The sequence below is a fragment of the Phyllobates terribilis genome, unplaced genomic scaffold (assembly GCF_046119375.1).
Source record: "Phyllobates terribilis strain yellow unplaced genomic scaffold, ASM4611937v1 Scaffold_5__5_contigs__length_657084704, whole genome shotgun sequence".
Lineage (NCBI taxonomy): Eukaryota > Metazoa > Chordata > Amphibia > Anura > Dendrobatidae > Phyllobates > Phyllobates terribilis.
Genome location: NW_027362765.1, coordinates 496893504 through 497181861, shown reverse-complemented (window position 1 = coordinate 497181861; position 288358 = coordinate 496893504). Strand labels below are relative to the sequence as shown.

Sequence of the window (288358 nt, the reverse complement as noted above, 5' to 3'; positions counted from 1 at the left end):
CACATCTGACAATCAGTAGTAATTCCATTACACATCGATATTCTCTTCTGCTGATAAGAGTTTGTTAGATATTTGTAGTGTGGTCTCAGATCAGGTTGGTGCGAGTTTGTTCACACACTCCTTCCCATCGGCCATGACAGTGATCTGTGGCCGCAGCATGAGAGCAGCGCCTCTTTCGTGCCGGCATCTGCGGCTCTTATTTTGATTAGCCAGCATGGCGCGACTTCATCATTGTAGATAGACGCACGTGACGTCAGCTATGACCACATTCAAGCCCTTGAAAACGGGATTCCAACATTTCGTCAATGGCCCATTTAATGATACAGATAGTGTCACATTGCGCTACGTTGAACATAATTTTCGGCAGTATCCGCCCACTTGAGGTGGGCTCCAAAGTGTGGATGACCCCATTTGGTCCCCGCTACAAATAGGCAAATACCAAGTGTTTTGTGTAGAAACCACAGACCATTGCCGAGAATAAACTCTAGTCCAAGGTTTCTCATCATCCCCCTGATGTCGCAACAATGTCTGGTGTCCAAACACGTTTGTCTATTTTTTTTTTTTTTGCCTCAGCCACAAAATCTGTATAAGGCTGAGTTCACACGATGCGTATTTAATGCGTTTCCGCCGCGGAAACACATTAAAAACGCATGGTAGAAGGGCAGCAATGCTCCCCAATTGAAATCCGCATGTGCTGTGCCCATGATGCGGATTTTTCCGCAGCGTAAACGTTGCGCTCAAAAATCTGCAGCATGTCCATTAATTTTGCGTAAACGCGGCGTTTTCGCCGCCATTGACTTGCATTAGAACGCGCCAATTCCGCAAGACTGCATCTGTACTTGCGTTATTGGCGCGTTCTAATGTGCGGATGGTACCCGAGTGTGGAGAAGAGGAGTCTCCTCCACACCCAGGTACCATTAAAAAAGCTGTAAAACAAGAATAAAATAAAAAATATATATATACTTACCATCTGTCGGCCCGCGCAGCGCTCCTGCTTGGTTCCCGGCACTTGCAGTGAGTTGAAGGACCTGCGCTGACGTCGGCAGGTCTTTCAATTCAAAGTTGCCGGGAGAACGGAGTGTAAAGCAGGACAGCGCGGGCCATCGGATGTAAGTATATACACTCTCTCGGGTCACACTATATAAATCCATGCTGGTTGCATGGATTTATATAGTGTGACCTAGTTGTCAAGCACTTTCCAAGTGATGCTAAAATCACCTGGAAAGCGCTTGTCAACCAGCATACGGAAACGCATGTGAATCCGCATGTGGATCCGCATGTATTCTGCAGGAAAAAAAAAATTGCACAATCTGCATGCGTTTTTTCTGCCAGGGAGATGCAGAAATGATGCAGAAATTTTCTGCTTCATTTCTGCATCGTGTGCACATACCCTTATGCCATTTCTGCATCCAGCCACATATACGGCATTTAGCTGGAGTGGAGAAGAGCATGGAATGGTCCAGTAGATGGTAGTATGTTTATGTGAATGAGCCTGTGTGCGCAGAGTCCTACAAAATCTAAATACTTACTGAACTGAGCACAAATCAGATACAACACCGCCCACCTCAAAGTACCACCCTGGAGGGGTACACTGGCCTCATTCATTTCACACACTGAGCTCTGATTGCTCACATGCATCTATTTCTTCTCCAGAGACACTGGGAATAAAGCCCCCTATTGTTCTGTACTTTCCAGCAATTGAGGGCTGATTGGAAACGTTGTTTCGGTCCTCCATTGATATAACATTCATTAGTGGCCAACTAGAGTATACTCTGATCAGGAATGGATGCGGTGACCAATCATCATGCGCATGCCCAGCTTTTCAAAAATTATTTTTCAAAGAAAGTAAGCCACTATTTAATGAGGACCTGTAATTTACCATCAATAGAAGTTGTTTCTTTTTAGCTGATGGAAATTGCCGATTTTCTCCTGAATCCGGCGTCGTTTTTCTTTTGTTCCTGCACCTCTCCATTCCTGAGATATCGCCCCATCTTCTCTACATATAGATCTGGTCTTTTAAATCAAGGGCGCGTGGTCCTCAACTCTTCTCTATGGGACTCTTCTTGAGGTACCCGTCCAGTTGGCTAAAAGGACTAGACTTATATACTGGCAAAACAGGGCCACATCTCAGGAACGGATCGGGGTAAGAATAAAAGAAAAATATTGCCAGATTCAGGAGAACAGCGGCATTCACATAAGGTGAAAAAATTACATATTGATATGAACTATTCTAATGTGTAAAAGAGTAAAATAAGTGCCTGCGCTAAATAATTAGGACACTTTCTCATCAAAACTTTCCACTCAAGTTTCTCCTTAGAAGGACCTTTATTTTCTGGATTATTCAGATTATTCTGCATACAGTCATAAATGGGATCAGTGTCTGGAAAATAGCGCCCCCCGAAGTCCATCATCCCATACTGTACCTCATAGAGGGTCTTGTACATGAGCACGCACAGATTCTTTCATGCAAATTCCATGAAAAACTCTTTAGACATACAGCAATAATGTCACATATTATGGAGGCATCACCAGAAGCATAATCTGGTGACACACCAGCATCCTGCCCAGCTCTGCTGGGTCTCCGCATATACGGGTGATAGAAAAAGTGGAAGAAACATTATTTCAGCTCAAATAGTTGGATCTAACACCACAAACTATTCGAGTTTTCCATGGTACTCTTTTCTATGCTCAGTCTGGTAATTTTTAAGAATTATCTATGCCGGCTCTCGCTGAAGCAAATTACCACCGAGTATAAAGTATTCCACCCGGCACTTCTTTATTCCTAGAACATATATTGTCACACAGTGAAAAATATACAGTAGCTGTTCTCTCGCCGCAGAGTCGTGTGTGTCCTCTGAACCGACCACAATTATCTGTAATTTGTGTCCCTAATGTCTGAGAACGAGAATGGCTTTTCTAAGAGGAAAGTAATCCAGAACATGAACCCTATGGATAAATGCTTGAGTCGTGATTTTACGCTTTCCATCATAAAATGTGATGAGCGCTCGGTGCCACAAAACAGCGGATCCGTCATTTTCCCAAGAGGGATTTTTTGCAACTTTTTTTTTCTTTTTATATACACAAACTGTGAAAAAGAAAAAAAAAATAAAGACATGAAGGTTTATTTACACCTGGTCACCCCTATATGCATAAAACGTCTTACTCAAAGGCCCTTTACTTGATATAATAAGGTTTTGGGATTTTTTTTGCATTCCTTTTCCTATATCATATACTGTGCAAAGAACCCTGAACTCCAATGTCCTGATGACAAAGCTCGATCTATATCCTGGCAGTCCTCATCGGGTCATTACAGCGAATACTTTTTGTTTTTGTTTGTTTTTTGGTCACCTAACTAAGTAGTAGAAGGGGATCCACAGGTCAGCCTTTAAAGAGGTAGCCTGCTCACTTCCACTGAAAAGAGTGAAAAGCTCCCCTGATGGAATCATTACTAGATAGTCGCCCCATCTACTCAGTATTAACATTTAAAAAGAAGCTGGCAAACAAAAATTAAGAATAATGTTGTTTGAGGACTGGACTCTTCCATCCATCTGAATGCAACCAAACCTTTCCGGATATGTGAAAAATCCCTCTAAAATAGTGCAGACAAAAAAAATGCAATTGTGGTCAGAATAGAAAGAATACTCCCTGATATTAATGTGACCAGCAAAATTATTCTGGTTCTCCAACAGAAAATATCGAGGGAAAAAAAAAAGGTTGGGCTGTTGGATTTCAACAGGTCTGATCTTTTTGTTCTAATTGGAGATCCACTCTTGGGTGAATCCCTTTCTCCTATTCAGAACATATGCAACTGAGCGTTCGTGATGGTGATGAGCGTAAGAGCTCATTACTTGAGTTTGCCCAGGGTGCTCGGGTGCGCACAGAGTATCGCGAACATGTCACTCGTGGTCCTGCGATAATCTGTGCACACCCGAGCACTTGTGCTCATCACTACTGAGAGTGCATTATTTGTTGAAGGAAGGGGAACAAAGGAGAAAGAAGAGTTGAGAAAATGGCTGTCTAATGTGTATGGCCAGGTTAAGACCAGGATTTATACGCTACATGACATCCATGGATTGTGACATATGCAGTCTATCACGCAGGTAGTGTCCCATGACCAATCATTATGCAGTACATGTAGATTTTGACACAAATTTAAATGCTGTGCTGCCAAATCTGTAATTCATGTGAATACACCCTGTCCAGTATTCTGCCATCAGAAGAACCGGGGTGTGAACCTGGAATCACACACGCAGGTTAATGCTAGGAGCGCACAAGGTCTTTTTCAGTTGGATTCTGCCCAAAATCTTTCTGCAAAAAAATACCGCAAAAGCGCCCCATAACATTAACATAATGCACAGCAGTGTCAAAATGACATTGCTGTCCCCATGTTTCGTCTTAGGTCACTTCCTTTAACCGCTTCAGGGTTTGGAAACCCTAAAGCAATTAAAAGAGGTGACATGCTCATAAGAGACTACGCCAGAATGATGGAAATACCGCCGACTAAGCTGCTTCTGGAAAGTGACCTAAAGTGGTTTCTTCTGGTAACACTCAGAAGTGTGCACATAGTCTAAGGCAATTTTGTTGTAGTTTTTGTTGCATTTTTTGAGACAAAGCCAAGAGTGGTTTCAAAAGAAAGTTGAACTATAAAGGAAAGACTGGTCCTTCTGTTCTGGATCCAGCCCATTACAGCAATTCCTTGACCTTCAGCGTGTTCCTTTATTTCTGAGCAACAGTGTAGTAAATTAATAAGTAGGAACTTTATAAGTCGATAAGTAAATGTCACAGTCTGTTAGCTCTTGGCCACTTACATATAAAGTCACAGAGCTATTCACTGTTCCTATAATTGCATTGGATGTCCCTGCTGACAACAAAATTACCAATACTTAAACTTCAAAGTCGTCCATTAACACAAAGGACAGGATTCAGTCCAACTGGTTTACTGCAATTACGGTCAAAACCATTTGTTTTATCTTTACATCTGAGCAGTGGACACATATTTGGACTACTACTATCAATTGGCACAACAGCTGGCCGGTAGAGCTGGCCCTACACCGTCATATGATAATCGAGGGTTGCTGGTTTCAGGTGGCTGATAAAGAAAGGCTTTTCCTGAAGTATTTTATGCATGGAAGAACCTTTCAGTAAAGAGGATGCTATACTACAGTATAGGCCTGTGCTTAGGACCATCAATGCATTTTTTAGGCCGGTCCCATGGATCAGCAGAATGAAGTCCCTAGCACAGTGATCGGAGTGCAGCTTTGCCTGATACTACAGCTCAGCCCGTACAAGTGAATGGGACTGAATGAGGCTAAGCTGTAGCATCAGTACAACTGACATGACTGTCAGGTTGTGTTTTTTTGCAGCGTCTTTTTGCACTCTCATTGCTTTCTATAGTGCCAAAGCGCTGACAGAAGTGACATGCTGCAGTTCTCAAAAAAACAGCAGTTTTCCAATTCAGTCAAGAAAAAAAAAAAGTGTGTGCATGAAACTTTAATTTGCATTACTAATACACTGCAAAAATGCAACGTGTGAACATACCCAAAAGGAAGTTTTCTGGTTTTGGTCTCCAGGCACAATATGTTTCAAAAAGAAAAAAAAAGCGCTATATTTATGCTCCTTGAGTCCACCATCCTGGAGCCAATCAGTGAGCTCAGCAGCTCTGCCCGAGTTTGCTGCAGCGCCGTCTACATTACTTCAGAGCTTAGTCAGTAAAAGACCCATGGAGCAGCGGCGGAGACTCAGCCACGACTACAAGAAAGCAACCCAGAGAGTGACTGACGGAGACCAGCACATTGCTGGACACAAGCCTGTATCACCAGTGACAAGAGCAGACAGATCCGTATACTCCACGCTTACCAGATCACCGTCACGCGCTGACATTTTATATCACCGTTGACGGCTTCAGCGATTTTTAAAAAATGGAGCTTGGCATAGGGAGAATTCAGTGAGAACAAAGGCTAATGAGAATGGACAAATGATCACGACACAGCAGTCATACTTGTCTAGTGATGTATTGGGCATGACCAAGTGTGAGGCTAATTTAAGTCTTTAGAGGCGCAGGATGTAAAGCAAAAATTAGGGTAAGGGAAGAAAAATGGCATAAAATAACAAATCTCCTCTGCCACTCCACAACCAACGCATCGGTGCTGTCTCCTCACCCATCTCCGTTTACTTCTCTGCACTGGTCACAGGCCATACAGGCCAGGATTACCACCGCGGTCATGTGGGTAAACAGAAAGGGATTCATAGTATGCCATTTACATCCTTCAGATGAATTTTTGCTAATCCAGAAAAACCCTTTGTAGGAAATCTCCCAGATGATTTATGTAAACCTATAGGGCATTTAAATAATTATAATTGATTCAACAAACTGAATAAATCAATAGTGAATAAAAGAAATGTAATTATATAGCTCATTGGGAAAATATGCCTCCTGAACTCATCATCTACTCTAGAAAAACAGCTTTTGATCAAAGAAAAACAGCCTAACAGTACTGAGGTATCAGGTTACATGTCCTAATATACCATATGGAGAGGGGAGGTGAAGGAGGAGTAAGGAGCACACAGCACAGTAAGAGACTAGGCTGATTGAGCTGCAACTTCTATTTTGCTTCAGTACTGGATTCACAGCCACACAGCTCAGTACTGCTGTACAATGTCCTTCATGTTGCTTCTGCAACAGAGAAAGAAAATAGGGAATCCATCTCTCTGTGAATGTAGTGCATGGGAGACATTATAGAAGTCAGTCTCATCCCACTAGGTCAGAGTGAATTGAAAGATAGATATAAAGTCTGAAGAGGGGAAAGCTAGAGAGAATGCAGGAAACAAGTATAAGGCCAAATTCACACGTTCAGTATTAGGTCAGTATTTCACATCAGTATTTGTAAGCCAAAACCAGGAGTGGGTGATAAATACCGAGGCAGTGACATGTTTTGATTATACCTTTCCTCTGATTGTTGCACCCCTGATTTTGACTTACAAATACTGAGGTAAAATACTGAATGTGTGAACGTGGCCTAATAGCCAGAAATTGTATTTATCCGCATATAAAGAGTTTTTCCACCTAAAATGTATTAGAAAACTCAAACTAAGGCTATGGGCTATGTCACATAAATGTTCCGGTATAACAGCGAGTGCTGGCTATTCTTGCTGTCAAATTTGGTGGAACTATTAAAGGAAACCAATTAGAAGCCAAGGGGTCCATTTGGCAACATTAGGATCCATTGTGCGATGGCTCTTGGTCAGCATGATGGTTTTCAATATGGATACAGAGCATAGAAGAGCAGTATGAGCAAATCCTTGAACTGCAAAGTCAGAATGTCTCATAATGGAATGGATTAAAAGGAATCTGTCACCAGAATAACAGAGAAAGAGACCTTGATTCCAGTGATGTGGCACTTACTGGGATGCTTATTGTAGTTTTGATAACATCACATTTAGCAGCAAGAGATTATCCCTAGAGGACTAGTAAACCTGCTGTCATGAAGGTTTTTCTATATTCATGAGATCTGAATAACACTGCCCCCACCACTGATTGTACAAGTGTACACAGAAAGCAGTCAGTCAGTGGTGTGGGAGGGGTTACACAAAGCTCCGCATTCAGAGAACTTTTAAATATGCAGCAGAGAAAATAAGGATTTTTTTTAAAACTGCAGTCAGCAACCAAGTAAGTGACACATTGCTGGAATTGGGGCCTCTGCCCCTACATAATGCTGTTCTCAGATGGGATACCAAAACCTGGTGATATATTTGCTTTAAAGAGTTGATCTCATGTTCAATCTTGAGGAGTGCACTGCTCTCTTGCTTCCCAGTTTCTTGTTTGCCATGGGGTCAGAGCGCTCCTGAAGACTGACAGTTTGGGCCAATGCTGCCAGCAGAGGGAGATTTTCCCCTGCAGATTCAGTGGAACACAAGGGTAATGAAGCTGGTCAGATCCAGCCAGATGACTGTGTGCCCACTATGCGTTTTTAAGCGTTTCCGCAGCGGCAATTACACTGCAGAAACGCTTAAAAAAACGCTTGGTAGAAGGTCTGCCATGTTCCCCAATGATAATCCACATGTTTGGAGAAGAGGAGACTCTCCTCTGGACCCGGGTACCATAGTACCTGTAAAAAAAAGAATAAAATAAAAAATAAATATTATACTTACCTTCTGATGGCCCCCGGTGTGCTTGTCTCGCCTTGCCGGCAGATCGCTGTAGACTAAAGGACCTGCGCTGACGTCATTTAGTCATGTGACGGTCACGCAATTGCTGACGTCGGCAGGTCCTTAAATCTACCACGAGCCGCCGGCAAGCAGAGACAAGGACTCAGGGGGCCATCAGAAGGTAAGTATATATTTATTTTTTACCATTCTCTCGGTCACACTATATAAATCCATGCCGGTTGCATGGATTTATATAGTGTAACCAAGTTGTCAAGCACTTTCCAGGTGATGCTAAAATAGCTTGGAAAGAGCTTGATAACCCGCATGCGGAAATGCATGCAAAAACGCTTGACAAACACCTCTACCTGGCGGGAAAAACGCATGTACAATCCGCATGCGTTTTTTTCTGCCAGGGAGATGCAGAAATGCTCAGGAAAAATCTGGAGCATTTCTGTATTGTGGGCACATAGCCTAATGCATGGAAGCACTTGCTCCTTGCCTTAAAAAAAAAAACAAAAAAAAAAAAAACACAGCCACCTCTGATACACTACAGAGGTGGCCAGTAACCCTAGGCTGCAAGCGATAAGCAACAACAAAACATTATTCTCTCCAATCTTAATTACAAAGGGGATTCTTAAGACTAAAATTCCTTGTTTTACGAGTATTTTGCAATATTAACCACTTGTGATTATGAGAAAACCCTTTTAAGGACTACCAAACAGTTGTGTGGTTACTAGAGCTTTTTTAGAATCTTATTTTTGTGGAACTGGATTTACATCATCAGTTAGACAGATCTCTGCGCCAACACTTCCTCTCCCAAAGGTCAAGGGGTTGTCCACTATTAGGACAACCCCAGGGCAATCAGTTCAGGACCTCAAATAAAATAAAAGCAATGGATTCTCACCCCCTTTCCAGCTATGTTCCTGGAGGGTGACGTAACATTGTTGTGTCACATACTGGCTGCAGCCAACAAGCGGCCAATATTTGACTGCTGCCTTTACTATTTTGGCAAAGTGGGCGTCTGCCTTGACGGAATACTGATGAGCCGTAGCCAAACAGCGGCCACTCATAGTGATACTACAATGCCAGCTCACCTTCCGGGAACAGCAACACTGCGGGAGGTGAGAATCCGTTCTTTTTCGTTTGATTTGGGTCCGGAATTGATTAAACTTGGGTTGTCCAGTATTGGACATCTCTTTCAGCAATGTCATAGGGATGTTGGTTTTCATGAGTGAAGTCTTCTTGGAGTTTTCAGATAACTTTTCATTCTATGACCCGTGATCAACAATGAAAGGTGAAATGTCAGTGTTCACATATGACGCCGATTGTCCGTAACATAAGATGCTGTTTCCTAACCTGGTCGGGAATCCTCTAGAAAAAAAAACACCACCATTTGCGAAAGTAAAAATTTCATTTTGAAATCGTATTGAACTCACTGGAAATCCTTTAGAGTTTTGTTCCGTACTGGAATGAAAGGTTCGGGCAGGATTGGGGCTTTCATCTCTGCAGGTAGCGTATCAATGGAGATTCGCTGCTTTTGTCGAACATCAAGGCATATGGGTGGAAGGTCTCTGACTGAAAAAAAGAGAGAATGTTCCATTAGACATTTAATGCTAGACGAAGTTGTAGATTTTTATCTTGTATATACGAAAATTACACAAATATCAATCTGCACCAAGGGTGGGCAATAATTTCCCAAGAGGCCACATGAGTGACTGTTTCGGAGGGCCGACCCAACCAGCCAAACCTACTTCTGCTCAATATTAACACATCTACACAAAACCGGTTACACGGCTCCCAACCAGACAGAGGAGCCCTGCACTGCATTAATGGTTAGCTGCATTTGATTCATTTCAAACCCTCTGGCTTTCCCACCCTGCGGGCTGGGCAGGAACAGTTAAAGGGCCAGTTGTGGCACACAGAAAGCAATTTGCCCAGGTCTGATCCATACTATGTGTATCAGTGACCACAGGGGTGGAAACAGACACGGGCTCCTCTTTATGTCTGTGACAAAAGCTGTTTGCTGCTTTGGTGGTTGAAACAGGCCCCCTTACCTTCTGGCCACCTGTGAGGCAGCACAGGTTGCATCAATGGTATGTCCGCCCCCGAGGAATTGACAACTCCTAAAAGACACAGTCAAAGCAACAAAAAATCTGCTGTTGGCCCCCAAAGGTCAGAAGCAGTTTTCCATGTAATTATGTAGTTACATTGTGTTTAGAACTACCATACAAGAGGAGATCCGTAGAAAGATCACTAATTCTATTGGCAATTTGTTCTGTTGAGGTTTTACTGGCTTTTTCTTTGTCCTCCAGGCCACCAGGTCTAATAGTCTATATAAATTAGAGGCAGTGCCTAGCCATAAAAACCCTCTGATAACCCCTTAGAATATAATTTCTAGAAAAAAAAAAAACAACATGCTTGTCTTAGTCCTTCTCCACTCCAAATCTGATGATAGATTAAGGGGGCTTTCTGGTCCCCAGTCGATCTCTGTACTTCCATGCAGCTATTCAGTGATCAGCTGTGCGGAAGTACAGAAAAAAAGACAGGGGACTGGAACGTGACAAACCTGCAAAGTTGGGGAACTAGTGAAATAAGATTAAAAACAAAGTTATACTTATTTAAAAAATTATAACATTCAAACTATTCTGTTTTTATGGCCTGACACCTCCATAAAGGAAGCTGCACATTCCCTAGCCTGGCCTATTCCTCAGAACAAAACCAGGATCGTTCACAAATTTTGAATCATTTCTACGATCTACCAGCTAACCGCTACATAATATGGAATTAATTTGCATACAAAAGAAGAATACATTATCAAAAGTGCTTTTAAAAAAGCCAAGCGTGAACCCCATACAGCTTCCATTATGCTAACTCAACCACAATTTATTTGGTCGTGAAAGTGTGGCTTTAATTAAAAATAATACAGCACCTAATGAATTTCTAAAATTGGATTTAAAACTACCAAAATAGTTCTGAGTGATTCTATAGGTCAGCATCTGAATGAATGAATTAATGAAAGATATGGGTCCACAGGATTCTTTAAAAGCAGGCAGAGATGATAATTCTTGAAACAGATCAGTGGTGATCAACATACACAAGAGGTCCTAAATGTAGTCCTAGATGACATCAGAATGATACATATTTTGTGACTAGGAAGAAATGGGGACAACAAGTACCATGATCCTTACTGATCCTTACTATGATCTCTCCTACAGTTTCTATGCTTGTTGCCTTTGCCACCTTCCTGTCCACCGCCTATTATTGAGTGTAATCCGTCTCTAGCAGCAGAAACCTTCAGACGGATTATAGGAAAGAAGGTTGGATACTTGTCCCTCTGCTTTCCTTTATGTCTAGCTGCATACAGACATAACAGCGAGGATGGCTTTCATTTCAGGGCAGGCAAGCCATTGGACAATGGCGGGAGCAATGCATGAAATGATTGCTTATTGCAGTGTAAGGTGCCCCAGCGAGGTAGTCGTGGGCGAGCTGTAGTCCCCACTCACTATGGCACCCTACAGACAATACGTGTCCTCCCTCTGATGTGTGGCTGTGTATGTGGTGCTCTTCACTTACTTCCAGCCATCCGATCGCGGCTGTCTCCAGGCATTTCTCTTCTGGGACCAGGGCAGCAATAAATTCAGAGGACACGAGGTTCTTAACCAGAAATTGAACTTTACTTGGGGAAGAGGAATATATACAGTATTTACAGGCAGATATAATGGATAAGGCCCGACAGGCTATCATCTCTCTCACAGGCGCTGGCAACATCTTCAGCCCTGGTTCCCTCTTTAAATGAAGCATCTCTGTGACTATCTCCAGCCCAAGAGACTCTTCTGTAATACTCACAGTAATCTGGATCCAATCTCTCCCCCACGTCTTAGCCTGGAGTCCTATTCCTCTTCCTCTGCTTCCTGCATACTAGAAGTGCCCCGGGTCCTCACTACCTCTGATGAGTTTCTCAAGCCGGCTAACAGGACTCGTGCTCTTGTGTAGGGAGACTTGCACACTGGGGATCCCACTGTCAGAGGGTATGGAGCTCCCGTCTACCCTAGCAGCCATTATATTCAGGCTGCCCGAACGATTCACTGTACTATCTCTTACTGAGTGTCTCCTCCTGCTTTCTGGAAACTTAAGCAGGAATTTTCCCAAAGTGCCCACCCTCGGTGAGCTGTCATCACACAGCATTAACTCATCACTGCCTGTAACCCTGCTAGCAGACTCAACCTGACATCTGCACCCAGGACAGTGGCATCTTGTGGCTGTTTACAGATACTGCAGCCCACAATGAATTATGCCAGGAACAAGCTCTATATCACTAAAAGGCTTGATCCGGGCACTAAGTTCCCCCTTTACTCTACTGACTGGACCACTAAAGCTAACCCCTTAGCTTGGTCTACCAACAGTTCAGAGAGGTCTGACTTCAGGAACACTTCCTTTAACTATCTCAGTACCAAGGGAAGGCTACGCCCTTCCCCACTATTACAGCAGCTCCTATAGCACTGGCAGAATGCTATAGAAGGTGAACAGCCCATTCAAAAAAGTGGATGGCAAGTTCCACATCATCGGACTCGAAACTCATCCTTGGCACACTTTTGTGATAGAGCAGTTTTACCTTGTTGTGGGTGATGTGAGCAGCAAGACTACTGGTCTTGGGTAAAGTAAAAAGGCACGCCAGACTTTGAAGGGTTGACATTTCATATGTATTTCCGGTCATTTAAACAGTGGCAGAACTGTACAAAAATAGTAATTACCGACAGTGTTCCTCCCATCCTATTCGCCTGTCTGATCCGATATCGCATGTAGAGTAATGCGGGTGCGTGCCAGGGAGCACGGTTACCAGAGCTGCTGCACGGCATCCAAAGACTTTTGTATATTCATATTATTCCAGTTCTATTTCCTGCCTGATCTGACGCTGCACGTGGAAAGACAAAGGAATCATACTGGACAGTACAGACACCAATGTAACCATACAATGCCCACATGGCCGCTCATTCTGTGCAAACAAGAGGTTCTACTCATGAGACTCTCTGGTCATCACATGGCTGCATCTGCAAACGTACCACCAGGGATAAGCCAGGATGCTCCCCATACAAATATCCACGGAAATAAGGCAGAAAATATGGAATTGGAGCAACATCAACTTTCTGGCCCATTCATTTTTACTTTTCATAAAAAATATATATGAAAAAGAAATGTGCAAAAAACCAGGGCATGAAAATTGCCACAGTCATTTTAATAAACTTAGGCTCATCGAATGGTGAAGGCAAAGGCTAAAGATTGCAAAGTGCTTTATGCACCCAAAATTCAGCCCGGAAATAACTCCAAAAGTGCTGCCAATTAGGAATCCATCCCTGTGTAACTTGCTGTTCACCGCCTGTTGTTGAGCGTAATCCATCTGTATCTGCAGAAATTTAAAGATGGGTTACAGGATATCAGGGTGGATATTTATATCTCTGCTTTACTTTACGTCCAGCTGCATACAGACATAGCAGCGAGCCATTGGACAATGGTAGGAGCAAAGCATGAAGTGATTGCTTATTCCAGCTCCAATAGCACTGTCAGAATGCTATAGAATGGGAACAGCCCATTTGTCCCTCTGCTTTACTTTATGCATAACTGCGAGGATGGCTTTCAGTTCAGGGCAGGCAAGTCATCGGACAATGGCTGGCACAATGCACAAAGTGATGGTTTATTGCAGCTCCTATGGTACTGGCAGGCTGATAAATTAAAAGTGGTGGCAAGCAGGTGGTATCACCTATCTCTGGACAGCATACCAGGGAAAGTTACTGAGAGGTGACTTGTCAGAAGAGATGGCAGACTCCATCTACAAGAGGCTCAAGAAGGAGGAGCTGAGAGCCCTTTGCTCTGAGCGAGAACTAGAGTGGTTGCCGGAGGACAATCGGGCGACCCTAACGCAACGCTTGGACGATTGGGACCAGGAACAACCACATGAGGAGGTCAGTTCAGACGTGAATGAGGGACCACAGCCCAGGGCTGTCATCCATATGGTGTAGGATCGACCGACTGAGTTGAGGCGGATGCTGGACGCGCTAGGAGATCGGGCTACGGAGATAAAGCGGGCAGCAGTGTTAAGCAAATATCTGGGTGTGCATGTAGCAGTACCCCAACCCGCCCCATTGCAGAGGACAGTGGATAACAGGAGAGAGAGGCCTGCATCTCAAAGGTACCGGGATATACCACAGTTCAATGAGGACACCTCGGATATTGATGAACATCTCCGGTTATTTGAGAACCTCTGCCTGCTGCATGAGGTGTCAGTCAGTGACTGGCCCAGATTTTTGAGCGTTGGCCTGACCGGAAAAGCAAGAGAAGATTTAGAAACTTGTCTTCTGGGGATCAGAGATGTTACTCTACCATTCGCAGTGCATTGCTAGAGAGGTATGCCGTCACGCCGGAAACCTACCGGAGGAAGTTTCGGGAGACTGACAAGCCCGCTGCACACACATCGGGAGTTTGCCAACACACTACGTACGGCATGCACTCGGTGGATAGAAGGACTGAGGGCTCGGGAAGCAGAACATGTAAAGGATATAATTGTGCTGAAACAATTTATGTCCAAACTCCCAGGTGATTTAAAAGAATGGGTGGCAGATAGAAAACCACTCAGCCTGGATGAGGCTGCGAGATTGGCTGATGATTGGTCTACTAATCAACCAGGGCAACGTGGAAGTACAGCCCCAGTGAGTCGGAGCTTACAGGGAGGCCATTGAAACCCATGGACTGGCCAGAGGAGGAACGGCAGGGAGTTCGGACTTCACAAAGAGGGGGAGGTTGCCCAAGCCCCCAAGTACGGCCCGTGTTGGGACGACGAGGGCTTAACTGCCATAACTGTGGACGCATGGGACACTTTGCCAGGGAATGTCAGAAACGTTCTAGGCCACATCATTCACGTCCCCAACCTATGAACACTGTGCTGCAATGTGGCTGGAATGCTGAGGGAGAGAGGATCTCACTACCCCGACCGGAAGAAGAAGAGGCATATGTGGTACAAGGAGAAGTGTCCCGGACTAGATGGGACACCTCGGAGTCTATTAACCAGCATCTGCAGCCAGTCTGGGTAGAGGGCGTGGAGGCTGTGGGGCTCTGTTACTCCGGAGCCTCATTCACATTGAAAAAAGATCATTTAGTACCGGACCAATGTATTGTCCCTGGCAGCCGTATGTTAGTCAATATAGCCGGAGGAGAAACTTTGAACATTCGGAGGGCCCGACTACATTTAGACTGGGGTCACAGTCATGGAATGGTGGATGTAGGAGTAGTGCAGCACCTTCCAGCAGATGTGTTGCTGGGAAACAATCTGGGAGCAGGATTGGTGTGCCACTGGGCCAATGTCGTACCTGGAAGCCAAGGACCGGTTCACACTGCATCAGCCGATAGGAAAAGGAGCAATATCAACATGTCAACGGTGAGTGATACACAAAATGCAATGACTTACACAATGAAGGAATGTAATCTGGGGGAGGTAAATTTCATCAGGGAGGAGGCCCAGGGACTTCGGGACACTGGATCTACCATCACCCTGGGCAACCCAGATACTGTTCCCCCAGAGCTCCTTTTACCAGGCCGCCAAGTGACCATCCCCCTAACTGGGTGTCAGCACTCTGGGGTTGGTCGCAATGGATACAAGTTTGGTTCTCATTGGGCACGTGGGGAGTTTCCCAGGACAAGCCGGGGATCGGAGGGGGGGATATGGAGGACCCCGCGGAAAGGACAGATCCCTGATCCAGCGCAGCGAACTAAATACATAGTCCTTGTCTCAGGGCTTCCCCCATTGGGAAGTTGGCAGGATCTGAAAGACCATATGAGAGAAGCTGGAGATGTCTATTACACTGACGTATACCAGGGTGGAATGGGGACTGTGGAGTATATTCGCAAGGATGACATGGAATATGCTTTGAGGAAACTGGATTATACAAAGTTTCGTTCTCATAAAGGCAAGACCTCTTACATTCGTGTAAGTGCTGAAAAAATGGGGGAGGTATGTGAGGAGCTGCCCACTTACTAAAGACTATGATACTTTTCCAGCAACGGACCACCATTTTTGTCATTATTATTGTGCATTATTAGTGATTTACTTGTTATGTTTTATATAGTTCTGCTTACTTGTCAGTATGCAAGATTCACTTGTAAAATGTCCAGCATTCCACTAATCTCATCTTTATCTCAGGAGTCCATTGTCTCAACAGCCAATAATCTCATTAGGTGAGTGTAGATTGAGACACAGTGGAGCCGTCACCACAGGGGGTCTTACATGCAGTCTCAGATGAAGGCTTCTAGAAAATTCTTCATTGCTTTTTAGCTAACAGTAAATGCTTATGGGGGAGGGTGATCACTTCTGACCTGGGAGGGGACTGATCCCAGGGAAAGAAAGGAGAGTCATGTTTTAGTAGAGTTGGTGGGAGGATGTCGGAGGGTTAGGATCTGTGGCTGTGGACCTGGAGCTGTTGGATGGATGACTTACGGAGTGTTGAAGATCTGTTATCAACTAAAGTGGATAAACGTGCTTCAGTTGTGGATATGTCATTTGGATTTAAACTTTATTGAAGGACTGCTGCTACTGGATATCTGTGCTTTCATCATTTTATCTGTCGGCTGGAGGATCATGGACTGTGGCTACAGACTATACTGGTTGCAGATATGAAATCTGTGGGCCAACCAAAGTTGGGAGACAGTGGGTACTACTGAACCCAGATTGGGAACTAGAGGACTGAGAGAACTGTATTTTGGCCATTTACCTGGAATTGCTGTACTACCATGGCTGTGATCAATAAAATAGTGTTGCATCGTTAACTTGCCTAGGTGATTACTTACAACCCACAACCTCAGATCTTTACAAAAGGAGAACAAAAAGTTACACAGCTTGGGAATCACAACAGATTCTGGACATATTAGACTGCTATGTGCCCCAGAAGCAGTTTTCCCTTGTTGTGGGGGATAATGGCAGCAGGACTATGCCTTTACTCTGGTATTAGGTGAAATAACAGGTAGACTTGGCTTTGAAGGGTTTTCTATTAATTGGTCCACAATTGTATTTCTTTAATCCCCAGTGGCTGCTGCCAGTACAGACGGCTCCAAGTGGTTTTCACATACTGAGCATTAAGCTGCGAGGCCCAGTGGGAGACCATGATGGTGAATATAGACTGTTCCGAATTTGTGAATGAAAACAGTATTTCAGATGGGAAGCAAACGGAGTATAGAGCATGAATCACGCAAACCCACACACTAACAGCCATCAGCGCCATTGATTGCACAGAAAGCCTCCCCTTTGTTTTCACAGCTAGAAATTGGAAAAACATCACAGGGACTTGGATTTCACTAAAAGTTTAAAAAAAGACTTTGGAGTAAACACCATTTTTTTTTACCTTCTCTCACTTGGCTCTTTAGTAATAGGAAAGGCTAATGGGGAGAAGATGGAAACTTTAAAAATACAAGTGGCGAAGCTGCGCTTACGTACAGATTATGCGAGGCTAATAAAAGTCATGTATTTTCCCCTAGATGCTTCGGAGCCGCTGAGTCAGGACTTATATAACGGAGATGAAAGAGATTACCCAGCAGAGTCGCATATTACGGCCATCTGCAAACAGCACTATCCAGAACGCTTCCTGCCTCCCAGATCTACAATTAGAAGGGTGACCTTTAGAAAGTATTAGCTATGCGAGTTTTGCTCACAGACAGCAAGAATTTGTAGTCACAGATTTCTTATTAAAATATCCACTTCACATAAATGCAATATCTCCCAAACACTTGGGGCTAATCTGCTGATTTTGGAACAGTTTTTCTTTCTGTTCTGCGCCCCTCCATTCCAAAGTTATGACCCCTGGAAATAAAGATGCAAATTTTCCCTACAGTCAACTGGGCGTGTACCACAGAACTGCTTTGTGGGCATTAGTTGGCGATTGGTTAATAGAGACATGGCCACGCCCACTGAGTTCAGTGGTACACGCCCAGGTAGATGAAGGGAAAATATGCATCATTATTACCGGGGGGTATAACTTTGGAACGGAAGGGGAGAGAAGAAAAAGAAAATCTGTGCCAGAATCAGTGGAGCAACAGTAATTAGAGAAGACACTCACCAGTTTTTAGTTATTTAAACTGAAAGGTCCTCTTTAAAGGAAATCTGTAGGGAATCAAGTAGCAACAATGAAGCTTGGGCTCATTCACGGACTAAAAAATGGTTCCAGGCAAATGAGACTGAAAACATGTACTGGCTGATCCACTCAGAAACCCTGCACAAAAGCAATTGAATGGGTATGACCTGCAGTATCAAGCATAGCCACATGGACAGACATGGCGCTGTGCCTGAATAAATGGGACTGTTAATCTCCAGGCTCTGCAGATCTAGGGGGTCTTGAGCATCAGGCAGCAATGTATTTTGGTTACCTAGACCTACAGATCCTTATTAAAATGATTTCTTTACAAATTACATTTATCACCTATTCAAAAGATAAGTGCTGGCTCTCCACCACTGCTTCTGACTTTGTTGATGAGCTGCAGCGGTGACATAACATCTATGGTGCTGCAGCCAATCCATTGAGCCCAGTGATTGGCTCCAGCAATTATTATTGCCGCTATTGTGACGTCACCACTGTAGTCAATCAAAAATAATGTTTCAGAGCCAAAAGGACTAATAGAAGTTAAAAGAGGACAAACTCTATTAAATGGTCTACTGAGCTGACGGGAACTGTACTTAAAGTGTCCATTTCAAGGAGATTTTCATATATGCCACATAGTGCCATCTTTTTGCTGTCAAAATTCGCAAAAAAAACTGTTGAGAAAAAATTGTGTGACTTTTGACGTTTTCACATCAGATTTGGCCAGCCACACCAAAATAAGAGGACCTGTGGAGAAGCAGGTAGGGGCAGGGCTATGCCCACCTGTCAAATTTATGAAAACTGTGTCTTTCACTGGAATAGCATTTCTGGTGAGGAACACAAAGGTGCACTCCACTGAGGAGAGCTATTAAGTAGCATGCGTGTCTTAATGAATTCACTGTATCATACTCTTGTGGGCTCTTCATTAAGACTTTTGTGAGCCACTAGATGTCTACTTTGCTATTGACTCTGAGCTAGAGGATGGAGACTAACTGCTATGATGAGTCCCATGCACTAAACACACAAAAAAAAGGAACCATGCTCTTCTGGCAGCATAAAATAAAGCAGAAGCAGCATGGAGAAAATTACATGGCAACACTGAGCAGCGTAGCGGTGAATCCAGCACTAGGATAAGCTAGCTAGAATCCGCACAATATGTTTTTCTGCTTCATTCTTTTTCTCCCGTCCCTCTCTCTTTAGTATAATAGGGGGTGTAATTGACTCCTCTCTGGTGGTATAACCTCTTATCTTCAGTAAGACAGATTTGAGCTGTTTTTTTTTTGTTGTTGTTTTTTTTTTTTTTTACAGCGAATGACGAGTTCAGGAGGCAGGGGAGAAGTGGCTCATAAGTGGAGAAATAATCAGATTTTTCTGATGACATTTATTACAATGTTTCTTATATTCACTTGTATTACTTTATATATAGCTTATTAACAGTTCAGATTTAAATGAATACTTTTCATATGTAGAAGTTGTGCATCAAAAAGCTAATTGTCCATACAGCAATGAGATGGTGCCATTCAGCAAGTGTGAAAGTACAATAATGAACATCGGTGTCATCGCCTCTCCCTGCAGTGATCGCTTTCAGACAGTAGTTTGTTAACTAGTGCTTAAATTCTTCCTTCTAGTAAATCTGTCATCAAGTCATTAAAGCCCTTTAAGTGCCACAAACTGGCAGAGATAGCACACTGCTCACTAACATCTGTTGTACACTTTATTCTGGCACTTGAAAGACACTTTAATCCAAGTCTCATGAGATGTGCTGAGATCAAATGTATAATCTCAAAACTGACGTATAACAGACATGCTGAATACACAAATGTCTTTTTGAAGATATTTTGGGATTAGGTGTGTGTATGTGTGTGTGTTATATGTACATGTGTGTATATGTATGTGTGTGTTTGCCTGTGTGTATGCGTGTATATACAGTGGGGAAAATAAGTATTTGATACACTGCCGATTTTGCAGGTTTTCCCACCTATATAGTATAGCTCTATCACCTGTTGATTACTACAGATTCAATCTTTCTGAATCCGGTTATTTTAAAGCATAGAAAGATTCACTTAAAACATAACCTTGTCAGGGCGGGAGCACCTGCAGAGGGCATGACAGGGAGGATAGACCTGAACATCTGCCCCGGAGTATCCAGAAGAGTCTGTCCTACATGGCAACCCTCTATGGACCAAATGGGTGAGATTGTCATTTTTTTGCTCTTCTTTATGCATGGTGACACTTTATTATTTGTCCTACTTATTTGTGGTACTTAATGTTAAGGTGACCTCATCTAGTAAGCGGGAATGTCTGCTATATGTTGTTTGAAGTAGGAGTGTCTATACTTTACAATTGGTACCTATAGGTCCTTTTGACCTTGAATGTGGGTCTATGAACCCATTTGTGGACCTAGTAGTATTCCTCTATTAGCATTTAGGATTAAGTCCAGGGTCTGGCATAAATATTGTTTTTAAATGAACGACAAGCAGCTTGGTGAGAAGGCAACAACTGGTGGCACAATTATTAGAAAATGGAAGAAGAACAAGATGACTGTCAACCTTCCTCGGTCTGGGGTACCATACAAGATCTCGCCTCGTGGGGTAAGGATGATTCTGAGAAAGGTCAGGAATCATCCCAGAACTACACCGGAGGACCTGGTCAATGACCTGAAGAGAGCCTGAGACCATATTCTCAAACATTACCATGAGAAACAAACTACGCCGTCGTGGATTAAAATCAGGCAGGGTACGCAAGGTCATACCACTTTGTCCAGCCCATTTTGGGGGTTTTGTGTGAAATTATGTCCAACTTGCCTCTTTTTTTTTTTTTCTTTTGTGTTATTTCAATACACACAAAATGAAATAAACATGTGTATAACAAAACATGTGTAACAGCAATAATTTTCTGGGAGAAATACTTCAATTTCTGGAACAATTTCAAGGGTGTCAACATTTTCAGCCATGACTGTATATATAGAGGCTCCATATCAGATTTCCTATAGCTAATAGTGCAGCATGTTGTACCATTTTTTTCTTGTAATTTGATGGACACTGTGGTAGATTGGCTCAACTGGTTGCACATAGGAGGTACTGTCACGCAGGGTGTGGGAAATACTTAGTGCAACACAGAGGGAAGAGGGAAAGGGAGCCCAGACACTAGGGAAAGGGGGGAGTGGAGACCTCCTAGTCTGGTCTAGTGTCACCCTGTCTCAGCTACTGTCCCTAAATTGGCTCTACACCAATCGCCGCACGCGTGCCTCGCCCTGACTTTCCCTGGCATATGGCTAAGGCTAGGGAAGGGAGGAGATGAGCACTAGTCGATCTCCACTAAACTCTATAGACAACAAGGGTAGACAAACGGGGGGGGGGGTTGCTTAGCTTTAGACTACTCCAGCCAAATGCGCAGACGGCCTCAAGATCCAGAGAGAGGACAAAATACTGCTGTTGCTAAAGCCTTACAAGTGGTAATGAATATCGCCGGCACCTCCCTCTCAGACACACCAGGTATTTATATACTCAGGCCAGAGAGCTAATTAGCCAGAGGGAGGTAGTCGCTGGGTCCTAGAGACAGCCAGCCTCTAAGAAGATGTCTGTAATGCCAAACGTAGAGATCTGCAACCAACTGCAGGGCGACTGTCTGTCACCTCTGACACACCCGTGACAGGTCCACAGGAATACTGTTTCTTTAAAATCTTCTGTGGTTTATTAAGAGCACTGCATAAGGCACAGTATTGTTAGCAAAACAAACACGAACTTCCCCGCCTAACAGGAAAAACAAAACTTAACGTATGGCACAGTCACTGTTGCTACAGGTAACCGCCCGCTTCAGGAACAAAAAACTCAAGGTTTAACTTTCCTTAACATGAACACCACAGCTCCAGAGCTTGTGCCTCCAGGCCCTCCCCACACCAAATGCTCTCAAAGCCTGGGATTTTATCCTGACTTCCTCCCTTTCTACAGGTGTTAGATCATCCTAGCACTAAGATGGCTGATTAACCCCTTTCTATACGTGTGCTGGAACACTTTTTCTATGTTTATATCACTGGAGCTAACAATCTTAGTGTTACACATCTTCTCTCCAGTACTTTACCAGTGACCTTGTCACAACACCCAAACAGAAAATGGACAGACCCAAATATAAAGCAATGGGATCCATCTAGTGCTGATAGTATTTGTCATGTAACAGATGCGACCTTATATGTAAATAAGCCATTTCAGTAAGGTCAGCTGTGTAATGTGTATGGGGGTGTCCTGACACAACCTTGACAGTAAAGTCACACAAGATTGGGCATGCTGTATCTAAACATGCCCGATTCACTCTTTCTGTTGAAGACAAACCACTGCCAGAGGTGTGTGACAGAAACTTTTCCCCATTAATTAACACATGCATACTATGCCAAGGGTGCATACACTACTCACAAAAAGTTAGGGATATTTGGCTTTTGGGTGAAATTTCAGGATGATCCTAAAATGCACTTTAACCTTTTCAGGTGAACGTAATGTGACAGTCTCTAAATTTTTGAATGCACATGTCCAACTTTTCAATGTTTCAGTACTTTTTGCACAACTTGCTGTTCTCGAACAAGGAGCTTAACGGCAAAAATAACAGGTGTTTGATCCATGAATCGGCCAATACATTTCAGGGTTCAATTAGAAGGTCAGTGAAGGCACAGTGAGCTGTCATAAGAGCATACAGATGAATATGTAAGCAGAGCACCAGCTAGAGCGCCCCCCAAAGGCCGCTCCGAAGCATGGGCATATCATTATCTCCAAACTGAAAGTAAAGATTACACAAAAACCACAGGATGGATTTCAACAACCAAGGTATCATTTTAATCAGTGTAATGTCACCCACCTGACAGTGTATGTAGTTTACTGAGCACAATCCTGCTGACAGGTGTGCTTTAAATGCCCTTCTTCCATGATAAAATATCATATAGCATGAATTTCTTACGCTTTCCATAAATTTCGCCCGAAAGCCAAATATCCCTAACTTTTTGTGAGTAGTGTAAGTATGGGGAAGTTGACGGAAGTAGCTGTCAGCCAAAGAAATAATAGGCCAATAGCTTTAAAAGTGTATGGCTGTTACCTAACAGGCCAGGTTTACACTGCAGCGTCCCTTCAGAAAATATCTGGGGAAAGTAAAAGCCTGGAATATATCAGGCCTATATATGAACTGCTCAGAATGAAATACAATTGTAATTTAGGATTAACCACAAGTGAACAAAAATTAAATACAAAAACTAAGGCGAGAACAATCCCGAGCGGCTTGTATGTGACTATCAGGGCTCTATTCACCCGGCGCAGCTCTCCCACCACGGTGTGTGCTGTTGTGCGGCTGCAGCTGTGTACATAAGACTTTTATTTACCATGCTTGTTGTTGGGTATAACAAGCTGCGTAGGTGAGCATCTGTTCCCAGCGGCTTCTTTCTTTTGGTTGATAGTTGAAATGAAACTGCTGAACGTTGAGAACTGGCCCTTCGCTGCTCTCTCCATCCCCTGTAATTAAAGAACATAATTACTACAGAATCTACTTTACAGCAAGTGTCCCCCCATGAATTGTAAGGTGGTGTCACTAGGACAGATCGGAGCATGGAGTATCATTACAAGAAAACTGACATTTTCAAACTGCAGAATTCTGAGGGGTGGAGTAATACATACAGGTGCTACTACTTATACAACAGTAAAAGGATTGTCTCATGTTCATTCTTCGGGAGCGCACCGCTCCTCTGCCTCCTGGTTGCCAGTGCGCTCCTGAAGATTGACAGCTCGGGTCAGCGGCATAGCTGAGCCACTGGTTTTCCTTAGCAGTATCAGAGGAGCACTTGGGAATGGAATGGCTAGCGAGTGTGAGCTCTTTGCTTGGGAAAAGGGTCTTGGCAGAGGTGGCTAGTAATCTAGGCAGCAGATGAAAGTACAAAATTTATTATTTTTTTTAGTAAGAAGTAAATGGTCTAAATTGCAAAGCGCTTAAAAAAAACTATTTCCAAACATGGGACAACTCCTTCAATCTGCATGAGCAGCTTCTGTTAACAACAGGCCTCTTGATTCCAAAGCCGGCCAACTGTCGGTTTAACAAAGCTTTGGAAGATCATTCAGCTGGCAACTACCTCAGCAGCTCTTCCATACACAGCAATGCTACTTTGGCCAACATGTCTGATGACTACTTAGCTCTAGGAGGAGAGATCGGCAGTCCGAAATCGGACATCTCCACCAACCATCAGATATCCAGGGGCCCCAACACAGACTGGCAGGTGAACCTGTTAATACCTGCAGGTTTGGCCCACATTAGTCTAAGGTGTAGGAGAGTGAGCCTGGGTTGGGTCTTGGAGAGGGTAATCCTGCTGTGATCACTAGTGGAAGGGGACAGCTGTGACTACCTGGAAAGCTGGAGGAGGCGCAGTGATTACTAGGAAGAAGGTAAGAGAAAATGAAGAATTCTATTTTTAATACAACACTGTAATAGCTATTATAAGGAGGGGCTCTACTGACCGAGGCAATGTTTATAGGGATGTATTTGGAACGGCATCATATCCACACTTTTTTTGGGGGGGCTTTAATACGACCACATCCGGCTTTATGGACCTGGCCCTAAAGTGTAAGATTGCTGGCCGGTAGCCTTTACTTAGTTGCTGATTTTTTGGTATCTTTTGTCACCATGTAGCACTAATCTGATTCGTGCAAAATGTGTTTTTCACAAAGTAATCGCCTTGCAGAACATGAAAGTGAGCAATGATTCCAATGTAATCTGTATTCAGGAGAATTATAATAAGCAAATTAAGAATTGGAGATTAAATATTAAAAGGTTTTTTCTTCTTTACAAAGAGATTAACAGATTTTAAAACAAAAGAGACAAGGCCATGGGACATAAACCTCATGTAGTAACATTAGTGTAGAGAGCAATGTTTATCTCTCCCACTTCCACTGCTATGTGGGAAAATACAAAAAAAAAAATAAATGTGCAAATTACTTCCTCTCCTTCAAGTCTGGATTCTACAAGGATTGTTGCTGTGAGATAATGTCTCATTCTCTGGTTTGTGAAGACACCAGATGTCATGTCTGTAACGTATCAGTTTGGTCCGGGATCTTTGGATTTGGAAGAGTTTACCACAATCTGGATCCATCACGGGAAAAAACCCCACAAACAATAAAAATCTCAATATAAATTCATCAGCAGATCATAGGAAGAGAATGAAGAGTTGAATTTTCAGGTCATATCCCTTACACACATTTTGATGCATTTTTTGCCCGCATGGAAAACTGCAGCGAACATTTTTTGATTAATTCATCTCAATGGATAAAAACCGCAGCAAAAACATTGAAAGGATTGACATGCTGCGCTTTTAAGAAAAATGCATCACAGTTTGGGGGAAAAAAAAAAAACACGTTAAAGATTTTAGAAATCTCATTTCTTTCTGCTTCAAAAAAATGCTTTTCTGCACTGCAAAAAACATTGTGTGAATAAGCCCTTATTAAATTATTGATGTGAAATATATTATGACAAGCTCCATTTTGCACCTTCACCATGCTCTTGTGTGCCATCTTGGTACTAGAGGACATTGGCTGGTCATTCTAATTGATGAAGCTTCAGGAATCAATGCTTCAGAGACTTGGTCACATACAGAAGATCCTTGGTGTATGTTTGTTTGTGTCATTAACTCCTTCGCAACCCTGGGATTTTGCGTTTTTTGCTCCCCTTGTTCCCAGAGCCATAGCGTTTTTATTTTTTGGTCAATATGGCCGTGTGAGGGCTTATTTTTTGCGGGACGAGTTGTACTTTTGAACGACATTACTGGTTTTACCATATCGTGTACGGGAACACGAGAAAAAAATTCAAAGTGCGGTGAAATTGCAAAAAAAGTGCAATACTACAGGTTTTTGGTTTTTTTTTACCACATTCACTGAATGCCAAAACTGACCTGCCATTATTATTCTCCAGGTCATTACGAGTTCGTAGACACCAAACATGTATAGGTTCTTTTTTATTTAAGTGGTGAAAAAAAATTCCAAAGTTCGCTAAAATAAAAAAAAAAGGTTCAATTTTCCAAGACCTGTAGCGTCTCCATTTTTCGGGATCTGTGGCCGGGTGAGGGCTTATTTTTTGCGCGCCGAGCTGAAGTTTTTATTTATACCATTTTGGGGTAGATCTGATGTTTTGATCACCCATTCTTGCAAAGTTGCGACGACCAAAAAAACATAATTCTGACGTTTAGAAATTTTTTCTCATTACGCATTTACCGATCAGATTAAAAAAAAATTTTATATTGATAGATCGGGCGATTCTGAACGCGGCGATACCAAATATGTGTACATGGGTTTTTGTTTTTTTTTTAATTATTTTATTTTGAATGGGGCGAAGGGGGGGTGATTTAAACTTTTATATTCTTTTAAATATTTAAATTTATTTATTTATTTATTTATTTTTTTTTTTTTTACAGTTTTTGCTTGCTTCTATAGTCTCCATAGGAGACTAGAAGCAGCACTTGTCTGATCGCCTCTGCTACATAGAAGTGATCAGCAGATCACCTCTATGTAGCAGAAATGCTCCTGTGCTATGAGTGCCGACCACTAGGTGGCGCTCATAGCAATCAGCTCATGACAACCACTGGGGTCTGCTGCAAACCCAGGGTTGTCATGCCCATGCATCGGTGACCCGCGATCACGCGACGGGGTCACCGATGGGCGGGGTAAGTGACGCGCTTCCGGCGCGGCGATGTTAAATGCCGCTGTCAGAGTTTGACAGCGGCATTTAACATGTTAACACCCGCGAGTGGATCGCGATTCCACCCGCGGCTGTTGCGGGCACATGTCAGCTGTAATAATCAGCTGACATGTGCCCGGTTCAGTGCGGGCTCAGCGCCGGAGCCCTCACTGAACCGGGGGATTACAGCCTGTGCGTACTAATACGTCCCAGGCTGTAAGGCCACGGCCCCACTATCAGTATTTGGTCAGTATTTTTTCTCAGGAGTGGGAGCCAAAAGCAGGAGTGGGTGATAAATGCAGAATTGGTGACTTGTTTCTATTATACCTTTTCCCTGATTGTTCCTCACCTGGTTTTGGCTCCCACTCCTGAGAAAAAATACTGACCGAATACTGATAGTGGCCTTAGAAAGGGAGTAGACATTGTCCTATAGTTCCTTCTGATAAGGAGGACTCCTGCGGTGACTGGTACCTTGCTTCATCAGCTCCACCTAGTCCTCTAGTGATCATCTCCTGCTGATAAAACACTGAGATTGCATTAAAACAGCAAAAAGCTGAGCAAGTGACACATCCTTGGAATCAGGGTCTCTGCCCCTACATTATGTTGCTCTCTTAAATAGCAAAAACCTGCCCCAGTTATGTATAAAAAGCTGCAACCAAGTAGGTAGCAAATGTTTGGAGTTGAAGTAATTCACTAGTCTTATAAATTTAATGTGTTCGAATTGGCAAAGATAGCGTCACTGCAGTCTTGTTTGATGAACTTTCTCCAAAAACATCAGCTACTCAACTATTTTAGTTGGACCCTTCAGTTGATCGTTGTGGTGGACACAATTTCTTAAAGGGGTTGTTCGATCTTACGCTACAAGTCTGCAGTCACTTCTTGTGATTGTAGACTTGTGAATCCTCACATTGCGCACACTGCGCGGATTCTTCGGTACCAGCAGTCCTGTGACCGCAAGTATACGATATACATAATGCTGGCCACATTCTGTATGACACGCAAAAAAATATAGATCATTCACTCATTTGCCAATGACCTTCTTTAACAAACAAAAATGTTAGGCGGTACGCTACTACACAAGGACGAAGTCGGTACTCCATTGGAGGGTTTCCTTAGTTAAAAAGCAGAATATAACACCAGTGCTCAATTCATAAAATTTCGGACAAGGTTCTTAAATAAAAGACAAAAAATAATAAAAAAAAGTTTCTGTTTTTCTTGGATTTTTAGAGTTTTATTAACAGATGGCTTATGTCTATGTGTTATAGTAAGAGTCAAAACTAGTTAAAAAAAAAATAATACATTAGTTGCATTAAAACCCAACACCCGTTGTGAGAAATCTATTTTTCCTGAACACCGCAGATTCCTGCATGCCTTAACAATAAGGGAGTGGGCCTTTTATTTGCCAGAGTTTCTCCAGCTGTATGGCACATTGTGGTGAAGGTGGCGTGCCGTATCGCCTGCCGAGTCGTGAAGAACGTGGAGGGCAACACAAAAGCTGCCGGCTGCACATGTTACAGAGGAAGAAAAGTAATCATGTAGCAATTCCAGGAACACGTCTCCATACATTACAGAGGAGGCTAAGAAACTCATACTGAGCAAATCTGCATTGAAAGATTAGATTGCGAAGCATTGATAAAGGCAAACAGCGCGGTTTCACTTCAGCCCAGCAGGTGACGCTGTGCTCATATAATGCAGCGCTACCTGGTAATGCAGCACAAGGAAACCTGGGATTCTGAGAATACTCAATAGTCATTCACAAAAGGCTCTGCTTGTTAAAGAGAAATCTCACATTTCCCATGTGATTTGTTATATGGGCACATTGGTGCGCAACGCATAGAAACGGATGGTGCAAAACGCCACATTTGCAGAACCCTTCCACAACGCCACATTTGCAGAACCCTTCCACACCAAAAACGCCTCTCCTATGTATGCCGGTGGGTGCTTAAATAGCTATACCATCAAATATATCACCTTTGCACAAGATGACTGTTAAAGAGCCCAATTGCTCATGTCCCACCAATCATGAGAATCTGTTGGCACAAATTAATTTTCATTCAAAATGTCTATTTAATGGTATAATCTAATCTATTTTCTAATATACTTTAAAAATTCTTCTATCTTCCTTCTAAATGCTTTATTTTGGGTTTTCTTTTGTAATACTTCCTTTTTGCTAACGCTTTGTTTGAGAATCCCAGTGCATGCTGGGATACTCAAATGAAAAGTCAGTGACGTCCATGTCAGTGGCTGGGCTAGTCCACGCTCTACAGAGCATGTGTCGGTTGTGAATTCCAACGGATGCTCAGTTGATTCTTGTCACTGTGCGATGTGCACTCTCTTGCAGGCTCAGATCAGAAGAAACAATACGACAGGAGAGTGCACTGTCAGTGTGCATTGTAAGACAAATACCCAACTTGCAGAGACCAGCGCCGCCTGCCGCCGCAAGTGAGATCACTAGTGGGTACGGCGCTGGTCTCTGCACACTTGGTAATCCTCTTACAAAGCACACTGACAAAGCACTCTTCCGTCTGCTTTTTTCTTCTGATCTAAGCCTACAAGAGAGTGCACTGTCATTGTACACATTGTAAGTTCACTGATGACGCTTCGTTTCAGGGAGGGGGGCAGTGGCAGTGACCACAGCCTCTGGACCCTGATGAGAGTTCAGGTATCCCAGCATGCACTGGCGTTCTCAAACAAAGCGTCATCATAAAATAAAGCACTTAGATACTGTAGTTAGCGAAGGATACAGAATTTTAAACTAAACTATATTAGAAAACAGATTAGATTATGCCATTAAATAGATAGAGATTTAGAATTAAATTAATTTGTGTTTCGGGCGGTCCCTTTAACTCATTGATGCGCCCAGGGCCTAAGTAATGACACAAGCCTGTTGCCTCCTGCCAGCAAATTTTCTGCAAAAAGTATGATAGCTAAATTGTAGACTAGAAGATGTATGACTATTAAGGGTTAGATTTGGAGCCAAGATTTTAAGAACTCATCAATTCTAGCTCAACACGAACACATCATACATACAAGCGTATTACAGCTTTGTACAAACTGAGTTCTTTGGCACTGTAATATGCCACCCATTAAGCTCTATAGGGCCCTACTATTCCTCCGTATGTCTCCAATATCCTATACTTCATGCAAATCTGACCGAAAAAAATAAATGCTAGCTATAAATGCTTTGTTGGACGCTGTATTACCGAGCTATTCCAACAGTAGTAGAGTGCCACATGTGGCACCATATGGCGGTGTATGAAGGCAGACAGGACTAGTTGTGCCTTTCTACATGCAGCTCTGCCATGTTCATTAGTGTTTACTTTCTAACAACCCAATTTTATTGTCCATATATTCAAATTATACAAAAAAAAATCTGCAATATACTGAATATTTCCAGTATAGCCTCTGAAGGAATGACATGAGTTTTTATGGGTATGTCCGGTAGTAACGCTTTGCCTGGATAGTTTGCTTTTCCAACATTGCAGTCCTACATGTTCATGTTATGGCGATGAGCTAACACTATTAATCAAGTAGTGACTGCGGGAGAATTCCATCACCGCTGCTCCTAGCAACTCACCAGAACTTTCCTGCTCCACTCGGTGGGCACAAAGACCGAAAGAAAACACGTACAATTTTTACCTTCACAGTGTGTGCGAGCCACTGATCAAAGTATGAGAAAGTCACAATCTAAGTGATTTTAAGGTCAATTAATGCAAAAATGGTCTTAAAAACCTTCAAAAGCATACCTTTGGCCTATTTCAGGCTTGGACATGTGCAATGTGTGACATAGGGTTAAAAAATGACGTATACAGCTTACATCTACAGCATGTTTCGTTGATCAGAAGTCTGCACCACTCCCAAATACAATCGGAAAAACCCTTTAAATTGTATGTAAATAAAAGTGATGAGATAATTGTAAGATAAGGGGTCATGCAACGCGATTTTAAATTCCTATTCGAAAGAAATAATCAAATTCAACAGGTCTTAAAAAAAAAGAGAACAGATTTTTTTTTTTTTTGTGCTGAATGTTATTTTAAGTAGTGTCATTCTTTTCAGATATTTTCTATATCACAATTGCTTGAAGTCAATCAAAAGGGACCTTTGCGGTCAACAAGTCTGTCGTAGTCTAATGGAAACCGCTCCTTCACATAGGAGCAGAACAAGAACTCTAGTGCCACCTATCTTAAAGGGAACCTGACATGTCTGATAACATTATTAACCTGCAGAATTAAGGTTAATCTGCAGGTTGAGGGTACGTGCACACAATCCAGAGCCGCTGCGTTATGCAGCGTCAAACCCGAAGCGGTCAGGTGTTCCGGCATAGTGGATGGGATTTGTAGAAATCCCATGTCCACTATGCGTCTCCGTGCACCTGCGGCACCTCTTTCCAGACGGTAGCATTTCAATTTCTCTTACAGGTCCGCATGCAGGCTTTCCCCATAGACCTAACCTCTGAGGAAAGTCTGCAAATGAAAAAAAAAAATTGCGCCACTAATTTGCGTACAGAGCGGAAGCCGCCGCCGACTATTCCGCAGCGTTGGGGATGCAGGCTGGTACGCATCAAGGCACATACCCTAATAGTGTTTTAAAGGTGCCCAGCTGTTGTACTGAAAGTGTGGCACCTGGGAGAAAATGAACTTTATTTTTCCCGGGAGCCTCCGGCTTTCAGTCATGCAGCCGTGCCAGGGGCAATTACAGTCACTGCTCACAGCACTGAGAGCATCAGTGCACAGCTGGCTGTCAGTCAGTCAGTGCCGGGGTGTGCTTACAGCCGCCGCTCTCAGTGCTATGAGCGGTGACTGTAATTGCTCCGGGCACGGGTGCATGACTGAAAGCCGGCGGCTCCCGGGAAAAATAAAGTTCATTTTCTCCCATGTGCCACAGTTTCAGTATAGTGGCCGGGCACTTTCATAACACAATTACCGCAGATTAACGTTATATCTGAAGATTAATAGCATTGTCGGACCTTTAAAGTGTCTTGCTTAATTACGTGGGATATCAACTTCTCCAAAAAGAAAAGACCTCAATTTGCAAACAGCTGTTTCAAAGTTCTTGCACCTCATTAGTGCAAAGTAGTAGAACAGCAGCCATTCAATGGATGGTTTATGGGGATAAAGCTTCTCCTTCAGGAGACTACCAAACTAGGGTAGAGACTTGTAGGAGATGCAATGTTCGCCGGGAAATATAATGTGCAAATAACTCCCAGTTATGTGATGGAAACATTGCAGTTGCACTACACCTGATAAGCACCATCAATGCAACCGAAGCTGCTCCAACATAGAGCGAGGCGCAGTTTTTAAACATTACGCAGTGTAATGCAAATTAATTTGTCATGCTAGTGTGCAAAACTGCTACTTAGCTACACAATTGAGCAGTCATTGTAGACTGTCAAGGTTTTTGCCATCTAATCTCAGAGCAACTTAATGTAAAGACAGAGTCTCTGATTGCAGCGATGTGTCACTTACTGGGCTGCTTACTGCAGTTTCTATAAAATCTGTGTTTTATCAGAACATTATGAATCACCAGAGGACTAGTAAACCTGCTGCCATGTAGTCCTCCATATTCATGAGCTCTGTATAACCCCGCCCCCACTGATTGGCAGCTTTCTGTGTACACTGTGCATAGGCAGAAAGCTGCCAATCAGTGGTGTGTGGGGTTATACAGAGCTCAGCATTCAGAGAACTGATAGATCTGCAGCAGAGATAAAATGAATTTTAGCAAAACTGCAGCAAACAGCCCAGCAAGTGACACATCACTGGAATCAGGGTCTCTGCCCGTACATCATGCTGCTCTAAGATGAGACAGCAAAAAAATTGCTGACCGATTCTCTTTAACAATGAAAACTATTTTCTGCAGTTCCTTTAAAAACAGACCCAATCTTCTTGTTGATGTAACATGGAAACCTAGCCTCATAGTACAGATATCGGAGCGGTCTTATAGCAAGCTGTACGTACACCTGATGAGATTTTTTATCTTTTTGTCCCCTAAAGGAACAAAAAGAAACGGATATAGAAAAATATATTGGAGCAAAGCAGAACTTTTCACGAACAAAAAAATAAAATGTTTGGGTATCTGAGCAGGGAACACGCGGAGACATAACTGTGACCAGACATCATAGTAACCTTGTCCCTCGCCAACATTTCAGCATGTAACATACATGTCTGTCATATTGGCGCCAGCCGCCAACTCATGCTGCCCCGGTCATTTGTTATATTAGCATGGCTGATTGCTCCCCTCTGAATATTCTACAGACAAAAGCCAAAAAAACACCTTTTAACCAGAAATGTTAACATACCTTTGTGATCCAGTGAAAGAGAAATCATACTTGTATCCCATGTTGTGCTGATAAGGTTGCAAATGCCCGGGGTGGGGAGAGGTGGTACTGTAAAAGGTATGGTCCCTGGTCCGGAGTCCACATCACTACTCCGGCAGCTGGACAAGGACCAGGGTTCTGAAAATTTCCTTGGACGGCACTCATGGCACCGCAGAGGCCCAGTAATCAAAAGTGGAGCCCAAAATGCCGGCTGAGGAAGTTCAAGGGATCATGGTCAATGGGCTCATGTGGAAAAGTGGCCTTACACAAAATGCCAATGTTGTCCACAGGAACCAGTAAGAGGTCACCCAGCAGAAACTGTCTTTTCTTTCTGTGAGACAGTTTTGATTTACAAAGCCCAATGTCTGGAACAGCCATGGTCACAAGTCTTCCTCCAGACACTGGTAAAGAAGCTCAGACAAAAAGGACCACCATTCCCAATATGTGAGGGTAACCATAACAGACATTCTGCCATATCATATGGAATTATCCTACAAGTGATTTGCCTTCTATACACAATATGGAGAAAAGTAATGTAGCTCCTATACATTCCACCTAGAGGAGCTTTTCTGATCTCCCATTCTAGAACCTATGGGCATTATCATGGAGATGGTCCCTTTGCAGCTATAACAGCTTCAGCTCTTCTGTAAAGACTTTTTACAAGATTTTGGAGGTGTCTGTGAGAGTGTTTGTCCGTTCATCAAGAAGATCATTTGTGATTGTGGTCAAACTTGGATGTTGGAGGAGAGGCCGGGCTCCCAATCTCTCTTCTAGTTCATCCCGAAGGTGATTGATTAGATCTGGCCGGTTATGTACTTCCCCACCAAACCAATTCTGTATGGACCTTATGCACAGTTATAGGGAATAGAACAGCGCATTGCCCAAACTGGGAGAATACAATTGTCCAAAATGCATGGCTGTGGAGTCGGTAAGCCAAACCTCCGACTCAGACTCCTCAATTTCCATGACACCGACTCCAACTCCCTCATACATGGCTCATGCTTAAGTGATAAATTTACTGTAGCCCAGCTTCATCTCAGCTAAAAGTCTAGACCCTTAGATCAGGAATAGGACATTTCATAACTTTCCCAAATTCTTATGAAAAAATATTCCCCATAAACGGTATTGAACTACTGTACCCAATTTATTATACACTGTTCAAAAAAAATAAAGGGAACACTCAAATAACACATCCTAGATCTGAATGAATGAAATATTCTCATTGAATACTTTGTTCTGTACAAAGTTGAATGTGCTGACAACAAAACCACACAAAAATCATCAATGGAAATCAAATTTATTAACCAATGGAGGCCTGGAATTGGAGTCACCCCCAAAATTAAAGTGGAAAAACACACTACAGGCTGATCCATCTTTGATGTAATGTCCTTAAAACAAGTCAAAATGAGGCTCAGTATTGTGTGTGGCCTCCACGTGCCTGTATGGCCTCCCTACAATGCCTGGGCATGCTCCTGATGAGGTTGCGGATGGTCTCCTGTGGGATCTCCTCCCAGACCTGGACTAAAGCAACCGCCAACTCCTGGACAGTCTGTGGTGCAACGTGACGTTAGTGGTTAGAGCGAGACATGATGTCCCAGATGTACTCAATCGGATTCAGGTCTGGGGAACGGGCGGGCCAGTCCATAGCTTCAATGCCTTCATCTTGCAGGAACTGCTGACACACTCCAGCCACATGAGGTCTGGCATTGTCCTGCATTAGGAGGAACCCAGGGCCAACCGCACCAGCATATGGTCTCACAAGGGGTCTGAGGATCTCATCTCGGTACCTAATGGCAGTCAGGCTACCTCTGGCGAGCACATGGAGGACTGTGCGGCCCTCCAAAGAAACGCCACCCCACACCATTACTGACCCACTGCCAAACCGGTCATGCTGAAGGATGTTGCAGGCCGCAGATCGCTCTCCACGGCGTCTCCAGACTCTGTCACATGTGCTCAGTGTGAACCTGCTTTCATCTGTGAAGAGCACAGGGCGTCAGTGGCGACTTTGCCAATCCTGGTGTTCTGTGGCAAATGCCAAGCGTCTGGCATGGTGTTGGACTGTGAGCACAACCCCCATCTGTGAACGTCGGGCCCTCATACCACCCTCATGGAGTCAGTTTCTAACAGTTTGTGCAGACACACGCACATTTGTGGCCTGCTGGAGGTCATTTTGCAGGGCTCTGGCAGTGCTCCTCCTGTTCCTCCTTGCACAAAAGCGGAGGTAGCGGTCCTGCTGCTGGGTTGTTGCCCTCCTACAGCCCCCTCCACGTCTTCTGGTGTACTGGCCTGTCTCCTGGTAGCGCCTCCAGCCTCTGGACACTACGCTGACAGACACAGCAAACCTTCTTGCCACAGCTCGCATTGATGTGCCATCCTGGATGAGCTGCACTATCTGAGCAACTTCCCTGGGTTGTAGAGTCCGTCTCATGCTACCACGAGTGAAAGCACAATCCGCATTCAAAAGTGACCAAAACATCAGCCAGAAAGCATTGGTACTGAGATGTGATCTGTGGTCCCCACCTGCAGAACCACTCCTTTATTGAAGGTGTCTTGATAATTGCCAATAATTTCCATCTATTGTCTATTCCATTCGCACAACAGCATGTGAAATTGATTGTCAATCAGTGTTCCTTCCTAAGTGGACAGTTTCATTTCACAGAAGTTTGATTTACTTGGAGTTATATTCTGTTGTTTAAGTGTTCTCTTTATTTTTTTGAGCAGTGTATATTTTAGGAGTTGGAGTTGGTCCATTTTATACTGACTCCATGACTCCAACTCCACAGCCCTGCCATCAATTGGCCAAGGAATCCCCCCCCCCCCCCCAAAAAAAAAAAATTCTTAAAAAAATCGCCCCATAGCATTATCCAACTAACTGTATAGTTAGCACAGTGCAGTCAGACATGTAACATTCTTCACCAAACCCAGATTCATCCATTAGACCTGGAGACATAGAAGTGTGATCCATCACTCCACAGAAAAGGTTTCCACTGCTCCAGAGTCAGTGGTGGCGGCCACCACACCATCTGACTTTTGGCATGGTGTTTGGTGATGTAAGGATTGCTTGCAGCTGCTCAACCATGAAAACCCATGTTATGAAGCTCCTGGTGCACGGTTTTTGTGCAGATGTTCCTACCAGATGAGGTTTGGTCTCTGCAGTTATGGAGTCAGCAGAATGTTGATGACACCACTCTGTAATGTTACGTGGTCTCCACTTTGTGGCAGAGATGATGCGGCTCCTTCCACTTCTCAATAATATCACAGTTGATGGTGGAATATTCAGGAGGGAAGAAATGTCATGAAAGGCCTTGTCACATTGCTGATGTCCTATTACAGGACCGCGCTGGGATCAGTGATGTCTGTAGAACCATCTGCTCTATCACTATTGTTAGTAAAGACAGACGGCACGGCGAGGGGCTGAATGACCTGAAGTCAATGATTATATGGACAAAAGTACGGGAACACACGTTTTAGCGAAGTCAAATGAATATACTATCCAGAAAAATATCAGTGTGATCAGACACATCTCTCCAAGGAAACTGCTCGTACAGCAAATAAATTGTTCCACAATTTCAAGGCTTCATTTAGTGCTTGGAAAAGCTAAAAAAGGAGAAAACGTTATACCAAGTCCATATGATAAGAGAAAACCGTAAAATCAAAGAGCATCTCCTATGAAATGATCCCATACACTGATCCGCAGCTCATATCTACCATAGGAAACATATAGGCCCCGACTCATCAAGATCTTAATGAAGCATCTGCCAACTGGTGTGCGCCTCCATGCTCCTCGCCACAAATCTTACTCCAGTCAGGGACTAGAGTAAGATTTCTGGAGTAAGGAACAGCTCAGTTCAATATGACAAGTTGTGGCATGAAAATTGTAAAAAGTTGCAACATTTTTGCACAACTTTGAGTTCTATAAAAATTATGCGACTTTTCAAAGCGATTTACACCACAATTCTGGTAAAACACTGATAGCACTGAAACTACAGGACATAGCCTAATAAGCAACACATCACTGAAATCAGTGTCTCAGCCCCAACTCCTGCTGCCCTCAGATTACATTACATACTGACAGATTCCCTTTAATACCATCTTTAGACATGTTTTTACTGCACTGATAGATTTTTCTGTGCACTCAGTTTAAAGAGTTTTTTAATGTCCCAGAGATTTCCTCCTTGCGACTTACGACGAACTGCCACGTTCTCGGCATGTGTTCTCAATAACTAAGCGGCAGCTTGTTGTCTGGGAGGATGTTTTTTTAATAACTTGTTATTTTCATATAAGAGAAAAAAAAAGCAAAGTCTTGTATAATAGAGACGGGAAAAGAGCAATAAAAAGGAAATTAAAGCTGAAGTACCCAAAGGGCGACACCTTAGGCACACATGCTTAGGTGCAGGCACAAATCTAGTTAAAAGAAGTCGGCAGCATATTTACAAATCCTGATTTGTAGGTCGAAAAGTCATAGTGTATTATAATAGCAACAAATTTTATCCACATGAAACAGAAAAAAATCTCCACGAGATAATTCGCTTTGTATTCTTTTACAATTTTCATTTTTTCATCTGTGACAATAATATATCCATGTTTCCCTATTAATTGTTTAAAAAAAAAAAAAAAAAGTTACAAATAAAATAAAGTTTAAAAAACAAATCTCCATGGAAATGGACATGCATCGTGGATTTTAAATCTACAGCGTCCCAATTTGTTTTCTGCAGTTTTCACACTTTGCAATGTATCTGGTGAAATCTGCATCAAAATCAGCATCTAAAGCTTTTACAGGAGAAATACAGCAGAATCGTATGGGAAAAACGCCTGCAACCTCACTGTGTGCTCGTGTCATGAGAGATCGCAGAAGGGATTTCCAGTCTTACTAAAGCATAAAAAGGATATCGTGTTCGAGTTATGCCGCTGACTCTACATAATGCAGGCGAATGGAGACACATTGCGACCCACAAGGTACCGAAACCGCAAAAAGCAAGTTGCAAAAAAAATCCAACAGGTTTTTCGGACTTTGTGACCTGCTTGCTATGGTGTAACCCCATTCATTTGCATTATGCTGCGATGAAGCAGTGGTATATAGCGATCTTCGGCCATGCAACCTGTGACGTAGCCAATATAGTCGTGTAGCTCCAGCCTCAAAGGAAAGGTAATATTTTGCAGTTCAGTGAGTCCAACCACTGGGATCCAAACTGATGCCAAAACCAAGCACAACCACCACTTCATGTTCTCAAGATCGGCATGCATCCCCACAAATCTGCAACTGATCATATACATTTAGATCAGTGATCATTTTTAAAGGGAATCTGTCAGCAGCTTTTTGCTATGTAATTTGACAGCAGCATAATGTAGGGGCAGAGGCCTTGATTCCAGCGATGTGTCACCTGCTCAGCAGCTTGCTGTAGTTTCTTATAATCAGTGTTTTATCAGCAGGAGATTATCATTAGATAACCCTGCCCCCACCACTGATTAGCAGCTTGCTCACAGTGTACACCCGCTGCCAATCAGTGGTGTGGGCGGGGTTATACAGGGCTCAGCATTTGAGTTCTGCTAGATCTGCAGCAGAGAAAACTGATTGTTTCAAAATGACAGCAAGCAGCCCAGTAGGTGATAAATCGCTGGAATCAACATCATGCTGCTGTCAGGTTACATAGCAAAAACCTGCTGACAGATTCTCATTAATGCTGGGAATAAATCTTAAATTGGAACATAATAGAAAGTCATGCACGTTTATAATATACATTTCTGCAAGTAACAATACAATATTCTTATTTACACTCGGAGGGGGCGATCCCTGCTCACACTGCTAGTCTGTATGTGCAGGCAGGATCAGCCTGGAGCCGACGCTAATGCTGTTAATACAGGGCGGTATAAACCTGATACGCTGTATTACACAGTCAGCTGGATTTCCTTTTGGGTATATAGTGCTCCCATATTTCACAACACTGGACAAATAAAAACATTTACACTGGTTCCAATTCCCATATATACTGACTATGAAGGGAAACATAAATGTTTTCAATAACCGCAAACAGATTTTGAAACTTTATATGGGACATTAGAAAATAGCAGCAGTTTTAATTACTGATCAAAGTAAAGATCCACCTCTGCAGCCTCTTTTATATGGTCTCAATGAGCCAAAAATAAGACAAATATGAAAATAACATAATAAATCGATAAGACATGAAATACTGAACCCATTGTTTTGTGCTCTCATCTACTATATACGGTTACGGACACATGTCTCCGCGGTAACATACTACAAACAAACCCGGCAGATTGTGCCCCGCAATAACAGAATGTTATTGAGAAACAGAACAGATGGAAGGGAGAGCAGACTACACTGGGGTTGTTTGTAGTCTGTCACCATGGAGACATGTCTACATTAGAACAATTTTCACTTTTAGGCCACTTTCACACCTTCAGTATTTTACATCAGTATCTGTAAGCCAAAAGCAGGAGTGGAACAATCAGAGGAAAAGTATAATAGAAACACGTCACCACTTCTGTATTTATCACCCACTCCTGGTTTTGGCTTACAAATACTGATGGAAAATACTGACCAAATACTGATCGTGTGAACATGGCTTTATAGCAGAAATCTGTGCAGCGTCAAAACCAGCAGATGAAATGCTCCAGAATGTTCATAAGTGGCAGATTTTGCAGCTAGCTTTGTGGGAGGCAAAAAGTGGATGAAATTTTAACAAATGTGACTCACATGCTGCCGTGAAACCTTCAGTGGAGATGGCCTGCGGCGGAGATATGAAATCTGCTGAAAATTTACATCAAAATACAGGTGACATTTTTTTTTGGAGATTTTAATGCAGATTTGCTACAAATCAGTGGCAAAATCCACAGCAGAAAATTTGTATGTGTGAAAGGGTATTTTTGCATCGTTTTAGTTGCATTTTTCCCCTTTTTTGGGCCATTTTTAATATTACACGCATTCTCTAGGTATAATTTTTAACAGGCATTTTCAGGGTATGTGCACACCGAGTCTTTTTATTGAGTTTTTGGAGCAGAAACTCCCAAGTTTTTGAGGAGGATTTTGGAGAGTTTACGCTCAGTTTCTGCTCCAAAATAACAAAAAGACTGTGCACGTCCCCAGACACAGGCTCCAATATAGAACAGCATGGTACAATGGTCTGGGGAAAAATAACAGCCCAAAAATATTAGAATAAATTATTAAACTATTATTTTGATAAATATTATTTAAACGATAAACTACACATACTATTTATTCAGTCCTTTTTCAAGCCAAAAAGGAACACAAAAAAAAAAAACTTGTGTGAAGGAAACTCAGTAACAATTATATATATTTCTAATATTTCATAAGACATAAGATGCAGGTAATGGACAGAGGTTCTCAACGCTGGAGATAAAGTAACAGATGACGGGGCAGGGAATCTTCTTGTGGACATTATTGGAACACTGGAACCAGGCTAAATGGCTGATAGCAGAGAGCAATATATATATATATTATATACACACATACATACACACACTACCAGATCAGCAGTACTCTGCTCCCTGCTCTCATCCCTCTGTATACAGGCTGGACCCCAGGATCGCTGCTGACAATCACTTTAGCAGTTGCAGTGCTCGGTGTTGTCAGTCTCCAGCTTTCCCAGGGGCAGATCAGGGCACACAGCACAGGGGGGTCTGCACTTTTAGGTGGTGGGTTTAGGGGCTGCTATGGGGCCGGACTGGACCCCGATGATAGTTACCCCAGCAGTGGCTGCGCTGGCCGCGCACAGGATGGGGGGCAGCTTGTCCCTAGGCTTCTCCTCCGGGGGTCCCAGCTGCTCCTCTTCCATCTGGCTCTCCACAGATCCGGCAGACAGTGAGCTCTGCAGAGACATCCTCATCGCCGCAGACCTCATGCACAGGAGCGGACACTCCAGGAGCCGGGTGCAGAAGGAGGAGCCCTCCTGGTGGCCGCTCCTGCAGCAGACATGTCAGCAGCACGGGCTAGCAGCAGGTGGCCAGCGGCTCCCCCGTGGGGCACATCCAGCGCGCTCTGCCTCTTGCTCGGAGTTGCCCATGAAAGGAACTCTGCTCTCACTACACTGGATGCTGAGCGCAGCCAGCGAGAGCTCCTCAGTGACGTCATGGGCACTTGGAGAGTCACATGACCACATGGGCGGAGTCAGCGCTGCTGTTGTCGTTCCATGTGTTTAGGTGACGGGAGGCACTACAGCTCCCAGGATGACATGTCACTGAGGCTGTGAGAGCCTGCTGGGAGTTATAGTGCTAGAACTACAGAAAAACTGTGTAGGTCTACATTGTGATTGCAAATTAACTGGTAGCTCTGATATTGCATGTAATAGGGTGTAAAGTCTGTGTAACAGCTGAGTGTGCATGCTTGTGTAGCAGAGCTGAATGTGCAGACTTGCGTGCAGAGCTGAGTGTGTGTGCAGAGCTGAGTGTGCGTAACAGCTGAGTGTGTGTGCAGGGCTGAGTGTGTTTTGCATAGCTGAGTGTGTTTTGCAAAGCTGAGTGTGTGTGCAGGGCTGAGTGTGTTTTGCATAGCTGAGTGTGTTTTGCATAGCTGAGTGTGTGTGCAGGGCTGAGTGTGTTTTGCATAGCTGAGTGTGTGTGCAGGGCTGAGTGTGTTTTGCATAGTTGAGTGTGTGTGCAGGACTGAGTGTGTGTGCAGAGCTGAGTGTGTGTGCAGGGCTGAGTGTGTTTTGCATAGTTGAGTGTGTGTGCAGGGCTGAGTGTGTGTGCAGGGTTGAGTGTGTTTTGCATAGCTGAGTGTGTGTGCAGGGCTGAGTGTGTTTTGCATAGCTGAGTGTGTGTGCAGGGCTGAGTGTGTTTTGCATAGTTGAGTGTGTGTGCATAGCTGAGTGTGTGTGCAGAGCTGAGTGTGTTTTGCATAGCTGAGTGTGTGTGCAGGGCTGAGTGTGTTTTGCATAGCTGAGTGTGTGTGCATAGCTGAGTGTGTGTGCAGGGCTGAGTGTGTTTTGCATAGTTGAGTGTGTGTGCATAGCTGAGTGTGTGCAGGGCTGAGTGTGTTTTGCATAGCTGAGTGTGTTTTGCAGAGCTGAGTGTGTGCAGAGCTGAGTGTGTTTTGCATAGCTGAGTGTGTGTGCAGAGCTGAGTGTGTGCAGAGCTGAGTGTGTTTTGCATAGCTGAGTGTGCGTGCAGAGCTGAGTGTGCATGCATAGCTGAGTGTGTAACAGATTAGTGTGCGTAACAGCTGAGTGCGTGCAGAGCTGAGTGTGCGTGCAGAGCTGAGTGTGCGTGCAGAGCTGAGTGTGCGTGCAGAGCTGAGTGTGTGCACGCTCTGAATTTCTATATACCGTACTCTGTGACATTATGCTGCATAGTAAGAATGCTTTCACAAATTGAATTGTTAATAGTTTATCTTTCATAAATTCACAAGCTACAAAGAGGATGAACGGAAGAGAAATCTAAATGAAATCAATATTGGGGTCACTGCCCTTGACCTTCAAAACAGCAGCAATTCTAGGGCCACTTGCACACAGACTTTGTAGGATTATAGTCGTGTGAGTAACCAATTATACCAAACAGATGATAATGATCATCATGTTCATATGTAGGTTGAAACACAGTCATTAAAGGGGTTGTCCAGTACTTACCCCCCCAATGTATCCCCTGTCAGCGGAGATATCGGTGGCCGCTCACAGGCATCACGTGACCCCCGGCTGCAGCTGGCGCTGACATCCCCTGATGTCACAACAACTGCTGGCAGCAGCCGGGGGTCTTTTTCTTCCTGGTTCCAGGTGGATGCCAGGCTGTGGGTGGGGTTCCCCCCCCGCGTCACACACGGCATCCACCGCACACTCTGCCTCTCCCCATTCATTGGGAAAGTGAGCGGTGGATGCTGGGTGTGACATGGGGGGTAACCCCGCCCATAACACAGCAGCCACCGTGGGGACCCCAGCGCTGAGTCACGCCTCACTTGTCGTGACGTCAGCACGGGGTCACGTGATGCCTGTGAGTGGCCAAGGATAGCGCCGCTCACAGGCAGAAACAGCAAAGTTACAAAAATCCTTAGGGGGATACATTGGGGGGTAATATAAAGTACTGTACAACTTCTTTAACAGAAACAGCTGTGTAGGAGACTTAAAACTGGGTGAGGAAGTGCCAAACTGCTACAATGGTGAGGTTGTGGAAGACAGTTTCAGGTCATACACCAGGATAAGACTGAGCACAGCAACAAGACACAAGGTAGTTATACTACATCAGCAAGGTCTCTCCCAGACTAAAATTTCAAAGCAGACTGGGGTTTCAAGATGTGCTGTTCAAGCTCTTTTGAAGAAGCACCAAAAAAATGGCATTGTTGAGGACCGTAGATGTGGTAGTCGGCCAAAGTAACTTAGTGCAGAGGATGAAAGACACATCATGCTTACCTCCCTTATAACTGGAAGATATGCGGCAGTGCCATCTGCTCAGAACTGGCTGCAACCAGTAGGAACCACCAGATACACCCAGCATGTCTGGCCAGAAGTGATCTTCGTAGAAGAATTGCATCTAAAAGGCAATACTTTCAACAGGGAAATAAGACACTCAGCCATGCATGAAAATATAGGAACTGGGTGCAGAAAAATGGCAGCAGGTTCTCTGGACTGATGAGTCAAAATGGGAAATATTTGGCTGTAACAGAAGGCAGATTGTTGGCTGGAGAGTGGAACAATGATGAGTGTCTGCAGACAACAGTAAAGCATGGTGGAGGTTCCTGGCAAGTTTGGGGCTGCATTTCAGCAAATGGAGTTGGGGATTTGGTCAGGATTAATGGTGTCCTCAATACAAACAGAAACTTATCCATCATATAATACCATCAGAGAGGTTTGTGATTGTCCCCAAACTTTTTCTGCAACAGAACAACAAACCCAAACAGACAGTCAATGTAATTAAGAACTGTCTTCAGTGTGAAGAACAAGGAGTCCTGGAAGGGGTGATACTGCCCCACAGAGCCCTGATCTCAACATCACTCTGTCTATCCTGAATTACATGAAGCGATATGTTGCAATCACTAAAGGGGCTTTCCAGTTCTGGCTGCAATTTGTTTAAAATAAAATGAACAAACTGTGCTTTGCTCACTCTCGGGTTCAGCACTGAGTCTCCACCACTGCTCCTGGTGTCTTCCATTGTCTGCAGCGCTGACGTCACGTTGACCGTATTGCAGCCAATCAGCAAGCTCAGCAGTTCTGAGCGGCTTTTGCCATCTTCTCCAGAGCCACCGAACTCAATGATTGGCTGCAATGCTGTTGACGTAACATCAGCGCTGCAGACACTAAAAGGTCCCGGTACGGGCTGGAGATTCAGCCCTGGACCGGGGAGGGTGAATAAAGCACAGGTTGTTGTTTTTTTTAAATAAATTGCAGCCAAGGGACAGTGTTTTTAAAAACCCCTTTAACAAACCCAGCACGGCTACATCTGTAAGTGTATATATACGCATAATGCTAACAGCCATGGTCCCTTTTGTCCGCTAGGTAGATTAGATGATTATTGGTGAGGATTATTAGGTGGATTATTGCACCGACCATACAAGTCTGTACATTTCAGGGTTGAGCTGTATCTCTGGTTTACTGTCTGTCCTAAATTTCCTTGCGTTGACTCCATTCGTGAATAGGAAAAGTGCGTAACGTGAGCCGGAGGCTGCTGTGTAAATCCCTTCCCTGCAGATGTGGCTGCCAGCAAGTGATGAGAGCTCAGCCAGCTCATCCTGGGGCCGGGCCAGAAGTCCTCACCCTTTCCCTACAACGTCTCTAAATTGTATATTCCCTCAAAATAATTGCTGAGAGCTTCTCCCTGGTAAGAGTGAGGGTGGTAGATTGGCACAGGCCAGGAGATGACATAGTTTTCGCCTGTGCTCATATCCTGACCAGCCAGAGGCAATATAACCACTTATTCTCCACAGTAGTGGGAGATCCAAGTCATCCCGCGTGACTAACGTCTTATTTATAACCAGAGCTCCTGCTGAGGGTGTGTGGGACCCTGATACCATCTGTAAGCACATAGTATATACTGTATATATATTTATATACTAAGTGTGAGATGTAGAGAAGAATAATATTTACTCCGGCATGTAACCTCAGAACAGGTATTCCAGGAGGTTTAGTATCTGGAAAGCTTTGCCACCACAAGTGAAAAATAACATTTTCATATCCAAGCCGTGCATGAATAGATAGAGCTGTATTTTCCCTATGGAAAGTCTTATTCCGATGTCCTACTGTGCAGACGGAAGTTAAAAAAGGAAAAAAAAACAAACATTTCCACTCCTTTTCTTTTTTAACTTGGGCCACTTTACAGAAGCGTCACATTTTAGGATGAATTTATCCTGGCACCGAAATACAAAAAGTGAGATCATTCTCCTGGAAGGAGTCCTGATCCTATCTGCGGACACATAAAGGGACAGCTGCCCGGTCTAACAAACATATGCGACCGGTGATTGATGGATCTTTAGAGAGGCAATTTGTGTTCCATGTTTAGAACAGGACAATAGAGACAGAAAACAGGGGGCGTCATGTAATTCTCGCCAGGATGATGTATTGTCTTAGTTATTGCTAAGGATAAACAGTTGTATAAAGCAAAGCTGTGCGCACAATCAGCGCTCACCACTCCTGACCTGCTTAGTATAAACATGAATTCCCCAGGAAATTATACTTCTGGAGTGTGTGTTCATAGAACTCTGCATCGTGTTGTTCCTCTGTTATTCCTCCTGGAACTGTAAAAATGTACATAGTCTGATACTGTCTGCACCGACTCTAATTTGTAAGAACTCACCCCATTGATAAGAAGAAAGGCAACATTCAGTTTTCAATTTTAATACATATAGGTAGGAGAAATAGCAAAGAATGGCATAACGCAGAGTTTTAAAGGGAACCTGACAGCTGATACATGCTGCCCGAACCACGACCAGCGTGTATCCTGATCTCAGCCAGGTATGTTTGACTCTGAAACACTACAGTGATTCAGAAGAATACACACAGGTGCATCTCACTAAATTAGAATATCATCAAAAAGTTTATTTATTTCAGTTCTTCAATACAAAAAGTGAAGCTCATATATTATATAGAGTCATTACAAAGTGATCTATTTCAAGTGTTTATTTCTGTAAATGGTGATGATTATGGCTTACAGCCAATGAAAACACAAAAGTCATCTCAGTAAATTAGAATACTTTATAACAACAGCTTGAAAAATGTTTTTAAAATCCGAAATGTATGTTCAGTAAATGCACTCAATACTTGGTCGGGGCTCCTTTTGCATCAATTACTGCATCAATGTGGTGTGGCAGGGAGGCGATCAGCCTGTGGCACTGCTGAGGTGTTATGGAAGCCCAGGTTGCTTTGATAGCAGCCTTCAGCTCGTCTGAATTGTTGGGTCTGGTGTCTCTCATCTTCCTCTTGACAATACCCAATAGATTCTCTATGGAGTTAAGGTCAGGCGAGTTTGCTGGCCAATCAGGCACAGTGATACTGTTGTTTGTAAACCAGGTATTGGTACTTTTGGCAGTGTGGACAGGTGCCAAGTCCTGCTGGAGAATGAAATTTACATCTCCAAAAAGCTTGTCGGCAGAGGGAAGCATGAAGTGCTCTAAAATTTCCTGGTAGACGGCTGCGCTGACTTTGGTCTTGATAAAACACAGTGGACCTACACCAGCAGATGACATGGCTCCCCAAACCATCACTGATTGTGGAAACTTCACACTAGACCTCAAGCAGCTTGGATTGTGGCCTCTCCACTCTTCCTCCAGACTCTGGGACCTTGATTTCCAAATGAAAATTGGAACTCTGGGACCTTGTGGAGTGTGTCAGTGACTGCCTTCTGGACATCTGTCAAGTCAGCATTCTTCCCCATGATTGTGGAGCCTACTGAAACAGACTAAGGGACCTTTTTAAATGCTTAGGAAGCCTTTGCAGGTTAATGACTCTATATATGAGTTTCACTTTTTGTATTGAAGAACCGTAATAAATTGACTTTTTGATGATATTCTAATTTAGTGAGATGCATCTGTACTTTACAAGCTGACGGGAACCGAACCGCATGGGACACTAGTCGGACAAACGGGTCCCCGGCAGCTTCTCCTCGCCCGCTGCCCTGGAGTGACAGGTCTATGCCTATACATGCACACAGGCAGAGACCCATGAGACATTGCCAGCAGGTGAAGAGAAGTCACCAGGGACCAAGCCGCATGGGAGACTAGTCTGACATTACAGTATGTCTTTCTTTGAAGCATTTCAGGGTCAAACATATATGGCTATAATTGAACAGCATGTATCAGCTATCAGGTTCCCTTTAAAAATGGCGGCCCAGCATTGTTATTTCATGGGTGAGATAACATGGGTTCAGAGTTTGTAGTTGTCCCTGAGCCCTCGGGCATGATATGATCCAACAGACAAATGAAGGAAAACTAGTATTTTCTGCTGTGCCATGGCATCACCAGCTATTACCCCTGCACTGTAGCTGTGCGGATAATCTTATAGCGTTGTGACTGTATTTGTTACCCACAGAAATCGCACTGAGACAGTATACCAAGATCCAGGGGTTCCCACCTCACCCCCATTTAGTATTGTCTCATCAGCCACGCCCACCTCACTGTACCATCCAGCTTCAAGCATCTCCTCTGACTATAAGGCTATAAGCCCACGATGCAGAAATGTTACATATTTTTTACGCTTCTCCCTGGCAGGAAAAACGCATGCGTTTTTTACATGCGTTTTTCCTGCCAGGTAGAAGCGTTTGTCAAGCGTTTTTGCATGCGCATTTCTGCATATGGGTTATCAAGCGCTTTTCCAAGCGATTTTCCAAGCGATTTTATCATCGCTTAGAAAAGTGCTTGACAACTTGTTCACACTATATAAATCCATGCAACCGGCATGGATTTATATAGTGTGACCAAGTAATAGTTAAAAAGAAGAATAAGAATGGTAAAAAATAAAAAAAAAAAGATTATACTTACCTTCCGGTGTCTTCCCAGTGGCATCTCTGCTGCGTCCGGCGTCTTGCAATGCTCGCGGTGGTGTGAAGGACCTGCGGTGACGTCATTGAGTCATGTGATGGGTCACATGACTCAGTGACGTCATGGCATGTCCTTCACAACAGCGCGAGCATTGCAAGAGACCGGACGGCGTGGACAAAACACCGGGAGGACATCGGAAGCTGAGTATAAATTTTATTTTTTATTTTAAATTCTTTTTTTTACAGTTTCTATGGTACCTGGGTGTGGATGAGAGTCTCCTCTCCTCCAGACTTGAGTACCATCCGCACATTAGAACGCGCCAATTACGCAAGTACAGATGCAGTCTTGCGGAATTGGCGCGTTCTAATGCAAGTCAATGGCGGCGATTACGCTGCGTGTCCGCAAAATTAATGGACATGCTGCGTATTTTTGAGCGCAGCATAAACGCTGCGGAAAAATACGCAGCATGGGCATTGAAAGTGCGGAATTGCATTGGAGACCATGGGGGAAGGTTTACCAAGCATTTCCCAAGCGTTTACGCTGCGGAAATTCCGCAGCGTAAACGCTTGAAAAACGCATCGTGGGCACACAGCCTAAGTGTCCTATCTCCAGCTTACAATGCTTAAATTATCTCTAACACCCCAAGGTCAGTATATGTGCATCCAGATCTGCTCTTCTGTGTGGGTCTTAGCTGTTTGATAGACCTGGTGCTAATGCACCAAACTGATAGACAGCTGCAAGCCATACATCATGGGCCCACGAGCCACATGTGGCCCCTAAACCACTGGTTGGGAACTCCTGTCAACCTAGCCCACCAATATCAATGTTACTCTAATTAAAGGGTGCTGCCTACATTTAAAAAAATCTATGGTTATCTCCAGTGGCGTAACTAAAGTCTCATGGGCCCCGTTCAAAATTTGGAACCCCCCCTGCATGTTAGCGAGATATTTGGACCCCTGTAGCATTCTTAATCCTATGATGACACGTGTTACCCCTCATTCATTATAATGTAATTTCCCCAATCCTGGACCGCTTCCAGGTACATATGTCCCCTATACTGGGCCCATTCCTGGTGTACATGTCCCCCATCCGGGGCCCCTTTTTGGTATACATGTCCCCATCCTGGGCCCCTTTTTGGTATACATGTCCCCCATCCTGGGTCCCTTCCTAGTATACATGTCCTCCATCCTGGGCCCCTTCCTGGTATACATGTCCCCCATCCTGGGCCCCTTCCTGGTATACATGTCCCCCATCCTGGGCCCCTTTTTGGTATACATGTCCCCCATCCTGAGCCCCTTCCTAGTATACATGTCCTCCATCCTGGGCCCCTTTCTGGTATACATGTCCCGCATCCTGGGCCCCTTCCAGGTATATTTGTCCTCTGTTCAGCCTCTGCATAAAAAACCCATTCAACTCACCTTCCTCCACTCCATCTGTTATGATCTGCAACATGTACTAAGGAAAGATAGGGAAAAACTGTCCCTACAGTAAAACTAAGCTGAATACCTACGATGTAGCGGGCTGCCTGTTCCTAGCGAACAGACCCGCCTTAGTCCTCGGCTAGTCTGAACGAAGACCTATAGCATAAGGGGAGGGGTCCCTAAAAGAACTAAGGACTGGGACAAAAATGGGACACATCCTAAACAGAGAAGTTGTTGCAGAACACAAAAAGACAAACAGACAAAGAAGTACAGAGAAAGGCACAGAAGCACCAGGCTAGAGAAACAGTCAAACACTGAAGTCCAGCACAGCCAAAAGGGCGGAGCTGGAATATAAAGGCAGATGGTCACGTGACTGTGTAAGGTGCCCCAGCGAGGTAGTCGTGGGCGAGCTGTAGCCCCCTCTCGCTCTGGCACCCTACAGACAATACGTGTCCTCCCTCTGAAGTGTGGCTGTGTATGTGGTGCTCTTCACTTACTTCAAGCCATCCGATCACGGCTGTCTCCAGGCATTTCTCTTCCGGGACCAGGGCAGCAATAAATTCAGAGGACACGAGGTTCTTAACCAGAACTTGAACTTTACTTGGGGAAGAGGAATATATACAATATTTACAGGCAGATATAATGGATAAGGCCCGACAGGTTATCATCTCTCTCACAGGCGCTGGCAACTCCTTCAGCCCTGGTTCCCTCTTTAAGTGAAGCATCTCTGTGACTCTATCTCTAGCCCAAGAGACTCTTCTGTAATACTGACAGTGATCTGGATCCAATCTCTCCCCCACGTCTTAGCCTGGAGTCCTATTTATCTTCCTCTGCTTCCTGCAGACTAGAAGTGCCCCGGGTCCTCACTACCTTTGATGAGTTTCTCCGGCCGGCTAACAGGACTCGTGCTCTTGCGTAGGAAATTGTTATGCACTAAGGAAAGAAAGGAGATCTGTCCCTACAATAGAACTAAGCTAGATCCCTACGATGTAACGGGGAACCTGATCCTGCGATCAGACCCGCTAAAGTCCTCGGCTAGTCTGTACGAAGACCTATAGATGCAAGGGAGGGATCCCTACAAGAACTAGGGACTGGGATAAAGTTGGGCACCTCCTAGCAGAAATTGTAGCAGTAAAAGACAAACACACAACATAGAACATAAAGGTCCGAAGACCAAGCTAAACAGACTGAGAAAGGTAACTAAGCACCAGGCTAACTAAAGAGTAGAAATTACAATGAAGTCCAGCAAGGCCAGGAGGGCGGAGCAGGATTAAATAGGCAAACAAGGTCACGTGACCAGCAAGATAGAAAAAACTTAACAGGAGAGTTCTAACACTGATACTCACGGGGCCGGACTTCACTTTATGCCGCGCCCTCTTCCTCACTGGACGTCCCATCCTGGGACGCATCTTCACCGCTGGGCCCATCCTTCTTCGGGCCGGAACTCGTAGGGGCTGGACATCTTTTCGCGCTCTCCGGCGCCGTTCACTCCCACGATAGGCGGTTCTTCTCCCAGACTTTACCGCCGTTGTCACCATCGTGGAATCCATGCTTCGGGCCGCCATCTTGGGCCGCATGCCTTCCAACACCTTCTCCTCAGTGTTGTGCGTCGGCTCTTCCCCGCTTTCTTCATGCGAGGAGCTCGCATCCTGCCAACTACGCCAAATGTAAGGTGCCCCAGCGAGGTAGTCGTGGGCGAGCTGTAGCCCCCTCTCACTCTGGCACCCTACAGACAATACGTGTCCTCCCTCTGAAGTGTGGCTGTGTATGTGGTGCTCTTCACTTACTTCAAGCCATCCGATCGCGGCTGTCTCCAGGCATTTCTCTTCTGGGACCAGGGCAACAATAAATTCAGAGGACACGAGGTTCTTAACCAGAACTTGAACTTTACTTGGGGAAGAGGAATATATACAATATTTATAGGCAGATATAATGGATAAGGCCCGACAGGTTATCATCTCTCTCACAGGCGCTGGCAACTCCTTCAGCCCTGGTTCCCTCTTTAAGTGAAGCATCTCTGTGACTATCTCTAGCCCAAGAGACTCTTCTGTGATACTGACAGTGATCTGGATCCAATCTCTCCCCCACGTCTTAGCCTGGAGTCCTATTTATCTTCCTCTGCTTCCTGCAGACTAGAAGTGCCCCGGGTCCTCACTACCTTTGATGAGTTTCTCCGGCCGGCTAACAGGACTCGTGCTCTTGCGTAGGGAGACTTGCACACTGGTGATCCCACTGTCTGAGGGTATGGAGCTCCCGTCTACCCTAGCAGCCAATATACTCAGGCTGCCTGTAGGATTCTCTGTCCTATCTCTTACTGAGTGACTCCTCTTGCTTTTTGGAAACTTAAGCAGGAATTTTCCTAAAGTGCCCACCCTCGGTGAGCTGTCATCACACAGCATTAACTCATCACTGTCTGTAACCCTGCTAGCAGACTCAACCTGACATCTGCACCCAGAACAGTGGCATCTTGTGGCTGTTTACAGGTACTGCAGCCCACAAGGAATTATGCCAGGAACAAGCTCTATGTCACTCAAGCTTGATCAGGGCACTAAGTTCCCCCTTTACTCTACTGACTGGACCACTAAAGCTAACCCCTTAGCTTGGTCTACCAACAGTTCAGAGAGGTCTGACTTCAGGAACACTTCCTTTAACTATCTCAGTACCAAGGGAAGGCTACGCCCTTCCCCACTATTACATTCGCAAAACACAAGATGGAAAAAACAAACAGGAGGGTTCTAACACCCACGATGTGCGGCGTCCTCTACTGTAGCCGGCGCAGAGGTTGGCAGCGGACATCGGTGAGCCTGCTATAGCGAGACATGACCTCACTGCCATATGACATTAATGCTCAGGACGCTGATGTTAGCTGCCAGCCTCTAATTGGTTGGCGGCGTGTATTGCAGTGCAGGGACTCAGCGGGTCTCTGTGCGGCAATACATTTCACCTGAATGTGCATCCTTGAACGCACATCCAGCTGAAGTAGGAGCTGGGGTCAACAGGCCCCCCTCAATCACGAGCCCGGTTATGGTCGCAATCTCTGCCACTGCGATCGTTATGCCCCTGCTTACCTCCTAGAATGACACCACTCCTCCACTCTTATCCCTGTGTTCCTACCGGTCTTCTGAAATAAACTATATTAAATGACTGCTGCAGCCAATCAACGGGCCCCTGATTGTCTGCAGCCTCCACTGTATATGCAGAAACCAATCACATAAGAGCTGTCTATCGGATTGGGACAGGAGACACGATAACCTTACAAGCATTATTTTCCAGCGGCATAAAAACACAGGGCCTTAATGATGTAAAAATACAAGCGTATTAGAGGTCTTTTCAGGGGTAAATTTGGAGCACATATGTTTTGAAATTGCATAAACAAAAATTCTGTAAAATACAGTTTTTATCAGAATTCACATCTTCACTTACGGGAATGATTCACTAGGCGTTGTCTAGATATCCATTAATAGAGCTTAAAGAGTAACTAATGATTCATTTATTTTTCCATAAATCAATAGCATAAGCGAAGATAAGAAAGCTAGTGATATATCTAATTATAAATTCCTTTTTCTCCACTTATGAAACTCCTCTCTTCTCCCCCACATGCACTCATCACTAGGGCCGGTTTCACACATCTGCCCCAAACTCGGCAGCCTCATTTATGCCTAGAAGCCTGCCTTATATGGGTGAGGAGACTTGCGGGCAGTCTGTGCATTGTAGTTTCAGTAAGGACTGCACTACATGGATGTGTGAAATCAGCCTTTTTATAAATTCAATGATAAAATCAGGTTTCAGCTTCTGTCTATAGAAGTCTACAAAGAATGGAGAGCAGATGTAATGTGGCACAGAGCAGTAACGGTGTGCAAGGTACTAGTTTCTTACACCCCAGAACGTTACATGAAAGTGAGGGTCCTGGCTGGATGTGTGGACTTGTTATATGGGGGTGCTACGACATTGCAGGTCGCATGTAACCAATGACTTGGGTTTGCCAGGACCAAATGTTTGACAGTTCAATGAGGGAAACCACCAGTCAAAAATAAACTTTATACTAAACGATAACACAATGGGGATTATATACAGTAGATAGCGGGGTCACTTCTTTTTGTGGCTCTCCGCTAGAACCTCGCTATCCTCTGTCTCCTCTCTCCGTAAGGATACCTACGTCATGTAGCACTGCTCACATCAGACCTTCGGTCTTCTCTCTACGCACACTGGGCCCTTTCTGATATCCTGACAGGAAACTACCCCTGTCCCTTCAGCTTAGTCCCTCCCACACTGGGCTAGTCCCAAACATTAACTCTCACTTTCCCTACTGTCGAACAACACACATCATTAACACCATTAACGTATAGCATAATTCACATTACGATAATACACTTGTTCTTTAAGGGGGAAACGCGGGCAATATGTCCAACTCCTTACACAGATGCAGAGAGAAAAGAAGAAAAGAGATACAGATATAAAGATAACTGTTCTAGTAAAAGGGGGAACAGGATGCAGCTAAGTGCAGACCCTGGGCATGAGTGGGTTTGAAGGGATGAGACAGGCAGGAACATCTTTAAGGAATGAGCTCAGCGAAGAGATACGCCACAACTTGTTATCTAGGAGGAAGGATAGAGCGATGGCATGACCAGACGAGAGGAAGTGACGTGTGCCCGCCATTTCATCAGTGACTGAACCATAAGCAGCCTGCTGATTTTATGCCGCGGTCAGAGGAGAGCTGGCTGCACGTGTCTCTTTCCATTCATTTCTGTCGGAGCACCTATAGAAACAAGGGCAAAGGGACAACATTACTCTCCTTGAATATGTATGCATAGGTCGGTATATCCAGATATATTCCCATGAGTCTCATAGCGGGACACACAAAAAGTGTTTTTCAAGCGCGCTGATGTCTGACGCGCCCCCTGAGCCGCGTGCGTGTGGGGATACCCGGAACCGGACCTCTTGTGGATGCTGGGGGGTGTAGTCTCCGCGGCGGCGATCCGGTCCGTGCCCAGGGCGGTCAAACCAAATGGCAGTCTATACGCTCAATGTCCAACTACGCCACCCGTGGATTGCGGTCAGAGTGAACCGCCGCTGCAGGGCAGACCGCTGAGGCTGGTGTTGTGGGTGCAGCAGAGGTAGTATAACTCCCCACGGGGGGGAGTATAGCCTCAGGGCAGCGAGTGTGGATGTTGGGGGTGATGGTGCGCGGGAGCAGCAGTAACGACACAGAGTCCTGAAATGCAGTCTAGGGTATTTACTCACAGTTGTTAATCCACGTTACTTCAGCTGATCATAACTTCCCACGTCGCACTGTGTTCACCAGGTGAGGGGCTCGGCCCACTCCCAGATAACTTTGGAGCGTTTCACAGGACCCCCTTTGTGTGTCCTTTCTCTGGCCTGTCATACCCCGCCAGTGACCTCGCTTCTGTCCGGCTGTCTCGGGCCTTCTCTGGTAAACCTTGGCACCAGTTTCCCTGACCCTATGTGGTGCCTTCCTAGCGGGTGTAGCGAGGGGCTGCGCCACATTAAATGTCACAGCCTCCGGTTTCTAGCTGAGGGTCGTTTCCTGCCTCCACTAGTTTCGGGGACCGGTCTCCCCCTTTGGACTGACCCTTCTACGCAGGTAGTTTCGGGCGTGCGGTGGCGACTCGCCGGTCCACACCCCTGGGGTCCCTTCGTTCCTTGTTCCTGGAGCCTCCTCCGCTCCTCTTCCTTCCTTCTCCTTCCTCCAGGCTCCAGCCTCTCCCAGGCCTGCCTGCGGAGCAGAGCTCGGTCTGAGCCTCTGCTCCCTGTCCTCTCCTCTGACTGAACTTCACACTGAACTAAGATGGTGCCCACCTTTTATACCTCCCTCTAGGTGCACCCAGGAACTGCCCTCTCCCTCCTATGCACTACAGGGTCCCCCCTTTCTCAGTGTTCCCTCCCCCCACTCCAGCCAGGGACAGGGACTGTCGTGCTCCACTTGGAGCATATCGGTCGCCCTGCCCCCCGGAAATGTGGTGTAATGCATGCAGGTGTCGGGGTCCTGATCCACACTCCATCCTTACCTGGAAGTGAGATATCGCACATCTGGATGAGGTGTAATACCTCTGTAGCAACCGAGCCCTCGGGAGGCTACATGTCCACAATGGAAAAAGCAAAATAATTGCTTCAGAGTTTGGGGCTAAGGCTATGTTCCCATGATGAGCTTTCGTTGAGTTTTTGATGTTGCAGAATCTCTGCACCATTTTTGCACCTATTACTTGTGTTTTTATTGCGTTTTTTACTCTGCCGTTTATGTCTCTTTTTGATATGTCATGCTTTTAAAAAAGCTGCTTTGTTTTTGATACTTCCTTGTAACTTTATTGATATAATTAGGTGCGGATTACATGCACTTTTGATGCGTTTCTGCCGCGGAAACAGACTAAAAACACGTGCGTTTTTTGCCTGCGGTTTTTACATGCACAGGCAGCATGAGATTTCTATAAATTCCATCCACTTTGCTGGAACTGTAAGGCGCTGCATTTTTGATGCTGCAAAAATACACAGAGTCAAAGAAGCACCAAAAGCTCATTGTGGGAACGTAGCCTAACAGGGATTGTCCAGTGCAGACAAGTTATCACTTATGCACAGGTGCATAGGTGTAGGGATCTGACCGTACTCCAAAGACCCAAGGCATTGGGGGTATTTCTCCCCTCAAAATTTTTTACTGACACTAGTGTACACACAGGAAAAATAGCAATGTTTCAGCCACACATTATGTACTTTTTTCTTGGCTTGATTAGGGCTGAAACGTTGCTATTTTGCCTGTGTGTACATTAATGTCAATAAAAAAAATTTGGGGAGAAATACCTGATGCCTTGGGTCTTTGGAGTACATGCAGTTTTTACAACCCAGTGGAGGGGCTGTACCAAGTTTTGCACGGGATACTTAAGGGTGCATGGGTTTCACGGGTGTATCAAGTGTGACAGACAGTTGCTCTGGATCCGGCTGTAGAAGGTCACTGCATTTGGCATTGCAGACACCTTTTTGATGCTCTCATCTCTGTAGTGTAGTGATATCTTTTTCCATTTAGGACCCAGCAGCAACCTCCATCTTCATCTGCTAATTGACACACCCTTGCTTGGTAGTTAAAAACTCGCAGTATCTCCAGAGAGTCGCCGGTGATAGTTCTATGTACCTCTGTCCAGGCTTGGAGTACTAATAGTCAGCTAATTTCTTTTTAGGTTCCTTTGGAGGACATTTAGCATGATCTCTCTGGTGTCTTCTCAAGCTAAGTGTATCCCCTTTGTTTGTTTACCAAGTTGTCTTTAGTTTCAGTGGGGCCTGAATAGTGTTCACCCCGCCCCCTCCGTACCTAGGGCCTAGCTCTAGGGAAATTCAGGGATTAGGTTTCCTGCTCGGCGATAGGTGCGGAACCTATTTAGGGACGATAGGGTAGTCAGAGTGATATTAGATCTGCCTAGGGGTCTCCACTCCCCCTTTCCCTAGTTGTTGGGCTCTCTTCTCCCTCCTCCCGTCGTTGTACACTTGTTCCTTCCCTCACCTTGCATGACAATGGGATATTCCCTGTATAGATGAAGGGGTCTGACCGCTGGGACCCCGGCCGTAGCTCCAGCTTCATTAATTCAGGACCCTAATTAAAATGAAAACAGTGTATGCTCACCCCCTGAAGTGACCACTCGGCATCTGCAGCCTTCACTATTTTATAAAAATTGAAACAATCGTCAAATGTATTCCTCAAATAGAAATATTTTTATCCAATAAAGCACAAAAAATACAGTCAAGCAAGGATGTATACAAAAAAGTACTTTCTGTGCATACTGCTTACATAGACGGACATTGATGTAGATTCACAGGAGAAACTCCTACATGCTGAGACGCTGCAGGGAGGAACAAGATGCCTGCACACCTGTACACAGCAGCATGTCAATGGAATGAACACCGCTGCTTGCGCTTACCAGCTGCCATCAGCACCCCGTGATGCGACTGCAGGCCACTGATGGGTTACTATGACTGCTGCCATCTTGGTCTACTCTGAAGCTCAGCTATGTGCTGAACTTCAAAGGAGACCTGGATTTACACTGTATGTTGAAATACTTTGGTATTGGGTGTATAGTACAAGCAATCAGGCGATTGGAGGTTCAAGTCCCCTAGGGGGACTAAAAAATAGAGTAAGAAAATAAAAAAAGTTTTAAAAAATATTTAACAAATATAGTTCAAATCAACCCACTTTTCTTCCCATTAAAAATAAACAGATTAAAAAAAACATATTTGGTATTGCTACATTCATAAAAATCTGATCTATCAAAATATAAAATTAATCAACCTAATTGGTATACGCTGTAATGAAAAAAAAAATTAAAACACCAGAATTTAGGTTTTTTTGGTTCCTGAAAAAGGAAATAAAAACAGATTAAAATACATATAGCCCAAGATGGTATTAATCAAAAACTGTCAGATCGTTAGAAGAAAAATCAATCAACGTAAAAATAAAAAGGTTACGGATCTTGGAAGATGGCGGCAGAAAAAAATCTATACAAGCTTGGTATTGCTGTAGTTGTACTGACCTGGAGAATCACTATTCAGAGTAGTTTTTACCACAGAATGAACACTGTAAAAACAAAACCCCAAAAAACCATGACAGAATTGCATTCCCGTTTTCAAAATACATTGGATGTTAACACAAATGGTGTCATTTAAAAGTACAACGCGTCCTGCAGAAAGCGAGCCCTCATACAGCTACATCAACGGAAAAATAAAAAAATGATGGTTCTTGGACGGAGGGGAAGAAAAATCAAAAGCGCACAAATGAAAATTAACTGCAGAGGGAAGGGGTTAATGACATCCCATGGATAGGTCATCAATTCTTTAGTCCTGGACAACACCTTTAAATTCATTAAAATATAAATGTATTAATACTGAAGAATTACAAGGGTGAAAGCTGTTAAAATATTTCAGAGGATGAGAAAGAGGAAAATACAAAGTCTGACTACATTTTCTTACCAAAAAGTGACCACATTTTACGCAATACACAGATTATATCATATACCAGAATTCTAATGGAAGCTTTTTTATGACAAATATGAATTCTGCCCTAAATGTCAGAATTTAAAGGCTGACTTCATCTTATATGGAGCAACATAATTTATAAGTCCTGAATCTCCACTTATATTCCAACAAATAATGGGAAATATGATGTATTTAAAAGGGAAAAAATCCTAAATGTAGTCTTATGTCTGTTTTGTGAAAAGACCAATTCATTTTGTATTGGAGATATGCAATGTATTGAAATTATATATTGGACAATAACGCTTATATATATTTTATTGTACAATAACAATGTGTAGACATTATATATAGTTATATGAAAAAGTTTGGGCACCCCTATTAATCTTAAGCTTAATGTTTTATAAAAATTGGTGTTTTTGCACCAGCTATTTCAGTTTGATATATGTAATAACTGTTGGACACAGTAATGTTTCTGCCTTGAAATGAGGTTTATTGTACTAACAGAAAATGTGCAATCTGCATTCAAACAAAATTTGACAGGTGCATAAGTATGGGCACCCTTATCATTTTCTTGCTTTAAATACTCCTACCTACTTTTTACTGACTTACTAAAGCACTTTTTTTGGTTTTGTTACCTCATTGAGCTTTGAACTTCATAGCCAGGTGTTTGCAATCATGAGAAAAGCTACTTAAAGTGGCCACTTGCAAGTTGTTCTCCTGTTTGAATCTCCTCTGAAGAGTGGCATCATGGGCTCCTCAAAACAACTGTCAAATGATCTGAAAACAAAGATTATTCAACATAGTTGTTCAGGGGAAGGATACAAAAAGCTGTCTCAGAGATTTAACCTGTCAGTTTCCACTGTGAGGAACATAGTAAGGAAATGGAAGAACACAGGGACAGTTCTTGTTAAGGCCAGAAGTGGCAGGCCAAGAAAAACATCAGAAAGGCAGAGAAGAAGAATGGTGAGATCAGTCAAGGACAATCCTCAGACCACCTCCAGAAAGCTGCAGCATCAACTTGCTGCAGATGGTGTCACTGTGCATCGGTCAACTATACAATGCACTTTGCACAAGGAGAAGCTGTATGGGAGAGTGATGCGAAAGAAGCCATTTCTGCAAGCACGCCACAAACAGAGTCGGCTGAGGTATGCAAAAGTACATTTGGACAAGCCAATTTCTTTTTGGAAGAAGGTCCTGTGGACTGATGAAACCAAGATTGAGTTGTTTGGTCATACAAAAAGGCTTTAAGCATGGCGGCAAAAAACACAGCATTCCAAGAAAAACACTTGCTACCCACAGTAAAATTTGGTGGAGGTTCAATCATGCTTTGGGGCTGTGTGGCCAATGCCGGCACCGGGAATCTTGTTAAAGTTGAGGGACGCATGGATTCCACTCAGTATCAGCAGATTCTTGACAATAATGTTCAAGAATCAGTGACAAAGTTGAAGTTACGCAGGGGATGGATCTTTCAGCAAGACAATGATCCAAAACACCGCTCCAAATCTACTCAGGCATTCATGCAGAGGAACAATTACAATGTTCTGGAATGGCCATCCCAGTCCCCAGACCTGAATATCATTGAACATCTGTGGGATCATTTGAAGAGGGCTGTCCATGCTCGGCGACCATCAAACTTAACTGAACTGGAATTGTTTTGTAAAGAGGAATGGTCAAAAATACCTTCATCCAGGATCTAGGAACTCATTAAAAGCTACAGGAAGCGACTAGAGGCTGTTACTTTTGCAAAAGGAGGATCTACTAAATATTAATGTCACTTTTCTGGTGAGGTGCCCATACTTATGCACCTGTCAAATTTTGTTTGAATGCAGATTGCACATTTTCTGTTAGTACAATAAACCTCATTTCAAGGCAGAAACATTACTGTGTCCAACAGTTATTACATATATCAAACTGAAATAGCTGGTGCAAAAACACCAATTTTTATAAAACATTAAGCTTAAGATTAATAGGGGTGCCCAAACTTTTTCATATAACTGTATATATATATATATATATATATGTGTGTGATAGATAATTTACACATTCAGATAACACTTGCATTAACTCAGGCAAGCTTGCACTATATACCTTGTACTACATTGCTCAAAAAAATAAAGGAAACACTTAAACAACAGAATATAACTCCAAGTCAATCACCCTTCTGTGAAATCAAACTGTCCACTTAGGAAGCAACACTGATTGACAATCAATTTCACATGCTGTTGTGCAAATGGAATAGACAATAGATGGAAATTATTGGCAATTATCAAGACACCCTCAATAAAGGAGTGGTTCTGCAGGTGGGGACCACAGACCACATCTCAGTACCAATGCTTTCAGGCTGATGTTTTGGTCACTTTTGAATGTTGGTTGTGCTTTCACACTCGTGGTAGCATGAGACGGACTCTACAACCCACAGAAGTTGCTCAGGTAGTGCAGCTTATCCAGGATGGCACATCAATGTGAGCTGTGGCAAGAAGGTTTGCTGTGTCTGTCAGCACAGTGTCCAGAGGCTGGAGGCGCTACCAGGAGACAGGCCAGTACACCAGGAGACGTGGAGGGGGCCATAGGAGGGCAACAACCCAGCAGCAGGACTGCTACCTCCGCCTTTGTGCAAGGAGGAACAGGAGGAGCACTGCCAGAGTCCTGCAAAATGACCTCCAGCAAGCCACAAATGTGCATGTGTCTGCACAAACGGTTAGAAACTGACTCCATGAGGGTGGTATGAGGGCCCGACGTCCACAGATGGGGGTTGTGCTCACAGCCCAACACCGTGCAGCACACTTGGCGTTTGCCACAGAACACCAGGATTGGCAAAGTCGCCACTGGCGCCCTGTGCTCTTCACAGATGAAAGCAGGTTCACACTGAGCACATGTGACAGACGTGACAGAGTCTGGAGACGCCGTGGAGAGCGATCTGCTGCCTGCAACATCCTTCAGCATGACCGGTTTGCGGGTGGGTCAGTAATGGTGTGGGGTGGCATTTCTTTGGAGGGCCGCACAGCCCTCCATGTGCTCGCCAGAGGTAGCCTGACTGCCATTAGGTACTGAGATGAGATCCTCAGACCCCTTGTGAGACCATATGCTGGTGCGGTTGGCCCTGGGTTCCTCCTAATGCAGGACAATGCCAGACCTCATGTGGCTGGAGTGTGTCAGAAGTTCCTGCAAGATGAAGGCATTGAAGCTATGGACTGGCCGCCCGTTCCCCAGACCTGAATCCGATTGAGCACATCTGGGGCATCATGTCTCGCTCCATCCACCAACGTCATGTGGCACCACAGACTGTCCAGGAGTTGGCGGATGCTTTAGTCCAGGTCTGGGAGGAGATCCCACAGAAGACCATCCGCAACCTCATCAGGAGCATGCCCAGGCGTTATAGGGAGGCCATACAGGCACGTGGAGGCCACACACAATACTGAGCCTCATTTTGACTTGTATTAAGGACATTACATCAAAGTTGGATCAGCCTGTAGTGTGTTTTTCCACTTTAATTTTGGGGGTGACTCCAAATCCAGGCCTCCATTGGTTAATAAATTTGATTTCCATTGATGATTTTTGTGTGATTTTGTTGTCAGCACATTCACCTTTGTACAGAACAAAGTATTCAATGAGAATATTTCATTCATTCAGATCTAGGATGTGTTATTTGAGTGTTCCCTTTATTTTTTTGAGCAGTGTATATACCATCTATACATATAGATGACATATAGTATATATATATATATATATATATATATATATATGTATAGTATATATGTGGTATATACTATATACAGTGGGTGAAATAAGTATTGAACACGTCACCAATTTTATAAGTAAATCTTACCAGATGTCAGTAGCAACCAATCAAATCCACACAGGCAAAGAAATCATACCATAGATGTCCATAAATTATGTTTAATAATAATAAGTGAAAAAGGGAAAAAGTATTGAGCATGCTTACTGAAATGTAATTAATACTTCATACAAAAGCCTTCGTTGGTGATGACAACTTCGAGACGCCTCCTGTTTGGAGAAACGAGTTGCATGCATTGCTCAGGTGTGGTTTTGGCCATTCTTCCATTCAAACATTCTTCAAATCCTGGAGGTTCAGTGGGCTCCTTCTATGCTTTCCTTCCATTCATTTTCTATTGGATTCAGATCAGGCGTTTGGCTCGGTCATTCTGGCAGCTTTATTTTCTTTCTGTGAAACCAATTGAGAGTTTCCTTGGCTGTGTGTTTGGGATCATTGTCTTGCTGAAATGTCTGCCCTCGTTTCATCTTCATCATCCTGGTAGATGGCAGAAGATTTTTATCAAGAATGTCTTGGTACATTTGTCTAGTCATCCTTCCTTCAATTATATGAGGTTTGCCAGTGCCATATGCTGAAAAACAGCCCCACACCATGATGTTCCCACCTCCAAACTTCACTGTTGGTATGGTGTTTTAGGGGTGGTATGCAGTGCCTTTTGGCCTCCAAATATGGTGGGTATTATGGCATCCAAAGAGTTACATTTTGGTCTCATCTGACCAGAGTATATTCTCGCAGTATTTCTCAGGCTTGTCTAAATATTGTTGAGCAAACTTTAAACGCGATTGAACATGCTTTTTGTTCAGCAATGGAGTCTTGTGTATGGAGTGTGCATACAGGCCATGTAGGGTAGAGTGCATTACTTATAGTTACCTTTGAAACAATTGTACCTGCTGATTCCAGGCCTTTCTGTAGCTCTCCATAGGTGGTCATTGGCTTTTGGACAACTCTTCTGATAATTCTTTTCACTCCTCTGTCTGAAATCTTGCAGGTGGCGCCTGGTCGTGGCTAGTTTTAATGATAGATTTCAGCTGGTGTCATGACTTTCCATGGCTTTTTACACCTCCCTTACTTCATGTGTTCAATACTTTTTCCCAGATTCATTTCTCATTAGTACACAAAACTTAATTTATGGGCATCTATGCTTTGATTTCTTTGCCTATGTGGATTGGGTGGGTTGTTACCGACATCTGATGAAAATTTTATGTCAATACCAACTTTAGAAATATTTTTAATTAGAAAGTTGGTGACGGGTTCAATATAGATGGAATGTAGTATATGGTATATAGTGTATATATATATTTCTATATAATAATAATCTTTAGTTTTATTTAGCGCTAACATATTCCGCAGCGCTTTACATACATTATCAGTATATAGATATATATATATATATATATGGTATACATTATATATAGAGGGGTGGTATATAATATATAGATAGATTATGTATAGTATATATATAGTAGAGAGAGATGGTATATAGTATATATATACATACTGTAGATGATACATAGTACAATTGACTGAGTTATTACGTGTTATCTGAATGTGTATATATTGCCACCTAGTGGAGAATGCCAAACAATATGATTCTGTGACCTATGAAGGTACATCGGCTATAAGTGGCTGGTGAGTATACAGATACTTATACGAGTAGTAGGTTTTTGTTTTGTTTTTTCTTGTAAAAGACTCCATTTCTGAAGAGTTGTAAAAAAAACCACATTTTTGGTGCCTGTTATATTTTGTAAAATGTTTACATGTACACTCATGGAGGCTCAATTTACTCAGTGTCAGTGTTTCTTTCACACACTCACCCACAGAGGTTTCTCAAGCTTGTCCCAGCATCAGTCATTGAAAAATGCACAACGCACGGATGCCACATAGATGGCGTCCATGTAGTCTCTATATTTTTCACTGACCAATGCATTTGATCACAATGAAATTTGATCCCTTTCTTTTTTACAAAAATGTGGTGACTTCAAAAGGCCTATCGACTAGAATGTGTACGTGTTTATCAGTAAAAGCAGTGCATAGAGTACAAGCATGAAACTCGGACATGTGAATGGGGCCTTATTGTGCAATCACCCAGCAGTTTTTCTCGTACGTGTGCCGTCAGTTTTTTACATTGACAGCACTCAGACACATTAAATTCTAAGGGGCAATTCAGCAAAGTAATGAATCCCCACCAGCTCTAGTAATGAATCACTATACCATTTATATATAAGTGGTATAGTGTTTTGGGGTTACAGGCTCCCTTTAAACTCGTGCTTATCCATCTATCCAAACCAAGCATAGAGTTTATATGTTCTCCAGGGCTTAGAGGGTTTCCTCTGGGTACTGGTTTCCCATCTTCGCAAAATATACCGATAGTTTAAAGGGGTATTACTATCTCAGGTAGTCATGGCATAATGCTAGGATATGACATCACTTAATGATCAGACTGGGTCCAAACTCTGGAAGGAACCCCCACCAGTTTTAGTAATGAATTATCTGAAGTGTTGCTTCAGTGCTGCTTCGCTTTCTCAGTTTTACCTTGTACAGTACCGCTCTGAGCCACCTGGCTGTGCAGGAGCTGCAGTCAACTCTATTCACTTAAAGGGAATCTATCAGCAGGTGTTTGCTATGTCATCTGAGAGCAGCATAATATAGGAAAAGAGACCCTGATTCCAAAGATGCATCTCTTAGTTTACTGGGTGCAGCCGTTCTGACACAATAAGACTTTTTAGATGTAGCTTATAGCCGAGCTCAGAAAGCGAACCCCGCCCACACCACACTCTCTATGTACATAGTCTATAACAGTGAGGTGCTTATCACAGGAGGGGGCATGGTCGGACTAGGGCTGTCACAGGTGTGTCAGAAGTGACAGACAGTCACCCTGCAGCTGGTTGCAGGGGATCTCTACGTTTGGCATTACAGACACCTTCTTAGAGGCTGTCTCTCTAGGACCCAGTGGCTACCTTCCTCTGGCTAATTAACACCCTGACCTGGGTGTATAAATACCTGCTGTCTGCTAGAGGGAGGTGCTGATGATACTCACATTACCCTTTGTGAAGGCTCGGAGCAAGTGCATTACTTCATTCTCTATCTTCCCTTGTTTGTTCCCCCTTGTTGTCTTTAGTTGTCAGTGGGGATCGATTAGCGCTCATCCCCCTCCCTTCCCTAGGCAGGGCCAAACCCCAGGGAAAGACAGGGCGAGGTTCGTGTGCGGCGACAGGACAGCCACAGGGATAGATTCAGGCTGTGAAGTCAGGACAGCCACAAGGAAAGGCATGTAGCGCCAATGCGGTCATGGGTTACAGGTACCGCAGACACGGATTCAGGGCACCGCCGAAGCGGTCACAGGAAACACGGACTAACTATGGCAGACTAACGGGACACAGGATACTATTACAGACTAGGGATAGGGGACCTGGCAACATACAGTTGCATACACACCAACCACCTAACACAGAGATATAGGGGTTTCTCAGGCACCTGTTACACGCACGCCGCCTAAGTTCAGATAGGTACGAGACCGGTTACATGAATTCGTTGGAATCCTGGGGGAACCGTTATTCCGGGCGAGCATAGGCTGCAGCTTCTCTCAGGCACAGGACAAATTCAACTGCTGACCAGACACATTTGACAAGAGTCCTCATAAACGATAGAACAGTAACATTTAATAAGGCACAGCCAATGAAATGTAAATGTTTCTTTGAGCAACAGGCTCCAGTAATAACAGTACAATCTTCTTTGCAGCATAGCAGTACACAGTCTATTATCGTGTAGCACAGTACAGCACCGTTTTAATGCATACACAACCACAGGCTTTTCCTTCACAATGACTCAACTGTACACAGCATTCTTTATCCTGCATGGAGATGGAGGGGGGAGGGTTTGACGAGGGAGATGATCCCTATGACAGGATTCCTTCCAGTCCTTATCTTCCTCACCGACAATACTCTACACTGTTAGCTCAGGGAGTCTAACTGACCCTTGTTTAGCTTCCCTCCTGACCCCAATTCTGTTTCCTTGCCTTCTGTGATATACAGATCATAAGCCACCTTTCTTTTCGGCTTGGCCAGACAGTAAACAACCTCCCCACCATCCCCCTGGGACTCTGTTAAAACATTCCCCTTCTCCTGTGACTGTGTTAACCCCTCTAGTTGCTGGATGCTTCTGGAGCACAACACTTCCTGTCTCCTGTGCTTGTGTTACTTCGCAACAGCACTACTTCTGCATGTCACACACCTCCCAATTGGGGAGGGTGCCTTTTATACAAGATGCCTCCCCGCTATTGGCTTTCAGTCTGAATCTTCCCGTTGAACCAAAGTCTCCACTACTAGCCATGGGTACAGTCACTGTCATCTGTCGAGAGGGAATACTCCCACCAAGGGCAGCCTCTCCTACTGGCCCAAGATTTTGGAGTTTCTTAAACTTCGCAGAACAATGACCCTCAGGATTTTTCCACGCAACCACAGCGATACCGAAATCCTATCTCATGACTGAGTTCTGGCTTCTGCTCAGCCTGCCGAACACGGTCGACCTTCACGGATTCTGCGCAGGTAGCTGCCTCAACAGGTTGGGGAACGGGTGGTCTTTGAAAGGAGAGGGCCAGAAGTGACTGTCTCCTCACACGCGTCACCCATCTGGTCGGCTCCTGAAAGCTGGAAAGGGAAGTTTTTTCAGGAGATCCTGGGTTCGGCTCGTCAAAGACAATTTGGAAGGCCAACAGGAAGGCCTGCAGACCCGAGGTGATAGGAGCCTCTTTCTCCCATAGGTGGTTGAGCCATGCCAGGGCATCTCCTGCTAGGTAGGATATCAGAAATCCCATCTTGGCCCGATCAGATGAAAACTGCTGGCTGAAAACTTCATAGTGCCGCATGCACTGCTCCGGGAACCCATGGCACTGCATTGGATCCCCATAGTACCAAGGTGGATCAGACAAGATGGGTTCCATTACGGGAGCACAAGTTCCAGACGCTAAGGCTTCCAACTGGGCATCTAGTGTCACCAGATGGTACAAAAATTTTTCCTGGCTCTCTCGCTGGTAGATCAGCTGGCGACACAGCTCTGAGTGTTGAGACGACTGGGGATCAGTGGGGCCCATGGCCTGAGAAAACTGTTGCGCTCTAAGGTAGCGCAAGTGGTTTTGTAGACCCACTGTGCCACAGACCGGACTTACCCTGGAGTGGCGTGACTAAGCAGCTACCTTGGTGTTTGCTGGAGCCTCTAGTGGTGAGGTCAGACTTGTGTGGCAGGTAGCTGCCAAGTGCTACTCCAGGGTGGCGTCCAGTAGTAGCAGCTGAACCCAAAGGTCAACAACGTTTAGATATAGCAGCACAGCCACTTGGGACAGGAAAAGACTGTGCAGACAGGACGGCCACTGGGACAGGTTCACACTGCAGACAGGTCGGCCACTGGGACAGGTTCACACTATGCAGTCCGGACGGCCACTGGGACAGGTACACACTGTGCAGTCAGGACGGCCACTGGGACAGGTTCACACTGTGCAGGCAGGACGGCCACTGGGACAGGTTCACACTGTGCAGGCAGGACGGCCACTGGGACAGGTTCACACTGTGCAGGCAGAATGGCCACTTGGACAGGTTCAGGCAATGCCGAGAGGATAGCCACACGGACAGGTTCAGGCTGTGCCGACAGGATGGCCACAGGGAAAGGTTCAGGCTGTGCCGACAGGACAGCTACAAGGACAGGTTCAGGCTGTGCCGACAGGACGGCCACACAGACATGTTCAGGCTGTACTGACTGGACGGCTACAGGGACAGGTTCAGAGTTCAGCCCCTGGGGTGGCAGACAGGTACCACCAATGCGGCCACAGGGTACAGGTACTGCAGACGCGGTTTAGGGATAAGGACACCGCCGAAGTGGTCACAGGAAACAAGGACTAACTATGGCGGACTAACGAGACACGGAATACAGGATACTATTACAGACAAGGGATGGGAAACCTGGCACCAACCACCTAACACAGAACTATAGGGGTTGCTCAGGCACCTCCCAATTGTTGAGGGTGCCTTTTATACAAGATGCCTCCCAAATATTGGCTGGGAGACACTGTGCATGTGTTTAACATTAACTAAATGCCTCCCAGCTGTCAGCTCCGGGCATTTACCATGTGCGTGTGTTGCCCCCTGTGCAGAGTGCACAGCAGAGGACCAGTAAGCATGCCGGAGAGCAGGGAGTGCGCCAAAGGCCGGGGCGGTGAGTAAGCCAGCGTCCCTGCATGGAGGGAGAAGGGGGCACCATGCGGGGCACCGCCCATGGCACTATATAGATTAATAACTTTTTTCATGTGACAGGGTCCCTTTATAAATTGTCACATTTACTAGATATAAATTAGTAATGCTTTATTTCAATTAGGTCTTTTTGTTTTTAAAGGGAATCAGTCACCAGGTCTTTGAGAGTAGCATAATGGTGGGGTAGAGACACTGATTGCAGCAATGTATCATTTATTGGGCTGCTTACTGCAGTTTTGTTAAAATCACTGTTTTCTCTGCTGTTGATCTCCCAGTTCTCTGAATGTTGAGCTCTGTATAACCCCGCCCACAACACTGCTTGGCAGCTTTCCGTGTACACTGTGCATAGGCAGAAATATGCCAATCAGTAGTGGGGGGGGGGGGCAGGGTCTCTACATTATGCTAATTGGGTGACAAACATTTGGTGACGAATTTCCTTTAACCATACGAGGATCCCTCTGTCTGTTGCTAGTTTTTCCTGTGTTCAGGTTATTACTTTATCAGCAGGTTTCCAAATAATACACTTTATCACATGCGAATGATTCTAACACTTTAAAGAAACAAAAGAAGAATAAAGATGGAACCTGTAGGACAGTCTGGGCTGGAATGTGTTTCCTCCCATTCTGAATACCAGCAGAAGATTAATATCTTTACATTCCTGGCAAACCTTGATTTTCAGGGAGCACTGAGAGGTTCATAGAGGGAACAGTTTTTTGGGAGAGTATAGGTGGGTGCGAGCAGCGAAACCTAATCCAAGAATTAGGGAGGGATGTGTTAGAAAAAGTAAAACAATTAAAGGAATTTGGCCGGCAACTAACATCAAAAGCAAATGGTCACAGTTTAGTTCCTGAATTTATGTGGATTAATGCAAACTGAGGCAGCCCTAAGCTAAAAATGTCATTTTGGGAAGACATGCTTCCCCTCTCTTCTTTACCGGTGGTCCAGGGGGTCTTTAAATTTAGATAGCCAATGGTGGGAATGATAGTTTAACTTAACCTTCTTTTTCATAAGAAACATACAATGCCTAATAGGGATTTGAGGTTGATAAAGGGTCAAATCCTCAGCCACAATTGTGTGTTTCGTCTTTCTTTTTTTTTTTTTTAATACTTAAGATTTTTATTTTTTTTCATTATTATTATTATTTTTTATTCTGTTCTCTTTCTATGATTATGTGGGAGCCATATTGTGAGCAGCTCATCAAGAGAATGCCAAGAGTGTGCAAAGCAGTCATCAAAGCAAAAGGTGGCTACTTTGAAGAACCTAGAATATAAGACATATTTTCAGTTGTTTCACACTTTTTTGTTAAGTATATAATTCCACATGTGTTAATTCATAGTTTTGATGCCTTCAGTGTGAATGTACAATTTTCATAGTCATGAAAATACAGAAAAATCTTTAAATGAGAAGGTGTGTCCAAACGTTTGGTCTGTACTGTACATATAACCACTTTTTCATTGTCAGGCAAGTTATAGGTGTGGTGCTTTACTAAGTTTCATTTAGTATCAAGAATTTTCATAAAAAGTGTAAATTTACTGAGTGCTTTAACTAAGAAAGTAATTTTGAAGTTTACGCTCCAGCCAAAAATAATAACCTTTTCTCCTGCAGTTTGTAACATCTGAAATACTGTAAAAAATAATTTATGAAGTGCGATAAAATTGGGATCCAGGAAGAAATTCTTGTTTCATAAATGTGCATCCACATTTCCGTAGCTTCCTTTATAATGTGATTACAGGTGGCTTTGGAGACCCCAATAAACTATTTAATTTTGTACCTATAGGTGCAACTCACGATGCAGATCGGAATAAGGACTTCAGCCATCACGAAACTTCACCACATAGGTATCCTTACCATAGGAGTAAAGTAGTCATCACAATGTTTCCTTGCTGTGGAAACTCCAGAAGATACTGGGCCCGAATCATCAAGACCAGAGTTTTCATGCCGGTACTGATGAGGGGGCATGCTGGAGTCAGAAACTTCTAATTCATTAAAAGGCATAAGCTTCTTAAAGAGGTTGTCCATTACTTTTACATTGATGCCCTATTCTTAGGATAGGACATCAATGTCTGATAAGCGGGGGTCCGACACCTGCTGTTATTGGTGGTGGCAGCCAGAAGTACTTACTTGCGGAGCTTGGCCGTCTACCTGTAGTGGCCACCGCAGGGTAGTGCACATCCACCTCCTATTCAAAGCAATAGGAGGCGGATGTACAGTACCAAGTCCCGGCCACCACAAGTAGACGGCCAAGCTCTGCAAGTAAGTACTTCCGGCCGGCGGCTGCCACCAGTAGCAGCTGATTGGCCAGGGTGCCGGGTGTCGGACCCCCGCCGATCAGACATTGATGCCCTATCGTAAGGATAGGGCATCAATGTAAACGTAGTGGACAACCTTTTTAATGAATCAGGGGTGTCTGAGAAGTGGTGTCGCCACAAATCTTACTCTAGTAAGTGATTGGAATAAGACTTTTGGCATAAAAAACGCCAAAGCTCGTCATGAATTACAGTTGTGTGTCACACCCCTGTCCCAACCAAGCTACGCCCATTTTGACGCAGCTAAGCAAAACAGGAGTAAAAACACCAAAAGTTTCAAAAATTTTGTGTATTTTCAAAGCTTTTTACGCCAGATTTCTAGAGTAAAAGCTTTGATGAATCGGGGCCAATACGTTTTAGGCTATATCAGTCTCAATTTCGTAATGAGCTATTTTTTGCCTATGGCTGCATTGAGGCATAGCGAGAACCATTATCCCCAAACAGAGAATATTTGGAAGAGTGGTGAATCTATTGAGAAGTAGCTTAAATGCCAAAATTACTCAATGGGCACTGCGACAACTCATCCAGGAAATCACAAACATACCACGGAAACAACCAACGATCTGCAGGCCTTTCTAAGGTTGGCCAAAGAAAATTCATCTGAAAGAAACACCAAGGTGGTAAATGCTGATTAAACAAATAAAACTGCTGATCCCAAAGTTTAATGTTCTGGGCCCCGCACAACCCAAAAAAAACACTATAAAAAACTTCTGTTCTGGCCAAAAGATTTTGAAGCCGGAAACCACAATGAAGTATACTCCTTTGGCACAGTCCTTCTCTATGTTATCCTGTTGAATACCACAATAGCTCCCCATTTTTTTTTCACTAGTCCAATTTGCTATAAGGCCCGTATAATGCTGCTTTGTCTCTTGTTATATAAAAGTGTTTCTCCTGTTTAGAATTTAGCAAGGGGATCATGATGCACCCTTTACATTTTGTGCATTGTAAATGCATAGGCAGCGCCCATATTCCGGCAGGGAGCTCCCCTGGAGCTCTGATGCCAATGATACATGGCAGCGCGGCACCAGTAGAGCTCCCATCCCCTCTGCAGTGACGTGCAAGAGTGCTGACATCATCAGCTGGCGCCAGCACGATGATGTCATCATGCCAGAATGTAGGTGCGGCGCTGGCCAGTAACAGTGGAGCTAAGAGGGGTTATGGGGGCACACACTGTATACAGGAGGCTATATAGGGGCTCATATTGTATATGGAGGCCTGTGAGCTGTTATCCTCATTGCAGTAAGGCTTAATGTCTCCTTTTCTTGTCCTGATTAAAGGAATTCCCTGATGAACCCCTTTATGACCAAAATAGGGGGAAACGCGTCAGAAGAAGATGCCATTAAGCTAAGCACACAACTGTTCAGGGCCGTATATGGCATTCATGCTGCGCTAAGCACTTTAAGTGGTCGCGCCCCCTACTGGTAAGTCAGACGACTAAAAGTACACATACCCGTTAGATAGTAGTTAAAGGGGTTATACAATCAGCAGAGCGGGGTTTAAATTTGGCGCCAATAATGCTGATTGGTCACGGCCGCTCACGCTCGGACGCTAACGCTCGGACGCTAACGCTCGGACGCTCACGCTCGGACGCTCACGCTCGGACGCTCACGCTCTGACGCTCACGCTCGGACGCTCACGCTCGGACGCTCGGACACTCAGATGCTCTGACGCTTACGCTCTGACGCTCACGCTCTCACGCTTACGCTCTGACGCTCACGCTCTCGCTCACGCTCTGACGCTCACACTCTGGCGCTCACGCTCGGACGCTCACGCTCACACGCTCACGCTCTGATGCTCACGCTCGGATGCTCACGCTCGGACGCTCACGCTCACGCTCTGATGCTCACGCTGACGCTCTCGCTCTGACGCTCAGACTCTCATGCTCGGACTCTGACGCTCTCCCTCAGACGCTCACCCTCAGACGCTCACCCTCAGACGCTCACCCTGAGAAGCTCACCCTGAGACGCTCACCCCCTCATGCTCACCCTCTCACGCTCACCCTCTCACGCTCACCCTCAGACGCTCATATTCTCACGCTCACCCTCAGACGCTCACATTCTCACGCTCACCCTCAGACGCTCACATTCTCACGTTCACATTCCCCCGCTCACACGCTCACCCTCACACCCGCTCCCATGCTCACCCTCACACGCTCCCACGCTCACCCTCACACCCGCTCCCACGCTAACCCTCACACCCGCTCACGGCTGGGTCAGAGGGTAGTGTGGGGTCGACAGTGGAATGCACACTCAGTAATATGAGTCCATTAAAAAGTTCTGGTTTCCACCAGAAAAGGTCAGACACTTGTAGATGGATAGCATGGCAGGAGGGTGAAGATCTCTGCACCAGAATATATGTCTTCTTCTATATCTGAATAGCCACTTCATTGGAGACACCCATCTAGTATCCCGTTGGACCTCTAGGTCTTCAGAACAGCAGAAATATTGGCTGATATGCACAGGTTAACATCTAGTAATTATGCAGATTAGATGAAGATATGGATATAAACATACTGAACAGACCATTCTGCTTAATTCTAGAGATGCTTAGAGACAGGATTGTGATCTGGGCAGGGCCGGCGTCAGCACCCGGCGCACCCGGGCAAATGCCGGGGCCCTGAGCAGGCAGAGGGACCCACTGGCGGTCGCGCACCCCGCTGGGCTATGGGCGGAGGAGAGCGGTGTCAGCGCCCGCCCTTCTCCGCCGCTTGCTCAGGGCCCCGGCAGCCCGATACTTACCTCTCCCCGTGCCTCCGCAGATCCGCTGTCTTCCTGCTCTGCGCTCCCTGTGACGTCTCAGGTCAGAGGGCGACGTCCCGCGCCCTCCCCTGAGCCGTCACAGGGAGCGCTGAACTGGAACACTCCGACAACGCTGGAGTTCAGAGCTGAGCAGCGGGCAGCGGCAGCAGGTGAGGAGAAGGGAGGTGAGTATTTGATTTTTTTTTTTTAATGTATGGAGGCATGGGGCATTATAAAGAGAAAGGGGGGGGGGGACATCCTGCATGGGGCATTATATAGAGGGGGGGGCAGCCTGCATGGGGCATTATATAGAGGGGGGGGGGCAGCCTGCATGGGGCATTATATAGAGGGGGGGGGGGACAGCCTGCATGGGGCATTATAAAGAGGGGGGGGGGGACATCCTGCATGGGGCATTATATAGAGGGGGGGCATCCTGCATGGGGCATTATATAGAGGGGGGGGCAGCCTGCATGGGGCATTATATAGAGGGGGGGGACAGCCTGCATGGGGCATTATATAGAGGGGGGGGGACAGCCTGCATGGGGCATTATATAGAGGGGGGGGGACAGCCTGCATGGGGCATTATATAGAGGGGGGGGGACATCCTGCATGGGGCATTATATAGAGGGGGGGGGACAGCCTGCATGGGGCATTGTAAAGAGAAGGGGGGGGGCATCCTGCATGGGGCATTATAAAGGGGGGGGGGACATCCTGCATGGGGCATTATATAGAGGAGGGGGGGGGGAACAGCCTGCATGGGGCATTATAAAGAGAAGGGGGGGGCATCCTGCATGGGGCATTATATAGGGGGGGGGGGGGACATCCTGCATGGGGCATTATATAGAGGGGGGGGACAGCCTGCATGGGGCATTATATAGAGGGGGGGGGGACAGCCTGCATGGGGCATTATAAAGAGAAGGGGGGGGCATCCTGCATGGGGCATTATAAAGGGGGGGGGACATCCTGCATGGGGCATTATATAGAGGGGGGGGGACAGCCTGCATGGGGCATTATATAGAGGGGGGGGGACAGCCTGCATGGGGCATTATAAAGAGAAGGGGGGGGCATCCTGCATGGGGCATTATAAAGGGGGGGGGACATCCTGCATGGGGCATTATATAGAGGAGGGGGGGGGACAGCCTGCATGGGGCATTATAAAGAGAAGGGGGGGGCATCCTGCATGGGGCATTATATAGAGGGGGGGGACATCCTGCATGGGGCATTATATAGAGGGGGGGGGGACAGCCTGCATGGGGCATTATAAAGAGAAGGGGGGGGGGCATCCTGCATGGGGCATTATAAAGGGGGGGGGACATCCTGCATGGGGCATTATATAGAGGAGGGGGGGGGGAACAGCCTGCATGGGGCATTATAAAGAGAAGGGGGGGGGCATCCTGCATGGGGCATTATATAGAGGGGGGGGCATCCTGCATGGGGCATTATATAGAGGGGGGGGGACAGCCTGCATGGGGCATTATAAAGAGAGGGGGGGGCATCCTGCATGGGGCATTATAAAGGGGGGGGACATCCTGCATGGGGCATTATATAGAGGAGGGGGGGGAACAGCCTGCATGGGGCATTATAAAGAGAAGGGGGGGGGGCATCCTGCATGGGGCATTATAAAGGGGGGGACGACATCCTGCATGGGGCATTATAAAGGGGGGGGCAGCCTGCATAGTGCATTATGTGGGGGGGGAACAGCCTGCATGGAGCATTATAAGGGGGGGCAGCCTGTATGGGGCATTATGTGGGGGGTAACAGCCTGCATGGAGCATTAAAAGGGGGGGGCCTGTATGGGGCATTATGTGGGGGGTAACAGCCTGCATGGAGCATTAAAAGGGGGGGGGCCTGTATGGGGCATTATGTGGGGGGTAACAGCCTGCATGCAGCATTATATGGGGGCCAGTATCCTGTATGGAGAGTTATAAGGGGACCGGTATCCTGTATGGAGCGTTATAAGGGGACCAGTATCCTGTATGGAGCGTTATATGGGGGCCAGTATCCTGTATGGAGCTTTATAAGGGGACCAGTATCCTGTATGGAGCGTTATATGGGGGCCAGTATTCTGTGTGGAGCGTTATATGGGGGCCAGTATCCTGTATGAAGCGTTATATGAGGGCCAGTATTCCGTATGGAGCCTTATATGGGGGCCAGTATTCTGTGTGGAGCAATTCACCGGTTTCTGAGCTATTGTGGAATTTACAATAGATATCACTCATGTAATGTAAGAAGTGAAATCTTTGCATTGTACTATATATATATATATATTTCTCCGCTGTATCTCTGCATCATGAATCGTGGTATGTGTTAAAGGGGCCCACTGAGACTCTTTCGCCCGGGGCCCAGAAAAACCTGGAGCCGGCCCTGGATCTGGGGATTGTGGGGCGCAGGGAAGCAAGGAAAACTTGTCATATACCTGGAACCAATGGACGGTGAGCTAGCAATCCACCTGTAGTGGTCTGGGCTTAATATAGCTTTGCCATAAAGAACCCACTATAAGAATTCTCTATCATAGGTCATGGTGAGCAGCACAGACCAGAGGCAATGATGCAGCACAGCTGGAATTGCCAGTTGGCACATGGGTCAGCAAGGATCAGTACAATAATGTATGCATGCAGACAGAGGGGCAAGAGGAGCTGGAAGCACTAAATGCAGCTGAGTCAGGTGTGCATATTGTACACAGATGCATAACGAGTGTGGTTGCAGAAGGTGCGACCGTGACTTGGCCCGTGCGGTACGGGGGCCTGCCGATGCTAATTTCACCTGGATGTGCGTCCTCAGATGCACATGCAGGTGAAATGTATTGTGGCACTGAGACACACCAGCTCCCTGCGCTGCAATACATGCCACCGGCCAGAGGCCAGCAGCGGACCACGGCTTGCCAGTGACGCATGATGCATGGCAGTGACGTCACGTGCTACCCGTGTCGGCTCCCCAAAGTCAGCTGCCTGCTCCTGTGCTGGCCACAGAAGAGGCCTTGAAGCGTGGGAGCGGGGGAAGGTGAGTAGAATTATTTGTTTATTTTTAAAATGTACTGGAGAAGAACGGTGGGGCCCAGAATGGGGGACATTATACCAGGAGGGAGGACCATTATACCAGGATGGGGAACATTATACCAGGATGGGGGCCATTGTACCCTAATTGGGACATTATATCAGAAAGGGACCTAGGATGAGGGAAAATATTAAATCAGGGGTCCCAGGATGGGGTGGCATTATTACTAGAAGGGGCACAGGATATCGGAAAATGGTATAGCATGGGGTCCAGGATGGGGAGCATTATTACTGGAAGGGGCCAAGGAAGATGGAAAATGTTATAGTATGGGGCCCAGGATGGGGGGCATTATTACTGGAAGGGACCCAAGATGGGGGAGATTATTATAAGGAGACAGGACAGGGGGACTTTAATACATGGGGGTGTACACGCATGTATTTATTGGATCTAGAACACTACAAGGGCCCATGCATCCTAACAACATGCAGGTGGGAACCCAAGTTAAAATTTTGCATCCGGGCCCATCAGACACTGAATTTGTATATGAACAGCAGAGATATATAGGCAAATTGGTATCTTGCAGCAGGATTGCAATTACACACATGAACAGTAAAGTTGTAAGTATCGGCAGCACCACGATAATTGAGACGAGTTGTTAACAGGAAACTTGACAGCAGCCGAATAGCAGAAACAAATTAATTATTAGATACCTTGATAGCAAAAGACAAAATAATGAACAACACCTAGCATAGTTGAGAGGGGTGGGTTATCTGATATTTTGATAGCAGACAAGTTAATTATCAGCAGGGCCAGCGTCAGCACCCGGCGCACCCGGGCAAGTGCCGGGGCCCTGAGCAGGCAGGGGGGCCCACTGGCGGTCGTGCACCCCGCTGGGCTATGGGTGGAGAAGAGCGGTGCCAGTGCCCGCCCTTCTCCACCGCTTGCTCAGGGCCCCGGATACTTACCTCTCCCCGTGCCTCCGCAGATCCGCTGTCTTCCTGCTCTGCGCTCCCTGTGACGTCTGAGGTCAGAGGGTGCGGTGACGTCTTTCCACCGCGCGCTCCCCTGAGCCGTCACAGGGAGCGCAGAGCGGGACGACGCCGGCAACGCTGGAGTCCGGACCCGAGCAGCGGGCAGCAGGTGAGGAGGAGGGAGGTGAGTATTTGATTTTTTTTTTTTTTTTTAATGTATGGAGGCATGGGGCATAATATGGGGGGGTGACATCCTGCATGGGGCATTATAAAGAGAGGGGGGGTGACATCCTGCATGGGGCATTATAAAGAGGGGGGGTGACATCCTGCATGGGGCATTATAAAGAGAGGGGGGGTGACATTCTGCTTGGGGCATTATAGAGAGAGGGGTGACATCCTGCATGAGGCATTATAAAGAGGGGGGTGACATCCTGCATGGGACCTTATAAAGAGGGGTGGTACATCCTGCATGGGGCATTATAAAGAGGAGGGGTGACAGCCTGCATGGGGCATTATAAGGTGGGGAGCAGCCTGCATGGGGCATTATAAGGGGGGGGGGGGACAGCCTGCATAGTGCATTATGTGGGGGGAACAGCCTGCATGGAGCATTATAAGGGGCGGGGGACAGCCTGTATGGGGCATTATGTGGGGGGTAACAGCCTGCATGGAGCATTATAAGGGGGGGGGGACAGCCTGTATGGGGCATTATGTGGGGGGTAACAGCCTGCTTGCAGCATTATATGGGGGCCAGTATCCTGTATGGAGTGTTATAGGGGGACCAGTATCCTGTATGGAGCGTTATATGGGGGCCAGTATCCTGTATGGAGCTTTATAAGGGGACCAGTATCCTGTATGGAACTTTATAAGGGGACCAGTATCCTGTATGGAGCGTTGTATGGGGGCCAGTATTCTGTATGGAGCCTTATATGGGGGCCAGTATTCCCTATGGAGCCTTATATGGAGGCCAGTATTCCATATGGAGCCTTATATGGGGGCCAAGTATTCCGTATGGAGCCTTATATGGGGGCCAGTATTCCGTATGGGGCCTTATATGGGGGCCAGTATTCCGTATGGGGCCTTATATGGGGGCCAGTATTCCGTATGGGGCCTTATATGGGGGCCAGAATTCCGTATGGGGCCTTATATGAGGGCCAGAATTCCGTATGGAGCCTTATATGGGGGCCAGTATTCCGTATGGAGCCTTATATAGGGGCCAGTATTCCGTATGGAGCCTTATATGGGGGCCAGTATTCCGTATGGAGCCTTATATGGGGGCCAGTATTCCGTATGGAGCCTTATATGGGGGCCAGTATTCCGTATGGAGCCTTATATGGGGGCCAGTATTCCGTATGGGGCCTTATATGGGGGCCAGTATTCCGTATGGGGCCTTATATGGGGGCCAGTATTCCGTATGAGGCCTTATATGGGGGCCAGCATTCTGTGTGGAGCGATTCGCTGGTTTCTGAGCTATTGTGGAATTTACAATAGATATCGCTCATGTAATGTAAGAAGTGAAATCCTTGGCCTTGTACTATATATATATATTTCTCTGCAGTATCTTTGCATCATGAATCGTGGTATGTGTTAAAGGGGCCCACTGAGACTCTTTCGCCCGGGGCCCAGAAAAACCTGGAGCCGGCCCTGATTATCAGGTACCTTGATAGCAGAGATTGAGGTGTAAACAGCACCAAGAATAGTTGAGAGGAGTTAGTTAGATGGATCTTTGATTCAGCAGAGTTGTGGGTGTACACAACACTTAGAGTAAAAGGTGGTAGTAAAAGTCACCTGGCGAAGGTGAAGCTAAAGTCTTGACAAATAGGTGGTAGCAGAGGACTGCACTACCTCAATACTCAGGCAGTAAGCAGCCTTGGATGAAGACATTAGAAGAATATGCTGATTTACAACAGTAACTCATCATAGAGGGAGCTGGACATTGTGGAAGAAAGGAACAGGGCCCAGGCCCCGAGATGGAACAGGTGAGAAACAAATAGATTTACTGCTGAGCCCTGTATACCACTCATTAACTTAGAGCCATCTAAAATAATCACTCTGGTTTTGTAGAAAATCCACAAAGGATGATGTAATTTCCTGTAGATTCGGCATGCCTGTAACAGACCTCTACAAGTCTTCATATACTACAAACTAGTGCACCTGTTATACAACGCTTCCAGAATGACCTCAGCAGGCTCATAACGCCTCAAGAATCCATCATCTTGATGAAATCTTATTCCAAATCAGATCTTATAGTGTATTTGAGGACCGGCCAAGTTTCTTCATTAGCATGACCTTTAATTTTAGCACGTGGTTACCATATAATGCCTTGCATGTCAGCAATGTCTCCAACAGTCATTCAAGATACCAATATAATTATTGTTGAATGTCAAGGTTACTACATGGTGTAAATGTGGTGGCCTCATGCAAAGGAGCTTCTGCTAAACACTCTTTTTATAACTTTATGTATAAGGTTAATATATAAGGACGCATTAAAGAGTTTCATCTATTGTGTCATTGCTAGCTGGCCTGCTGGGCTTGCATTTACAGCTAATACCGTACATGTGGACTCGCTCAAAACTGAGGTGGGGCTTTAATCCCCATGTACGGTTTTTATTTAGACTGGAGAACACAGCTAAAAATAACTGGTGATGAGTATATGAGAATGACGGGTATGACAAACAGCACGGGAGAAGAGAATGTGACAAGTGAGGCCGTCAGACCAGGGAAGAGCAAGGGCCTAAACATAATAAAAATTAAGCCCCAATTCATTTGTGACAGACAGCACGCCCAGCAGATAAGAATAACAGACCTAAGAGCCTGCCAAGTGTCCATACAGAACAGAGACCATTTACTCCGCTGCTCTCGCATGGTCTTAACCCTAACTTTAAAGATTATTAAATACTTCCTTATAAAGGAGAGCATTTCTCTAGAGTAGATTGCATAATGAGTCAATTACCCCTTTATTGCCCAAAATTGTACATTCTATATGCTCCCTAATATACTTACTATAGTATAGACACAGTCAGTTTACAGATGCTATAATGCATGGAGAACCAATAACGACCAGTCTGTCAGATATACAATATACTTGGATTATAATTAGGAAAAAAATACATTTACACAAAATAATGTACATACATGTACATCATTGTGATCATGATCAAGGAAGCGCAGATAAGCTCATACTGTAATGTGATCTAGGGCATTTAGCTAATAAGATGACGGGTTCAACCGCGCCTATGGTCCCTATTATATGGAATTAGAGACAGATTCACAGGACCCTGGTCCAGCAGTCATGTTGCTAGTCCATGACTGCTGGACCAAATCACTGCGACCCTCTTACTGCGTGCAGCCTCCCGCCGCCTTTTCTGATTAGTGGGCCACCAAAGGTGCGACGAGGGCATGATACTGCGGAGGCCTATCAGAAAAGGGGTCACAGAATAGGAACATAGCGCAGCACTCTGGTCTAGCAGCCATGGGTTCTGATAAGGAAAATACATCAAAGATCAGGTCTTTACAGTTGATATAAATAAAAAGGAAATTTATTTAGAATAAAAACTACAATTAAAAAAGGATAACGATAAGATAAAAAAAAAAGTGTAATCGGAAAACCTTATGAATATGAGAGAGGGGGTCTCACCTGTTGCAAAAGAGTGCAGGATTTACATTTTTTGCTCACAGCCATGGAGTTTCTCCGCATGCCCAGACCAAAGAGGGCTGAACATCAGTAATAATTAAACAATTTATAAATAAAACATAAACAATACTTGTTATCAAGGATAATTCTGGAACAGGAGACCTCTAGGCGTCTTGTTTCTATTAGTACATCTTATCTATGGAGCAACGTCTTACAGAGCATTCTAACAATATCTGCAGGATTAGTCTTGGTTGAAACAAAAACCCAAAGAGATGAACTGGAATATAAGTTGGTATGCATGCAACGTGTAGGCGCATGTTCACACTGGCCACTAAACAGACAAAACCAACTAATCACCATAACCTGGTACATAGCTGGCATATAACAAGAAATATAGTATACATATATAGAATATATATATAGAATACAAGACAAACAATTTCATGGTAATCTTGAAAATATCAACTCATCCTAAAAAAAAACAAGACCTCACACAGATCAGTTGATAGCAAAAAATAAACAAATTATGGCCCTAACTCATCATGTTTGCATGGCATTAGTGATGAGCGAGCATGCTCCTTACTCGAGATTTACAAGCATGCTTGAGTGCTTTCCGACTATCTTCGGCGTGCTCAAATGTTATGTTTTAGTCATTCCGTGTGCATGATTTGCGACTGTTTGACAGCTTTAATACATGTGAGGAATGCCTGTTAGGTATTCCTCACATGTATTAAAGCTGTCAAACAGTCGCAAATCATGCACACAGAGTGACTAAAACATAACATTCGAGCACACCGAAGATACTGTCACGGGTGTGTCAGATGTAACAGACAGCTGCCCTGCAGTTGGTTGCAGGAGATCCCTTCGTTTAGCATTACATACATCTTCTCAGCTGTTTCACTCTAGGACCCAGCGGCTACCTCCCTCCTGCTCTAATTGACAATCAGGTCTGGGTGTTTAAATACTTCCTGGTTGCTACACAGGGGTGCCGGTGATATTCACATGACCCCTTGTAAAGGCTTGGAGCAAATGCAGTCCTTACTTCCTCTCTGTTGCTAAGAGGATGTGTGCGCCATCTCTCTGAAGTCGACTCAAGCTAAGCTACTTCTCCCGTGTCTATCTCCCCTTGCTGTCTTTAGTTGTCAGTGGGGATCGACTAGTGTTCACCCCCCCTTCCCTATCCAGGGAAAACCGTTAGGGAAATACAGGGATAGGTTCCTGTGAGGCGATTGGTGAGCAACCAATATAGGGCCGGTAGGGGGAGACAGGGTGATTGCATATCAGCCTAGGAGGTCTCCACTTCCCCCTTTCCCTAGTGTCTGGGCTCCCTTCCCCTCATCCCTTCGTGTTGCACTTTGTCTTTCCTACACTGTGCTTGACAGATACTCGGTGAGCACTCAAGCATGCTCGCCGAAAGGGTTAACAGAACACACTCGCTCATCACAACATGGCATGCCATTCTTGATGTAGAGGCATGTACACCTAAATTAATTTGGCCCATCTTTCACCTGCCACTGGCCACCATACCACAGCTACGGAATTTGTCAACGGTTCTCAGCCACGCTTCTCCTCATTAAGCCCCATCCATCTCCCCAAAATGTTGGTGGGGCTGTCCAAAGACTAAAAATTACAAATTTCACAATTTTTAGTAATATAAAAAAAGATTTTGTGATACAGCTCACTCCTGTTTGATGTATAAATGCTACTTGCTTCAGTCCACAGGTGAACCACATTCCAATGTACTGTCGATGTGACGTCCGAAATGCAGACTACAACAGACACAGGGAGCAGTGGCAGATAATCAGAGCTGGAACCAGAAAAACCCTTTAACATTAGAGATGCTGCAGGAGGAAATGTTTGGTTTGTGAGGCTCCTAGTAAAATCAGTTCTCTGCTCTGGCTCGTAGAGAGTGTCGTAAGCCTCCAAAGGACTTAAACTGGGTCTACAAGGCAACTTTGGCCGTAACACAGGTCGCCAGCCTAAGTGAAATGGGTTGCATTGTGACTCCTAAGGTACCAGTGTAATGCAGGTGCCAGAATGCAACGCACAGAGACACAAGGCGAAAACAGTCAAAGATGAATATAAACAGTTTATATATATATATAACAGGTATTCTGAACAAGGGATTGGCAAAAAGGGTAATGAACAGTAATTTGAAATGTTAGCAAAATACGAAGTCTCTCAAAGTGATGTGTTGCCCTAAATCATGGGAGACACCACGTGAGTTCTTTAACTCTGCATATGGCCCTAGCGGAGGTCACCGGTTATTCCCGCTAGGCCAAAAGTCTTTTCTGGACAAATTCAATTAGATCACGTTGAGCTTCTTTAGCCCCAAACGTTCCCCTCCCAACCTGAGTACCTAAACCCAATTGGCCCCAGTACCATGAGTAAACAGTAGAAGTGACGGCCCTGTTCACGTATGCAGCTCCTCTGCCTTCACTGGCGTGACTTTCCTGGGGCAGCCGTCTCTCAACTCCTCTCTGCTTGACTGTTGGAGGCAATCTCTCAAGCCTTGGGTAGGGGGGTCCAGACCTGGTCTGTCGGCGGGCGACGTCAGGTTCCGCGAACTCACTCAGCATTGCAAGCAGGTTCCGAGTCTCCGCAGCAGGCACAGCACTCGGGTCACATCTGTAAGAGATCCGGAGCTCTTCCACCGGCGCCCGGCTGTGGCACCTCACAGGCCTCTGGCTTAGGCCCGCCACGCGGGGCTTCTCAGCTTGCAGAGAACACGTCTGATCCTCTCTGATGCTTGGCGCCAAAAACTCCTCAGGCTTGGAGCGCTGGCCTCTTATCTCCAGGAACTCCTTCTTGGAAGTCACCTGACCGGGTCCAGCGTCTAAATCTGCTCTCCCTTCAACTTCTCTTGTATATGTTGGTTCCGTTTGACTGTGTCTGGCCAGCAGATGGCAGTCTCTCTCCATCTTTGAAGCATCATGTAAGAGTTCTCTTAAAGGCTCTCTCGCCTCTACTACATTCCTCCCTCCTTTTTGTTCACCAGTCCTCGGGCGAGTGGATTTCTTGCAGGATTGACGTCTCTTTCTAGGCAGTGCAAGCTCAGACAGGAGTTGGGCACACTCCTGCGTTTTCTGTTGGATCTGAGACCAGATAAACTCTTCTTGAGCATACCGGTTAGGAGGAATTCCGGCATTAGCCCGCTCAGTTCTGCGAGGCTCCTCCTGCGGAGATGACTCCGGGATATCCGATGAATCAACCACTGGGGATTGCAAGTCACTTCTTGATTCATTCTGGGTCCCACTCGGGGTTGGCATTGACGGTTCTGACGGGCCAAACTGCATTGTGGCCCATCCTTCTTCATCCCCCAAAGTTCCTGTATGCGGCACCTCAGCCAATTCGTTTGAAGGCCCAACTTCGTTACAGGCCTCTGCTTCAGAAGAGCAAGGTCGCAGCATGTTACGATGCAACACCCTGGGTGTCGCGGCATCATCCCCTTCGGGCCTGACCTCGTAGACTGGGTTGTCGGGGTGAATCTTTTTCACCACCCGATATGGTATCGCCTCCCAACGATGGTCCAGTTTACTCCCAAATTGTTTGGCCCTTACCAGCACACGGTCTCCTGGCTGAAGTGATCCACCTGAGGTCGGGGGCCGATCTGCATGCTCTACTTCCTGAAACTTCTGAGCGACCAATCTTCTCACCGTATGAAGCCGGCGCTTATGCTCTCGAATCCAGGTGCTCGGGCTGCTGCCCGGGCCGGAGTCTTGTGAGTCTAGCTCCAGTTCAGTAATTTCTCGTCCACTCCTTCCAAACAGCAACATGTAAGGGGTGTAGCCAGTAGTCGCATGAACTCGATTACTATACACCCACACCAGCTCGGACACAAATTCGGGCCACTTCATCTTTTTGTCCGCTTCCAGCATTCTCAACATTTGCAACAGGGTTCGGTTGAAGTGCTCGCATGCGCCATTCCCTTGAGTGTGGTAAGGCGTTTTTCAGGATCGGTCGATCCCATAGATACGGTATAGTTCATCCATCACTCGTCCTTGGAAGCAGGCCCCTTGGTCAGAATGTATTCGCTTCGGACACCCATAAATCCGGATGAAATCCTGACAGATGGCCTTAGCTGCGGTCTCTGCTGTCTGGTCTTTGGTAGGCGTCACTACTGCGAACTTGGTAAAGTGATCAGTCATTACCAAACAGTGTCCGTAACCATTGTATGAAGTTCCGATCATCAGATAGTCAATCATCAGGACTTCCAAGGATGCAGAAGTTTGGATGGCCAGAATGGGAGCCCTTTGTTCCAGGGGTTTGTTCAACTCACACTGGCGACATGTTCGGCAGACCCCTTTGACTTCTTGCCGCAGTTGAGGCCAATACACCAGCCGTTGCAACCACCGAAAGGTCTTCTCCACACCGAAGTGAGCACCTCTTCTATGAGCCTCCTGGGCTAGCTGCGTTACCAGCACCTCTGTAACTACTACCTGCCAGGTAACATCAAACTCTCGAGGCAGCTGGATTCTTCGGCACAGCAAGCCATCCTTCAGGAAGAGCCTCTCCCACTGGCCTAGGATTTGTAGGGTAGTTGGAAGTGAAGCGGCCCTGGCTTCCTGGTCGGGTCTTTGACGAAGGGCGACCCATTCTCTCAGCTTTGACAGTTCTGGGTCGGATTGTTGCAGATGTATCCACTCGTCTCTTGAGTGGCCCAGGATTTGAGTGGGCCTCGGCTCCTCTCTGGTCTCCTGGGCGTCGACCACAGCAGCGGCAAACTGGCTGAAATCCGGAATCTCGTCGCCTTCTAGCTCCTCATCTCTATCCCACTTCGGGCCCGTCTGAGTAACCCGGGACAGGGCATCTGCATGAGTGTTCAGGGCCTTGGACCGATAGGCGATCTTATACTGGTATTTGGACATTCTTGCGACCCACCGCTGCTCAAGCGCGCCCAGCTTGGCGTTCTCCAAGTGGGCCAAAGGGTTGTTATCTGTCCGCACTTGCACTTCTGACCCCGACAAGTACTCAGCAAATTTCTCGGTCATGGCCCACACCAGTGCCAGTAGCTCCAGCTTGAACGAACTGTAGTTGTCCGGATTCTTCTCCGTATCGCGGAGCGACCTGCTGGCATACGCAATCACCCGCTCTTTTCCTCCTTGCACTTGAGCCAGCACTGCTCCCAGTCCATGCAAGCTTCCATCAGTGTACAACACGAAAGGCTGCAAAAAGTCAGCGTAGGCCAGAATTGGGGCATCCGTTAGCGCCATTTTCAATGCTCGGAATGCCTCTTCTTGTCATGGGCCCCACTGAATGGGCTGCCGCTTGGCTCCCCCAGCCGTTCCTCTCAGCAATTCATTGAGCGGGATCGCAATCTTAGCGAAGTCTTTAATGAATCTGCGGTAGTATCCAGCGAGCCCCAGGAATGCCCTCAGTTCTCTTAGATTGGCGGGTGTGGGCCACTTCTGCACGGCAGCTACTTTCTCCGCAGTAGGGTGCACTCCCTCACTGGACACAGTGTGCCCCAGATATTCAATTTCCCGCTTGAAGAGACGACACTTACGAGGCTTAATCTTCAGGCCGGGCCTCCGAAGCCGTACTAACACTTGTTCCAGTCGGCGGAGATGATCTTCAAACGTAGTGGAATAGATAATGATATCGTCCAGATATATTAAAGTGGCTTCAAAGTTGAGGTTCCCCAAGCATCTCTCCATCAGTCTTTGGAAGGTTCCCGGCGCATTTGTTAGCCCAAACGGCATCCGATTGAACTCAAACAAGCCCATAGGGAGAACAAAAGCTGTCTTCGGGCGATCCTTCTCGGCTACTGTGACCTGCCAATAGCCACTGGCCAGGTCGAGGGAAGAGAAGGACTTGGCGCTTCCTAGCGCAGACAGAGACTCTTCAATTCGGGGGAGTGGATAGGAGTCCCGTACTGTACAGGCATTCAGCTTCTGATAGTCTACATGAATCTTAGGGTACCATCCTTCTTCCGGACCAGCACGAAAGGAGCCGCCCAAGGACTCGGACTCTCGCGGATCACGCCGTTCCGCAACATGTGGGCCAACAGCTCTTTCACCTCCTGGTACATCTGAGGCGGGATCTGCCGATATCTCTCTCGAATGGGAGCAGTATTTCCGGTGGGTATTTCGTGCTGAATGTCCCGAGTGCACCCGAAATCGTCTTCATGTTGTGCAAACACTCCCTGATATCGCTGTAGAAGTTGTTCGATCTGCCTTACTTGCCCAGCAGAAAACTCAGGAAGATTAGCCTCCATTTTCTCCAAGAGGTGGCGCCCAGCCAACGGTTCTCTTCCATTCTCTTGGCTGTTGAGGGACACCTCCAGGGTCCATGGCTCTCCTTCCACAGGTGCCAGCCCTATAGCGTCAGCTCTGGTAAGGGCCTCTGGCATTATACACACTCGCGCCACCTTTTGTCGGGGCAACAACTGTAAGCTCGTGCCACTTAGATTGATGCAACGCACGGGCACCCGACCATGCCGCACGGTGGCCAGGGTCCGAGCAACCAGGAGTCCAGAGGGAGCTTCCTCTCCCTCCATTGGTTCAATTTGAATGTCCACGCCCTCTAAGGACACATGTGCCAGCACCAGTAAAGTGAGTACAGCCTGTCCCACTGGCAGTGTCATTGTGGCTTCGGGTGGTATCGATACCTTACCAAGGTACTGAGAGGAAGGGGGCAATTTTTGAATTTGACTGACCCGCACGAGATGCTGTAATACTCTCTTGTTAGCTGGCTCTCGAGTGGCGCGGGTCCAGTTGTTTTTGTTACAGCCCTCAGCCAGGAACTATCCGACCTCCTTCAGCACATTCATGCCCAGGGTTACAATGGGCCCATCGCCTCCAGGCCCTGTGGTCAGTACGATCCCTTTCCGACCGAGGTCCTTTCCACAGGCCCGAACGGACATCCATACTACTCCCGCTACTGGGATAGGTAGTTGATTAGCCGCCACCGGTTTGACAGTGGGTTCCCGCCAGGAACGAGCAACTTCAGCAAAGTGTTTTTGGAAGTACGTCTCAGGCATAGTGGTCACTTGAGACCCGGTGTCCATTAGACAGCGGATCCGCTGCCCATTAAATTCAGCCCAGATAATGGGCCTCTCGGAGACAATGTCTTCAGAGCTCCCTCTTCGATTCTCTGAAGCTCGAGACCCCACGGTATGCTCCACAACCGTGGGGCATCTTAGCTTAATGGCTGTCCCCGCCTGCTCCTTTCTCGGTTTGGACAGTCTTTGGAGATATACCCCCTACCACCGCAGGTTCAACACTCTGGTCCTCGTTCTATCGATAGGTCGGGTGCATGACGTGTTGGGGCCTGGTAGGAACGTCTTTCTCGCTCTGGTCTCCGCCCACATGGGGCAGTAGGATGCATCGACAAGGAGGCAGCAGGGGCCTTTCTAATAGTGTTCAGCTCACCCCGAATATCTCGAATTTCCTGACGTATCTCCTGTACCCAATCAGGCTCCTTGCTGGTGAATCCAGGGGTAATTGCCTCATGACTTCTAACTGTGGCTTTGAGAACAGGAACTTCTTTCTCCAGGACTCTAGCTTCAGCCCCTACCTCCAGGAAGCCCAGATCAGGGCTCAAACGCAGCCGCTCCTTCAAGATCTGCCTCAGGGAAGGGTCTTTCAAGCTAGCAATCAGTTGGTCACGCAACACTTCATCCAATGGTCCCAGTCCTCGGTTCCCATCTCGAGCCTTCTTAGTGATATGGGCCGTCACTTCCTGTAATGCATTAACATACTGATTCATGGTCTCATTTTCCCATTGGACCTGCTGAAACAACCGTAGGCGCAAGTGTCCCAGATCTGTGGTGTCATTGTGCATGTCCTCTAGGATTTTTATCACTTTGTCCACGGTGTCACGGTCCCCAGGTGGGCGGTACATCACAGTTTGCCGGGCCTCTCTATCAAGGGTTAGGAGGGCCAGTTCCGCCTGGGCTGGGGGATCGAGGGGATACATACGCAGCATACTTCTCAGTCTTTCTACCCAGTCCCACAGTGACATGCCATCCCCCGTGAATTTGGGAAGATGATTGAGCATAGCCCCCAGGGGTATATGGTTCCGGCCAGACCCAGCTCCAGACTGATCTGCCATCTCTGCGTCTGAATGTTGCATCCTGCAGACTACGCCAAATGTAATGCAGGTGCCGGAATGCAACGCACAGAGACACAAGGCGAAAACAGTCAAAGATGTATATAAACAGTTTATATATATATAACAGGTATTCTGAACAAGGGATTGGCAAAAAGGGTAATGAACAGTAATTTGAAATGTTAGCAAAATACGAAGTCTCTCAAAGTGATGTGTTGCCCTAAATCATGGGAGACACCACGTGAGTTCTTTAACTCTGCATATGGCCCTAGCGGAGGTCACCGGTTATTCCCGCTAGGCCAAAAGTCTTTTCTGGACAAATTCAATTAGACCACGTTGAGCTTCTTTAGCCCCAACCGTTCCCCTCCCAACCTGAGTACCTAAACCCAATTGGCCCCAGTACCGTGAGTAAACAGTAGAAGTGACGGCCCTGTTCACGTATGCAGCTCTTCTGCCTTCACTGGCATTACTTTCCTGGGGCAGCCGTCTCTCAACTCCTCTCTGCTTGACTGTTGGAGGCAATCTCTCAAGCCTTGGGTAGGGGGGTTCCAGACCTGGTCTGTCGGCGGGCAACGTCAGGTTCCGCGAACTCACTCAGCACCGCAAGCAGGTTCCGAGTCTCTGCAGCAGGCACAGCACTCGGGTCACATCTGTAAGGGATCCGGAGCTCTTCCACCGGCGCCCGGCTGTGGCACCTCACAGGCCTCTGGCTTAGGCCCGCCACGCGGGGCTTCTCAGCACGCAGAGAACACGTCTGATCCTCTCTGCTGCTTGGCGCCAAAAACTCCTCAGGCTTGGCGCGCTGGCCTCTTATCTCCAGGAACTCCTTCCTGGAAGTCACCTGACCGGGTCCAGCGTCTAAATCTGCTCTCCCTTCAACTTCTCTTGTATATGTTGGTTCCGTTTGACTGTGTCTGGCCAGCAGATGGCAGTCTCTCTCCATCTTTGAAGCATCATGTAAGAGTTCTCTTAAAGGCTCTCTCGCCTCTACTACACCAGGACCGCAATAAGCAAGCGGCAAAAAGTCATAGCAGCTCGGATGTTTTGTGACTTGCTTGTCGCTGCCATAGTACCTATGCAACCTCATACAACTGCATTATGCTATGATGTAGCATATAGTGCTCTTTGGGCACATGACCTATATCACATCCAAAATCACCTTGTAGCCCCAGCCTTATGGAGAGGGGTTGTCCTGATGATTTGTGAGACACCAAATGTAACTCTATCCTAAAAATGGATGAGGATTTTTGCTACTTTTGAACACGAACATGAGTATATATTGTAAATTCTGAATAGCAGGTGACTCAGTGTTTAATCAAAAGACGGTAATTGCTTATTTTTGATTAAGAACAATGATCGTGATTGCACCATTTTTAGATATGGAAGCTGTAGATTGAATCCATTTCTACTGGTGAGGAGTCTAAAGTATAAACCTATACCCTTTATTTTCCTGTAAATGTGAGTTCACTGATCCAGCATTCATTTGTTGCATTATGTATTTGTATGCAGGGAAGAATGAATAAACTGAAGATGGAGGCATTGATTTGATCTATGGTGATATTAAAGGGGTGGTATGAAGTCCAAAGTAACTTTCATCCCAAATCTTATCTATGTAGTGCCATAATGTAAACTATTTTCTAATATACTTGAATTCAAAATTCCCTATCCTTCCCTAACTACATTAGCTAACTGCTTTTTTTCACTTACTTTATCATGACACACATGCTGGGATACTCAAACTAAGCATCATGAAGGGGCAGAGGCTGTGGTCAATGCCACAGTCTCTGTCCCCTCCCTGAAAAGAAGCATCATCAGTGAAGCACATTTCAAGGTATGGGCTAGTGCCAGCGCAATGTGCACATTGACAACGCACTCTCAGTTGCCAGCTCAGATCAGCAGTAACGAGCCAACACCAGAATTGTCAGAATACCCGTTGTGCAGAGACCAGCGCAGCCCCTGTAATTGATGTCACTTGCAGGTGCAGTGCTGGTCTCTGTATGCCGTGTATTCTAATAACGCGCCCTGTTGATGGCTTGCAACTGAGCTGGCAACAAAGAGTGCACTGTCAATGTGGAGATCGCACAGTGCACATTGCGCAGGTTCAGAGCAGGGACTAGCCCAGCCCCTGAAACAAGTGTCACTAATGAGGCTTTGTTTCAGGGAGGGGGTAGATGCTGCGACATGCACTTGGATTCTCAAACAAAGTTTCATCAAAAAGGAAGTGAACAAAAAAGAAAAGCAAACAGTGTAGATAGGGAAGGATAGGGAATTTTTTAATTCAAGTATATTAGAAAATAATTAACATTATGGCACTAAATAGATAAGGATTTAGGATGAAAATTACTTTGGACTTCAGCCCCCGCCCCCCTTTAACCCGCCTATAAAAAAAAAAGTCTAAAAATCAATTCCTTTTGCTTTTTTCTTACTTTTAAAAGCTGGATTTCAATTCTGGTCAGAGTTATCAGCCTCACTTTTTCTTGATAATGTAGCCAAAAATAATAACCAAAAATGTTAAAGACTACAGACACCTTTGACGTGGAAACATGAGTTTTACATATATTAGTGGTTACCTTTAGTTAATAAAATTGCATTGTTTGATTCCTTCATTTATTTTCAGAACTACTAATCTGCAGTTTGCAGCCTGATCCAAGTTGCAGTTTTTTTCTCTTGTTGAAATGTGAAGGCTCGGACTGGCCAACTGGAAAGTTGGTGCATCCCTCGTCCGCCTTCCCTAGTATGGTGCTGCACTGATCCGCTGACCTGCATCCACATCAGCTTACTCCACCTCCTGCTGCACTAGTGTCACGCAAGGTGTGGGAAAGACTAAGTGCAACATGAAGGGAAGCCCAAACACTAGGGAAAGGGGGAGTGGAGACCCCTAGGCAGATCTAATCTCACCCTGCCTACACTACCGTCCCTATATAAGTTCCACACCTATCGCCGAGCTGGAGCCTAAACCTTGGAGACCCTAGAGCTTGACCCTAGATAGGGAGGGGGAGGGGTGAGCACTGGTCAGGCCCCACTACAAAATAAAAACAACAAGGCAGACAAATAAAGGGGATTAACTTAGCTTGAGAAGACACCAGAGGAGAAACGCCAACAGTCGTCCAAGGCACCAGAGAAGACGCTAGCAGACTACTAGGGTTCCAAGCCTGTTTTCAGTATCACTGGCGATAGTCTGAAGCAAACTGAGGGTTTTTAACTCCCATGCAGGGGTGTGTCAATCAGCAGCAGGAGGGAGGTCGCCGATGGGTCTTAAAGGAAGAAGGATTAAGAAGGTGTCTGCAATGCCAAGCGCAGTGATCTTCTACAGACAGATCCAGAGTGGCTGTCTATTGCACATGACACACCCGTGACAACTAGGTACTGGAGTCGTACTGACACCTTTGCACTGCAGGAGAGCTGCTAACTTGGAGCCACTTTTAATAACGTACTACAATTGCTCTTAAAGGGGTTGTTTCATTTCAAGAGTTTAAGTTTTTCCTACAAGCTCCATTAGTAGTAAAAAAAAAAACACAAAACCTGTGCATAGCTACCTTGCCCTGGTCCAGCCCTCAGTCTCTGCCACTGCCTCAGTGTCTGTTTTGTCTGCAGCGCTGACATCACATCCACAGTGCGGCAGCCAATCAATACGCTCATCATCTCTGAGTGTCTTACGCTGTCTACACTGTTGAGCTCAGTTATTGTCTGCAGCACTTGCGACGTGACATTAGCGCTGCAAACAACAATAGTCACTGGGGCAGCAGTGGAGACTCAGCACCGGACCCAGGCATAGTAAGTCAAGCACAGTTTCTTTGGTTTTTTTTTACTACTAACGAAAAACATTTCTGAAAAGGGAACATCCTTTTAAGTACTTTTATCAATACGCTCCACTAGCTATTAATTGGTATGGTAGATGGGAAATATGTGGAGAACTAGACTTGTCAACTACTGGTGCTGACCCAAACAAGTAGTAACAGTTCCATGGGATTATTGAAAATAGTAGAGCACTGTACTTAGTTTTCTACATCAGTCCCATAGATAATGAATGGAGTGGAGGCCAAAAATGCATACTTTTACTTGTGGCTCAAGATCCCAGTGATTGGACCCACAACAATCAAAATGATCTTCTATCCATATGACTTGTAGTTTCAGGAAAACCCTTCTATACATGTACTCCAACAAATTCCTAATTTTGAGCAGTATAAAAGAACTTCGATATTATCTAGTTTCTTGCTAGTATTATATCCATATGTACTGTACATCCATTTCCTTTTTTTCACTTGTTATAATTTATTTTTATGTTTTCGTTTCATCTCTAAAACTCCTACAATTTATGTTAAAATAACATTTACTTACAAAAGAAAAGTTAGAAATGGTTGTAAAAAAAAGAAAAAAAGTTAGTAGCTTAGCAAATAGAATATTTTCAAACAGCATGAGAACATTTTCCTTTCCTCCATTGCGTTATGGGATTAATGCCAAGAGTTTTATGAATTATAAATGCAGCAGCATACCTTCCAAATGAAGTTGTTGGATTTCTGCCATTAAAAGGAGGTGCTGAAATTACAGACTGCCAAAAGATTTTAGTTTGTTTAATGGAAACTGGACCCATAAATCACTTCTCATTTTAAGGAAAATGTTAGGAAAAATTCTATTACCCATATAAAAGCTGTTACATAACATGTTATTAAAGAGCCTGCCCGGCTAAAGAAATGTAAAATTCAATTTCTTCATAAAGAAATGCATGCTGTAAAAAAAAAAAAAAAAAATTGTGGGTTAATGGTCGTTACCTCTCTGGCTGAATTTGTAATTAAATTGTCGGTAATAATTTTCACCATGAGCACTTTGGAAAAGATGAATATAAGTATATATATATATTTCAAGACTGTAATTTGCAGTTGAAACATTAACCATGCAGCATACAATAAACATATGAAAGGGAAAACAGTTAATAAACTGACGGGGGGGGACAGAACGAGTTTTTCCACCTGCTGTTCAACTCTTTGGATTTCTAGAATTTAGACCTTTTCTTCTTGACGTCTCAGCTAATACAATACCTGGAGATGCAATATCTGCCATTGGACATGGAAAACATATGCGCATTGTATTTTTCATCTATTTATAGTCCATCCATACAGTTCATATAATAAAAGCAGGAAATGTAGTCAGTCAATGTACCGCCAAGTGGTACCTCTGTATGGCACTGTATTATGGAGAATGAGAACCTAATAATGATATCAAAAGTACACATCCATAGATTTCTAATCATTCTGTATTATGACCCTGAGCAACTGGGAGCTTGATCACAGCCATTTTTGTTTTAACTCAATATGAGTTAGACTTTAAAGGGGTCAAGCGACGCTAATACAGTATTGTCATCCTAAATGACTATTTATTGTAATAATCTGATAGTTTTTATAATATACTTGAATTAAAAAGTCCCTATTGTTCTCTCTCTAATCTAACTGCTTTATTTATTTTTACTCATTTCCATTTTGATGACGTTCTGTTATCCATTTCAGGAGCGCATGCATCAATTGTCAATTCCGAGGTATTGTCATGCCTCAGTTTTGGGATTCGATCTGGTGCTCTGTTGCTTTGTAGTCGGTTCCCCTGTCTGCTGAACTATTGCCCTTTCTTCCCTGTCCAAATGATGATTATTTCAATTGTCTTTGTTTACCCTTCTTGGTTTGCTCTCTCCAGATGTTTCTCATTTTCCTGTTTTGGTTTGACCTATAACATTCTGCGTGCGGTTTTCTATGTACACAATTCACTTCACTACCTTGCTGGCTATACCTTTTGGTGGATGTGTGTTCAGGAGTTCTAGCCCCTTCAGATAAGGGGTTTACCTTGATTGGTAGATTCCAGTTGTTTTCCTGATTGGTTTCCTTCCCAGCTCCTTTTCCTTTTACCACAGTTAGGTTTCTAGGAGGTTACTTGTTCCTTTTATTCTAGTTCTCCTTAGTTTTCCCTCTCTACCTTCACACTTTTCTCTCCCCTGGTTGGCAGCGTGTTGCAGCCTCCCCTCTGCTTCCTCAGGATGTACGAGAAACCCCTTAACGGCCTTTTAGGGAATTAGGTCCGAGGTGGTGTTTTAAGTTGTGCGGCTAGTACCTTTCTAGTCTGTACAGGAGATAGTTGGGTGTAGGTGCAGTGTTTCCCTATGGTTGAACTTGCTTTTGTTTGTCCGTTACCCGTGTGTATGTACACGTTCATAACATGTAAGCTCAGTAAAAGTGTCCTTGTTACTGTGTGATAGCCTTCTCAGTGCGCAGTGACAGTGTGATCCCTCGCCAGCTCTGATGAGAAGTGACGAGCCAGCCAAAGCGCCCTCTATCAGTTTGGATTGTAAGGAAGGAACAAGGCAAGCAGGGAGAGCTGGATCTCTGCTCATTGTTTTCTTTCCCTACAATGTGCATTGACAGTGCGCTCTCTGGCTGGCTTGTCACTTTTCATTTCAGCAGGCGAGAGAGCGCACTGTCACTAATTTAATTAAAACATATCAGAAAGGCTTTTATATTATTACAATAAATAGGTACCATATTTTTCGGACTATAATATGCACTCCCCCCCCCCCCCTCAATTTGGGAAGAAAATGGGGCCAAGATCTAAATCTGCTCATGCGCCACCTGCAGCAGCCATTTTCTTGAAGCCCACTGAAGGGGAAATCAATGGGCAGAGTGGGGACTCCACTCCTACCTCACCGTTGACATCTTGTTGAAGTCCAGGGCCTGCAGCCTTGCACCGCCGGGACAACCCCTTCTTCCAGTCTGGGGACCGCAGCATCGCCCCACTCCTGTTGCCACCAGTTTCCTGCAGCAATGACCCTACCTTCTGTGACCCACCTCCACCGCCACCACCTCCCCACACCCCTGGTAAGCTACCATAAATTCGAACTATAAGATCGGCCCCCATTATATATAACAAAAAATCCTAGTTTCCTCCCCAAAATTTGGGGCGCGTCTTATGGTCGAGTGCATCTTATAGTCTACAAAATATGGTAATTAATTAAGATGAATATCAATATTAGCTTTGGACCACTTCTTTAACCTCTTCCTGCTGCCAATCTGTAGATATATTTTCTAGCTGCTGATGCCCCATGAAGCTACAGAATAGATCTATAGTCCTAACTTTAATGGTCGTTTGCGCTGCACAGCACTGTCATTAATAGAGCTAGGCTAAAAGAGTGTCTACTGAATTCTCCTAAGGGTACCGGGAGCTAAAATGCTCCATTCATAGTGAGCTGTGTGTTCAGTACTAGGATCCAAATTTAGGAAGCTTCCTTTTAGTAGTTTTGCTATTGCCATGGAAAACCAAAATGTCACAATGGCCGTAAATAAGTATTAAGGCTTGCCGGGAGGGCACGGATCATGCCATCTCAATCATCTTTCATCTCACCTCTGTTCTAAAGCCCTCGTCACACTAAGCGAGATCGCTAGCGAGATCGCTGCTGAGTCACAAGTTTTGTGACGCAACAGCAACCTCAGCAGCGATCTCGCTACGTTTGACACGTAGCAGCGACCAGGCCCCTGCTGTGAGATCGCTGGTCGTGTCGAAATGGCCTGGACCATTTTTTGATCGTTGAGGTCCCGCTGGGTAGCATGCTTCGCTGTGTTTGACACCTTACCAACGACCTCGTTGGCGACTCAAAACTGAGAAGTCGTCCCTCGTCGAGGTCTGAATGGTCAGAGTAGCTGCTATGTGACAGAGTCCCAACGACCGCCGACATCGTTATACAGGTCGCTACGGGTCGCCGTATCGTTGCTGCGTCGATGGGAAGATCTTACTGTCTGACATCTCACCAGCGTCCACAAAGCGACGCAGCAACGATCCCTGACAGGTCGTATCGTTGTCGGGATCGCTGTAGCGTCGCTAAGTGTGACGGGGCCTTAAGTCTTTTGAGTTCCACATCATCTGGATGTATTGATGATACAAAGAGATAATACCTGTGTTAGCCCCAGGTGCAATTAGTGAATGACGAGTGAGGATCCACCATACGTACTCTGTTATTTCTTTGGAAAAACATACTTTTAAAATCCAAGGTTAAAATTCACTCCATATAATTAAAACAGGACATCCCTAGTCAATGTAATCCATTTTCCTATGCGAGTTGGACCCCTTGGTATACACGGTGCTTACACATGAGCATGATCTACTTTCTCATGTCTTTTGGATCCATTTGTATCCACGGTCCGTACTCCTGTGTGAGGAGCATGCATTTAAAGAGGTCCGAAATATGTAAGATCTTTATGCTCATGAGTAAGGACATGGATTCACCCTCGTCATATCCCAACTCTCCAGACTCGGGGAGAATAAGTAAAAACAGTTGATTAAATATTACAGCAAAAAATAACTATATATAAAATAAATAATATATCAATTAAAAGACTTATACCCTTAAACAAATTGTACATATATACAGTACAGATACAGACCAAAAGTTTGGACACACCTGCTCATTTAAAGATTTTTCTGTATTTTCATAACTATGAAAATTGTACATTCACACTGAAGGCATCAAAACTATGAATTAACACATGTGGAATTATATACTTAACAAAAAAGTGTGAAACAACTGAAAATATGTCTTATATTCTAGGTTCTTCAAAGTAGCCACCTTTTGCTTTGATGACTGTTTTTGCACACTCTTGGCATTCTCTTGATATAAGACATATTTTCAGTTGTTTCACACTTTTTTGCTAAGTATATAATTCCACATGTGTTAATTCATAGTTTTGATGCCTTCAGTGTGAATGTACAATTTTCAAAGTCATGAAAATACAGAAAAATCTTTAAATGAGAAGGTGTGTCCAAACTTTTGGTCTGTACAGTATGTATATATAGCATCCTTACTAGTGTTGAGCGATACCTTCCGATATCGGGAAATATCGGATCGGATTGGATCGGACCGATACCGAAAAAGTATCGGATATCGCCGATTCCGATACCGGAAACCAATGCAAGTCAATGGGACATAAATATCGGAATTAAAATAAACCCTTTCTTTCCTTGTAGGTTATTTCTACATGAAGGAAAACAACTAAGAATAATGTAGAATGTATTGGGGGAGGTGGGGGAGACAATAAAGGCATAGAGGTTTAGCCCAGTCAAATGGAATAGCAGGAATTAATATTTTTTTATTATGTTCTGAGTTACGGAAATATTAACTATGTTAAGTATTTTTATATTTTGTCAGATATTTATGTTTCACTACTTCCATGCTCTTCACCTTCTTTTTTACTTCTCCCACACTTTCTCCTTCATCATCCTCAGCATCTTTTTCATCCACTTCTTCTTCACCTTCTTCTTCTTCACCTTCTTCGTATTATTCTTTTTTTTACATTCTTCATATTCTACTTCTTCATCTTCTTCATATTCTTCTTCTTCATCATATTCTTATTTGTGACAGGCATTCCTGTAGTTGTTATCTATAAAAGGTTGGACATTACACCTTTCGTTCTGCCCGTCACAAAAGATTTACAACAGGATTTGTCCGCGTTCAGTTTGGCCTGCAGCAGCAGGTCTTTTCCAGGGGCACCACGAGGAGGAACGGACTCACCCCCATACACTGCTTAGTCATCTTCTGCTTATAATTTAGATATTATCTTTTGCTCTGATTTTTAGTCTTATGCTTAATGTTCTTCCGCTTTTTGTTCTGCAGCTTCTTGTATTTCTGCTTCTTGGTTTTCTGTCTCTTGTTTTTCTGTATCTTGGTGCTTGTCTTCTCTTCTTTGTCTTCTTGGTCAACTTCTTCAGGGTCATCTTCTTGGTCTTCTTCGGGGTGGTCTTCAGGGTCGTCGTCTTCGGGGGTCCTCGTCTTCGGGGTCCTCGTCTTCTTCGGGTTGGTCTTCTGGGTCCTCGTCTTCGGGGTCCTCGTCTTCTTCGGGGTGGTCTTCAGGGTCCTCGTCTTCTTCGGGGTGGTCTTCAGGGTCCTCGTCTTCTTCGGGGTGGTCTTCAGGGTCCTCGTCTTCAGGGTCATTGTCTTCGGGGTCCTCGTCTTCTTAGGGTTGGTCTTCAGGGTCCTCGTCTTCAGGGTCCTCGTCAGGGAGATCCAGAGTGATTACCAAGAACCATTTCAAAAAGCTTGAACTTGGAAATGTAGCAGAAGGTACAAGAAAGCTGAGGAACTACCGAGGACCAGCTGACGGTACTGGAACCCGGATGGATAGCAGAAGGTACAAGAGCCAATGGAACTACCGAGGACCAGCTGATGTTACTGGAACTCGGTTACTAAGCAGGAGGTACCTGTGCCAGAAAGCACTACCAAGGACCAGCAGACGTTGGTGGAACTTGGATACCGAGAAGGAGGCACCTAATCCAAAGGCACTGCCGAGAACCAGCTGACGGTACTGGAACCCGGATGGGTAGCAGAAGGTACAAGAGCCAATGGAACTACCGAGGACCAGCTGATGTTACTGGAACCCGGATGGGTAGCAGAAGGTACAAGAGCCAATGGAACTACCGAGGACCAGCTGATGTTACTGGAACTCGGTTACTAAGCAGGAGGTACCTGTGCCAGAAAGCACTACCAAGGACCAGCAGACGTTGGTGGAACTTGGATACCGAGAAGGAGGCACCTAATCCAAAGGCACTGCCGAGAACCAGCTGACGGTACTGGAACCCGGATGGGTAGCAGAAGGTACCCATGTAAAAAAAAAGTTCAAGGCCGCGAGCCGGCCGCAGTTACCAAAACCCACAGTCCTACAGAGGGTGCTTGTCCTATTGGCACTATGGAACCAGCCTTCATTGCCAGATCCCGCAGCCCACATAGGAGTCACCTAAACTGCAGGCACCATAGAGTCGGCTAACCCGACCGCAACACGACAGGACAACGCATTGGAGGCAAAGTGACGTTGACACTACCCGGAAACAGCTGGCGTGCTGGAACCAGGCTGGGCAGGAGGGAGTACCCGTGCCAAAGACACTGCCGAGAACCAGCTGACGGTACTGGAACCCGGATGGGTAGCAGAAGATACAAGAGCAAATGGAACTACCGAGGACCAGCTGATGTTACTGGAACCCGGATGGGTAGCAGAAGGTACAAGAGCCAATGGAACTACCGAGGACCAGCTGATGTTACTGGAACTCGGTTACTAAGCAGGAGGTACCTGTGCCAGAAAGCACTACCAAGGACCAGCAGACGTTGGTGGAACTTGGATACCGAGAAGGAGGCACCTAATCCAAAGGCACTGCCGAGAACCAGCTGACGGTACTGGAACCCGGATGGGTAGCAGAAGGTACCCATGTAAAAAAAAAGTTCAAGGCCGCGAGCCGGCCGCAGTTACCAAAACCCACAGTCCTACAGAGGGTGCTTGTCCTATTGGCACTATGGAACCAGCCTTCATTGCCAGATCCCGCAGCCCACATAGGAGTCACCTAAACTGCAGGCACCATAGAGTCGGCTAACCCGACCGCAACACGACAGGACAACGCATTGGAGGCAAAGTGACGTTGACACTACCCGGAAACAGCTGGCGTGCTGGAACCAGGCTGGGCAGGAGGGAGTACCCGTGCCAAAGACACTGCCGAGAACCAGCTGACGGTACTGGAACCCGGATGGGTAGCAGAAGATACAAGAGCAAATGGAACTACCGAGGACCAGCTGACGGTACTGGAACCCGGATGGGTAGCAGAAGGTACAAGAGCCAATGGAACTACCGAGGACCAGCTGATGTTACTGGAACTCGGTTACTAAGCAGGAGGTACCTGTGCCAGAAAGCACTACCAAGGACCAGCAGACGTTGGTGGAACTTGGATACCGAGAAGGAGGCACCTAATCCAAAGGCACTGCCGAGAACCAGCTGACGGTACTGGAACCCGGATGGGTAGCAGAAGGTACCCATGTAAAAAAAAAGTTCAAGGCCGCGAGCCGGCCGCAGTTACCAAAACCCACAGTCCTACAGAGGGTGCTTGTCCTATTGGCACTATGGAACCAGCCTTCATTGCCAGATCCCGCAGCCCACATAGGAGTCACCTAAACTGCAGGCACCATAGAGTCGGCTAACCCGACCGCAACACGACAGGACAACGCATTGGAGGCAAAGTGACGTTGACACTACCCGGAAACAGCTGGCGTGCTGGAACCAGGCTGGGCAGGAGGGAGTACCCGTGCCAAAGACACTGCCGAGAACCAGCTGACGGTACTGGAACCCGGATGGGTAGCAGAAGGTACAAGAGCCAATGGAACTGCCGAGAACCAGCTGGCGGTGCTGGAGCCCAGGGTAAATACTAAAAACAGAAGAGCCAGAGGTGTATTTGGAGGAGGTTTTAAATCCGTACTACAGTGGATGTGGACAAAGCAGGAGAATTTGCCGGACACACAGCTGGGGATCAGCTGACGTTACTGAATCCCAATAACACTGGAGCAAGCGTTGACTGTGCAGACGGCACTTCTGAGCAGCAACTAGCGGTATTGGAGCCCAGGGTAAATACTAAAAACGGAGGAGCCAGAGGTGTAATTGGAGCAAGTTTTAAATAAGTAGCACAGTGAATATGGACAGAGCAGGAGAAATTGCCGTGAACACAGCAGGGGAACAGCTGACGTTACCGAACCCCAATAACACCGCAGCAAGTGTTGACTGTGCAGACGGCACTTCCGAGCGCCAACTGGCGGTGCTGGAGCCCAGGGATAAGAATGAAAACAGAGGAGCCAGAGGTGTAATTGGAGCAACTTTAAAATCTGTAGTAGTGAGAATGTGGACAGAGCAGGAGAAATTGCCGTCCGCACAGCAGGGGAACAGCTGACGTTACTGAACCCCAATAACATGGTAGCAAGTGTTGACTGTGCAGACAGCACTTCCGAGCGCCAACTGGCGGTGCTGGAGCCCAGGGATAAGAATGAAAACAGAGGAGCCAGAGGTGTAATTCGAGCAACTTTAAAATCTGTAGTAGTGAGAATGTGGACAGAGCAGGAGAAATTGCCGTCCGCACAGCAGGGGAACAGCTGACGTTACTGAACCCCAATAACACGGCAGCAAGTGTTGACTGTGCAGACGGCACTTCCGAGCGCCAACTGGCGGTGCTGGAGCCCAGGGATAAGAATGAAAACAGAGGAGCCAGAGGTGTAATTGGAGCAACTTTAAAATCTGTAGTAGTGAGAATGTGGACAGAGCAGGAGAAATTGCCGTCCGCACAGCAGGGGAACAGCTGACGTTACTGAACCCCAATAACATGGTAGCAAGTGTTGACTGTGCAGACGGCACTTCCGAGCGCCAACTGGCGGTGCTGGAGCCCAGGGATAAGAATGAAAACAGAGGAGCCAGAGGTGTAATTCGAGCAACTTTAAAATGTGTAGTACAGTGGATGTGGACAAAGCAGGAGAAATTGCCGTCCGCACAGCAGGAGAACAGCTGACGTTACTGAACCCCAATAACACGGCAGCAAGTGTTGACTGTGCAGACGGCACTTCCGAGCGCCAACTGGCGGTGCTGGAGCCCAGGGATAAGAATGAAAACAGAGGAGCCAGAGGTGTAATTCGAGCAACTTTAAAATGTGTAGTACAGTGGATTTGGACAAAGCAGGAGAAATTGCCGTCCGCACAGCAGGAGAACAGCTGACGTTACTGAACCCCAATAACACGGCAGCAAGTGTTGACTGTGCAGACGGCACTTCCGTGCGCCAACTGGCGGTGTTGGAGCTCAGGGATAATACTGAAAACAGAGGAGCCAGAGGTGTAATTGGAGCAACTTTAAAATCTGTAGTAGTGAGAATGTGGACAGAGCAGGAGAAATTGCCGTCCGCACAGTAGGGGAACAGCTGACGTTACTGAACCCCAATAACATGGTAGCAAGTGTTGACTGTGCAGACAGCACTTCCGAGCGCCAACTGGCGGTGCTGGAGCCCAGGGATAAGAATGAAAACAGAGGAGCCAGAGGAGTAATTGGAGCAACTTTAAAATGTGTAGTACAGTGGATGTGGACAAATCAGGAGAAATTGCCGTCCGCACAGCAGGAGAACAGCTGACGTTACTGAACCCCAATAACACGGCAGCAAGTGTTGACTGTGCAGACGGCACTTCCGAGCGCCAACTGGCGGTGTTGGAGCTCAGGGATTACAGTTCAGGTGGTAGAAACATGAACAGAACAGGAGACCTGGATACTGTTGCCAACCAATTATTTATTCTGGAAGAGGACTGGCAAATTCATGAGAGATCCAGGCCTTGTTCATTTTGAGAAAAGTAAGCCGGTCAACGTTATCGGAGGATAGTCGCATGCGACGGTCTGTTAGTACACCACCTGCGGCACTAAAGACGCGTTCCGATAATACACTAGCAGCAGGGCAAGCTAGCACCTCCAGTGCATACTGACTAAGCTCTGGCCATGTATCCAGCTTACAGACCCAAAACTTGAAGGGAGAAGAGCCGTCTGGGAGTACACTAAGAGGGCAAGACATGTAGTCTGTCACCATCTGACGGAAACGTTGCCTCCTGCTGACTGGAGCTGTCTGTGATGGTGTAGACATTTGTGGCGGCGGGGACACAAAACTTTGCCACATTTCGGCCATACTGGTCTTGCCTTGTGCTGAGGCGCTGCTTCTGCTCCCTCTTTGTGCAGAGCTTCCTCCACTGCCTCGACGCACTGAGCTGCTTTGTAAAGCACTAGCAGCACTGCTCTCGGTTGGAATGGAGAACATGATGGAATGCACCAGTGCGTCTTGGTACTCCCGCATTTTACGCTCCCGGTTCAATGGTGTTATGAGGCTTTGTAAGTTGTCCCGGTAGCGAGGATCTAGGAGGGTGGACACCCAATAATCAGCCGTGTTGAGAATGTGGGCGATGCGGTGGTCGTTTCTGAGGCACTGCAGCATGAAATCAACCATGTGCTGCAGACTGCCAACTGGCCAAGAAACGCTGTCCCCTGCTTGAGGCGTGATCTCTGCCTGCTCTGCATCACCCCACCCTCGCTCTAGATACTGACTACTAGAGCATTGTGTACCTCCCTCCTCTGGACAGATGTCTTCCTCATCCATTGACTCCTCCTCATCCTCCTCACAAAGTGTCCCCTGCCTAGGCCTTTGTGAGGAACCACGTTGCGCAGACTGTAGAGAAGCAGATGGCATTTGTGACTCCTCATCCTCCACCTCTTCCAAAACCTCGTCCCTTAGTGCTTGCAGTGTTTTTTCAAGCAGGCAGATAAGGGGGATAGTCATGCTGACTAGTGCATCATCTGCACTCGCCATCCGCGTGGAATAATCGAAGGCACGCAAAACGTGGCAAATGTCCTTCATAGAGGCCCACTCAGTGGTGGTGAAGTGTGAACGGCGCGCACTGCGACTTGTTTGCGCCTGCTGCAGCTGGTACTCCATTACTGCTGCCTGCTGCTCACACAACCTCTCCAACATATGTAACGTTGAATTCCACCTGGTGGGTAGGTCACATATGATGCGATGTTCCGGAAGACATAATCGGCGCTGCAGAGCTGCAATGCGTGATCTTGCATTGCTGGAACGCCGCAAGTGAGCGCACTCTATGCGGACCTTGTGAAGCAGTGCATCAAGATCCGGATAGTCCCTCAAAAAACTCTGCACGACCAAGTTGAGCACATGTGCCAGACATGGGATGTGAGTGAGGTTGCCTAGGCCCAGAGCTGCCACCAGATTTCGGCCATTGTCACACACTACCATGCCTGGCTGGAGATTCGCTGGCACAAACCACACGTCACTCTGCTGCTTGATGGCATTCCAGAGCTCCTGCGCTGTGTGGCTTCGATTCCCCAAAGAAATTAATTTTAATACGGCCTGTTGACGTTTGGCCACGGCTGTGCTCATATCGGTCATCATAACAGGTAACCGTTCACGGGTCGATGTGGAGGTAGACCGTGACGGCTCCTGCAGCGCTGATTCAGAGGAACTGGAGTATGAGGAGGAGTCAATGTGTACAGACTGGATTCCTGCAATCCTTGGAGTTGGCAGAACACGTACAGCGCCACTCTCAAGATCTGTACCCGGCTCCACAACATTTACCCAATGGGCAGTGAGGGAAAGGTATCGTCCCTGTCCATGCTTACTGGTCCACGCATCAGTGGTCAGGTGGACCTTGCTACTGACGGCGTTTTGTAGCGCATGTTTAATTTTTCCCTCCACATGATGTTGCAGGGCAGGGACGGCTTGCCTGCTGAAATAAAAGCGGCTGGGCACGTTGTATTGTGGGACTGCCAATGCCATAAAGTTACGGAATGTGTCAGTCTCCACCAGCCTGAATGATAGCATTTCAAGGGCCAGTAGTTTAGCAATGCCAGCATTCAGAGCCTGTGCTCGGGGGTGGTTTGCCGAGTATGGGCGCCTTTTCTCCCATGCCTGTGCTAACGATGGCTGTAGACTGGCCTGGGAGTGTGAGGATGACTGGGAAAGTGGTGCTGTGGGTGGAATTACACTGTGTCTCTGTACAACAGTGCCAGAGATTCTTCCATGGCGATCCTGTGAGGAAGCCGAACCAGCTGTGTGTGAGCTGGAGGAAGAGGCTACAACACGAGCTGAAGAGGTGGTAGGTGGCGCTGTAGGTTGGCCTAGGTCTTCAGTGTGTTTGTGTAACTCCACCACGTGCTTGGTCCGCACATGTTTCCACATATTTGTGGTATTGAGGTTGCTGACACTTTTCCCTCTTTTCACCTTCTGATTACACAGCTTGCATTTGACAAAGCAAATGTCATCTGCAACTGTGTCAAAAAAGGACCAGGCACTGCAAGTCTTGGGAGCGCCCGCTTTGGATTTTGGAAGAGCCATGCTCCTAATGGGTGCCGAAGTGGAGGCTACAGGCAACCAAGTCTGCCCCCTCCCTCTCCCTCCTTTTTGGGCCGTTCGGGGAATCTCTTCCTCAGAGCTGCTCCCACCACCTTCCTGTCCCTCACGCCATGATGGGTCAAGGACCTCATCATCTACACCACCCTCTTCAAACAACTGCTTCTCCTGGGTAGTCTCGACAGCACAGTACGCACCAGAAAGTGGCACCTGAGTCTCATCATCAGATGCGTACTGAGGTGTGCTGCTGACCATAGGCACTGGCCCACCCGCCTCTTCAGATTCAGAGAGACAAAACGGTTGCGCATCACTGCATACTACCTCTTCTTCAAATTCTCGAATTCTGCTTGGCTGGCCCCCTCTTTCCAAGCCAAGAGATTCAGAGAACAGAAGTAGAGATGGCTCCTGTCCAGGGCTCTCTGACTGCCTGGGCAATTTGGCAGGTGGTGAAGAGACAGATGGGTGCTCTTCAGTGCTCAGGACCTGAGAGGATCTGGAACTAATTGAAGTCGATGCGTTAGCTGCCATCCATCCGACAACGGCTTCAATTTGGTCCTCGCGCAGCAGTGGGGTACGGCTAGCTCCTACAAAGCTGCGCATAAAGGACTGTTCCCTGGTAAAACTGGGGGATGCTGAGTCACTGGTGCCCGCAGCAGGCACAGAATCCCCACGTCCTCTCCCTGCAGGCACAGAATCCTCACGTCCTCTCCCTGCAGAAACTCCACGCCCACGCCCACGACCACGACCACATGCCTTACTCCCTGCCTTCTTCATCTTGGTAGACTGATAAAGATAGGCAGAAAAGTACTAAGGGCTTAGTGTGCTTATTCCTGAACAGCTGCTAACAGGTATAAGAAACACTAATTTTATAAAGTGTGGACTAGACTTTAATATGAGCTAATGTGGCCTACACAACTGTAAAGTGGAGTGTTTGGTGAACTTTATTTAGGTTTTTTTTGTCACAAAAAGACACTGGATGTGCCTAAAGATGTAATAACGATAGTATCACAAACTTTTTGTAGCTATTACAATGTAGGAAGGTAACCTACAATGCAATAGATGAGGCTGCAAAAAATAGGCTAATACTAATCTGGCTGGGGCTGCAGGGCCCAATGCTGCAGAAAGGCTCCTCTATCTACTCCTATATAGTGTGTTTGGAATCAATTTAGCTGAATATGGATGGAACCACCACACTAATAGGAGATATCAGGAAAAATTATGAATTGGCAATAAAGGACAATGTATGAGGCAGTGACACACACTGAGTGCACTACAACCAGACGGGGTTGAAGCACACACTACAGGGTGAGCTGCACTCACACACCAGACCTTGCAGACAGCGGTGAACAGTACAGATGCAGAGCACTGTGCACTAGTGCTGCAAGACGGAAAAAAATTTCTCTATCTACTCCTATATAGTGTGTTTGGAACCAATTTAGCTGAATACAGATGGAACCACCACACTAATAGGAGATATCAGGAAAAATTATGAATTGGCAATAAAGGACAATGTATGAGGCAGTGACACACACTGAGTGCACTACAACCAGACGGGGTTGAAGCACACACTACAGGGTGAGCTGCACTCACACACCAGACCTTGCAGACAGCGGTGAACAGTACAGATGCAGAGCACTGTGCACTAGTGCTGCAAGACAGAAAAAAATTTCTCTATCTACTCCTATATAGTGTGTTTGGAACCAATTTAGCTGAATACAGATGGAACCACCACACTAATAGGAGATATCAGGAAAAATTATGAATTGGCAAAAAAGGACAATGTATGAGGCAGTGACACACACTGAGTGCACTACAACCAGACTTGGCTGAAGCACACACTACAGGGTGAGCTGCACTCACACACACAGACCTTGCAGATAGCGGTGAACAGCACAGGGAACTGTGCACTAGCACTGCAAGGCACAGTGATTTAGAAAGTAGCTTGGGTAAAGCAGTATAGAGCAAATAGGTAGCTAAAACTGTCCCTCAGAACAACAGCGTCCTATCCCTAACTGAATTCACAGCAGAGTGAGCTCAAAATGGCGGCGGTGGCTTTTATAGTGCATCATGACATCATTTCAGCAGCCAATCACAGCCATGCCATTAGTTAAGATGCCTACATGCCTAACAGGATGTGCCCACACTTCTTAGGATCCTCATTGGCTGAATAAAATGAAAATGTCTCATTGCATTATGGGAACTTCCGATTCCGGTATACGATATTGCAATAGTATCGGAATTAAGTATCGGAATTCCGATACCGCGAATATCGGCCGATACCCGATATTTCAGTATCGGAATGCTCAACACTAATCCTTACCTAATGTGGACACAAATAATATAGGCATCTTGCATCCTTGTGACATGCATGCATTTTATGAAACTTGCAGTATATTAACCTGAATCCATACAAAAAATCAACTGTTACTATTTTGCATTCCCAGCCTCAACCAATCTGCTTTTAGCACCTAAAATAAAGATTTTTGTAACAGGTACTTTTCACCCCTTTACAGATCCCCCCCCCCCCCCAAAAAAAAATAAAAAAGTAAAGAAAAACAGCTGACAGTGGGTGATAAGCTAAAATAAATATGGTGACTGTTTCTTTTGGTGTTATTGAAATTAGGCATTAAAGAAGCACTCCTCCTCCCATAAAGGTGTTTATCCTCTCAATTTATTACAGTCATACACTGCTCAAAAAAAATAAAGGGAACCCTCAAATAACACATACTAGATCAGAATGAATGAAATATTCTCATTGAATACTTTGTTCTGTACGAAGTTGAATGTGCTGACAATAAAATCACACAAAAATCATCAATGGAAATCAAATTTATTAACCAATGGAGGCCTGGATTTGGAGTCACCCCCAAAATTAAAGTGGAAAAACACACTACAGACTGATCCATCTTTGATGTAATGTCCTTAAAACAAGTCAAAATGAGGCTCAGTATTGTGTGTGGCCTCCACGTGCCTGTATGACCTCCCTACAACGCCTGGGCGTGCTCCTGATGAGGTTGCGGATGGTCTCCTGTGGGATCTCCTCCCAGACCTGGACTAAAGCATCCGCCAACTCCTGGACAGTCTGTGGTGCAACGTGACGTTGGTGGATGGAGCGAGACATGATGTCCCAGATGTGCTCAATCGGATTCAGGTCTGGGGAACGAGCGGGTCAGTCCATAGCTTCAATGCCTTCATCTTGCAGGAACTGCTGACACACTCCAGCCACATGAAGTCTGGCATTGTCCTGCATTAGGAGGAACCCAGGGCCAACCGCACCAGCATATGGTCTCACAAAGGGTCTGAGGATCTCATCTCGGTACCTAATGGCAGTCAGGCTACCTCTGGCGAGCACATGGAGGGCTGTGCGGCCCTCCAAAGAAATGCCACCCCACACAATTACTGACCCACTGCCAAACCAGTCATGCTGAAGGATGTTGCAGGCAGCAGATTGCTCTCCATGGCGTCTCCAGACTCTGTCACGTCTGTCACATGTGCTCAGTGTGAACCTGCTTTCATCTGTGAAGAACACAGGGCGCCAGTGGCGACTTTGCCAATCCTGGTGTTCTGTGGCAAATGCAAAGAGTCCTGCACGGTGTTGGGCTGTGAGCACAACCCCCATCTGTGGACGTCGGGCCCTCATACCACCCTCATGGAGTCAGTTTCTAACCGTTTGTGCAGACACATGCACATTTGTGGCCTGCTGGAGGTCATTTTGCAGGGCTCTGGCAGTGCTCCTCCTTGCACAAAGGCGGAGGTAGCAGTCCTGCTGCTGGGTTGTTGCCCTTTTACGGCCCCCTCCACGTCTCCTGGTGTACTGGCCTGTCTCCTGGTAGCGCCTCCAGCCTCTGGACACTGTGCTGACAGAAACAGCAAACCTTCTTGCCACAGCTCACATTGATGTGCCATCCTGGATGAGCTGCACTACCTGAGCAACTTCCCTGGGTTGTAGAGTCCGTCTCATGCTACCACGAGTGTGAAAGCACAACCAACATTCAAAAGTGACCAAAACATCAGCCAGAAAGCATTGGTACTGAGATGTGGTCTGTGGTCCCCACCTGCAGAACCACTCCTTTATTGAGGGTGTCTTGATAATTGCCAATAATTTCCATCTATTGTCTATTCCATTTGCACAACAGCATGTGAAATTGATTGTCAATCAGTGTTGCTTCCTTAGTGGACAGTTTGATTTCACAGAAGTTTGATTCACTTGGAGTTATATTCTGTTGTGTAAGTGTTCCCTTTATTTTTTTGAGCAGTGTATTATATAGCACTGTGTACTTACAATTGCTCATTTTGCCTTTCTGCACCGTAAATTCTTCTCTCCTCTATATAGAAAGAAGAAGTCTCTTTTCCCTTTATAAATCATTTCCCTCTAACTCCTTCTCCAATAATTTTTATTGATGAATTTTTTTATAAAACAGGGAGGGGGAAATGTAATACGAGGAAAGGATAAGGGAGTGGAGGGAGGGGTGGGAGTACTGGGAGAAGGGAGGGTGGAAAGGGGGAAATAAAGGAGGACACAATAAAGTAAACAGAAATTACAAAGGGAAGGAGTAGTATCAAAAAACATAATGATACCTTAGTACATTAGTAATAATAATAAAGAACAATTATAAAGAATAAACAATCAATATTCACCCAATAACAGAGTACAAATCTTCTTTTACAAGCAAAGGGGTTTTAAGAGTAAGAATCAGACCAAAGTTCCCATTTCTTGGTATGCTTAGGAAGACAATTATTTATAATAGCAAATCTAAGTGTGTAGACATTTTGTCGATAATATCTGATAATTTGGGGATGTCTGTTTTCTTCCATAAGAAGGCCAATGAGTTTTTGACTACAAGAAATATGTGTATGAGGAGACGTCTGCAATGAGGCTCCAGAGTTTCTAAATCAATAGATAATAGAGCCATCTGTGGGGTCATTTTTAGTGACTTGTTGAGTAATTGGTTTATGAGGGAGGAGATTTGATCCGCCAAGATTTTGATTTTCGGGCAGGACCAGAAAATGTGTAATAGGTCGGCTTTAATGCTGCAATCAGAACTAATATGGGATAATCTAGAAGGGGTGTAATACCATCTAGTCAAAATTTTATAATAAGATTCTTGAAGTGATGTTGATAAAGTAGCTGAATAGGAGTAATTTATAGCGTCTTCCCATTGGTCTAAATCTAGAGAAGTTTTTAAGTCAGATTCCCATTTGGTCCCCTCTTTAACTCCTGACCCAGCTGCTGCCTTCTTCCCCCCTGCCAGGGACTTTTGCAGCGACTGATGATTCATACAGGGAAAATTGACCTCCTGTTTCTACATAGAGCTTAGAAGGATTCAGCTAGTCAGTATTTAATCACGTGATGTCATAGACCTAATGCAAAACAGAAGCATTTTCTAGGTAGAAAGGAAAATGAGCAATTATAAGTTCACAGTGTTATATAATATGATAATTGCAATATATTAAGAGGATAAAAACTTTAATGGGAGGATGAGTGCTTCTTTAAAGGCAAAGTATGCATATTTGGTATCTATACACATACAGCCTCATTCAAACTTCCGTCTTTCCGTCCGTTCTATCTATATTTTTCATGGCTAGAACACAGACATGTTCATGTTTTATCTCTGATGAAACTCACCCATTCAAGTGAATGGGTCCATGAAAGAAAAAAAAAAAAAAAAGGACAGCACACGGATGTCATTCAATTGTCTTTTGAATTCTAGTTGAACTTGTCACCTGATTTCTGCTGCCAAACAATGGGCAGCATGAACCAGGGCCTGGCTGTATGATTTAAGGTAGGTATATTTTTTTGTCAAATGTTCTGAAATTATAGTTAGAAGGTCCCCCCAGGGGTCCACAGTTGGGGACAGCCTTAGACTGGCTTCAACCAGCGCTGCTGCAGGTGATTGACAGATCTTTCCCATAGTGAGAGACCTGTCAATCCACCTGGAGCAACACTGGAAGAAGCCGGCAGGGCGCATCACGCGACTAGACTGGTCTCCGGCTATGGACCCCTGTGGGAACTTTAAAGTATATTCTCTGTGAAATGCCAGAAAGTTTCAGGGAAGAATAATATATGGCTGCAATCCTTGATTTGGGCAGCTTAAATCAGGTGATAGGTTCGCTTCAATGGGTAGGAGAAGCTTTTTTTTTTTAGAGCCGGCTATCAGTCATAGTGCCGGGTTGTGCTTACAGCCGCTATCACTACACCATGAGTGATGACTGTAGCCGCGCCGCTGCATCTCTATTACTGAAAGCTGGCGGCTCCCAAAAAGAATAAAGGTAATTTCCTCCCATGTGAAGCACTTTTAGAACAGTGGCAGCACACCTTTCTAACGCTATTAACCTGCAGATTAACCCTTTACCTGCAGGTTAATAGCATTATCTAATGTGACATGGTTCCTTTTAACTCGCTTTGCAGTTTGGAAGTCTGACGAGGTCAAAAGAAGTTCAAAACGGCCTAGCATGTGAACAACAAGTTGTTTTGACATTGCTATGCATATGTTCATTCTTTCTGGCATTTTTTTGTGTTTTGTTCAGGCAGTTTCCAGGCGGAACAAGCCTGAAAAAGATGTCATGTGCACATACCGTAATGGGCATCAAACCTGCTTGATGACTGGTGGTGTATGTGATACATAGGACACTAAATTATGGTGGTTCTACACTGATCTCAAACAACACAATAAAAAAGCACTGGGACTGCTGACTCTCTGTACAAAATTCCTTTTAGGAAATGTTGCCGCTGAGTGAAGTTACACACTCGTAATAACAGTGAGGTTTTCTAGTAGAAAGCCTAAAAAAAACCTGTGAAAGCAAAATAAATTAAGAGACTACAAAAACAAACAGTGGGTGCTCCTTGTGAGCAAGGTGTAAGACATGACGGTAACAAATTGCCTCCATTATTAAGCCTGCGATACACAACCCGTAGGAAGAGGAGTTTCTGAAACACTTTGCTGAAAGGTTACTAGTGGTAAACATGTGGATCATTTCGGTGTGGGTGACTCCGAACAACAGCTTCACAACATTATCAGAGATGCAGGAACATATGGGACCTGTAGACATATATAAGCTCTGCCCAAATAACTTATCATGGTTTCTTAAAGTGTACCAGTCAGTCGATTCATGCTGCCCAAGTCACAGGTATCAAGAATCAGACACTGGCTGTACGATTGTAGCCAGGTATATTTTTCTCTGAAACGCTGCAGCATTTCAGAGAAAACATAGGTTAAAGATCCGGCCTGTGGACCATAGAAAAAGACGAGACCGGTACGGCACCGCACCCTGTCGATTTTTCCACGCACCATTCTACTTGATTGACTGGTTCCTCCCGATGTACACACATAGAATAAACCTGTCAATCCCCTAAAGTGGTGGGAGAAGAAGTCGGCTGGGTGCAGTATAGGACTTATCTCGTCTCTTTCTACGCCAAAACCTTTCAGAGTAAAATATACTAGGCTGCAATCGTGCAGCCAGTGTCTGATTCATGCTGCCCGTGGTTTGGGTAGCATGAATTGACTGATAGGTATTGTCCAAGGTATATTTATGACCTAGGTCATTAGTAACAGATCCGTAGGCGTTCCAACACCCAGCTCCCCCACCGATCAGCATTTTGCAGATCCCGGTGTGCCTAGATGTACAATGAAATTTCGTGGTACCGTATAGTGGCCATTCTCGACTTCTGCATTTCAGCTCTATTGTAGTTAGTAGTTGAGCTCCAATTCCTGACGGTGGCCAGAACACAGTGTGGGGTTCCGGCCGGCCCACATCTAATTAGTGAGGATGTCGGGTGTTGGATCATCACCAGACTTATATTGATTACATATCCTGAGGACAGGCCATCAATATCATGGCCCTAGACAAGCCTTATGGAAGTTTTCCATAGTAAACGTAGAGATATCTCCCTTCATTGACTCCTCTCTTAGCTTAAAATATAGCGTGATGAATTCTGCAGTATGACCAGCAAAAGTTTTGTGATACTCTCAACGCCCGATGGAGTAATGCAAAAGTTTGTCTATTTTCAATACTCGTTATCTTGCACCACTCATTTTGGGATATACCTCAGCTAGAAAAGACATGAAGGACACATCTGTATCTGTAAAAAAAACCAACAACTTTGCTGTAATTTGTAGGTTAATACAGGAAAATGTTCAATTTCCCAAATCAAAAATTAAGCATTACACAGTGCCCATTCATATTAATGGATAATCTGTAAAAGGGCTCATTCAGATGAGCGTATAAACGGTCCTTGTGCATGTCTATATGCAAACCGGATGATACACGGACAGAATACTGACCAATGCAAAACAGTGTCGTGGTACAATACTTAAAAAAGGAGTGAATAAATCGCTCTCCGTGCAGTGAATGACCAAATCTGCCCTTTGTATGCAATGGGTGCTTTTTCGCATACGGCTGACTGTCAGGAAAGTAGTCCAAGAAAGGTAAAGTTGATCGCCACATCTTCAAATTTTATTCTATATCTTTGGGATTTTATGTAAGTATCAAACAATTAAAATTCACATGGTGATGATAGAAAAAACACTCTAACGAGTTTCTGGCACATTGTGTGCCCTTAGTCAGACATAGAGAATGACTAATTCTCTATGACTAAGGGCGCACACAGCGCCAGAAACACTTCAGAGTGTTTTTTTTCTATCACTAGCATGTAGATTTTAATTGTTTGATACTTATGGAATAAAATTTGAAGGTGTTATCTATTTTTTGGATGTTCCGATCAACTTTACTTTTCTTAGACTAATGTCTTAGTACACAGGAACGTTTTTTTACCTTCAGACAACTGGTCTGAGGGTAAGAAGTCACAACATGCTCTACTTTGATTTCGAACAACACAGATGAAAAATCATCTGCTTTTATGGATGAAAAGTGGACAATTTTGGATACGCTAAGTTGAACCCGGAATAATGTGAGGCAGTACGTGTGAAAAATTCTTTCCTCTGGCCTAGAGAATAAAAAACTGAACACCCCTTTCATCAACTGAGAATTCCCTAAAACTGTCTAGCAAAATGTTATCTTGAAACCTTGAAATTGGACACCATTTGCCTGAAATAAGAGGTGAATATACATCATATACATGCACACAAGTATAGAGTGGATGAAATAAGGATTGAACATGTCACCAATTTTGTAAGTAAATATATTTCTAAAGGTGCTATTGACATGAAATTCTCACCAGATGTCGGTAACAACCCATTCAATCCACGATATACACCGGGGTTTTCCCACGATATACACTTATTACCTATACATAGGATAGTTGATAAATGTACGATCTGAGAAGGTCTGCCTCTCGGACTCCCATCCATCCTTGGAAAAGGGAATCCAAAGTCCCCTGCTAATGAGTGCTCCGGCAGTAGTCTCGCACACGTTCTACCAGTCCGATTGTTGAGATTAGTGAGGGTACCAGAGATAAGACCCCTATCAATTATACAATTCCCACCTATCTTGTGGATAGGTAATAAAGTGTATTTATTGGTAAAATCTCTTCAAGAAGCATGCCTGTTAGTGAAAGCAACTGGTCAGACAACAGCAAATCTGACTGGATCCCACCTCTGGTGGATGGACATTGGCTGATCATGCATCACCCTTTTCCTCAGGTATGTCCTACTACAGTTGTGCCAATCACCAAGTAATTATTGAACAAGTGCATAATAGTCATTTTAATTCATACACTTTTACAATAATATGATCCTTTATTTAAAAAATAGGGTAGAGTAATGTCTTAGCATAAATTATATCAAATTTCTCCTAAAACATACTCTGGGTGAAATGTTTCGAATTATCCCACTGATGAAGCATGTTGCAGGAATACACAGGATCCATACCAAGTTCAGTTGATTTCTTCATTCGGCCATAAATAACGGTTTAATTTGACATATACTGAAGGTGGTTACTTGCGCATTTCCTCAGGCACCTTGGCACTCCCTGAGGAAGCGATTGGGAACACGCGAAACATGCATTGAAGAGCATGGTCTTTGGGACTCTCCACGTTGCACCCTACTATGGGTTGGGCTATTCATGCTGTATACATGTCAAATGGATATATTATTACATAATTTATGGATGTTATGGTCATTATGCTTTACAATTACACCCATGTGACAATGTGATATCACCTGCATTTTAATCTATGATCTGGTTTTGTTGTTTTGCATTTCTTTGCAGTAAAGTCGTCTTTTTATAGAACATATACATAAAAATACTTATTTTTGGCTAAAAATTAATTTTGCCTTTTGTTGTTCAGTTTAGAGTTTGCTAATGGTTACTACTATAACAACTACTAGAGAGGCTGTTTCCATGTTGAATCTGCCTAGCTATTAATGTGACTTCGTGATGGGAGCAAGTGCTCGTTACTTGAGTTTCCCTAGGGTGCTCGAGTATGGACTGAGTATCGCGGGACCACATATTTTGCGGCTTTTAGACACAAAACATATGGGGATTGCCTGACATACATGGGCAATCCCCTGATTTGTGGCTGTCTAACAGCCACGAAAAATGCAGGGGCAGGGACTCGAACATGTCACTGAAGCACCCGCGATATTCTGTGCACACCCCAGCACCCTAGGCAAACTCGAGTAACGACCACTTGCGCCCATCACTAGATTGACTATGCACCTAGTGGATGTGATTTTCTTGTTCATCTGTAGGTGCCCATAGTGGCATGCTGAGTTCTTTATATATCTGAAGCATTTTTTTCAGGTTTCCAAGTCCGAACCTACCAAAAAATCACAAACACGCACAGGTATAATACCAACAATCCAGTTTTATATTAGAGTAAACTGTTTAGATAGACGTTCATCTCTTGTAGACTATTTACAAAATATGCCATTTCTTATAAAACCCAGTTCAATTTGAGCATCATTACAAAATTTCAATCTGAAAGGAAATGAGAGAATAGGCGACGACCTCACTTCTTTCACAGGTACAAAATACAAGTTTAACTGAAAATAACTTAGAAAAATATACTTCCTGACATCGAGTCCCTTCTTCAGACGTGGTAGTGCAAGGAATTTGGTCATGGAACTATCACTTATAATAGAGATTCTCCTCGGTAGTCGTATAGTTATTTTGGTTACATTTTTAAAGGCATCTTTCCATATTATATATTGTAAAGATACATACATAAGAAAATATACCCAGCTCACCACACAGGGAATAATACAGCATCTTTCCTAAATGCGCACAATGCATATATACGGTATATATATATATATATACACATTTTTAGGTATTTTTCATATTTACTGTAGATCATTGTACAATGAGGCACACAGTTTTCTATAATACTAGTAAGTGCTACCAACATAAGTCTTTAAAAGGCTTACCTACGGATTGTATGAGACGCACTAATAAAGAAAGGCTATAAATAAAAGTACACAATACATCATCATTACCATATGAGGAGAATGTAGACTACAAGTGTTATTATTATGTCACTTATGGCCAAAACATGGAATTTTCAAGGATTTTTTTTCTGTTTTTGTTTTTTTTTTTATTATTTTTGCATTTAATAAATTATTTAAAAAAAAAAAGTGGAAGACTAATTCAAATGAAACATTTGGCAAGGAAGAAGAGCAGAATAGATATGTGAAGCTCTGCATATATGGGGCTGATGATTGTTAGATTTAGCTGGCAAGGCATTATGGGAAATACAGCTGGAACTATACAGAACTTTCAGAGGTTGCCAATTGCTTATAATGAACTAGCACATATGCTGGAAGGTTTTATCTCGTTCAACATCTCAGTCTGAAGAACTTGGGGAACTACTATCACAACCTCAATATGGAAAAGGCAGGCATCAAAAGTTCAGCCAACTGATTTAGGGGAGCAGCGGTTATGGCGCAATATGGGATTAAAGAGGTATGATCATTTTTTATAATAAAACCTCATTTCCTGTTTTTGGCTATTTTTTTTTAACAAACTGAAGAAAACCTTCTTAAGTAAGGCCGTCTGTATGTCACGGTCCATGCTCGGCCCGAGATGCATGTACTTGCCACGGCCTTATACATGCCTATGGGGCTGTCGTGGTCAGGAGACCCGGGGTCGTTGAGTGCATCTCGGTCTGTATTCGGATTGTGACACATGGATGTGCGAAACCAGATTAAATAGGCTAAATAAATGGGTTGATCACTACAGGACAGCCCATTATTAATAAGGCCCACGGCATTGAGAGAACTAAAATAAATACCTCCTGGACTGGCTCTTCTCCTCCGTAATCAGTGCTGGTATCAACATCCAATGGTGATGTCACACAGCCGATTGTCTGCAGTGTTCACAGATTGTCCGAGCAGAGTAGTATTGGTTACGGAGGAGAGTGGCCAGTTTGGGAGGTGGGAATCTATGTTTTTTATTTTTCTCACATCTGGCCTGTTAATAAGGGGTTGAGATGTCCAGTAGTGGGTAACCCCTTTAAACAGAAGTTCAGCAACTGGGATAACACCAGTAGGAAGGAATCATGTACTTGTGCTAACTGTTGAGGTGGATACATATATACACCGTTCCGATCTACTGACCTTCAATGGCATCCGTAACCACAGAAAACCCTCCTGAACATCAGTAATTGGCTAACAAGACATACGAGTACATCATTTTTTATGTTTCTGAAGACTGGAGTCCGCACTACTATTTCGTCAAGCTTGGGGCACCAGGGTATCTCTGCTCACCAGCATTCCTCTGCAGTACGCTCCCATGTACACGCCTTACATGACTGGACTCCTCTGTGCTGCAATAGTACAGCAGAGTCCTCCATGAACCTGCAGCGCACAGGACTATGTGGGCTTACTGCGGGGAAATGCAAGCTAGTACAGACATAGAAATGATGCATTACCACACTGATTCGTTGTATTTTAAGCCATTCAGCAATTACTGTATATCGGGGGTAAATCGCTGGTGACAGATTCTCTTTAATATGAGTTATATATACCGCTAAGAGAAGACAGTACATCTGGCATTTTGTAGTCATGGGTTCCCTAGTAGATAAAATAGGAGACCAGTTTCCCCCGACCACAGGTCCTGGTGGAGAAGTTACCACTGACTGGAGGTTTCTGTTAGTGCTGGCTTTTTCTATAGCCCACATACAGTTTGCATGGAGTGGCTGAAAAAATGCTTGATCGCTGATCCATAAAAAATCCCCCTCTCCCTAAAGCCTCATTCACACATCAGTATTTTTGCATCAGTGTTTGTTTGCCAAAGCCAGGAGTGGAACTTACAGAGAAAAACTGTAATTGAAAGATTGACACCGGTTGTGTGTTTTTGGAGATACTCTGGGCGTACAAATACTGATGAAAACATACTAACGTGTGAATGGGGCCTAATACTGGTGGACAGGTTAGTGTGCTCCTCCACCCTTGCAATCGCAGGGGCTGATCTAACGTTACCATCCCCTTGTCACCAGCAAATGGGTGGCAAGTCTTTCCATCTGGATTATCACTTTAAAATGACAATATATAAATCAGAATCTAAGTGCTATAGGTTCTAGGTATTGTCAGTCACATTTATCTGTGGGAAACCTTATAGATTTCAATACAGTACGAACCATGAGTATTAAACCAAAGACTTGGTAACGACAAAACCACGAAGGGTTAAAGTAGCAGTAACGCAAATATGATGGCTCTAACTAGATAAGATGTCTGCATACACCATTATACCCACCAAAGCCAGCCGTAGCAGCCGGTGGACAGCCTACCTAGGAGTCAGTCTGGTGGAGTCGTGACAAGAGCTACATATGACCCCACTGGTGGGTTGGAAAGAGACCACATCCATATTTTGCATGCTTTAAGATAGACAGTGTCCTTTCAGTCCATGTAATTAGGCACATCCATTCATTGTGCAATCTGTCGATGAGTAAACGTATAGTGCAGGATTCTTCTCAGTGTTTCCGACCAATTAACCAAAGTCAATTCTTGGTCGATATTGCAAAACCATGGGATAAGACTAAATGGGAGAAGAAGAGAAAACACAAGACACTGGGTAATGAGCAAAGAATGAAATTCACTTATTATTAATTGCTTCTCTGCCCAACTGCTAATTGTGTAGATATAACATGTAGTTACTAGTGTAGATACTTGTGTATTTGCTTTTACAGAATTAAAGGGGTTTTCCAGGAGTTTGCGCTACTTGAGAATAAACTCAGAAGTTACACACCCTCCCTTGCTCTAGTCTTTTATGTGGTGATGTCACGACTACAGAGCATGTGACCACTGCAGCCAATCACAAGGCTCAGGGGTGATGCTGATGTAGAGCCATTGGGCCCAGTGATTGGCTGCAGCAGTGATATGTGTTGCAGTCTGTCATAAGAGACTAAAGTGGAGGCACAGAGGTGCCGCTAGAGAAGGGGAAGGTGAGTAACTGGTGGGTTTGTTAGTTTCAACTTGCTCAAACTAATAAGCAAAAAATATACAGTACAGACCAAAAGTTTGGACACACCTTCTCATTTAAAGATTTTTCTGTATTTTCATGACTATGAAAATTGTACATTCACACTGAAGGCATCAAAACTATGAATTAACACATGTGGAAAATATGTCTTATATTCTAGGTTCTTCAAAGTAGCCACCTTTTGCTTTGATGACTGCTTTGCACACTTCACAGGTGTGCCCTGTCAGGTTTAATAAGTGGGATTTCTTGCCTTATAAATGGGGTTGGGACCATCAGTTGTGTTGTGCAGAAGTCTGGTGGATACACAGCTGATAGTCCTACTGAATAGACTGATAGAATTTGTATTATGGCAAGAAAAAAGCAGCTAAGTAAAGAAAAATGAGTGGCCATCATTATTTTAAGAAATGAAGGTCAGTCAGTCCGAAAAATTGGGAAACCTTTGAAAGTGTCCCCAAGTGCAGTTGCAAAAACCATCAAATGCTACAAAGAAACTGTCTCACATGAGGACCGCCCCAGGAAAGGAAGACCAAGAGTCACCTCTGCTTCTGAGGATAAGTTTATCCGAGTCACCAGCCTCAGAAATCGCAGGTTAACAGCAGCTCAGATTAGAGACCAGGTCAATGCCACACAGAGTTCTAGCAGCAGACACATCTCTTCAACAACTGTTAAGAAGAGACTTTGTGCAGCATGCCTTCATGGTAAAATAGCTGCTAGGAAACCACTGCTAAGGACAGGCAACAAGCAGAAGAGACTTGTTTGGGCTAACGAAGACAAGGAATGGACATTAGACCAGTGGAAATCTGTGCTTTGGTCTGATGAGTCCAAATTTGAGATCTTTGGTTCCAACCACCGTGTCTTTGTGCAACGCAAAAAAGGTGAACGGATGGACTCTACATGCCTGGTTCCCACCGTGAAGCATGGAGGAGGAGGTGTGATGGTGTGGGGGTGCTTTGCTGGTGACAGTGTTGGGGATTTATTCAAAATTGAAGGCATACTGAACCAGCATGGCTACCACAGCATCTTGCAGCGGCATGCTATTCCATCTGGTTTGCGTTTAGTTGGACCATCATTTATTTTTCAACAGGACAATGACCCCAAACACACCTCCAGGCTGTGTAAGGGCTATTTGACCAAGAGGGAGAGTGATGGGGTGCTACGCCAGATGACCTGGCCTCCACAATCACCAGATCTGAACCCAATCGAGATGGTTTGGGGTGAGCTGGAACGCAGAGTGAAGGCAAAAGGGCCAACAAGTGCTAAGCATCTCTGGGAACTCCTTCAAGATTGTTGGAAGACCATTTCCGGTAACTACCTCTTGAAGCTCATCAAGAGAATGCCAAGAGTGTGCAAAGCAGTCATCAAAGCAAAAGGTGGCTACTTTGAAGGACCTGGAATATAAGACATATTTTCAGCTGTTTCACACTTTTTTGTTAAGTATATAACTCCACATGTGTTAATTCATAGTTTTGATGCCTTCAGTGTGAATGTACAATTTTCATAGTCATCAAAATACAGAAAAATCTTTAAATGAGAAGGTGTGTCCAAACTTTTGGTCTGTACTGTATATATTTCTGTAAAATCCCTTTAAATAGATATTACATGTTCACAAGATAAGTGATAACTGGTAGATCAGTGGGGGTCTGATGCACTAATTGCCAGAGCGATCGCCATTAATCTCACGTACTAATCGACAGCGTGTGAATTGATTGGTGCCCAAGTTTGCGTGCTACCACTGCATTCACTGTCTATGGGACTGCCGAAGAACCTTACATGCTAATGAATGGAATAGCATCATGCACGATTGACTATGGGACTAGAGGAGCAGCCGTTCTGGGGTTCTTTGGGATCCTGGGAGTTGGTGCAAAATTCGGACCCGAGACGCCCTCGCATGTTGGTCAGATGCATGGGCCCTTGTATAAGGACACAAGTGTTTCCCCTCCCTCCCCCATTATGTAGTAATGTCCCCCATCCTGGGCCCCTTCCAGGTACAAATGTCCCCTATTCTGGGCCCCTTCCTCATATATATGTCCACCATCCTGGCATATATGTCCCCCATTCTGGTATATACAGTTGTGCTCAAAAGTTTACATACCCTGGCAGAATTTTTCCTTTCTTGGCCTTGTTTCAGAGAATATGAATGATAACAAAAAAATTTTTTCTCCACTCATGGTTATTGGTTGGGTGAAGCCATTTATTGTCAAACTATTGTGTTTTCTCTTTTCAAATTTTAATGACAACCAAAAACATCCAAATGACCCTGATCAAAAGTTCACATACCCTGGTGATTTTCGCCTGATAACATGCACAGAATTTGACACAAATAGGTTTGAATGGCTACTAAAGGTAACATCCTCACTTTTGACTTGTTTGCTTGTAATCAGTGTGTGTGCATAAAAGCTGAGTGAGTTTCTGGGATCCAGACAGACTATTGCATCTTTCATCCAGCCACTGACGTTTCTGGATTGTGAGTCATGGGGAAAGCAAAAGAACTGTCAATGGATCTACGGGAAAAGGTAGTTGATCTGTATAACACAGGAAAGGGATACAAAAAATATCCAAGGAATTGATAATGCCAGTCAGCAGCGTTCAAACTGTGATTAACAAATGGAAAATCCGGGGCTCTGTAAAAACAAAACCACAGTCAGGTAGACTAACAAAAATTTCAGCGACAACTGCCAGGAAAATTGTTCGGGATGCAAAGAAAAACCCACAAATAACATCAGCTGAAATTCAGGATTCTCTGAAAACTAGCAGTGTGGCTGTTTCAAGATGCACAATAAGGAGGCACTTAAAGAAAAATGGGCTGCATGGTCGAGTCGCTAGAAGAAAGCCATTACTGTGCAAATACCACAAAGTATCTCACCTATAATACGCCAAACAGCACAGAGACAAGCCACAAAACTTCTGGAACAAGGTAATTTGGAGCGATGAGACCAAAATTTAACTTTTTGTCAACAACCATAAAAGTTACATTTGGAGAGATAGGTCAACAAGGCCTATGATGAAAGGAACACCATTCCCACAGTAAAGCACGGAGGAGGATCGCTGATGTTTTGGGGATGTGTGAGCTACAAAGGCACAGGAAACTTGGTAAAAGTTGAAGGAAAGATGAATGCAGCATGTTATCAGCACATACTGGAGGCAAATTTGCGCTCGTCAGGCCGAAAGCTGCCTATGGGACGTACTTGGACGTTCCAACATGACAACGATCCAAAACACAAGGCCAAGTTGACTTGTCATTGGCTACAGCAGAACAAAGTGAAGGTTCTGGAGTGACCATATCAGTCTCTAGACCTCAATATCATTGACCAACTCTGGGGAGATCTCAAGTGTGCAGTTCATGCTAGACAGCCCAGGAATTTACAGGAACTGGAGGCTTTTTGCCAAGAAGAATGGGCAGCTTTACCATCTGAGAAAATAAAGAACCTCATCCACAACTACCACAAAAGACTTCAAGCTGTTATTGATGTTAGAGGGGGCAATACATGGTATTAAGAACTGGGGTATGTGAACCTTTGATCAGGGTCATTTGGATGTTTTTGGTTGTCATTAAGATTTAAAAAGAGAAAACACAGTAGTTTGACAATAAATGGCTTCCCCCAACCAATAATCATGAGTGGAGAGGAGAAAATTTTTTCATATTCTCTGAAACAAGGGCAAGAAAGGAAAAATTCTGCCGGGGTATGTAAACTTTTGAGCACAACTGTATGTCCCTCATCCTGGAATATATGTCCCTAATTCTGGGTCCATCCTGGTATATATGTCCCCCTTAATGGTATACAAGTCTCCCATCCTGGTATATATGTCTCCCTTAATGGCATACAAGTCTCCCATCCTGGTATATATTTCCCGTTCCTGGTATATATATTCCCCATCCTGAGTCCAACCTGGTATTTATGTCCCCCATCCTGGTTTACATGTCCCCCATCCTGGTTTACATGTCCCCCATCCTGGTTTACATGTCCCCCATCCTGGTTTACATGTCCCCCATCCTGGTTTACATGTCCCTCAACCTGGAATGTATGACCCCCATCCTGGTATACAAGTCCCTCATTCTGGAATATATGCTCCCCATCCTGGTATATATGTCCCCATCCTGATATACATGTCCCTCATTTAGGAATAGATGCCCTCCATCCTGGTATACATGTCCCCCATCCTGAGCCTATCCTGGTATATTTCAGTAAAGTAGTACCACGGCACTCATATGTATGGTGCACAAGTAGGATCCTATCCCTTGTAAACTGTTGAAAAAGACTTGGCACTTGTAGTGAATCCAAAAAGTGAAGACGTTTCGGTCAAGAGACCTTTGTCAGTACAAGAGATTGCACAAGATAGACTGTATAAACTATCTTGTGCAATCTGTTGTACTGACGAAGGTCTCTTGACTGAAAAATCTTCACTTTTTGGATTGCCTGCACTACAAATAAATATATTCAAAATACTCTTTGATTCACTACGAGTGCTAAGTCTTTTTTAACAGTTATCCTGGTATATATGTACCTCATTCTGGTATATACAGTGGCGAGCAAAAGGGTAACAATGTTTTGAACTTTTGACATTCAGGCTCCATATCTCACCATCCACTACTGCTTTGAACGTAAGACTACCGTAATTTTATAGACAATCACCTTGGCTATCTCATACATAAATTTGACTTGCAGCTATTTAGCATATGATTAGTTATGCAGATTCTTGTCATGTCACTGCATTGTTACTGTTATGCTCCTAAAAATCTAAATTAAATGTTTTATTATTTTGTAAATTCTCCTTTGGCTTTCAACACTGCCCGAATCCTTCTCATGCTGTCGATCAGATTCAAGCATGTCCCACCGACATCTGATCCCAGTTCTCTTCTACACATTCCCAAAGTTGGTGCATACTGGTCGTCTCACTTGAGTTTGTATACAGCTTTCTCTTCAACTCCACTCACAAGTGTTCAATTGCATTGAGGTCTGGGGACTGGGGGGGCTAATCCAGCACCTCTACTTCATTGTAGTTGAACCATTTCTTCACCAATCTCGAAGTATGCTTTGGGTCGTTGTCCTGCTGGAACACTATGTCGTCCTTTTCATACCCATAGTACTCGATTATACAAAGTAATTAATCTTGTAGAATACTCACATATAGCTCAGCATTGAGACCACCATCATTCCTGGTCAAGTATCCAACACCTTTGGCTGTGAAACAACCCCATATCACCAGGCTTCCTTCACCGAACATGACAGTTTCTTCAATTTCTCCATCAGTTAGCTCCTTTTCCCTTTGTTTCTTCCAGTCCCATTTTCACCCATCAGAGCCTAGTCTATTGACTTTTGTCTCATTGCTCCAAATCACTAGTTTCCAATTTTCTACTGTCCACTTTTTGTACTTTTTTGCACACTGATGTTTCTTATGACGATATTGAAGTCGAGGCTTCTTCACCTTTTTTCGGGCTACCATTCCAAACTTGTGTAACGTGCGTCGCACGGTGCTGGCATGGATGTCTGTGATCTCACTATTACGAAGCATACGAGCCACCTCCACTGGTGTGTTTGTTGCGCCAGAACTGATAGACCTAGTGATGAGCCAACTTGTTGACTCTGATATTTTGCCTGGACGTCCACCTCTTGTCTTTTGGATGGACGGAGTTCATTTCGCATTCTTCCAACTGTCATGGCGCTCAAATGATGCAGTTTGGCAATTTTTTGGGCAAAGAGACCGCTATCAATGAGCTGGATGATGCTTTCTCTTTTCTTGGGAAATCTTCTTCATGGCTGTTCCTCAATTTGAACCAGTGACCTTTGCCTTTGGAATCAACCTAATAACACACTGAGTTATTAGGAAATATGAGAACAGGTTGCAATTTCTAGTATACAGGAAGAAAAAGATTTCTCCATCACTGGAAGAAAAACAGTAACAATGAAATGACATGACAAGAATCTGCATAACTAATCATATGCTAAATAGTTGCAAATCAAATTTATGTATGAGATAGCCAAGATGAAGGTCTATAAAATGATGGTAGTCTCAAGTACGAAGCAGTAGTGGATGGTGAGATATGGAGCCTGAAAGTCAAAAGTTTAAAACATTGTTACCCTTTCGCTCTTCACTGTATGTCCCTCATCCTGGTATATACAGTATTTCCCCCATCCTGGTATATATGTACCCCATCCTGGTTAATACAGTATGTCCCCCATCCTAGTATATATGTACCCCATCCTGGCATATACAGTATGTCCTCCTAGCTGGTATATATGTCCTCCATCCTGGTATACATGTCCCCCATCCTGGTATATATGTCCCCCATCAGATCAGAGTTTGAGCCGAGTGTCAGTTTAGTGTCATCCGATTCTTTCGGATGAGAGAATCGTAGCACAGGTAAAGGGAAAATGGAGAAAAAAAAATTTCTCCATTCTGTGGAAATCAGACTGCACTCAGATGCTGCTATCTTTTTTTCTGATGCCCCATAGAATAATATTGGCCTGAGTGCTATCCGATAAAACATCGGATACGTATATGCTCGTGTGAGTGAGCCCATACTATGATAACATCAATTACTAGGGATAGCTGAGTGGGACATAACATTACATGAGGAATATTATCCTTCTAGCTTGGTGATGGACCCCACCTCTATTATGTTACAGATCATGGTTGTCTTTCTGAGAAACCCTTTAACAAGCTACAAATGATATAAAATGTAACCAGCAGTCTATGGTGAGAGGGGCACAGAAGAATACAAGTATGATAAATGAAATGCTATATGTGCAGGCCATACTAAACTCCTCATTTATCACATGAAGGCTGTGCAATGTGTTTTTGCATGTAAGAATATCAGATTTATACATACGGTTGAGGATGTCTCTGTAACAGGCGCAATATCACTGAGCGACATATGTAGAGCTGTTGAATTGTTCTGACATTGAAACTGTGAAGGAGATTATGTGCTTATTAGAACAAGACATCCACAACAGCATGTAGAAATGAGCGATCGCTAAAATATTTTGTAGAAAATGTTCTAAAACAGCAGGAAAAAAAAATCAATATTTTGTACCTTTCACAGAATACAGAAAACAACTGTCAGAACTAATTACTCTCCATCTCCACGTATGACTCATGGATCCAGGAGAGGCTGTGTATGTACCAGGGTGATGGATAAAGACTTGATAACCCTGGTAATACAGCAATTCCTATCTGCAATAAATAGGATTTTTCGCAATCTAAGCTCCAGCATAGCACTCCATCCACAGCCCATCTTCTCCTCAGTCACGCTGCCCATTTTATTTGGATTTCCTACAACTGACTTTTAGGACATAATTTTATGGCTTTGTTTTGCTCCTTCACTCAGGATGGGTTTGTCTCTCCAGCAGCAATACTTGGTAAACTACATTTCTCATAAAGCCCCTAGTCTTCCTCATCTCACTGTACTGCAGGCCTGCAACTCCACTCCTCCCGTACCTACCTGCTGCTCTGCTGTAGCCCAGGCTAAAAACTCCACCTCTAACGCTGCCTAATCCACTGCTGATCAGGGCAAAGTTTACAGTACCAGTCCTTAAATTGCTCCCCCTATCCACTGCTCTGTTGTCGAGCAGGCTTATAATTCCACCCCTCTACATCCCCCTAATTCCCAGCTGTCCTGCTGTCGTCAGGCTTACAACTTCACCCCTGTAGATCCCCCTAATTTAAAACTGCTCGGCTGTAGTCCAGTTTAAAGCTAAGCCCCTCTAGCTCCTCTACCTATCTGCTGCTCTGCTGTAGCTCAGGCTTACAACTCCACCCCTCTATATCTCCCTAATTCCTAGTTCCTCTACCTATCTGCTGTTCTGCTGTAGCTCAGGCTTACAACTCCACCCCTCTATTTCTCCCTAATTCCCAGCTCCTCTACCTATCTGCTGTTCTGCTGTAGCTCAGGCTTACAACTCCACCCCTCTATTTCTCCCTAATTCCCAGCTCCTCTACCTATCTGCTGCTCTGCTGTAGCTCAGGCTTACAACTCCACCCCTCTATATCTCCCTAATTCCTAGCTCCTCTACCTATCTGCTGTTCTGCTGTAGCTCAGGCTTACAACTCCACCCCTCTATTTCTCCCTAATTCCTAGCTCCTCTACCTATCTGCTGTTCTGCTGTAGCTCAGGCTTACAACTCCACCCCTCTATATCTCCCTAATTCCCAGCTCCTTTACCTATCTGTTGCTCTGCTGTAGCTCAGGCTTACAACTCCACCCCTCTATATCTCCCTAATTCCCAGCTCCTCTACCTATCTGCTGCTCTGCTGTAGCTCAGGCTTACAACTCCACCCCTCTATATCTCCCTAATTCCTAGCTCCTCTACCTATCTGCTGTAGCTCAGGCTTACAACTCCACCCCTTTATATCTCCCTAATTCCTAGCTCCTCTACCTATCTGCTGCTATGCTGTATCTCAGGCTTACAACTCCACCCCTCTATTTCTCCCTAATTCCTAGCTCCTCTACCTATCTGCTGCTCTGCTGTAGCTCAGGCTTACAACTCCACCCCTCTATATCTCCCTAATTCCCAGCTCCTCTACCTATCTGCTGCTCTGCTGTAGCTCAGGCTTACAACTCCACCCCTCTATATCTCCCTAATTCCTAGCTCCTCTACCTATCTGCTGCTCTGCTGTAGCTCAGGCTTACAACTCCACCCCATTAGATCCACTTTATTCCCAACCGTTTTGCTGTAGTCAAGCTTACAGTTCCGCCCCCTAGTTCCCCTTCCTTCTTCCTCCTGTAGCCAGGCTTACAGATGTGCTCCACTGGCTCCTCCAACATGCTCACAATTTTCCACTGCTCCACCTCCTGAGATTCCCTTTATCGCATGCTGCTCTGCTGCAGCCATTTTTACAACTCCACCTCCAAAATCCCCTTTCTTCCATACTTCTCTGTTGTTGCCAATCTTTTGAACCTGCCTCCAAGCTCCCTCTCCTTCCTTGGCCTGCTGTACCCCGGCTTTAACTTCACCCTGTTAGCTCTCGCTGCTCTGCTCTGTTCCAGGCTTACAACTCTGCCCCTCAGTAACTCTGAAAACTACCCTGGCAGAAGGCAGCACAAGCAGAGTTGTGTACCTCACAAATACATTTCTTATGACCCTGCAGTTTTCTGAGCAGGACATGAACAAGGCAAGTTTTTTAGCCTCAGTAGGTAAATACTAAAGATTCTATTGGTTGACACTATAAGAATTACTCTAGCCAGTGAAAAACACACAGTATCAATCATACTATATAATACTGTTGTGCTAACAAATTGCCTATTGGAAATGACTGCTTTTTGATGGTTTCTGTTTACCACTGTAGAATTGTGATAAATATAACTGAGCGTTCTTCCCCTTTCCTGACATACTTCCTCTTTCGAACTAAGACATTTATGTGTCAGTTCTGAATCAGTAGGGCTGGTTGTGGGCACAGAGCAGAGGACCCACGAGCCTCAATATCTCCATTAATCCCTTTCTTCTCTGTCTCAGTAGCAGTCATAATGTAGTTCCTTCCTATATTTCAGTTTCACATCTTTTAGTTACTTGTATTTAGCAAATAAAATCTAGAAGCTCACTAGTTCATGACTATGAGTAACAATTTCAGTAACGTCATTTTTTTTTTTCACAAATCGATAGTACATGTTAAAATAAGAAACTTTGTAAATATCTCATCTTCTTTCTCCTCCAAGACTCATCTTTCATGGGTAAAATCTGTCTTCAGTGAATACAGATTTTCCCATTACTAAGATAGTGGTGACAGTAGGTGCTGATAATATTCTATGCAAGAGAGGAGGGAGGATTTAGAGGCAGACACACACATTATCTAAAGGGGTTTTCCAAGAATGTGGTAAAATGGCCCTGTCTTGTAATTCAAACTGCAGAAAATCCTAGTCATGTGTCAAGGATTGCAGTCTGAAGAAACACTGCTTCTGAGACCTGTGTCTCAACTGTCAGAGGAACTGTATCATAATTATACATACCAGTGAACTGCTGGACAGGGGCTGTGACAGGAGAAGAAATAAATCTAAATCCTCAGCTGGCTGCAAGGACTAAGGGTAGAGGAAAAAAAATCCTTTGTGCTCAGTCAGCCAAGGAGAAGATTTTCTTCTGAAGTCACAGCCCTCAGAGATAAGGAGTGCTTATGATACGACTCTTCTGTTGAAACACAAGTGTCCAGAGCAGCAATTTGTGCTGACACGTGACCAGGATGTGTTGCCATTCAAATTATGTGGAGGGGCTGTTTACATTCTTGGAGAACCCCTTTAAGGACCTCACACACCTCAGATAACTGTAGGCCAAAACACTGTTTGACCGACTGATATCTCTCCCAACTCCTTTATACACAGGAACACTCTTTACAAAAGAATCGGCTATTAAAATTCTGCAGAGTGGATCCTTCTCTCCTCCAACATCATCTGTGGAGGGACAGTTGGGAGGGGGGGGGGGGGGGGCAATAAACATTAGACTGTCAGACGATCTTGCCAGCATTGTTGAATTCTGCTGATTTTAAATAAATGTGTATGGGGACTTTTTAAAGAGGTTGTCACACATTTGCAAGTCATTACGTATCCACAGACTAGGTGATAAGTGTCTGGTCTGTGGGGGTTCACAGTTGGAACCAAAGCTGGTCACAAACTGACCACACTGCCCTTTCTTCCTTTATTTGGTTCTATGGATTTTTTTAATGTTTTTTGTCTTTCCTAGTTGTGTTTAAAAATGATTTATTAATAAAGTTGTTACATTATTTGTAAAAGGATTTCTTAGCACTTTATTATATTTGATTTGGCAGTATTTATAGGATTATGTATTATTTGTTGGTACCCCCAATATTTAATTCAATTTGGTTGCTTTGAAGATGAGTTTACATTTCCAGTTTTTGCTAATAATTTTTGTGGAGACTAAGCTTTAGGCCACGGCCCCACTATCAGTATTTGGTCAGTATTCGGTCAGTATTTTCTCTCAGGAGTGGGAGCCAAAACCAGGAGTGGGTGATAAATGCAGAATTGGTGACTTGTTTCTATTATACCTTTTCTCTGATTGCTCCTCACCTGGTTTTGGCTCCCACTCCTGAGATAAAATACTGACTGAATACTGACCAAATACTGATAGTGGGGCCGTGGTCTAAAGGAGAACCTACACTATATTAGGCAGACTTTAATGTTCTGGCTATCTTCTATTTTTTACACACACTTAAAAATACACATAAATAAACTAACAATTAAACATATTTACATTTTCACCCCTTAGTCGCCATCTTGTCATATATATGAACTCCATGGTGTGGTCCTTTCCCATGATTTCTCCATTGCATAGTACATCCAGCTGAAAAATAAAAGTGATTGCACGTAGTGTAAGTATGGCACATTTCTCACTCATCTGGGATCATTACAATTCTCATCTTAAATAGTTCCCCAAATCTTCCCTTTCCTTTGATACCACTTTCCTGTAGGATAAAGAATAACATGTATATTCAGTAAAGTGCTTGGATGAGAAAGATGAGGCTCCTAGCAAATAAGGGTGACGACCCCATGCTGCCATTATTCGTTTCTGCAGGGGTGATAACTCACACAGGAATATGGGCAGTCGCTGGGACCACTGCTTGGGCTGGTCACACTTGTGTTGTGGCTTGCGTTATCAGCAGAAGTCATGATGCTTTGTTGGGTCCATGGTAAGACAGATACCACCAGTGACAGACGGATCCCAGTCACTTAAAACGGGATGTTTCAGGGTTAGTGTTGAGCATTCCGATACTGAAATATCGGGTATCAACCGATATTCGCGGTATCGGAGTTCCAATACTAAGTTCCGATACTTTTAGAATATCGAATACCGGAATCGGAAATTCCCATAATGCCTGCGCTCTGCAGTGTCTCTGAAGGATGACAAGCTGGATGGCAGCGCTCAGCTTACTGTACTTGTCATTTAGTGTTAAAGGATTTATTAAAAAAAAATAATAGTGTTTTCATGCACCGTCTCTTTAAAAAAGCCGGCCGGCAATTCAGCAGCGGTACCCGACAATTTATAACAGAAAGAATAGAGCATCACACATAGATTAGATAGATAGAAACATGTCAGTCACATATATAATAAGTACAGCGACAGGGTTGATTACTGAACTTGTCATTTAGTGTTAAAATAAAGGATTTATTAAAAAAAAAAAAAATTTACGTGGGGTTCCCCATAATTTTAGTCTCTAGCGGAGGTTAAGCAGATGGCTGGGGCAGATGTTTCAAGCCTGGGAAGGGAGTAATACCCACGGAGCTTGCCATGCTACTAATATCAGCCCCCAGCTGAATACCTAGCCTTTACTGACCCCCCAAAAAATGACGTGGGGTCCCCCCTATTTTAATAGCTAGCAAAGGCTAGGCAGACAGCTGGGGGCTGATATTAATAGCCCAGGAAGGGTGCCATGAATATTGGCCCCCTCCTAGGCTAGAAACACCAGCCGTCAGCTGTCCCAGAAATGGCGCATCCATAGGATGCGCCAATTCTGGCACTTAGCCTCGCTCTTCCCACTGCCCTGTAGCGGTGGCAGTGGGGTAATAGGGCTGGGGTTGATGTCAGCTTATAATGCCAGCTGACATCAAGCCCAGGTTAGTAATGGAGAGGCGTCTATAAGACGCCCCCATTACTAACCCCATAGTCAAAGTTAAAAAAAACAACACAAACACCCAGAATAAAGTCCTTTAATTGAAATAAACACACAATTTTTTAATGTTCTAAATTAAACCATACTTACCGTCGCGCCCATTCCAGCTGAAGCCAATGTCTTCTGCAATAAAAGTAAAATGTCTTCAGCCTGTCATCTCAATGCCATCCCAGCGTGGGAGAATTCTCCTGCTCAAGCGCTGAGCGCAGGAGAATTCTCCCACGCTGTCAGTGACGTGCATGAGGTGAGCCGAGTTCATTGGACATGACCTCGGCTCATCTTTATGCCGTCACAGCCAGACACTGAGGAGCGCAAGCATGCCTGCCCTTCTCAGTGTCTGCGGGATGACAGGCTGGATGGCAGCTTTCGGCTGTGGTCCAGCCTGTCATGTGAATGTAGCAGAGCTGGAGCCGTTGTGGGAACCATGGAAAGGTAAGGATGATGTTGGTTTATTATTTTACTTTTATTGCAGGAGATCGTTGGCTTCAGCTGGAATGGGCGTGATGGTAAGTATGGTTTAATTTAGAACAATAAAGAATTGTGGCTTTATTTCAATTAAAGGACTTTATTCTGGGTGTTTGTGTTGTTTTTTTTAACTTTGACTATGGGGTTAGTAATGGGGGTGTCTTATAGACGCCTCTCCATTACTAACCTGGGCTTGATGTCAGCTGGCATTATAAGCTGACATCAACCCCAGCCCTATTACCCCACTGCCACCGCTACAGGGCAGTGGGAAGAGCGAGGCTAAGTGCCAGAATTGGCACATCCTATGGATGCGCCATTTCTGGGGCGGCTGACGGCTGGTGTTTCTAGCCTCGGAGGGGGCCAATATTCATGGCACCCTTCCTAGGCTATTAATATCAGCCCCCAGCTGTCTGACTAGCCTTTGCTAGCTATTAACATAGGGAGACCCCACGTTATTCTTTTTGGGGTCCCCCATTTTAATAGCTAGTAAAGGCTAGGTATTCAGCTGGGGGCTGATATTAGTAGCCTGGGAAGCTCCGTGGGTATTACCCCCTTCCCAGGCTTGAAACATCTGCCCTAGACGTCCGCTTAACCTCCGCTAGAGACTAAAATTACGGGGAACTCCACGCCAATTTTTTTTTTTAATAAATCCTTTATTTTAACACTAAATGACAAGTACATTAATCAACACTATCACTGTACTTCTTATATATGTGACTGACATGTTTCTATGTATCTAATCTATGTGTGATGCTCTATTCTTTCTGTTATAAATTGTCGGGTACCGGTGCTGAATTGCCGGCCGGATTTTTTAAAGAGACGGTGCATGAAAACACTGTTATTTTTTTTAATAAATCCTTTAACACTAAATGACAAGTACATTAATCAACACTATCACTGTACTTCTTATATATGTGACTGACATGTTTCTATCCATCTAATCTATGTGTGAAGTTCTATTCTTTCTGTTATAAATTGTCGGGTACCGGTGCTGAATTGCCGGCCGGATTTTTTAAAGAGACGGTGCATGAAAACACTGTTATTTTTTTTTAATAAAACCTTTAACAGTAAATGACAAGTACAGTAAGCAACACTATCACTGTACTTCTTATATATGTGACTGACATGTTTCTATCTATCTAATCTATGTGTGATGTTCTATTCTTTCTGTTCTAAATTGTCCGGTGTATGCCGCTGCTGAATTGCCGGCTTTTCATGTAATACATTCTACATTATTCTTAGTTGTTTTCCTTCATGTAGAATTAACCTACAAGGAAAGAAAGGGTTTATTTTTATTCCGATATTTGTGTCCCATTGACTTGCATTGGTTTCCGGTATCGGAATCGGCGATATCCAATATTTTTTGGGTATTGGTCCGATCCAATCCGATCCGATATTTCCCGATATCGGAAGGTATCGCTCAACACTAGTCAGGGTGTATCGTTTTGACCAGAAGATTAGCACTACATACCTTATCAAAGCTGAAAGTCTGCAGCAAAGCTTCAAATTAAAATGTGAACAGAGCCTACATTAGGCAGATTTTCCATTCAGTGGCTAGGGAAAGAGGATCTGGTGGCTCACGCTGTCGTAGTCTCCGCCAGTCTTTCAGTGGCCAGGGAAAGCTGATCTGGTGACTCATGATGTCGTAGTCTCCGAAGTCTTTCAGTGGCCAGAGAAATCGGATCTGGTGGCCCATGCTGTCGTAGTCTCCGCCAGTCTTTCAGTGGCCAGAGAAAGCTGATCTGGTGGCTCATGCTGTAGTAGTCTCTGCCAGTCTTTCAGTGGCCACGGAAAGCGGATCTGGTGGCTCATGCTGTCGTCATCTCCTCCAGTCTTTCAGTGGCCAGAGAAAGCTGATCTGGTGGCTCATGCTGTAGTAGTCTCTGCCAGTCTTTCAGTGGCCACGGAAAGTGGATTTGGTGGCTCATGCTGTTGTAGTCTCTGCTAGTCTTTCAATGGCCAGGGAAAGCGGATCTGGTGGCTCATGCTGTCGTAATCACCGCCAGTCTTCCAGTGGCCAGGGAAAGTGGATCTGGTAGCTCATGCTGTCGTAGTCTTTGCCAGTCTTTCAGTGGCCACAGAAAGAGGATCTGGTGGCTCATGCTGTCGTCGTCTCCACCAGTCTTTCAGTGGCCAGGGAAAGCGGATCTGGTGGCTCATGTTGTCGTAGTCTCTGCCAGTCTTGTTGACTTGTTGTCAATGCATAAGTGGCAGCTTCATCCAATAAATGGCCTCTTGTGCCAGTTTGCCCCCCTCACCACAGAGGTCAGTGATTGGTCACTATGCAGAGACCACCGCAGAGGCAGCGCAGGCGCGGTGGGGGATTTACTAAGTGAGCAATGTTTTTTTTCCCTTTCTCATATTTCCTGCCATCAGTTCCATTTTTTTTTAAAATTCCCAGAAACCCCCTTTAATTTACAACTATTACTGATCTACACCACAAAGCTTGTCTGTACAAATAGGAGAAGACAGAGGCTCCAAGATCTGCGTCTGCCAACCGTCTTTGTTTCTGAGACAAGAACTGTGCTGTGTACTGAAACTTGATGCCCCTGAGACATCACCTAAAAACAGACAGTGGGTAGGCATACCTGCCAAATCTCCTAAATGCCAGACATTAGGTAAAGATGTAAGAAGTGGGTGTAAATGGTTATGTTCCATATAAATGGCACTTTTTGTTATTGAAAAATACATTTATTTTAGTGCGTTCGTATATAACCTGAAGGCTAAATCTGCCGTCTGATGTGCCTACATAGCGGTGTAGTTCTGTCACCTACTGCTTGTTTTCACTAAATAATTTTCGGCTGCTTCAAGCAAAGATCAGGTGTCACTACAGCCTCGTATAAGGATAATAATGGACCTGCTGTGCCCATTGTGCTGTCAGTAACTCGAGATACCAAGAACCCCACAAACAAGTTTGGGCTTTGCAGTGGAGAACGGACGGACAGAGGTTCTGGTGTCAAAGGGAACATATTGTGCTTTAGGCTACATCCAGAATGAGAAAACGATCTGTTAACGCAGCGTGAATATGAAGATTTCTTTGTATATCAGTGAGCTGAAGTAAGGTTCAGTAAATAGGGAAAGCGGTAGAATAAAGTCTCTATTTATGATGTCTAAATTATATCAATGGACACAGCAGAAGATTTCCCAATGTTCCGGCAGTCACCACCATCCTTCTACTCTCTCCACTGACAGTACATAACAATGTTAGGCCGCTCCTGCGTTCTGCTGATGGTTATGGGACGCTGATGTTCCTATGGCCGCTGTGCTCCCTTATACTAAATGCTTCTGATTATAAAAGTGAAGGCTTGGACAATGAAAATAAAGGTTCACTTGTGATGACTCTCAAAGTTGTCGCGCTTATCACTTGGTGTTTGTGCGGCACCCACTAAGCCCCTTCTGGGACTGTACCTTAAACCTGGGTGCACAACCTGCAGCCCAGGGCCCAATGTGCTGACCCCATATATCTGGATGCTCATCTGTGTATGGCGACTCACATGTAGCTTTCATGTAAGGCTTGGACAAAAATTATTTGTGCAGTGTGATTCCCCTATATTTTGGGACAATGGCATCCTTTGACCCGTTTAGCACTCTAGGAAAAAGTATATGTCCTAAAGGTGGCCATGCATGTATGTGGTTCTCTCCATTGCAGTTTACAGGGGATGTGAAATATTAGACTAATGCCACAATCTACAATGGAAAGGGTCATGAATGTACTCTTATTTTCTTAAGTGCTGATTAGGGGTAAAGGGACCCCGATTCTCCTGATAGTTGGAGTACTTGCACCTATCAGACGTTTATGCCATTAGGCTGATCCACCATAAGGCTGCGTTCACACATTGTGAGTGCATTTTGGGAAATCATTGCAAAAACAATGCGTTCTTACCGCAGTGAAAAATATCACAGCAAAAGCAGCGCCTTTATAATACAAGCACAGAAAAATGTTCAAGAAAAGCACTGCAGCCGAAATGTGTCCATGGTGTATGAACACAGCCGAATTGTCGTGGGAGATATTAATACCCCTGTACATTTTGTTGTGACCTTTATGAGTGGCTCAATATGGTTATGTGGCCCTCGGACCAGAAAGGGTTGCGCACCCCTGCCCTAAAGCCTCTGTAATATGTCACCCTTCTTACCTCATATGTACTTGGTAGCTTTAATTTTAAGCTTAAAAACTTTTTAATAGTCCCAACTGTTATACGTGTGGAACAGCGGATGAATTTCTTCATCAGTCCCTGCAAGAAAAAACAAAGCAAATTAATAAATAGTTAAATGTGATCACAAGGGACCCTGCAAAGTTGGGGTAAGTGGGGTAATATTACCCTGTGCCCCTCTGCTGTAGATCTACAATGCTATGCTCCAATCGTCTTGCGACAACACGGTGGATCCAGTGCCGGGGGTGTAAAAGGAGGGGTTAATATTATAGTATGCACCCCTGTAACATATCAAACGTAGTCTCTTGGCTACTTTAAGATATGGCGGCTGTGCATCCACAGTGAGTGTACATGCACACATCAGAATGGTCAGGCTGCATCCAGTCAATGGAGAAAGACTGGTTAATAAATCATTTCTTCACACAGTAAATCTATTTAGAGCCTGTTCACACTTTGACCTTGTTGAAAGACGGGCACTAGGGTAAAATAACAACCACACAACAGTATATATCTTTCCTTTGTTACGTCTCAAACTTCTTTGTTAAACAAGAGCAATCACTGACATGTTAGTTTTAGTATTTAAATTCCCCAAAAAAGAACAATTCTTAGAACTCTGCATTATGCCACATCTCAGTTATTCCTCCTGTAAATTCATGTTGTAGAATAGATTTACAGTCATGGCCAAAAGTGTTTAAATTGTTCCAGAAAATGAAGTATTTCTCCCAGAAAATTATTGCAATTGCACATGTTTTGCTATATACGTTTATTTCCTTTGTGTGTATTGGAACAAAAAAAAAACAGAAAAGAAAGGTAAATTGGACATAATTTCACAAAAAAAAATAAAAAAATGGGCCGGACAATATTGTTGGCACCTTTCCAAAATTGTGAGTAAACAACTTTGTTTCAAGCATGTGATGCTCGCTCAAACTCACTGGTGGCAAGTAACAGGTGTGGGCAAGGTAAAAAGGGGAGAAGTTGACTAAATCTTTGCATTGCGTGTGTGCCACACTAAGCATAGAGAACAGGAAGAGGAGAAGAGAACTGTCTGAGGACTTGAGAACCAAAATTATTGAACAATATCAACAATCTCAAGGTTACAAGTCCATCTCCAGAGATTTTGATGTTCCTTTGTCCACGGTGCACAACTTAAGCAAGTTTACAACCCATGGCACTGTAGTTAATCTCCCTGGACGTGAAAGGCTGCAATGCAGGATAGTCCGGATGGTGGATAATCAGTCCCAATCAAGTTCCAAAGACATTCAATCTGTCCTGCAGGCTCAGGGTGCTATCAGTGTCTGTGCTGTCTGTCGACATTTGTATGAAATTAAATGCTATGGCAGGAGACCCAGGAGGACCCCACTGCTGATACAGAGACATAAAAAAGCTAGACTTCAGTTTGCAAAAATGTACGTGACTAAGCCAAAATCCTTCTGGGAAAGCGTCTTGTGGAGAGATGAGACAAAGATAGAGCTTTTTGGAAAAGCACAACATTGTGTTGTTCTAATACACACAAAAGGAAATAAACGTATATAACAAAACGTGTAATTGCAATAATTTTCTGGGAGAAATACTTTATTTTTCCGGAACAATTTCAAGAATGACAACACTTTTGCAATGACTGTATATATATATTGGTAGATCGACTCACTCAGCTGCTCAAAGTGGTAGTCACAGGAACGCTTTCCATTTAAGTTTTCAGCTGTTTTTTTAAAAATGTACTGCATAAACCAGTCCAAAATCAGGTAAACATATACGGCCCTTCTGGCATAACGGGAAAAACAAAATAGCATACAGTACAGTCTGTGTGGCTATGAGGTTTGCCCCCTCAGGGAAAAAAACAAAGTTCAGCTCTCTTTAACACAAGCACAGCTCAGGAGATCTCATTTCCAGAGACACCAAACTCTGAATGAGTCCAATAGCTCCACATTTGCCTTCTAGACCCCACCCTGGGGTGGAGATATGATGAACAGCCTCCCACCCACTCTTTAGCTGTTCACCAAAAAACCCAGCCCTATTATGGCTGATTAACCCCTCTCAGCACATAACATGCTAGAGCATACTTCTGGGTTCATATCACTGGGGCTAACATCCTCAGTGACACATATCTCCCCCCCAGTTTTTTACCAGTGACCTTCTCACAATATTATATATATATATATATTTTACACAAATAGATATACATTCACTGCTCAAAAAAATAAAGGGAACACTTAACAGAATATAACTAAGTAAATCAAACTTCTGTGAAATCAAACTGTCCACTTAGGAAGCAACACTGATTGACAATCAATTTCACATGCTGTTGTGCAAATGGAATAGACAATAGATGGAAATTATTGGCAATTATCAAGATACACTCAATAAAGGAGTGGTTCTGCAGGTGGGGGCCACAGACCACATCTCAGTACCAATGCTTTCTGGCTGATGTTTTGGTCACTTTTGAATATTGGTTGTGCTTTCACACTCGTGGTAGCATGAGACGGATTCTACAACCCACAGAAGTTGCTCAGGTAGTGCAGCTCATCCAGGATGGCACATCAATGTGAGCTGTGCGAAGGTTTGCTGTGTCTTTCAGCGTAGTGACCAGAGGCTGGAGGCGCTACCAGGAGACAGGTCAGTACACCAGGAGACATGGAGGGGGCCGTAGGAGGGCAACAACCCAGCAGCAGGACCACTACCTCTGCCTTTGTGCAAGGAGAAACAGGAGGAACACTGCCAGAGCCCTGTAAAATGACCTCCAGCAGGCCACAAATGTGCATGTGTCTGCACAAACGGTTAGAAAAAGACTCCATGAGGGTGGTATGAGGGCCCAACGTCCACAGATGGGGGTTGTGATCACAGTTCAACACTGGGCAGGACGCTTGGCATTTGCCACAGAACACCAGGATTGGCAACGTCGCCACTGGCACCCTGTGCTCTTCACAGATGAAAGCAGGTTCACACTGAGTAAATGTGACAGACGTGACAGAGTCTGGAGACGCCGTGGAGAGCGATCTGCGGCCTGCAACATCCTTCAGCATGACCGGTTTTGCAGTGGGTCAGTAATGGTGTGGGGTGGCATTCCTTTGGAGGGCCGCACAGCCCTCCATGTGCTCGCCAGAGGTAGCCAGGCTGACATTAGGTACCGAGATGAGATCCTCAGACCCCTTGTGAGACCATATGCTGGTGCGGTTGGCCCTGGGTTCCTCCTAATGCAGGACAATGCCAGACCTCATGTGGCTGGAGTGTGTCAGCAGTTCCTACAAGATGAAGGCATTGAAGCTATGGACTGGCCCGCCCGTTCCCCAGACCTGAATCCGATTGAGCACACCTGGGACATCATGTCTCGCTCCATCCACTGCCCAGGCGTTGTAGGGAGGTCATACAGGCACGTGGAGGCCACACACAATACTGAGCCTCATTTTGACTTGTTTTAAGGACATTACATCAAAGTTGGATGAGCCTGTAGTGTGTTTTTCCTCTTTAATTTTGGGGGTGACTCCAAATCCAGGCCTCCATTGGTTAATAAATTTGATTTCCATTGATGAATTTTGTGTGATTTTGTTCTCAGCACATTCAACTTTGTACACAACAAAGTATTCAATGAGAATATTTCATTCATACAGATCAAGGATGTGTTATTTGAGTGTTCCCTTTATTTTTTGAGAAGTATATATATATATCCATGCTGATAGAAAATAATCTATGCACAGTACTTCCTGCCTTTCTCTATTTGTAATCTGCCACGCTGTAACCTTCCTCATTCATTCACACATTACTGAGAAGTGTTGTCCCATCGGAAAACAACCCTTAAATATGCATCCCGAAGGGTGACCAGCTGATCATCCGTGGTTCCACTCCCAGTAGGTAGTACTACATGGCGACCATTTAGATGGCTACAAGGATGGTTGGGTGTGAGTGGGTTGTCTTGAAAGGATGGTGTTCCATGAGACAATGCTTTTAAAGAGGTCCTGTCACTTGATGTAAATATGTGATATATTCTTTAACCAGCCCTACATGCCACTCTTCTGAATTCGGCGTTATTTTTCTTTTGTTCCTGAGTCTCTTCGTTCCTGAGATATGGCCCCATCTTCTCTGTATAAAACTTTAACTTTGTTAGCCAAAGGGGCGTGCCATAGAAAAGAGAAGATGGGGCTATATCTCAGGAATGGAGAGGCGCAGGAACAAAAAAATAAAGAATGCCAGATTCAAGAGAACAGCGGCATTTACATCCGGTACACAAATTACATATTTCTGGCAAGTGATGGGTCTTCTTTATAAAGTAATCACAGGAGCTACCTGATACATTAGTCAGTTTAGAAAAAGACTCTCTCTAATGGTATTTTCTTGTACCATACGACATCGGTATTTCCTGTAATAACCTGTATATGTCTCAGTCTTCAGCTGTGTGTGATAACCCTGCACATAAACCCACCAGTGCAATCAAGGCGTACCTTCACTATGCTGTCACCAGACTGGCCATTATTACGCAGACAGTCCAGACAGATGGCGATCTGCGGGTCGCTTCTGTGGTAGTCTTTGTTTTCATCATTTTCCTCATCATCGTCCTTAAATCTTTTATTATGTGGAAGCCCGTCTGTATAAAAGAAACATATGTATCACAAGCCGATATAAGTGTACATCTAATGGAATCTGAACTGATGATTGCAGAGAGCCATATTCATATCTTGTCAGCGAGGTCATCAATGCTGTATTCAAACTCCTAAAGGAAACCATAACCCCGTAATATCTTTATCACCGGATCCATAGATTGACAGATCCCATGGGATCTGCACTGGAGTTTCCATTACTACTAAATGCTTTGCCATTCTTAGTGATCCCTCCGCCAAATAGCTGTAAAATAAATGATCTTGTATACACAGTTAATTGTTTTATTATTCCATGTATATAAAAAAATAATAAGTCGCACATTAATGTCTTCAATGAAACAGAAAAAAATAAAGAGCCACCCAGTGTCATTTCCACAGTCCCGCATCTTTGGAAGCAGGATGATTTCAGTTATTTCCATATTAGCGTGGCACTAAATCCACCTACTAAACAACTGGTGTTTTTTCCTAAAAGAGAAGGCGGCTTCTGATGCCACGTTCAATGTTTCAGTTACACATGGGAAAATATTTCCAAAGTGGCATAAATACCCAAATACAAGGATGCAGAATACTGGCATAGGGGATGAGTTTATCTTTAGGAGTAAAATCCCAAAAAGAAGAAAAAAAATGGTGTGTGATTTCCTAACAGCAAGCACAGATCTTGAAAATTCTAAGCAAAAACAATATTAGAATAAAGTTATAAAAATTAAAACCTGCATCTGTCAGCCACTGAATTGTACTAAATACTTGCTTACAAATTACCCTGCAGGTTACAGCTAATCTGGGGGGGGGGGGGGGGGTGTCCCAACATCATCAGAAGACCCCTTTACCAAAAGATATTGTCTGAAGAGAATAATTTCCTTTAAGAAGAGTCAATCAGTCTCAGTAAACACTTGACAGTGCCGTAAAAAAAGCCATGGCCATCCAGGCAAAGAATGGCATCTGATATCCACCAGCTGGTGTTAGCGGGAGGCTCAGTTCTGGCTTACAGAGAGGTCCTGGGTGGGGACCCTACTACATGATGCCCATATGTGTATCAAAGGGGTGGTCATCATGAGAAGGTATCTTGTTTTTTCCACCAGCTCCTGACATGACTAATCTTCAAGAAATCTAAAAGGAATCCTGCTAGAGCTTGGTCTTCTCCATGTTTGTCACACAAGGGTGATGCTCAGGGAGTTAATAATGGAAGACACCCCCGTATTTCTTTAGCAATCAGAGCAGCATGAAAAACATATCTCTACATCTATTGTCCTCAGTAAGAACATGTCCTATGTTTTCCTGGAGGAATCCATCTCCTATTCCTGAGCACTAACGTTTAACCCTCTGGATCACAAATTGAATTGGATCAAATTGAAAAATTGAAGCAAGTTTTAACCTTTATGACGAACCATTTTTTTTCACTTCGTTCATTGTCACATTCCAGGAGCCAAAATTGTTTTATTTTTCTTTATCAAAACAGCCATGCGAGGACTTGTTCTTTTTTTCTGAGTAGTTATATTTGTCAGTGGCATGTTTTGGAGGCACATATATATCTTTATGGGGAGGAATAAGAAGAATACAGTAATTCTGCTGTTTTTGTGTCTTAAACTTTACGCTGTAAGTATCATCACAACAGGACATACAGTTATGTTCAATTCAGAAAGGGGTAAAGGTCTCCTCCCTCTATCCGTCCTACCTACAAGTTCCCCTGTCGGCCATGTGTATTTGCTCATTTTGTCTTGCCTGAGGCCCCGTCTAATAGGCTGCTTATCAGCAAAAATCTGGCAGGTACTAATACACTATGTGCAGAATTATTAGGCAAATGAGTATTTTGCTCACATGATACTTTTTATACATGTTGTCCTACTCCAAGCTGCATAGGCTTGAGAGCCAACTACCAATTAAGTAAATCTGGTGATGTGCATCTCTGTAATGAGGAGGGGTGTTGACTAATGACATCAACACCCTATATAAGGTGTTCTTAATTATTAGGCAACTTCCTTTCCTTTGGCAAAATGGGTCAGAAGAGAGATTTGACGGGCTCTGAAAAGTCCAAAATTGTGAGATGTCTTGCAGAGGGATGCCGCAGTCTTGAAATTTCCAAACTTTTGAAGCGTGATCACCGAACAATCAAGCGTTTCATGGCAAATAGCCAATAGGGTCGCAAGAAGCGTGTTGGCCAAAAAAGGCGCAAAATAACTGCCCATGAATTGAGGAAAATCAAGCGTGAAGCTGCCAAGATGCCATTCACCACCAGTTTTGCCTTATTTCAGAGCTGCAACGTTACTGGAGTATCAAAAAGCACAAGGTGTGCGATACTCAGGGACATGGCCAAGGTAAGGAAGGCTGAAAAACGACCATCTTTGAACAAGAAATATAAGATAAAACATCAAGAATGGGCCAAGAAATATCTTAAGACTGATTTTTCAAAGGTTTTATGGACTGATGAAATGAGAGTGACTCTTGATGGGCCAGATGGATGGGCCAGAGGCTGGATCAATAAAGGGCAGAGAGCTCCACTCCGACTCAGACGCCAGGAAGGTGGAGGTGGGGTACTGGTATGGGCTGGTATCATCAAAGATGAACTTGTGGAACCTTTTCGGGTTGAGGATGGAGTGAAGCTCAACTCCCAGACCTACTGCCAGTTTCTGGAAGACAACTTCTTCAAGCAGTGGTACAGGATGAAGTCAGTATCGTTCAAGAAAAACATGATTTTCATGCAGGACAATGCTCCATCACATGAATCCAACTACTCCACAGCGTGGCTGGCCAGTAAAGGTCTAAAAGAAGAAAAAATAATGACATGGCCCCCTTGCTCACCTGATCTGAACCCCATAGAGAACCTGTGGTCCATCATAAAATGTGAGATCTACAGGGAGGGAAAAACAGTACACCTCTCGGAACAGTGTCTGGGAGGCTGTGGTGGCTGCTGCACGCAATGTTGATCGAAAACAGATCAAGCAACTGACAATCTATGGATGGAAGGCTGTTGAGATTCATCATAAAGAAAGGTGGCTATATTGATCACTAATTTTTTTGTTTTTTGTTTTTGCATGTCAGAAATGTTTATTTCTAAATTTTGTGCACTGATATTGGTTTACCTGGTGAAAATAAACAAGTGAGATGGGATTAGATTTGGTTTTTATTAAGTTGCCTAATAATTCTGCACAGTAATAGTTACCTGCACAAACAGATATCCTCCTAAGATAGCCAAATCTAAAAAAAAAACCACTCCAACTTACAAAAATATTAAGCTTGGATATTTATGAGTCTTTTGGGTTGATTGAGAACATAGTTGTTGATCAATAATAAAAATAATCCTCTAAAATACAACTTGCCTAATAATTCTGCACACAGTGTATACTGCAATACAAGAATCAGTCAAGTCCAAACTTACATTTATATTATTAATAATAACAATAATATGTTTAAAATAAAAAAGGTAATAAAATCAGTTTTACATTACATTTTATATATAGCAAAAATAGTGAAAAAATGAGACATCAGAAAATTAAGTATACTGTACAAGGCCACAATTTATAAAAGCTAAACAATGATTTATGTACTCCCCAAAAACAGATCATTGCTCTCTGAATTCAACCAAAAATGCTGCAATTGTGTAAAAGTACTGAAAAAGTAATAACAAAAGAATAAAACAAAATGTAATCTTTACCTTACAATGAATGGTTAAAAATAAATAAAACAAAAACGGTGACTCCATTTCTCTAATAGGGAACTCCAAATTCACTCTGTACAGCAAATAAAGCACCTATCATCAGGGCAAAGCAGTTTTTCGCTTATTCTATTTCCTCAGCTCTTTTGGGTATTCTGTTTCTATTTTTTTTGATGGATGTAAAAAAAAAAAACAGAATACTCAAGGGCAGAGCAGGAATAAAATTAGTGCAATAACTGGCCACTTTTGACTTGATGACAGGTCCTCTTTAAGTTAAAAGAAAAATGTCTGCTTGTCTGTACCACCAGGGGGAGCGCACAAGCTTACTGTAGACGGTGGTACTACTGACTTCGGTCTATCAGTATGCAGTGAGCTCCTACGCTCCCTCTAGTGGTGGCCGCTGGGAGACATAATCTAAGTTAATATTAGTGATTTGGACTCCTGTTTCAGGAAAACAGAGAGCTGGATGCAATAAATATATTCTACAATGGATCAGCAATCAATTCAAGCTGATAACTAACACATTGGAGGAAGCAACCAAGCACATATCTATGGTATCTGACATTGGCATTGTCCCTGAGGGTCAGTATGTGCTGTTTGTCATAATAATAAGTAATGAACAAAAATGACTAAAAGTGAATAAAGAAAATGAAAGTCATGCACCAGGAAACCTCAGTTTCCTGGTGCACATTTATTACTACCCGGCCCAGAAACAAGAAAAGTACTTGTTCAGCGCTCGCTTCCGGAAATAGACGTTTCCTGACCTAGTGAATATAAGTCATTATAAACCACCATTCGTTATATGGAGGAATTTCATTTTACCACATTATTAGCATATTGTATGAGACTCTGAACAAGTACATGATGCGTCGGTCTCTTTTTACAGATGCATTTATGATATGGGATCCATCTAATGATTGGACATGGACGATCATCGCTGCGTTATTATTTATCTAACACGTAACATGAATATAAAGAGGTTGTCTCAAGTTCTTAAATGGGAAAAATTGCAAAATGTTTGCAAAAATAAACAATTTTGCAATTTACCTCTTATTAAATATTCTCTCTGTTGTCAACAAGAGACGTATTTTTAATTTTTTATTTCTGCAGTCTTAAAGTAACCGGTTTTCTAGCAAAGGAATGGGCACCATTTGCAAGCTCTATGCTTTAGACCTCCCTGATCGCCCCATGCTGCACAGCATTTACTCTGCTAGCAGCCTGGAGCACAGTTCGGACCACCAGAAGGGTGTCACTCTTCAGGAGCGCACTGTCCCCTGGCAGACAGGGAGATGGAAGGCAGAGGAATGGATCGCTATTGAAGAAACAACATGGGTAAACATATAGAAAGGACATACTGTACTTTGAGAAACATCCCAGGGATGACGCAACTCAGATGACAGGTCTGAGATTTCCTCCCCTCCCAGCTGTCCTAGACTAACATGTCGCTAGGAGTTTGTATAAGGAGAGAACTGTCAGTCTATGAGAGTTGGGCGGGGAGAAGCTGCCTGTCTCTGGACTAGTCCTGCGAGGTGTGTTGTCACTAGCCAGTTGTGAAGAATATATCTTCTTTGAAATGAAACAGCTTATGAGAGTAAAACATACATGGCTGCAATAACACAGTCAGGCTCCGCTTCATGCCGATGGTTTGGGAAGCATACATGAATTGGCTGTAAGGTTCCCTTTAAGTCACATGTAAAGAAGAATTGGATTCTTTAAAAAAAAAAAAAAAAAGTCTACAATTAGCAATCTGAAAAAAATCGGAATGGTTTAAAGGACTTGTCAGGACCCAGACAAAAAAAGGAAAACAAGAACAAAATATAACTGCAGTGTAGAGTGTTGTCCATTGGCAACTGCAGGATGTTCCATCTCCTTTAAATCAAAGTCGACCAGGCTTTTAATACACTAAATGAATAAACTAGAAATCTTTAAATAAGCTAAAATAGCCAATGTACCTTCTCCATTCTCCAGTGGTCTTTTCCTCTTCCAAAATTCCGATTCTCGCTGCTGCTCTCCTAGTTACAGCAACATACAAAAGAAAATCAGATCAGGACATATTGTATAATGAAGGCTCTGTTCACACTAGCGTCGTGATTAACCATATCAGATCTGACCAACAATTAAAATGATCAAAGTCTGACCCTACTGTCACTAATAGGTTCCTCTGGAGTTCCAATATTTTCTAAAGCAAAGTCAGACTGAGCTACTTTTGCCATCAAACACAATGGAAAACTGATGGATAATGTCTAAGGTTACTACATGCGTCTGAACAGAGCCCTACTGTATTAGACTGGAAGCTCTTGGGTAAGGCTTGAACTCTAGTACTTTATCTTACAACTTACATTTATTATGTCTCTGCCATGGGATCCTAAGTATAGTACTTCTATCTGTATTTGTGAATCTACAAGTACAAGAAAGGAAACCTACCTTCCCGTAGACCCGGGATCAGCTTAAATATGATTTCTTCAAGAGTATTATCTAATCTAGAAATGGAAACAGAAAAAAGAATGAATAGTTTTTCCTTTTTGCTTCCACAACTTTGAAAAAAAAAAGCTGGCAAGTCAAAAGGGAGGGGAGCTATGATCGAAACCATTGCAGCAGTGTGCCAGCTGTATAACACAGCCGACACCCAGTGCTAATGTCGCGTGAGCTCCTCAGCCTGGTCTGGGTGCATACATGTAAAGCAGCTCAAATTAAAGATCACCCGACCCCTCATATATAAGGTTCAAGGCAGGAAGGGGTTTATGCACTTTGTCATGAGATAGATGCACTTTAAACAAAGTAACCTCCATAAGATGCCTTGAATGAGTAAAACTAGTGGGGCTTTCACTATTGAATTTATGGATTGGATAATGACCTTAGCATCCAGCTAAAAAGGACATGTGGGTGGTGCATTGTGAGGAGAGCTCTGCCAACACTGTTCATATCTCTCCCAACTCCCCAGCTTTTAGGCTGTAAGACGGAAGCCCAGAATCCTCCTCCCAATGGTTAATTTCAGATGAATGACAGTCACGGTATATAGCTATTGCATTTGTTAGTTTAACTCTTTATGTGCATCTTAGGCTAAGCTCACATAGTGAACCTGGCCACTGTCATCTGTATTGGAAAGTGCAGTTTGCTGTGATCTCCTATGCACTTCGATAAACAATATGCAAACGCATGCCGGGCCACACGGAGGACAAAAGAAAGCACGTTTAGTCTCCGTCTGGTGAACGTCGGCTTATATGTCAGGTGCTTTTCCTGGCACGTAATTTTGGCTAAGTCCCCTCTCAAAGGACGGTCCAATCTGGTTTACACCTTTTCAATGGATAGACCTGTTCTTAGTAAAGCTAAAGCATAATAAGCTGCAAATAAAAATTTACGGCTTCATTCACATATTGCAGCAATGTTGCTTTTTTGTGGCTGCTGCAGAAAAAAAGTCAAGCAGTGACCTTGTGTAACACAGTCTATTAAGTTAGGGCAATAGTATAAACCCCAACAGTAACAGCTGAGCAATGAGGCACCATAAGGGGTAAAACAACTGAGTTGTTCTATCCTTTTATTGTGCCGCAAGTCACTACTCACGGACAAGCCGTGAGGTTGGATAGTCAAAAGGTCCAGGGTCAGATACCAAGAAGGTTCGTCATAAACAAATGGGGTAAGGAAAAAGGCATAGTCAGGTCACAGGACAAGGTCAGAATTCCAGGAAGGTAGCGGATCAAGACAAAGGGGCTAGGAAATCGGATGGTCAGAGGCAAGGTCCAAAGTCAGGCAGCAATAGATCAACAAACAGAGCACTGAAGAAGAAGGCAAACATGCACCACTGAGCTAAGGCTACATCTGGCAGTAAACAGAGGCAGACAGAAAGCTAAATAGCCAGAGAATCACTCAGAACAGGAGACACCTGTAGGAAACCCAGCACACCACGGCCCTGATTGGACAATTGGACTGTCAGGCTCCTGCCCCAGATTGGACGGCTGTGCTGTCTATCACCATACTGACAGCTCAGCACACCCCTGCCCCAGATTGGACGGCTGAGCTCTCTATAACAATACTGACAGCTCAGCACACCCCTGCCCCAGATTGGACAGCTGAGCTGTCTATCACCATGCTGACAGCTCAGCACACCCCTGCCCCAGATTGGACGGCTGAGCTGTCTATCACCATACTGACAGCTCAGCACACCCCTGCCCCAGATTGGACGGCTGAGCTGTCTATCACCATACTGACAGCTCATCACACCCCTGCCCCAGATTGGACGGCTGAGCTCTCTATCACCACAATGAGTGGAGTAGTCGTGACAGCTCAGCACACTCCTGCCGCAGTTTGGACGGCTGAGCTCTCGAACAACCCTACTGACAGCACAGCACGCCCCTGCCCCAGATTGGACGGCTGAGCTCTCTATCACCATACTGACAGCTCAGCACACCCCTGCCCCAGATTGGACGGCTGAGCTGTCTATCACCATACTGACAGCTCAGCACACCCCTGCCCCAGGTTGGACGGCTGAGCTGTCTATCACCATACTGACAGCTCAGCACACCCCTGCCCCAGGTTGGACGACTGAGCTGTCTATCACCACAATGAGTGGAGTAGTCGTGACAGCTCAGCACACTCCTGCCCCAGTTTGGACGGCTGAGCTCTCGAACAACCCTACTGACAGCACAGCACGCCCCTGCCCCAGATTGGACGGCTGAGCTGTCTATCACCATACTGACAGCTCAGCACACCCCTGCCCCAGATTGGACGGCTGAGCTCTCTATCACCATAATGACAGCTCAGCACACCCCTGCCCCAGATTGGACGGCTGAGCTGTCTATCACAATACTGACAGCTCAGCATAAACCTACCCCAGATTGGAAAGCTGAGCTGCCTATCACCATACTGACAGCTCAGCACACCCCTGCCCCAGATTGGACGGGTGAGCTCTCTATCACCATACTGACAGCTCAGCACACCCCTGCCCCAGATTGGACGGCTGAGCTGCCTCTCACCATACTGACAGCTCAGCACACCCCTGCCCCAGATTGGACGGCTGAGCTGCCTATCACCATACTGACAGCTCAGCACACCCCTGCCCCAGATTGGACGGGTGAGCTCTCTATCACCATACTGACAGCTCAGCATAAACCTACCCCAGATTGGACGGCTGAGCTGCCTATCACCATACTGACAGCTCAGCACACCCCAGCCCCAGATTGGACGGGTGAGCTCTCTATCACCATACTGACAGCTCAGCACACCCCTGCCCCAGATTGGACGGCTGAGCTCTCTATCACCATACTGATAGCTCAGCACACCCCTGCCCCAGATTGGACGGCTGAGCTGCCTATCACCATACTGACAGCTCAGCACACCCCTGCCCCAGATTGGACGGCTGAGCTGCCTATCACCATACTGAGTGGAGTAGTCGTGACATTTATCCTCATGGAAATAAAGAAAGGTCACTTAGAAGACAAATAACTCACTGATAAGAGTATACCAATACACAAATGCTAATTGCAAACATGAATAAGTATTAAAAAAGTCGACCCATAGGGCCTTTATGGAATCCAATTAAGTATATGTAGTAAATATTCTGAGCTAGTAGATATTATATACAGGTTTCTTAAGTTACAACAGACTGGATAAAGCACAAAAGAATTAGAACAGATAGCAATCATCAATTACATAAAATACCATCATTACTGGAGATACTGTACCGCATGCATTTCAGCAGCGCCATACCTTAGCATTTCTAAAGGGTTGGTTTCATGAACTTGAATTCCACATTTTGGGCAGTCGTTGCTTTCTTCAAAATGCTGGACAATGCAACTCTTACAAACTTTGAAAAAAATAAAAATAATATGTAAATCAAGTAGTTTATCCAAATACAGAGTTACAGTCTATTCAATTCAGTTGACATTTGATATCCAACGTAATATTGCCACTTCTGGATGTGGTATTACGTATCTTCCAGGGAGCACGCTCGCTGTTTTGGGATTAAATCTGACTTAGATCTTTCCTTTATTCCCTATATCAATCACTCACTCGCTCAGATACAGGTCAATACAGAAGACTGTGACCCTGCGGTTCCCATACAGACCAGAGAGAGCTCCATTGTCACCCCTTAGATGCCAGGGTCAATAACACCACAGCATCTAGGAGGTTACACGGAGCCAGGAGACCCCTCACGTCTGATAATAAGCAATGCTTACATGTGTGCAGGCACTCGGTGACGGTGGTTGGCTTGATAAGATAGCCTTTACAGATATAACAAGTGATGTACGGGTTGAACTCTTTTACAAAGCGCCTTCTTTGGGTTGCCATTGACAAGATGCCAGGAGACAGATGATCCCTGGACACAGGCAGAGACGGAAGAAAGGACATGGGTTGGGACGTCTCTCTTGAATTTCTCACATTTTTCTCCACGTGAGGATTGTCCTCGAGATGAACCTCACTGAAATCATGTTCATTGCTTCAATTTGCCTTTAGCTCCTTAAAGTGTGTTACACCTCCGGGCCCCTGCTGCGAGAGACAAAGGATCAATCCCACCGCACAAAACGGACCATGGGGTGACAAAAAGCAAAGCAATTAATGATATCATATACAGCAGCTTATACACATCGTGCTCTAATGCCACGTTCACATGTTCAGTATTTGGTCAGTATTTTACATCAGTATTTGTAAGCCAAAACCAGGAGTGGGTGATAAATACAGAAGTGGTGACGTGTTTCTATTATACTTTTCCTCTGACTGTTCCTCTCCTGGTTTTGGCTTAAAAATACTGAGGTAAAATACTGACCAAATACTGAAGGTGTGAACGTAGCCTTATAAGCGGGACACCTATTTTACTATGCCCCTGACTGACACGTCTGCCAACAAAAGGGCAAAGGTGCACAGTACTAATGCCTAATCTGGCAAAATTACTATTCCCATTCACCTCAAAATAAGAGGAGACAATCCCCAATGAGAGCGCTAATGGATGCTATCAGATAAGGGCCCTTTCACATAGCGTTTTTGTCCATGTTCGTTGCGTTTGCATCCGAATTCCCCCGCAAAACAGGATTTGGACGCATGTGCTTACAGGGCCATAGACTATAAGGCTACGGTCACACGTTCAGTATTTGATCAGTATTTTACCTCAGTATGTGTAAGCCAAAACCGGGAGTGGAACAATCAGAGGAAAAGTATAATAGAAACACGTCACCACTTCTGTATTTATCACCCGCTCCTGGTTTTGGCTTACAAATACGGAGGTAAAAAAACTGACCAAATACTGAACATGTGAACGTGGCCTAATACTGCAGCCAGAGCCAACATGTGCTCCGCCGTGCCTCATTTTCGGGTGTATACGCCTACTGGAGGACACCCAGTTGTAGACTGCGGCTGCGGTAGGCGTTTACGCCCGAAAATGACGCACGTCAGAGCACATGTTCGCACTGCTGGTACCATTATACTCTACAGCCCCTTTGTCCTAATCCCGTTTTGCAGGGGGGTTCAGACACAAGCCCAGACGGGACCCACGTACATAGATAAAAACGCTGTGTGAAAGGAGCCTTAGTCACTAAGCTACACTTTCGCATAACACATGGGAGTAAATGTAAATGATAAGATGAATATTCTGATCTTCTTGGAAAATACTGTAAATGTTCATTTATTATTTTTTTACAGAACGATGGGGGCAGCCATATCGTCATTGTCTGTATAAGCAGCGTAGAAATGTGTTTGTTTTACGGCAATCAATGAAAGTTCATTAAAGGGAATCTGTCAGCAGGTTTTATTCCATGTAATCTGAGAGCATCATAATGTTATAGAAGAGTCCCTGATTCCGGTCATGTCACTTACTGGGCTGTATTTTGCTATTTCAGTACAATCAGTGTTTTATCAGCAGGAGATTATCTCTACGGTACAACTGGCCTCCCGCATCCTAGTCCAACCAGGGTCCAAAGGGTGAGATGTGCTGCAAATATGAAGTATTTCAACAAAGAACTCTACCGGGGTTTTATCTGCTATGGATTTTGAAATAGAAATGTAAAAATATGCAACAGATACGACATATTGACGCTACGCCAGTTCTGTGAACAAAGTGCGACAAGCAAGTCACAAGATGTCCAACTGTGGCAGATTATTTGTGACTTGCTTATTGCAGTTGCAGTACTCTCGGGGTTCACAATGCGACACCATTTACTTATATTGCGCCATGTAGCCCCAGACGAAATCTGACCTGTTATACAAGGGTACAGGGCCAGAAACAAACCCAGTTAACCTGGGCAAGTCCCGGAGCCCACTCATCCCAGGTTGCAATTTGTGACCTCTGCCTTACATTTACGGGCTCAGGAGCTGAGCCTGCTCCATAGAGCGAGGGTGCCGGCTGTGTTGTGTTGGCAACCAAGTCTAACTGCTGAGATCAAAGCAGTTTAACCTCCAAGATGTCGCTGTCAATCATAACTGCGGCATTTAAAGAGAATCTGTCAGGAGGTTTTTGTTATGTAATCTGAGATCAGCATAATGTAGGGGCTGAGAGTCTGATTCCAGGTTACTGGGCTGTGTGATACTGTTTCAATAGATTTCGGAGGGCGAGGGTGACCAGCTCTAGATCTCGGGAGGGCGAGGGTGACAAGCTCTAGATCTCGGGAGGGCGAGGGTGACAAGCACTAGATCTCGGAGGGCGAGGGTGACAAGCACTAGATCTCGGAGGGCGAGGGTGACAAGCACTAGATCTCGGGAGAGCGAGGGTGACAAGCTCTAGATCTCGGGAGGGCGAGGGTGACAAGCTCTAGATCTCGGAGGGCGAGGGTGACAAGCTCTAGATCTCGGAGGGCGAGGGTGACAAGCACTAGATCTCGGAGGGCGAGGGTGACAAGCACTAGATCTCGGAGGGCGAGGGTGACAAGCACTAGATCGCGGAGGGCGAGGGTGACAAGCACTAGATCTCAGAGGGCGAGGGTGACAAGCTCTAGATCTCGGAGGGCGAGGGTGACAAGCACTAGATCTCGGAGGGCGAGGGTGACAAGCTCTAGATCTCGGAGGGCGAGGGTGACAAGCTCTAGATCTCGGAGGACGAAGGTGACAAGCTCTAGATCTCGGAGGACGAAGGTGACAAGCTCTAGATCTCGGAGGGCGAAGGTGACAAGCTCTAGATCTCGGAGGGCGAAGGTGACAAGCTCTAGATCTCGGAGGACGAAGGTGACAAGCTCTAGATCTCGGAGGGCGAGGGTGACAAGCTCTAGATCTCAGAGGGCGAAGGTGACAAGCTCTAGATCTCGGAGGGCGAAGGTGACAAGCTCTAGATCTCGGAGGACGAAGGTGACCAGCTCTAGATCTCGGAGGGCGAGGGTGACAAGCTCTAGATCTCGGAGGGCGAGGGTGACAAGCTCTAGATCTCGGAGGACGAAGGTGACCAGCTCTAGATCTCGGAGGGCGAGGGTGACAAGCTCTAGATCTCGGAGGGCGAGGGTGACAAGCTCTAGATCTCAGAGGGCGAAGGTGACAAGCTCTAGCTCTCGGAGGACGAAGGTGACAAGCTCTAGATCTCGGAGGGCGAGGGTGACAAGCTCTAGATCTCGGAGGGCGAGGGTGACAAGCTCTAGATCTCGGAGGGCGAAGGTGACAAGCTCTAGATCTCGGAGGGCGAGGGTGACAAGCTCTAGATCTCGGAGGGCGAAGGTGACAAGCTCTAGATCTCGGAGGGCGATGGTGACAAGCTCTAGCTCTCGGAGGACGAAGGTGACCAGCTCTAGATCTCGGAGGGCGAGGGTGACAAGCTCTAGATCTCGGAGGGCGAGGGTGACAAGCTCTAGATCTCAGAGGGCGAAGGTGACAAGCTCTAGCTCTCGGAGGACGAAGGTGACAAGCTCTAGATCTCGGAGGGCGAGGGTGACAAGCTCTAGATCTCGGAGGGCGAGGGTGACAAGCTCTAGATCTCGGAGGGCGAAGGTGACAAGCTCTAGATCTCGGAGGGCGAAGGTGACAAGCTCTAGATCTCGGAGGGCGAGGGTGACAAGCTCTAGATCTCGGAGGGCGAGGGTGACAAGCTCTAGATCTCGGAGGGCGAAGGTGACAAGCTCTAGCTCTCGGAGGACGAAGGTGATAAGCTCTAGCTCTCGGAGGGCGAGGTGGAGAAAAGTGACCATGATACCACCAGAGACCCTCACCAACTGCCCAGGACCCTGGTGCCGGTCCCTCTCTAGCTGCTCCTCAGAAAGCTGGGTGGTAACATAACTGCTCTTCTGTCACCACATGTCCCACAATACAGGACATGTAGTGATAGTTGTGATACAGCAGTGACAGCTCATAGTCGGCAGGAAGAGCTGTCATGTCACCCGCAGCTTCCTGTCACCCACAGCACAACATGGTGACAGCCGCGCCTCCCGAGCCCCCTGTCAGGATTGACATGGAATGCCTGAGACTTGTAGTTCTACACTCGCTACATACAGAAAGCCGCCCTCCCTTACACTTGCTCCTTTCTTATACAGATGATGTTTCCTATAGAACTTAGCGCCGTGTACACATCTAGCAACACAATTATTCTGCGCTGCTTCGCTGCCGGTAGAGTACAGGGGACTTCTAGGGGGGACTCACCAGAGAGAACCGCGCATGCGTTGACAAGTGTCACCTCTCGCCAGTAATTACTGATGACGCGATCTCTTGCCTGACGCATGCGCGTTACTACTAAGAGGCAAGCCGTGAGTTACGCATGCGCAGTACACTTCTCACTGAGGTTGCATGAATGGGAGGTGAGGCTGGAACCTCCCGCAGTGTAGTAACACAGGCACTGACGATCATGGCTTCTCTGCTGGCGGAGAGGGCGACCAGTGCTGCTGGGCAGGTGCCACCACTTATGGGCAACTATGTTATTAGCCAATGTGACCACATTTAACCTATTAATTTAAACCCAAGCTGTGGTTCTCATACCTGTGACTTTGTTATCACTTTTTATTACACTTTTTGGGAGCTGGGACAAAGAAAAATAACCTGGCATTTTGGATTTTTTTTAACAGTTCACTATTCAGTATGATTGACATATTCGCTCTATTCTGCAGGTTGACATAATAATGACACTACGCAATATATATTGTTTTTTGTGTCTTACTACTTTTGCACTTTTAATTATTTTATTTTTGGTCGCTGTAGACAGCTGGATGAGAGCTCACCCAAAAAAGCTCACCCAAAAAAGGGTGAGACAACCTTTAATTTTTACCAGTCCCTTTTTATTTTTTATTTTTTTTTATATATATATACATAAGACTTTTTAATCACCTTTTAATCCATTTTTTTAGCAGTAGGGATGAAAAATAAAAGACAAATCTGGAATTATTTTTTTTATTTGCAGCATAAATTGACATGTTTAAAGGGCTGTCAGATCACAACATATTGATAGGTCATCAATATCAGATGGGTGGGGGTCCCACACCTGGCACTGCCACCAAAGAGCTATACACAATGTGAACAGAGTGGCAAAGTGCAACTCCATTCAATCTGTAATGTAGCAGCCACTGCCAGATACCCCAAATCAACTCATTAAAGGGGTTTTCCCACAAACAAAGTACATTCGAACCAATATATCTTGGAATAAAAATAAGTTCCACAATTGGATGTGCTAAAACAACGTTCCTGTGCTGAGATCTCTTCTTTTATTTATTGTTTTTTTAATAATTCAATATTTTGTAATAATTCAGCAAAGAGACTGGAACGTGCAATCTTTGGATCAATTAGCTAATACATTGCACTACTAAGTAGTTCAGTGTATTATAATAGCTGTTAGGCCGGGGGTTAATGGAGCGAAGATTCTCATGCCAGAGAATCTGCTTGATTATTCTAATGACACTCAGCTCAAACTCTGTCAGACTTTGATCTGAGTGTGATCTGATTCTCTCACATGAGAGAATTGTATCACAGATGCAAAGAAGACAGAGAACTTAAAGTGCACCTGTCAGCAGGATTGTGCTCAGTAAACCACATACACTGTCAGGTGGGCGCCATTACACTGAGTAAAATGATACCTGCGGTGATGCACGAGCATATCATTATGGCAGAAATGAAAATAAAGATTACACAAGAACCACTGGATGGATTTCATCACCGCAGGTATCATTTTACTCAGTGTAACGGTGCCCACCTGACAGTGTATATGGTTTACTAAGCACAATCCTGCTGACAGGTTCGCTTTAAAGAAAACTTGTCAGCAGAATTTTGCTAAGTAAACTACAGGTATTGTCATGTTGGGGCTACTGCACTGATTAATATGATGCTTGAGATGAAGAAATATGTCTTGTGGTTCTTGTGTAATCAGTGTTTGCAGTTTTGAGTTAAAGGGGTTTTCCCACAAACAAAAGTTCAATTTAATAAATAGATCTTTGAATAACAATAAGTTACACAATTGGATGTGTTTAAAAAAAATGTCCCTGTGCTGAGATAATCTTATAAATGTGCCCCTGCTGTGTACTGTGTAATGGCCGTGTCTGACAGTGCAGGAACATGGTCTGATCATACCACAGCTCCTGGGCAGGGGAGGAAGCAATAGAGTATACAGATATTACAGCACGGGATCACAGCTGATTTTTTCTTTGAAGTAAAACATTGTTTAAAAACAGGCAGTAAAAAGTTTTAACTCACAAAAAGAATCAGTTGTGACCCCCTGCTGTAATGTCTGTAGACTCTTTTGCTTCCTCCCCTGCCCAGGAGCTGTGGTATGATCAGACCATGATCCTGAACTGTCAGACACAGCCATTACACAGAACACAGCAGGGGCACATTTATAAGATTATCTCAGCACAGGGACATTTTATTTAAACACATCCAATTGTGTAAGTTATTATTCCAAGATCTATTGATTAAAATCAACTTTCGTTCGTGGAAAAACCCCTTTAATAATATGCCCGTGCTCCGGGGCAGGACTGTAGGCAGGGTCTTATCCTGGTGCTCTAGGCCAGATCAGTAAGATAAGACCTGCCCACAGGCCGCCCCGAAGCCCAAGTATGTTCCTCAAGCCAGCCAGATAGAGCGACAGACAGCCAGAGAGGGAGGAAGATAGAGAGACATCAAGAGACTCATAGATAGAAAGAGACAGAGAGACTCATATTCATAGACAGCCAGTCAGTGTCACGCAAGGTGTGGGAAAGACTATGTGCTACACAAAGGGAAGAGGGAAAGGAAGCCCAGACTCTAGGGAAAGGGGAGGGGGGGAGTGGAGATCTCCTAGGCTGATCTAGTGTGACCCTGTCTCCACTAACTTCCCTATATTGGTTCTTCACCAATCGCACGTACCTCGCCCTGTCTTTCCCTGGCGTTAGGCTCAGGCTAGGGAAGGGAGGGGATGAGCACTAGTCGATCCCCACTGAACACTAAAGACAACAAGGGGGGACAAACAAGAGAAAATTGCTTAGCTTTAGTTGACTCCAGACAAATGCACACACACGTTCTCTAGCACCAGAGAGGAAGAAGTACTGCTCTTGCTCAAGCCTTCACAAGGAGTAATGAATATAACCGGCACCTCCCTCTGGCACACAGCAGGTATTTATACACCCAGGCCAGGGTGTTAATTAGCCAGAGGAAGGTACCCGCTGGGTCCTAGAGATACAGCTTCTAAGAAGTTGTCTGTAACGCCAAAAGAAGAGGTCTCCTGCAACCAACTACGGGGCGACTGTCTGTCACTTCTGACAAACCCGTGACAGCCAGAGAGAGACAGCCAGCCGCGGTCTACCTGTCTCTCTCTGGCTATCTTTATGATGAGGAACCTACTTGGGCTTCGGGGCTGCCTGTGGGCAGGTCTTATCTTACTGATCTGGCCTAGAGCACTAGGATAAGACCCTGCCTACAGTCCCGCTCCGGAGCATGAGCATATCATTAACTCAAAACTGCAAAGATGGATTTCTTCACCTCAGGTATCATATTAATCAGTTCAACAGCCCCAACATGACACTGCCTGTAGTTTACTTAGCAAAAATTGTGGGGGCTGATGAGGTAACATAAGGGTCTCTCTCTGTCTAAGCATCTTGATGCTGTGGTTGATATTGACCACATCATCTATAGGTTAAGGTACCACAGCTGTCTTTGTCATCTTCTCTGGGATCACATATTATCCCACAGTTTCTGCTTTGAAAACTATTTAGTAAGGGTCTAATGGGAAGTTCCATGAGTCTGATCTTTACTGCCTGTGACATCGTAATGCTTGCCCATCAATTGCACTTGACAAGAGCTGTGCACTAGCATCAATTACAGTGAATATTGCTACACGCAGTATTTACATTTATTGATAACGATGATTTGTCTGCATATTATGCAGCCAGCAGCTTGCACCTGTTCACACTTGCCTTATTCGGTTCGGAGGTGCTGCTCAGTTTTTTTGTAGTATACTATTGGACGTTTTGACTGCCTCCTTTTCTGACTTGAACACATCAACGTAAAGGCTCATTCAGACATCCGTGCAAATCGGACTGAGCACGGACCACTAATGCATGAACTGACCACGGTTCTCCCGACCGGAGCATGACAGCCTCATAGAAATACACAAAGCTTTCAGGCTTCGGTGAGGAGAGGCACATCCAGTCTGTGCATTGTGGTCCGATCTCAGACCAGTTTGCACAGACGTCTGAATGAGTTCTTAGGCTGTTTTTAATTAATGCTGGATCCTACCTGCCCGTTAAATTTGTCGGCTTTCAGTCCGGGACAGACATGTTTGATAAATATTAAGTTAGGGTCCCATCAAAGAAAGGTACACCTTGTCATGGCTGGTGGGTTCTCATCAATTGTCCAATTTATGTGCTTAAGTACCTTCGAGTATAGTCCATATAGCAGTAATGCAGTCCAAATATCATATATTTAATTTTTATATTTAATGTTTGCATCTTTAGTGCTTGCAGAGCGCTGCTGTATTGTCTTGTTTGTATATTGATAGCGATGATATTTCAGTATGATTAATTGAGATCAATATTAATAGTTTTTTTTTTTTTTAGAAACATGACTAATTTATGGGACTTCTGGTGATTTCTGAGCTGAGGACTCAGAGCCCATGCGGTCTCAGCTACGGTTTTTCTGAATTCTCACACAATCCAATAACCCAGAATATAGCACAGTACTGGACAGTTCCAAGAAGAGACACAACCCCCATAAATCCCACAATAATACACATCTCAAAAGAAAGTCTACTTCTATAATGTTCCAGCAGTGCAGACAGACAAGTCACATTTGGCCTTAATGTGGATGGGTCTTTTTCAAGATTTTTTGAGGATGAAAAAGACCCAAAACATTAAGGGGGTTTTTCATTCTCAGCTAAATAGACCCCAAATGCCGGCCAGCATGTAAAATAAGAAAGCCAGCTGGTATTTGCCCATCCCACTTTCAAAACCAGCTCTTTGGTCTCTGTGTTTTGGCTGCAGCCGTGACAGTGCTGCAGCCATTCACTGAGCTTAGAAGATGAAGATGTCAGAAGCTACTCAGCTCTGTGATTGGCTGCAGCGGTGATGCAACATCACGTGACATCATCATTGCACCTAAAACATAGAGATTGCAGCAGTCAGCACTGGAGCAAGGGACGATGAGGGCAAGCGGGCTTTATTTTACATGTCTGCTAGTGATGGCAGTTCACATAGCTAAAAGTGGAAAACCCCTTTTTTTGGGTATGTCCACACTGAGGTTTTTCAGCCGGATTACATCTGGAACCTGCCTGAAAAGCACCGCAAAAAGGGAATATATTGCACAGTAATGTTTTACTGCTTTTCAGACTATGGTCAGACGGCCATAGAGTCTCTCATCCAAGAGGATCGGGCCGATTATGCAAATTGTAGTGTGGTTAAAGTGTGACCCAGTTCTCTCGGAAGAGAGAATCAGAGCACACTGTGGGGAGAAGATGGAGAACAAAATTTCTCCATTTTCTCCATTCTGTGAGTCCACTGAAACTGGACTGCACTCGGATGTTATCCGAGTGCAGTCTGATTTTTTCCTCGCATCCATAGATTTGAATGGGTGAGTGACATCCGATTTCAAAGTGAAAAAAATCCTGCATCACCACTCCCCTATTAAATAACATTGGATAGCACTTGTCCAACGTACACGCTCACGTAAGCGAGCCCTAACTGCTTCAGATTTCAGAAACAGTGAAGCAGTTAAAAGAAGTAGCATGTGTGACTTCCTTTAGGACTTCTCTAGTTATAGTTTAAACTATGGAAAAATGACGCAGACGGCAGAACCGCCACCAAAGCCATTTCATCTAGGAGAACCTCAGAGGGTCCGCCGGCATCTTAAAGGCATCCTGTGCACATACCCTTATGCTATGATCACACTGAGCTGCTCATATGAGGAGGGTTTTTTTAACCTTTTTTTCCTGAAGAGGCTTTGAAAAATGCTTGATGAGAAAAAAAAAAATACATGTCACTCAATTGAAAAGGATCCTGAAGGAAACCTCTCCGAATGAGGCCCTGTAAATTCAAAATACTGCAAAAAAAACACTTCAGCAAAAAAAAAGCTTCCAAAATGTGGAAAATGCCAGAAGAGTGCTCAGCTCAGTTGTTTTAATTGCTTGGCATTTGTAGAAACCTGAAGTGACTAAAAGACGTTCAAAAACCTGAACATAAGTACCGCAAGTTACATAGAAATGCATAAGTTCATTCTTCTTGATAGTTTTTTGTTTTAGGCAGTTTCCACGGTGGAAGCAGCATAAAAAGGACACTGTGTGCACATAGCCACAACAGGTTGAAAAACCTGAACATATGAACAGTATTTTCTCCATAGAAGATTCTTTTGAGTGTTTTGGAGCACTTTTTGTGATGCGTTTTGAAGCCGTGACCCTCAAAAATCACAAGAAAAAAAACTGAGTGTGAACATACCCTAAGGTTTGAGATGTTACTTGTCTGCACGCACTGCTGTCGCCTACACTTCTCTTTTGCGCACAGCCCATTCACACATTTCCAGAACATGCCTCGACGGACAAGCCCAATCCTGCTGTGACAAGCCAAGGGCAGGCTACCATGGGCTCTTCACACTGTCTCACTGTACTCCCCTTGTTTGGTGCCAAACACTGCCATTGCCTAATGCAGACTCCCAAATTTCCCCTATTCTACAAGCACTTTGGAAACACAATTGCCTACATCAGTCGGCCTTACTGAGTCCAGTGTGATCCTAGCACCTTCTCCTACAAGCCAGCAGCCTGGAAACTGCGTTTCCCACTGTCCAGCTATCCTACAGGACACAGCGGCTCTGCCATATACCGTGGCCCACCAGACCCTCACCACAGAACACGAGGTGCACAGGCAGATTGAGGCATGCTAAAATGCAGTATAACATGGCATATATACAGTACAGACCAAAAGTTTGGACACACCTTCTCGTTAAAGATTTTTCTGTATTTTCATGACTATGAAAATTGTACATTCACACTGAAGGCATCAAAACTATGAATTAACACATGTGGAATTATATACTTAACAAAAAAGTGTGAAACAACTGAAAATATGTCTTATATTCTAGGTTCTTCAAAGTAGCCACCTTTTGCTTTGATGACTGCTTTGCACACTCTTGGCATTCTCTTAATGAGCTTCAAGAGGTAGTCACCGGAAATGGTCTTCCAACAATCTTGAAGGAGTTCCCAGAGATGTTTAGCACTTGTTGGCCCTTTTGCCTTCACTCTGCTTCCAGCTCACCCCAAACCATCTCGATTGGGTTCAGGTCTGGTGACTGTGGAGGCCAGGTCATCTGGCGTAGCACCCCATCACTCTGCTTCTTGGTCAAATAGCCCTTACACAGCCTGGAGGTGTGTTTGGGGTCATTGTCCTGTTGAAAAATAAATGATGGTCCAACTAAACGCAAACCGGATGGAATAGCATGCCGCTGCAAGATGCTGTGGTAGCCATGCTGGTTCAGTATGCCTTCAATTTTGAATAAATCCCCAACAGTGTCACCAGCAAAGCACCCCCACACCATCACACCTCCTCCTCCATACTTCACGGTGGGAACCAGGCATGTAGAGTCCATCCGTTCACCTTTTCTGCGTCGCACAAAGAAACGGTGGTTGGAACCAAAGATCTCAAATTTGGACTCATCAGACCAAAGCACAGATTTCCACTGGTCTAATGTCCATTCCTTGTGTTCTTTAGCCCAAACAAGTCTCTTCTGCTTGTTGCCTGTCCTTAGCAGTGGTTTCCTAGCAGCTATTTTACCATGAAGGCCTGCTGCACAAAGTCTCCTCTTAACAGTTGGTGTAGAGATGTGTCTGCTGCTAGAACTCTGTGTGGCATTGACCTGGTCTCTAATCTGAGCTGCTGTTAACCTGCGATTTCTGAGGCTGGTGACTCGGATAAACTTATACTCAGAAGCAGAGGTGACTCTTGGTCTTCCTTTCCTGGAGCGGGCCTCATGTGAGCCAGTTTCTTTGTAGCGCTTGATGGTTTTTGCAACTGCACTTGGGGACACTTTCAAAGTTTTCCCAATTTTTCAGACTGACTGACCTTCATTTCTTAAAGTAATGATGGCCACTCGTTTTTCTTTACTTAGCTGCTTTTTTCTTGCCATAATACAAATTCTAACAGTCTATTCAGTAGGACTACCAGCTGTGTATCCACCAGACTTCTGCACAACACAACTGATGGTCCCAACCCCATTTATAAGGCAAGAAATCCCACTTATTAAACCTGACAGGGCACACCTGTGAAGTGAAAACCATTTCCGGTGACTACCTCTTGAAGCTCATCAAGAGAATGCCAAGAGTGTGCAAAGCAGTCATCAAAGCAAAAGGTGGCTACTTTGAAGAACCTAGAATATAAGACATATTTTCAGCTGTTTCACACTTTTTTGTTAAGTATATAATTCCACATGTGTCAATTCATAGTTTTGATGCTTTCGGTGTCAATGTACAATTTTCATAGTCACGAAAATACATAAAAATCTTTAAATGAGAAGGTGTGTCCAAACTTTTGGTCTGTACTGTATGTTCATCACATACTGAGCAATAGTAAAAAAATCTAACAAATATTTTCTTAAAGTGGTATATCTCCAATGTTTAATGTAAGAAGGATCTCAGTGGCCACCGATATACCATCATTTGTCATAATGTCAACACCTCTTTCACTCTTAGAACCATGGAACGTGTGGAGATTTGATCCATCTTTCTGTGATTTGTTTGTGATGTTAGTGGAGGGACATATAAGACAATGAGAATCCTTAGGGCTCATCCACACGAGCATATCACACGGCCAAGTGATAAAACTTGGACCAGTGTTATTCTATGGGGCGGCTCAGATCTGCGACTATTTTCTCATGCTGATTTGGCATGAGAAAACTATCACAGCATGCTGCGAGTGCATTCGCTCATCGGATCACACGCACCCATGCAAGTCTATGGGAGCGTGTGAAACATCGGACTGCACTCTGATATCATCCAAGTGCAGTCTGATATACGCCGAGATAGGCAATGAAGATGGAGAGATTAATCTCTCCTTCTCACCTATGATCCGATTCTCGCATATTGGAGGTATTGTTTTTTCTGGAGTCATGTGTATGTAATCTTGTTATTTTCAATAGCTGCAGTGATCTACTAAAAGAGTGAGGAACTTTTGTTCAGGAAGCTCTGCAAAGACGAGTTGCGGCTGGAGGAAGTCATATACTGTATGGCCTGCACAGAGATGATCGGAGTAAAGTCTTGTTTGTAAAACACACTCCTTATTATGTGTAGTGCTCTCCATTATTACATATTGCCCTCCCTTATTATGTATAGTGCCATCCATTAATACATAGTGTCATCTCTTGTTGTGTATGACATTGTTCATCATTACAAAGTCTCCTTCCTTAGAATGTATAGCGTTGTCCTTTCTTACACACTGTCCTCCCTTATTATATACAGTGAATGATGCCTCTGTGTGTGATTTGTATTACTTTAGGTGTGGTATGTATTAATTTTGAGGCATCAAACGGTGTAGCTGAGGAAATACATAAGGGGAAAAAATTGTCTTGGCGCATTATTTCTTCACCCTATCATTGGCTCCTCAGTGTACTCCTCAGTGTTCATCACTTTACCCCCTCATCCTTTGACTGGTCACCTGACATGTTAACCCTCACACCCACCACCTGTCTCATGTGAAGTCATGCGGCCAGTGGAGACCCACTCAGTCTATACAGCCAACGGTTCCCTTTATCTGCCTCAAACCTAATGTTTGTCATTTTTACAGGACACAGTCTGACGCTGTGACGATGAACGAACAGGGGGTGTCAGTGTTTTATGTGGTGCACTTTAAAGGTGTAGACAACCTTTCTAACCTAATAGTATGGGCGTGAATGAAGGGAATCTGTTTGCAAGTTTTTGCTATGCAATCTGAGAGCATCATGATGTAGTGGAAGATAGCCTGATTACAGTGATGAGTCCCTTAATGGACTGTGTTTTGATGTTATAATACAATTAGTGTTTTATCTGCAGGAGATTATCACTGGAGGACAAACTTCCTTGTGAATCCTAGTCCAATCCCACCCATAATATTGATTAGCAGCTCTCTGTCACTTTACAATTTACCAAGAAAGCTGCTAATCAGTGGTGCAGTGGGGTTATACAGAGATCAATATTCTGAACACAAACGGCAGTAGAGAAACCTGATTCTCTCATAACAGCTTCACCCAGTAATCTAAGTGATACATCGCTGGAATCAAGGTCTGTGTCCCTACATCATGCTGCTGTCAGATTACATAGTAAAACCTGCTGACAGACTCTCTTTAAGCTGACATGGTGCACTACATGTAACAATAGAAGCCTTATCTATGTGCAAGTATAATACTAAGCCGCCACCCCCTCATGGATAGGTGTATGCGTACATCAGTATATTATACCTGTGTGATCTCCACAATATTCAGGTGCTTCTCACAAAATTAGAATATTATCAAAACTTAATTTATTTCAGTTCTTCAATACAAAAAGTGAAACTTATATATTATATAGAGTCATTACAAACAGAGTGATCATTTCAAGTGTTTATTTCTGTTAATGTTGATGATTATGGCTTACAGCCAGTGAAAACACAAAAGTCATTATCTCAGTAAATTACAATAATTAACAAAAAACACCTGCAAAGGCTTCCTAAGCATTTAAAAGGGTCCCTTAGTCTGTTTCAGTAGGCTCCACAATCATGGGGAAGACTGCTGACTTGACAGATGTCCAGAAGGCAGTCACTGACACACTCCACAAGAGGGCAAGCCACAAAAGGTCATTGCAAAGAAGGTGGCTATTTGTAGAAAGCTGTATCCAACCATATTAATGGAAAGTTGAGTGGAAGGAAAAAGTGTGGTAGGAAAAGGTGCACAAGCAACCGGGATAACCGCAGCCTTGAAAGGATTAAGAAAAGGCCATTCAAAAATTTGGGGGAGATTCACAAGGAGTGGACTGCTGCTGAAGTCATTGCTTCAAGAGCCACCACACACAGGCGTATCCAGGACATGGGCTACAAGTGTCACATTCCTTGTGTCAAGCCTCTCATGACCAATAGACAACGCCAGAAGCGTCTTACCTGGGCCAAGAAGAAAAAGACCTGGACTGTTGCTCAGTGGTCCAAGATGTTGTTTTCAGATGAAAGAAAATTTTGAATTTCATTTGGAAATCAAGGTCCCAGAGTCTGGAGGAAGAGTGGAGAGGCCACAATCCAAGCTGCTTGAGGTCTAGTGTGAAGTTTCCACAATCAGTGATGGTTTGGGGAGCCATGTCATCTGCTGGTGTAGGTCCACTGTGTTTTATCCAGAACTAAGTTAGCGCAGCCGTCTACCAGGAAATTTTAGAGCACTTCATGCTTCCCTCTGCCGACAGCTTTTTGGAGATGGAAGTTTCATTCTCCAGCAGGACTTGGCACCTGTCCACACTGCCAAAAGTAACAAAACCTGGTTTACACACAACAGTATCACTGTGCTTGATTGGCCAGCAAACTCGCCTGACCTTAACCCCATACAGAATTTATGGGGTATTGTCAAGAGGAAGATGAGAGACACCAGACCCAACAATGCAGACGAGGTAAAGGCAGCTGTCAAAGCAACCTGGGCTTCCATAACACCTCAGCAGTGCCACAGGCTGATCCCTCCATGCCACATTGCCGCATTGATGAAGTAATTGATGCAAAAGGAGCCCCGACCAAGTATTGAGGGCATTTACTGAACATACATTTCAGTAGGACAACATTTCAGATTTTAAAAACATTTTTCAAGCTGTTGTTATAAAGTATTCTAATTTACTGAGATAATGACTTTTGTGTTTTCATTGGCTTTAAGCCATAATCATCAACATTAACAGAAATAAACACTTGAAATTGATCACTCTGTTTGTAATGACTCTATATAATATATGCATTTTACTTTTTGTATTGAAGAACTGAAATAAATAAACTTTTTGATGATATTCTAATTTTGTGAGAAGCACCTGTATATACAGTTATATGAAAAAGTTTGGGCACCCCTATTAATCTTAAGCTTAATGTTTTATAAAAATTGGTGTTTTTGCAACAGCTATTTCAGTTTGATATATGTAATAACTGTTGGACACAGTAATGTTTCTGCCTTGAAATGAGGTTTATTGTACTAACAGAAAATGTGCAATCTGCATTCAAACAAAATTTGACAGGTGCATAAGTATGGGCACCCTTATCACTTTCTTGTTTTAAATACTCCTACCTACTTTTTACTGACTTACTAAAGCACTTTTTTTGGTTTTGTAACCTCATTGAGCTTTGAACTTCATAGCCAGGTGTATGCAATCATGAGAAAAGCTACTTAAAGTGGCCACTTGCAAGTTGTTCTCCTGTTTGAATCTCCTCTGAAGAGTGGCATCATGGGCTCCTCAAAACAACTGTCAAATGATCTGAAAACAAAGATTATTCAACATAGTTGTTCAGGGGAAGGATACAAAAAGCTGTCTCAGAGATTTAACCTGTCAGTTTCCACTGTGAGGAATATAGTAAGGAAATGGAAGAACACAGGGACAGTTCTTGTTAAGGCCAGAAGTGGCAGGCCAAAAAAAGCATCAGAAAGGCAGAGAAGAAGAATGGTGAGATCAGTCAAGGACAATCCTCAGACCACCTCCAGAGTGCTGCAGCATCAACTTGCTGCAGATGGTGTCACTGTGCATCGGTCAACTATACAACGCACTTTGCACAAGGAGAAGCTGTATGGGAGAGTGATGCGAAAGAAGCCGTTTCTGCAAGCACGCCACAAACAGAGTCGGCTGAGGTATGCAAAAGCACATTTGGAGAAGCCAATTTCTTTTTGGAAGAAGGTCCTGTGGACTGATGAAACCAAGATTGAGTTGTTTGGTCATACAAAAAGGCATTATGCATGGCAGCAAAAAAACACAGCATTCCAAGAAAAACATTTGCTACCCACAGTAAAATTTGGTGGAGGTTCCATCATGCTTTGGGGCTGTGTGGCCAATGCCGGCACTGGGAATCTTGTTAAAGTTGAGGGACGCATGGATTCCACTCAATATCAGCAGATTCTTGACAATAATGTTCAAGAATCAGTGATAAAGTTGAAGTTACGCAGGGGATGGATCTTTCAGCAAGACAATGATCCAAAACACCGCTCCAAATCTACTCAGGCATTCATGCAGAGGAACAATTACAATGTTCTGGAATGGCCATCCCAGTCCCCAGACCTGAATATCATTGAACATCTGTGGGATCATTTGAAGAGGGCTGTCCATGCTCGACGACCATCAAACTTAACTGAACTGGAATTGTTTTGTAAAGAGGAATGGTCAAAAATACCTTCATCCAGGATCCAGGAACTCATTAAAAGCTACAGGAAGCGACTAGAGGCTGTGATTTTTGCAAAAGGAGGATCTACTAAATATTAATGTCACTTTTCTGGTGAGGTGCCCATACTTATGCACCTGTCAAATTTTGTTTGAATGCAGATTGCACATTTTCTGTTAGTACAATAAACCTCATTTCTAGGCAGAAACATTACTGTGTCCAACAGTTATTACATATATCAAACTGAAATAGCTGTTGCAAAAACACCAATTTTTCTAAAACATTAAGCTTAAGATTAATAGGGGTGCCCAAACTTTTTCATATAACTGTAATATTGTTGCCTTTCTGCATGATGCTGATCACTGGTGTTTGAACCTCTTTTTCTGTATTTTAGGTAGATTTTATCTCCTCTTTGTAAATATGTTGTGACCTCCTTAAAAAGGTAACAAAAGGAATTTCTTAATTGGCTTGGTCTGCTCATTCTTCTGCCTCTCGTCTTCTGAAATGCCACATTTTATTACTGTTTTTTTTTTTTTTGCTGGAACCAAGTGCAAAATGATCAGATGCTGGAGTTATATGAGAAAAATTACACAATATTTTAAGTGTCCTCCATGTATTAGGCTGTTGATGTTCCAAAAAAAGAGATATAGATAGATATTAGATAGATAGAGAGAGATAGAACACCTTTCCTACAGATTTTTTTCTGGACTCGGTAAATAATTTTGCAATTAATTCCCTCCAGGTAACTTCTTCCCCAAATCTGAACCCAATACAAGATCACAAAATCTGTTCTTTGCATGAAACCGATATCTTATCTAAGTTTTTAGTTTCTCTCTCTACCAAACCAAGAAAAATATTGATCATGGCTCAAATAACACATGAGGTTTTTATGGCAGTTTTGTTTTTGTTTTGGACCAAAGACCGGAGTAGATCCCCAAAAAAAACAGGAAAAGTGTGAAGCTGCGATTGATCATGTCTCTACTGTATTCACTCTTGGTTGTGGTTCATACAATACATAAAAAAAAGTTACTCTTAGAACTTGCTATTCCAAAACTTTTTTTTTTTTCCATTGAAATGCTTTGGCATTGAAAGGGTTAAAAAGTAGCATGCTCTGAGTATGACGTTTTTTTGGATACCTTTTGCTTAGCCTTTTCTATAGACATTGAAGAATGCCAGAAAAAAATGCATGCTTTAATGTTACAAATAGAAATATGCCACCAGAAATGCTGGTAAGTAATGCCTCAACAATATTTGAAACTCCTGCTTTTTACAAAGAAAAAGTTGCGAGACCTAAAAAAATGACACAAAGTTGAAAAATACCATAAAAACTACACAAACAAAAACAATACATGTAAAGACTTTAGGTGCATCTACATTTGGCAGATATGTGGAAGAAAATGTTGCAATTCTTCAAAATTCAAAAACTCCCCATAGTAACATGCAGTCCTAGATGAAAGAGTTATATAGATAGCACCTACAGCAAACGACTTGGACACCAGTGCAAAGCAATACAAATCTCTTTATTGAACAACTAAAAATAAATAAACCACAATTAAAAAGCAGACCTATAAGGCTATGTTCACACATGTTGGTTTTTTTTTATGTCACAAATCTGTAGCAAAACTGATCTTTGGCAGGAAATCTGCGGCGTCAAAAACGCATGTTTTGCTCCGTTTTTTGAGCGTTTTTATACTGTTCTTCTCTCTCTATTTATGCATGTACATAAAGTTCTGTGGAAAAAAAGAACCCCATTCTATTTTGCCATCAAAAACGCTGAAAAAACTCTGATGCAAATTTTGGTGTGTTTTTGATGCGTTTTTTCTCACCACCCATTGCTTCCTATGGGTGAAAAAGTGCTGAAAGAAGCGACACTCTCTATTGTCCAAAAACCCAACCAAGGCACAAAATACAAAGCAAAAAGAAAACATGATGTGTTAACAGAATTCTGGTTTCTCATAGACTTTGTTGGTACTGAAAAAAGCAGCTGAAAATGTGCAGCTGAAAAACCCAACATGTGTGAACATAGTTTAAGAATGGCAAAGAGGAGAGCTGACCATAATGACATATAATAGCAAAAGAAAAATCTCCAAAGTATATGCAGGGGCCGCTATATACAATATACAACATACAAAGATGCGTGGACATCACATTTAAAGGCAGCTATTCCAGAGGTGGTCTGACTTGTGTTAGCAGAATAGTCAAATTAGGCAACCACTAATAAATGAATGAGAAGGAAACTATGTACAGAAAAAATGGAAAGCTATATGTAATAGTAATGAAAACCAATGCAAAAGTATAAACGGTAAAGTGCTTGTATATATGAATGCAGTGGATATTTCTAAGTTTCATATTAGCATATACTCGAGACTTTTCTTTTTTTTTACTATTACACATCATTATCACTTGACCCTCCTGTTTGCCAGCCGTGTAGGACCACTTTTTAAATGTTTGTGGTTTATTTATTATTACGAAAACACCCGAAGAGACAACCTAGAATATATATAAGTTGGTGTGCATGCAGCACGTAGGAGCATGTTCATACTGGCGACTAAACAGACAAAACCCAAGATAAAAACATAAAAAGTAAAGAACCTGCAGGAAATAAATAATCAGCAATAGTGCATGAAAATAATAAAGGGTGCTTAGTTAACATAATTTTTATAAAAAAAAAATAGCGATCCCACCAAGTCATGGTGACCCTATTCAGAATGGTCCTAACCTCTAATACCAAATAGGGTCACTGTGATATGATGGGATGGCTTTTACATTTTTTTGATCAAAATTATGTTTTTTTCTTTAGTTTTGTCTGTTTAATGACCAGTGTGAACATGCGCCTACAGACTGCATGCACATCAACTTGATTCAGTGTTTTTGCATTTTGTGCAAATAAAGGAGTGGCCTACCTTTTCTTTGAGCTGAACCTTACATTCATGTAGTGCCCCATGCCTGGGTATCCATTATACGAGCTCAGTCCTTCTCAACCCTTATCCACATGTATGTCACGTGACAAATGTTAAGTGTTATGATCTACAACATGTACTAAAGAAAGATAGGAGAAAGCTGTCCCTACAGTAAGACTAATCTGAATCCCTATGATGTAGCGGGCTGCCTGTTCCTAGCGAACAGAACCGCCTTAGTCCTCGACTAGTCTGAACGAAGACTTATAGCATTAAGGGAGGGGTCCCTAAAAGAACTAAGGACTGGGACAAAAATGGGACACCTCCTAAACAGAGAAGTTGTTGCAGAACACAAAAAGACAAACTGACAAAAGGTACTAGAGGTCCCAGAAGAACCAAGCGAACTGACAGAGAAATGCACCGAAGAACCAGGCTAGAGAAACAGTCAAACACTGAAGTCCAGCACAGCCAGAAGGGCGGAGCTGGAATATAAAGGCAGGTGGTCACGTGACCGCAAAACACAAGATGGAAAAAAAAAACAGGAGGTTTCAAACAGCACCCCCTCTTTTATGAGGATCCTGCGGATCATCCAGGCCCAGGCCTATCCGGAAACCTCCTATGGAAAGCTTTAACAAACCTAGGAGCACAGACATCATCCGTCCTTATCCAGGAGTTGTCTTCAAGACCGAAACCCTTCCAGGAGACAAGATACTGTAATCTCCCTCTATGCCATCTAGGATTCAAGATACGAGAAATTTCATATTCGCAGTCTTCCACCAAAGGAGGAACTGTGACAGTGGCGTCCCTATCGGATACATCAGCCTTTTTCAACAAGGAAACATGAAACACAGGATTAATCTTCCAGCAAGTAGGGATATCCAACCTAACAGCAGACGGGTTAACAACCTGAAGCACTTTAAATGGACCCACAAACTTAGGACCCAGTTTTTTAGAGGGAATCCTCAACCGCAGGTTCTTTGAGGACAACCAAACCATTTCACCCACAGTAAACAAAACCTCCTTATGTTTCCTGTCAAAATACTTTTTGGACTTCTTGTTAGCCTCTTGAAGGTTGCAACGTACATTAGTCCAAACTCTCTCCAAATCACCGGAAAAATTCTCCTCCTCCGGCACCGCCGACCCCAATTTGGAGAACGAACCAAAAGACGGATGTCTCCCAGTACAACAAAAAAAAGGAGAACACCCAGCAGAAGAGGATGTATGATTGTTAAGAGCAAATTCTGCAAGAGGCAGAAACTCAGACCACACCTCTTGATTGTCCGCCACAAAACAGCGCAAAAACTGTTCAACATCCTGGTTCTTTCTTTCAGTCTGTCCATTAGACTCAGGATGATAACCAGACGAAAATGAAAAATGGACTCCCAACCTGTCACAAAAAGCACGCCAAAAGCGAGCCACAAACTGAGGTCCTCTATCAGAAACAATATCCGTGGGAACGCCATGGAGCTTGACAATCTCCTTAACAAAAGCCTTAGCGAGTGTCTTGGCGCAGGGCAACTTAATGAATGGAACCAAATGACACATCTTACTAAAACAGTCCACGACCACCCAGATGACAGTAAAACCCTCGGACACAGGAAGACCAGTAATAAAATCCATTGTGAGATGCGTCCAAGGTGCACTAGGAACCTCCAGAGGGCAAAGCAACCCCGCAGCAGGAGTATGTGAAGCCTTTGACCTAGCACACACAGTACACTGACGCAGCCACTTGATGACTTCCTTCTGCCATCCAGGCCACCAAAAACTGCAACTGATCAGTCTCTTAGTCTCAGAAATTCCTGGATGACCTTCCAACCGAGACTCATGACACTCCACAAACAAATCTCTCCTAAAGACTCTAGGCACGAACAACCTCCCATAGAGAGTATTAGATGGAGCATCATCTTGAGCTTTCAGAATCCCATTCTCCAAAACGGAGTCCAATGCCGCCACCACAACTCCTTTCTGTAAAATGCTCTCCTCCTCCTCGGCACCGACCGTAGGAGAGAAGCTGAGAGATAAAGCATCAGCTTTAACATTCTTAGTACCAGGGATATAGGTAACAGAAAAATGAAACCGAGAAAAAAAAAAAGTGCCCACCTAGCTTGACGGGCATTCAAGCGCTTGGAAGCATCCAGATAGATCAAATTCTTATGATCTGTGAAAACCTGAATAGGAAATCTAGCGCCTTCCAAAAAATGACGCCAATGTTCAAACGCGAGTTTAATAGCCAGCAACTCCCGATTTTCAACATCATAATTTAGTTTGGTTTCGGAAATTTTTTTCGGAAAGAAGGCACTAGGATGTACTCCACCCTTGTTCTCCTGAGACAAAACTGCTCCGACCCCCACCGATGAAGCATCGACCTCGACCAAAAAAGGCTTGGTCTCATCAGGCTGCATAAGGATAGGGGCAGAACTGAACCTCTCTTTGAGATACTCAAACGCTTCAATGGCCTCAGTAGTCCACTGGTCCGTATTCGCACTTTTCCTGGTGAGATCGGTTAGAGGTTTAACAATTACAGAAAAATTCTTAATGAATTTCCTGTAATAATTGGCAAAACCCAAAAATCTCTGTATAGATTTCAAACCAATAGGCCTAGGCCATTCCTGCACAGCCTGCACCTTCACAGGGTCCATCTCAAAGCCCTCGCTGGAGACAATGTAGCCCAAAAAACTAATTTTCTGCACAGCGAACTCATATTTCTCCAGCTTAGCAAAGAGTGAATTATCACTCAATAACTGCAAAACTTCACGTACACTCTGCCAATGGGACTCTAGATCTGGTGAGTAAATCAAAATGTCATCCAAATACACAACCACATTCTTACCAATCAAAGGTGTCAAGATGTCATTAATAAGGTTCTGAAAAAATGCAGGTGCATTGGTAAGACCAAAAGGCATCACCAGATTCTCAAAATGACCTACCGGAGTGTTAAAAGCAGTTTTCCATTCATCACCCTCCTTCACTCGTAACAAATTGTATGCCCCCCGGAGATCAATTTTAGAGAACCACTTGGCCCCCACTAACTGGTTAAACAAGTCAGGAATTAACGGCAATGGGTAGGAATTGCGTACGGTAATCTTATTAATTTCACGAAAATCCAGACATGGATGTAAACCCCCGTCCTTTTTTTTAACAAAGAAAAATCAACTGCCACAGGCGACTTAGAAGGTCTAATGTGACCAGCAGCCAGGCTAGTCTGTATGTACTCCTCCAAGGCCTTTCTTTCAGGGATAGTCAGATTAAACAAGCGACTTGGGAAGAGTAGCTCCCGGAACAAACTCAATGGCGCAATCATAATCCCTATGAGGAGGTAAAACTTGCGACTCCTCCCCCGAAAAAAACCTCCAAAAATCTTGAATAGGTACAGGTAATTCCCATTTTTCCACCGCCGCAATGCGACCATTACAACATTTATCATAGCACTTCGGACTCCAAGACTTAATCACATTAGTAGACCAGTCCAGCAAAGGATTGTGCATTTTTAACCAAGGCAATCCTAGAACGACCGGAGAGGGTAAATTATCTAATACAACCAAGTCCAAAATTTCTCGGTGAACTAGATTGAAAGTGAGGAGAAATGTAGCAACCTTGTGAGTAATACATTTCAAGGGAGTGTTATCAATTGCAATCACAGAAATAGGTGATGACAAAGGTTTGCATTTCAATTTAAGGTTTTCCAAAAACGCTTTATCAATCACATTAAGTGTTGAACCACAATCCACAAATACCTGAAATTCAATCAAATCTCCCTGCCAAGTAGTATTCCCAGAATGAAATACTCCTGCAGAGCATAAACAAGCTATACGGGAGTAACTGACCTTTTTTTTTTTTTCTTTACATCGTCCCAACCTCCATCAGTTCTCCGCCGCTTGAGCAGATTTTCTGGGGACTAGGAACTGACATTGCAGGAGTCTTTACCTCATTCAGCCTGCACCTCAGCCTCCTGTCCACACGAACAGCTAATTGCATGGCATCCTACAGAGTCTCAGGTGCAGGGAATGCAATTAGCAGATCCTTAACCCTTTCACTCAGACCAGCAAGAAATAAACATTTCAGCTTAGGATCATTCCATTTAACTTCTGAGGCCCATCTCCTGAAATGTGTGCAATAATTTTCAACATCACCTGACCCCTGATTCAAACGCCTGAGTTTTGCCTCAGCAGATGAGATTCTATCAGGATCGTCATATAATAGCCCCATTGCAGAAAAAAATTCTTCAACAGACCTTAAACACGGATCATTAGGTTGGAGAGAAAAGGCTCACCCCTGTGGTTCCTTGCGCAAAAGTGACATAATAAAACCAATGCGCTGTGATTCATTCCCAGAGGACCTTGGTCTCAAATGAAAATATAACAAACAAGCATTTTTAAAAGGAAAAAAAATCTTGCTGTTTACCATAAAAAACATCAGGCAGTCCTACCTTGGGTTCAGCAAAATGCGCTCCAGAACAGCTACTCACGTGTTGCTGAAGCTCAGCCACCTCCAGAGACAATCCCTGCAGGCGTTGAGCCAAATCCTGGACAGAAACCATACTGATCCCCAAATTTCTTTCCTTTTAGTTTTTTGGGCTGGACTTACTGTTATGATCTGCAACATGTACTAAGGAAAGATAAGGGAAAGCTATCCCTACAGTAAGACTAAGCTTAATCCCTACGATGTAGCAGGCTGCCTGTTCCAAGCGAATAGACCCGCCTTAGTCCTCGGCTAGTCTGAACGAAGACCTATAGCATTAAGGGAGAGGTCCCTAAAAGAACTAAGGACTGGGACAAAAATGGGACACCTCGTAAACAGAGAAGTTGTTGCAGAACACAAAAAGACAAACTGACAAAAGATACTAGAGGTCCCAGAAGGACCAAGCGAACTGACAGAGAAAGGCACCGAAGCACCAGGATAGAGAAACAGTCAAACACTGAAGTCCAGCACAGCCAGAAGGGCAGAGCTGGAATATAAAGGCAGATGGTCATGTGACCGCAAAACACAAGATGGAAAAAACAAACAGGAGGGTTCTAACAGTAAGGTTTTAATATTAGAGGTTAGGACTGTCCCAAATAGGGGTACTGTGACATGGTAGGATGGCTTTTACATTTTTTTATTATCAGAATGATGTAAACTAAGCACCCTATATTATTTTCATGCACTATTGCTGTTTATGTACTGCCATTAGGCAAACATGGTCCTTGGCTATTATTAACAGCTCACAGCTGTTTTGTTTGCCGCTACGTTCCCCCGATCAGAACTCAGCAAAGCTTGAGATGCAGCATATTTTTGCTGCGTCCAAAACGCTATTCTAATGCCGCACTTTTGTTGTCGGTACATGTGAATCCACCGCATATAATGACACTTCAATCTGTCAAAATCTGTAGCGGAGACTAGCATGTCCACTACAGAAATTGACATTCTGCGGGTGAGTTTGGGTACGTCGACCATGATCATGAGCCGCTGCAGGTTTGACACTGTGTTTACAAAGCGTCAAACCCGCAGCGTCCAAATGTTACAATATAATGGATGGGATCTCTAGAAATCCCATGTCCACTATGCGTGCATCAGAGGCAGCGAATCACCCGTGGACACTGACATGCGGCGCATCTTTCAGGACTGCAGCATGTCAAATTCTCTTGCGGAGTCGCTAGTCTCTGCAACAGAAATCTGACCACTAGAAAGTACTGAATGCGGTAAATCCGCATGCTTCAGTGAACACATATGTGTTACGCTCGCGTCCGGACTGACTGGCGTGAGCGTGATTAGTGATCCCACTGTACCATGAACCGAGGAGTTCCTGGAGGGGCGTAACTAAGTATCAACCCGATCCGACCAAGGTCGCACGGCGGCTTAGTCGACTCCGTGGACCAAGGAGGAAAAGAGCAGAGGGACCAGGTGCTACTCCAGGTCAGACCCCAGTCACAGTTGTTGACCCACACCGGGGAATGCAGGAAGAGGCAGGTTAGACTGGCATACAGGCAGGTGGGTATTGACAAGTACGGCTGGTATGCAGACAGGTGGGTACTGGCAAGTACGGCTGGTATGCAGACAGGTGGGCACTGGCAAGCACGGCTGGTATGCAGACAGGTGGGCACTGGCAAGCACGCCTGGTATGCAGACAGGGAGATACTGGCAACCACGGCTGGAGTGCAGACCGGGAGGTACTAGCAGGTTGGAGCGCAGGCTGGATAGGGTCCAGTACAGACTGGGAGACAGGTACAGAGCCGCAGATGCGGTAGACAGGCAGAGTAAAGCGAAACCGCCAGAGCGGAGGACAAGGCAGAGCAGAGAGGAACTGCTGGTGCGGTGAGCAAGCAGAGCGGAGCGAAAACCGCAGGTGCGGTGGGCAAGGCAGAGCAGAGCGGAACCACCGGAGCGGTGGGCAAGGCAGAGCAGAGAGAAGCCACCGGAGCGGTGGGCAAGGCAGAGCAGAGAGAAGCCGTCGGAGCGGTGGGCAAGGCAGAGCAGAGAGAAACCGCCAGAGCAGTGGGTAAGGTAGAGCAGAGGGAAACCGCCGGAGCTGTGGGAAAGTCAGAGCGGAGAGAAACCGCAGGTGCGGTGGACATGGCTCTGTTCACATGGAACGGACTGGAAAATACAGGAAGATACGGAGGAAGGGAAAAGGGAGACGCAGAACCAGATACACACAAGGTACTTCCTATGAAGTAGCGAATGGACACAAAACTCACAAACAGAAGTACAGAGACAACGAGTAGGAGTTAGGTGCAGGTTCAGATACTCCAGGAAAAGGGAAGGTACGGACATAGAGACAAACAGGTAACAGGCTAGGATACAGTTCAGACAGGAACTGCTACTACAATGAGTTACAAGAACGAGCCTGGGTATACAGCCCCCAGAGATGGCAGAACGGACAGAAGTCACAGATAACAGGTCTGGGTATGCAGCCCCCAGAGATGGCAGAAACAGACGAGAAGCAGAACTGGACCTGGCAACTTCAGAGTCAAGGAGCACACTGAATGTTAGTGTTGCTCAGGCACCTCCTACTGGGTGGAGGGGGTTTAAATATCCAGAGACTCATAGCAATAGGCTGGAGACGCATTAGGGGTGCGCCCACAGCAGCTATAAGAATCAGGAAGTAACCGGGCCGCCGCCCTAAACAGTCAGTCAAGAGACATGCACACAGCATGAACTGGAGCAAGATTTGCAGGCTGGACTGACAGGTAAGATTGCGGTCTTGCATAGTGGGAGGTGGTGCACTATGCAAGCACGCCGCCAGGGATGTTACAATATGGATTTACCTGCGTTTAATAGAATGCAATGTTTTGGACGTAGCAAAAAGATGCGTCCAAAGCACTGCTTTGTCTGGATCGTAGGCACAGAGCCTAAACTTAAAAAAAAAAAAAATGGAGTGGGCTCCAGCATCATTTTTATAACCAGCAGAGGGAAAGCCTACCGCTAGGGGCTGATATTAGTAGCCAGGGAAGGGGCCATTAGCCAACAATGTTCCCTGGCTATTAATATGAGCCCACAGCTGTTTGTTTAGCCTTTACTGGCTAGATTACAGGGGGACCCCAGAAAAAAATTGACATAGGGTCACCCTATAAAATATAACTAGAAAAGGCTAAACAGACAGCTGCGGGCTGATATCAATAGCCAGGGAAGGGGCCATGGATCCTGGCCTCCTCTGGGGCTAATAATATCACGCCTCAGCAGTCCCAGAAATGGCGCATCCATAAGATGCACCAAATGTGGCGCTTAGCCTCCGCTCTTCCCACTGCACTGTAGCGGTGGCGAGTGGGGTAATAGGGTTGGGGGTCATGTCAGCCTTGTATTGGCCGCTGACGTGAAGCCCAGGTTAGTAATAGTAAAGTGGTCGCCGCTTTTTCAATAAATACACGGCCAGAATAAAGTATTTTAATGAAATAAAAATACACATGGTTTTAATACATTTTTTTATTGAGCTCTCAGTCCCAAAATCCCTCAATCTTCTGAAAAAAAAACGTAAAATAAAAAACAACCATATCCCTCACCTGTCCGCCATCACGACGTAGTCCACAATTCCATCACGATTGTCCCTCGGCGATCCGTGTCCCTTCTACAGCAGTGACATCAGCAATCACTGATGTCACTGCTGTAGAAAACAGCAATGTATACTGACAGGGGTGTAAAATCACTCCTGTCAGTATACATTGCTGCCGCAAGAGTGACCGCTCACGTGATCGCAGGTCCTAGCAGCGCTGTACACTACTGGGAGCGATGCGCTCCCAGCAGTGTACCGCCGACCGCTGGGAGGACGACATCGCCGGCAGACATCGCCACACACAGAGGACAGTACTATCCCCCTCAGCCGCGCCACTCTCGCTGTTATCAATGGGAGCGGCGGTCGGATGAGTGGAGTAGCACTCCTCCTCTGCCAACCCGGGTACCACCCAAGTTTCCGCAGCGTTTCACTGCCCATTGGCTTTAATTGAAATGCAGAAAATCTGCAGGTATAAATTTTATACCTGCGGACTTGCTGCGGTTCAATTAAAGTCAATGGGCGTGAATTTGCGGCTGAAACGCACACACAATGGATATGCTATGTCTTTTTCAGCAATGGTAATCCTGAGCGGAAATTTCCGCATCATGTGCACAGCACATCAGGATTACCATTGGAATAGCTGGCAGACCGATAAGCAAGTGTTTTCGCTGCATTTCCACGGCGAAAACACATAAAAACGCTATGTGTGCACATAGACTTAGGGTACGTTTTCAGATAACAAAATTGTTGACACATCCACATCCCCAAAAAATCATATGTTGCAACAGTTTTTCCCAGACTTTAATGCCATATCTATGGTACCTTTTTGGAGACTGCGAGTCTCCTCTACAAGCTGAGACAGCTAGTCAAGGTCAAATTTGCAGTCTCATATTTAATATATTATCAAGAAATAGTTTTTATGGTGTGCAGCATGAGAACTCAGGAGAGATCACTGCTGTTATCTTACGTCATGCTTGATGTTTTATATAGTAAGTAATGTAAGATGGATTCCTGTGTATTATGGAGCATCAGATGGAGAAGAAAGAGGCTAGATATAGCAACTGAGGTAAATACTATCATGGCTTTCTCAGTGTGATATGGCAGTCTGTGTACAGTATGTAAAGAAACATTCAGATTTATGTGTTACAGGAAGCCTTTCCAACCCACAGTTGACACCTCTCAGAGAACAGAAACTCACTAGATTTTATGCTCACTCTGCTAGCATTAAAGTAAAACCTATACCTCTGTAATACAGAGAGAAATCATCCAAATAGCTAAATACATGCTTTTTGTTTGAGTAAAGTCTTTCATTTCATCTACTGTCACTTTTTATGTTTTTCTCAGAGGTGATAGTTTCCCGTCCTGACCTATCATGTAATAATAAGTTATGGGGGTGGGTCTTAAGGCAGCACTCCAGCCTAGGGCTGAAAAGTAGCTATACATTGCTCATAAATTATTACCCAACCTGGTGCCCTATGTTAGCCTTATCACTGCACTCCCCATGCCACTGTGCCAACCAACTCGGTAGCAAGAGAAATGGAACTCCGATCTGAGCAGAGGAGACAGCGGGAGGCAAACAGTGAACAACAGGTAGGGTGATTATTCATGAGAAATGTACGTCACTATTCAGTACTCAAAAGGCATCAGATAGGGAATTTAGATTGTGAGCCCCAATGGGGACAGTGATGATGATGCATGTAAAGCATTGTGGAATATGATAGCGCTATATAAACAAAGCATAATAATAATAATGGTGGGGGGTCCCTTTACTACAAACCGCCAGACTATTACACTAGTCATGTTGTGTGGGCTCAGGAGCTGAACCCGAACTTGAAGGAGCATCAGTCAACTGTAACATAAAGCTGGAAAATACAGCTTATAACCCTGCTGCAACGGCCATTATGCTCTAGATGACAAGTTTCGCCTTTAAACTTGTTTAACCCCCTAGAGCAGTGTTTCCCAAACTCCAGTCCTCACGGCCCCCAACAGGTCATGTTTTCAGGATTTCCATAGTATCACACAGGTGAGAGAATTCCTGATGCCTTGATGACACTTCCGTCACCAGTGCAATACTAAGGAAATCCTGAAAACATGACCTGTTGGCTGGTAAAAAAAAATATCTGATATTGCTTCATTGGTATTTACTCAAACTATTAACTTCAGCAATTTGCTTAATCTGCCTGGTAAAAATTGTAAAAAAAAAAAAAAAAAAAGTCAGAATTGATGATTACTTTATTGTGACTTCGCTTCAAAAAAATTGAATAAAAAGCAATCAAACATTACACCAACAAAAACTACAGTTTATCCGTCAGAAACCTGTTGGCAAAAAGATAAAATAAGTATTGCTCTTTTTTATTGAATTTTCATGTTCAAAAATGTATTAAACTATACATAGTTGGTATCACCATTCCCATAATAACCCAAACAATAGAATTAGCGTGTTATTTAACACCCAGTGAAAACGGTAATAAAAATAACTAAACAAGTATTGCTGTTTGTAAGTGCATTGCATCCTGAAAAATTGAATAGAAAGCAATAAAGAGACATGAACGCCAAACTGGTACCAATAAAAACTACATTTCATCCTGCCCAAAAAAAATGACGGATTTTTTATTGGTACCATTGTAGGATGCAAGTATCTTTTTGATTGCTTTCTAATTCATTTTTCACAATGCAAGTTGGCTATACACCCTACAGACAAAAAAAAACTTGTGACAGAATATGTGAGATAGATATCATTTACAGTGGTGGCCAAAAGTATTGGCACCCCTGCAATTGTGTCAGATAATACTCAGTTTCTTCCTGAAAATGATTGCAATCACAAATTCTTTGGTATTATTATCTTCATTTAATTTGTCTTCAATGAAAAAACACAAAAAGAATTGTCCTAAAGCCAAATTGGATATAATTCCACACCAAACCTAAAAAGGGGGTGGACAAAAGTATTGGCACTGTTTGAAAAATCATGTGATGCTTCTCTAATTCGTGTAATTAACAGCACCTGTAACTTACTTGTGGCATCTAACAGGTGTTGGCAATAACTAAATCACACTTGCAGCCAGTTAGCATGGATTAAAGTTGACTCAACCTCTGTCCTGTGTCCTTGTGTGTACCACATTGAGCATGGAGAAAAGAAAGAAGACCAAAGAACTGTCTGAGGACTTGAGAAACCAAATTGTGAGGAAGCATGAGCAATCTCAAGGCTACAAGTCCATCTCCAAAGACCTGAATGTTCCTGTGTCTTCCGTGCGCAGTGTCATCAAGAAGTTTAAAGCCCATGGCACTGTGGCTAACCTTCCTAGATGTGACGGAAAAGAAAAATTGACGAGAGATTTCAACGCAAGATTGTGCGGATGGTGGATAAAGAACCTCGACTAACATCCAAACAAGTTCAAGCTGCCCTGCAGTCCGAGGGTGCAACAGTGTCAACCCGTACTATCCGTCGGCGTCTGAATGAAAAGGGACTGTATGGTAGGATACCCAGGAAGACCCCACTTCTTACCCCGAGACATAAAAAAGCCAGGCTGGAGTTTGCCAAAACTTACCTGAGAAAGCCTAAAACGTTTTGGAAGAATGTTCTCTGGTCAGATGAGACAAAAGTAGAGCTTTTTGGGAAAAAGCATCAACATAGAGTGTACAGGAAAAAAAAAGAGGCATTCAAAGAAAAGAGCACGGTCCCTACAGTCAAACATGGCGGAGGTTCCCTGATGTTTTGGGGTTGCTTTGCTGCCTCTGGCACTGGACTGCTTGACCGTGTGCATGGCATTATGAAGTCTGAAGACTACCAACAAATTTTGCAGCATAATGTAGGGCCCAGTGTGAGAAAGCTGGGTCTCCCTCAGAGGTCATGGGTCTTCCAGCAGGACAATGACCCAAAACACACTTCCAAAAGCACTATAAAATGGTTTTAGAGAAAGCACTGGAGACTTCTAAGGTGGCCAGCAATGAGTCCAGACCTGAATCCCATAGAACACCTGTGGAGAGATCTCAAAATGGCAGTTTGGAGAAGGCACCCTTCAAATATCAGGGACCTGGAGCAGTTTGCCAAAGAAGAATGGTCTACAATTCCAGTAGAGCATTGTAAGAAACTGATTGATGGTTACCGGAAGCGGTTGTTTGCAGTTATTTTGGCTAAAGGTTGTGCAACCAAGTATTAGGCTGAGGGTGCCAATACTTTTGTCTGGCCCATTTTTGGAGTTTTGTGTGAAATGATTTGATTTTTGCTTCATTCTCTTTTGTGTTTTTTCCTTGCAAGCAAATTAAATGAAGATAATAATACCAAAGAATTTGTGATTGCAATCATTTTCAGGAAGAAACTGAGTATTATCTGACAGAATTGCAGGGGTGCCAATACTTTTGGCCACCACTGTATTTACTTCTCTTTTAATTCATTTATTTTTCAATTGGACTTTATTGCAATAAAAAAAAGCATTAAAAATCTATATAGTTTGTATCCATATACCCATAATACCCAAACTGCAACTTTACTGTGTTATTTTCATGCCAGGTGAAATTTTAAAAAAATAATAATAAATCAGTGACAGAATTACTGTTGCAGAATAATTTAATGTGTCCCTTAAACCACAAGGTCTACACTATGGGGAAAAAAACATAACCTAATGCTAAGTTCATCCGAAAACATAAAAAACAAATCGTCCATTTTTCCTCTAGAAAAAAATGGATTATTAGTCATCTGTATTATCATCCCTATGCTATCCATATGTTTAATTTTTTGTTGTGTATGGCATCCAACATGGGCTTGAATAGGTGAGTCTAGTGTATGCTGCCAATTCATTTTTTTCACTCGGACATTCAGTGTATATGTGTAAATGCTGTCATCTGAACAGCCCTATTGAATAACATTAGTCCGAGTATAGTATAATAATCGGAGAACTGTCCTAGGACTACGGCACAAACTGGACCCAACATGTTGGACTCTGAAATAGCAGATTCATGGAGCAATTGCAATTTTAACTCTGTCAAATCAATACTGTACTTATTTATAGGAAACACCTGTGGGGTCAAAATGCTCACCCATCTCATTGATAAATGCCTTGAGCGGTGTAATTTCCAGAATAGGCTCACTTTTTAGTGGTTTATATTTTTTTCCAGCCTAGAACCTCCAAAATTGTCATCCAATATTGTATAAATCACCAAATTAGGTCTCAAGTGGGCATGAAGCTCTTTCACTCCTGAGCCCTGTCATTTGTCCAGCCAAAAGTTTGGACCACACATAGGGGTTTCTAAAACAAGGAAGCGGAGGATAAGACCTGACTGCAAATGTGAGATGGTGCCCAAAAATCAAGCCAGAAAAAGTGGACTTCAAAAGCCCTAGTGTGCACCTAAATCGTAGAGGATGGAAACATATCAGCAAAACAAATCATGGGGTGAGTTCAATCTTATTACCTCTTCGGAAAATAAAATCTAAAATACGAAAGTTAACTTCCCTTGAAGAGTTTTTGGTGCGTTTTTGACTCTACGTATTATTACTGAGCATCTTCCAGTTCCAGCAGTGAATGGGATTGTTAGAAATCTCATGCCTACTCTACTTTTTTTCCTTTACGCAGCATTGCGTGTTTGAAATCAACTACTTGTCAATGTGAATATCTTGCAATAAATATGTTTTATTGCAAGACTTGAATAAGATGAGGAAAATCCACAAGTAAAAAACGCATTTGAATTCAAAACGGAAACGCATTAAAAACGCATGTAATCCGCACCTGGCTTTACCAACAAAGTCTTATCAAAGCTAATTAGTAAAGTCTCCAAAACAAAGCAGCTTTATCTAAAACATGAAATACTAAAAATACATATAAACCACAGCTGAAAAAACGCAATGAAAAATCGCAAGGAAACTAATTTACCTAATAGGCGCAGAAGTGCAACATCAAAAGGGCAGCAAATACTCATCGTGGGAACTTAAGCTTAATATTTTTTGAAGATTACATTTTTTTTCTTGGCCCAATGCTATAAAAGTCTATGGGGTTGAATAGAAATTTCTAGGGAGGTGCAGTCTCCAAAATGAGGGTTTGGGGGCTTATTCTTGTGTTTTGGCAGCTCAAATCCTCTGCAAACTGAAACAATGCCTAAAAGAATCCTAATAAAAAGGAGGCCTCATAATCCACAAGGTGCTCCTTTATTTTTCAGGTTTGTGATCATGGTCGGTCCACCAGTGGTTTGGCATTCTGGCTGTCACAAAAATATTGACTCTATGACTGTGTGATACCATCCTTAATCAGGGAAATCATAATGTAGTCACAACATAGAGCCATAGATTCAAGAAATATTCTCCAATATCACTCATTTGTACACGCTTATTTTTCACTTTTACACCTATTTAATATCAAAGTTGTTTTTTTTTGCGGACCACAAAAATAGCTGCTTACGAGAATATGAAGGACAAACTGGTATAGTGTAGTCCCTTGCAGTCTATACTTATCCAGAATAGGATCCATTCAGTCTACTAATTCATTGGGGTTGTGTCATAGACATGAGACACATATCATCCATCTGCTGAAAACAGACATGGTGTGTAAGGTGACAAACACTGAGTGACTGATCTTGTGACATCTCTTCTCTGGAGTACCCATAAGTACGGTACTTGTCATTTACAAAGGATTCAGCTCACATGTAAAATCTTAATTATTTTCCATTCATCCAGGAATATCTACAAAACAGAATCAGCCAACAAAATGTCATCAGCACTAAATATTAATTCTATTTATAAGTTCCTACAAGAGACAAATTGGCAGAGAAAAGTACTGTAAAGTATCCAAACAAGAGAACTCGATCACCCCTAGGAATCAGGCACATAGGGGACACAAAGGGCCCATTCATTACTGCATTTGTGCCTGTTTCTTTTGGTGTTTTAAGCCTTTTTTTATTTCTGCCAAATTGAAGCTGATTTTATGTGTTCACTTTTGTGTTTTATGTTTGTCATTTTGGGCATTGGTTTTTAGTTTCAGATGTTTGAGGCCGATTCATCATTCGCAAAATTTTAGTGGAAATGGACTCCGGTTCCTCCCAGGAGTGTTTTTTTTCTTTTTGCATGCCAGATACTTTTTGCGCAGATGTCAGTTACACACAGACATAGATTAGACATAGGTAGGAGGCTCCATGTAACTGTAAAACATGGTGGAGACCTCAGTTATAGGCTACACCAAATCCCCTGAAGAATCCAAAGAAGGAGGAAACACGTCGGGAATAGTTTTCAGAAGTAGTCCTTGGTCATTTATCCGCGGAGGGATGATGGATGGGCACTATTAGTATGCCCACGCTCCTATGAATTTTGGAAAAGACCAATCTGAGATGCCTGTGAACTAATGAAGGAATTCCTTTTTGACTTTTTAAAAACAAGGCTTACTACCGCTTTGGAGTTTTCTATAAACTATTTGGGCATATGAGTCTGATTATAACATTTATATAATAAATAAAATATTATAAAATATGCGTTTTTTGTGACACATACACCAAAAAAATCTGAAGATGTAGACAGCCTTAGTTGTCTGGTAGTATTTTACAGTGTTGTGTCTTAGAAATGTTTGCATTGTGTTGATACTATTTTATATGATTACTATTAAATGCTAATTTTTAGTCCCCCAATCCTTGATATGGTTTAACTGTGTAACTCCTTGGGTGAATTTTTCTTTGTTTTTCAACATAGAAACACTATTATTGCTGTTGCCAAATGTTAGTCGCACGCTACATATTAACAGAACAGGGAACTTTTTGCTGTAAAAAGGTGCAAAAAAGGTTAAAGACAAAAGTAACGAGCATTTTTATTTTGCGTGAAAATTCATGAACCGGAGTGCATCATTTTTAATAATTTAGGCAGAAAAATGTAAATGAATAACATAAGACAAAAAAAAGTGACTTAGAAAAAATCCAATGCTGAATCAGACCCAGAACCCCTACAGCTCCAACTTTGGAGCTTTTGGCACTCTGTGTGTCAACATGCGATGCCTCCGTATGTCACTTATATAACAAAATATTTTCCCTTAGAAGCAATGCTTTTAGTATACAGTGACAAAGTTATGCAATACTAAGACTAAGGGTGCAGCCACTCATTCGTGTGAAATGTCCGAGTGCTGTCCGATTTATTTTATTGGATAGCACCGAGTGTTAGTCATTCACATATCTGTGAAAATGACGGCTCCAAGAATGAAATGCGTGAAACACAAATCACGTCCTATTCTGATCAGTTGTTGTGGATCACAATAGGATGTAATCAGTGAGTCTGTGTGCTGTCCGATAAAAAAATTGGACGGTACACAGACATTCATATGAATTTCTGAATACAACCTAAAGCCCCAATTCATTGAGACTGGCATTGTGCATCAACGGGGCTGCTAGAATAAGTTGCTCCTAATTCATTAAGAAATACCCACCTCTTAAAGAGAATTTCTCACCAGGTTTTTGCTGTGTAATCTGAGAACAGTATAATGTAGGTCTGAGAGCCTGATTCCTACGATGTTTCACTTACTGGTCTGCTTGGTTTACTTTTCATAAAATCACAGTTTTCTTTGCTGCAGATCTAGCAGTGCTCAGAATGCTGAGCTCTGTATAACTCAGCCCACACCACTGATTGGCAGCTTCCTGTGTTCACTATGCATAAGCAGAAAGCTGCCAATCAGAGGTGGGGGAGGGGGTTATACAGAGCAGAAAGACTACATGCCACGAGACAACTAGTCCTCTAATGATAATCTCTTGCTGATAAAACACTGATTTTATTGAAACGATAACAAGCAGTCCAGTTAGCGACACATCCCTGGAATGAGGCTCTCATCTCCTACATCTTGCTTCTCTCAGATTAAATAGCAGAAACATGCTGACATATTCCCTTGGGCGCATCTTACAATTGGCATGCGCCACCGCCAGAAATGTTACTCCAGTGAGGGACTAGAATACATTTCTGGAGAAATTCAAACCACTTGAAGAATTAGATGGGCGGCCTTAGACATTCCCCTATCTAACCCATGCTCCAATAATTTTGGCTAAGCTGGCCAGGGCTGACGTAAAAACACTAAAAAATCAAAGCTTTGAGTTGCGTCAAAATTTTGCAACTTTTCAAGGTGTTTTATGCCAGAATTCTGGCATAAACCCCCTCATGAGTCAGGGTCTAAGTGCACACTCCATTTGTGGTGAATGCTTATCCGGATCTAGGGCTTTGAGGATCCACCTCTCCAGGTGACACCTGACACTTGGCTTTTGAATACTGCACCTTTATATGGGCTTGCTATTATTTTTTAGGGGGGAGGGGAAAATATTTCTTTTTTTTTCCAATAATTTTTACTGTTCTATAAATTTAACAAGGGAAATAAAATGCAATAAAGAATAATATTAAAGAAGGGGAGGGAATGATGGGTGAGGAAATGGAAAGGTCAAGTAGACATACTTTAATAAGGAGGGGTAAAAGGGAGGGTTTGTCAAATGGAAGGTGAATGGAGAACTAATTAGAGTTCATTGCTACTAGTTTTTAAACCATATTATTAAAAAAAAAATCACAGTTTCTACATGTGGCAGCACAATTTATACTTTTTCATAGAAGTAGAATAGTAGTAGTATAGCTCAGCTATTTCTGAGTACATGCCTACATTATTTTTCCAGTAAAAGGAAATGGAGAACAAAAATGTTGCTCTCTAATGTGATAGCTATGGGAATTGCAGCTGTGCGGTGTAATGCTATCTGGTGCGATGTGTAAATTGTTTATTGTATGCCATATGTGGATATGGACGATATAAAATGGGGAGCATCTGTTTGTTACACTTTTGACTACTGCAGAAAATTTTTGTGATTTTAGAGTGCTGTCATAACATGTAGGGCCGGTTTACTCATCAGTACTACACTATGTGCAGAATTATTAGGCTGTGTGCCCACGATGCGGTTTTTAAGCGTTTCCGCATCATTGTTCCCCAATGATAATCCGCATGTGCTGTGCACATGCTGTGGAAATTTCCGCTGCGGATTATCATTGTGGAAAAAAATGCAGCACTACCAATTATTTTGTGGAAGCGCTGCGTTTTTGCCGCCATTGACTTGCATTGGAACGCATGACATCCGCATCACTGGATCTGTACATGCAGAATCCATGCGTTTCAATGTGCGGATGCTACCCGGGTGTGGAGGACAGGAGACTCTCCTCCGGACCCGGGTACCATAGAACCTGTAAAAAAAGAATAAAATAAAAAATAAATATTATATTTACCTTCTGATGGCCCGCGGTGCGCTTGTCTTCGCTTGCCGGCAGATCGCGGTGGACCGAAGGACCTGCGCTGACGTCATTTAGTCATGTGACGGCAGGTCCTTCAGTGTAGTGTACCGCGAGCTGCCGGCAAGCCAGGACGGATGGAATAAAGACTGCGGGGGGCCATCAGAAGGTAAGTATAGATATATTTTTTTATTTTTTACCATTCTTTAAGGTCACACTATATAAATCCATGTCGTTTGCATGGATTTATATAGTGTGACCAAGTTGTCAGGCACTTTCCAAGTGATGCTAAAATCGCTTGGAAAGCGCTTGTCAACCCGCATGCGGAAATGCATGTGAAGAACGCTTCACATCCGCATGTCCCTGGCAGGAAAAACGCATGTACAATCCGCATGTACAATAAGCATGTGTTTTTTCTGCCAGGGAGATGCAGAAACGCTCAGGAAAAATCCGGAGCATTTCTGCATCGTGGGCACATAGCCTTAGGCAAGTTGTATTTTAGAGGATTATTTTTATTATTGATCAACAACTGTGTTCTCAATCAACCTAAAAGACTCATAAATATCCAAGCTTAATATTTTTGGAAGTTGGAGTGGGTTTTTTTTTAGATTTGGCTATCTTAGGAGGATATCTGTTTGTGCAGGTAACTATTACTGTCCCGAATTATTAGGCAACTTAATAAAAAACAAATATAATCCCATCTCACTTGTTTATTTTCACCAGGTAAACCAATATCAGTGCACAAAATTTAGAAATAAACATTTCTGACATGCAAAAACAAAAAAATTAGTGATCAATATAGCCACCTTTCTTTATGATGACACTCAACAGCCTTCCATCCATAGATCCTGTCAGTTGCTTGATCTGTTTTCGATCAACATTGCGTGCAGCAGCCACCACAGCCTCCCAGACAATGTTCCCAGAGGTGTACTGTTTTCCCTCCCTGTAGATCTCACATTTTATGATGGACCACAGGTTCTCTATGGGGTTCAGATCAGGTGAACAAGGGGGCCATGTCATTATTTTTTCTTCTTTTAGACCTTTACTGGCCAGCCACGCTGTGGAGTAGTTGGATGCATGTGATGGAGCATTGTCCTGCATGAAAATCATTTTTTTCTTAAACGACACAGACTTCATCCTGTACCACTGCTTGAAGAAGTTGTCTTCCAGAAACTGGCAGTAGGTCTGGGAGTTGAGCTTCACTCCATCCTCAACCCGAAAAGGTTCCACAAGTTCATCTTTGATGATACCAGCCCATACCAGTACCCCACCTCCACCTTGCTGGCGTCTGAGTCAGAGTGGAGCTCTCTGCCCTTTACTGATCCAGCCTCTGGCCCATCCATCTGGCCCATCAAGAGTCACTCTCATTTCATCAGTCCATAAAACCTTTGACAAATCAGTCTTAAGATATTTCTTGGCCCATTCTTGACGTTTTATCATATGTTTCATTTTTAAAAGGTGGTCGTTTTTCAGCCTTCCTTACCTTGGCTATGTCCCTGAGTATCGCACACCTTGTGCTTTTTGATACTCCAGTAACGTTGCAGCTCTGAAATATGTCAAAACTGGTGGTGAATGGCATCTTGGCAGCTTCACGCTTGATTTTCCTCAATTCATAGGCAGTTATTTTGCGCTTTTTTGGCCAACACGCTACTTGCGACCCTGCTGGCTATTTGCCATGAAACGCTTGATTGTTCGGTGATCACGCTTCAAAGTTTGGAAATTTCAAGACTGCTGCATCCCTCTGCAAGACATCTCACAATTTTGGACTTTTCAGAGCCAATCAAATATCTCTTCTGACCCATTTTGCCAAAGGAAAGGAAGTTGCCTAATAATTAAGCACACCGTATATAGAGTGTTGATGTCATTAGTCAACACCCCTCCTCATTACAGAGATGCACATCACCAGATTTACTTAATTGGTAGTTGGCTCTCAAGCCTATGCAGCTTGGAGTAGGACAACATGTATAAAAAGTATCATGTGATCAAAATACTCATTTGCCTAATAATTCTGCACACAGTGTATTGCTTCAAATAGGTGGAAAATGCAACATATATACTGAATATCTTTATATATCAATACTTTATATTGTAAATTAAAATAGAAAACTCAAAAAAATCAACAGTAAACATATAGGGAACCTGTCACCTCGAGAAATGCTATTTTCCTGCAGGTATAGTGGTAATCTGCAGGTTAATGGCATTTATACCCTGTATAGCATGCTTACTGGAAGCACAGCTACAGGGAGAAAATGAAGTTTTATTCTCCCTGTAGCTGCTCACTTCCAGTTATTGGGGTGGTACAGGGAGCTGTTACAGTCACCTCTGATTACAGAGTGAGCGTGCCGTAATCACTCCCTGGCACTTTGATTGACAGCCTTCTCTGCAGCGTATATGTGCAGAGTGTCTAAGAGGCGCAGACTGTCAATCAAAGTGCAGAGGAGTCATTACAGCCACGCTCACTGTGTAGTGAGCAGTGACTGTAATAGCTCTCTGCACCACCCCAATGACTGGAAGCGAGCAGCTACAGGTAAAATAAAACATAGTTTTCTCCCTGTAGCCGCTGCTCCAGTAAATAGCATTTCCAGAGGATACTGGTTCCCTTTAACCCCTTTAAAGCCCATGACGTACTAATACGCGTCTGTGCCCTGGGACTTAAGAGCCTGACCTGTATTAGTACGTCATGGCGATCGCGCGCGCACACAGGCTGTGCGGGCGCAATCACCGCCGGGTGTCAGCTGATTGTCACAGCTGACACCCGGTACTATGTGCAGGGAGTGGTCCCGCACCACTCCGGCACATTAACCCCCGCAATGCTGCGATCAAAGTCGATCGCAGCATTGTGGTGGCTAAGGGGAGGTGATTTGTATACTCACCTCCTCTTCCGGCCTCCAGAACTGTCTGCCGTGGCTTCCCGGGTGTTGCCATGACAACCCGATGTCGTCATGACAACATCCGGGTCAACAGACAGCAGGAAGATTTTTTGGTCATGCGCAGTGCATGACCAAACTATCTTCTCACTGTGCAGTGCTGACAGCCTGCATAGCACAGGGATGGTGCTCCATCCCTATGCTATGCAGGCGATTAGAATAAAAAAAGTGAAAGTCCCATAGTGGGACAAAGTAAACAAATAAAAAAACTGTCAAAAAGTGAAAAAAATATGAAAAAAAAATTGTAAAAATATTTAAAAAAAAAAAAAATCCACCAAAAATAAAAATATAATGTACCCATCAATAAATATTATGAAAAAAAAAAAACAATAAAAGTACACATATTTGGTATCGCCAAGTCCGGAACGACCTGACCTATAAAATTGTCCCACTAGTTAACCTCTTCAGTGAACACGGTAAAAAATAAAAAACTAAGCAAAAAACAATGCTTTATCATCATACCGCCAAACAAAAAATTGAATAACACGCGATAAAAAAGACGAATATAAATAAAAATGGTACCGCTGAAAACGTCATCTTGTCCCGCAAAAAACAAGCCACCGTACAGCTCCATCATCCGAAAAATCAAAAAGTTATAGCTCTCAGAATAAAGCGATGCAAAAAAATAATTTTTTCTATAAAATAGCTTTATTGTGTAAAAGCGCCAAAACATAGAAAAACGATATAAATGTGGTACCGCTGTAAACGTACTGACCCGAAGAATAAAGCTACCTTATCAATTTTACCACACGCGGAGTAGAATAAAAAAAAATAAAAAAAAACAATTCCTGAATTGTTGTCTTTTGTTTATTCTGCCTCCCAAAAGCTGGAATAGAAAGCGATCAAAAAATGTCACGTGCCTGAAAATGGCACCAATAAAAACGTCAACTCATCCCGCAAAAAACAAGCCGTCATATGACTCTGTCGGCCAAAATATGGAAAAATTATAGCTCTCAAAATATGGCGACGCAAAAACTAGATTTTACAAAATATGTGTCTTTTAGTGTGTGACAGCTGTCAATCATAAAAACCCAATATGATTCTGGTATCTCTGTAGTCGCACCGATCCGAAGAATAAGGTCGTCTAATCACTTATATCGCACTAGGAACGGCGTAAAAAATAAATGCTAGGGCTAATGTGCTAATGTTAGGGTTGGGGTTAGGGTTAGGGTTGTTTTTTTTTTTTCAAAAGTAAAAAAAAAAAAAAAGACGACGATATGGCAATGGGGGTTGAACGCAAGTGCTCGCTACTTGAGTTTGCATCGGGTGCTTGGGTATGCACTGAGTATCGCAGGTGCTCGAGTCTCCACCCCATATGCTTTGCAGCCAAAAAAACCTCGCGGGGATTGCCTGCCATGCACGAGCAATCCCTGCATGTTTTTTTTGTGGTGTCTAATAACCGTCAAACATGCGGGCGGGGACTCGAGCATGTCACTTGAGCACCCGTGATACATGGTGCATACCTGAGTACCCGATGCAAACTCAAGTAGTGAGCACTTGCGCTCAATACTAAAGACAACTTATTCAATATGATGACCTAATGTTATCAAATTCTGTGTCGTACCTCTGGGTTCAAAATGTTAACTATACCCCTTGATAAAATCCTTGAGGGGTGTAGTTTCTAAAATGGGGTCACTTGTGGGGGGTTTCCACTATTTAGGCACATCAGGGGGCTCTCCAAATGCGACATGGCGTCCGCTCTCGATTCCAGACGATTTAGCGTTCAAAAAGTCACACAGTGCTCCTTCCCTTCTGAACTCTGCCGTGCGCCCAAACACTGTATTTTCCCCACATATGGGGTATTGGCTTACTCAGGAGAAATTGCACAAAAGTTTTTGGGGTCCATTTTCTCCTCTTACCCTTGTGAAAATAAAAAAATTGGGGCTAAAACATCATTTTTGTGGAAAAAGTTTGATTTTTTTATTTTCACGGCTCCATGTTATAAACTTCTGTAAAGGACTTGGGGGTTCAAGGTGCTCACCACACATCTAGATAAGTTCCCTGAGGGGTCTAGTTTCTAAAATGGTATTACTTGTGGGGGATTTCCACTGTTTAGGCACATCAGTGGCTCCCCAAATGCAACATGGCGTCTGCTAATTATTCAAGCAAATTTTACATTTAAAAAGTCAAATGGCGCTCCTTCCCTTCCAAACCCTGCCGTGCCCAAACAGTGGTTTTCCCCCACATAGGGGTATCTGCTTCCTCAGGAGAAATTGCACAACAAACTGCATGGTGCAATTTCTCCTGTTACCCTTATGAAAATGCAAAAGTGGGGGCTGAAAAACATTTTTGTGGGAAAAATGTGAAAATTTTATTTTTACGGCTCAATGTTATAAACTTCTGTGAAGCACCTGGGGGTTCAAGGTGCTCACCACACATCTAGATAACTTCCCTGAGGGGTCTAGTTTCCAAAATGGTGTCACTTGTGGGGGGCTTCCACTGTTTAGGCACATCAGGGGCTCCCCAAACGCAACATAGCGTCCGCTAATTATTCAAGCAAATTTTACACTCAAAAAGTCAAATGCCGCATTTTTGTGAAAAAAGTTAAATGTTAATTTTTTTCTTCCACATTCCAAAAATTCCTGTGAAGCACCTGAAGGGTTAATAAAGTTCTTGAATGTGGTTTTGAGCACCTTGAGGGGTGCAGTTTTTAGAATGGTGTCACTTTTGGGTATTTTCTGTCATAAAGACCTCTCAAAGTGACTTCAAATATGATGTGGTCCCTAAAAAAATGGTTTTGTAAATTTTGTTGGAAAAATGAGAAATCGCTGGTCAACTTTTAACCCTTATAGCTCCCCAATAAAAAAAAATTTTGGTTCCAAAATTGAGCTGATGTAAAGTAGAAATGTGGGAAATGTTATTTATTAACTCTTTTGTGTGACATATCGCTCTGATTTAAGGGCATAAAAATTAAAATTTTGAAAATTGCAAAATTTTTGCCAAATTTCCATTTTTTTCACAAATAAATGCAAGTGATATCGAAGAAATTTTACCACTATCATGAAGTACAACATGTCACGAAAAAACAGTCTCGGAATCAGGGGAATCCGTTGAAGCGTTCCAGAGTTATTACCTCATAAAGTGACAGTGGTCAGAATTGTAAAAATTGGCCTGGTCATTAACGTGCAAACCACCTTGGGTTGTAAAGGGGTTAACCTCTGAATTACCAGAGTCAATGGCACCCACAGCATCTATGGAGCTTTACAGAGGAACATTGCTCCCTCTGTCAACTCGTTGGCTTCCTCAGCTGGGTGACAAAGGGATGTTATGGCAAATAGAGGCCTAGCAATGGCTTCCAGATCCGCCATTTGATGAAACCTATTAGATCCTGCTAGAAGTGGGGAATATTGACAGGCAAGTACCCGTATAAGGCTAAGTGCCCACAATGCAGAAGTGCTGCAGATTTTTTCCGCATCTCCCTGGCAGGAAAAACGCATGCGGATTGTACATGCGTTTTTCCTGCCAGGTAGAAGTTTGTCAAGCGTTTTTGCATGTATTTCCGCATGCGGGTTATCAAGCACTTTCCAAGCGATTTTAGCATCACTTGGAAAAGTGCTTGACAACTTGGTCAAACTATATAAATCCATGCAACCGGCATGGTTTATATAGTGTGACCAGGTTAACAGTTAAGAAAAAGATTAAAAATGGTAAAAAACAAACATTATACTTACCTTCCGATGGCCCCCGGTCTCTTGTACGGCTCGCGGTGGTCTAAAAGGACCTTGCATGACGTCATTTCGTCATGTGACAGGTCACGCGACCGCCGACGTCAGCGGTCGCGTGACCTGTCACATGACTAAATGACGTCATGGAAGGTCCTTTTAGACCATTGCGAGCCGCCGGGCAGCCAGGACGCACCACAGAGGAGACCAGGGGCCATCGGAAGGTGAGTATAAGGTTTATTTTTTATTTTAAATTCTTTTTTTTTTACAGGTACTATGGTACCCGGGTCTGGATGAGAGTCCCCTCTTCTCCAGACCCGGGTAACATCCGCACATTGAATCGCTTAATATCCGCATGTGCATGTGTAGTCATGCGGATATTAAGCGATTCAATGCAAGTCAATGGCGGCGATTACGCTGCATTCATTTTTCCGCAATGATAATCCGCAGCGGAAATTTCCGCAGCATGTGCACAGCACACGCAGATTAACATTGGGGACCATGGGGCATGTATTACCAAGCATTTTTTAAGCGTTTTTGCAGCGGAAATAGTGGGCACGCAGCCTTATACACTGCACTTCATAACTGGTATAGTGAATCTAAGCAAGCAAAAGATTGCATGTCCAAGTCCCCTTGTGCGACTATTAAAAAACAGAAACAAAGTTTTAGGTGTTTAAAAAATAAAAATATATAATAATCACTGGCTGGACTGTCTTTATAACTCCCCAAATACTTAATTGGAAAGAGCTATATCAATGCTTAACTACCTCCCCAATAAATGTTAACGACTATAATAGTGGATTCCAAGTCCCAGGTCTAGGATGGAGGGCCATACTTTTTTATATATATAATTTTAAAGAAAATACTATTTAATGGTTCTCGCATACTCTGCCTGGAGTTGAGCTCTTATGAAAGCCATGCTTTTAGTCATCATAATTTGGTATACGAAAGTATAACTGGTGCGATTACTGAGAGTAAAAGTATCTTCAAAATGTCAACTATGAAAGAAAACTCCAAGTGAAGCACTTTGTGCATGAAAGTGTGTCGTCCTCACCAAGAAGATAAATGTGATTTTACAGCGTTCTCTTAGGTAGCCGCTTTTATGACCTCATGAAAATCCATACTGCAGAACAAAGGTGCTTTGTGACTTGCCCTTTCTGCACTGCATTTATTTAATGTGAAATACACTGTACTCTTGTAGTACACCGTCTACCTGCCTCTTAAGAGAACACAAAAAGTTCATTCAAGAAGTGGCTTCAGTAGGAAAGCTTTGAATGCCAGCTCCTGGAAATCATTACTTTCAGACAACTACTACTCTTTTCTCCTTTTTCACTCCAAACCTCAGTTTTCCACATTGTTGCTAGGAATCAAACAAAATAAAATCATAAAGCAAGGCAATAATACACGTGATGACAAGTCACAGCACAAGTATAACAAAAATATAGTACTTACATATAATATGTTAATGTGCAAAAAGTTTTCGGACTCTTTCAGACATCAATTGGTGAGATCTGGGATCGCAATGCACGGACTGGCCGTGCGTCTCCTGATCCCAAGCGTGACAGCTTCGTATGAGGATCACATGCTCGAGCTCGGGAGACGCGCGGCCAGTCCATAGATTGCAATCCAAGATCTGACCAATGATCATGGACAACCGAAAGAGTTCTTAGGCAGGTGTGGGGAAAAAAAAGGCTGCAAAGTAAGAGTTTTTTCAAAATTGTTGTTTTAATAGTTTATTTTTAGAAGTTAGCAAATGTAAAGTGAATGAGCAAAAGAGAAATCTAAATCAAATCAATATTTGGTGTGACCATTCTTTGTCTTCAAAGCATCAATTCTAGGTACACCTGCACACAGTTTTTGAAGGAACTCTACAGGGAGTACCTGCAGCCATTTTTCTGCACCCAGTTCCTATCTTTTAGTGCATAGATGAGTCTCTTGGCCTTATTTCTGTCAAATGTATGGCTTTAATTCTTCCATGAAGACCACTTCAGGCCAGACTTCTCTGAACAGCAGAGGGGTGTAGCTGGGTTCCACTGGCTTCTGAGAATTGTGAGCTAATGGCATTGCTGGACATCTTCCGATTTCAAGCGAAATTAAGCATGATGTGTTGTTCACCTGCTAGATTAGTTTCCTTGGTTGACCACTGAGACTACGGACCTCAGTGATGACCATTTCTTACTTTGTGGCATTTTTTCCACACCTGCCTAAAACTTTTGCACAGTACTGTGTGCATATATACATAAATAGGAAAAATAGATTGGAACCAGCATTCCAATGGAAATCGGTGAAAAAAGTGGACTCTATTCACACAGATAAATGCAACGTTTCAACCAGCATGGATGGTTGCTTATAGGCATATTGCACCCACAACATTAGAACTGTGCTGTTATTTTTCCTTGTTTATATATATAATGAGTATGGGTGTGGAAATTGCATTTTATTGCATGAAATAAGTATTTGATCACCTATCAACCAGCAAGAATTCTGGCTCTCACAGACCTGTTAGTTGTTTTTTTTTTAAGAAACCCTCCTACTCTACACTCATTATCTGTATTAATTGCACCTGTTTGAACTCGTTACCTGTATAAAAGACAACTGTCCACACACTCAATCACACTCCAACCTCTCCACCATGGCCAAGACCAAAGATCTGTCTAAGGATGCCATGGACAAAATTGTAGACCTGCACAAGGCTGGGATGGGCTACAGGACAATAGGTAAGCAGCCTGGTGAGATGGAAACAACTGTTGGCATAGTTATTAGAAAGTGCAAGAAACACAAGATGACTGTCAATCTTCCTCGTTCTGGGGCTCCATGCAAGATCTCGCCTCGTGTGGTAAGGAGGATTCTGAGAAAAGTCAGGAATCAGCCCAGAACTACACGGGAGAACTTGGTCAATGACCTGAAGAGAGCTCGGACCTCAGTCTCAAACATTAACGTTAGTAACACACTACACCGTCATGGATTAAAATCCTGCAGGGCACACAAGGTCTCCCTGCTTATGACAGCACATGTCCAGGCCCGTTTGAAGTTCATCAATGACCATCTGGATGATGGTGGCATGGGAGAAGGTCATGTGGTCAGGTGAGACCACAATAGAACTTTTTGGTGTCAACTCCGCTCTCTGCGCAGAGGTGCACGCTACTCATCCAGCACTCCTATGAGCCTCCTCATTAATGAGGAGCATCTGACTCCAGCACATCTCCTCATCAAGACCGGCGTGAACTACACGGGGCTTGATGCATCAGGCCCAAAGTTTCTTTCATGTGGATGAAAACTCAGCACAAAAAAACTCATTGTTTGCAATGAGAAAATCTTACCCTTTATATTTCCATGCATTTTATCACTACCAGTTTAAACCAGATTCAGTAAACCGCAGCAGGATTTTGTTCAGTTAATGGGTCTAATCTGCATGCAGACCACCAACATTTAAAAGCTTCCAATCCATAGCAGAGACCTGAAGATCTGTCTTAGATTCAGCTGTGGATTCTACTGTCAGATTTTTTTATGTTAAAATACAGAAAATTGGGCGGCAAAGTAAAAAAAATTGTCCCGATCCAAGAATGAAGAGCTAGAGGATGTGCAAATATGAGAATAAAATCCAATGCTCTCATTCTATTTCAATTTTCAATTTTACAGGCAAAAGATGTTGTGATTAATCTAGGTCACCTAACACAAGTAATAAAACATTGGAAAAAAATAATTTAAAAAAAAGAGAAATAATCACTAGTGTTGAGAGAGCACTAAAATGCTCGGGTGCTCGAAGCTCGGGCCGAGCTCGCCGTGATACTCAGGTGCTCGACCCGAGCAACGAGCCCAATGTTAGCCTATGGGAGACTCGAGCATTTTTGCGGTGGCACCCCCGGCAGTCTTTTAAAAGCCTAACAAGTGCCCAAAACGATAGTGACAGTGTTCAAATGACATGGGGACAGCATGGGGATCGCCTCAGGAAGCATTTCTGACCCCCAGGTCACTGCTGTCAACAACGTGGTCAGAGGTATTAAGCCACTTTTACAGGCTCACAATAAAAAGTTCAAAAACGAAAGTGAAACTTTTTTTCTGTGAAATATGTTAAGGAACATCCTTTCCAGGGTAAAGACTTGTGTATAAGTTAAAATAAATGACCAAAAACAAAAATACTCCTCCACACCTTCGGCTATGTTCACAAGTAGAATTTTTTATGCGTTTTTGCACTTTTGTATAGCTTTCAACTATGACAAATGCATTCACCGTGAAATGTCATTTTAACATTTTACAACCTTATCTGGCCATGTGCTGTGTGACACATGCATAAAGTGCTGAAAAGACAAGGGAACATCATGGGGAAGACCCCTGGAAGCATCTCTGACTCCCAGGTCACTGTCTAAAAGTGTGCCCATCATAAGTGATCCTTACCGCATCAGAAGATGCAGACTTGCAACTATCCCCATGCAAGTTCTAGTCCCAGGGCAGTGTTCAATTGTACCTCCCCCATTCCTTGCAATACAAGCTCAAGTATGAAGCCTGCCACCCACCCAACCCCAGGCTGCAATACCATACTGCTTGCTTGCTTGCACTTTAAATTGGGCCTTTTAGGCATGTGGAGGCGGAATCTGACCACCACGTCATGGCTGTGTTGGCGGCCTGGAATCCATACTCAGTCCCCAGCCGCCCAGCGGCCGGGTGTCCACACACGGTCCCCAGCCGCCTGGGGGCAGCCGGGTGTCCATAAACGGTCCCCAGCCGCCCCTATTTCTCCTTGGAACATCCCCCCACACACTTTTCTTAGCCCGGCCTGCTTTAGGCAGCATTGGACGAGCCCACCAGAGAACCAGACTCCTCCGGTGGGCCCTGACTTCTCCATCGGTGGAGTTGAGAGTGCCAAGGTGAGGAGCATGATGATGATGACAGAAGTTAGCATCTGCTATGTTTTCTTTTAATGCAAGTGTAAGTGTGCAGCCTGCCACCCACCCACCCCCAGACTGCAATTCCATACTGCTAGCTTGCACTTGAAATGGGGCCTTTTAGTTTGGGGGAGGCCGAAGCTGGCCACTACCTCATGGCTGCTTCGGCAGCGAGGTATCCATACTCAGTCCCCAGCCGCCCATATTTGTCCTGGTGTGCCTTATACATAAGATTAAGCGCGTATACCAAAACATTACCTGTGCCCTCCCCAGTGCATTTAGTGGGAAGGAGAGCCTATTCCGCTGTAGTGTGTGCATGCCAAATCCCTGTTCATGGTACATGCGAAGATGCCTCCCACCTTGCACCTGTCGTTGCAGACTTGCAACTATCCCCATTCAAGTCCTTGTCCCAGGGCAGTGTTCAATTGTACCTCTCCCATTCCTTGCAATGCAAGCGCAAGTATGAAGCCGGCCACCCACCCAACCCCAGGCTGCAATACCATACTGCTTGCTTGCTTGCACTTTAAATTGGGTCTTTTAGGCATGTGGAGGCGGAATCTGGCCACCACGCCATGGCTGTGTCGGCGGCCTGGTATCCATACTCAGTCCCCAGCCGCCTGGTGGCCGGGTGTCCCCGCTTGCTCCCCAGCCTCCAGGGGGTGGCCGGGTGTCCATACTCGGTCACCAGCCACCCCTATTTGTCCCGGTAACCTTTCCCACACTTTTCTTAGCCTGGCCTGCTTTAGGGCAGCATTGGCCGAGCCCACCGGACTATCAGACTCCTCCGGTGGGCCCTGGCTTCTCCATCAGGGGAGTTGAGAGTGCCAAGGTGAGGAGCATGATGAGGATGATAGAAGTTAGCATCTGCTTTGTTTTGTTGTAATGCAAGCGCATGTATGTAGTAGCGGCTAGGCCTGAGGTGGTCAGCGTTTTGGCGCATATCCTACCTCCTCCGAGGATTGCTGGATGTTTTCCTGCTACTATCCAAGTTCTATGACTCCCGTTAAAACAAAGCTTCAGGTGATAAATGATGGATGAGGTGGTGGCAAAGGAGAAAGAGCAGGAGGAACAGGGACCATTCACATCAATATCAGGCCAGTCAACCAGATATGTCTTGTAGGATATGTTTCTGTAACAAAAGGAGCGGTTCGGCTACACAGTTATAGGGCATACAGTGAGTGCAATGCCTACCAAAAATTTCGAGCCACTCCAATGCCCCTTGGAAATGACATGGAGGTCAGAGGGCGTTAACTAAACTTTTTTTTCCATTTATAGCAACTGGGTCTCCCGTGCACTGTTGGCCTAAGCAGTGAATGGAAGGCTTTCCAAAAATTATGAGGAACTGCAATGCCCCTTACAAGAGCCATGTGTGGCACCCCAGGGGTCTGGTCACCACAGTAATAGAGATATTACGTCGGAGAGCAAGTGGGAGGTTTCCTGGTCAGGATCCCTTAAACATGCAACATCCTCCTGCCCCAATCCTGGGAGGGGAGAATTCTGCCCTTATAAACTGGATCTGGGGCGGGGTTAAGTGAGTCAGAGAACAGTCAGAGTCAGAGTGAGACCAAGGGAAAGTAACAGCAAGGAGCTCTGTAGGAGCTAGGAGCTAAAGACCAGGGGCTGGAAGCTGAGCAGAGCTCGCCCTGGCAGAAGACAATAGGAACCGGACCGAGGAGTCCGAAGCTGTGAGGACTTGTATATCCAGCAGCAGAAACCAGCCGACAGGGGATTTCAGGTCCTCTGGCCATAGAAGCCCGGAGGCTCAGTCACAAGCAAGGGACCAGCACCGCCGTCGTGGAGCGGAGGCTAACAGAAGGCCCCAAGTCACCAGCCATACGGGTGAGCACTACATGGTACACTCAGGGACGTGAGCTACTTCTACCCGCTTACAGCAAGGTAGCCAAGAAGAGTGCAGACAGACGGAGAGGCCTACAACTCCACCTGGCCAGGGGAACTCCTGCTTGCTCACAGACTGACCAGGCCTCTTATGCTAGCCAGTACTCCTGAGAGGGTCTACCTTAAAATCATCAGTAAAGACCCTGAACTGCACTGCACGGACTCTGAGTCATTCCTGCTGCGCTCGTGCACTATCACCCCCATCATCCACACTCACTGCCCTGAGGCTATACTCCTCCCGAGGGGAGTTATACCATTCTATGCTGCGCACACAACACCAGCCTCAGCGGTCTGCCTCGCAGCGGTGGTACTCCCTGTCCGCAATCCACGGGTGGCGCAGTCGGACAATTAACCTCAAAACCTAAGAAAGACTGCCACTGGTTTGACCAGCCTGAGCCACGGGACCGGGTCACCGCCACGGAGACTACAGACCCCAGAGACCCGGCACCGGGTATCCCACACACGTGTACACACGGCCCAGGGGGCGCGTCACATGCAGTACAGCATATTACAAACATAAGTCCCATTATTGGGGAGTGGGTGTCCCATGGTATTTGCTTATGCTTTCCAAGCAAAAGCTGCCAAAAATTAGGACGGAGCAACTTGCAAAGCCCCTTACAAGAGCCATGCAGTACAGCATATTACAAACATAAGTCCCATTATTTGGGAGTGGGTGTCCCATAGTATTTGCTTATGCTTTCCCAGCAAAAGCTGCCAAAAATAAGGACGGAGGAACTAGCAATGCTGGCACCCTGGAGGTATAGTGGTGGTGGAGTCTGAGGATAAGGAGAAGAAGATTAAACAGCCGAAACGAGGAAGCGTATACCCATGTGTGGGTGTGAAGCGGTGCATGTGAATACACCTCCCGAAATAACACAGTGGATTTGACTTTATGTTACTCTGCTGTCATTTGGTGGTGATGAGAAGTCTGGCCCAATCCAGCCCTTGTTCATTTTGATAAGGGTCAGCTTGTCAGCATTGTCAGTTGACAGGCGAGTGCGCTTATCAGTTATAATTTCCCCAGCGGCACTAAAAACACGCTCCGATAACACGCTAGCGGCAGGGCAGGCCAGGACCTCCAAGGCGTACAGAGCGAGTTCATTCCAAGTGTCCAGCTTGGATACCCAATAATTAAAAGGCACAGAGGAATCACGGAGGACGCTGGTACGATCGGCAAGGTACTCCCTCACCATCTTTTGAAACTTTCCACTCCTTGTGAGAGTACCCCGCGCCTCAGGGCCTGTAAGCTGGGCGGGTGTCAGAAAACTGTCCCAGAACGTTGACAGTGTTCCCCTGCCTCTGCTGGATTGGAGTTGCATCTCTCTCGCCTGTACGCCTTGGTTGGGCAACGAACTGTGACCTCTGCCGCTAGCGTGTTCAGATGGGAATTTTTTTAAGAGTTCTGCAGCAAGGGCCTTCTGGTATTGCCCCATTTTTGTAGACTTCTCCACCTCAGGAATAAGAGAGTGAAAGTTCTCCTTGTAGCGGGGGTCTACAAGTGTCACCAACCAGTAATGACTGTCACCCAACATTTTGACAATGCGAGGGTCACGGTTAAGGCAGCGTAACATAAAGTCAGCCATGCGTGCTAGACTGGTAACGGGCAAGATTTCCGTGTCCTCACCAAGATGACGACTGACCATGCTCTCCTCCTCCTCTTCCTCCTCCCCCCTGTCCTCAGGCCACCCACGCTGAACCGACGGTATGACACTTGTACAGGTACTACCGTCTACAACGCATGATAGCAGCTCCTGTTCTTCCTCCTCCTCCTCCTCTCCCTTATTGTCCCCCAATGCACGTTGGGATGAGATGAGGCTGGGCTGTGTGTAATCGCCCGCTACGGCTTCTTGATCCATCTCATCATACTCTGGCTGCAATGCCTCCTCTTTAATTCTCTGCAGAGAGCGTTGCAAAAGACAGACAAGTGTGATGCTGACACTAATGATGGCGTCATCGCCACTCACCATCTTGGTGGCCTCCTCAAAGTTTGTCAGGATGGTACATATGTCAGACATCCAGGTCCACTCCTGAGGTCTTATGTGTGGAGTCTGACCTGAATATCGACGGCCTTGTTGCAGCTGGTACTCCACAACTGCTCTCTTCTGCTCACAAATCCTTTGCAACATGTGGAGGGTAGAGTTCCAACGTGTGGGGACATCACATACCAGTCGGTGTGCCGGAAGCTGCAAACGCTGCTGCAACACAGCAAGGGTGGCGGAAGCTGTAGCCGACTTGCGAAAATGAGCTGACAGGCGGCGTACTTTCACGAGCGGATCTGGCAACTCGCGGTACGATTTAAGAAACCGCTGAACCACGAGGTTAAGCACATGAGCCAGGCATGGTACGTGTGTGATCTCACCTCGCCTCAGAGCCGCCACCAGGTTACGGCCATTGTCACACACGACCATGCCGGGATGTAGGTTCAGCGGCCTCAGCCACAGATCTGCCTGCTCTTTCACAGCTGTCCACAACTCACAAGCAGTGTGAGGTTTATCACCTAAGCTTATGAGTTTCAGCACAGCCTGTTGCCGCTTGGCGGAGGCAGTACTGCAATGCTTCCAGCTTGTAACTGATGTGGTGATATCTGAGATGGAGGCTGAACATGAGGAGGAGGAGGAGGATGCGCAGGAGCTGTACACTGTGGGGGCAACTATGACTGACATAGGGCCCGCAATCTTCGGTGTGGGGAGGATGTGTTCCGTCCCAAGGTCCGACTGGGTCCCGGCTTCCACTATGTTTACCCAGTGTGCCGTCAGAGAGATGTACCGTCCCTGGCCACAAGCACTTGTCCGTTGTCAGGTGGACTCTCCCAGTAACTGCGTTGTTGAGGGCACGGCAGATGCTTTGGGACACATGCTTGTGTAGTGCGGGGATGGCACACCGGGCAAAATAGTGTCGGCTGGGGACCGAGTACCGAGGGACGGCCACTGCCACAAGGTTGCGGAAGGATTCTGTCTCCACCAGCCTAAAAGGCAGCATTTTCAATGCAAGCAGTCGTGAAATGTGCGAATTTAGGACTGTGGCCTGTGGGGCGTTAGCTGCGAATTTCCGCTTTCGTTCAAAGGTCTGGGATATGGACAATTGAACGCTGCGGTGGGACGTGGACGTGGATGCTGTTTCTTGAGAAACTGCCATAACAAGTGAAGACTGAGAGGAGGGGGCATCTTTGCATGCAGTATGGACAGGGGATAGCCTTGCACACACAACAGGGGGTTCTATTGCATGCACAACAGTGGAAGAAGCAGTGGTGACACCCGCTGACACTGGTCGTGGACCCTGGGTTTCGCCCCACAAAGTCGGGTGCTTTGCTGCCATGTGCCTGATCATGCTGGTGGTAGTCAGGCTGGTAGTTTTGTCACCCCTGCTGATGCTGGCATGGCAGGTGGAACATATGGCCTTTTTGGGGTTATCAGCAGAGTCTTTAAAAAAATTCCAGACTCTGGAAGACCTACCGCTTGTACTGGCAACGTCTCTCGTGTTGGTGTTACGGGGAACGGTTGCCTACCTTCTGTCTGCGGCCACCACACTGCTTCTTCCTGCCTGTTGGGGTACTCTGCCTCCCTCCCCCTGTGTGCTGCTGGCCTCACTCTGCATGTCCTCCTTCCACGTTGGGTCAGTTACTAGATCATCCACCACCTCCTCCACTTCCACACCACGATCCTCCTCCTCACTTCCTGGCAATTGTGTCTCGTCATCGTCCACCTCTTGTGACAGATTGCCAACGTCGACTTCCTGTGGCCGTGTCTGTTCAAATATTTGGGCATCGCAACATGGGATCTCCTCTTCCACCACTTCAAGCGTATCAGGCAAGGGGCCCAAATATGGAAATGGACCAGTGAACAGCTCTTCAGAGTGTCCAAGTGTGGGATCACTTGCTGTCTGACGACACTCGGCATGGTGGGAGGAAGGAGCATCAGGGTGAGGAGGAGTATGCGGTCGAGACTCACGGCTACTAAGAGTTGACCGTGTGGAAGACAGACCGGAGGTGGTGGTGCCCAGGTAACTGGAAGTATTATCTGCTATCCAATTAATAACCTGTTCACACTGATCAGTTCTCAATACTGGTGGTGTTCTGTGCTTCCCTAGTAATTCGGTCAAGAAGTGGGAGCGAGAAGATGTGGCTGTTGGTTGTGGCACATTTTCACCTTGGCCACGGCCCCGTCCTCTGCACAAACCATCACCAGAACGTCCACTTCCACGTCCCTTGCCACGCGCCTTGCCCATTGTAAATGAAGTAAAATAGCTTACACTTGCACTATCAATGGAAAAAGGGTAATAAAGAGTAGATTAGAACCGTGGAAGAGGAAAGCCACAGTTATTGTTTACTGGGGTATACCACACTTTTTTAAATAGAGATATTTGCGGCTGAACAGTGAGCGACACACTCAAACTGTTTTTTTTTTTAGATACAAATGGCCCAAAATGGATAATACAGAGGTTTGAACCGTGGAACTGCAAAACAACACTTCTGTTTCTCTGGCCTACACCAGACCATTTTCAACAGTTATATTTGTGTCTGAAAAATCAGAGACACGCTTTTTTTTTTTGGGGGGGGGGGGGGGGGGGGGACACCAAAAGGTTAATAAGACGGGTATTTGTACAGTGTGAAGGAGGAAAAAAAAAGGAAGATTTAGATGAAAAAAAAAGGATTTTTCCTGGCCCCTGACACCTGGTGCTAAGTCCAGCAATTTCAGCAACAGGAGCACACAGGACTGTAATGCAGCGTTTGCTGGTATAACCACTGCGTTTCCTATACAGCCTGCCTGCCTGCCTGATATCTGGGATGGATATTAGTCCTGAGAAGGACGGTCTGTTTGATCTGGCAGCCTTTACAGACCCTACACTAACTATTTTGCAGGATATATCTCTCCCTAAATCAGCAGCACTGACCCTACACTGGCTGATCCGGAGCGACTGTGTCCAAGATGGCGGCGCCCCGTTTTAAATACTCGAGGTGACGCTGTGCGGCCAGCCAATCACTGTAATGCCCACAAACAACATGGCTGCAGCATTACAGTGACTGGCTGGCAATCCCTGCATGTTCATTGGCTCTGTAAAGAGCACCAAACATGCAGGGCGGAGACCCGAGCTCCCGCCCGAGTAACCCGGAAATGCTCGGTGCTCGCCGAACATCCCGAGTAGCGTGATGCTCGGGCGAGTACCGAGCTGTGTCGAGCATGTTCGTTCAACACTAATAATCACCTAAATGATTCCTGTAGATAAGACCGATGGGAGGGTCCAGGGATTGAAGAAAAAGCTGTATCCATAAAAAGCTGGTACCATTGTATCAAAAGTTGCCAAAGTCAAATCTACTTGCTCACATTAAGTGGAAACACTCTTGTATATATATATAAATCTGTTCCTGACCAGGTTATGCTCACACAGCTAATGGTTTTGTTACAATGTGTAAGTCTAGGAGAAATCTATCATCTATCTGTCTCTGCTGAAAATTGCCTTGATTGTTAAATTATCAAAAACCCAACACATTGACCCTGATTCATCAAAGCATAAAAAGCTTTGAAAAGTACAAAATGTTTTTCACAACGTATTTTACACTATTTTCAGGAGGCTCCAACAAAGTGGGCGGGATGGGGACAAGGCAACCCCCCCTTGTCAAATTCATGACCAGCAATTTCATTCCTTATGTCACAAATCTAACTCTAGTCCCTGGAGCCACTTCTCACCTCACTGATTCACTTTCACTCCAGCCGCCCCCTCGTTAAGACAGGTTTAAAATAAATCAGGTCCTTAGATGTCTTGAAAATGGCCACAAACTGAAAAAAATGGGCCAAGACCAGCGTTTTTTGACGAGTTGGTGAGGTGGAGTACGAGAAGCCTGATTCATTCAGCGGCAAATGCTTCTTAGTGATCAGGCAAGACACAAAGTGGTGTGCACCTCCATGTACGTCTCGCCACAAATCATACTCCAGTCAAGGACAGGAGTAAGATTTGTGGCGTAAGGTATTCCGCTTTTTCGTCATGAATTTGATGAGCAGGGGTCCTCATGCTCTGTCCTGCCCCGTTTCAGCCCACTTTGTTGTAGCGCATGAAAATAGTGTGAAAACACCAAAAGTCACAACATTTTTGCCCAGCCTCGCTTTGCACACAATTTTTGTGACTTTTCAAAGCTATTTATGCCAGTTTTCTAGCATAAAAGCTTTGATAAATTGGGCCAATGTGTTTAAGATTCCCAATTTTTTTTATTATACAATCTTTACTAGCATGTGATTATATGTCCCCTTTATGTTATTGTTACAGTCTTTGATAAAATCCAAATCTAGACAGGACACTTTTCTTGGTGCCATTTGAAAATTTGTCAGAACGATGGAATGTATCTCAATAAGTTAGTGACTAATTTTTACCTAACACAATCTGCCTTATTAGCTAGCTAGATTAATATACATGCCAAAAATAATATAATAATCAAATGCCAGGTTCTTTGGAAAGAAATCAGAGAAATCACACCATTCCATTTCACAGTGTTTTTTTTTGCAATGCGTCACACTCCATGTGTCAAATTATATTTTCCTTTACCTTGCTATAAAAAATAAGTGTGGAGCCTTTATGCCTCTGTGACTACTTTGCTGTCAGTGGGCTTTGTCCTCTTCGAGTCGTTACGGTCACATTGATAATAATGCTGGATTTGTTGCAGATATTAACTGAAACTTCTGCATCAAAAATCTGCAACAAGTTACAGTATAAGTCGGTGTTTTCCATCTGCGTGCTGTCCGTAATTAACACTGTAATGTATAGCAGAAGCTTTGCAGTTTTTTTTTGTTTTTTGTTTTTTTAATATGAAAAGTCACTGATGATAAAAGCTGTCGCAGATCAAACACTGATGACACTCAGATCTATGTTGTTGCTTTTTTGTTTGTTTTTTTAGAAGTGAAAAATCACGGACATCTGAATGAGGCCTAAGGAGTTTTAGACAATATCAAGCCTGACAATGAGCTATTCAGATATAACTAGTATTACCACGGGAAGTGATCGAGACTCCTCACAACTACCTCCACACATGGTAACTGGGAGATATTCAACGCTTTTTTTACTATATTCCCCACCCAATTACATAGAACAAGCTCCAAAACCTATTTAATATAAATCACAAATAGTATACAGGTGCATCTCACTGAATTAGAATATCATCAAAAAGTTAATTTATTTCAGTTCTTCAATAGAAAAAGTGAAACTCATATATTATATAGAGTCATTACAAAGTGATCTATTTCAAGTGTTTATTTCTGTTTATGTTGAGGATTATGGCTTACAGCCAATGAAAACACAAAAGTCATTATCTCAGTAAATTAAAATAATTAACAAAAAACACCTGCAAAGGCTTCCTAAGCATTTAAAAAGGTCCCTTAGTCTGTTTCAGTAGGCTCCACAATCATGGGGAAGACTGTTGACTTGACAGATGTCCAGAAGGCTGTCATTGACACTCTCCACAAGGTCCCAGAGTTCCAATTTTCATTTGGAAATCAAGGTCCCAGAGTCTGGAGGAAGAGTGGAGAGGCCACAAGCCAAGCTGCTGGAGGTCTAGTGTGAAGTTTCCACAATCAGTGATGGTTTGGGGAGCCATGTCATCTGCTGGTGTAGGTCCACTGTGTTTTATCAAGACCAAAGTCAGCGCAGCCGTCTACCAAGGAATTTTAGAGCACTTCATGCTTACCTCTGTCGACAAGCTTTTTGGAGATGGAAGTTTCATTCTCCAGCAGGACTTGGCACCTGTTCACACTGCCAAAAGTACCAATACCTGGTTTACACACAACAGTATCACTGTGCTTGATTGGCCAGCAAACTCGCCTGACCTTAACCCCATAGAGAATCTATGGGATATTGTCAAGAGGAAGATGAGAGACACCAGACCCAACAATGCAGACGAGCTGAAGGCTGCTATCAAAGCAACCTGGGCTTCCATAACACCTCAGCAGTGCCACAGGCTGATCGCCTCCATGCCACGCCGCATTAATGGAGCCCCAACCAAGTATTGAGTGCATTTACTGAACATACATTTCAGTAGACCAACATTTCGGATTTTAAAAACATTTTTTAAGCTGTTGTTATAAAGTATTCTAATTTACTGAGATAATGACTTTTGTGTTTTCATTGGCTGTAAGCCATAATCATAAATTTTACAGAAATAAAACACTTGAAATAGGTCACTCTGCTTGTAATGACTATATAATATATGAGCTTCACTTTTTGTATTGAAGAACGGAAATAAATTAACTTTTTGATGATATTCTAATTTAGTGAGATGCAGCTGTATATTACCCCTTTCAATACCCACTAAAACAAAAATACAGAATACACACCAGATCCCCAGTATACAGACTACAGGCTAGACTCACCCTGTATGTAGGCCTTAAACCAGACCCCTACATGCATACAGACCCCTTTATATATACAGATCCAAGACCAGACTCATGTATATAGAACCAGAACCCCCTGTATACAGACCTCAGCCTATATCCCTCCCTTAACCATACGATTTTGCATTTAAAGACCCAATACCAGACTTTATTTACAAGTAACCCCAATGCCCCCTTTACAGATCCCAGACCCCAAACTAATTCCCCTGCGGCTACGATCAATGTACAGGTGCTTAGATTACATATCACATACATATATCATGACATTACAAGCTTGCTCCTCTAGACGGCTGCATATCCTGCTGAGCCAATGAGCAAGACGAACTCTCCTACCATGGGAAACATAGACCATCGGGTAGACAGTCCATAGAGTGGCTACTACTTGCCTCTGCCCATTTCTGTGCTTTCTTTGCTCTGACACTGCTGAAGCTAATGCCTCGATGCCGCTTGGGGTTAGGTCGTTGTCAGCGGCAGCACCTGTATGGTATATATGAGTATGCTCGGGAGACATGTTGGGAGTACGTGAAATCTCCTCTTTCCGGGCAATTATCTGGGAGAGTTGGAACGTTTGCCCATAAACTACCAATTTAACTGCTGAAAGCGATAAATGCACCTTTCTCATTCTATAAGAAAAAACGGGAAAGCATTGAAAGATAACAGTAAATATCAGAGTAGTACTGATGTAGACATGAGCCTCGCAACGCAGGTTATCGCACAACTCAAAGAAATAAGGATTAAAGGGGTTGTCCCTGCCATCTACTTCGGCAGAGCTCAGTGATTAGCTGCAGCAATGTTGACATGATGTCACCGCTGCAACCAAACAAGAGATTGGGGCAGAAGAGGAGACACTGTGCTGGACCTAGGGACTGTAATTAAAGGACATTTTTACCCCCTGCAGATAGGGAAACATTTCCTGAAAGGGGACAACCCCTTTAAGAGCCAGTTGTCATTTCCAATTACTGTATTTACAGGCTCTAAATATATAGAGATTTTTTACATAAATCTGGTAAACCCATCTGTATGATGATGTCGTGTACGGAAGGAGTGACAATCAGCATTGCTGCAGCGCTTCTACACCTTCTCCTGGTAATTGTGCGCTTTGATGGATCACATGACCAATGCTCTCATTCACACACCATATTAACTACACAAATCAGATACTTTCCATTTTATCATGGTTCAGATAAGCATTGGAGGAGGTTTCGGTGACATGATGACACATCTCTAATCTGTAAAATCCAGCACAGCAATGTTCCATTCACCTGTCACATTTACACCTACACTTCTGATACATGTGTTGCCAGTTCTTCACTGGTTAATTAGGTTATCATTTCCCTGAACAAGGGCCCCTTGCATACTTCATAGGAAAAGTCACAGGGGGAAAGGTCACACATAGATGACAGCAAGAGTTGCGGAAGGCACAGTAGAAGGCTGCAATGGGCTACTTAGGTAGGGGCATAACTAGGGATGTGTAGGTTTCAGCCACATGGGAGCCCTAAACACCACTCTGCCATTTAAAGGGAATCTGTCAGTAGGATCCACCCTCCTAAGCCGTCTATATGGACATGCAGGTCATATGAAGCTGAATAAAATGATACATTAATATCTGCGATCCGATGTCTTATTCCAAAGAAATCCATGTTTTTCTAAATATGCAAATCTGCAAGATCTATGGGCCGGACACTGATCTCCCTGTGAATCTGCCTCCAGAGCGTATTTTAAATTAAAGTGCGTGTTACCAGTGTGAGACATGTAATGACTGACAGTCTGCTCTCCTGACCTACATGTCTCACACTGGTAACGCCCCCTTTCATTTAAAATAAGTCCTTAGAATCTTAACAGCTCATTTACATATTAAGAAAAATGTGGATTTCTCTGGAATAAAACATTGGATCACAGATATCAAAGTATCATTTTATCCAGCGTCCTATGACCTACATGCCCATATAGACGGTTTAGGAGGGCTGATCCTACTAACAGATTCCCTTAAAGGAGATTGCAGTGTTTATTTTCTGTACTGAAGACACATTTACAGTGATTTTTTCCATAATAAACGATTATCAATTATGAACAAGTTGTTTAATGGCCCTTTCACACGAGCCAGTACAAACTGCATGGAGACAAAACCATTGATAATAATTATTCTGTCCTTTTACACAGCATGGATTTTGTTGGCAGCACAGACAATTTACAAGGGAATGTGTGCTGCCGACAGCAATGATTTCAAAAAAGGGCTTTAAAGGAAATCTGTAATCTGATTCATGCTGCCCAAACCACAGGCAGCATGAATCAGACACCGGCTGTGTAATTGTTGTCCAGTATATTTTACTCTGAAATTCTGCAGTGTTTCAGAAAAAACATACTTTGAAAAGTTGGCTGTAAACTATCGCCCTGACTCATCATTTGAGATTTTCTATAAGTCACTTTCCTTTTTTGTCTTGTCGTATTTTAAAAAGTTGCAATCGATGAATCAGCCAAAAATATCTGGAATCGCTACACTCCATCCACAAAATGGAAAAGAAAACAGTGACATCACAATGTGCATTATCCCTGTACTGTGACATCACTGTGTGCATTATCCCTGTACTGTGACATCCCTGTACTGTGACATCACTGTGTGCATTATCGCTGTATTGTGACATCCCTGTACTGTGACATCACTGTGTGCATTATCCCTGTACTGTGACATCACTGTGTGCATTATCCCTGTATTGTGACATCACTGTACTGTGACATCACTGTGTGCATTATCCCTGTATCGTGACATCACTGTGTGCATTATCTCTGTACTGTGACATCCCTGTACTGTGACATCACTATGTGCATTATCCCTGTATTATGACATCCCTGTACTGTGACATCACTGTGTGCATTATCCCTGTACTGTGACATCACTGTGTGCATTATCCCTGTCCTGTGACATCCCTGTACTGTGACATCACTGTGTGCATTATCCCTGTACTGTGACATCCCTGTACTGTGACATCACTGTGTGCATTATCCCTGTACTGTGACATCCCTGTACTGTGACATCACTGTGTGCATTATCCCTGTACTGTGACATCCCTGTACTGTGACATCACTGTGTGCATTATCCCTGTATTGTGACATCCCTGTACTGTGACATCACTGTGTGCATTATCCCTGTACTGTGACATCACTGTGTGCATTATCCCTGTATTGTGACATCACTGTACTGTGACATCACTGTGTGCATTATCCCTGTACTGTGACATCACTGTGTGCATTATCCCTGTACTGTGACATCCCTGTACTGTGACATCACTGTGTGCATTATCCCTGTACTGTGACATCACTGTGTGCATTATCCCTGTATTGTGACATCCCTGTACGGTGACATCACTGTGTGCATTATCCCTGTACTGTGACATCACTGTGTGCATTATCCCTGTATTGTGACATCACTGTACTGTGACATCACTGTGTGCATTATCCCTGTACTGTGACATCACTGTGTGCATTATCCCTGTATTGTGACATCACTGTACTGTGACATCACGGTGTGTATTATCCCTGTACTGTGACATCACTGTGTGCATTATCCCTGTACTGTGACATCCCTGTACTGTGACATCACTGTGTGCATTATCCCTGTACTGTGACATCCCTGTACTGTGACATCACTGTGTGCATTATCCCTGTATTGTGACATCCCTGTACTGTGACATCACTGTGTGCATTATCCCTGTACTGTGACATCACTGTGTGCATTATCCCTGTATTGTGACATCACTGTACTGTGACATCACTGTGTGCATTATCCCTGTATTGTGACATCACTGTGTGCATTATCTCTGTACTGTGACATCCCTGTACTGTGACATCATTATGTGCATTATCCCTGTATTATGACATCCCTGTACTGTGATATCACTGTGTGCATTATCCCTGTACTGTGACATCACTGTGTGCATTATCCCTGTACTGTGACATCCCTGTACTGTGACATCACTGTGTGCATTATCCCTGTATTGTGACATCACTGTACTGTGACATCACTGTGTGCATTATCCCTGTATTGTGACATCACTGTGTGCATTATCTCTGTACTGTGACATCCCTGTACTGTGACATCACTGTGTGCATTATCCCTGTATTATGACATCCCTGTGCGCATTATCCCTGTACTGTGACATCACTGTGTGCATTATACCTGTCCTGTGACATCCCTGTACTGTGACATCACTGTGTGCATTATCCCTGTATTGTGATATCATTGTGTGCATTATCCCTGTACTGTGACATCATTGTGTGCATTATCCCTGTACTGTGACATCACTGTGTGCATTATCCCTGTACTGTGACATCACTGTGTGCATTATCCCTGTACTGTGACATCACTGTGTGCATTATCCCTGTACTGTGACATCACTGTGTACTTCTTTCCTGTGTTTTTCTCCATGTAGTGTGATCATGTTGTGCATTTTCCCTGAGCTGTGACATTACTGTACACATTTTCAGCTATGTAAGAGTATGGGGCGAAGGTTCCAGTTGCGCGTTTATCTAGTATTACAGGCAGCTCTTAATCCACCTATTATACAACTGAAGAGCATTCAAGACCGGCTGATAAACGTCACATTGTAGATAATGCTCGGCACAATTCACCCAAGATTCTTTGCAGTTGAATTGACAGAACATAATCGCAAATGAGTGTGACCACGTGAAGGGTACAATTTTTTTACATGAAAACATATTATAAAAAAAAAATCACTTTCTATATCAGTGGTCACACTATATACGGCCTCCTTCACACATCTGTGTTTCCAGTACATGTGTTATCTGTTTTTTTTCACGGCTACCACACACATCCATTATAACCTACGCTGCTGTGCACATGACTGTTTAGGGCCAATACAAGTCTATGGGTCCGCGAAAAACATGAACAGCACACAGATGACACCAGTGCATGGTATGTGAGCTGTAGGTGTTTAACATTGCAAAGTATAGGAGAAGCTTTGTAATTTATTTATTTCTTTATCCATGCTGGAAAAACACGGATGACACAATGATGGTAAAAACACAGACACATGAATGACACAATGATGGTAAAAACACAGACACACGAATGACACAATGATGGTAAAAACACAGACACACGAATGACACAATGATGATGAACACAGACACACGGATGACACACTGATGGTAAAAACAGACACACGGATGACACTGATGATGAACACAGACACACGGATGACACACTGATGATGAACACAGACACACGGATGAACACTGATGGTAAAAACAGACACACGGATGACACACTGATGGTAAAGACAGACACACGGATGACACTGATGATGAACACAGACACACGGATGACACACTGATGATGAACACAGACACACGGATGACACACTGATGGTAAAAACAGACACACGGATGACACTGATGATGAACACAGACACACGGATGACACACTGATGGTAAAAACAGACACACGGATGACACACTGATGGTAAAGACAGACACACGGATGACACTGATGATGAACACAGACACACGGATGACACACTGATGATGAACACAGACACACGGATGAACACTGATGGTAAAAACGGACACACGGATGACACACTGATGATGAACACAGACACAAGGATGAAAACTGATGGTAAAAACAGACACACGGATGACACACTGATGGTAAAGACAGACACACGGATGACACTGATGATGAACACAGACACACGGATGACACACTGATGATGAACACAGACACACGGATGACACACTGATGGTAAAAACAGACACACGGATGACACTGATGATGAACACAGACACACGGATGACACACTGATGGTAAAAACAGACACACGGATGACACACTGATGGTAAAAACAGACACAAGGATGACACACTGATGGTAAAAACAAAGACACATGGATGACACAATGATGGTAAAAACAAAGACACATGGATGACACACTGATGATGAACACAGACACACGGATGACACACTGATGATGAACACAGACACACGGATGACACACTGATGATGAACACAGACACACGGATGACACAATGATGGTAAAAACAAAGACACATGGATGACACACTGATGATGAACACAGACACACGGATGACACACTGATGATGAACACAGACACACGGATGACACACTGATGGTAAAAACAGACACACGGATGACACTGATGATGAACACAGACACACGGATGACACACTGATGATGAACACAGACACACGGATGAACACTGATGGTAAAAACAGACACACGGATGACACACTGATGATGAACACAGACACAAAGATGAACACTGATGGTAAAAACAGACACACGGATGACACACTGATGGTAAAAACAGACACACGGATGACACACTGATGGTAAACACAGACACAAGGATGACACACTGATGGTAAAAACAGACACAAGGATGACACACTGATGGTAAAAACGGACACACGGATGACACACTGATGATGAACACAGACACAAGGATGAACACTGATGGTAAAAACAGACACACGGATGACACACTGATGGTAAACACAGACACAAGGATGACACACTGATGGTAAAAACAGACACACGGATGACACACTGATGATGAACACAGACACACGGATGAACACTGATGGTAAAAACAGACACACGGATGACACACTGATGGTAAACACAGACACAAGGATGACACACTGATGGTAAAAACAGACACAAGGATGACACACTGATGGTAAAAACGGACACACGGATGACACACTGATGATGAACACAGACACAAGGATGAACACTGATGGTAAAAACAGACACACGGATGACACACTGATGATGAACACAGACACAAGGATGAAGACTGATGGTAAAAACAGACACACGGATGACACACTGATGGTAAAAACAGACACACGGATGACACACTGATGGTAAAAACAGACACAAGGATGACACACTGATGGTAAAAACAGACACAAGGATGACACACTGATGGTAAAAACAGACACACGGATGACACACTGATGATGAACACAGACACACGGATGACACACTGATGATGAACACAGACACAAGGATGAACACTGATGGTAAAAACACAGACACACGAATGACACAATGATGGTAAAAACACAGACACACGAATGACACAATGAAGGTAAAAACAGACACAAGGATGACACACTGATGATGAACACAGACACACGGATGACACACTGATGGTAAAAACAGACACACGGATGACACACTGATGGTAAAAACAGACACACGAATGACACAATGATGGTAAAAACAGACACAAGGATGACACACTGATGATAAACACAGACACACGGATGACACACTGATGATAAACACGAACACACAGATGACACACTGATGGTAAAAACGGATGACACACTGATGGTAAACACAGACACACAGGTGACACACTGATGGTAAAAACGGATGACACACTGATGGTAAACACAGACACACAGGTGACACACTGATGGTAAAAACGGATGACACACTGATGGTAAACACAGACACACGGATGACACACTGATGGTAAACACAGACACACGGATGACACACTGATGGTAAAAACGGATGACACACTGATGGTCAACACAGACACACGGATGACACACTGATGATGAACATGGACACACAGATGACACACTGATGGTAAACACAGACACACGGATGACACACTGATGATAAACACAGACACAAGGATGACACACTGATGATGAACATGGACACACAGATGACACACTGATGGTAAACACAGACACACGGATGACACACTGATGATAAACACAGACACAAGGATGACACACTGATGATGAACATGGACACACAGATGACACACTGATGGTAAAAATGAACACACGGATGACACACTGATGGTAAACACGGACACACGGATGACACACTGATGGTAAACACGGACACACGGATGACACACTGATGATGAACATGGACACACAGATGACACACTGATGGTAAAAATGAACACACGGATGACACACTGATGGTAAACACAGACACACAGATGACACACTGATGGTAAAAACGGACACACGGATGACACACTGATGGTAAACACAGACACACGGATGACACACTGATGATGAACATGGACACACAGATGACACACTGATGGTAAAAATGAACACACGGATGACACACTGATGGTAAACACAGACACACAGATGACACACTGATGGTAAAAACAGACACAAGGATGACACACTGATGGTAAAAACGGACACACGGATGACACACTGATGATGAACACAGACACAAGGATGAACACTGATGGTAAAAACAGACACACGGATGACACACTGATGATGAACACAGACACAAGGATGAAGACTGATGGTAAAAACAGACACACGGATGACACACTGATGGTAAAAACAGACACACGGATGACACACTGATGGTAAAAACAGACACAAGGATGACACACTGATGGTAAAAACAGACACAAGGATGACACACTGATGGTAAAAACAGACACACGGATGACACACTGATGATGAACACAGACACACGGATGACACACTGATGATGAACACAGACACAAGGATGAACACTGATGGTAAAAACACAGACACACGAATGACACAATGATGGTAAAAACACAGACACACGAATGACACAATGAAGGTAAAAACAGACACAAGGATGACACACTGATGATGAACACAGACACACGGATGACACACTTATGGTAAAAACAGACACAAGGATGACACACTGATGGTAAAAACAGACACACGGATGACACACTGATGGTAAAAACAGACACACGAATGACACAATGATGGTAAAAACAGACACAAGGATGACACACTGATGATAAACACAGACACACGGATGACACACTGATGATAAACACGAACACACAGATGACACACTGATGGTAAAAACGGATGACACACTGATGGTAAACACAGACACACAGGTGACACACTGATGGTAAAAACGGATGACACACTGATGGTAAACACAGACACACAGGTGACACACTGATGGTAAAAACGGATGACACACTGATGGTAAACACAGACACACGGATGACACACTGATGGTAAACACAGACACACGGATGACACACTGATGGTAAAAACGGATGACACACTGATGGTCAACACAGACACACGGATGACACACTGATGATGAACATGGACACACAGATGACACACTGATGGTAAACACAGACACACGGATGACACACTGATGATAAACACAGACACAAGGATGACACACTGATGATGAACATGGACACACAGATGACACACTGATGGTAAACACAGACACACGGATGACACACTGATGATAAACACAGACACAAGGATGACACACTGATGATGAACATGGACACACAGATGACACACTGATGGTAAAAATGAACACACGGATGACACACTGATGGTAAACACGGACACACGGATGACACACTGATGGTAAACACGGACACACGGATGACACACTGATGATGAACATGGACACACAGATGACACACTGATGGTAAAAATGAACACACGGATGACACACTGATGGTAAACACAGACACACAGATGACACACTGATGGTAAAAACGGACACACGGATGACACACTGATGGTAAACACAGACACACGGATGACACACTGATGATGAACATGGACACACAGATGACACACTGATGGTAAAAATGAACACACGGATGACACACTGATGGTAAACACAGACACACAGATGACACACTGATGGTAAAAACGGACACATGGATGACACACTGATGGTAAACACAGACACACGGATGACACACTGATGGTAAACACAGACACACGGATGACACACTGATGGTAAACACAGACACACGGATGACACACTGATGGTAAACACAAACACACGGATGACAGACTGATGGTAAAAACAGACACACGGATGACACACTGATGGTAAATACAGACACACAGATGACACACTGATGGTAAACACGGACACACGGATGACACACTGATGGTAAAAATGAACACACGGATGACACACTGATGGTAAACACGGACACACGGATGACACACTGATGGTAAACACGGACACACGGATGACACACTGATGGTAAAAACGGACACATGGATGGAAAACATTGATGGAAAACACTGATGACACCAGTACCGTTTTTTTGTGTACGTGTTTTATACGGACGTGTGAAGGAGGCCTATATGTGTCAAAAAACACCACCAGCTTGTTATAAGAGATGAAAAAGGAACCTGTCAGATCTGACGTGACCACTGAAATAACAGTGCAGGAGAATCCTTTGTTACCTTGTGTGTCCCTCTGTTTTCCTGCTTAGAAATATATAAATTGACATCTCGGAGTTACCACTACTTCTATCAATAGGACAGAACCAGCTCTGGTTGGACAGTGACCGAGTATGAGCATGTGCATCTAAAGGGGAATGGATTCATCCAGTTGTCAATTTATTCATACATTTCCCGCAGGAATAAAAGAGGAAGGACACAGCACAGAATGCAAATAGATCTCCAGCACACTGGCCAAACACACCAGACACATCCTAAGAGATAAAAGCTTCTAGAAAGGTCTGGCAGGGGCTCAAACTCCTACCCCTATGACATACATCCCAACTTTTGAAGAAGAGAAAGAGGGACAGATCATGCGGTGCACGTAGCGCGTTGCCGAAAATTTTGGTCACGCCCCTGGCCACACCCCAAATTCACACCCATTTACCATTTTTCTCCCCTGGCAGGAGGAGTTGTCAGAGGTGCGCTGGTAATGAGGGGCATTCAGCAGACTGCTGAATCATCCCCATTCCTGGTGTGCATGGCCTCCTCATCCCCAATCCTGGTATGCATGGCCCCCTCAGACTCAATCCTGGTATGCATGGCCCCCTCAGACTCAATCCTGGTATGAATGGCCCCTCAGACCCAATCCTGGTATGCATGGCCCCCTCAGACCCAATCCTGGTATGCAAGGCCCCCTCAGACCCAATCCTGGTATGCAAGGCCCCCTCAGACCCAATCCTGGTAAGAATGGCCCCCTCAAACCCAATCCTGGTAAGAATGGCCCCCTCAAACCCAATCCTACTATGCATAGACTCCATAGACTGCAGGTCATAGACCCAAATCCAGGACTGTCTGTTTTATCTGAGACAGTTGGGACTAGAGATGAGCGGATGGATTCCCGGGTCTCTGGTCCAGCGTCCAGGTCAGTGGTACCTGGTGGCTGTACAGGAGGCCGCGAATCTCTAATCTTCTGGCATCCCCGGCGGCTTTTGATCATCCAGGGCAGCGCGACGTCATCTGTGCGTCCTGCTCATCTCTAGTTGTGGATTATTTTTTGTTCCCTTATTCACAGTTGGAACTTTCTCATCTTTATGTAGCTTCACTATATGACATCTGGCTTTTTTGTGTCTGTAAGGCCGTGTTCACAAGTTGCAGAAATACTGTGTTTTTTGTTTTCTGCGGGTTCCGCACCAAACTCCACAATAAAAATCAAAGCTTATCTGTACTTTTAAAAAGCGTTAAAAACTCTGCTTCATATCTGCCCCAAAATCGTATCAAACAAAGAGGAAAATACATAAAAGAAACGCAGCAAAGGCGCCATAATCAGAGAAGATTGTTATTGCGCTGTCTGGTGCGGACACCTGCAGAAAAAAAGCAGCAGAAAGAACGCAGCATTTAAGCTACGTGTGAACACGGCCTCAGCGTTACAGTTTTATTACATTTTTATGGGTTTAATAAAGAAAAATATAAATTACGCCATTTTTTTACGCCATTTACCAATCCCCATAAATAAAATGATCGCTGTGTTGTTACGATTACAGGGAACCAAATATGTCCATTTTATTTGCTGATTTGTGATCTTCATTATTTAAAAATAAACGCATTAAAAATAGCATTTTTTTTTCATTATCAAGTGTATTTCATTATCATTTTTTTAGTAATTTTATGAGATGAAAAATCTCTTGGGGTATGTGCCCATGATCCAAAGCCGCTGCGTGTTATGCAGTGTCAAACCTGCAGCTGCCAGCTGTCACAGCATAGTGGATGGGATTTGTAGAAATCCCATGCCCACTATGTGTCTCGGTATACCCGCAGAAACTGACATGCGGCGTGTCTTTCCAGACCGCAGCATGTCAATGTCTCTTGCGGGTCCGGATGCGAGATTTCCCAATAGACCTAACCTCTATGAGGAAAGTCTGCAGGTGAAAAAAAATGGCGCCGCTCATTTGCATAATGAGCGGAAGCCGTCGGCGGCTTTTCCGGAGAGTCGGGCCGCAGAATGGTACGTATCGTGTGCACATACCCCGATTCTTCCTGTAGAATAAAAATACACACATTGTACACAGCAGTGTATTTCGATCAGCCTAGTCAGACTCTGCAGTGCAGATCAAATACATGGAATTCTGCTCATTACTCCACAAGAGCTTGGGGCTCAGCACAATAAAACTCCCATCTTTCTGTAATGTGTGAAGGTTTTAAGTTCAAGACCTGAGTAGACCCTGAAAAAAATAAATTTTGTAATTGCTTATTATTTTTAATAATTTGAGACTACATTACCACGAAGAGAAACAGCAGCGCTTTGGACGTAGCATATTCTCGCTGCGTCCAAAACGCTGCGTTATAATCACGCAGGTAAATCCGCATGTGTTCACTAAACCATGTGAAGTTTCCGCATCTAATGACATTTTATTGTGGAAATTTTATAGTGGAGACCAGCGTCACTGCAACAGAAACTGACATGCTGCGGCTTGTAAAGCCGCGCTGCTGGCGAGCTTATGCAGCGTCAGACAGAAGCACGGTGGGCATCGGATTTCTATAAATCCATCCACTATGCTTGTAATGTAGAACGCAGGTGAGCGGCATCCAAAACGTTGCTCTTCCAGGTCATGGGCTCATAGTCTTATAGGAACAAGATAAATATTTTTCTTCACCTCAGTATAGAGGCACCATAAAAATACATTGTTATTAGTGTTGAGCAAGTATGTTCTATTCCGAGTATTTACAGCTGCTCGGTGATATGGTTGAATCGCTCCCGTGTGCATGATTTGCAACTGTTTGACAGCTTTATTACATGTGAGGAATGTGTAAGAAACAATCATGTATTTCTATGGAGATGTATACTCTGCTTCTGGATTCATTGCAATGTAGAGTCAAGATAACCAAAATCTCCCATCTTTATTATTATGGGCTGTAGCTCAGTGGTTAGAGCACACAGCCTATGAGCATGGTGGGACAATGTGAGTTTGAGTCCTGGGTAAGACTAATAACAGGAGTGAGAGAGGTGAGTATTTAATTTATGCATTAAGACGAGATGATCGGCCCCGCCCCCGAGGAGGTGGAGCTACGGAGCGATGAGAACGTTGGAGAAGAGAGGTAAGTATAGAAGCCGGGAGAACTGCTGAGCTGGGACAGTCCAGCCGGGACGGTTGGGAGGTATGGCCTGTGTCCTATGGTTCATAGCAGATACAGGGGCTGAAATAAAGAGTGTAACATGACTGCAAAGGTAATCAGCCCCTGTATCTGCTATGAATCATAGAATGTAGGCCGTGATAAGGTCTGGGACAGACTGAGACATTGGCCGTCCTTTCTATTTCTTTCCATATGTAGACTTGCCAATAAATTGCATAAGTGAATGCCATAGTATTTTGCGATATTGGCCAGAGATACCCGTCTCATGTGTTTACACTATCTAGCATCAGAGACGCCGCTATAGGGAGGGCAGATGTAGAAATTACATTACAAAGAGGGCTAGACCAAGGGAAGGTGAATATCTGCTCTTCTTAAAAGCTTTTATACTTGTAAAATATCAAGTCCTTGAAACATGACGGACCTGTCAGTCAGAAACAGAAAGCAAGCAGCAGGTGAAGAAGAAGGAGAGGGGCAGGAGAGCGGTATGTGCAGGGCCCACCAACTGCAATTGGGTCTCATTAGCATACAATTTCAACTATGGCTTTTTCTAAAACAGCAAAATGGATTTCTATAAGAAAGATAAGGATTAACTCAGCATTAAAGCGCCTTTATATACTCGTCATTCGTTTGCGGTATAATCCTGATGACAGGTTCTCTTTAAAGACATGAAAGTCAATTAGTCAGGAAAAACGCTGGAAGCTTGAAGGTATTCACAAGTGCAGTCATGAAAACCATCAATTCCCATGATGAAACTTGCTCTTACTAGGACCACCCCAGGAAAGGAAGACCAAGAATTACCTCTGCTGTAGTGGATAAGTTCATTAGTGCTACCACCTTCAAAAACCTGCAAATTGTCAGCATCTCAGATAACAGCCCTCATAAATGATGCTCAGATATCAAGTAGCAGACACTTCTCAACATCATCTGTCCAGAGGAGACTGTGAGAATCAGGTCTTTATGGTTGAATTGCTACAAAGAAGCTACTACTGAGGACCACAAAGAAGAATATTATTTGTGCCAAGCAACACAAGGGCTGAACACAAAAATCAATGAAGATCAATGAAAATTTGTCCTGTGCTCCGATAAGCCAAATTTGAGATTTTTTATTCCAACCACCATGTCTTTGAGAGATGCTGAAAAGGTGAGCATATGGTTTGTACATGTGTGAGTCCCAAAGTGAAGAATGGTATGGAAAGTGTGATACTGTTGATTTATTCCAAATTGAAGGCATACTTACACAGCATGGCTTCCACAGCAATGACATGCCATCCCATCTGGTTTGCACTTACACCATTAATAGACCATTGATTATATTGCAACAGGACAATGACACAAAGCACACTTTCAGGCTATGCAAGGGCTATGTCACCAAGAAGGAAACAGATGGAGTCAGATGACATTGTCTCAACAATTGCACGTCTCAAACTCAATTGAGATTATTTGGGATGAATTGGATAGCAGAGTAAAGGCAAAAACAGCCAACAAGTGCTCAGCACCTCTGGGAACTCCTTCAAGACTGTTAGAAAGCCATGCCAGGTGATGACCTTATGGAGCTGAGAGAATACCAAGGGTGTGTAAAGCTGGCATCAGAGTAAAAGGGCTGTACTTAGCAGAATGTAAGGATTTAAACACATATTCAGGTTTGCATTACAGGTGTTTCTTTACTCCTCGTTGTGTGTTCTGGTTTTGCCGCCTTCGCTCCGAATCTACAATATGCCCATTCCAATTAGAACAACGCAAACCACTGCATGAGCAGATGTGTCAAAACGTTTTACCAGTGCTCCTCAACATTGAACGTGCAACACCAAGAACGAAAGCTTGTGGAATTATGAAAAAATGGAAACATAATTTTCAAAACATCTCAATTTATTTATTCTCTAGTATGAGCACCATCCATGGGCAGAAATACATGCAGTGACATGCCCTGGCTGCCATCAATGAGGTTATTAATGGTTGTTTGAGGAATGTTCCACCACGCTGAATGCACTTGTGCAAATCATCAAGATCCGCTGCTGGCAGCTCCCTGCACAATTGTCGACCAAAGAGTTTCCTGATGTGCTCGATGGGAGACAAGTCTGGAGAGGATGCAGACCATGGGTGCAGGTTTTAGCCACACAGGCTGCTCACAGTAGCATGAGCAACAGGTGGCCTGGCGTTTTTGTGTTGAAAAACAGCTCCTGTGACATTCTGAAGAAATGGCCTTACCACTGGCTCCATGACCAAATCAATGTAAAGCTGCACTTCCAGTGTACCTGGAATGAAGACTAGAGGAGTACATTATGCCACCCTACACTATTATTCTGAATAGGACCTGTATAGTGCTCATACTTGATGCTTAATAAATCAATTATGTTTTAACTTGTCTAATTCCACACCTATTCCTTCTTGGTGTTGCATTTTCAATGATGAGGAGTGTGTATGTGTATATATAATTTAATTAAAGGGGTTGTCCACTACTTTAGGTTACCCTCCAATGTATCCCCCCGGGGCCCATAAGTGTTTTTGTAATTACCTTCTGTTGCAGGTTCTGCCTATGAGCGGCGCTATCGCTGGCCGCTCACAAGCATCATGTGACCCCCGGCTGCATCCGGCTTTGACATCCGCTGATGTCACGACAAATGCTGGGGGTCTTTTTCTTCCTGGTTTCAGGTGGATGCCAGGCTGTGGGTGGGGTTTCCCATCCGCGTCACACCCAGCATCCACCGCATGCTCTCTCTCTCCCCAGCGCGCTGTGGATGCTGGGTGTGACGTGGAGAATAACCCCGCCCACAACCCAGCAGCCGCCGCGGAGACCCCAGCGCTGAGTCACACCTCACTTGTCGTGACGTCAGCGCGGGGTCACGTGATGCCTGTGAGCGGCCACCAATTGGGCAGCATCTATCAGCTGTCAGGTTCCCTTTAAGTAAACCATCATGCAGATCTGTGCCCATTATTTGTGGGATTAATAAACAAACGCTCATCAAATATTTCTCTCAAAGAAAATATTATTATAGAAGCAGCTTCTTATTTAGTATGCTCCCATATTGACAAAAGGAGGTAATGCGCGGTAAAACGCACTACAAACATGCACTTTCCAGGCATTTTTAATAGTGTAAAATAATTGTAAACACATATAAAGTAATTGAAATCCAAAGGGCAAGGGCTCATTGCAATCAGGGTGAGCATGTGCTATACTTTAGCTGAGTATTGCCATATTCACACAACCATGTGAAATGTCCATATGCTTTCCGTTTTTTTTCTCGGACAGCACACTGACCCATAGAATTTCATTGATCCATTGAGTTTCATTGCACATATTGGTTTTAAAACGAGTCTGTGTGTCCGGTCTGAGAGCCGCTGAGCATGTTCTGCTCTCATCTGGTTTGTGGATCAGATTTGGCTATTAATGTCTAAGGAGATCCGTGATACAGGGATGAATCTAGGAAGACAACCTGTACTTCTGAGTTCCATCTGAGTTGTTAAGATACATTGTTATGAGTCAATGGATAAAACAAGTTCAGACAGCCTACTTTTATCAGTGAAAAAGGGACGAGAAAAAACGGATGCAACTAGGATGACACCTGAGAAATGAATCTGTCCATTCTTCTCGGATGGTGACACTCACATGGATGGTGAATCTAGCCAGAGGAATAGACACTGGCCCATTGCTCAAGAGCTTATGTACAACTGGAACTAGTCGGGAAAGCCATATTGTATGTGCACCCAAAGAGGCAGTGGCCTGTGAAAGACGCCAGTTTTGATCTTGATGAGGGGGTGTGGTGGATTGCAAGGCGCCTGATTCATTAAGAGGCGCACTCCTCTTACTGAATCAGGTGAGACATAGAGCGGCATGCGTCTCTGCAAGACCGAAGTAAGATTTGTGGTGTAAGGAATGTCACCACTCGTCATTAGAGATGATAGAGCCTGAACTTGAAAGTTTGGGGGTTTCCACCAGACAGTTAGTGTCCGATGCTAAACACCAAACACAGACTTCTCCCGGAGGTTCATTGCAATGTACAGAGTTCCGGGGGAAGATACAGAGAGAGAGTGTGTGAGAGTGAGAGAGCGAGCTCAATGGGGTTCAAGTTCTGTTTCAAGTTCGGGTATCAGTTCTGAATAAAGTTCGGGATCGGGTATCAGAACCCGAACTTCCACGGGTCCACTCATCCCTACTTGTCATGAATTTGATGAGTGGGGAAGCTACACCAGTCCTGCCCCAGCTCCTCCCGATTTGTCTGAGCAAAAATGACATAAAAACTCCAAAAGTTGCTAAGCTTTTGTGCAACCTTCTCGTTGTGCAAAAATTTTGCAACTGTTGAAATTTTTTAAGCCAGAATTCTGGCGTAAAACCTTTGATGAATCGGGGCCTATGTTTGGATATGCAACAATCTTTTTGTTGCATTGTATCAGTACATTTAAAAATAAAGCTAAAAAATTAAAAATAGTCTTGATTAAAAATGTCCTATCGTTTCGTGTCTACAGCTCCAATGGAGACATATGCATCTCCATGGTAACAGACAGAAAAAATGCTTTATTAGAAACCACTGAGGGTAACACACTTGACCCCAGTGTGAGCCATGCTGTGCTGCGTCCGCTCTATGTCTGCCGCTGTATTAGGGAATTGCTTGAATAGTAATATAGTATAATGCAGGAAATTATCAGCTGACGCAATCCAACAATTCATATATTTCCAGTTATATGGGAGGTTTATATAAAGCAGTCACATACATCACATCTACAGAAAAAATAAAGAAAATGCATTTGTAAATGGGAAAAAGGGACCGAATTAAAGGGTTATCCCCTCCACTCAGGATAGATCATCAATATTGCATTGTCTGTCTCTGCCGCCACTGATCAGCTGTTTCAGGGGGCCGCACTACACCTGCGAGTGCCCCCCACCAATCAGCTGTTTTAGCTCTGGCGGCTGTCAGATGTAAACATTGAAAAGAGTTCATAAGAGCTCATGACAGCTGATCAGTGGGGGATCCGGGTGTCAGCCCCCCAATCTGATATTGATGACCTATCCTGCAGAAAGGTCATCAATATCATGACTGGACAACCCCTTTAAGTATCTCCTTGGTATTGCTACTTTGTCTCATTTATATGATCAGACAATGACAAATGTAATTTCATTGACCTGTCCCTAGAATAACTCACCAACTTTAAAGAAGTGGACGACCCCCTTAGGATATTTTGAATTATGATCAATGACCTTCTGCTTAGGTTGGCCAGATCGCCGGTTCTTATGAGTATTCTTAAGTCCTATCTTTTTCACATGTGCCAAGATTTTACCAAATAAGTGAAAGGAGCACAATGTAATGATTATGTCTTATTCTTCTATAGGTGGGAGAGCTGGTGAATACCAGGAATCATTTTGATCTTGGTATGGAGCATATCTGCTCTATTCACCGGTATCTGAATCTGACAATACTTCCCCTACTAAATAGCGCGATTTGCTACTATTCTACATTTATTAATATTCACAATTTCTTAGAATTTAGTTGTCCCCTAATATGATGTTTCTAACTTAACCAACAAGTGGAAATGTTACAATAAAACATGTATTACAGTATATTCCCTGCCTTTACCTTATGTAGGCTGCAGTTTATGGCAAGCTGTAGTCTACGCTTAGGCAGTGGACCATAAACTGCGATAAAACAGCTGCTGACAGGCTTCCAATAAAGCAGAGCAAAATCTGAATCCCATGTTTCCCGATAGGCACAAGTCCCTCCAACTTATAGAGAGTTAAATTCCGATAATACTGTTATAAAGTATCAGAGAACTAATAAAGCCAGAACTGACACTTCTAGAATTGATTAACACTTAGGCTATGTGCCCACGATGCAGAAATGCTCTGGATTTTTCCTGAGCGTTTCTGCATCTCCCTGGCAAAAAAAAAGCATGCGGCTTGTACATGTGGCTTGTACATGCGGATTGTACATGCGGATTGTACATGCGGATTGTACATGCGGATTGTACATGCGTTTTCCTGCCAGGGACATGCGGATGTGAAGCGTTCTTCACATGCATTTCCGCATGCGGGTTGACAAGCGCTTTCCAAGCGATTTTAGCATCACTTGGAAAGTGCTTGACAACTTGGTCACACTATATAAATCCATGCAACCGGCATGGATTTATATAGTGTGACCGTAAAAGAATGGTAAAAAATAAAAAATAAATCTATACTTACCCTCTTATGGCCCCCGGTGTCCTGCTTCACTCCGTTCTCCCTTGCCGGCAGCGGTACACTGAAGGACCTGCCGACGTCAGCGTCGCGTGACCCGTCACATGACTATGACGTCAGCGCAGGTCCTTCAGTCCATCGCGAACTGCTGGCATGAAAGGACGAGTGCAGCGGGGGCCACCAGAAGGGGAGTATATATTTATTTTTTATTTTATTATTTTTTTTTTTACAGTTTTCTATGGTGCCCGGGTCCGGAGGAGAGTCTCCTCTCCTCTAGACCTGGGTACCATCCGCACATTAGAACGCGTGGAATGCGCATCTACATATACAGTGATGCGTAATCCATGCGATGTAATGCAAGTCAATGGCGGCGAAAACGCAGCGCTTCCGCAAAATAATTGGTAGTGCTGCGTTTTTTTCCGCAATGATAATCCACAGCAGAAATTTCTGCAGCATGTGGATTATCATTGCTGAACATGGCAGGCCTTCTACCAAGCGATTAAGCGTTTCTGCAGCGTTTTTGCTGCTGCGGAAACGCTTAAAAAACGCATCGTGGGCACACAGTCTTATGTGACAATTTGGTGTCATTCTGCAATTTGTAGCCCACTTCAAGGCTAGGGTCACACGACCATTTTCTATATCAGTAGGATTATGCTAATCAGATTCTGATCAGATTGGGATCCCATTTTCTCGGAGGTGGAGATAAAAAAAAATGTTTCTCCACCTCCTCGATTATGTCAGTCTGTGAAAATCGACTCGGATGTCAAAGGCTTGAATGGACAAGTGCCATCCGAATCTTGGAGGAAAATCGTGCATGCTGCAATTTGCTTCCTCAGGCCATTCGGTCTGAGGGAAAAAAATCGGACATGTGCACAGCCCCATAGAATAACATGGGTACGAGCGCTATCAGTCAAAACCACGGAAAGCACTCATCTGATCTATACGGTCGTGTGCACAAGTGCTAAGGGTAAGTTCACGCGGATTTGATGCAGACACGTCCGGCAACAAACCAGCAAGCATCTGCAGAGGAGTCAGCAGCGGCAGGTCCGCACAAAATCGTGTGGATCTTGCTGATCCCTCGGAACATACCTCACCTCTACAGGTGATTCTCCGGGCCCTGCACATCCCGGCCTCCTGTGCCAGCAGTCCAGTCATGTGGGCACCACAGCCTCTTATTGACTGTAGTGATCACATGGGACAGAGCATCTGCACAGCAGACCCGGATGTGCCGAGACTGGCATAGGAGCCCTGCTGGGGCAGAGGAATCACAGGAGGAGGGGAGTAGATATATTATTTTCATTTAAACTTTTTTTAATATCTACACTTACAGATTTTGCTGCGGGTCACCACAGACCTGCAGTAAACGCCATGTTGTTTCAAATTTATTGCAGATTTTACCCACGCATAACTGTCTATGGGAAAAAGCCACAATAAATCTACATTATCTACATAGTCAAAAGCAGTAGAGTAACTTGAGGCTCATGGGCCTCAATGCAATAGCTCCAAAGAGGCCCCCAATTATTGCAAGTCTTTAGTAGTATTGGCCTTTACATGTACGCCAAAGGGAATTTTTGGGCCCCTTAGGCTCGATAACCTGGGTGTGATTGCGACCCCTTCATCTATGGTAGTTACGCCCCTGGGCAAAAGTGACATGCTGAAGATTGAAAAATTGGCAAAATAGGTTAATTTCCAGTTTGGAAATAAAAGTAAAAGTGTGGATAAGATAGTAAAATCTCAACCAGTTTGCCAGGACGGTATTCTGTTGCCAATTTTCCATCCAAATATCTGGACAGCAAATCCGACCAAAAATGATTCTTCCTAAATAGAATTGGTCTGAATGGTTTCGTCAGTCTGTGGCCGCTGGACGAGATCCCTAGGAATCGCCTCTTACCTAACGATCTCCCCGGCTCCTCTATTAATTAGTCGGCCTAATACGACGTCATTGTTTTGATGCACTGACGTCACGTCAGGCAGGCTAATCAAATAAGAGCCGTCGATGCCGTCGGGTAAGAGGCGATTCTAAGGGCTTCTGTCCAGCATCCACAGATTACTAACATGCTCCTGCAAATTGATTCGCACCAACAATACTCCTAAAAGTACACTCAACTTCAGTCTGAAGACGCCGAAAACAATGATGTCACATTTAGCAATGAAGAGTTAAAAGGCCCCCCTGATTTCTCATTCAGATACATTCATGAACTGTTGTGGGATATGATTCATAGACGCTTTACATTTACAGGATGGAAAACCCCTTTGGGTGTCAGAGCTGATGCTCGTCTCCTGTAGTGTAGACCGCCCACGTACAACGTGTAGTGAGTGACATCCATGGCTCAGGTGGAGACGAGCAGCGTCGGTGTATACGCCACTGATCATATACGCCACTGATCATATACGCCACTGATCATATACCCCACTGATCATATACCCCACTGATCATATACCCCACTGATCATATACCCCACTGATCATATACGCCACTGATCATATACGCCACTGATCATATACGCCACTGATCATATACCCCACTGATCATATACCCCACTGATCATATACGCCACTGATCATATACCCCACTGATCATATACCCCACTGATCATATACCCCACGGTAATACTGACATCTTACATAACAGCTCTCAGGCTACTAATACCTCACTGAATGGTAAGCCAGCCCCCTGTAACAAGCCCCCAGCAGCAGCAGAGACAGCAGCATCTACTGATGGTCGGTGTGGGCTCAGCAAGCTCCACACATAGGACCTGCGTCAGCATCTGACATGGAGACTTCTTAGCTTCCTCCTCCTCCAGAAATAGATACAATTCCAGTGTGATATAATGCTATTATACGGTATATAGAGAAGTTACAGTGTCCCACTTTCTGCCTCCATGATCACTGAGCCAGCAGCTAACGTCAGCCCAGCAGTTTGTTATGAAACATGAGCAGAGCAAATAGGACTGAAGGGACGGGAGCGGGTCCATCCTCACCGACAGCGTGAACTTGTCCTGTGTACGGGAATGTGACATAACCCCGGAGCAGAACCTGGGGTCACAGTCCGGGGGGATAAAGCATCCAGAAACTTACCGGAACCTTTAGTAAAGCCCGAAAGTGTGCGGTGAATCATGGTGTTCCCTCATTAGACCCCGCAGCACACAGCATTCACGCTGCTGGGCTGGAGCTGGGTGACTTCTCGGGGGGCGTGCACTGCATTAAAGAGACAGAGACTGTTTATCAGAGCCATGAGCCAGGAGCAGCTCCACTGCATCCACAAGCGCTCAGCTAAGCAGGAGGAGACGTTATACGTCCGAGCAGGGAAAATCCTCTCATTGTGTTAGGATGTAGCCTGACAAGAAATTACACACAGGGAATCAAATCGGCATAAGATATCGTTCAGACGATCGTGCGTCGCATGCGTGTTCTGTGTTGTCCACTAATAGAACGCATACCTTAGGCTAAAGTGCCCACGTTGCGGAAATGAAGCAGAAAATTTCTGCTTCATTTCCGCATGTCCTCTCCCGGAAAAACGCATGCGGAATTGCCTTGCGTTTTTAATGCATTGCACAAGGCAATTCCGCTTGCGGAAACGCAAAATTAATGGACATGCTGCGGATTTTTGAACGCAGCATAAACACAGCGGAAAAATCCACAGCATGTGCATAGAACTTGCGGAATCCCCTTGGGGACCATGGGGAGCAGATTACCTAGCGTTTAACAAGCGTTTACGCTGCGGAAATTCCACAGCATAAACGCATGAAAAACGCTACGTGGGCACCCAGCCTAATAGTCTATGCGACTGTTCACATGTAAGAGTGTGTTTGCAGACTGAGTCACAAAGCAAAAATACCCCTAAAAATCTAAGGATTCATCAAAATCACAAAAGGCACGTGGATGGCATCAGTTTACAGTCCGTGTCCTGTCCATGATTAACAGTGTAATGAACAGAAGCTTTACCTCTTTATATTTCAAGTGTGAACAATTATGGAACAATGATGGTGAGATGTGACACACTGACCAAACACTGAGGGTAACAAGTGACACACTGACCAAACACTGATGGTAACAAGTGACACACTGACCAAACACTGATGGTAGCAAGTGACACACTGACCAAACACTGATGGTAACAAGTGACACACTGACCAAACACTGATGGTAACAAGTGACATACTGACCAAACACTGATGGTAACAAGTGACACACTGACCAAACGCTGATGGTAACAAGTGACACACTGACCAAACACTGATGGTAGCAAGTGACACACTGACCAAACACTGATGGTAACAAGTGACACACTGACCAAACACTGATGGTAACAAGTGACACACTGACCAAACACTGATGGTAGCAAGTGACACACTGACCAAACACTGATGGTAACAAGTGACACACTGACCAAACACTGATGGTAACAAGTGACATACTGACCAAACACTGATGGTAACAAGTGACACACTGACCAAACGCTGATGGTAACAAGTGACACACTGACCAAACACTGATGGTAGCAAGTGACACACTGACCAAACACTGATGGTAACAAGTGACACACTGACCAAACACTGATGGTAACAAGTGACACACTGACCAAACACTGATGGTAACAAGTGACACACTGACCAAACACTGATGGTAGCAAGTGACAGACACACTGACCAAACACTGAGGGTAACAAGTGACACACTGACCAAACACTGATGGTAGCAAGTGACAAACTGACCAAACACTGATGGTAACAAGTGACACACTGACCAAACACTGATGGTAACAAGTGACACACTGACCAAACACTGATGGTAGCAAGTGACACACTGACCAAACACTGATGGTAACAAGTGACCCATTGACCAAACACTGATGGTAACAAGTGACACACTGACCAAACACTGATGGTAACAAGTGACATACTGACCAAACACTGATGGTAACAAGTGACACACTGACCAAACACTGATGGTAACAAGTGACACACTGACCAAACACTGATGGTAACAAGTGACACACTGACCAAACACTGATGGTAGCAAGTGACACACTGATCAAACACTGATGGTAACAAGTGACACACTGACCAAACACTGATGGTAACAAGTGACATACTGACCAAACACTGATGGTAACAAGTGACACACTGACCAAACGCTGATGGTAACAAGTGACACACTGACCAAACACTGATGGTAGCAAGTGACACACTGACCAAACACTGATGGTAACAAGTGACACAATGACCAAACACTGATGGTAACAAGTGACACACTGACCAAACACTGATGGTAACAAGTGACACACTAACCAAACACTGATGGTAACAAGTGACACACTGACCAAACACTGATGGTAGCAAGTGACACACTGACCAAACACTGATGGTAACAAGTGACCCATTGACCAAACACTGATGGTAACAAGAGACACACTGACCAAACACTGATGGTAACAAGTGACATACTGACCAAACACTGATGGCAACAAGTGACACACTGACCAAACACTGATGGTAACAAGTGACACACTGACCAAACACTGATGGTAACAAGTAACACACTGACCAAACACTGATGGTAGCAAGTGACACACTGACCAAACACTGATGGTAACAAGTGACACACTGACCAAACACTGATGGTAACAAGTGACATACTGACCAAACACTGATGGTAACAAGTGACACACTGACCAAACACTGATGGTAACAAGTGACACACTGACCAAACACTGATGGTAACAAGTGACCCACTGACCAAACACTGATGGTAAGAAGTGACACACTGACCAAACACTGATGGTAACAAGTGACACACTGACCACTCACTGATGGTAACAAGTGACACACTGACCACTCACTGATGGTACCAAGTGACACACTGACCAAACACTGATGGTAACAAGTGACACACTGACCAAACACTGATGGTAACAAGTGACACACTGACCACTCACTGATGGTAACAAGTGACACACTGACCACTCACTGATGGTACCAAGTGACACACTGACCAAACACTGATGGTAACAAGTGACACACTGACCAAACGCTGATGGTAACAAGTGACACACTGACCAAACACTGATGGTAACAAGTGACACACTGACCAAACACTGAGGGTAACAAGTGACACATTGACCAAACACTGATGGTAACAAGGGACACACTGACCAAACACTGATGGTAACAAGTGCCACAATGACCAAACACTGATAGTAGCAAGTGACACACTGACCACTCACTCATGGTAACAAGTGACACACTGACCAAACACTGATAGCAACAAGTGACACACTGACCAAATACTGATGGTAACAAGTGACTCACTGACCCAACACTGATGGTAACAAGTGACCCACTGACCAAACACTGATGGTAACAAGTGACCCATTGACTAAACACTGATGGTAACAAGTGACAAACTGACCAAACACTGATGGTAACAAGTGACAAACTGACCAAACACTGATAGTAACAAGTGACACACTGACCAAATACTGATGGTAACAAGTGACACACTGACCCAATACTGATGGTATCAAGTGACCCACTGACCAAACACTGATGGTAACAAGTGACCCATTGACTAAACACTGATGGTAACAAGTGACAAACTGACCAAATACTGATGGTAACAAGTGACCCATTGACCAAACACTGATGGTAACAAGTGAGACACTGACCAACACTAATGGTAACAAGTGACCCATTGACTAAACACTGACGGTAACAAGTGACAAACTGACCAAATACTGATGGTAACAAGTGACACACTGACCAAATACTGATGGTAACAAGTGACCCACTGACCAAACACTGATGGTAACAAGTGACACACTGACCAAACACTGATGGTAGCAAGTGACACACTGACCAAATACTGATGGTAACAAGTGAAACACTGACTAAACACTGATGGTAACAAGTGACACAATGACCACACACTGATTGTAACAAGTGACACACTGACCAAACACTGATGGTAACAAGGGACACACTGACCAAACACTGATGGTAACAAGTGCCACAATGACCAAACACTGATGGTAACAAGTGACCCATTGACCAAACACTGATGGTAACAAGTGCCACAATGACCAAACACTGATGGTAGCAAGTGACACACTGACCAAATACTGATGGTAACAAGTGACACACTGACCAAATATTGATGGTAACAAGTGACCCACTGACCAAACACTGATGGTAACAAGTGACACACTGACCAAACACTGATGGTAGCAAGTGACACACTGACCACTCACTCATGGTAACAAGTGACACACTGACCAAACACTGATGGTAGCAAGTGACACACTGACCAAATACTGATGCTAACAAGTGACACACTGACCAAATACTGATGGTAACAAGTGACCCACTGACCAAACACTGATGGTAACAAGTGACACACTGACCAAACACTGATGGTAGCAAGTGACACACTGACCACTCGCTGATGGTAACAAGTGACACACTGACCAAACACTGATGGTAGCAAGTGACACACTGACCAAATACTGATGGTAACAAGTGAAACACTGACTAAACACTGATGGTAACAAGTGACACAATGACCACACACTGATTGTAACAAGTGACATACTGACCAAACACTGATGGTAGCAAGTGACTCAGTGACCACTCACTGATGGTAACAAGTGACACACTGACCAAACACTGATGGTAACAAGTGACACACTGACCAAACACTGATGATAGCAAGTGACACAGTGACCAAATACGGATAGTAACAAGTGAGACACTGACCAAATACGGATGGTAGCAAGTGACACACTGACCACTCACTGATAGTAACAAGTGACATACTAACCAAACACTGATGGTGGCGAGTGACACACTGACCAAATACTGATGCTAACAAGTGACACACTGACCAAACACTGATGGTAACAAGTGGCACAATGACCAAACACTGATGGTAACAAATGACACACTGACCAAACACTGATGGTAACAAGTGACCCATTGACTAAACACTGATGGTAACAAATGACACACTGACCGAACACTGATGGTAACAAGTGACACACTGACCAAACACTGATGGTAACAAGTGGCACAATGACCAAACACTGATGGTAGCAAGTGACACACTGACCAAACACTGATGGTAACAAGTGACACACTGACCAAACACTGATGGTAACAAGTGACCCATTGACTAAACACTGATGGTAACAAATGACACACTGACCGAACACTGATGGTAACAAGTGACACACTGACCAAACACTGATGGTAACAAGTGACCCATTGACTAAACACTGATGGTAACAAGTGACACACTGACCAAACACTGATGGTAACAAGTGACACACTGACCAAACACTGATAGTAACAAGTGACACACTGACCAAATACTGATGGTAACAAGTGACCCACTGACCCAATACTGATGGTAACAAGTGACCCACTGACCAAACACTGATGGTAACAAGTGACAAACTGACCAAACACTGATGGTAACAAGTGACAAACTGACCAAACACTGAGAGTAACAAGTGACACACTGACCAAATACTGATGGTAACAAGTGACACACTGACCCAATACTGATGGTATCAAGTGACCCACTGACCAAACACTGATGGTAACAAGTGACCCATTGACTAAACACTGATGGTAACAAGTGACAAACTGACCAAATACTGATGGTAACAAGTGACCCATTGACCAAACACTGATGGTAACAAGTGAGACACTGACCAACACTAATGGTAACAAGTGACCCATTGACCAAACACTGATGGTAACAAGTGACCCATTGACCAAACACTAATGGTAACAAGTGACACACTGACCAAACACTGATGGTAACAAGTGACACACTGACCAAACACTGATGGTAACAAGTGACCCATTGACTAAACACTGACGGTAACAAGTGACAAACTGACCAAATACTGATGGTAACAAGTGACCCATTGACCAAACACTGATGGTAACAAGTGACACACTGACCAACACTAATGGTAACAAGTGACCCATTGACCAAACACTGATGGTAACAAGTGACCCATTGACCAAACACTAATGGTAACAAGTGACACACTGACCAAACACTGATGGTAACAAGTAACCCATTGACTAAACACTCATGGTAACAAGTGACACACTGACCAAACACTGATGGTAACAAGTGACCCATTGACCAAACACTGATGGTAACAAGTGACCCATTGACCAAACATTAATGGTAACAAGTGACACACTGACCAAACACTGATGGTAACAAGTGACACACTGACCAAACACTAATGGTAACAAGTGACACACTGACCAAATACTGATGGTAACAAGTGACCCATTGACTAAACACTGATGGTAACAAGTGACAAACTGACCAAACACTGATGGTAACAAGTGACACACTGACCAAATACTGATGGTAACAAGTGACCCATTGACCAAACACTAATGGTAACAAGTGACCCATTGACCAAACACTGATGGTAATAAGTGACACACTGACCAAACACTGATGGTAACAAGCGACCCACTGTTCAAACACTGATGGTAACAAGTGACACACTGACCAAACACTGATGGTAACAAGTGACACACTGACCAAACACTGATGGTAACAAGTGACCCATTGACCCAACACTGATGGAAACAAGTGACAAACTGACCAAACACTGATGGTAACAAGTGACCCATTGACTAAACACTCATGGTAACAAGTGACACACTGACCAAACACTGATGCTAACAAGTGACCCATTGACCAAACACTGATGGTAACAAGTGACCCATTGACCAAACACTAATGGTAACAAGTGACACACTGACCAAACACTGATGGTAACAAGTGACACACTGACCAAACACTAATGGTAACAAGTGACACACTGACCAAACACTGATGGTAACAAGTGACCCATTGACTAAACACTGATGGTAACAAGTGACAAGCTGACCAAACACTGATGGTAACAAGTGACACACTGACCAATCACTAATGGTAACAAGTGACCCATTGACCAAACACTAATGGTAACAAGTGACCCATTGACCAAACACTGATGGTAATAAGTGACACACTGACCAAACACTGATGGTAACAAGCGACCCACTGTTCAAACACTGATGGTAACAAGTGACACACTGACCAAACACTGATGGTAACAAGTGACACACTGACCAAACACTGATGGTAACAAGTGACCCATTGACCCAACACTGATGGAAACAAGTGACAAACTGACCAAACACTGATGGTAACAAGTGACCCATTGACCAAACACTGATGGTAACAAGTGACCCATTGACTAAACACTGATGGTAACAAGTGACACACTGACCAAACACTAATGGTAACAAGTGACCCATTGACCAAACACTAATGGTAACAAGTAACCCATTGACCAAACACTGATGGTAACAAGTGACACACTGACCAAACACTGATGGTAACAAGTGACCCATTGACCAAACACTGATGGTAACAAGTGACACACTGACCAAACACTGATGGTAACAAGTGACCCATTGACCAAACACTAATGGTAACAAGTAACCCATTGACCAAACACTGATGGTAACAAGTGACCCATTGACCAAACACTGATGGTAACAAGTAACCCATTGACCAAACACTAATGGTAACAAGTAACCCATTGACCAAACACTGATGGTAACAAGTGACCCATTGACCAAACACTGATGGTAACAAGTGACACACTGACCAAACACTGATGGTAACAAGTGACACACTGACCAAACACTGATGGTAACAAGTGACCCATTGACTAAACACTGATGGTAATAAGTGACCCATTGACCAAACACTGATGGTAACAAGTGACCCACTGTCCAAACACTGATGGTAACAAGTGACACACTGACCAAACACTGATGGTAACAAGCGACCCACTGACCAAACACTGATGGTAACAAGTGACACACTGACCAAACACTGGTGGTAACAAGTGACACACTGACTAAACACTGATGGTAACAAGTGACACACTGACCAAACACTAATGGCAACAAGTGACACACTGACCAAACACTAATGGTAACAAGTAACCCATTGACCAAACACTGATGGTAACAAGTGACCCATTGACTAAACACTGATGGTAACAAGTGACCCATTGACTAAACACTGATGGTAACAAATGACACACTGACCAAACACTGATGGTAACAAGTGACAAACTGACCAAACACTGATGGTAACAAGTGACACACTGACTAAACACTGATGGTAACAAGTGACACACTGACCAAACACTGATGGTAACAAGTGACACACTGACCAAACACTGATGGAAACAAGTGACAAACTGACCAAACACTGATGGTAGCAAGTGACAAACTGATCAAACACTGATGGTAACAAGTGACACACTGACCAAACACTGACAAAACAGGGATCCAAAACACTAATGACGTTCAGACCGTTTTTTTGCATAAGAGAAAAATCACGTACCTATGAATGAGGTCTTAGGGATAGTTTGCTTAGTGCTTTTTTAGTAGGGGATGTTGGCTGTAAATATACAATTTTTAATGTACCATATTTGTATCACAAGGAGAATATATCTTTAAAAAATGGCATCTGTTTTGTTAAACATGTTTTTTTATTTTTAATATATTTTTTTAATTTTTACTGCCATATGTAAAAGTTTATGATTTTATTGTTTTAACTATTATTAAAAAAAAAACTTGAAATCTTAGAGCACTGAGACTAACTGGCTGATTCTACCTGCTCTGTATAGATCATTTATCAGAAGTCATCCTATGATCAAAGGCAAGATTACAATACAAGGTAACACCTATATTTACAGTAGATGACACAGGATCCACCACTGAGAATAGGTGATCATCACAACTCACCTCCTCCTCCTTCCTGAACAGAGACCTCTACACAGGTCAAAGAGCTTGCACATAAAATTCTCCCATAGAAGTTATTGACTCAAGTCTAGATTACAGCTTGCTATTGTCCATATGGCTTCTATAAAACACATCTCTGAATGATGTACACAGCAGATCAGTACATTAGCAACAAAAAATATGCAATACTAAAAATTTCAAAATAATTTTATTCAATTATCAACATTACAAACATAAAGACATATTAAATGTTGAGTCCATACAGAGAATATGCAAAAATGTCGACCCCGGGGTTAGGCAGATATAAGTACAAAAACAAAGTTAGAAACAAAGGCTAGGTACTTTAAAGTAATACCTGTATTGTATAGATAAGCAGACCAAGATGGCCCTTATTCTTAAAATCCTTGGGAGGGGTTCTCACAGTCGTGTCCCCACCAAGTACTAATTAATGGCTATTCCTAAAGACATATCAACACTAACAAAGGTTGGAAAATTCCTTTAAAGAGGACCTGTCAGCAGGATATTTGACCCTTAACCAAAGGCATGAGTGTGAGGGGTCAAGGCCCCATTTGTACTTGTGTGATTAAAAATTTGATGGATTTCTCAAAAATGCCCCAACAAAATACTATAAGCAAGTAATGAAAGTAATAGGCATTAAAGATCTTTAGACTCATGCCTTTAGTTAGGGGTCGAATATCTTGCTGATATAAGTAAGTCTTAAGGAGTTTGGCCAATCCTGCTGTGTTAAATAGACTACCTATAAATGGTGAGATAAAAGTCAGCTCCAAAACAATCGGGAGAGCAGTTCCAATTAGAGATGAGCAGATTGCATCACGCAACCCCGATCTGTGGTCCAGGTCCATGCTCTTTGGTCATGGACAGGAGCTCCTTGATAATCCTGAGCTTGGGGGTTCTCCATCGCAGCGTTTGATTCGCTGGCCTGGTGTGAGGTCATCTGCACAGGTGACATCTCGTCAGCTCAGCTAATCATAAGTCGTGTCTGGGTTCCTGGAGGGTAAGAAAATCCATGCAGCTCCTGTCCACAGCCAGAGCGCACAGACCTGGACCATGGACCGGTCTTGCACAAAGTGATCTGCTCATCTCTAGTCACAATACATCTGGAGAGATGTCAAAAAGTTTCTGCAATTTACAGGGGGAAAATAATATTGAAATTTCAAAAAACAGTGATAAAAGATGAGAAAGGGTCTTTCAAGGAGTCATTTGTGTTTGGGAAGTGAAAGGGGATTAAAAAGAACCTGACAGCTGAACCATGGGCAGCATGTATCAGTTTGTGGCTATATGAATTCAGCCAGGTATGTTTGACTCTGAAACACTGAGATGTTTCTGAGAAAGACATACTTTAACAGCCGCCGGGGGAAAAGCCGCACGTTAGAATAGTCGGACAGGCACCCGCTGCCCTGGATTAACAGGTCTCTCTATATACTTGTGTGACACCTCTTGCCCTCCCTGGGAAATGAGGTTACTCGGAGCCGGGTCAGTGTAGGGGTCGCGGGAGGGATGCAGTCGTGGCCTAGACCCGGTCCGTGCCCAGGGCAGTCACATAAAAGATATAATGGGCTTTCAAGTAAGAGTGGTATTTCGACTACGCCACCTGCGGTTTCCGGTGATGGACACCAGCGCTGCTACAGTCCACTGAGGCTGGTGTTACGGGCAGCTAAGATGGGAGGGCTCCCCACAGTCGGAGCAGGCCTCAGGGCAGTGTGAGAAGGGATGGTGGGTGCAGTGCCGCGCAGGAAATAACAGGCTGAGGCGGTGTGTGAAGTCTCTGCTACACACAGCGTACTGCGGCCACCGGGAAGGGGGTTCAGCACTTTCCAGGTAGATCAGGAGCACCTGTCGAGATCCCGCTGGTGTGTGTTCCTCTCCTTGGTAAGTTCTCCCACTAAGTCTTCTCCTGACTGTGTGTGGTACGAACGTGGTGAACTTTTGATCAGGGTCATTTGGATGTTTTTGGTTGTCATTAAGTTTTAAAAAGAGAAAACACAGTAGTTCACCCAACCAATAACCATGAATGGATAAAAAGTTTTTTTGTTATCATTCATATTCTCTGAAACAAGGCCAAGAAAAGAAAAATTCTGCCGGGGTATGTAAACTTTTGAGCACAACATGTACAGTACAGACCAAAAGTTTGGACACACCTTCTCATTTAAAGATTTTTCTGTATTTTCATGACTATGAAAATTGTACATTCACACTGAAGGCATCAAAACTATGAATTAACACATGTGGAATTATATACTTACCAAAAAAGTGTGAAACAACTGAAAATATGTCTTATATTCTAGATTCTTCAAAATAGCCACCTTTGCTTTGATGACTGCTTTACACACTCTTGGCATTCTCTCGATGAACTTCAAGAGGTAGTCACCGGAAATGGTCTTCCAACAATCTTGAAGGAGTTCCCAGAGATGCTTAGCACTTGTTGGCCCTTTTGCCTTCACTCTGCGGTCCAGCTCACCCCAAACCATCTCGATTGGGTTCAGGTCTGGTGACTGTGGAGGCCAGGTCATCTGGTGTAGCACCCCATCACTCTCCCTCTTGGTCAAATAGCCCTTACACAGCCTGGAGGTGTGTTTGGGGTCATTGTCCTGTTGAAAAATAAATGATGGTCCAACTAAACGCAAACCGGATGCAATAGCATGCCACTGCAAGATGCTGTGGTAGCCATGCTGGTTCAGTATGCCTTCAGTTTTGAATAAATCCCCAACAGTGTCACCAGCAAAGCACCCCCACACCATCACACCTCTTCCTCCATGCTTCACGGTGGGAACCAGGCATGTAGAGTCCATCCGTTCACCTTTTCTGCGTCGCACAAAGACACGGTTGTTGGAACCAAAGATCTCAAATTTGGACTCATCAGACCAAAGCACAGATTTCCACTGGTCTAATGTCCATTCCTTGTGTTCTTTAGCCCAAACAAGTCTCTTCTGCTTGTTGCCTGTCCTTAGCAGTGGTTTCCTATCAGCTATTTTACCATGAAGGCCTGCTGCACAAAGTCTCCTCTTAACAGTTGTTGAAGAGATGTGTCTGCTGCTAGAACTCTGTGTGGCACTGACATGGTCTCTAATCTGAGCTGCTGTTAACCTGCGATTTCTGAGGCTGGTGACTCAGATAAACTTATCCTCAGAAGCAGAGGTGACTCTTGGTCTTCCTTTTCTGGGTCGGTCCTCATGTGAGCTAGTTTCTTTGTAGCGCTTGATGGTTTTTGCAACTGCACTTGGGGACACTTTCAAGATTTTCCCAATTTTTCGGACTGACTGACCTTTATTTCTTAAAGTAATGATGGCCACTCGTTTTTCTTTACTTAGCTTCTTTTTTCTTGCCATAATACAAATTCTAACAGTCTATTCAGTAGGACTATCAGCTGTGTATCCACCAGAATTCTGCACAACACAACTGATGGTCCCAACCCCATTTATAAGGCAAGAAATCCCACTTATTAAACCTGACAGGGCACACCTGTGAAGTGAAAACCATTTCCGGTGACTACCCCTTGAAGCTCATCAAGAGAATGCCAAGAGTGTGCAAAGCAGTCATCAAAGCAAAAGGTGGCTACTTTGAAGAACCGAGAATATAAGACATATTTTCAGTTGTTTCACACTTTTTTTTGTAAAGTATATAATTCCACATGTGTTAATTCATAGTTTTGATGCCTTCAGTGTGAATGTACAATTTTCATACTCATGAAAATACAGAAAAATCTTTAAATGAGAAGGTGTGTCCAAACTTTTGGTCTGTACTGTATACATATAAATAAGTATAACTATATACAGTGCCTACAAGTAGTATTCAACCCCCTGCAGATTTAGCTGGTTTGATAAGATGCAAATAAGTTAGAGCCTTCAAACTGCAAACGAGAGTAGGTTTTATGAACAGAAGCATAAATCTTACAAACCAAAAAGTTATGTTGCTCAGTTGAATTTTATTAAATTTTAAACATAAAAGTGTGGGTCAATTATTATACAACCCCTATGTTTAATATTTTGTGGAATAACCCTTGTTTGCAATTACAGCTAATAATCGTCTTTTATAAGACCTGATCAGGCCGGCACAGGTCTGTGGAGTTATCTTGGCCCACTCCTCCATGCAGATCTTCTCCAAGTTATCTAGGTTCTTTGGGTGTCTCATGTGGACTTTATTCTTGAGCTCCTTCCACAAGTTTTCAATTGGGTTAAGGTCAGGAGACTGACTAGGCCACTCCAACACCTTGACTTTTTCCCTATTGAACCAGGCCTTGGTTTTCTTGGCTGTGTGCTTTGGGTCGTTGTCTTGTTGGAAGATGAAATTACGACCCATCTTAAGATCCTTGATGGAGGAGCGGAGGTTCTTGGCCAAAATCTCCAGGTAGGCCGTGCTATCCATCTTCCCATGGATGCGGACCAGATGGCCAGGCCCCTTGGCAGAGAAACAGCCCCACAGCATGATGCTGCCACCACCATGCTTGACTGTAGGGATGGTATTCTTGGGGTCGTATGCAGTACCATCCAGTCTCCAAACATCACGTGTGTGGTTGGCACCAAAGATCTCGATCTTGGTCTCATCAGACCATAGAACCTTGAACCAGTCTGTCTCAGAGTCCTCCAAGTGATCATGAGCAAACTGTAGACGAGCCTTGACATGACGCTTTGAAAGTAAAGGTACCTTACGGGCTCATCTGGAACGGAGACCATTGCGGTGGAGTACGTTACTTATGGTATTGACTGAAACCAATGTCCCCACTGCCATGAGATCTTCCCGGAGCTCCTTCCTTGTTGTCCTTGGGTTAGCCTTGACTCTTCGGACAAGCCTGGCCTCGGCACGGGAGGACACTTTCAAAGGCTGTCCTGGCCGTGGAAGGCTAACAGTAGTTCCATAAGCCTTCCACTTACGGATGATGCTCCCAACAGTGGAGACAGGTAGGCCCAACTCCTTGGAAAGGGTTTTGTACCCCTTGCCAGCCTTGTGACCCTCCACGATCTTGTCTCTGATGGCCTTGGAATGCTCCTTTGTCTTTCCCATGTTGACCATGTCTGAGTGCTGTTCACAAGTTTGGGGAGGGTCTTAAATAGTCAGAAAAGGCTGGCAAAAGAGATCTTTAATCCACACATGTGAAGCTCATTATTCTTGGTGCCTGAACTACTTCTTAATACTTTAGGGGGACCAAACAGAATTCTTGTGGTTTGAGGGGTTGAATAATAAATGACACTCTGAATTAACTTTTTACGTTTAAAAAAAAAAAAAAAATTTGCTGCAGTGCATTTCCCACTTCCAGGCTGATCTACAGTACAAATGTCACAATGCCAAGTTAATTCTGCATGTGTCAACCAGCTAAATCTGCAGGGGGTTGAATACTACTTGTAGGCACTGTATATGTATATATTATTATATGTTGTACAATCACGGCAAATAACTGTACTATCTAATTTCTAAGCAGTTTTGGCTTTTATAAATAGTCATTTTTTTCCCTAAAGGAATCAGAGGAACAGAAGTAAAAATCATCAGCATTAAATTATCAGCACTAGATCTGCACAGCTCAAGCCAGAGTAAAAATTTCCTCTGCAATGAAACTGGATCCAGTCAGTGAGCTGATGTCTGTACAAGTAAATCACTGCAGTGATGACAATCTCCACCTCCTAAACTCAACATTTTTTTCCTGACATTGTGCTGGTATTTGACAGCTATTGCTTCAATAAATTGGGCATCTTGATGGAAAATATCTTCCAGGTGTAGATTAAACCTGATTATTGGGCCAAAGTCACTAGACGACCGGCAGATCAGACGCTGGGACTGGCACCATAGCGGAATGCTAGCTTTTAAATAGACTCCTCTACAGTAAAATTGGCTCTGTAACACTAGCACCTCTCAGTTATCTGTTTCCTTACTCTTATTTACTAACCTTGAGTGTGTTTTTGACTTTGCTTATTTTGACTGGAATCACATATGCATGCTTTTGTCAGTTTTTATGTTTATTTTTAAACACTGGAGTGAATACAAAAGAGATGATAAGTATGAGGGGCTGAACTTCATAGAAGAGTAAATCTCAATTTTCTACTATGTGATGCAGTACTGAAGGAATTTCAAAGTAACCACATCAGCCTTATCAGGTCTCAGAGATCTATTTAGTAATGTACAGTATATAAGCTTTCACTTGATTCATGTTGCCCGAAGCTCAGGCAGCATGAGGCAGAGCCGAGCTGAGTGATTTCAGCTGGATATGTCTTTCTCTGAAAGGATATACTGTTTCAGAGAAAACAAAGTTTGAAAAGCTAGCCAGCGACCATAAGGAGAAACCTGACTAGTCCGGGCGACTTCTTTGCGCCTTGCTTCAGTTGGCTGACAGGTCTCCTCCTATGTACACTGTGTGCAGAATTATTAGGCAAGTTGTATTTTAGAGGATTATTTTTATTATTGATCAACAACTATGTTCTCAATCAACCCAAAAGACTCATAAATATCCAAGCTTAATATTTTTGGAAGTTGGAGTGTTTTTTTTTTAGATTTGCCTATCTTAGGAGGATATCTGTTTGTGCAGGTAACTATTACTGTGCAGAATTATTAGGCAACTTAATAAAAACCAAATATAATCCCATCTCACTTGTTTATTTTTACCAGGTAAACCAATATCAGTGCACAAAATGTAGAAATAAACATTTCTGACATGCAAAAACAAAAACCAAAAAAAATTAGTGATTAATAAAGCCACCTTTCTTTATGATGACACTCAACAACCTTCCATCCATACATTCTGTCAGTTGCTTGATCTGTTTTCGATCAACATTGCGTGCAGCAGCCACCACAGCCTCCCAGACACTGTTCCCAGAGGTGTACTGTTTTCCCTCCCTGTAGATCTCACATTTTATGATGGACCACAGGTTCTCTATGGGGTTCAGATCAGGTGAACAAGGGGGCCATGCCATTATTTTTTCTTCTTTTAGACCTTTACTGGCCAGCCACGCTGTGGAGTAGTTGGATGCATGTGATGGAGCATTGTCCTGCATGAAAATCATGTTTTTCTTGAACGATACTGACTTCTTCCTGTATCACTGCTTGAAGAAGTTGTCTTCCAGAAACTGGCAGTAGGTCTGGGAGTTGAGCTTCACTCCATCCTCAACCCGAAAAGGTTCCACAAGTTCATCTTTGATGATACCAGCCCATACCAGTACCCCACCTCCACCTTGCTGGCGTCTGAGTCGGAGTGGAGCTCTCTGCCCATTACTAATCCAGCCTCTGGCCCATCAAGAGTCACTCTCATTTCATCAGTCCATAAAACCTTTGAAAAATCAGTCTTAAGATACTTCTTGGCCCATTATTGACGTTTTATTTTATGTTTTTTGTTCAAAGGTGGTCGTTTTTCAGCCTTCCTTACCTTGGCCATGTCCCTGAGTATCGCACACCTTGTGCTTTTTGATACTCCAGTAACGTTGCAGCTCTGAAATATGGCAAAACTGGTGGCGAATGGCATCTTGGCAGCTTCACGCTTGATTTTCCTCAATTCATGGGCAGTTTTTTGCGCCTTTTTTGGCCAACACGCTTCTTGCGACCCTGTTGGCTATTTGCCATGAAACGCTTGATTGTTCGGTGATCACGCTTCAAAAGTTTGGAAATTTCAACACTGCTGCATCTCTCTGCAAGACATCTCACAATTTTGGACTTTTCAGAGCCCGTCAAATCTCTCTTCTGACCCATTTTGCCAAAGCAAAGGAAGTTGCCTAATAATTAAGAACACCTTATATAGGGTGTTGATGTCAACACCCCTCCTCATTACAGAGATGCACATCACCAGATTTACTTAATTGGTAGTTGGCTCTCAAGCCTATGCAGCTTGGAGGAGGACAACATGTATAAAAAGTATCATGTGAGCAAAATACTCATTTGCTTAATAATTCTGCACGCAGTGTACACACATGGGAGAGACCTATCAATTAACTTGAACGAGGTGAGGAGACGCCGTCTGGGGTCCGCACCGGCCTAGTTGGGTCACTCTCTTTGGTCCCTGACTGGCTTTTCAAACTATGTTTTCTCTGAAATGCGGGGGCATTTAAGAGAATGACATACCTGGCTGCAATCCCCATCAGGCTCTGAGTCATGCTGCCTGTGGACAATCGTCACCGGACACTCATAAATCACTTGGGCATGGTAAGCCCACGTGAGTAGGTTGCAATTGCACATCGACTTCTTCTTTCATTCTTTAACACACCAGCTTCTATTTCCGCAGGGCCGCCATCAGGGCATTACTGCCCATACAGCTGTATGGGGCCCGATGAGCAGAAAGAAAAAGGGAGGGCCGGCGGGCCCGCGGGCAGCCTGCCCGGACCCTCCCTCTCTCTGCTTCTACTCACCGGGCCCCAGGACACACAGTTCAGATCATCATATACATGCACAGACCCTGCACCCGGAAATATGTGCTATACCTTTAAACCGCCGCGGGGTGCATCATGGTCCTGACGCAGTGACGTGATACGTACGCACGCTGCGCGCTCACTTTCATTTCGGAGCAGGGCAGCGTGCGTGCAACACATGCACGGACATCGGACCGCAGTGCTATCTTGTGAACTGGGGTCCGGGGACCAGGAGTCGGGACAGCCGGCGGCAGCGTGTGTATAGAGGAGGCTGCCTGTTGAGGGGGATGCGATGCCTTGTGTGGAGGTGAGGGGGTGTGAGAGGCCCTGTGAGGGGGGGGGGTGAGAGGCTCTGTGAGGGGGGCGAGAGGCCCTGTGAGGGGGGCGAGAGGCCCTGTGAGGGAGGTGCGAGAGGCCCTGTGAGGGGGGGCGAGAGGCCCTGTGAGGGGGGCGAGAGGCCCTGTGAGGGAGGTGCGAGAGGCCCTGTGAGGGGGGGCGAGAGGCCCTGTGAGGGAGGTGCGAGAGGCCCTGTGATGGGGTGTGAGGCTCTATGAGGGAGGTGCGAGAGGCCCTGTGAGGGGGGGCGAGAGGCCCTGTGAGGGAGGTGCGAGAGGCCCTGTGAGGGAGGTGCGAGAGGCCCTGTGAGGGGGTGTGAGGCTCTATGAGGAGGAGAGGGGGGGCAAGGCCCTGTGAGGGGGGCGAGAGGCCCTGTGAGGGAGGTGCGAGAGGCCCTGTGAGGGGGTGTGAGGCTCTATGAGGAGGAGAGGGGGGGCAAGGCCCTGTGAGGGGGGCGAGAGGCCCTGTGAGGGAGGGGCGAGAGGCCCTGTGAGGGAGGTGCGAGAGGCCCTGTGAGGGGGGGCGAGAGGCCCTGTGAGGGAGGTGCGAGAGGCCCTGTGAGGGGGTGTGAGGCTCTATGAGGAGGAGAGGGGGGGCAAGGCCCTGTGAGGGGGGCGAGAGGCCCTGTGAGGGAGGGGCGAGAGGCCCTGTGAGGGAGGTGCGAGAGGCCCTGTGAGGGGGGGCGAGAGGCCCTGTGAGGGAGGTGCGAGAGGCCCTGTGAGGGGGGGCGAGAGGCCCTGTGAGGGGGTGTGAGGCTCTATGAGGAGGAGAGGGGGGGCAAGGCCCTGTGAGGGGGTGCCGCACCCTGTGAGGCCCTGCAATGGGGCTACCTGGCCCTGCGAGGGGGCTGCGAGGCCCTGTGAGGGGGGGCGAGAGGTCCTGTGAGGGGGAGCGAGAGGCCCTGTGAGGGGGTGTTAGACCCTGTGAGGGGGAGAGGGCTGGGCGAGGCCCTGTGAGGGGGTGCCGCACCCTGTGAGGCCCTGCAATGGGGCTGCCTGGCCCTGCGATGGGGATACCTGTGGACAAGGACAACGAAGAAGAGTCGGCGATTGCGTGTCAAGAAGGTGCAAACCAGAAGGTAGGAACATGAATGGTTGACAAATAGGATGCCCCCCCTCCTTTTTTTTTTAACTCTTGACTACTATATTTTTTGTTACATTATCACAGTTTGGGTTATATTTTGGGGTGTATTTATATTCTAGAATTTATTGATTTTTAACCACTTCTTCTTCTTCCCAGAGCCATAACGTTTTTATTTTTCAGTCAATATGGCCATGTGGGGCTTATTTTGTGTGGGAAAAGTTGTACTTTTGAACGACACCATTGGTTTTACCATATTGCGTACTGGAAAAAAAAATCCAATTGCGGTAAAATTTAAAAAAAAAAAGTGCAATTTCACAGTTGTATCTTTGTTTTTTGTTTTTTACCACTTTCACTAAATGCTAAAGCTGACCTGCCATTATTATTCCCCAGGTCATTATGAGTTTGGCAATACCAAATATGTATAGGTTCTTTTATTTATTTAAGTGGTGAAAAACAATCCAAAGTTTGGTAAAAAAAAAAAAAAAAAAGCGCCATTTTCTGAGACCTGTAGCGTCTCCATTTTTTGTGATCAGGGGGCTGGGTGAAGGCTTATTTTGACTGTGGAAGGTTCGAGGGGTGGAAGCGGAGCTGGGGTGGAGAATAGGCGGAGTCTCAAGAGGACCCCAAAATTTTAGCAGTATGGGTCCCCGAAATTCCTAGTGGCAGCCCTGTATTTCAGCCCGGACTATTAGACTGGACCATAGCTTCTCATGCTTTATATACTTGGTCACTAAACAAACCAAGGTGATGCCTGGACTTCACCCAATAGACACAGGAGATACCGATGCCTTGTCCTCAGTAAGCTCAGTATGGTTAAAACAAATAGATAAATTAGTCAGTGATATTACTAAATCATAGTTTGATCCTGACAGAGTAAAAACTGCACCTCACCAACAACTAGAGGTACCTCACAGCTTGAGAAGCACTGGGCTATGCTAAATTGACTGAACATGTTAACTACTTTTAATATTTCAAGGTGTGTTGATTTGTTTGTTTATCACGGGGTGCAGGTCCCTATGTGTCTACCTTCTTGGAGTATATGAGAGGGTATGGTTCCTCACCTCTCTGAAACCCATGTACCCATACTGGGGGGTTAACCCCTTAAGGACAGAGCCAATTATGTCCTTAATGACTATCGGGCAGCATGGTGGCTCAGTGGTTAGCACTGCAGCCTTGCAGCGCAGGGATTCTGGGTTCATAATCCCACCAAGGACAACATCAGCAAGGAGTTTGTATGCTCTCCCCGTGGGTTTCCTCCCACACTCCAAAGACATACTGATAGGGAATCTAGATTATGAGCCCCAATGGGGACAGCGATGATAATGTATGTAAAGCACTGTGGAATATGTTGGCGCTATATAAAAAAAAAAATAAAGAAGAAAGAATGACCAAGCCAAATTTTACAAGTCTGACCAGTGTCAATTCATGAGGTAATTACTCAAGAACGCTTCAGCAGATCCCACTGAATCTGAGACTGCTCTTTTTTGAGACATATTGTAGTTCATGATAGTGGTAAAATTTCTTCGATATCACTTGCGTTTATTTGTAAAAAAATAGAAATTTGGCAAAACTTTTGAAAATTTCGCAATTTTTAAACTTTGAATTCTTATGCCTTTAAATCAGAGAGATATGTCACACAAAATAGTTAATAAAATAACATTTCCCACATGTCTACTCTACATCAGCACAATTTTTCAAACAATATTTTTCTTTGTTAGGAAGTTATAAGGTTAACAGTTGACCAGCGATTTCTCATTTTTCCAACAAAATTTACAAAACCATTTTTTTAGGGACCACATCATATTTGAAGTGACTTTGAGGGGCCTTTATGACAGAAAATACCCAAAAGTGACACCATTCTAAAAACTGCACCCCTCAAGGAACTCACAGGAACTGAAGCAACGTGGAAGGAAAACATGAACATTTAACTTTTTTTCACAAAAAATTGGCTTCAGACCCAAACTTTTTTATTTTCACAATGGTAACAAGAGAAAATAGACACCACAATTTGTTACCCACTTTCTTACGAGCTTGGCAATACCTCACATGTAGTCAAAAAGTTCTGTTTAGACAAACGGCAGGGCTCGGAGTGGAAGGAGCAATATTTGAATTTTGGAACACAAATTTGGCTGAAAGAGACGGCACCGTGTCCCATTTTTAGGACCTCTAAGGTGCCTAAACACAGGAAACCCCCCACAAGTGACCCCATTTTGGAAACTAGACACCTCAAGGATTTTATCCATGAGTATAGTGAGCATTTTGAACCCACAGGTACGACACAGAATTTGATAACATTAAGTCATCATATTGAAAAAGTTATTTTTCTTCACAAAAATCTTGCATTAGCCCCAAATTTCTCACTTTTTGAAGAGGTAATGTGGCGCCCCTGAGGGTTCGGTCGCCACAGAGGTATTGCATCTCACCCAGGGGTGTGGTATCTCACTCTCAGGTAAGGAAGGAGTACAGCTCAGGACCCTAACACCTGCATTCACTACACCACATTTATGGGGGACAGGGTGAGATTGCTCCTACGGGAGAGCACAGTCCCTGATCCCTGGCTGGAGTGGGGGGAACTACCTAGAGAGGGGGAACTATGTAGTGGATGGGGTGGAGGACGTAGATCCTGGGAGCACTTAGAGTAGGAGGTATAAAAACTAGACACCATCTTAGTTCAGAGTTCAGTTCCAGTCAGACAGTGAGAGGAGGAGAAGTCAAGAGCAGAGGCTCAGCACGAGCTCTGCTCCACAGGCGGGCCTAGCACTGAGGCCCCAGTCTGAGAGGAGAGGGAGCAGGACGGCTCCAGGAATGAGGAGTGAAGGGACCCTAGGCGTGCGGGCCGTGCAGAAGGCCACCCGTACGTCCGTTGCTACCAGGAGGTAGAGGGGTCAGGCCAGAACAGGGAACCGGATCCCTCAACTAGTAGAGAAACCACAAAGGCTCAGCTAGAAACCGGAGGCTGCAGCATTTCAAGTACTGCAGGCCACAAGTCCACACCAGTAGCCCTAAGAAGGTAGCCACATAGGACCCAGGGGACGGAACATACGTCGCCCACCAAGGCCCGAGGGTACCGGATAGAAGTGGCACTGGGTGTGAGGTGCAGGAAGAGGCCAGAGGAAGGTACACAGAACGGGGTCCTGAAAAGTGCTCTGGAAATACCTGAGGGTGGACTGAACCCCTCACTGAGTACACATAGCACAACGGGGGAAGATTGCTTGGTACCTGTAATCTGAACTACAACAACAGTGAGTAAAGACCCTGGGATTGCACTATCTTGTTTCTGTGTTCCTTACGGCGCCAGCACTCACAGTACTAGAACGCCCTGCACAATCACCACCATCATCCAGTCACGCTGCCCTGAAGCTACACTCCTCCTGTGGGGAGTCACATCACCTTGCTGCACATACCACCAGCTTCAGCGGACTGCTCCGCAGCGACGGTTACCAATAACCGCATTCCACAGGTGGCGTAGTCGGACTATATATAACCTATACACATAGACTACCCTGGTTTGACCGCCCTGGGTCACGGACCGGGTCGCCGCCACGGTGACTACAACCCCCAGCATTTGCAAGGCCCAGCTCCGGGTATCCACACGGCTCAGGGGGCGCGTCTATTTTGGCGTAGTCGGCAGGGTATGCAACCAACCCGTTATCACCGGGTATCGTGCGCCTAAAGACTCTTTCACTGTACTGAATGTGGCGCCTGCCCCAGAAGAACGGGCGCCATTATGTGCGTGCTAAAAGACGACAAGAAACCACCTCCCATCGTGGGCCAGGTCCAAGAATGGCGCTAGAAGCGGAGCCCGCCCCAAACAGCAGTGGTCATGTATGCAAGTGTGTCCATCAAGGTGGGGGGGCTGACCCTGAAGGTGACCGACAGCAGGCTGCCATGGGACCGCTGCAAATTGCCCTGGGACCGCCCCCAGCAGGGGAGGGGAGAGAGAAAAACTGGCAGACAGGGTGTGGTCTGGATCAGACTAGACAGACCGCACCCGGTGGAGAAGATGGAGGACGGCAGTACCGGAGCCCCAACCAGCGGCCTGCTGCAGCCTGTAGCACCCTACACCCTGGAGGAGCTCATGGCAAAGCTGCCCCAGGAGGACTCAGAGTTCCTCCACTCCGGGATGGAAGACCTGGGCCGGAGGATGGAGAAGGCCCAGCATGACGCCATCGCCGGGTGGAAGCGGGAGATGGAGCAAAGGATGGCGGACCGGCAGCAGAAGACGCTGCCCAACACCGGCGGTGCCCCAGCCGTGGCGGATCCCGACCAGCGCCAGGAGGCGACGCGTGACGCAGGAGCGGCCGCGGGAGCAGGTAGGAGGAGTCTTCCTGTCCCGGGCGCTGCCAGCGTCGACCTGCTCCTGGGCCCCCTGGTGGAGCCGCCGATCCCGGGCGCTGCCGACACCGGCCTGTTCCTGATCCCGCAGCAAGCCCCGCAGCCAAGTCCTCTAACCCTGGGCGCTGCCACCACCAGCCCGCGCCCAGGCCCAAAGCCGCGCCCTCTGACCCCGGGCGTCATCAGCAGCGGCCATCTCCAGGCCCCGCCGCAAGGCCTACAAGCCCCGGGCGCATCTGCCCAGCATGCTCCCCAGATCCCGGAAGCATCCAGCCAGCTTCTGGGCCCCCTACAAGAGCAGTCTCCCCCACCAGCCGAGTGGATGTACCGCCACCGCCGGTGGGACTGGTCCTCGGAGGTAGAAGACCAGTGCCCCTCGCTCCTGCCCGCCTCGCAGCTGGCCGACGTCTCCCAAATACCGGAGGAGGAGGCCCAGTTTGAGTGGGACCCTGCTGGGGAGGATCTGATGAGGTTCTCCCAGGAGACCAGGCAGCCGCCGCAAGGAGTTCTGCCGCCAGCAGCTGGTCCAATTTGAAAAAGAACGCAGCTCACTGCGCATGCGGTGGGAGAGATTGGAGGCCCAGAATATGCAGGAGAAAGCCCGGGCCCGTCAGTCCAACAGAGCCACTCACGGTCCCAGAGAAGAGGAGACTGTAGTTAAATTTAACTTAAAGGCCGGATGGGGATTCATCCGGGACCCGCAGACGCACATTGATCTGTTCGTCAACAGGAGGGACGTGGAGTCCCACCTAAAAGCAGGTCACCCTGATAGGGACCTCTACCCCGGAGATATTGTGACCTATACCCGTCACAAAGGCGTCAGAGGCTGGTACGCCTTAAATGTTCACAAGGTGAAGGAAGAGAGTGACTTTTATCCCTGCGAAGGTGAAGACCCAGCTGGGTCATCTTCCCATGGACCAGAGCCTCCCCGGAGGGAGCACTTCTATTAAAGGCTACACACAGTCACCAGTACCCGTGCAGAATGGACACTGCCAGTTAACATTTGTGATGTTACCCGTTTGCTTAGTTACCCGTAAAGGGTCCAAAGACTGACTGGCTGAGGACTGGGAGCAGCCGCTTCTTGTAAATAGTTGCACCTCTTGAGATGCCCCTTATTGGTTTTATAAGTACCACAACGAGTGACCTCAGAACAAAAACCCGTTGGAGGTGGCTGAAGACGAGGTCCAGCATCTAGATCGTCTAAGCCCTGCAGCCACCCCAGGGCCTCCGTTGAGGGTTTGGGACGGGTCCCTCATATTCATGTTTACCGGTTTGCACTTTACCGAAAAATGGACACCTGGTTGCAGGCATTACTGTGACCGGTTGACCAAAAGTTTTACTTGAAAATGTGTTGATATGAAGAATGTTTATATTAAAAATGTCTTATATGTATGAAGAAATATTTTATAAGTGTGAAGAGAAATGTCCTTTTAAAAAGTATCCATAATGTTATGTAATGTGATGCATCCAAAAATTTGCATGTCCTAATTTACCCTGTCTTTTGCTCTGTTCCAGCCCGCGGACGTGCTGTGTTTTACCAGGGGGGTGTGTGGCGCCCCTGAGGGTTCGGTCGCCACAGAGGTATTGCATCTCACCCAGAGGTGTGGTATCTCACTGTCAGGTAAGGAAGGAGTACAGCTCAGGACCCTAACACCTGCATTCACTACACCACATTTCCGGGGGACAGGGCGAGATTGCTCCTACGGGAGAGCACAGTCCCTGATCCCTGGCTGGAGTGGGGGGAACCACCTAGAGAGGGGGAACTATGTAGTGGATGGGGTGGAGGACGTACAGTACAGACCAAAAGTTTGGACACACCTTCTCATTTAAAGATTTTTCTGTATTTTCATGACTATGAAGATTGTACATTCACGCTGAAGGCATCAAAACTATGAATTAACACATGTGGAATTATACACTTAACAAAAAAGTGTGGAACAACTGAAAATATGTCTTATATTCTGGGTTCTTCAAAGTAGCCACCTTTTGCTTTGATGACTGCTTTGCACACTCTTGGCATTCTCTTGATGAGCTTCAAAAGGTAGTCACCGGAAATGGTCTTCCAACAATCTTGAAGGAGTTCCCAGAGATGCTTAGCACTTGTTGGCCCTTTTGCCTTCACTCTGCGGTCCAGCTCACCCCAAACCATCTCGATATCGTTCAGGTCTGGTGACTGTGGAGGCCAGGTCATCTGGCGTAGCACCCCATCACTCTCCTCCTTGGTCAAATAGCCCTTACACAGCCTGGAGGTGTGTTTGAGGTCATTGTCCTGTTGAAAAATAAATGATGGTCCAAATAAACGCAAACCGGATGGAATAGCATGCCGCTGCAAGATGCTGTGGTAGCCATGCTGGTTCACCATGCCTTCAATTTTGAATAAATCCCAAACAGAGTCACCAGCAAAGCACCCCCACACCATCACACCTCCTCCTCCATGCTTCATGGTGGGAACCAGGCATGTAGAGTCCATCCGTTCACCTTTTCTGCGTCTCACAAAGACACGGTGGTTGAAACCAAAGATCTCAAATTTGGACTCATCAGACCAAAGCACAGATTTCCACTGGTCTAATGTCCATTCCTTGTGTTCTTTAGCCCAAACAAGTCTCTTCTGCTTGTTGCCTGTCCTTAGGAGTGGTTTCCTAGCAGCTATTTTACCATGAAGGCCTGCTGCACAAAGTCTCCTCTTACCGGTTGTAGAGATGTGTCTGCTGCTAGAACTCTGTGTGGCATTGACCCGGTCTCTAATCTGAGCTGCTGTTAACCTGCGATTTCTGAGGCTGGTGACTTGGATAAACTTGTCCTTAGAAGCAGAGGTGACTCTTGGTCTTCCTTTCCTGGGGCGGTCCTCATGTGAGCCAGTTTCTTTGTAGCGCTTGATGGTTTTTGCAACTGCACTTGGGGACACTTTCAAAGTTTCCCAATTTTTCGGACTGACTGACCTTCATTTCTTAAAGTAATGATGGCCACTCGTTTTTCTTTACTTAGCTGCTTTTTTCTTGCCTTAATACAAATTCTAACAGTCTATTCAGTAGGACTATTAGCTGTGTATCCACCAGACTTCAGCACAACACAACTGATGGTCCCAACTCCATTTATAAGGCAAGAAATCCCACTTATTAACCCTGACAGGGCACACCTGTGAAGTGAAAACTATTTCCGGTGACTACCTCTTGAAGTTCATCAAGAGATTGCCAACAGCGTGCAAAGCAGTCATCAAAGCAAAAGGTGGCTACTTTGAAGAGCCTAGAATATAAGACATATTTTCAGTTGTTTCACACTTTTTTGTTAAGTATATAATTCCGCATGTGTTAATTCATAGTTTTGATGCCTTCAGTGTGAATGTACAATTTTCATAGTCATGAAAATACAGAAAAATCTTTAAATGAGAAGGTGTGTCCAAACTTTTGGTCTGTACTGTAGATCCTGGGAGCACTTAGAGTAAGAGGTATAAAAACTAGACACCATCTTAGTTCAGAGTTCAGTTCCAGTCAGACAGTGAGAGGAGGAGAAGTCAGGAGCAGAGGCTCTGCACGAGCTCTGCTCCACAGGCGGGCCTAGCACTGAGGCCCCAGTCTGAGAGGAGAGGGAGCAGGACGGCTCCAGGAATGAGGAGTGAAGGGACCCTAGGGGTGCGGGCCGTGCAGAAGGCCACCCGTAAGTCCGTTGCTACCAGGAGGTAGAGGGGTCAGGCCAGAACAGGGAACCGGATCCCTCAACTAGTAGAGAAACCACAAAGGCTCAGCTAGAAACCGGAGGCTGCAGCATTTCAAGTACTGCAGGCCACAAGTCCACACCAGTAGCCCTAAGAAGGTAGCCACATAGGACCCAGGGGACGGAACATACGTCGCCCAACATGGCCCGAGGGTACCGGATAGAAGTGGTGCTGGGTGTGAGGTGCAGGAAGAGGCCAGAGGAAGGTACACAGAACGGGGTCCTGAAAAGTGCTCTGGAAATACCCGAGGGTGGACTGGACCCCTCACTGAGTACACACAGCACGGCGGGGGAAGATTGCTTGGTACCTGTAATCTGAACTACAACAACAGTGAGTAAAGACCCTGGGACTGCACTATCTTGTTTCTGTGTTCCTTCCGGCGCCAGCACTCACAGTACTAGAACGCCCTGCACAATCACCACCATCATCCAGTCACGCTGCCCTGAAGCTACACTCCTCCTGTGGGGAGTCACATCACCTTGCTGCACATACCACCAGCTTCAGCGGACTGCTCCGCAGCGGCGGTTACCAATAACCGCATTCCACAGTTGGAGTAGTCGGACTATATATAACCTATACACATACACTACCCTGGTTTGACCGCCCTGGGTCACGGACCGGGTCACCGCCACGGTGACTACAACCCCCAACATTTGCAAGGCCCGGCTCTGGGTATCCCCACGGCTCAGGGGGCGCGTCAGTAACACCAAAAAGTGGACCCCACAATTTGTTACCCACTTTCTTATGAGTGCAGCAATACGCCACATGTAGTCAAAAAGTTCTGTTTGGACAAACGGCAGGGCTCGGAACGGAAGGGGCACAATGTGAATTTTGTAACATAAATTTGGCTCTATTTGGAATAGATTGTCATATTTGCAGAGCCTGTGTGGTCCAAGAACAAAAGAGATCCCCCATAAATGTATTTTTTGGAAATTATACCCTGTAATGTAATATAATCTAGGGAGGTAGTGAGTAGTTTGATACCACTATTTTTTATGCAGTTGATGCAACTAATGATTTACAATTTTTTCACTGTCTCTTTTATAAATCTTTTTTAGTACGTTCTGATGAACACACCTCAAATTTTATTGCACTAGTTTTTCAGTGTTCGAAAGTACATCCAATATGGCACCAATGTGAGCACTGGACACACGGCTGTGCCTATAATAGATGGCGCACCTCTTGATTTTTAAGGTAAAATTGATAGAATTCCAGGACCCATTCAAAGCTTCTAGGAATTTTTACTCACAGAGGGACGCATGCCCCTAGAAACGCATTTGCTGATTATAAAACTTGGTCTTGCTAACAAAACAGTTGTCCTGCAATTGCTTATGTTATAGCAGGAAGAATAAACTGTACTGGAGTGAAGGGCAAAATGTGGAGGAAAATAATCCAGCTATGTGGCAGACCTGAGTTTGTTTCAAAGATGAAAGAACACCAGCAGGGCTGGAATGACAGAGACTTTCAGAGACTGGTCAGACAACGTCCGTTTAGCTCCATCAATCCCTATATGAGAGACGAATGTGCCAATAGACGTGGTACAACATAGCAGTCTCCTGCCCGCCAAGGTAGGAACCGCTATATGCACAAAACAACCAATCCCCTACAGAATCCTGAAAGTATTGTCTGGTACAGGAGGTTCGGCAAGAACCATGCAGTAAAGCCCATAGTGTATAAGTACGGAACAGCCTCATTATTAGAGATCCTCCAATAAAATGATCATGCCCGTATCACCAACATAAATATATAAGTAATATAAATGGAAACAAAAGTTTTGTGTAGCAAGACATAGTCGTAAAAACAGTAAAACTAAGATAAATGGTCAAAAATATTTGTGAGTAATCAAGTCCTGGAATTGTCCTGACTATTTTCAAGAACATCCGTGGGGTCCACATTCTGGGGTACACAGACGTGTCCATGTGGACGAGAATTTGTCTGAATAGTATTTTGGTATGTGATTGATCAAGTCCTGAAATTTTCAGATGACCTATTTTCAAGAACATTTGTGGGGTCCACATTCTGGGATACACAGACGTGGGCATGTGGATGAGAATTTGTCTGATTAGTAATTGGGTATGTGATTGATCAAGTCCTGGAATTAATTGTGAAATGGCGTAAAATGTGATTTACTGATAAAAATATTTTCTTCATTACTTGTTCCATAAAAATTACTCTACGGGGGCCCACTAAACAGAAAACATAAATTATTTGAAAAAAACAACCAAAACCTAATAATGGTAAGATGTGTGGTAGGTCTCAAAGCAGGGGGAGATACAAAGGCCTAGTTGGGATGGGCACATGGGGCAATAGTACCTGGAATCACTCCTTGTAGCGTGCTTACTACAAAATCAACATCTTTTTTGGGGATACTTTTTGGTGGGATTGGCAGGGATAGGGCAAATAAAATTATACTCTGCAAGTCTCCGGACATCCTCGGACTCGAAGGCTTCCTCCTGTACCGTCAATTCAAATATGAGACACTCAACAAATTTCTCCTGATACTGGAGAAATGTGAGTGCTCCGTGGGATTTTTTATAGAGGACAAAGCTATTGTAGGTAGCAATATGAATGACGTAGATTGCAACCTTTTTGTACCAGGCCCTGGTCTTCCGCTTCATCAGATACGGTTGAAGCACCTGGTCCGACAAGTCGACGCCTGCCATATATTCATTATAGTCTATGATGCAGACCGGTTTTTCCTTGTCCCTGGTGGCGCCCCTGTCTCTGACCGTCACAGTAGTGTCCCCATGCAGCGTGGTCAGCATGTAGACGTCCTTCCTGTCATTCCACTTCACTGCAAGAAGGTGGTTGCTTGCAAGTGAGAATGATGCCCCCTTCTCCAAATGTCTGGACACCAACTGTGACGGAAACTCCACTCTGTTTTTCCTGACTGTCCCACAGGCCCATGTATTTGCAGCATGGAGGGATTGGTATAGGGGGATGCTCGTGTAATAGTTGTATATATACACGTGGTAGCCTTGATGGAGGAGGGGCGTCATTAGCTCCCACATGATTTTACCTGGGATGCCAATTATCTGGGGGCAGTTTAGGGGCTAATTTGGAGGTCCCTACCTTCATATATCAGGAAGGTGGATGTGTACCCTGATGAGCTCTCACATATTTTGTAGAGCTTGACGCCATAGTTTGCTCTCTTGGAGGGGATGAATTGTTGGAAGGACAGATGGCCCTTGTAGCTCATCAGGGACTCATCCACTGCCACATTTTGCTCTGGGGTGTACGAATTTAGAAATGAATGTTGTAGGAGGGAAATTAGGGGTCTCAATTTCTTCAGCCGATTATAGTTTGGGTCAGTTCTTGGGGGGGGCTTGGGAATTGTCATTGAAATGGAAAAATCTCATCAGGGCTTCATAGAGGGCATGACAGCTGCAAATACAGGGGTGCTGTTGAGGGACTTGGTTGCCCAGTAGGAGAGGAGTGTTTTGTTTTTTTTACTAATCCCATGTTCAGGGTAAGGCCCAGCATTTTTTTGATTTCAGGGACATTTTTGGGAATGCAGGAACGGGAATGGAAGGTTGTGGGCTTTTGAGAGATATACTGTCGGGAATATTGATTGGTTTGGTGGACAATCAATTGTAGGACTTCAGGGGTAATGAAAATTTTCAAAGTTCAAAGGGGGTAAAATTAGTGACATTTAATTTTATTCTAGGGGCTGCCAAAAAAAAGGGGGAATTTGATGGGAAAATTAACCGTCATGATACCACAGCGGTGGAGGGACTGCGGTACTTGGACCTGCCCCAGAAGCTTCAGCAGTGACAATCGACTCCACTACCATCGGGCTGTGGAATCCTGAGGAGGAAGAGGAGTCGTCACTGTCTGAAAACTGCTCTACTTCAGAGGCAGATTTGGTTTCACTGCCGGAGCAAAGCCGGGTGTACGCCTGCTCCGCGCTGAATGTTCTGCGGGCCATTGCTCAATTTTATACACCTGCCTAACAAAAAAACGAAACCTAATCTAACACTGCTAGCCCTAAACCTAATCTAACACTACTACACCTAAACCTAACAGTACTACACTTAAACTTAATCTAACACTAGTATTTTTTTTTTAAACTGTAATCCTAACGCTAACTCTAACACAGGAACCCTAACCGCAAAAAATGAAAAAAAAAAAGATCTTATCCTCTTAATATATTGGAATCATTATTTTTTAGAGCACTGTACACTTACAATTGCTCATTTTGCCTTTCTACCCAGCAAATTCTTCTGTTTTCCATTAAGTCTATGACATCACGTGATCTATGACATCACGTGATTAAAAACTGACTAGATGAATCCTTCTAAGCTTTATGTAGAAACAGGAAGTAAATCTTCCCTATATGAGTCATGGATCACTGCAAAAGTCTCTGACAGGAGCGAGCAGCTGGGTCACAAGTTGAAGAGGGGAATGATAAATGCAGGGACAAGAGACTTCCTGTTTCTACTAAGAGCAGAGAAAAGAGAACAATTAGCTGGGTAGAAAGGCAAAATGAGCAATCGTAATATACACTGCTCAAAAAAATAAAGGGAACACTTAAACAACAGAATATACCGTATTTTTTGGACTATAAGACACACTTTTTTCCTCCAAAATTTTAGAGGAAAATGGGGTGTGCGTCTTATAGTCTGAATGTTGGGGGTGTGTATATATATGTGGGGTGTGGCGGGAGCGGTATCGGTGGAGGAGCGGGGCACAGAAGGCAGCAGCCGCCTGCTGCAGCCTACACTGTCCCCGCTGCTAAAGAAAATGAATATTCACTGCTCCCCACGCCCATGGGGCATGGGGAGCACTGAATATTCATGCTCCTTAATAGCAGCACACAGTGTAGCCGCAGTGTGCCATGCACACCAGGATAGGGATTAGGGGTGCCATGCATACCAGGATGGGGATTAGGGGTGCCATGCATACCAGGATGGGGATTAGGGGTGCCATGCATACCAGGACATGGATGAGGGGTGCCATGCATACCAGGACAGGGATGAGGGGTGCCATGCATACCAGGACTGGGATGAGGGGTGTCATGCATACCAGGACGGGGATTGCTGTGCCATGCATACCAGGATAGGGATGAGGGGTTCTATGAATACCAGGATGGGGATTAGGGGTGCCATGCATTCCAGGACGGGGATTAGGGGTGTCATGCATACCAGGATAGGGATGAGGGGTGCCATGCATACCAGGACAGGGATGATGGAGCCATGCATACCAGGATAAGGATGAGGGAGCCATGCATACCAGGATGGAGGGGTTCCATGCATACCAGGATGGGGATGGGGACCACGTATAAAAGGAAGGGGGGGCATATATACCAGGATGGGGATGGGGGATATTGTTAAAATTGGGGGACATTACCCCTATACCAGTGTCAGCAGAAGACCCCCTCCCCTTTAAAAGTGCATCATGAACACATTTTTGGCTTAAAATTTTTTTTTTTTATTTTTCTCCTCTAAAACCTAGGCACATCTTATGGTCCGGTGTGTCTTATAGTCCGAAAAATACGGTAACTCCAAGTAAATAAAACTTCTGTGAAATCAAACTGTCCACTTAGGAAGCAACACTGATTGAAGCAGCGGAGGAGTCCTGAGGAGACAATTTGCATATTCTCACTGCATTTTGGGATAAGTGAAGAGTCTCCGCAAGCTCAAAGAACACTGGATTTTGGCCGTTGGAGCTGAAAAGAGGACATGGGTGAACCAGGGAAGGAGTCCTGAGGAGACAATTTGCATATTCTCACTGCATTTTGGGATAAGTGAAGAGTCTCCACGAGCGGTGAATTTTGGAGTGTTTTTCACTGTTTTCATAACATATCAACAATAAGAACATGGAGGAGTCCAGGAGCCATTTGGTGAGCTGCATATCCTGCTACATGTTCACAGACTTGCCAGTGGAAAAGCCAAACTTCACATGCCAGAAATACAAGCTTGTGTCCCTGTTGGAGGAAAAGTTGCGAAATCTAGAAGAGAGGTTAACTACCTTGAAAATCATTAAGGAAGGTGAAGAGTTCTTAGACAGAGCAGAATTATCTCTTCATGATACAGAAAGAGAAGAAATTCGAACTGCACCTGACGAAACAGAGGAATGGAAGCATGTGACCCAGAGAAGCAGGAGGATCGAGAGGCAGTCAGCACCCATACTGCTCAGGAACCAGTACCAGGCTCTCACGCAGGAGAACCATGAAGAAATACAGCAAGATAAGACTTTGCCCTCAATGAAGAACCTTGTAAGCCCTCAAAATCCTCCTGGATGGAGAAAGAAAAATGTTGTGAAGAAAAAACGGAGAGTGGTGGTCATGGGGGATTCCCTGTTTAAAGGAACAGAGGCCGCTATCTGCAGACCAGACATAACCTCAAGAGAAATGTGCTGTCTTCCAGGAGCAAAAATTAAAGTTGTGTCTGACAGGATATCAAGACTCTTCAGACCTACAGATCACTACCCATTCCTGCTAATACATGTGGGACAAATGACACCGCAAGAAAGGACCTGGAAACCATATGCAGTGACTTTGAAGACTTAGGCAAGAAAGTGAAAAAATTGGGAGCGCAGGTGGTCTTCTCATCCATCCTCCCAGTGGATGGCCATGGAACAATGAGGTGGAATAAGATTCTACAGGTGAACAACTGGCTACGTCGATGGTGCCGTCAACAAGGATTTGGATTTCTGGATCACGGAATGAATTACCTATATGATGGACTACTTGCTAGAGATGGGGTGCACCTTACAAAGACTGGAAAACATGTATTTGGAAGTCGCCTTGCTACACTCATCAGGAGAGCTTTAAACTAGAACAATGTGGGAAGGGAAGCAAAAGGCCAGAAAAAGATATGCAGCTGACAAATACTATTGAGATCTCTGCTACTGGAAGTGGAAAGGAAGCACAAAGGCTAAAAATTTTAAATAATAAAAATATGGGAGGAAGAGAAATCGATCACAAACTAAAATGTTTTTATACAAATGCACAAAGCATGGGCAACAAGCAAGGAGAATTGGAACTACTAACGCAGGAAAAGGAATATGATGTAATTGGAATCACTGAAACTTGGTGGGACGATACACATGATTGGAATACAAGGCTAAAAGGATACAACTTATTTACAAGAAACAGACTTGATAAACGAGGAGGAGGTGTCGCATTGTATGTTAGAAAAGCGTATATCTGCACAGAGATTGAAGCTTCAGAGACTGGGAGTTCTGTGGAAACTGTTTGGGTAAGAATACAAGGAGAGAACAACGGAAAGGACACCATTGTAGGCATTTACTACAGGCCACCTGGGCAAGCTGAAGATATGGATGAACTCTTTATGTATCAAATGACCAAGTTCTCCAAAAAATATGACGTAGTGGTCATGGGAGATTTCAACTATCCAGACATTTGTTGGGAATCTCTCTCAAGTAAAACTAACAGGTCAAGCAAATTCTTATCCTCTCTTGCTGACAACTTTATCTTCCAAAAGGAAGGGGAGAAAACAAGGGGATCTGCTACTTTGGATCTAATCCTTATAAACAGGGATGAAATGGTTGTGGAGGTAAAAGTGGCTCGGACTCTAGGAGGCAGCGATCATGCTATTATAGAATTTTGGATAACTGGAGGAGGAAGACATGTGAAGACTCAAACTTCAAGGTTAGATTTCCGAAAGGCAGATTTTAAGCGACTCAGAAAGAGAATAGGAGGGATCCAATGGCTGGATGTCCTTAAGGACAAAAATGTCCAGGAAGGATGGGAAATTTTTAAAAATGAGATTCTCAAAGCACAATCGTTAACAATCCCGAAAAGTAGGAAGAATGGGAAGCATTTAAGGAAACCAGGATGGATGAACACAGAACTTAAACACATGCTAAAAAGAAAGAAAGAAATGTTTATCAAATGGAAAGAGGGAGGCATATCTAAATAAGATTATAATGCAGTCTGCAGATCCTGTAGGGCACGTATCAGGTTAGCTAAAGCTGACAATGAATTAAGGCTTGCAAGAGATGTCGAAAGCAATAAAAAAGGATTTTGGGGGTATGTCAAAAGTAAAAGAAAAGTCAAAGATGCTATAGGATTTTTACAGGATGAAAATGGTGAAAAGGTAAGAAAGGATGTTAAGAAGGCCGAACTTTTTAATTCCTATTTTGCATCTGTTTTCTCTCAGAATAAAAATGTAACATCAACTGATCTTCACTGTCCTATTAAAGGAATAGAAGAATCCAAGTTATCTGTAAACAGAGAGATTGTGAGGGAATATTTAGCTAACATAAATGAGTTCAAGTCTCCAGGTCTAGATGAATTACACCCCAGAGTACTGAAGGAGATCGGAGAAGAAATTTTAGAACCACTCTCCATAATCTTTGAAAATTCTTGGAGAACAGGAGAAGTCCCAGAAGACTGGAGAAGAGCAAATGTTGTTCCTATCTTCAAAAAGGGGAAGAAGGTGGACCCAGGGAACTATAGGCCGGTGAATGAAGTGATTAACCAGAGTCAGCATGGGTTTGTAACTAACAAGTCATGTCAGACTAACTTAATTTCCTTCTATGACAGAATCACTGACTGGGTGGATCAGGGAAATGCTGGAGATATAGTATATCTTGACTTTAGCAAAGCATTTGACAAAGTATTTCACACCATCCTTATTGGAAAAATGACCAAGTATGGAATGGACAAGGCAACTGTTAGGTGGATTCATAACTGGCTTAGTGATCGGACTCAAAGAGTGGTCGTAAATGGCTTCACATCCAGTTGGATGAATGTCTCAAGTGGGGTACCACAGGGCTCTGTCCTGGGACCTGTATTGTTCAACATCTTTATCAATGATTTAGATGAAGGAATTGAGGGTAAACTGATTAAATTTGCTGATGACACAAAGCTAGGAGGGATAGCTAACACTAGAGAAGAGAGAGAGAGGATTCAAAAAGACCTAAATACACTGGAGCAGTGGGCAGTAACTAACAGAATGTTTTTTAACAGGGAAAAATGCAAAGTACTACATCTGAGAAATAAAAATGAAAAAAGCATATACAAAATGGGAGAAATAGAGCTAAGCAACAGTACATGTGAAAAAGACTTAGGTATACTAATAGATCATAGACTGAACATGAGTCAACAGTGTGATGCAGCAGCAAAAAAGGCAAATACAATTCTGGGATGTATTAACAGAAGCATACAGTCTAGATCACGTGAAGTCATTATCGGACTTTACTCCTCTTTGGTCAGACCTCATCTGGAATACTTCGTCCGGTTTTGGGCACCACATTTAAAAAAAGACATCGACAAACTGGAGCAAGTTCAGAGAAGAGCGACCAGAATGGTGACCGGTCTGCAAACCATGTCCTATGAGGAACGGTTACAGGCTTTGGGAATGTTTAGCTTGCAAAAAAGAATACTGAGAGGAGACTTAATAGCTGTCTACAAATATCTCAAGGGCTGTCACATTGAAGAAGGATCATCTTTATTCTAATTTGCACAAGGAAAGACTAGAAGCAATGGGATGAAACTGAATGGGAGGAGACACAGATTAGATATTAGAAAAAACTTTTTGACAGTTAGGGTGATCAATGAGTGGAACAGGCTGCCACGAGAGGTGGTGAGTTCCCCTTCAATGGACGTCTTCAAACAGAGGCTGGACAGACATCTGTCTGAGGTGATTTAGTGAATCCTGCTTTGAGCAGGGGGTTGGACCAGATGACCCAGGAGGTCCCCTCCAACTCTACCATTCTATGATTCTATGATTCTAATTTCACATGCTGTGTGCAAATGGAATAGACAATAGATGGAAATTACTGGCAATTATCAAGACACCCTCAATAAAAGAGTGATTCTGCAGGTGGGGACCACAGACCACATCTCAGTACCAATGCTTTCTGGCTGATTTTTTGGTCACTTTTTAATGTTGGTTGTGCTTTCACACTTGTGGTAGCATGAGACGGACTCTCCAACCCACAGAAGTTGCTCAGGTAGTGCAGCTCATCCAGGATGGCACATCAATGCGAGCTATGGCAAGAAGGTTTGCTGTGTCTGTCAGCATAGTGTCCAGAGGCGAGAGGCGCTACCAGGAGACAGGCCAGTACACCAGGTGATGTGGAGGGGGCCGTAGGAGGGCAACAACCCAGGAGCAGGACCACTACCTCCGCCTTTGTGCAAGGAGGAACAGGAGGAGTGTGGCGCCCCTGCGGGTCCAGTTGCCACAGAAGTACTGTATCTCATGCAGAGGTGTGGTACCCCACTCGCAGGTAAGGAGGGAGCACTACCCGATACCCACACACCTACATCCAACACTACACCACTCCAGACCAGCAGGAGGGGCAAGATGCACTTGGTCACTGCTGAGTCCTGTCCCTGGCTGGAAGGGGGGGAACCAAGAGAGGGGGAACGATGTAGTGGGTGGAGGAAGAAGTTCAGGGGAGCACTGAGAGAAGCATATAAAAAGAAGGGTGGAAAGATCTAGAAGGAGTTCTGCTCAGGAGCAGTTGAGTTCAGTCCTGCTCAGGATAGCAGAGAAGTGGTGCCTAGTCAGGATCCCAAGGGCACGGTGAGTGCAGGATGCCACCCGACCCGTGTGCCTGAATTCACGCTGACGTGGAGGGATCAGGCCTCAGTAGGGGACCGGCCCCAGCCCAGTGGAGTACTTCATGTGTCAGCTAGCAAACCGGAGGCTGCAGCATTTCAGGTGCTGCAGTCACACTCCACAACTAATCTCCGAAAAGGTGGCCATAGAGGACCTAGGGGACTCAGAGGATGTCGCCCGACAAGGCCCTCGGCCACTGGCTTGGGACACTGAGTGTGAAGCGCGGGGCAGGAGAGTGAGAGCCAGCGCAGTGAGACGACCCAGAAAGGAACATAGAACGGGGTCCCGTCCAAGTGCTCCTGAGATACCTGAGAGTTTGCTGGATCACTACCCCCGAGGACACAGGACGACGTGGGCGGTTGCACACCGGTAACTGTCACTTGGAGAACTTAAGAACTGTGAGTAAAACCTGAAGACTGCACCCCACTGTGTCCTCGGAAAATTACTGCATCACCTGCCCTGCACTACACTGCACCAACAACATCTACCTCCACAATTCTTCATATACTGCCCTGGACCTTAGCTCTGCCTGTGGAGAGCGGAACCAACTCTGCTGCATCACCATCGGCTCCAGTGTATCTGCACCGCAGCGGCGGCCCCATAAAGCCACATATCACAGGTGGCGTCACGAGCATTATCCCCAAATCTTTATTGCCCCAATTGACTCTTCACTTTATTTTATTGACCGCCCGGGGCCACGGACCGGAGCCCCAATAGAAAAGGACCGGCCTGGCTACCGAGTACCACTCGGCCCAGGGGGCGCTTCAGGAACACTGCCAGAGCCCTGCAAAATGACCTCCGGCAGGCCACAAATGTGCATGTGTCTGCACAAAGGGTTAGGAACCGACTCCATGAGGGTGGTATGAGGGCCCGACGTCCACAGATGGGGGTTGTGCTCACAGCCCAACCCCGTGCAGGACGCTTGGCATTTGCCACAGAACACCAGGATTGGCAAAGTCGCCACTGGTGCCCTGTACTCTTCACAGATGAAAGCAGGTTCACACTGAGCACATGTGACAGACGTGACAGAGTCTGCAGACGCCGTGGAGAGCGATCTGCTGCCTGCAACATCCTTCAGCATGACCGGTTTGGCAGTGGGTCCGTAATGGTGTGGGGTGGCATTTCTTTGGGGGGCCGCACAGCCCTCCATGTGCTCGCCAGACCATATGCTGGTGCGGTTGGCCCTGGGTTCCTCCTAATGCAGGACAATGCCAGACCTCATGTGTCTGGAGTGTGTCAGCAGTTCCTGCAAGATGAAGGCATTGAAGCTAAGGACTGGCCCGCCCGTTCCCCAGACATGAATCCGATTGATCACATCTGGGACATCATGTCTCGCTCCATCCACCAACGTCACGTTGCACCACAGACTGTCCAGGAGTTGGCGGATGCTTTAGTCCAGGTCTGGGAGGAGATCACACAGGAGAGCATCCGCAACCTCATCAGGAGCACGCCCAGGCGTTGTAGGGAGGTCATACAGGCACGTGGAGGTCACAAACACAATACTGAGCCTCATTTTGACTTGTTTTAAGGACATTACATCAAAGTTGGATCAGCCTGTAGTGTGTTTTTCCACTTTAATTTTGGGGGTGACTCCAAATCCAGGCCTCCATTGGTTAATAAATTTGATTTCCATTGATGATTTTTGTGTGATTTTGTTGTCAGCACATTCAACTTTGTACAGAACAAAGTATTCAATGAGAATATTTCATTCATTCAAATCTAGGATGTGTTATTTGAGCGTTCCCTTTATTTTTTTGAGCAGTGTATATGCTATATAACATGCTGATTGCAATATATTAGAAGGATGAAAAATTTGATTGGAGTGCTTCTTTAAACCTAGATTTAGAAGGTAGGAGATGCTTCGGCATCAGGGATTAGGGGCTCAATCTTGTTCTTGACCTTTTGTTAAACCACTCAGCTCAAAGGATTGGGTAATAAATTTGACGACAACCTCCTTTAACAGAATGATTGAAATAGACCACATTCTTCAGCTCAGGCTTTCAACAAAAACAATGTTTAGGTGAGATTTATCAATTCAAGCATTAAGGCCCATTTAGATGATCAGATTTCACCCCATAAACTTGCGCCAATTGACAATGATTAGTGCTCTTAATGGCTATTCACACTTGGCTGATACATAGTGTTTGTGGACAAACTGGTCATTCTGTCACCATACAGAATATATATTGACAGCAGTTGAACCCCTGTTTACACTGGGCATTGTGCGGCTGTCAGTGTTGATTTAATGGCCTACATCAATGTTTCCCAACTCCGGTCCTCAAGAGCCACCAACAGGTCATGTTTTCAGGATTCCCTTAGTATTGCACAGGTGATGGAACTCTAGCCTGTCCAGGTGATGCAATTATCATTGAGCCTTATACTCAAGTTTAGACTCTATCCCCTATCCTTAGGATAGTGGATGACTTACCAATTGCTAGGGGTCCAACCACTGGCACCCTAATCGACCCTGAGAACTAGGACCTGTGAAAAATGGAGAGGTGGTCAATCATGTGCAGTACCTCTCCATTCATTCTTAATATGACAGCCAGAGATACCCGAGAGCTGCGCTTGACTGGTCTTCGGCACTCCCATATGAATGAAGTTGAATTGCTCATGATTGACCACTGCTCCATTCACACAGGAATCTTCAAAGCCCAGGTTCTCCAGATTGGTGGGGGTCCCAGTGATTGGGCTCCCAGAGATTGGGAAGTTATTTCCTATAATGGAATGGGATAACTTCCAAACTTGAGAATAGCCCTTTAAGTGAAATGTGGAACAATTGCCTACTTTAGCCATAACCAGTAAAATTGTAGTCCTTATTTTTTTAAAAAACCTTTTCTAAAAGTCTGCGAGATTCTGATGTTGATAAATCTCCTCCTTAATGTATATTTTAGATTATGGTATAGTATATATTATATATTTTTAACAATATTTGTAACAAGTTGCAAAACTCACAAGTTAGTTATTGTGAAAGTAAGGACAGCAAATGGTTTATAATAATAATCCCTATCATCTAGTCCGGCAGCTTCTTAGTACAGTTCTAGCTCTCATTTTAAGAAATACTCATTCTGTGAAGTCAGCAAAGCAGATAATTAGAGCTTGCTTAATTTGTATTTGCTCAAGTTAATGCTTTGATTTGCACTAAGCTTCATTCATGTTTTGCTGTAAATCAGAATTTTATGCCTCAGGGTAAAAGTAAAGAATGCTGGCAAAGATTTCCAAGATGCAGATATCCGGAAACAAACACATGAAATAATTGGTATATAAAGAAGTATTAATAACATTTTATTGTACACTGGTTAGCAAGCTTGTCTTAGAAAAAGCAAAAACATTTTTTGCAACCCTGGAAAACGCCTTTAAGCTATATTTACATAACACTAAACAACCCCTTTAAGAAGGTAAATACTTTGGGGGCAATTTATCAAGATTGGCATTTCAAATCTTGAACCCAAAACCAGCTGCAGTAAGAAACGGAAAATTTATTAGGACACTAAATAAATTTGGCACATATTTTGGGCTGCCTGTGTGCCAGAAAATGAAATCTACACGACTTAAGGTCTGGTGCAGATTTCAACTACATTGTTCATCACTTTTCTAGCGGATGGCATCTGTCACACCCAGTGTCGGACTAGGGTGCCAGGGCCCCACTTTTCAGCTACATGCAAATATGACATTATCCTCAATCACAAATGTATATAACAATGAACTGGGTAGATTGGTAAATGAATAAGATGCCTTCTTCTGTACATAGTGATTCCAGTATATTGTGCCAAGTACTGCTCATATAAGAGGGTGATGGCCCAGTCTTGCACAGGGGCCCACCGGAAGATTCTCCCGTTCTCCTGTGGGCCAGTCCAAGCCTGGTCGCACACTTTTTTTTAAGTCTTGCCCACTTTAGGATGATGCTATACAACCATCCTTTGCTTCTTCTGCCTTTTCGCTCTCTCCGCTCCTGTTATTTCTTCAGGACCCTTTTCTAATGATGAAGAAAGCTTCACTAATGTTTTGCTGCCAACACCGATTTCTTACAGAGTTGTATTTCCCCTTATAAGATGCTGGATGTAGTACTCAGCATTTCAACTTCTCTTATTTCTTTTATACCTACAATCTCTTATACCAGAATGATATTTTTCTGTACTTTGTACTATAGCTTTACCACAGGGCTCCATTTATAGCGGTTACTAAGAAATCGCTTTGATAACTAATGTAGATGAAGTACAGGTTACTTTCTGGGTCAATCTTGTGTTAAAGATGTACCATTCCTACCATGTGGGTTATGAACAAAGGACAAGGCACAGTATGTCATTCAGGAAATTAGATATGGCCATAAAGTATCACATGTAGCGTTGAGCCACCCCCGTAGTGTTCGAGTTCGGTTCGGTTCGTCGAACACCCGTGTGTTCGCCGAACTGTTCGTCGAACTGTTCGTCGAACACCTTCGAACACCGTTAAAACCAATGGCAGGCAAACAAAAACACATAGAAACACATAGAAAACACCTTCAAAGGTGTCCAAAAGCTGACAAACTGCTCAGAAGACACAACTAACACATGGAAAAGTGACAAGTACATATAGTCATGCGAAAATAAAAGAGGTGGAGGAGTAAAAGGAGGGGGAGACACAGATATAGGCATGTCATGCCCTTCTAAAATCCAAAAAGTGAGAAGCCGACACGGCCAGTCCGCTCCTGCCCGTGCCACCTCCGTGTCGCCGGGTTTGTGCCAGAGCCGCGGTGAACCCTGATGGCCAGCCCCCCTCTCCCAATACTGGTGCCTGTCCGCTGGTGGGTCGAGCGAGCCCCCCTGTGGTGGAGGCAGCTCTAAGCTTTTTAATTTAAATTGTCTCTCTAATTTGAATGAATACACTTTAAATCCATTTACAAGGATCTATTGGAGGGCAAGTCTCATGCCAGCAGCCGCGTAATTCCAGCTCCAGTAGCGTCCACTAAAGCTGCTGCAGTTAAAAAGCTTTTATAAGGATCGAGCTCGGCTGTCCACCGCAAGGCATCCTACTGCCAGTCCCAGCCCCTATGCCTTGGGGTGCCTCCTGATGCTCTTCACTGAGTATCCCATGGTCCCGAAGCATTTCCTTTGAAAAAATTAAGTGTCTAAACTACAGGTGGTGTAGCTTGCTTAACAGCCGGGATAATCCGCTGACTAGCAGACACTGCTACTAGGCACAAAGTATTTCCTGGGCTAGATGCAGTTAAAAATTTGTAATTAGATACTCTCGTTGGATGCTGAGAAAGCATTCCATAGAGTCTCCTGGCACGCCATATATGATTCTCTTAAAAAGCTTGGGGTAGGGGTCTAGGGGACCCTTTTATAGCCAAAATCACGGCCCTGTATCGCAATACGTCACCTAGGCTGAAGATAAATGGAACTGTAGCACCCTGAGGGCTCGGTTGCTACAGACGTATTGCACCTCACCCAGAGGTGTGATATCTCACTCTCAGGTAAGGATGGAGTGTGGATCAGGACCCGACACCTGCATGCATTACACCACATTGCCGTGGGGCAGGGCGACCAATATGCCCCTGAGATGGGCACGACAGTCCCTGTCCCTGGCTGGAGTGGGGGGAGGGAACACTGAGGAAGGGGAACCCTGTAGTGCAGGAGCAGGGAGGAAGCAGTTCCTGGGTGCATTGAGAAGGGAGTATAAAAGGTGGGCACCATCTTAGTTCAGTGCAGAGAAGTCTAAGCAGAAGTGGCAGGGAGCAGGGGCTCTGCATGAGCTCTGCTCCGGAGGCGGGCCTAGTAACAGAGGCCCAGGCCTGGAAGAGGGAGAAGGAAGGAAGAGGAGCGGAGAAGGCTCCAGGAACGAGGAATGAAGGGATCCCAGGGGTGCGGACGGGCGAGTCGCCACCGCACGCCCGAATCCACCTGCGTGGAGGGGTCAGGCCAAAGGGGGAGACCGGTCCCCGAACTAGTGGAGGCAGGAAACGACCCTCAGCTAGAAACCGGAGGCTCTGACATTTTATGTGGCGCAGCCCCTCGCTACACCCGCTAGGAAGGCACCACATAGGGTCAGGGAAACTGGCGCCAAGTTTACCAAGAGGAGGCCCGAGGCAGCCGGACAGAAGTGTTGGTAAGAAAGGCCAGACAAAGGACACACAAAGGGGGTCCTGTGAAGTGCTCCAAAGTTATCTGGGAGTTGTCTGAGCCCCTCACCTGGTGAGCACAGTACGACGTAGGCAGCCGTTACCTGCAGACGTGGTCTGGATAATAAGAACTGTGAGTAAAGGCCCTGGACTGCATCACTGACTCCGTGTCGTTACTGCTGCTGCCCTGCACCATCACCCCCATCCTCCGCATACACTGCCCTGAGGCTATACTCCTCCCGTGGGGAGTTATGCTACGCTCTGCTGCACCCACAACACCAGCCTCAGCGGTCTGCCCTGTAGCGGCGGTTCACTCTGACCGCAATCCACGGGTGGCGTAGTCGGACATTTAAACATCAAAACCACATAAATAGTCCCGCCACTGGTTTGACCGCCCTGAGCCACGGAACCGGGTCGCCGCCACGAAGACTACAACCACCAGCATCCACCAAAAAGGGTCCGGCTCCGGGTGTCCCAAGGCCCAGGGGGTGCGTCAGAACATTTTCATCACCTTTCACAATCACCAATGGGACAAGGCAGGGATGTCCTCTGTCCCCTCTCTTATACATCCTAGTGACGGAGCACCTGCTCTCATCAATTCGCCATAACCCCAATATTAGGTGGATTGAGGTGGGAGGCACCGAGTACAAGTGCTCTCTATTTGCTGATGATGTCCTAGTATATATCACTCAATCACATATATCCATCCATGCTGTTATGGCTGAAATAGATCACTTTGTTACATGGTAAAATTTTAAAATCAATGCAGCGAAGTCTGAGGCCCTCGATGTCTCCCTCCCCAAATCCATATAGGATTCCATCCAGTCCAACTTTCCCTTTGCCTGGCCCTCACAGGGTATCAAATACTTAGGAATTCCTATTCATAGAGACCTCTCCCATCTATGTTATCTTAATTTTGGGCCCTTTATTGAACAATTCCATACAGACCACGGTTGGCAAGTTAGAACTGTAAGATTCACTACGTGAACCGCTGGTGTTTTGTGGAAAAGCACATGTACACCGCGTTCCAAATTATTATGCAAAAAGTGTTTAGGAGTGATAAGGGAAGAATTTGTTTGTTTGTCAGTTAAACTCATTGATGGTGATGTGTGTCAGGGCTCTTTATATCACTGTAAGCAATTGCAGACACCTGTGCTAATTAGTTTGGCAGGTGTGTCCAATGAAAGGCAAGACTACTTAAGAAGGCTCTCTCACATTATTAAGCAGCCTACATTTTCTGCCAAAATGGGAAAGAAAAAGGATGTGTCGGCTGCTGAGAAGCAACAAATTGTGGAGTGTTTAGGTCAAGGCATGACTACAATCAACATTGTGCGATGATCAGGATGAAGTGTCTTGGCAATCAAGAAGTATGTAGCTGATTCACAGTACACACGTGTGCGTGCTGATAAGGGCAAATTGAGGACTCTTTCCTACAGGCAATTACGTCAGGTTGAAAGAGCAGCGGCAAAAAAGCCTTGTCATAGCAGCAGACAAGTTTTTGAAGCTGCTTGTGCCTCCAACGTCCCCCGAACAACAAGATGCAGGGTCCTTCAGAGGTTTGCAGCTGTGCATACGCCATCCTGTCGACCTCCTCTATCCACTTCACACAAGCAGAAACGGCTCCAGTGGGCCAAACATTACATGAAGACTGATTTCAAAACTGTTTTGTTCACGGATGAGTGCCGTGCAGCGCTCGATGGTCCAGATGGATGGAGTGGAGGATGGCTGGTTGATGGACACCCCACGCAAACACGGCTACAGCGCCAACAAGGAGGAGGTGGAGTAATGTTTTGGGCTGGAATCATGGGGAGAGAGATTGTCGGCCCCTTTAGGATCCCTGAAGGCGCTAAAGATGAACTTCATAATGTATGTGGATTTTCTCAAACAGCACTTCCTGCCATGGTTCAAGAAGAAGAACCGTGTATTTCACAGCAAGATCATTTTTCTGCATGATAATGCACCATCTCATGCTGCACATAAAACATCTGCATCTCTGGCTGATATGGGCATAAAAGGGGACAAACTTATGGTGTGACCCCCATGCTCCCCTGACCTCTACCCCATTCAGAACCTTTGGAGCATCATTAAAAGGAGTGTCTATGATGGCGGGAGGCAGTTCACATCTAAGCAACAGCTCTGGGAGGGTATTCTGTCCTCATGCAAAACAATTGAAGCAGAAACCATCCAAAACCTGACAAATTCAATGGACGAGAGAGTTCAGAAGCTCCTTTCGAACAAGGGGTCCTATGTGAAAATGTAACATCACATAGAATAAAGTTTTGAGTTGAAAACTGTTTGATTTCAGTTTCTAACAACCTGCTAATGCTTATAATTTCAAAAATGACCATTTTTTTGGTCTTTATTAAAATGAAAAGGTTGATCGAAAAGTTTGGGGGATCTAAGAGTGTGGCAACCCAGTAGTCATGATTACTTCGAATTCTGACAATATGAGGGTCATGCTGCAGGTAGTGCAGCAAGAAGGCACTTATGTGTCTTGCGCATCTCGGAGCCCCAAAATTATTTTCCGGGCTAGATGCAGCTAAAAATTATTTTTAATTTTAAATCTGGTGGAGCTTATTATAGATGGCCTAATAGGATCAGTGCTGCACACTGCTACAAAGCCCAAATTATTTTCCAGTCAAGATACAGATAAACATGATTAGTAATTTGAAAGCTTAAAACGGTTGGTAGGGTGATTTTAACCAATCATCAAGCTTTTACTCTCCCCAGGATGACACAGGGGTAGAAAAGTCGTTTCGGATCCATGATTTGTTCATCTTTATGAACGTGAGTCTGTCTACATTATCAGTGGAGAGCCGCGTGCGCTTATCTGTCAGCACACCACCAGCAGCGCTGAACACACGTTCAGACAGAACGCTGGCTGCGGGGCATGACAAGATCTCCAAGGCGTAAGTGGCTAGCTCCGGCCATTTATCCAGATTGGAAGCCCAAAAAGAGCAAGGGTCCAGTGACACAGTCGTGGCTTCAATATTTACTTGGAGATACTCCTGTACCATCGTCTCTAGGCGTTGACTATGTGTCAGACTTCTTGTCTCCTGTGGCCTTGCAAAGGATGGGCTAAAAAAGTGGTGAAATGATTCCGCAAAATTGATGTTACCAGCAGATACTGTGGTTCTGTTACGGTTTGAGTGCTGAACACTTGACGGTCCCACGGTTGGCAAGTTGGAACTGTGAGATTCACTACGTGCACCACTGGTATTTTGTGGAAAAGCACATGTAAGATTCTGCAACAGTCTCTGCTGATACTCCTGCATGCGTGCATCCCTTTCTATGGCAGGAATAATTTCTGCAAATTTACTTTTGTACCGGGGATCTAACAGTGTGGCAACCCAGTAGTCAGGATTATTTCTAATTCTCACAATTCGAGGGTCATGTTGCAGGTAGTGCAGCAAGAAGGCACTCATGTGTGTTGCGCATCCAGGAGCACCAAGTCCCTGTTGTGTTGGTGGCGAGGTAACAATCATGCTTCCTTCCTCTGTCCTCTCCCCCCAACCTCGCACAACAGAAATGTGATCAAGGTCTCCCTCATCTGATGAGTCTTCCATCAGTTCGTCCTCCACTTCTTCCTGGGCTCCTGCACCTTCCTCACTAGTTTGGCTGCTACCATGCGCCCTGGTAAAACCATCTCCCCCACCCTCACATGCCTGCCGCCTTGGTGCTGCCGACCTTCTGGACCTTGCAGATGTTAGCCCTTCCGCATACAACTCCTCCTCCTCTACTTCCTCCACCTCCTCTTGTGCCACCACCTGACTCCGAATTCTGTTTAACATGTGCTCCAGCATGTAAATCACCGGAATAGTCATGCTGATAATGGCATCGTCAGCACTAAACATCTTCGTCGCCATTTCAAAACTGTGCAGAAGGGTGCATAGGTCCCTGATCTGAGACCACTCCTCCAGCGTGATTTGCCCCACCTCTGAATCTCATTGGCCCAGGCTATACGTCAGAACGTATTGCACCAGGGCTTGTCGGTGCTGCCACAGTCGCTGCAACATGTGCAGAGTTGAATTCTACCGGGTAGGCACATCGCATTTTAGCCGGTGAAGTGGCAGGCCCAACGACTTCTGTAGAGATGTAAGTCGCTGAGCTGCGGGATGCGAACGGCGGAAGTGAGCACACAGCGACCGTGCCCTCTGCAGAAGGCCATCTAGTCTGGGATAGTGGGCTAAAAATTGCTGGACAACCAGGTTCAACACGTGAGCCATACAAGGCACGTGTGTGACATTGCCCCGGCGAAGGGCCGCACCCAGGTTTGCAGCATTGTCGCACACGGCCTTCCCTGGTTTCAGGTCCAGTGGAGACAACCATTCATGAAATTGGTTCTCCAGAGCTGACCACAACTCCTCAGCTGTGTGACTCACATTTCCCAGACATTTCAATGTAAAAACCGCCTGATGACGTTGAGCCCTACTGCCAGCATAGTAAGGAGGTGTGCAGGATCCCTTCTGCGCAGTTAGAAAGCTTGTGGCATGACCAGACAGGCTTTGGGTGCAGGTGGAAGACCGAGAGGAGGTTGAGGAGGCAGAAGCAGTGGAGGAACTTTGACATAAAGAGGATTGACGCACAACTCGTGGGGACGGCAAGACTTGGACAGCAGCCCCTTGTCCTGCTGTCACCATAGTTACCCAGTGCCCAGTCAGCGACATGTAACGCCCCTGTCCATGCCTACTCGTCCAAGTGTCTGTGATGAAATGCACCCTGTCACACACAGAGTTTCTCAAAGAAGCGGTGATGTTGTGTGCGACATGCTGGTGGAGCGCAGACACACCTTTCTTTGAGAAGTAGTGCCGACTGGGCATCTGGTACTGGGGCACTGCGACGGACATAAGGTCTCGAAAATCCTCTGTGTCCACCAGGCGGAAAGGCAGCATTTCTGTAGCCAAGAGCTTGCAGATGGTGAAATTCAACCTCTTAGCTTTCTCATGGCTAGGAGGAAATGGTCTTTTACTTGTCCACATCTGAGGGACCGAGGGCTGGCTATTGTGCTTAGACGGGGTTGATAAGGGTGTCCCCGGCAAACTGCCGGTCTGTGAGGAAGATGCAGGCGGACATGTTAGGTTGCCTTCATCCAAAGGTGGTGCTATCGATGTCGGACAGCGCTCAACACCAGCTGGTGTTACCACCTGCAAAGAAAATGATGACCTGCCAATCACGCTGGCTGTTGCGGGTAAAGAGGTGGCAGGTCTGCGCCCCAAAACAGGTGTGACTGCTGTCCCCCCAGTCACAGAGGATGAAGAGGCCGCGGATGCACAAGATATGGCAGACGGTGGTTGGCCCGGCCGGCTAGGCCGCATTGTAGCACACTGAGCTTCCCACTGCAACTTATGCTTCATGTCCATGTGCCGGTTCATGCATGAAGTACTCAAACTATGTATTTTTTGGCCTCTACTTAGCTTTTGCTGACAAATGTTACAGATAACACGAGTTGGGTCATCTTTATCGATCTGAAAAAATGCCCAGGCTATGCAAGGCTTAGCACCCATGCGACCTGAAGAGCCACCACGACTTGTGGTGAGAGGCAGAGTTGTGTTTGAGGATGCAGTTGTTGACGTGCTTCCAGTACTACGTCTCTGTCCAGGAAGGCGCAACCTGACCTCGTCGTCACTAGCATCTTCCTCCACCTCCTCTGCTGACCTCATCTCTTGGCTGACTGTGGGTTGACAGTAAGTGGGATCTCCGACCTCATCATCATCACCCTGTGTGTTATCACACCCGTCGTCCTCAGAGCCAACCTGTTCCTGCCCTGACAAAAAACTAAAGTTGTCGCTACAATCAGGTATTTGAGTCTTATCATCGTCTTCCTCATTGTCTCCACCAACAGGAGTTACAGTTTGGGAATGAGGGTCTACATTATGGTCAGAACCTTCTGCGTCTGGTCCTGGATCCGACTCATAAAGATTCTGGGCATCAGTGCAGATCATTTCCTCGTCTGGATTCACAGAAGCGCTGGAGTCGACCTCTGATTCCCAGGCTATAGTATGAGTAAACAGCTCTGCAGACTCAACCATCTGTTCTACCTCATACTCAGACGGGCAGCTGGAGATTTGGGAGCTGTGAGGAAGCAAGTGCGATTTGGGTGACACCTTTGAGGACTGGAGTATTTGTGATGTTGAAGTTGATGTGGAGGAGAGCCCACTTAAAGGAGCACTTGATATCTGTTGAAGCACCTGCTGTTTTTGTGCCTCATCTGGAATTTGTAGCGATTGGCGTGGCCGTAAGAAAGGGATCTTATCACATTGTCCGCTAAAAGAAGTAGACATTTTAGTTTGGCTGGAAGATGGTCTTTCTTCTGCAGATGTTACTGTTGCTTTAACACCTACCCCACGGACACAACCTTTTTTCCCCTTCCCAACACGCCTATTCCCCTTTCCACCAGCAGCAGGCCTTTTTCCACTCATTTTGGTGGTTAACTAATTCACAACTCTGGAGTTGTTTGCACAAAAAAACAATGGATGGTAACCGAGCAGAGCTGAGTGGCCAAACTGTGGTATTAGGCCAAAACTATTGGCTGGGTTAGATGCAGAAAAAAATTATTTTGAATTTGCAACCTGATGGAGGTCAGTATAGATGGACTAATAGAGAAAGTCCGACACACTACTAGAAGGCCAAATATTTTTTCAGAGGTAGATGCAGAAAAAAATTATATTCAGTATGCAACCTGATGGAGGTCAGTATAGATGGACTAATACAACAAGTCCCACACACAGCTAGAAGCCCAAATATTTTTTCAGAGGTACTGTAGATGCAGATAAAAATTAGTTTTAATTTGCAACCTGATGGAGGTCAGTATAGATGGACTAATAGAGAAAGTCCGACACACTACTAGAAGGCCAAATATTTTTTCAGAGCTAGATGCAGAAAGAAATTATATTCAGTTTGCAACCTGATGGAGGTCAGTATAGATGGATTAATAGAACAAGACCCACACACAGCTAGAAGCCCAATATTTTTTCAGAGGTAGATGCAGAAAAAAATATATTCAGTTTGCAACCTGATGGAGGTCAGTATAGATGGACTAATAGAACAAGTCCCACACACTGCTAGAAGCCCAAATATTTTTTCAGAGGTACTGTAGATGCAGATAAAAATTAGTTTTAATTTGCAACCTGATGGAGGTCAGTATAGATGGACTAATAGAGAAAGTCCGACACACTACTAGAAGGCCAAATATTTTTTCAGAGCTAGATGCAGAAAAAAATTATATTCAGTTTGCAACCTGATGGAGGTCAGTATAGATGGACTAATAGAGAAAGTCCGACACACTACTAGAAGGCCAAATATTTTTTCAGAGGTAGATGCAGAAAAAAATATATTCAGTTTGCAACCTGATGGAGGTCAGTATAGATGGATTAATAGAACAAGACCCACACACAGCTAGAAGCCCAATATTTTTTCAGAGGTAGATGCAGAAAAAAATATATTCAGTTTGCAACCTGATGGAGGTCAGTATAGATGGACTAATAGAACAAGTCCCACACACTGCTAGAAGCCCAAATATTTTTTCAGAGGTACTGTAGATGCAGATAAAAATTAGTTTTAATTTGCAACCTGATGGAGGTCAGTATAGATGGACTAATAGAGAAAGTCCGACACACTACTAGAAGGCCAAATATTTTTTCAGAGGTAGATGCAGAAAAAAATATATTCAGTTTGCAACCTGATGGAGGTCAGTATAGATGGATTAATAGAACAAGACCCACACACAGCTAGAAGCCCAATATTTTTTCAGAGGTAGATGCAGAAAAAAATATATTCAGTTTGCAACCTGATGGAGGTCAGTATAGATGGACTAATAGAACAAGTCCCACACACTGCTAGAAGCCCAAATATTTTTTCAGAGGTACTGTAGATGCAGATAAAAATTAGTTTTAATTTGCAACCTGATGGAGGTCAGTATAGATGGACTAATAGAGAAAGTCCGACACGCTACTAGAAGGCCAAATATTTTTTCAGAGGTAGATGCAGAAAAAAATATATTCAGTTTGCAACCTGATGGAGGTCAGTATAGATGGACTAATACAACAAGTCCCGCACACAGCTAGAAGCCCAAATATTTTTTCAGAGGTACTGTAGATGCAGATAAAAATTATTTTTAATTTGCAACCTGATGGAGGTCAGTATAGATGGACTAATAGAGAAAGTCCGACACACTACTAGAAGGCCAAATATTTTTTCAGAGGTAGATGCAGAAAAAAATATATTCAGTTTGCAACCTGATGGAGGTCAGTATAGATGGACTAATACAACAAGTCCCACACACAGCTAGAAGACCAAATATTTTTTCAGAGGTACTGTAGATGCAGATAAAAATTAGTTTTAATTTGCAACCTGATGGAGGTTAGTATAGATGGACTAATAGAGAAAGTCCGACACACTACTAGAAGGCCAAATATTTTTTCAGAGCTAGATGCAGAAAAAAATTATATTCAGTTTGCAACCTGATGGAGGTCAGTATAGATGGATTAATAGAACAAGACCCACACACAGCTAGAAGCCCAATATTTTTTCAGAGGTAGATGCAGAAAAAAATATATTCAGTTTGCAACCTGATGGAGGTCAGTATAGATGGACTAATAGAACAAGTCCCACACACTGCTAGAAGCCCAAATATTTTTTCAGAGGTACTGTAGATGCAGATAAAAATTAGTTTTAATTTGCAACCTGATGGAGGTCAGTATAGATGGACTAATAGAGAAAGTCCGACACACTACTAGAAGGCCAAATATTTTTTCAGAGCTAGATGCAGAAAAAAATTATATTCAGTTTGCAACCTGATGGAGGTCAGTATAGATGGACTAATAGAGAAAGTCCGACACACTACTAGAAGGCCAAATATTTTTTCAGAGGTAGATGCAGAAAAAAATATATTCAGTTTGCAACCTGATGGAGGTCAGTATAGATGGATTAATAGAACAAGACCCACACACAGCTAGAAGCCCAATATTTTTTCAGAGGTAGATGCAGAAAAAACTATATTCAGTTTGCAACCTGATGGAGGTCAGTATAGATGGACTAATAGAACAAGTCCCACACACTGCTAGAAGCCCAAATATTTTTTCAGAGGTACTGTAGATGCAGATAAAAATTAGTTTTAATTTGCAACCTGATGGAGGTCAGTATAGATGGACTAATAGAGAAAGTCCGACACACTACTAGAAGGCCAAATATTTTTTCAGAGGTACAGTACAGACCAAAAGTTTGGACACACCTTCTCATTTAAAGATTTTTCTGTATTTTCATGACTATGAAAATTGTACATTCACACTGAAGGCATCAAAACTATGAATTAACACATGTGGAATTATATACTTAACAAAAAAGTGTGAAACAACTGAAAATATGTCTTATATTCTAGGTTCTTCAAAGTAGCCACCTTTTGCTTTGATGACTGCTTTGCACACTCTTGGCATTCTCTTGATGAGCTTCAAGAGGTAGTCACCGGAAATGGTCTTCCAACAATCTTGAAGGAGTTCCCAGAGATGCTTAGCACTTGTTGGCCCTTTTGCCTTCACTCTGCGGTCCAGCTCACCCCAAACCATCTCGATTGGGTTCAGGTCTGGTGACTGTGGAGGCCAGGTCATCTGGCGTAACACCCCATCACTCTCCTTCTTGGTCAAATAGCCCTTACACAGCCTGGAGGTGTGTTTGGAGTCATTGTCCTGTTGAAAAATAAATGATGGTCCAACTAAACGCAAACCGGATGGAATAGCATGCCGCTGCAAGATGCTGTGGTAGCCATGCTGGTTCAGTATGCCTTCAATTTTGAATAAATCTCCAACAGCGTCACCAGCAAAGCACCCTCACACCATCACACCTTCTCCTCCATGCTTCACGGTGGGAACCAGGTATGTAGAGTCCATCCGTTCACCTTTTCTGCGTCGTACAAAGACACGGTTGGAACCAAAGATCTCAAATTTGGACTCATCAGACCAAAGCACAGATTTCCACTGGTCTAATGTCCATTTCTTGTGTTCTTTAGCCCAAACAAGTCTCTTCTGCTTGTTGCCTGTCCTTAGCAGTGGTTTCCTAGCAGCTATTTTACCATGAAGGCCTGCTGCACAAAGTCTCCTCTTAACAGTTGTTGAAGAGATGTGTCGGCTGCTAGAACTCTGTGTGGTATTGACCTGGTCTCTAATCTGAGCTGCTGTTAACCTGC

At 44.5% G+C, this 288358-nt stretch overlaps 2 protein-coding genes across 8 annotated transcripts in view; both read right to left on the bottom strand.

The window, feature by feature from the left end:
- HECTD2 (HECT domain E3 ubiquitin protein ligase 2) overlaps positions 1–41389 on the bottom strand; it is a 128057-nt gene extending 86668 nt beyond the window's left edge. The window contains exons 1-3 of the mRNA XM_073685557.1: positions 40986–41389; positions 23617–23746; positions 9582–9720 (exon numbers count right to left, since the gene is read on the bottom strand). Coding sequence (XP_073541658.1) covers positions 9582–9720; positions 23617–23746; positions 40986–41141 — 425 coding nt within the window. The 5' untranslated portion in view covers positions 41142–41389. The remainder of the gene's footprint in view (positions 1–9581; positions 9721–23616; positions 23747–40985) is intronic.
- Positions 41390–116766: 75377 nt separating this feature from the next.
- Positions 116767–235123, bottom strand: PCGF5 (polycomb group ring finger 5). 7 transcript variants are annotated; one of them, XM_073685549.1, is made up of 10 exons: positions 234975–235123; positions 152039–152348; positions 151569–151665; positions 148290–148345; positions 147818–147877; positions 142061–142203; positions 137610–137708; positions 131595–131684; positions 127230–127307; positions 116767–119956 (listed from the first exon to the last, which is right to left on the bottom strand). In XM_073685549.1, the coding sequence occupies exons 2-10, from the start codon at positions 152208–152210 to the stop codon at positions 119909–119911; spliced, it is 843 nt and encodes a 280-aa protein (XP_073541650.1). In that variant the 5' UTR covers positions 152211–152348; positions 234975–235123; the 3' UTR covers positions 116767–119908. The 7 variants fall into 7 exon arrangements, with proteins under 7 accessions (XP_073541650.1, XP_073541654.1, XP_073541652.1 ...); XM_073685553.1 differs by having other exon boundaries at positions 152039–152345; positions 234975–235100; XM_073685551.1 differs by lacking the exon at positions 234975–235123 and adding an exon at positions 156405–156497.
- Between the last annotated feature and the right edge of the window lie 53235 nt (positions 235124–288358).

Excerpts from the sequence above, each read along its gene's own strand:
- PCGF5 (XM_073685549.1), bottom strand. The coding sequence starts at position 152,210 with ATGTCCTTTCTTCCGTCTCTGCCTGTGTCCAGGGATCATCTGTCTCCT. Across the intron at positions 147,878-148,289 it reads GATCCCGGGTCTACGGGAAG|GAGAGCAGCAGCGAGAATCG; the intron begins GTAGGTTTCCTT and ends TGCTGTAACTAG. Across the intron at positions 142,204-147,817 it reads ACCACTGGAGAATGGAGAAG|ACGGGCTTCCACATAATAAA; the intron begins GTACATTGGCTA and ends TCTTTTATACAG.